Source organism: Capricornis sumatraensis, chromosome 10 (genome assembly GCF_032405125.1).
Source record: "Capricornis sumatraensis isolate serow.1 chromosome 10, serow.2, whole genome shotgun sequence".
Lineage (NCBI taxonomy): Eukaryota > Metazoa > Chordata > Mammalia > Artiodactyla > Bovidae > Capricornis > Capricornis sumatraensis.
This window is the reverse complement of record NC_091078.1, coordinates 88,519,701-88,763,372: the sequence shown is the minus strand read 5'-3', so window position 1 is coordinate 88,763,372 and position 243,672 is coordinate 88,519,701. Positions and strand designations below refer to the sequence as shown.

At 44.8% G+C, this 243,672-nt stretch overlaps 6 protein-coding genes and 1 non-coding gene across 22 annotated transcripts; 4 read left to right on the top strand and 3 right to left on the bottom strand.

Annotated features, from left to right (window-relative positions):
* Positions 1–9,774: 9,774 nt before the first annotated feature.
* On the bottom strand, positions 9,775–32,359 carry DNASE1L3 (deoxyribonuclease 1L3). 3 transcript variants are annotated; one of them, XM_068981938.1, is made up of 9 exons: positions 32,298–32,359; positions 31,038–31,352; positions 26,827–26,915; positions 23,483–23,572; positions 22,813–22,925; positions 20,163–20,275; positions 17,415–17,572; positions 11,647–11,743; positions 9,775–11,336 (listed from the first exon to the last, which is right to left on the bottom strand). In XM_068981938.1, exons 2-9 carry the CDS (start codon positions 31,176–31,178, stop codon positions 11,220–11,222), a joined length of 918 nt encoding a protein of 305 aa, XP_068838039.1. In that variant the 5' UTR covers positions 31,179–31,352; positions 32,298–32,359; the 3' UTR covers positions 9,775–11,219. The 3 variants fall into 3 exon arrangements, with proteins under 3 accessions (XP_068838039.1, XP_068838038.1, XP_068838040.1); XM_068981937.1 differs by lacking the exon at positions 32,298–32,359 and having other exon boundaries at positions 31,038–31,531; XM_068981939.1 differs by lacking the exons at positions 23,483–23,572; positions 32,298–32,359 and having other exon boundaries at positions 31,038–31,533.
* A 19,776-nt stretch (positions 32,360–52,135) lies between these two features.
* On the top strand, positions 52,136–100,861 carry ABHD6 (abhydrolase domain containing 6, acylglycerol lipase). The gene is made up of 9 exons (XM_068982462.1): positions 52,136–52,249; positions 74,519–74,671; positions 85,249–85,405; positions 86,766–86,879; positions 88,221–88,353; positions 91,075–91,232; positions 94,575–94,629; positions 94,871–94,971; positions 99,820–100,861. Exons 2-9 carry the CDS (start codon positions 74,553–74,555, stop codon positions 99,994–99,996), a joined length of 1,014 nt encoding a protein of 337 aa, XP_068838563.1. The 5' UTR covers positions 52,136–52,249; positions 74,519–74,552; the 3' UTR covers positions 99,997–100,861.
* On the bottom strand, positions 88,921–89,025 carry LOC138088064 (U6 spliceosomal RNA). Its single transcript, XR_011145654.1, has one exon. It is a non-coding gene; the product is annotated as a U6 spliceosomal RNA (small nuclear RNA).
* Positions 100,862–108,967: 8,106 nt separating the features above from the next.
* On the top strand, positions 108,968–115,290 carry RPP14 (ribonuclease P/MRP subunit p14). 3 transcript variants are annotated; one of them, XM_068982474.1, is made up of 6 exons: positions 108,968–109,052; positions 111,881–111,998; positions 112,137–112,221; positions 114,128–114,204; positions 114,643–114,721; positions 115,166–115,290. In XM_068982474.1, the coding sequence occupies exons 2-6, from the start codon at positions 111,922–111,924 to the stop codon at positions 115,220–115,222; spliced, it is 375 nt and encodes a 124-aa protein (XP_068838575.1). In that variant the 5' UTR covers positions 108,968–109,052; positions 111,881–111,921; the 3' UTR covers positions 115,223–115,290. The 3 variants fall into 3 exon arrangements, with proteins under 3 accessions (XP_068838575.1, XP_068838574.1, XP_068838576.1); XM_068982473.1 differs by lacking the exon at positions 108,968–109,052 and adding an exon at positions 109,180–109,369; XM_068982475.1 differs by lacking the exon at positions 108,968–109,052 and adding an exon at positions 109,357–109,396.
* On the top strand, positions 115,228–117,497 carry HTD2 (hydroxyacyl-thioester dehydratase type 2). Its single transcript, XM_068982472.1, has one exon. The coding sequence runs from the start codon at positions 115,342–115,344 to the stop codon at positions 115,846–115,848; it is 507 nt and encodes a 168-aa protein (XP_068838573.1). The 5' UTR covers positions 115,228–115,341; the 3' UTR covers positions 115,849–117,497.
* A 4,056-nt stretch (positions 117,498–121,553) lies between these two features.
* PXK (PX domain containing serine/threonine kinase like) lies at positions 121,554–204,365 on the top strand. Of its 11 annotated transcripts, none has more exons than XM_068981951.1 (18): positions 121,554–121,703; positions 149,528–149,578; positions 151,556–151,603; positions 158,377–158,563; positions 169,433–169,510; positions 170,014–170,087; positions 170,652–170,726; positions 173,596–173,700; positions 174,674–174,775; positions 176,130–176,291; positions 176,680–176,797; positions 178,685–178,763; positions 181,168–181,216; positions 185,486–185,563; positions 186,101–186,187; positions 186,625–186,694; positions 189,844–189,903; positions 203,185–204,365. In XM_068981951.1, exons 1-18 carry the CDS (start codon positions 121,602–121,604, stop codon positions 203,394–203,396), a joined length of 1,737 nt encoding a protein of 578 aa, XP_068838052.1. In that variant the 5' UTR covers positions 121,554–121,601; the 3' UTR covers positions 203,397–204,365. The 11 variants fall into 11 exon arrangements, with proteins under 11 accessions (XP_068838052.1, XP_068838051.1, XP_068838058.1 ...); XM_068981950.1 differs by having other exon boundaries at positions 189,841–189,903; XM_068981957.1 differs by lacking the exon at positions 149,528–149,578.
* Positions 204,366–204,856: 491 nt separating this feature from the next.
* PDHB (pyruvate dehydrogenase E1 subunit beta) lies at positions 204,857–210,220 on the bottom strand. 2 transcript variants are annotated; one of them, XM_068981997.1, is made up of 10 exons: positions 210,140–210,220; positions 210,001–210,054; positions 208,307–208,414; positions 208,166–208,228; positions 208,027–208,062; positions 207,582–207,867; positions 207,062–207,172; positions 206,633–206,724; positions 205,639–205,780; positions 204,857–205,352 (listed from the first exon to the last, which is right to left on the bottom strand). In XM_068981997.1, the coding sequence occupies exons 1-10, from the start codon at positions 210,179–210,181 to the stop codon at positions 205,207–205,209; spliced, it is 1,080 nt and encodes a 359-aa protein (XP_068838098.1). In that variant the 5' UTR covers positions 210,182–210,220; the 3' UTR covers positions 204,857–205,206. The 2 variants fall into 2 exon arrangements, with proteins under 2 accessions (XP_068838098.1, XP_068838099.1); XM_068981998.1 differs by lacking the exon at positions 210,001–210,054 and having other exon boundaries at positions 210,140–210,181.
* Between the last annotated feature and the right edge of the window lie 33,452 nt (positions 210,221–243,672).

The window sequence follows — 243,672 nt, the reverse complement described above, 5'->3', positions numbered from 1 at the left end:
ATGAGCCCATCTTTATGCGCTCATAGCTTTCTGAGTTTGCGCAAGCACCATTGCCATTCCTTGAGTATCCCTCTAGCCTGGTGAGGCCTTGAGGTTCCAAGGCTTCTTAGTTAAGGTCATTAATGCCCTCCCAGCTCCCAGGTTGGGGCTGGCACTCAGGGACTGTGGGAGAAATGAATATGAACTAGGGAATGAGGATTTGATTTGGAATCAAGAAGTGTGAGTTCAAATCCTGGCTTCACGACTTTCATGTTGTGTGAGCTCAAGCAAGAACCTTAACTTCTCTGGGCCTCAGTTTCCACATCCAAAAAATGGGGACAAACAAGTACTTCCCTTCCTTTGTCACACAGTTTTGGGGAAAATCTGGTAGGAGAACACCTTGAGCAGGAGTTAGCCCTCAGAAAGCTGCATGAGGTGGAAAGGACACACAGGCCTTCTGCATGTAATCCTGGTAGAATCTTGTTCAGAACAGCCAGTAGAGGGAGATGTGGAGCCATTGAATCCCAGCTCCGCCCCAAAATGAGTCAGTGAACCAACCTGCATAGAGCTATGCAGGTTGATATTATCAGACTGGATTTGAATTCTGGTTCATTCATTCAACAGATGTTTATTGAGCACCTCATATATGCTCCTCTTTTTTGTCCTGGAGTGTCTGGCAGGGAGCAAGACAGACATGGCCCCTCACAGAGGGCTGGTGCCAGACGAATGAAGTAGAGTCAGGCAGTGGTCCATGCTACAGAACTGTGCTTTTCAATCTTTATTGTCACCTGGGGAATCACCTGGGGGTCTTGTTAAAATGTGGGTTGTGATCTTTCAATGAATTTCAGGGATGAGGTGAGATTCTGCATTTCTAACCTGCTCCCTGCTGACACTGATGTTATCGCTTTGGTCCATGGGTCACAATTGCTTTAAGAAGCGGTAAATCAGGAGACAGAGATAGAGGCTAAGGGGCTGCTCTGGTAGTACACTAGGTGGTCAGCAAAGGCCTGCTGGAACGGCATGTTGAGTAGAGTCCCAGGCCGAATTTCCTCCATCAGATTCTTCTGAGAAGGGCCTGACTCCCTCTGTCTACAGAGTGAGATAGGCGTCACACAGGGCTTCCCCATTCCTCCTCTTCTGTTAGGCCCATGGGTCCATGCCCACTGCCTCTGAAGCCATGCCAAGCACAGGGTTGCCAACAGAGCAGATTAAAATACAAACTGCCCAGTTGCATCTGTGTTTCAGATAACCAATAACCTTTTAGTTTAAGTCCCATGCACCCAAGTATGGCATGGGACATATTTATCCTGAAAAAACTATCTGTGAAATTCAGATGTAATTGGACACCCTGCATTTTATCCAGCAACCCAAGTGCTGGGGTCAGAGGAGCTGATTCTGAATGACCCCCTGGGTACAAGGGCAGTACAGGTTCAGGACAAAGTTTAGTTTTCCCTCATAGTGTTCTGTTGAAGCCACAGTTGCTCCCAGAATCTCTGGAACATTCTGTCAGTTGTGTCTGGACTTCATGCCCCTAAGCCAACCAGTTCATAGGCCAGAAGGGGAACAGATGGACAGAACTTCTGCTCCCCAACAGTTACAGACAGGAGCTGCGTCTTCCCAGTGGGTGAAACAGCCATGGAACAGAGGGGTTGAAGGCACTGTCTGGGCCCCAGCTGGGTCAACCCCAAGTGACTTTTACACATAGAAAGCACTCGTCTAGTGCCTGGCACACAGTAAATGCTCAAGAAGTGGTTACTGGTATTATTTTTATTATTAATTCAACAGGCAGGATTTGCAGCCAGTGGGCATTTGGGGAGCTAGTTCAGCCTTGGTCAGGACCCTGGAGGTGTTTGCCGTGGAGCACTGGAGTGGGAGGGGAGTCGCTGGACCAGGGGAGAAATGTGATGAGGGGGAAGTGAGCTTGGGGTAGGGATGCTGTCAAAATAGTTAACAACTAGAGAACCCTAGGTGCCACCTATCAGGGCAAATCCTGGTCATGGGGCCAAAGCAGGGTGTTGAGGTTCCTATGCTTTGCCAGGCATACCGTTTAGTTAGTAGATTCTAAGAAGGAAGGGGAGGGGGACCTCAGATAGGGATCAGGGGCTACTAACTGCACGGGAGCGTTTCACTGTCCAGCACCCAACGCTGCTATGGCTGTATGCTGTGCTGGGCTAGAGCTGGGCTGGCAGGAGGCGTGGTGGCCCCAGCTCCACCAGGCCCTTGTTGTGTTCCAGGGGAAGCCATGAAGGACACCAGGCCTCCAACTTATGCCAGGTTCCAGCCCATCACAAAGAACTTTTACATCAAAAGTAATATCTTCCATGTTGCACGGCGAACAGACCAGCTGATGTGAATGAGCTGGGGGTTCAGAAGCTGCTCCTTCCTTTTCCCGTGGTCCATGTGGACCCTGCAGGGCAGAGACGCTGCCAGCCCCACCCACCCTCTCTCTGTTCTGTCCAGCCCTGCCTCCTCTGCCAAGCAGGGGAGGGGCTCAGGTCTACTCTAAGGTGGGATTCAGGGGGCCCCATCTGCTGCGACCTGTCTGCCCTCAGAGACCTTAGCTATTTGCTGAGTTCCCCACCCCCGCCATCACCACTGCCAGCCAAGTCACTCCTGGGAGGGAAACAATGGAACCTGCAAGTGTTTAACCAGCAGTCCCGGGGCAGGGGAGGGGGCTCTTTCAGTTCTTAAGGTGCTAAGTGGAGCCCGGTATGGGGTTGGTGCACCTCCCTGTCCTTATTCTACATTTTGTTGAAGGGACCCAGAGCAGAACTGCTCAGTCCCAGTGGAGCCCACAGTTTAGGGAGGAAGTCGTTTCCATGTTTACTTTCTGCACACACCGCCTTCCCCTCACCTCCACCCCAAGAACCTGCAAGGGTCAGGGTTGCCTCACTGCTATAACAAACAGCCCTGAATCCCAGTTGCTCACACTTATTGACAAAATAAAGATATATTTATTACAGCACAGTGCAATCTGAGGTTCAGCGGGTCACCTACCACAAGGTGATCTGGGGACCCAGGCTTCCCCCATCTATCTGGTGACTCTGCCATCTCCCAGGGCCTCGGAGTCCTCGCCTGAATCCGCTATACCCAACTGGGGGATGAGGGAAGACAGGCTGAAGGACTGGAGAGTACACGCCCACTCTTGACTACTCTGGCCTGGAGCTGACAAACACTGCCACGTTCTATCAGTGAAAACAAATCACATGACTTGTCGAGAAGGCTGGGAGTGTTGTGTGACCAGGAGAACAGGAGAAAGGGTCCCCAAACATGTAGCCCATCTCTGCCAGAGCCCAGTGGGCCCTGTGGCTGCTCTCGGGGTGTGTTTGCGTTCCGCTACTGCTGAGTATGAAGTCCACGGGTAGACTGGTAGTTGTTTCCCGGGAGTATTTGGACCTGCATCCTCTTCAAGAGAAGTTCCTAGAAAGACCACTAGGTGGTGCTGTTGGACCACAAGGGTAGTTACCACGGTTGGCCCCTGGAAACCTGTTTTCTCTGCTTGCCTTCTGCCATCCATTTGTTGTGTGGCCTTGGACTGCAGTTTTCACACTGGTAAAAACACCAGAGGGTGGGCTTCCTAGGTGGCTCAGTGATAAAGAATCCACCTATCTCTACCATCGAACAAGCAGGAGATGCGGGGTTCAATTCCTGAGTCTGGAAGATCCCCTGGAGAAGGAAATGGCAACCCACTCCAGTGTTCCTGCCTGGGAAATCTGATGGACAAAGGAGCCTGGCAGGCTGCAGTACACGAGGTGGCAAAGAGTCAGACACGACTTGGTGACTAAACAACAGCAACAATGTGGAGTTAGACTAGACTAGTGAAAACACGAACTTTGGGGGCACACTTACTTGATTGTACTTCTGACTTCACCAAGGTCAGGTTATGACCTCTGTGGGTTCGTAGGGTACTTCTGCCTTCACGAATCTCTTCCATAAAAAATTAATTAAAATTATATTTTACAACACTTGTACACATACATTTATATTAATATTAAATGCAAAAAAATGTGTCTTCAGCCTAAATTTTGAATTTCTTTTCCTCCTTATTCTGAAAAAATTAAAACATTCCTGTGGCTTCTAAACATATTGTGGCCATCGGCCCCGAGCCTACTTTGTCTCATGAGGGAGGCACTACCTCCATTACTCACCAGCTGTGTGACAATGGGCAAGTTGTTTAACTTGTCTGGGCCTGAGTTTCCTCCTCTATAAAATGGAGATGACAACAGAACCCATATTTTTAGGGCTGTTATTTCCTAACAGCACTAATGGTATTTCTTAAAAACAGCCTGGCACAGAGTAAGCTTTGGCAAGATGGCAAGTGCTGCTGCCATTGTTGTTATTATCTTTAAAGACACTTTCAGGGACTCGCCTGATGGTCCAGTGGCTAAGACTCTGCGCTCCCAATGCCGGGGGCCTGGCTTCCATCCTTGGTCAGGGAACTAGATCCTGCATGCCGCATCTAAAGAGGCTGACAGCAGCAAGGAAGATCAAAGATCTCAGATGTCACAGTTAAGACCTAGTGCAGCCAAATACATATTTTAAAAATTCTGCCCCCTCCATCCAAATACAGACGTTTTCAGCTCTAACTTTGATGAAATTATTAAAATATCTCAAACAAGCAAGAATCGTAAATAGGACGGAAAAATAACATGAAACTTTCAGGGTATTTGATGGGGAAGTAAAAGAGGTTCCTAGAGAAAAAAGGCTCAGCAGAAGAACTTTTCAGTATGTGAACCATGAACTTCTTGATGTTCAAGCTGGTTTTAGAAAAGGCAGAGGAACCAGAGATCAAATTGCCAACATCCGCTGGATCATGGAAAAAGCAAGCGAGTTCCAGAAAAACATCTATTTCTGCTTTATTGACTATGCCAAAGCCTTTGACTGTGTGGATCACAATAAACTGTGGAAAATTCTGAGAGAGAGGAATACCAGACCACCTGACCTGCCTCTTGAGAAACCTATATGCAGGTCAGGAAGCAACAGTTAGAACTGGACATGGAACAACAGACTGGTTCCAAATAGGAATAGGACTACATCAAGGCTGTATATTGTCACCCTGCTTATTTAACTTATATGCAGAGTACATCATGAGAAACACTGGACTGGAAGAAACACAAGCTGGAATCAAGATTGCTGGGAGAAATATCAGTAACCTCAGATATGCAGATGACACCACCCTTATGGCAGAAAGTGAAGAGGAACTCAAAAGCCTCTTGATGACAGTGAAAGAGGAGAGTGAAAAGTTGGCTTAAAGCTTAACATTCAGAAAACGAAGATCATGGCATCCGGTCCCATCACTTCATGGGAAATTGATGGGGAAACAGTGGAAACAGTGTCAGACTTTATTTTTTGGGGCTCCAAAATCACTGCAGATGGTGATTGCAGCCATGAAATTAAAAGACGCTTACTTCTTGGAAGGAAAGCTATGATCAACCTAGATAGCATATTCAAAAGCAGAGACATTACTTTGCCGACTAAGGTCCAACCAGTCAAGGCTATGGTTTTTCCAGTAGTCATATATGGATGTGAGAGTTGGACTGTGAAGAAGGCTGAGCACCGAAGAATTGATACTTTTGAACTGTGGTGTTGGAGAAGACTCTTGAGAGTCCCTTGGACTGCAAGGAGATCCAATCAGTCCATTCTGAAGGAGATCAGCCCTGGGATTTCTTTGGAAGGAATGATGCTAAAGCTGAAACTCCAGTACTTTGGCCTCCTCATGTGAAGAGTTTACTCATTGGAAAAGGCTTTGATGCTGGGAGGGATTGGGGGCAGGAGGAGAAGGGGATGACAGAGGATGATGGCTGGATGGCATCACTGACTCGATGGACGTGAATCTGAGTGAACTCCGGGAGTTGGTGATGGACAGGGAGGCCTGGCGTGCTGCGATTCATGGGGTCGCAAAGAGTCGGACAGGACTGAGTGACTGAACTGAACTGAACACATATTTTCTCCTGTCATCAGTGAACTCAGATGAGGTAGGAACCTGGGCTTGTAACAAGCAGCAGAAACCGTGGCCGCCTGGAGCATGTGCGCCAGGTGGGCCCACACGAGGTCTGCTAAGCGGCTGCCGGGTGCTGCTTGCAAACGTGCGTGCGTGGGCCGGCGTGGTGCGTGCGTGGGCCGGCGTGGTGCGTGCGGGCCGGCGTCCTTGCGCCTGAGAGCGACTAGAGGAGCGCTCTAGAGCGCTCCTCTCCGCGAAGAGGGGTTGGAATGGAGTTTGGAAGTGTTTGTAAGCCTTAGACTTAAAGAGTGAGGGACTTTGTTCTCACAGGTTAGAGCGGCAAAGAGGGGAGGGCACTTGTGGCAGAGGGAACGGCGGCGTTACAAAGACCTGAGGCAGGAAGGTGGGGGAGCACGTTTGAGGAACCGCAATGAGGTTTACCTTTAGCTTGGTTTTAAGCTTTAATTCTTCTGTCTCTGATGCCGTCCTGTTTTATTTGGCCATGCCGCGAGGTTCCCCGACCAGGGATTGAACCTGCTCCCTGGGGAGTGCAGGTGTTGGGTCCTAACTAGTAGACCTCCAGGGAATTACTGCCATTCTATTTTATATCCCTCACATGTTCTTTGAGAAACTACACTACACTGGAAGGCCCTGCTAGTTTTCTGTTTAATCCTTAGTTAGTACCAGCAAAAATTATTCCCTGCTGGGCTGGAGGAAGCACAAGCTGGAATAAAGATTGCCGGGAGAAATACCAATAACCTTAGATACGCAGGTGACACCACCCTTACGGCAGAAAGTGAAGAACTAAAGAGCCTCTTGATGAAAATGAAAGAGGAGAGTAGAAAGTTGGATTAAGGCTCAACATTCAGAAAACAAAGATCATGGCATCCGGTCCCATCATTTCATGGCAAATAGATGGGGAAACAGTGGAAACAGTGGCTGACTTTATTTTTCTGGGCTCCAAAATCACTGCAGATGGTGATTGCAGCTATGAAATTAAAAGACGCTTACTCCTTGGAAGGAAAGTTATGACCAACCTAGATAGCATATTAAAAAGCAGAGACATTACTTTGTCAACAAAGGTCCGTCTAGTCAAGGCTATGGTTTTTCCAGTAGTCACGTATGGATGAGAGACTTGGACTATAAAGAAGGCTGAGCGCTGAAGAATTGATGCTTTTGAACTGTGGTGTTGGAGAAGACTCTTGAGAGTCCCTTGGACTGCAAGGAGATCAGTGCTAGGTGTTCATTGGAAAGACTGATGTTGAAGCTGAAACTCCAATACTTTGGCCACCTGATGCGAAGAGCTGACTCATTTGAAAAGACCCTGATGCTGGGAAAGATTGAGGGCAGGAGGAGAAGGGGACAACAGAGGATGAAATGGTTTGATGGCATCACCTACTCGATGGACATGGGTTTGGGTGGACTGCGGGAGTTGGTGATGGACAGGGAGGCCTGGCGTGTTGTGGTTCATGGGGTCACAAAGAGTCGGACATGACTGAGCGACTGAACTGAACTTTGTAAATTAGGTATTTCCATCTGGGAGGGTTTCTAAAAGAAAAATTATAACAATTTTCCTACCCAGTGTCTACTGCAGTTTGCTCAGAATATTTTTTTTAAGGAGAACTCTGTAAAGACTATTGCATTTTCCTCCAGGGTGGTAGTGTAGTACCCCCTGAGTTTAACTAACCAACAGCAATGTATTCAGCAGTGACTGAGAAGACATAGCTCTTTCCTTATAGAGGTAGTGGTTGGGGATGGAGAACAGACATTGGCCAGGTGATTACACGTGTGATGAGATATAGGAAGGAAACACACAGGGCACCACGGGAAGATGGAATCGCAGATCCCAAAATAGACTGGGGCGAGTTGGCCAGAGAAGGCCTCCCTGAATGAACAAGGTTTAAGCTGAGTTTCGAGGAATGAGAAGGTTATTAAGTGAAGGGGAAGAAGAGCAATGCGGGAGGAAGTAAACAGCATGTGAAAAGTCCCAGATACTGGCAAGTGTGAACGAGGAGCGAAGCGGTGTGATTACAGAGTGTACACGGTTGAAAGTGGAGTTGGAAAGGTAAGTGAAAGCCAAGAACTATTTTGTGAGAGCTTTGTGGGCCATGGTGAAGACTTGGTAACTGATATGGTTGTGACCTCTCTCACCCACACACCCCTCCTGCCCTTGTACTTTTTCTGGGAGGAAAGAGATGTGACCTCCAGTTTGTTATTCTTTCCCCCCCTGATTTTGCATCTGCTCTTTACACTTGCCTTGTGCAACCCGAGGCAGAGATGGGAGCCAGGGTGGCTGAACTGGAGAAGCTCCCTTCTGCATCCCCCTCCCTGCCCCTCCAACCCACAGGGAGAGGGTGAAGGGCACTGGAGAGCATGTTTGTTTGAGGTAAGAAAGGAGTGTTGATGAGCATGACAAGACAGCAAGGACTGGACGTAGGGACATCTCCATTTCTCAAGACTCAAATATGCCAAAATACTTGCTGTGTTGAATGAAAAAGAATTGGAAACTTGGCCTGATTCCTTGTATGGCAGAAATTCATTCTAAATAACTGAGAGCCTTAAATAACTGGGTGCATATACCCAAAGGTTTGACTGGCTTTCCCTTTAACGAAACAAGTCTTATTAATAAAAATAACCCCTCCATTTGTTGAGGGCTTTTCAGGTGGTCGGTCAGATAGTGTTTTAAGTGCATTATCTTATTTAAACTTCCTCCAGGAGGTTGATTCTTTTTTAACTCCACTTTATACATAAGGAGACTGAAGGCTGGTGAGCTGCTCAAGGTCCCCTAGTTAGTACGTGATGGTGTATACCATGCTACAACTCTTATCATCTAGGAGAGTATAGGAGTGTGGGTGAAAGATTTGGTCCCCAACAAATAATGAAAGAAAAATCTGGTCCTCGTATCACCTAGGCCATTCAGAGAGTGCAAGTCACTCAGTCATGTCCGACTCTTTGTGACCCCATGGACTATACTGTCCATGGAATTCTCCAGGCTAGAATACTAGACTGGGTAGCTGTCCCCTTCTCCAGGGGATCTTCCCAACCAAGGGATCAAACCCAGGTCTCCTGCATTATAGGCAGATTCTTTACCAGCTGAGCCACCAGGGAAGCCCTCATATCACCTAGGAGCTTATTAAAAATGCAGGTTCTAGGGCCACCCCAGAGCTACTGAGACAGGTGCTGGACCCTGGGGAATCGGCATGGTAACTGGTTCCCTAAGATTTCAAACCCTCTGGACAAAGCCAAAGCTGAATACATAGGACCAGGGTACACCCCATACCCTGAAAAGTCACAGGCACTCTGTCCCAGCCAGGCAAAATGAGCCAGAACAATGGGAGGATGTCTGGGGCTTGTTAAGTTGCAGCCAGTGAGAAGAAGCCGCACTTCGTCCCCTCTTGCTTGGCATAGTTTGCCCAGAATGGAAGCTGGCAGATGTCCATGGCCCCAGTAAGTTGCTCCAGTGCAGGGACAGAGAGGTGTCTTATAGCCAAAGAGGCTGCAGGGTGGCAAGACCAGGCCAGAGACATGGACAGACTCAGGTAGTGTCTGGCTCACTTCCCCTGCCTCCCCCTTCTGGCACAGAGTCTTCCCAGCCACGTTGCTGGCCTTTGGGACAAAGGGATGACCCTTTCCTCAGCAGTGAGCTCATTTGTGAATTGCTTGCTTGACCATTTTGCAACTTGGAAACCGGAAGTTTTCCTGGGACTGTTAGCACTGCTCATAAAGGGTCACAGAAGCCTTGTAGCCTTGCTACCACTGGTTCCAGCAAGGCCTCTGAGGTTCAGTGGATGTTTGGAGAAATCAGGGCATGTTTAAAGCAGGACACTTTTGATTTTATTCTCTCAGCCAGATGTAACCAAATCTCAAATATCAGGCTTACAGTCTCTCATTCTTATATCAAAAGTCACATCGCCCTCAATATAATTAGGAAAATCAGTAGAAAGTGGGACTACACATATAGTATGCCAGGCTCTATTTCTCAAGATTACACACTTTGCTTATGTGCAGAGTCTCTCAGGTGGAATGCATCAGCTGGTAAGAAGGGCCCCTTCTGAGACAGGAAACCAGAGATGGAGGGCTGGGCAGTGTCCCTTGTCATGCTTCTTTCTTGGTACTGCTTACAGACTTAGTCCTGCTCAGGTACTACTCAAAGAAACAATATAAGGGAAGACAAAGCAAAACAAACCAAAATGGTCACCGTGGATATGGGTAAAATGGTGCCTTGCTGCTGCACTCCTCTGCAAGTCTCCAGCTGCGGAAAGAGAACAGGGTCCTCCAGTGCCTCCCAGCCTGCTGGGCCTTTGTCCCGCCAGGCCCCCACAGAGCCCACATAGTGGCCCTGGTGAACATATGATGCGGTGTACGTTAGAGGAGGAGTATGGCGTATGGCGGTTGCTGAGCCCAGAAGGAGGGAGAGCTTGGGGCATGCAGGGAAGGGGCAGTCCTGCTGGGCTACAGTCCATGGTGGGCAAAGGTAAGGCAGACATGAGAAACCAGGAAATAGAGACCTTCCTGGGCATCCAGACACCCTGGGCGCTCTCCACGCGGTGTCAGGAGCTCCTGAGGGATTTTAAGATGGGATGGGGATGGGGCTGGGCTGTGGTCAGATTGGAATTTCAAAGGATGACACTGGTGACAGCTGGGCTCGCTGAGTTGGAGGACTGTTTGGAGGCAGGGAGACCAGTGGGAATGGCCTCATCCTGCATCCCTGCAAGATGTGATGGTGGCCTGACCTCATACAGGAGGGCCAGGTCCTAAAGCAGTTCATTGCCCAAATCATAGGGTACTGTTGGGGCCTTGGCATTTTGGCCTTTGGGGTCGTTTCCTGTGGAACAGGATGGTCAAGACAGAAAGCTGATGTTCCTCTTCGTGTGGCTTCTCAGCCGTTTGAGCAATGACACCTGCTGGGGTCAGAATATGAAGCCCCCAGTTTCCTTTCTAGACATTCGGGGAGGTTTGGGCTCAAAAGGGAGAATAAAAGACACTCTTCCAAGTTTGGCTTAAGATGAAGTAGATTACCACCCCATATCATCTCTCTGGATAAATGATATGGGGTGGGAGGTGGGAGGGGGGTTTCATGTTTGGGAACTCATGTACACTCTTGGTGGATTCATGTCAATGTATGGCAAAACCAATACAGTATTGTAAAAGTAAAAATAAAAATTTTAAAAAAAGATGAAGTAGATTCAAGTTGAAAAATGGAAGCATTTGGGCCAGTCTTGCTTCCTGAGCACAGGGAACAGTTGGAGCTGCTTTATTTAGAAGCAAGAAATAGTTAATAAAAATGGCCCCCTTGTATCTAGGCACGACTGGCCTTTTTTTTCTTCTTTGAAGAGACAGATTTTTTGCTGTTGGTGAAGGCCCTCGGAGACTGAAGTTTAAATTCAACTGGAAAGTGGTCACTGACATCCAGGGCCTGTGGAGGAAAGGGAGATAGATTTGGGAATTAGGAGACACCTTGATTTTAGTGACAAATGAATTCAAGCTGAGGGAGGCTGAGAATGAAATGGCCCAAGTCACCCAAAGGAACACACACTGGGAGCATCATCCCTGGGCCAGTTCAATCAGAAATTGAGGCAGGTCTTCAAGTCATGGAATCACAGGCTTTGAGACTCAAGGTCCAGTGGCCCAGGGTCAGGTCTCCATTGGTGACCTAAACCATCACTGGGTGACACCAACCCATCTTCCCAGGACAGTGGCACAGAAAGATGAGATGACAGCTGTACCTTCTCTTCAGACAACCTGTAAGATTTCTGGAAATCAAAGATGTGGTTTGATTGAGGAACAACAGAGTTGACAATCTCTTGTCCTCTAAGCACGATCCTGGAAGAGAGGGAAAAGAATCCCATTAATCCACCCTGTTGTTATCTGAGATCAAACCAGGCTTCTTGCTTGACCTCTGGAATGACTGAACTGCTTGGCCCTTTCACATGGAGTTCAAAAGTTCAGCCCTGGTTTTAGCTTGTGCTGAGCTCAGAATAGGCCACCCCCAAAACAGGCCACAATGGCATATGATTATTTTGAATTAAAATTACTTAAGAAACAGCTAATGCAAGAGGAACACTCCTTTCTGTCTCCTTGAAAACAGGAAATAAATCTCCCCTGTGAAAGGTACACTCCCTGCATCTGGAGGTAGAAGGAAGGACAGGCACCCTTATCTACAGAAACAGGGAATTCAGGCCAACACTTCTGTATAAACAAACTTTGTTACTTCTTTAACTGACTACCCCCAAGCCAACACTGTTTAAATTCTTCACTAATTGAGCACCCAAACCTGAGTTTTTTGTCCTCTTAATTCGTTGCAAATTTGTTCATTGTCTAAAGATTATTTAAAAGCCTTCTGTTTTGCCCACTGTAAAAAAAAAAAATTAGTTTCATTGTAGTGCATTTGATTTCCAGTGTTGTGTTAATTTCAGGTATACAGCAAAGTGATTCAGTTATACAAATATTCATTCCTCTTTAGAGTCTTGTCTCATAGAGGTTATCACAAAGTATTGAGTAGGGCCCCCTGTACTATCCAGTAGTTCCTCCTTGGTTATCTCTCTTATAGTAGTGTGTGTGTGTGCATTCCAAGCACTTGACTTATCCCTGTCTCCCCCATTTCCCCTTTGGTAACAGTAAGTTTGTTTCAGAGATCTGTAAGTCTGTTTCTGTTTTGTGAATAAGTTCATTTGTATCTTTATTTTTTTAATTAGATTCCACATGAGTGATATCATATGGTGTTTGTCTTTGTCTGGTTTGCCTCGCTCCGCCCATGTTGCTGCAAACAGCATTATTTCACTGCGTACGGCTGAGTAATATTCCATTGTGTACACACATACCACATCTTCTTCATGTGTTCCTCTGACGATGGACATTGAGGTTGCTTCCTTGGCTCGGCTTTTGTAAACAATGCTGCAATGAACATTGGAGTGCATGTATCCTTTAGGGTTATGGTTTTCTCTGGATATATGCCCAGGAATGGAATTGCTGGATCAGATGGACGTGTTTGACTGAACTCCGGGAGTTGGTGATGGACAGGGAGGCCTGCCGTGCTGCGATTCATGGGGTCGCAAAGAGTTGGACACGACTGAGCGACCGAACAGAACTGAACTGATGGTAGTTCTATCTATAGTTTTTTTAGGGAGCATCCATACTGTTCTCCATAGTGGTTGTACCAATTTACATTCCCACCAACAGTGGAGGAGAGTTCCCTTTTCTCAATAAGCTCTCCAACATTAATTATTTGTAGACTTTTTGATGATGGCCTTTCTGACCCTTGTGAAGCGATACTTCTTTGTAGTTTTGGCTTGCATTTCTCTGATAATTCGTGATGTTGAGCATCTTTTCATGTGCTTTTTGGCCATCTGTATGTCTTCTTTGGAGAAGTGTCTATTTAGATCTTCTGCCCGTTGTTTGATTTGTTTTTTTGACATAGAGCTACATGAGCTGTTTGTATATTTTGCAGATTAATCCCTTCTCAGTCACTTTGTTTGTAAATATTTTCTCCCATTCTGAAGGTTGTCTCGTTTTGTTTTAGGTTTTGTTTCCTTTGTTTTGTTTATGGTTTCCTTTGCTGTGCAAAAGTTTTTAAGTTTAATTAGATTCCATTTGCTTATTCTTGTTTTTATTTTCATTACTCTAGGAGGTGGGTCAAAAGAGATATTTCTGCAACTTGACCACTACTTAGGTCCCATTTCTATAAGACCTCTGTGTGTACAAATTAAGATTTGTTTCTTTTTCTCCTATTAATCAGTATTGTGCCAACTTTATTGTCAGTCCAGCCACAAGAACTCAAGTGGGGTTGAAGCGGGCATTTCCCCCTCCCTGACAAAGACCCTCACCACAGCACCTGTGGTTGAAAAACAGGGTCATCCGTGCTGTGGCCTGTGGGCACCAGGACGGTGTCCCCTGTCCAAGCAAGAGCCCTGGCAGTGGACGGGATGTAGACGTCTCGGCACAGAGCAATGGCTGGAGTGCTGAAGGATGTTTCCTTTGCAGCTATTTTCACTTTCCCTGATTCAATTACAGAAAAAGGTCCTCAGTTCAGTTCAGTTCAGTCGCTCAGTTGTGTCCGACTCTTTGCGACCCCATGAATCGCAGCACGCCAGGCCTCCAAAAGGTCCTGGCTTATCTTTAATATTTCCCTACACGCCTATTTCATCCGACAGGGTATTCTGCTGAGAACAGAATGAAGGCATAATTTAACATTTTTTGGTTTTCATTGGGCTTACTTTTACAATTATTTTTTGATTGATGACAAGTAATGCTGTTTCCTTGCCTTCAGTTTTGTGAAATTTTCTCTTGAAATTAATTTTATTTCAGTAATAATGGAATAGATTTAAAGACTAACACAGAGAAAAAAAACTATAGTACTGTCACTATGCATGCTGACAGAGAATAGGAAAGGAAAAGGAAAGGAAAGTGAAGTTGCTCAGTCGTGTCCGACTCTTTGCGACCCCATGTACTGTAACCTACAGGCTCCTCTGTCCATGGGATTTTCCAGGCAATAGTACTGCAGTGGATTGCCATTAGTGGTGGTTAAATGGAGTCTGATATACCTCAGATGTGGGGACGTGGTTAGAGTCTTCATGGCCCTGACCAACTGGGTGAAGAGTGACAGTCTGGGTCGGACTGCCCGCCCATGACTGTCCACTAAGCCTTCCCCGATTCCAGCCGGCTGACCTGGTTTCCTTTGTTGGCTACCAACACCGCCTGACAAAGTCCATGGAGTTGCAAACAGTCAAACACAACTAAGCAACTAAGCACAGGACAGCACAGGAATTCCCTGGCAGTCCAGTGGTTAGGACTCAGCACTTTTACTGCCGTGCTGCTGCTGCTACTGCTGCTAAGTCGCTTCAGTCGTGTCCTACTCTGTGCGACCCCATAGACAGAAGCCCACCAGGGTCCCCCGTCCCTGGGATTCTCCAGGCAAGAACACTGGAGTGGGTTGCCATTTCCTTCTCCAATGCATGAAAGTGAAAAGTCAAAGTGAAATCACTCAGTTGTGTCCGACTCTTCGCGATTCCATGGACTGCAGCCTACCAGGCTCCTCCGTCCATGGGATTTTCCAGGCAAGAGGACTGGAGTGGGGTGCCATTGCCTTACTGCCGTGGCCCAGGTTCAATCCCTGGTCAGGGAACTAATTTTGACCTCGTCTCCATAAGTAAATACTCTTGGCATTCAGGCGGAGATTTCTTGAAGCCATCCTTTCAGACCCAGAGTGTGAAGAACAGCATAGTTAGGGCTGCCCCATTTTGGACTTGTGTTAGTTTTGTGTGTGGGCGAGTGAGGGGATCGCACTAAGCTTCCTGAGGCTGCTCTAATGCCCAGCCGGCTCTGAGCATCTTGGCATGTCCACCAGCACGCAGCACACAGAACAAAGACTGCCACTGAGGCCCTTTCGTCTTCTCCCTTTATGCCTCTTTACAAACCATAAGAGATATATACTGTCACGGAAAACACAGAAAATTCAGAGCACTGAAACAAGAAAGTAATGTTTAAAAAATCATGTAATCCTGTCATCCTTTGGTGTACAAGTGTGTAAAACTGGAGGTCCTTTTGGGACTTCCCTTGTGGTGCACTGGCTAAGACTTCGTGATCCCAGTGCAGGGGGCCTGGGTTCGATCCCTGGTCGGAGAACTAGATCCCACGTGCCGCAACTAAGCGTTTGCATGCCACACACACACACACAAAATCCCACATGCTACAGTGAAGATTGAAGATTCTGTGTATTGCAGCTAAGATCCAGGGCAGCCAAATAAATAAATAAATGAAAATAAATGTTTAAAAAGTACAATTTTTAAAAAAACATCTGGGAGTCCTTTAGTAAACATCTTTTTTGACCTGCTCCTCCGCCCCATCTAATCTATCTTTTCCTGAGATGCACTGTTCTTCTGCGGCATTGCTTTCAGTCACCTCCCTTTCCTCTGCCAGGGAAGAGAAATGGGACCACAGAAGGGACTTAACCTGCCAAAGCCACACAGCTGGCATATGCAAGTGGGCGAGGGAGCAAGCGATCCTTTTCAACCAGCTTTGAGGTAGCCTCTCATAATAGGATGGAGGGGGCAGTACCCAGGCCGCTCAGTCTCCTGTAACTCCCCACCTTGGTTCTGCTTTTCCCAGGGCCAGGGCTGTTTCCATTTAGGGAAGCTGAAATGATGAAGTCTGCAGAAGGCACACTAGCCCTCAAAGCTCTTAGAGGTACAAAGGAGGTCATGGGATGAAAATGAAAGTCAGAACTTAAAACTAGAGAAGGGAGAACTGTCCTCTGGGCCATATCATGCTTCCTTGGTGGCTTGCTGAGCTCGGGGAATTAGCAACCGCTCTGAGGACCCGAGCGCCTCGGGACTTCCCCACCCATGGTTTCTGCTGTGGATGGGCCAGTTATGAATGTTCCCACACTTCAGGTCCTTCCTCACTTTCTAACTTAAGGAGCAAAGTTGAAAGCTGATTGAAAATCTCCAAGGACAGTTTATAAACAGAGAATGCTATTATTTAGATGTATATATTTGCATTTAGAACGGTAAAGGATTGCAGATCCAGATTGCAGATCACCTGCAATACGGGAGACCTGGGTTCAATCCCTGGGTCAGGAAGATCCCCTTGGAGGAGGGGGGTGGCAACCCACTCCAGTGTTCTTGCCTGGAGAATCCCATGGACAAAGGAACCTGGCGAGCTACGTCCATGGAGTTGCAAAGAGTCGAACACAACTAAGCAACTAAGCACAGGACAGCACAGGAATTCCCTGGCAGTCCAGTGGTTAGGACTCAGCGCTTTTACTGCCGTGGCCCAGGTTCAGTCCCTGGTCAGGGAGCTTAGATCCTGCGAGCAGCACGGTGCAGCCCATCCACCCCTCCCCCACCCCCAGTTGTATGGTAAAGCATTAGAAGTATACATTGTCTTGCAGTAACTACTCTCATTTTTAGACTTTTATCCTGAGGGAATCATAAATACAAAATGCATATATATATATATATGGGATTCATTACAGCTTTGCTTTTAATAGCAAACCCTTGGTAATGACCTAATATGCCCAGTGACAGAGAATTGAGTGAATACATTGCAGTATGGCTTTGTGATGTAGTACTTAACAGCCAGTGAATATATTGAGCACTTAACCATATTCCAGATACTGTGTTAGAAGATTTATAAGATTTATACATTTTACTTTGTTTAAACCTCATGTTTAATATAATCTGTTTTACCAGTAAGGGAACAAAGACACAAAGAGCTTAGCTCTCTTGGTCCCTGACTTACTAAGTGGTAGAGACAGAATTTGAATCCAGGCCCGTCCAACAGCAAAGCCCGCTCTTGCCACTGCTAAGCTACATGTTTAAGGCCACCATATATGGCCATTCAGTTTGCATGCTTCACAAAGTACCCAGTGGAGGGGCCTAAAGTCAGAGCAGCTCAGCTCTCCAAGCAGGAGCTTCATCTGCCCAGGAGGAGCCGCCTTTCCCAACGCGCACCAAGCACTGTGTGGGCTCATGGTGGTCTGGCAGACGCCTCCTACCTGTCATAGGCACAGTTTGTGCTCTTCTTGACCGTGGTGTCCTCTTGGTCCCCGATCAGCCAAACGAACTTGGGGTCTGTCCTCAGGCGGATGTCCTTCCAGGCCTTCTTGGGGACGTAGCTGCAGCCGGCGTTGAAGTCACCCATGAAAATGAAATTCTGAAAGACAGGATTTGTAACCGTCTCCTATAGGTAGGCATCGTTGTCTAACAGTTTCACGCAGAGCTGGTAGCAGGGACTCCTCCTTGCGCACCCAGTAAATGATGAGTTCAGTTATCAGCTAAATGTGTCCCCTCAGACTCATATGTTCTAACCCCCAGTATCTCAGACTGTATTTGCAAGTGACCTTTAAAGAGTTAATACAGATAAAATGAGGTTACATATAGGGTGGGCCTACTCTGATACGACTTGTGTCCTTATGAAAAAAGATTTAAGACGTAGACACAGAGGGAAGACCAAGGAGAAAGCCAAACCGTGCTGCCACTCTGGTCTTGAACATCCAGCCTCCAGAACTGTGAGGACAGAAATTTTTGCTGTTTAAGCCACTCAGTCTTTGGGACTTTGTTAATGGAAGCCCAAGGAGACTAATATAGGGTCTTAATTTCTTTTTTTTTTTTTTTAAAGAAGAGGCCACAGTTTAAAACGGAGCCACAGTTCTGATGAGTATTGGATGGGTGCGTATACAAGGAAGGATGTTCTTAGTGGGAAGAAGGATATTTGTTGTAGCTGCGCCCTCCTGTTCTAAATCACTGAGTCACTCCAATTTGGAGTACAGATTAAAGATGAAGGAACACAGCTCAGTTATTCCCTCACATCTTTTCTCTCTCTGGGTATAAACATCTGAATGAACCCATGCCTTTTGTTTCCAAGAAAGGAAAAGTGAACTCAGGTGTCTTTGGCACTGCTCTTTCCTCTCTTGTTTTGAAGCTGGGAACTTAACTCTTCGTGGGAATTTTGCCTGTTGAGGAAGTGAGAAGAGGGAGGGGCTGATAGAATGAGCTGTCCCCCTCTGCCCTAATGCCAGTCTTCTGTCTTGGAAGTGATTTCTCCTGTAGGGCTTTTGAAACAGAATTTTAGTATTCTTATGAGCAGAAACAGATTTCCTTGTTAGTGCTATTGTTTGGTGCTGTTGCTGACCTCAGAGTTTTCTTCAAAAACATTTTTCTTTGACCTTGGGGTATCATGGTTTTCCCTGAGACTGGTGGGTGCAGTTGAAGACAGGATGTCATCCTTAACTGGAGTGTCAGGCAGCTTCTATTTATGAAGGCATGATTTCCTGAGCACTTCCTGTGTGCCAGGCCAAATTAAGTGTTTTATAAAGTTTATTTTAAATCTCACAATAAGCACTAAGAGGTAGAAGGGATCTTTGTCGCCTGTGGAAAGAGTAGAGGATATAGTGACCTGCTGTAGGCTACTCGACTTGGAAGTTCAAGTGGTGAAGTTAAGGACTGAATCCAAATCATCCTCCCTGAAAGCCCCTCCCTCGCTCAGCACAAGAATTTCCCCTCTAGGTCACTTTTGTACCACTGAGGCCTCCCCCGTACCTGGCATTTAACAGATGCTCAATAAATTCTTGCCAAATGAGTGAATGGAATGTATAATTTAGAAACATGTGAGTGTTTCTCGTACCCAGCCTTTTACAAATCAGCAGTGAAACACACCCCTGCATGCACCATGACCCAGCTCTGTGTCCACACTTTACTGGACTGATTTTGCACTTTGAGCTGCAGAACTGAGGTGGAGGGATTGTGTCATTGGAGTCACATATTAAAAGGACAAAGAAGAACGAGGAAGAGCCCTCTGGATCGCTTCCGTATGTGCCACACACTTTCATACACCTCACAGCGTCTGGGGGTGGAGGGTGGGGTGCCACCGCTGTTTTCCAGATGAGGAAATAATTGAGGCCAAGAGGGGTGGTGGCCATATTGTTATTCCCCTTCTGTGAAAGCACCCCCAGTTTCTTTGAGAAACCATCTTCCTCCTCTACCTTGGTCCATGAGGTTGGGGTGGAACGGACACAGACTTAACCAATCAGAGCATCTCAACCACCTGATCAGTGATTGGTTCAGGGATGAACATGTGATCCAGACTTAGTCAATGAGACTCCATTCCAGTCTATTTGTTCCACTGTGGGACAGAAAATTTGTCAGTTGCTTTACAAACTGCTGGTGACTATCTTGCCATCGTATGAGTGGAGACAGCCTGAAAATGGAGCCCACCAGGGGAATGGGAGGCTAAGAGATGGAGAGTGGAGAGAGACAAGACAAGCCCCGATTGCCTTGTCCAACTCTGCCTTGAACCAAAGAATTGCTCTTTCTTTTCATGAGCCATTTTGGAATTCTGTCACTTGTAACTGAAAGATTTCTGACATCTCTTTGTCTCACTGTTCTCAGTTGTGAAGTTGGAATGATCAAAGTCGTTAACTCATCTGGCTATTGGAAGGATTAAGTAAACTTATGCATGTCCAGCCTTAGCATAGTGCCTGACACCAGCTATTCATTTGCTCAGTGAATGTTGGCAGCCATTGTGGAGCAGGGTATGAATTTCCCAAGACCCCCAGGGAGCGTACTCAGGCACATTTAGCAGAAAGATATTTTGGGCTGAGAAAAGGCCTAAAATGAAGCTCTCAAGTGGTGGTCGTCTGCACAGACCCTGCCTCCTCACCCTCCCTCAGAATTGCTCATCCCCTCTCAGGAACCAGATTCTGCCCCTGCTAGAGAGGAATTCAGCAGACATAGAGGGTCATCACCTCTGCATTCCAGCGACGTTTCACATCTGTATAGACATCAGCCAGCTCATCAATCTCTCTAACGGATGTCTCAGGGGTGGTGTGCAGGGGGACAATCACGAAGTCCTTGACAGCTGAGGAACAGGAAAGAGGCAGAGGTCACACATATCCTCTGTCAAGATTCCATGAACACTGCTTCAGGGAAACAGGCCATCCCCCCAAAAGGCACGGACTGTGTCATAGGGTCCCCCATTTCCAGAAGTTCCAGTGGTCGAGATTTAAATAACCTTAGGTCATTAGGCTGCCATATTCAGCACACGAAAGCCTCTTTTCTCCCAGTTGCCCTTCCTGACTAAGAGAAAGCTGACTAAGAGAATGCCTCACTGGCATTGTGGATGTTTTCATTTTCTCATTTAAAAACAAATGCCTTGTATTTTCTATTTTTAAAAAAACTTAAGCTTGTTTGACTTTATACTAAGGAAAAAAAAACTTTTTCTAAGTAAAAAAAAAGAGATTTCAGTTTATACTCCTTTAGTAATTAGAAGGAGGGGGTGAAGCCTGAACAATTTTATTTAAAAAGCGGAGTGGCCCTTTGTGGGCCTCCCCAGCAGGAGGGGCTGAGGGAGCCTGAGTGAGAGGAGGTGGGTGTCTTTCTGAGTGCCTCCTCCTCAGGCTCTCCCTTGGTCTGCACCTGAGTGCCCTCTCTTCTCAGGAGCTGGGGTCTATTAGGCGATCACTGCTTAAGCCCCACAGGGGGAGGTCCACCAGACCAGCAGCCTGCCCCCAAGACCTGCCCTGCTTCAGTAGCCTCTCTCCACTCTGCCCCTCCCTCCTCCTTCCCACTCCCCAGCCTTGTTTTGGGCCCATGAACATTCCAACGCCTTTCCTGCTTCTGAGCTTGGGTGATCACTGTGCCCTGCCGCCAGAATGCCTTTCCACCAACAATCTGTGACTGGCTGCTTCTGGTCAGAGCCGTTGTCACCTCTGGAGAGGCATCCCCCAGTTGCCCAGTCTAAGGTGGCCCCTTACCCTGCTATTCAGTAAACCCTGCTTACTGCCTTCATGCTCTGAAATTACCTGTTTGGCCCACTGGAACCTAAGCTCTCTGAGGGCAGGCTTATCTTCTTGTTCACCCTCTTGGCTCCAGAACCTAGCACCATGCCTGGCACGTTGGAGGTGCTCAGGAATGTTTGTTGATTGAACTCATGAATGAATGATTGAGAGAAGAAATGAAGGAAGAAAAGATAGATAAATGGCAAACTCCTTCCTCTTTAATCCCAAACAGAGGGGACATAAAGACATTTCCTTGTTCAGATGGAGAGAAAACTCCAAACATGGCAGAGCTGTGGTGCCATCCCAGCGGGGGTGGGTGTTGCGGGGGGAGGGTAGTAGGGAAGGGTGGAAGCTCCAGACAAACAGGTCTGTTCAGCACTTCATGAAGGTTGAGTACTCTCTCAAAGAAGAAAGAATTGGTTGGTGGGAAGGGCCTCTCCTAACACTGCCAGGTCAGCTGAACGTGAATCATGTGCGTGACAAAAACTATTATTGAATGTCCTCTCTGAAAGGCATTTCTGGTTCCTCACCAGAAGCCCTCACCAATAGCCCCCACCTCCTTCTCAGTTTTTTGTTTGTTTCCTACTGAAAATCTCCTGCTGTTCTTCCATGTTTGTTTTCCTGAAATACTCTGTTCTGAGCTATTAACCCTGTGCAGAAATAGTTAACTTCATAGTTCAAGATGTTAATATTTGTGTGATATAGATATAGGTGTTCATACGTACAGCTCTGACTGTTTAGTTATTATCTGTTTCCCCTGCTGCACAAGGACAGGGACCTTTTCTGTCTTGTCCAGTACCCATGTAGTGGGTATTGAAAAAAAGATCTGATTCTCTGTAGTTCCAGTCTACAAATCAAAGTAATTCTTGACTTTCCGTTGAGTATTGCATGGTGGTTAAAAGTGTGGGCACCTGAGATGGCAGTTTATGTTACAGCCCTGGCTTGTCCACTTCAATAACTGCTGGATGACCTTGGGTGTGTGACTCCATCTATTTGAACCTCAATTTCCTCTATGGTAAAGCAGAGACAATCCCAGTTGCCATCTTGTTGGGTGTTGCAAAGATGATAGGAACCTGGCGTTCATCACGGATAAATAATTGTTAGTGACTAATACAAGTACTATTGTTGTCAGAGATCAGGGTGCAATATTTTAGGTTTCCTCTCCGCCCCCAGTCTGTGGGGGAGATTGCTCTGTGATTACTGGAGAGGCAGTGTGGCTCTAGGTTGGGAGATCATCTTTGTTGGCCAGTGTTCAGATTTTTCAAATGAAGGAACAGCTGTCCTTGATTGGGACTGGGGGATTTTTCCAAATAATTGGCATCAACCTAAACGCTCCAAAGGTTACTCTTACAGGTAAGAGGTTATTATTGATTCCAGAAAGTGGCTTCTAGGACAAGGAGGTCTTGAGCTGTGGCATTCCAAGCAGCCAACCTGGTGTCATCAAACTATACCATGTCCTCCGCATTCAAGTGTTAGGAGCCCCTAATGGTCACCTCAAGCGAAATGCCTCCCTAAAGATGCTGCATAAACCCTGGGATCACAGGTCACAGCTCAGGGCTGCTGCCCATTCATGGGCTCACTGGGGAAGTGAGGGGTGAGAGGGGCCTGTGGGTCTCACCGGTGTATGGTGACTGGAACCAGACCACAAAGGGCTCCCTGGAAAACACATCTGCGTCTCCAGCCTGATAGTCATGGTAGAGGTAGCTTTGTTTTACAGACACTAGCTTTTCTCTGGAAGAAAAAAGAAAAAAAGACAGTCCTTCTAGATGAGTTGGCTTTCTTCTTACTTCTTTGAAGAAGCGGAGACGAATGTTCCCACAGCTTTATGGGCCTCCCCTGCAGAGTTGAGTGCCGGAAGGGATCTTTTACCTGAGGACAAGGCTCAGTCAGTCTCCCCAAGGGCCAGAGCCCTTGGGGAACTGAATATCTGGGGAGCTCAAAACTTAAAGGTCAGACTCAGCAGAAATTATTAGTAGGAAGAAAATGAGAATGTGATGTCCCAGAGCAGCCATGCTGGGCAATTCATGTTTCCATCCCCTGCCAGGACTTGACCATGAGGAATAAAGAACTCTTGACTTTCCTGACCAGGTCACCAAGTCATCTAGCAAATTAGTTTTAAGGAGTTAATATTATCCTTTCCATCAGCCCCACTTTTAACAGCTCAGTAATTCGATCAATATTGAGAGCTGGTTTGACATCTAAATTTGGTTTTGAGGAAAAGATTTTTATTCCATTCATGGTCACATTGATAAGTAAACCATGTTCCGGGAAGCATAATTTATACTTACTTATAGAGAAAGGCATACTGTTCTTTATATGTGTTTCTTCCAAGGCGAGCACTAATCACATAGTTGTATGTTATGTCTCTTCTTGAATTTCTAGAAAACAAAAGATTTTACATTGCATCTTAAAGAACAAACATTTCTCTCTGCCTAGGTTCCCCCCGCTCCAGTCGGCTTCCATATGCCCAATGGCATCATATAGAACGGCTTCTGTTCATTATAACCTTCGAGTCTCATAAGAAGGGCCACCACTGACTGGGAATGTGACATCTGCCATTATTTCTTGTCTTGATAAGAAGAGTACTATTGTTACTCCATTTTTGTAGTTTGCAAGTACAGAGCTGGGATTTGAATTGAGATTCTGCTGCTGCTGCTGCTGCTGCTAAGTCGCTTCAGTCGTGTCCGACTCTGTGCGACCCTATAGACGGCAGCCCACCAGGCTCCGCCATCTCTGGGATTCTCCAGGCAAGAATAATTGAGATCCTACTCACCCCCAAATCCACCTGCTGTGTATCACTGAGACCATAGAAGATTCAGGCCACAGTCAGCCCCGAAGGTTGTTCTGGCCTGTGGCTGGACTGCACCTCATACTTCCTGGTAGAATTAACTTCACCAGGTTACTCCTGAGCATTTATCATATGCAGGATTCCTACTAAGGTTTTTTAAAAATTATATTTATTTTTTTATTGAAGAATAATTGCTTTATAGAATTTTGCTGTTTTCTGTCAAACCTCAACATTAATCAGCCATAGGTAGACATATATCCCCTCCCTTTTGAAGCTCCCTCCTGTCTTCCACTCCTTTAGGTTGATACAGAGCCCCTGTTTGAGTTTCTTGAGCCATACAGCAAATTCCTGTTGGCTATCTATTTTACATATGGTAACGTAAGTTTCCTTTTTTCTCTTTCCATGCATCTCACCCTCTCCTCCCCTCTCCCCATGTCCGTAAATCTATTCTCTATGTCTGTTTCTCCATTGCTGCCCTGTAAGTAAATTTTCTAGATTCCGTATATATGTGTTAGAATACGGTATTTATCTTTCTCTTTCTGACTCACTTCACTCTGTATAATAGGTTCTAGGTTCATCCACCTCATTAGAACTGACTCAAATGTGTTCCTTTTTATGGCTGACATACTAAGATTTTTGTCGGACATTTCTTTTCTGCTCTGAAAACCTCCAGGCATTTTTCTCACAAGTCCTGAAACTGTGATTCCAAATAGCTATTGTTTCTGTTCTGGTGGCTGAAGATACAGTCCTAAAGCCCCACTGATCCTCTGCCTCACCCTTATCAGGAAGACTTGACTCTCACATGTATGTGCCAAACCTGCTGATAACTCCACCCTGGGCAGAGTCTACTTCGTCTTCCCTCTAGAACATCTAGGGGTATGTCTAAGCTGTGGCATATTCTCAGATTCCACTGGGAGAAACCAGAGGGGGCTTTTAGGGGCCAACTTAGAGCCCGCAGAAATTCCTGGAAATTAATATTCTAAGGCAGATCTGGCTATGGGGCCCCCAGGAGCGCAGACAGTGGATTCCTCTGGGCTTCCAATTTGGAAAGACTGGCTCTGTTCTAAATCTAGCCTGCCAAGTCTTGGGTTGGCAAACTGCTTGCAGTGACTCAGCTATGAAGTGACGAAGGCCCTTCCTGGCTTACAGAGAATTAGGAGACAAACAGGCCTGGCTCTGCTTGGAGTCCACAGCACAGTCTAGGGAGGGTGGGGAGAACTGAGACCCCTGAGGGTGGGAGGGGTTAATCCAGACCAGCTGCAAGTGGTGCCTGTAACTGCTGTCCCCTCAGTCCCCCATACTTCTGAAAAGTGGCCTGGGCCACTTCAAAGAAGGCCGAGGGGACTCAGACTAGAGCACTGGCTTGGAGTCAGACACCACCCAGGTACAAAGGTAGGTTTGGCCATTTGCTGGCTGGGTTACCTTGGCAGATCCTTGCTGTCTGTGTCTCGGTCCCTCAGCTATAAGGGAAGCAGTGGTAGAGCCTGCTCTACAGAGTTGTGAGGAGTGAATGAGAGAGCACACGTAAACTGATAAGCAGGATGCCTGGCCTTTATGGCGCGGTTACCGTCTGTCAGTAGCTGTTTCCTTGGCCTTCTGGATCATCACTTGCCATTACATGCATCCCCTTACTTTTACTAGAGATGAACATCCCAGCACTAGTTGCCACTGCTCCATACCAGCCACAGCTTAACCATTTACATGCGTGATTTGATTTAATTATCACCACATCCCAGGAAGATGAGTTCTATTATTAGCTTTATTTAAGATGGGGAAAATGAGGTACAATGAGGTTCAGTAACTTGTGCAAAGTCATAGCCGAGCCAGAATCCAAGCCCATGTGGTCTGAGCTGAGTGGAGGTGCCTAGCGCCTGGGCTTCATTCCCTCTGTCATTGTCAAGAGCAGACCTGTGAGGCTAAAAAGGAGATGCTCTGCTCCAAGTCTGGACTCTCAGATGAGAAACTGAGGCCCAGAGAGGGGTGGTTACCATCAGCCCAAGGGCCTCTCTCTGTGAAGGAGAGCATCGAAGGCTGTTTCTCTCAGCCTTCAGACTTTTTGTAAAATACACAAAAATTCAAATCAAATAGTCAAGTTCAGACTTTGTAAAATACTCAAATCATACAGAGGTTTATGTCCATGGGGTATATGTCCACGCGGTTGCAAAGAGCCAGACACAACTGAGCAACTGAACTGAACTGACAGAAGTATATAAAATAAAAAGCAAATGTTTCCCATTTCTTCACACCCCCCTTCCAAGTGGTCTTCCAGTCATACCCACCACGCCCCGGAAGTAACCACTCTTAACAGTTGAGCACATCCTTCCTGTCTTTCTTTTATGCCCATGCAAACTCAGCCACACCCTTATTCATGTATGACGTAGTGTAATTACTAAAATGGGCTCTTCTACGTATAGTTCTGAACTTGCTTTTTGCCATATATTGTAGCCATCTTTCCATGCTGGAATATTTAGCTCTAAGCTACTGTGTAGTAACCATGACTTTAATTGCAGTGTAATATTCCAGCCCATGGGCATATCATGTTTGTAGATTTTCAGTCAATCTTTTCTTTATAACAGTACTTCAGCTCAGCTTCTAGTCTGTTTCGTTTCTCTCAGTCCTGATTCCTCACCCATTTCCCTCTTTTGTTTTATCATATTAAAACTAGCTGGTTGAAAATTCTCAGGACCACAGTTAATAAAATTGAAAGCCTGGGCAGTGTTGGCCATGTGACCTGGTGGTCTGGGCCAGTGCTGGTCCTCACACTAGTTTCAGTTCCCAGGGGATTTTCAGATGTCCTTGCACCTGGCTTTGAGCCGGCAGAGGGTCCCGGGGCCCCATCTTTACCCATTTAGCTTCTCCATCAGCGTGGGACAGATCCTGTTGTTGCTGTCCTTGATTTCCATCAGGAGTATGATATCACAGCGTTTGATGACCTGCAGAGAGAGAATTCCCCAGGGGTGTGAGGCCATTTACTACAAATAATGAAACCTTTTAATGGGCACTTACTCTTTTTTTTTTTCATTGTAGTTGATTTACAGTGTGGTGTTAATTTCTGCTGTACAGCACAGTGAGTCAGTTATACATACGAAAGTGAAAGTGAAAGTTTTAGTCGCTCAGTCGTGTACCACTCTTTGCTACCCCATGAGCTGCAGCCCAGCAGGTTCCTCTATCCATGAAATTCTCTAGGCAAGAATACTGGGGTGGGTTGCCATTCCCTTCTCCAGGAGATCGAACCCTGGGATCAAACCCGGGTCTCCCACACTGCAGGCAGATTCTTTACCATCTGAGCCACCAACAATGTCAGGGGGTTCCCTTTCCTCCACATCCTTTCTAGCATTTGCTATTTGTTGACCTTTTAATGATGGCCATTCTGACTAGAGTGACTGCAGTTTTGATTTGCATTTCTCTAATAATTAGCAACACTGGGCATATTTTCATGTGTCCATTGGCCATCTGTACGTCTTCTTTAGAGAAATATCTGTTTAGATTGTCTGCCCATTTTTCGATTAGATTGATTGATTGTTTTATTATTTGGGGGGCACTTAATATGTTTTAAGTATCAGATTGAGTGCTTTGTTAAATTAACTATCCTCTTCTCTGAAATAAATGATGGACTCCCTGAGCATGGTAGGCTACAGTCCATGGGGTCGCAAGGAGTCAGACACCACTGAGCGACTTCACTCACTCACTGAGGTAAGTACTATTATGATATACATTGTAAAGACAAAGAGCCTGAGGTTCTTTCTGGGAAAGCTGAGATACTATCCAGAATCACCCAGCTAGAAAGTGCCTGAGCCAGAATGTGAACCTAGGCAACCAGAATCCAGACCAAAAGCACATGACCCCTGTAAGTCCTGCAAGTTGGCTTTGTTTGAAGGATTACAATCATAATAATAAATGTATCTATTAAGGTCTTAGTAAATAAAAAATACCAGGCTGGATACTGCAGAAATAAAGAAGTATAATTATAATAATTGTAAGAGTGGACATTTATTGTGAGCCGACTCAGAGCCTCACCAGCTGTGAGACAGCTGCGATTTTGAACTCATTAAGCATGGGAGGAAACCCAGCTCAGAGTGACTGAGTGACTAAGGTCATGAAGCCAGTATAGGTGATAAGAGTAGGATGTGAAATCAGGTTCACGTGACTGCAAAGCCCACCATGCTGTGCTATTAAAATACAATCCCTTCTCAAAGACTCGTTATCAGTGAAGAAGACAAATGGAAAGGACTAGCTACAGTGAGAGACCAAGGCAGTTGTGCTGAATCAAAGTCAGGCCCATGAGAGTGTTGAGGAATAATTAGTTACATCTGCCCAGAGGATCATGGAAGGCTCCACGGAGGATACTTTTGAACAAGCCCTGAGAGGCAAGAAACAATTCAGTGTGGGGAGTTTCCTGGCGGTCTAGTGGTTAGAACTCTGTGCTTCCTCTGCAGAAGTCACAGGTTCGACCCCTTGTCAGGGAACTAAGATCCCAAATGCCTGCCATAGGGAGTGGTTAAACAAAGGAAAAAAGAACTCAGTGGGTAAAGAATACAGGAGGGTCCCCTTCAGAATGAGCAGTAAGCTGAGGACCAGGGTGTCAACACCCACTGGAGGCCACTGGGACTTTCCTTTGTATGGAATCCTAGTGGGCTGGAATTTGGTGGTCAAGGACAGAGCATCCTCAGTGTTCATTTTGTCTTTTCACATCACTTCCAGAGGAGCAAGGGGATTATGCCACTGGTCCTATTTGCAGAGCACATATATATTCTAGTTTCCTCTCTAAAAAGGGCAGAGCAGAGACGGCCACCGACACTGGCCTGGTGCCATTAAGAAGTGCCAGGGGCTGGAGATATACCAGTGTAGTCACAGAGGAGGAAGGCTGTGTCAGAGTCTGCATGCTTCCGTCGGCAGGCTTGCACGTCACGGCATCAGACTTGTCGGGTCCACCAAGGAGAGCTGGGTGCTGTTCTCCCAGCCAGCCTCCTGATTTAGTCACTTAACCACCGTCAGATCTTTCTGGAAAGCACTTTAGAATATGTATATGAAAAGGGAAAGAAAATGTTAGTCGCTCAGTTGTGTCTGACTCTGCGACCCCATGGACTGTAGCCCTCTAGGCTCTTCTGTCCATGGAATTTTCCAGGCAAGAATACTGGAGTGGGTAGAAGATCCCGTCTTCAGGAGATCTTCCCAACCTAGGGATCTAACCTGCGTCTCCTGCACTGTGGGCAGATTCTTTACCATCTGAGCCACCAGGGAAATGCTTTAATACTTGATCTAGTTTTCTCACTTTGAGGAATATCTTCCACTGTAAAAAAGTTTCTGCTATTACTCTGCATCTCAGTTTCCTTATCTGTAAATGGGCGTAATAACAGTCATTCCCTCACAGGATTGTTGGAGGACAAATGAATCCTTAAAACAGGGCCAGCCATGTAGGAGGCAAACAACAAAATGTTGTTATTATTATTATTACTGTATGGGATTTCCCAGGCAAGAATACTGGAGTGAGTTGCCATTTCCTTCTCTTGGAGATGTTCCTGACCCAGGAATTGAACCCACATCTGCTTCTTCACAGATGGATTCTTTACTACTGAGCCACCTGGGAAGCCCTTATTATTACTTATGCAGACCAAAGAGGAAGATGTATTGCAACAGAAAAATGAAATATCCTAAGCATCCCCAGATAGAGAAGCATTGAATGAAACACATTGGAAACGCAGCATAAGGCATTAAAAGTTGTGTTTTAAAAGAATATTAACAACATATGAAATACTTTTTATATAAAAGCAGAATAGGGTATCTCCATGCTGCAAAATAGATGCATGTTTATGTATTATTTTTGGATAGAAAAACATCCACAGCAAAGTTACCCAAGTGCCAACAACTGTTACCTTCAAGTGATAGGATACTTCTTTATATGTTTCTGTATTTTCAAAATAGTCCATATTGACTATTTTTAGTTTAATAAAATTAATTTGTAAAATATGTTTATAATTTTAAAAATTACTGTCCTAATTAAAAAAAAATTAAGATGTTATTTTACAAAAAAAACTGATGGGGAAGAAATTGTAGGTGAGGAGGTTATAGTGTTTATAAAGACGTGACAGATGTGATCACGGCTTACTTAAGTTAAATAAGTTGTCTTAATATAAAATGCCTAATACAGTGACTGGCACAGAGTGGGCCTAGCAAAGGCCCTGTCAGTGTGAGCTCTTACCGTGGACTCATTATATTTCCACAGTAAGCCTGTGCTGCCGGCCAGGTTGTGTGAGGACCATCTTACTGAAAGGCACTTAGGGGCTCAGAGAGAAGGGACTGGCAGAGCTGGTGCGTCTGGCTGCCTGGTGAAAGGTGAGCACAGGGCCCCTGGTGCTCCCACCAGAACGTGGTGTCTCTGGGGTTTTCTAAGGTAATAAAACCCAGAGTCTTGGGAAGGGTTTCAGCCCCAGCATCAAACATAAATTAACCTATAGGATAAAGTGGAGAAGGCAGTGGCACCCCACTCCAGTACTCTTGCCTGGAAAATCCCATGGACGGAGGAGCCTGGCGGGCTGCAGTCCGTGGGGTCGCTGAGTCAGACACGACTGAGCGACTTCACTTTGACTTTTCGCTTTCATGCATTGGTGAAGGAAATGGCAACCCACTCCAGTGTTCTTGCCTGGAGAATCCCAGGGACAGGGGAGCCTGGTGGGCTGCCGTCTATGGGGTCGCACAGAGTCGGACACGACTCAAGCGACTTAGCAGCAGCAGCAGCCAGCATAGGATAAAGAGAATCAACTGACACCAGAAGAATGTGAACAGAGTCTCAAGACATTGATCAGATTACCCAAGGGAAGTCTTAGCTAAGTGGGGAGAAAGATTAGACTTGGGAGTTGGAAAAAGGTTGATGGCTGGAGGGGGAGAGAAGGAAAAAGAGAGGGAGAGGAGCGGAAGGGGTGGGAGAGAGTGCACAAGCTTCCTTCTCCCTAGGGGCTAACTTCAGTTAAACAACTCTTGAGTCTCTTAGAAGTCCAAAAGCTTTAGAGAAAGCGTGAGGGTATCCAGCAGTCCTTCTAACAGGAAAATGGGCTCACCTTCACAATGACATCCATGGCATTACAGTTTGCCTTCTTGGATTCCCCAAAGGACCTCACATTGAAGGAGCAGATCTTGAGGGCCAGGGCACTGTGGGTGGAGAGGAGGAGAAGCAGCAGGCAGGCCAGCGGCAGAGGCATCGTGGCTCCTCTGACTTCAGGGCTCGGAGAGAGGGTAGCAGTGTCTAGAGAGCAGGCTCTGGGCCACCTGCCCAGACTCCGCTGACTTGTAAAGCTTGCTGCTAGCAAGAAATACTGGATTCCTTGTTGCTGCTTTCACTTCTCTGAGGAACTGAAGATCATCGGTTTTATTCCCTGAGGGAATGAAGGAAATGAGCTAGTTTTTAGGATCCCCTGTTTTTGTCACTCGGATGAGGAAACTGGTCCTCTTAATCTAGGCATCAGTCTCTGCAGTCACTCTTAACCCAGCAGGAAGCCAGCCCTGACATCTGGTCATTTCTGCTGTGATCACATACCATATGCCTTCTCCTGGAAACTGATGAACTCGGAAATGGTCCACCCCAGAGAGCACCTGGGGTGTGGAGCCTTCGGTGTGTGGGTGGGAGGACAAGGAGGCAGGGGACGGTGGGGAATTCTGCCAGGTTTGGGCATTTGGCAGTTAGCTGTCCCTGGACACACCCAGATTCCAGCTCGCCAACAACTCTGATGGGCATAATTAAAGCCAAGTCTGGTTTGAATAACATAATTTTTAAGGCAAGTTTTGCTATATACAATTTAACACACCAAATACTAGCAGCGTATTGCCAGAAAAGCAGTTGCAGATCTCCTGGGATGGGTCAGTCTTTGGACTGAAAGGACAGAATTAAGCCTTTGGGGAGATCCATGATTCAATCTGATTTTATTTAATGTTTGTGAGAGTTGTGTGGCCCCGTGAAAGGAAGGTTTTGCAAGAACTGTAGGATTTCAGTCCAAGTAAAATGGCTCTTGGGGCTTCCCTGTCTTCCCACCGGTAAAGAATCTGCCTGCTGTGCAAGAGATATGGGTTGGATCCCTGGGTCAGGAAGATCCCCTGGAGAAGGAAAAGGCAACCCACTCCAGTAATTTTGCCTGGGAAAATCCATGGACAGAGGAGTCTGGCAGGCTACAGTCCATGGGGTTGCAAAGAGTTGGACCCGACTTAGCGACTAAACAACGACAACAAAATGCCTTTTAGAGATTTGGGCAGGAAGATGAGAAGATCTGAAAAACAAAAAAGTACAAAATCCAGTCAGTTTATAAACCTAAGTAGGATTTGCAGACCTTGTCATGGAAAAGTCTTCTGTGAAGAGAGGAAGTAATAAGCTGAAGGCAGTGTTGGGATCTCCAGACTACTCCCTCTTGAAGTGATGGGCGTGTGGTCATAGTCACAGGGAAGAGTGTGCAAGTATCGCTAACATGCATCCAGTCAGCATCCTGGCCAAATCGCTAGCCAAGCACAACCAGGCATTCTAAGGAGATAATCCCTGAGTGTTGAATACATGGAAGGAAATAATGACTTCCTGAACTGGTGGGGATGTTAATCTCCCCGTTGGCCACAGTCCAGACCTTAAGCCTGGTTGAACCTTTGGTGAAAAGCTGGTGGTGATCGTCCTCCCTGGTGAGTGGGTATCTTCCAACCAGAGGAAGGTTGAGAATTTAGTGGGTACAGTTTTTTGTATCTTTCAAGAAGGAATTTCTACATATGTGGTATTTTATGACCTTGTAACATGTGAGAGATTTTAACCTATTAAACTGGCAGTCTTGTAACTATGACATAAAATGTGCAATTGAGGGAATGTTTTTAGATTTGTAACTCTGATTTGAAACCTTCCTAAGTTTCTGTACAGTTCTGGAACATTTATAAGAATTCTGGGTTAACAGTGTTTTATAAGTTGAATGTATTAGAATTATTTGGTATTAAAAAGGGTGGCTTTTTAAAAATTCAGATAACTGAAGAACTTTACAAGGAAATAGATATATAAAAGAAGCTTGAAATGTTTGTAAATGGGTCTATAACACCTTAGAGGTAATTATTTAAGTTTGTTGGATGTAGAGTTGTCAGACTTAGCAAATAAAAATACAGAACACTAGGTCAATTTGAATTTTAGATAATTCAAATTTAATTAGGCAGCATGTATTTTACCTGGCAATCTTAGCTGGACTTATCAATGAAATAAAAAACCTTTATATGTCGAACTTAAAAGCATGACATTGTTTAAGGCAGTAATCACCCTGCCAGGATCCTGGGAAAGGTGTTCATTCTCAGCATCAAAAATAACCTAACTTATAGGATCAGAGAGTAAATTAATGTTTTTGCATTTTTTAACTTTGATAATTAGAATATTAATTTGAAAAATAAAGAAACCTCTGAATAATGGTTTCTCTATATAGATGCTGCCCTTAAGGACGTCAAAAAAAAATCAGATGAACAGATGAAGAGTTTGACCCCTTTTTGTAATTAGCACTTGAACTATTTTAAAAAAGTGTCTGGAAGTAAAATCTTGAATCAACTTAATCAGGTTAAGTGCGGGGCTTCACTGAGTGCTTTCTGTTTCATCTCATTACACACTCCCCTAGACCCTTACCATGGCCCCTCCATTTTGCAGGTGAGCAAACTGAGGCTTGTGTTCAAAGATACACAGCTAGCATGTGGCAAAGCTGCAATTTGGTCCCACTCATTCTCGCTCCAGACCAGCATTCTCCCCCACCAAACCAGGCACACAAAACTCAATAAGAAAGCTGCAGGTCAGGGGCTACGAAGAGGAAAAAGAATTTCCAGGTTTTATTGTATACCCTTGGGTATTGTTTGAATTTTCTTTTTTAAATAAAAGCATGTACTTGTTTAGTAATTAGACAAAGTGCTAAAAAGCTCTTTATTCTTTTAAGTCAATTAAAAAATGCCCATGCCAACATGTCCTTCTGGCCAGCTTAGCCTCAGATGACTCTCAGCCAACCCCAGGAGTTCCTGATAAACATGAGGGGCTGGAGCGACAAAGCTGCGCTGGTGACCCAGGCACAGCAGAGACCCTCTGCTTTTCCTTCTTGTTGGGCTCCAGTGTTGGGAAGTGGAAGTTTGAGACTGTCTCTTCCAGAAGCCTGGAGCCTGGAAAGAAAGGCAGACACTGGCCTGACCGACACTGAACATTCTGAGGTGTCCTTCCTTCTGCCATTCAGTGGCTAAGGATGACATTTCCTGTGCCTTGTACTTCCAAACAGTAAGGTATAAGATGCTCCTGAAAAAAAGGATATGTATATATCCCTCCTTGGAGATTTATAATACACGTTAGCATATTAAATGTCCTAAAAGTCCTGCAAAGCTGGAACAAAGCTGCTTAACTATGTTGGAACAGTATGTCCTGAATTTACTGTCCATGGAACCCTTTATTCACATAACTCCTTTTAGTATCTTGAGCTCCATCCACGTTGGGAAACACCATCCTAATTGAGCAGGGACAATCGGATTCCCTCACAGACTTAAGCTGTAGTCCTTGTCAATAGACCCTACTGAAGATTTGCACGTGAGTCATGTGAATGGGCAGATGTGGGGATTGGAGCTTGAGACACGTGGCCCCAGACACCACCGGCAGCCACGGCCATTCACCATGGGTGCTGGTGGGGCAGGAGTCAGTGGAGATAAAGGCTGCCTTAGAATTTGAGGAAGGCAACATGGGGATTCCAGGGGGAGTGAAAGTGTCACAAGTCAGGTTATCCAAAAGCAGCAAAAAAGAAATGAGGGGCCGGTGGGAAAGTTTTTACTCTTGGCAGGTGACATCCTCGTGACTCAAAACAGGTGTTTCCAGTGACTGATGCCATTGCGTGTGCAATAAGGAGCGTGTCCTAGCAACGATCTTGTATAGCATGCAGACTGCTGCAGTCATTATGTTTCACAACTAGCCTGGGGGTTGGGGCAGGGAGCGTGCATTTTATGTAAGGTTGCATAATTGTGACGGATCTCACCTTTGCATGATGGTTTCCAACTGGTGAAGCAGGCTCTGGTTTGGACCTCACACAGCGTCTTCCACACAAGGCTGTGTCTGGACCTCAAGCAGATTGCTCTCGGAAGGCAGTCAGTGCTCTGACTAGAACCCCTCAAAGGCTCTTTGTTTGACATAAAGACCAAACTCCTTGTGGTGGCTTCTACCTACTCACCCCTTCAAGGTCACATCCTCTATTCTCTTCTTCCCCCGCTGGCCTCCCGTCACACTGCCTGGCTTTCAGTTCCCGCTGCCAAGCCTTTGCACAGCTGTTCCCTCCACCTGCAGGGCTCTTCCTTTCTTCTGCCTCTCTAAATGCCATTCTGTCCTTGGCCCCCCTCAGCCCATGAGGGGCTTCCCTCTTACTCTCTTTCACGGAACACAGGTCTTTGGTTCGTGGTATCTGTGACCATGTATTATTATCTATGAGCTCGTGTGTTGTCTTGTCTCTCCACCCCACCCCCGGACAGTTCTCACGGGCAGGGACACATTCATGTGTCTGTGCTGCCTGGGACAGGACAGGGCGTGTGGCAGATGCTCAGTAAACCTTTGCTGAATGCATGATATAATGCTCTGACTGACTCTGGAGCCTAGCTTCTCTACCACCCAAGGGAGGGTTCTGAGCCAGGGTAACCACGGGAGACCCCAGGCCACTGAGACAAAAGAAATAACAACAGCAACCACTCCATACCATCTGCCTTTCTCGGAGCACTGGGTGCTAAATTCTCACCTAACTCCCTGACCTTGGGAGCAGAGTGGAGCAGGATTCTCACCCTTGGTACTAATGCTATCTGAGACCAAAAAATTCAGTGTTGTGGGGACTGCCCCATGCATTATAGGATGTTTAATAGCATTCTTAGCCTCTATCCGCTAGATGGCAGTAGTACACCCCCCCATCCCGAGTCATGACAGATATGTCTCCAGACATTGCCAAATGCTCCCACAAAGGTGGAGATCACCCCATGCTGAGAATGCTGGAGGTTAAAGCATGCATAATTTCATTTATAGCTGTTCAACCTCAGGTAAGTGTCTAAACTTCTCTGTGCCCATTTCCTCACTTTTGAAAATGGGGATAATTATAGCTCTTACATGTTAGAGCTGTAAAGATTTTGTGAGTTTATAGCTAAAGAGAAGACTCAGCACAGTGTCTGGCCCTTAGGGGTGTTCTATTAGGATGATACTCTATCTTCAGAACAAACTGTGCAGATAAGGAATTGCCATTCCCACTTAACAGATGGGAATACTGAGACCTAGAGATAAAGAAGTCAGGCCCCAGTTGCTGATAGTGAAGTGACATAAAAGGCAGGAATTCAGGTTCTCAGGATTAATTCCCTTTGCCAGATCATGTGGGTATAAAATGGACCATTAACTCCAGACCTCATGTGACCAGTTGCAAATTCTGAGCTAGTGGTGTTGGAATTAGTGGGTTAGATTAACTAGGGTGGGGCTAGCGTGAGGCAAATGAGGTACTGGCTTGGGTGCAAACTTTAAGGGGGTGCCGAACAACTCAGTAATCAAGATAAATAATATTTTATGCATTGTTTTGAATAATTTAAGAATTATTCAAATTAATGTGGATACATCTATAATGATCAAAGTATCAAAATCTTAAAGACAAGATCCATCCTTGCATTTTCATGATTCTGCCTCATTCAACTCACGCTGATCCTGCTCCTGGGATCTGCAGATCTGTGCACTCAGTGGGCACACTTGGGAAGGATGACATTGGAGAAAATAGCACCCTCTTTTGGCTGGTAGTGAACACTGCTCCTTTTCCAGGGAGCCAGTTCCCCTTCTTTGCTCCTTGAAGCAGCAGCATCTCTGTGCTGGAAGAGTCTCTTCTGGCAACACTGTGGTTTTTGCCATGATGCTTTAATGAGGCATCTAGGTTAAAAGGTAGCAGGCAGATCAAATGATGCTGTTGGAGCCCCAGGCCCACCGCTTCCCACTGCCCTTTGCTCTGAGCTGGGTCCTGTTGCTTTTCTTGTTACCGCCTGTGTGAACATGCCCTATGACCTGTCTCCATTTCTATGGAATACGCTAAAGCTGCCTGCTAATAGAAAGTTGGCTTTTCCAGCCTCACCATGAAAAGGAACAGTGAAGAAACAGGGCCAAGGGGCAGTGGGAAACAGGACCAGGAGGCTTCTCACAGCTGCCGACTGGTGAGCAGCAAGCTGGCTGCTTTCTTAACTGCAGTTTCTTACTCTTCTTTTAAAGGTTTGGTAGCTTCGTTTTATTTATGTTTTACTTTTTACTTTGAAATAATTTCAAACATGCATGAAAGTTGCCCAAAAGCCCCCTCACTTACATATCCTTCATCCAGATTTACCAGCAAAACTTTAGCCACATTCACTTTTTCATCGTTCATTTTCTCTAAACATAGATTATTTTTTTCTGAACCTTTGAGAGTAAGTTTGGGAAATTATGACCTTTTACGGTAAACCTAAATCCTGTAGGGTGAATTCCCAAGAATAAGTACATTCTCCTACATAATCACAGGACAATTATAAAATATTATAGCAATTATAAAACTTGAAAGTTTAACAATTATATGATATTATTACCTAACCTACAGACCTTATTCAAATTTTACCAATTATTCTAATAATGTCCTTTATAGCAGGATTTTCTTTCTGATCTAGAAGCCAATCTAAGATTAAGCATTGTTCTTCGCAGGCTTGTCTCCTTGGTCTCTACTGTGTTTTTCATATCCTTGACATTTTTGAAGTGTACAGGCCAGTTATCTTGTTGAAGCTCCCTCAATTTAAGTTTGTCTGAGGTTTCCCCATGATTGCAATCATCTGATGCATTTTGGGCATGAACACTATGTACGTGTCTCATAGAATTTTGTTTTTATATTCATTTTTATTTATTTATTTTGGCTGCACCGGGTTTTACTTGCAGCAGGTGGGATCTTCAATCTTTGTTGCAGCATGCAGCGTCTTTAGTTGTGGCTTGTGGGATCTAGTTCCCTGACCAGGGATGGAACCCCAGCTCCGTGCATTGGGAGTACGGAGTCTTAGCTCCTGGACCACCAGGGAAGTTCCTCTTGGAATGTCTTAAATGAGCTTTTCCTTGTGTTCACAGGGCAGCTATGTGATTTTGAGACACAGGAAGTAGATTGATTTAAAAGCTCTTACTAACAGCTAACATTTATTGAGCACTTGCTGTTTGACACTCCTCTCAGCATTTGTTGATTTGGCGGTTTTTCTCCCCTTGAAACAATGTTATATGTGATGCTTATGTTGAATCACAACAACATAAAACAATAATAGCAGTTACAGACCCTGTTAGGGTATTGAGGGTATTAAGCTCTATTTTAGGCCCCGTATTATACATACTCTTTACATGTGTGTGTGTTGTTGATAAGGTCATATCCAACTCTTTCACGACCCCATGGACTGTAGCCTGCCAAGGTCCTGTGTCCATGGGATTTCCCAGGCAAGAGTACTAGAATGGATTGCCATTTCTTTTTCTAGGGGATCTTCCCAACCTAGGGATTGAACCCGGGTCTCTGGCATTGTCAGGCAGATTCTTTACCACTGACCCACCAGGGAAGCCCCCTCTTTATGTATTCAGTTCAGTTCGGTTCAGTCACTCAGTTGTATCTGACTCTTTGTGACCCCATGAACCACAGCATGCCAGGCCTCCCTGTCCATCACCAACTCCCGCAGTCCACCCAAACCCATGTCCATTGTGTCGGTGATGCCATCCAATCATCTCATCCTCTGTCGTCCCCTTCTCCTCCTGCCCTCAATCTTTCCCAGCATCAGGGTCTTTTCCAATGAGTCAGCTCTCCGCATCAGGTGACCAAAGTATTGGAGTTTCAGCTTCAGCATCAGTCCTTCCAATGAACGCCCAGGATCGATCTCCTTTAGGATGGACTGGTTGGATCTCCTTGCAGTCCAAGGGACTTTCAAGAGTCTTCTCCAACACCACAGTTCAAAAGTATCAATTCTTCAGTGCTTGGCTTTCTTTGTAGTCTGACTCACATCCATACGTGACTACTGGAAAAACCATAGCCTTGACTAGATGGACCTTTGTTGGCAAAGTAATGTCTCTGCTTTTTAATATGCTCTCTAGGTTGGTCATAACTTTCCTTCCAAGGAGCAAGCGTCTTTTAATTTCATAGCTGGAATCACCATCTGCAGTGACTTTGGAGCCCAGAAAAATAAAGGCAGCCACTGTTTCCATTGTTTCCCCATCTATTTGCCTTGAAGTGATGGGACCAGATACTAGGTTTTTAAAGCCTCCGTACAACCAAATATTACTACTATCCTCAATTTGCTGTAAGGAATTAGAGTCCCAGAGAGGGTGATTCACTTGCCGCAGATCTCACAGCTAGTAAGGGGCACAGCCAGGACTGTTTGACACCAGAGTCCGAGCACCTGGTCAGTCTCCTGTACCATGTCTTCCCTGGTACATAGCAGTGACGTGGCCCCATCAGTATTCCGTCTTAGAACACCAACAGCAATCCATGTCCTCCTCCCTGACTCCCTGTAAATATGGAGCTTTCCCCCATTTTCTGAGGCCTTTGAAAACCACGTCAATCATAGAGACAGGGTGAGGAGGATATCTATGAGCAGAAGGTGTCCATCTTTAACCAGTTAGTGATTCATGAGTGTCACAAAGCAGAAACCCCACTTAAGAATGGAATTGTCCCTGCACAGGCAGAACCTGCTCCAGAGTCATCCCCAAACTGGATTTAGGTGCAGGCCAGTCATTCATAGCACGTGACCTTAAGAAATTAGCCTACTAAGGGTGCAGGGATACAAAGATATATAAGGCAGCTTCTGCCCTTGGGGGACTCAAAAATCGATACTTAATGGGATTTACCTTCGGTTTCAGTGAGTTTTCTGTGCCTCTGAGCTATCATTCTATATACCGTGGCCACAAAACTGTCATGATTTTGAATTACGAATGTAAATCTGGGACCCAAACCTTCTTGAGTCCCATTGGCCACCATTTATCTGGACTATTGTGATTTCTCTGACTGTAGAATCACGGAGGGCGGTCAGCAATTCTGGTTGGCCCAAAACTGAGAGGGGTTGGGTGTTCTTCAGTGTAAAGACGGAAAGTCCCAAGCAGATCAGGGTGAATTGGTCACGCTGATGTTGGGAACAGGCGTGGCAGGAGGGGAATGGGTAGGTGGGAGAGGAAAACACTCTCCCAACACTTATTTTGTTAAGAATTTAGTAACACTGAGAAGAAATATATGAACTAAATACTTTATTACCCCTGTTTCACAGAGATTTAAACTGGGACCCAGAGAGAGTAACTTGTCAGAAATGCACATTTAGTAAATGGTAGTCAGGCCTTCCAGAGAGCAATCTGTATTTTCAGCCATTACTTTGCACTGCCTCAGAGGTCTCACGTGTAAACATGATGCAGTCTCAAAAAAAATATTTTAAAAGTTGTCCATTTCTGTGAAGCTTAAGAAAATACAGTGTTTCTCTGAATGCCTAAATTGCTGCTTAAATCACAAATTCATTTTGGGGAATAAAGAGCATGCAATTTTTTAAAAAGTAAAAAGAAACCATATTGCAAATTAATTGTCAGATTGGAAGCAGACTGCTGGAAACAGAAGTGAGTGGAAGTTGCGTTTCCATAGAGACCCAGTCACATCCAACTCGGCAGTGATCGCGAGACATGTAGCCACAGTGATGTGGCTACATCACTAAAATGAGGCTCAGCAAACGCTTGGTTTAGCTCAGTCGTCTTCGTAGCTCTGTGAGGTTGATGCCATTATCAGTTCTTCATCATCGTTCCCTGTCTCTACGTGAAGAAACTCAGGTTTACAGAGAGAGTTAATAGGTGGTAGAGTAGGCTTCATGAAACCAGAGCCCACCATCTTCACTAGAAGTGTGTTCAAGTGATTCAGACGCCCAGATCTATTGTTTCCTCATCTGCACCACCATCTGTGGGTTCTCGCCAGCCCAGCAGTCATTAGTCACAATTCAGTACCTATATCCCTGGTTTCCCTGGGGTGTTACATCTCCCCTAATCTAGCCACGTGGCTCAGGCCAGATAGGAAAGGGTTTCTTAAACAAGACATAAAAGGCCACTAAATATGAAGGATAATTTAACTAAATTAAAATTAATGTTTTTTAATTCCAAAATACTAAAGAAAGAGATGGACTTCCCTGGTGGCTCCAATGGTAAAAAAAAAATCCACCTGTAATGTGGGAGACCTGGGTTGGGAAAAATTGCTCAAGCCCGTTAATCTTGGACATGAAGATTAAGATTGCAGTGAGATGCCATCTTTTGCCCTCCAGATTGAAAAAGCCTTGTTGTGTCAAGTGCTGGAAAGATCCTAAAGATATTCTCTTATATTGTCTTCTAAAAGTTTACAGTTTTGCCTTAAATATTGAAATCTTAATCTATCTTGAATTACTGTGGGAGAAGTGAGAATCATTAAATTCTGTTTTTTTCAATGTGAATAATTAATTGTTTTAGCACGTTTTACTTGTCTTCCTTTCCCTGGTGATCTGAAATGACAGCTTTGTCATAAACCAAGTTACCCTATGTACATGAGTATGTTTCTCTGTTTTTTGTTTCGTTAGTGTTTTTTCTATCCTTACCTGAATATATGGGCTTTCCAGGTGGCTCAAATGGTAAAGAATCCACCTGCCAATGCAAGAAACTCATGCTCAATTCCTGGGTCAGGAAGATCCCCTGGAGAAGGAAATGGCAACTCACTCCAGTATTCTTGCCTGGGAAATCTCATGGACAGAGGAGCATGGTAGGCTACAGTCTGTGGGGTTGCAAAGAATTGGGCACAACTGCAAGGAGATCCAACCAGTCCATTCTAAAGGAGATCAGCCCTGGGATTTCTTTGGAAGGAATGATGCTAAAGCTGAAACTCCAGTGCTTTGGCCACCTCATGTGAAGAGTTGACTCATTGGAAAAGACTCTGATGCTGGGAGGGATTGGGGGCAGGAGGAGAAGGGGATGACAGAGGATGAGATGGCTGGATGGCATCACTGACTCGATGGACGTGAGTCTGAGTGAAATCCGGGAGTTGGTGATGGACAGGGAGGCCTGGTGTGCTGCGATTCATGGGGTCGCAAAGAGTCGGACACGACTGAGCAACTGAACTGAAGCAATAACAGCCTGAATACATACTGTCTTAATAACTGTACATTTTAAATAAGCTTGATAGCTACCTTTTCTTCTTCATTGGGAGTATTCTGGCTTTTCTTGGACCTTTGCTCTTCCAACAAATCTTGGAATCAGCTCATCTTTCTTGAAAAGCCCTGTTGAGGTTTTAATTAGAATTACTTCTGATTTTGAAGGAAGTATTCCTAATTTTTCATTATTCAGGCTTATATTTGCTGGAAGTTTTTGGTAGATGCCATTTAACTAGTTAAGGAAGTTCTCCACTTAGTTTACTATGAGTTATTGCCATGAGGGACTGTTGGATTTTATGTTAAAATCTTGCAACTATTTAGATGATCTTATAATTTTCCTTTTATGTGTTGATGTGGTTAACTACAAGAATGTTTTCCTAACTTGGTTATGAAATATCATCCTTTTATGTGTTGCTGGACTCAGCTTACTAGTATTTTACTCAGGATTTTTACTTCTGTGTGTTTGAGTTATTTATGAGTCATAATTGGTCTGATTGTTTTGGTATCAAATTTAGATTGGCATCATTAAGTGAGTTGGGAATATGTCTTCTCTTTCTATTTTCCAGAGAAACTGATGAAAGAGTAGAATGATCTATCTATTTATTGAAAGTTTAGATATACTTCCAAACTTTCTTAATATTTTTGGACTTAATGTTTTCCTTTGATTACAGATTTCATCCATTTCCTTAGTAATAGATTATATATTTTCTGTAGTTTAGAACTGACATATTTTGTTGTTGAATTGAACTCTTTATCATTATACAGTGATCCTCTCCATTCTTAATAATTTTTTTGTTAGTCTATGTTCAATTCAGTCACTCAGTTGTGTCCAGCTCTTTGCGACCCTGTGGACTGCAGCACGCCAGGCCTCCCTATCCACTGCCAACTCCCAGAGCTTGCTCAAACTAGTGTCTGTTGAGTTGGTGATACAATCCAACCATCTCATCCTTTGTTGTCCCCTTCTCCTCCTGCTTTCAATCTTTCCCAGCATCAGGGTCTTCACCAATGAGTCAGTTCTTCGCATCAGGTGGCCAAAGTATTGGAGTTTCAGCTTCAGCATCAGTCCTTCCAATGAATATTCAGGATTGATTTCCTTTAGGATGGACTGGTTGGATCTCCTTGCAGTCCAAGGGACTCTCAAGAGTCTTCTCGTAACACCACAGTTTAAAAGCATCAATTCTGTGGCGCTCAGCTTTCTTTATAGTCCAACTCTCACATCCATACATGACTACTGGAAAAACCATAGCTTTGACTAGATGGACCTTTGTTGGCAAAGTAATGTCTCTGCTTTTGAATATGCTATCTAGGTTGGTCATAGCTTTTCTTCCAAGGAGTAAGCGTCTTTTAATTTCATGGCTGCAGTCACCACCTGCAGTGATTTTGGAGTGTTAGTCTATGTTATCTAATACTAATTTAATTACACTACCTTTCTTTTGGATGTTTGTCAGGTGTATAACTTTCCACACTTTTACTTTCAACCTTTCCAAATTCCTATGTTTTAGGAGTACCTCTTGAAACAATGCATCTTAGAGTTTTGTAACATTCAACTTGACAACTTCTGACTTTTAACTGATGTGTTAATTTATGTTTATTGTGATTATTAGTATGTCCGGCCTTATTTTTACTATCTTTTTTTTGGGGGGAGTGTCACTTTTTAATATACTTCTTTTGGGTTGATTGACTTTTTTTTGTTGTTGACTTATGTCATTTTCCTCCTTCTATTAGTTCAAAAGGTGTATATGTATGTACGTACATACATATATAGATATATGTCTTACTTTAGTGAATACCACTGACTTTTTAATGTACATTTATTAATGAAGGTGAAAATTAATGTACTAATTCACTTTCTACACAAATGCAAAGGCATTAGGATACTTTAACTTCAATCACCTTTTTTCTGATTTATTGTTCGCAGCATTTTAGTTTTGACTTTGTATTAAATGTACAAATTATATATGATTTTTTGTCATTATTATTGTTTTCTACAGAGAGTTTTGTTTTGATTTGACAATATTAACCTATGTCTTCTCTCATATTTCTCTTTTCAGCTCAGTTCTTAATTGAGTCCAGCTTCTTCTTTCTGAAATGTATCTTAGAAGTTCAGTTAGTCAAGTTTTCCAGTTGTAAAATCACTTTGCTTTAATCTGTATCTCACTCTTATGCTTAAAATGGTGAGTATCCAATTCTCAGGTCTTTGAAGATATTATTCTACTGTTCTTTAGCTTCCAGTGTTGCCATTGAGAAATCTGCTATCTAATTCCTTTTTTTTGTGTGAGTAATCCTTTTTTTTCTTTCTTTTCTTAAAATCTAGCTGCTTTTAAGATCTTTTGTTTTTCAGTGTTCGGCAGTTTCACTACCAAGTTTCTTGGTTTGGATTTCTTATTATTTATCCTGCGTTACATATAGGCTTCCTACATCTGTGGAGTCACATGTTTTTTATGCTTTGGAACTTCTCAGCTATTACTGCTTCAAATTTTGCCTCTCTTTCCTTCTCCCCTTCTTGGATGATTAAATGGAGTTTTAGATCTTCTCAATCTATCCTGCACATTCCATATCTTTTTTCATATTTTTTATGTCATATCATTCTTAGTTGGTATATCTGAGTAATTTCTCCAGAGATGTCTTCCAGATCAGTATATTTGGTTAATCATGACCTGTGAGAATACTGGGTGCTCTCTTATAGAGAGCATCCTTATTTGTGCTTGAAATGAGAAAATGCTGCTCCCCCAAGGCTGCTCTAAGCATTCGAGGGTCCTGAGAAATGTGGGCTCTCAGGTGCAGCTTCTCCAGTTTCGAGCTCAAGTATTAGTCTCCCAGTATCGTTTATGGATCTGCTGTACATATTTGGTCTAGGGACAACCATGTGTTTCCCTTTTATTTACTGCTCTCTGCCCCCTACTCTTTAGTGTTTTGAGAAAGGTACCTCAGAATATCTGGTCTACCATATGCTGAGATACCATTTGAATTTTAAAAGCCTAAAGATGGCACTGCAAAATTTCACCATGTTTTTGGCATATTCCATATTATTGGAACAATTTTAAACCCTGATTTTCTTTCCTTTGTTTGATTTATAAATTAATGACAAGATTGGATTTCTGTTTATCTAAATTAAAAAAAAAAATATCTAGGAGAATTGGGGAATTTCCATTAGAAAACTGCTTCCAGTCTGAAATTGTCAGATTAAAAAAAGTTGGGCCACTGTTGTTTAACCTTCTACGAATCCACTGAGCTGTGATATTATGCAGCCTTGATTGCTTCATCTTGCCCATAAACAGATAATAAAATATTTTGTCCAAAGCCTAACTAAAATATTTTGTCCAAAGTCTGTAAACAATTCCCATAGCAGTCTTCAGATCTACTCATGCTAGTAACTGTTGAAATATCCTTCCTTTGTGATTATATGAGCTCTTAGTAGTTACCTCTTTTGTTTTAGTTTCATAATCAAGCCCAGAACTTTGCTAGAAATCAACACCAAGCCTCTCGGTCTCTAGATTTCTGTATCACTCGTTCTATTTGAAGTAGGACCCCTTACTCTAATTAGAGTCTTCTGGCATGACTTACTGAAGATCACTGAATATGTTTCTGAGATAATATCTAAATATCCTTTTGGTTCCCTGGGCAATAATTTCATGACTGGGACAAATTTTTCAGGTTGTTGGGTGTTCTTCCCATGTCTTTTTTTCCTGCCCTGGGCTTGGTATCCCTCTTTGTGATGTTCTAACCTGACCAAACGGAAGTCTTCCGCTGTGATGAGGATTAAGTAAACAGGAACTGGTAGCTTTGCCTTCCCTTTGCCATCTGTTAGTATTACATGTGCTCGGTTCTTTTTTTAAATTCATCTTCTTGATCTAAATCTGCTTTTAAATGAGACTTTTCTTTGGCATTCCAGTCTCAACTATATTGAGTATTAATCTCTCTTGCTTTTTGTTAATCCTTTGGAAAATTTCTATCATTTTCTAACTTATACAGAGGTGCTTGGAAAATCTGGGCCAGAGGGCTAGTTGTGTAGTGTTGGGGAGGAAGAAGATTTTCTCTATACTTCTAAGTTCTTCTTGCTGGTCTAATAATTAAATTGGCATGAAATACATTAACAGAGGAAAATCAAACAAAGTTTAATAACATGTATATGTGGGAGAGACTCAGGAGAACTGAGTAACTTGCCAACATGGCCAAAACCCTCACCTTGAATATCATCTTTGGCTAAAGACAACAGAGAATATTTGGAGGTAGTGGTTTGGGACTTCAGAGGGGAGAAGGCAAGTCACATGAAGATGGGAAAGCAAGTGTTCAGTAAATAGGTATTTGTTGGGCCAGGCAGAGACAGTGGACAGAATGGAGTCTTAAGATATGTCTTATGATAACTCTATCCTGGGAACAGGCCTGTTACCTGAATTCTTTAGGGAGCTAAGGGGGAGGTAAAAAGAAACATTTCCTGAGTCTTCTGTCTCTTAAAAGTAATCAACCTAAATTAATCCTCATGCCAAAGAGACATATTTTAGGGTGGCAAATTTTGCTCCCCTACAGCAGTCACACTGTTGTCTCAGAGGCTTCTCTTTCCTTCCCATCCAGGATCCTCTCTGAGTTAGTGCTGTTCTCAACTGGCATTTTCAACAAACGAATCAATACTTTAAGAACTGATAACCTCCTGATTATTGAGTCCTTCTTTCCACGATCATATGTTACATTCTGACATATGTTGACTTGTCTCATGATATAATTTCCTCAACTCTTTCATTGATATATAATAACTCATCCTGTAATTTATACCAGAGTCAAAATATATCCCCTACAACTTTGGTCCTATGCATAAACAGATACTTGACAATTACTTAAGTTACAAATAAATGTCTAAGCAGTATTTTGAATTGTTTGTAAAGAAGATTTTTTTTTTTTTGCCTAAAAATTTCATAGGTTTCTAGTTATAAGCTCTTTTAAGGTGAGACTTTGCCATATCTTTCATAACCAATTCCGTTACTAGTTATGGCAGTAGGCATCTTAGTGGTTAGGATATAAACTGCATTCAGACATACACAACTTGGTTTGGATTCTGGCAGTATCACTTATTAGCAGAGTGATCGTGGGTAGATTCACCTCTTTGAGCCTCAATTTCCTCAAACGAGGCTAATTTTCCTTTAAAATGAGGCCAATAATAGTACTCACCTCATAGGATTTTGGGGATGGTTCATTGAAATAATATATGTAAAGCACTTGAGCACAAAGTGAGACACTCAGGAAGAGCTCAACACATGATCGCTAATTATTATTTGCCTGCTCTGTGCCAGTCATCATGCTGGCCTCTGGGGAGATGGAGATGGAAAAGGAATTCACAATCAGTGGAGTCAGGAGTCACTGAAATGAGTAAATACAGCTTCATTTACGATGTGCTGCAGGCATATGGGTGATGAACTAGTTCTTTTTGCATAGGTAATCTGGGAAAACTGCTTCGAGGTGGTGACAGATGAATAGCATTTTGTGCAGGGGGCTCAGTGGTTGGTTTGCAGATGCCATGTGGTAAATTTTTGGAGACTGGATTGTGCGCATTGGCCATAGGCCCAGAGATGCTGTCTGGCTGGTATCCATATACATGTGGTATCATGTATTTTTCATTTTTCTCCTGTGTGTATTTCCATATGATATAGCATGTAAGTCTCACCCATGTTGCATTTGTACTTGGTCCAAATTTGTACCTGTTGTTCCTCAATTCCACCATAGCTTGTGTTTAATCCTTGATCGAATTGTTACTAATATTTCATCTTATTAAAAGACTCTTAAGTCCTTGGGGGCAGGAGGTGTTCTCCCAGAGAGTACGCAGCATGTAGTAGGTCCTTGGTAATGTTTGATAAATGGATGAACTTCTTTGACTGCTGACCCCACCGCTGGCTATGGTATCTTGAGTGAGTATGTTAACCCCTCAGAGCTCTATCTGTCAAGTGGGTTGGCATATCTCCCAGGGTGATTGTGAGGACTAAGTGAGGTGATGCCCAGTGCCCGATCAGTAATAAGCGTGCATTAAACAGTGGTGACCATCAGTATCACTCCGTTCTGACTGGCATGCCGCTGAGTCCAGGAGCTTTCCATAGACTGCATGGCAGGGTGAAGCCTGGGGCTGTTTGCTGCACCTGCTGGCAGAGGAGAGGTTTCTGAACTCTTTCCTAATGCTGGGATGAGACCTGTCAGGTAATAAGGAGTTTATACTGAACATGACTGAAGGTGCCTTTTGGAACCTGGACGGCCCCTTGGACTGCTCCCTGTTCTCCCACCCACCCTTAATTGCTCCGTGAGTGTTCAGGGGTTTTACTGACTCGGGGAGGGACCACACATGAGTCCCCTCCTCTCCTCCTGCCTTCTGAGCTTCACTGTGAAATGGAAGCCATTTAAGGCTTCTCTCCCGTCAGTCACCAGGTGGAGAGGAGTCACAGAGAAGGTGACTCCCGTCTGGGGCTCAGTGTATCTAAATATAAAACTCTGGGGAAAAAAAGCCTCTCTGAATATAGAAACTGCAGACCCTAGGAGGCCTCTGGGGCCACAAACTATGAATTAGAAGAAAGATAACTTACCATTTTTAAGGTTTTGGAGAGGAAAAAAGATTAAATTTAAGCTATAAGTGTTTCTACATGTTCAGACCCGCCAAGTGAAGCTTATCGGTGGTTTCGTGGGAACTTCCAGGAAGTCATCCATAAATTTTATTCCCTTATTTATTCATTCACCCCGTCAGCAGCTGTTTGGTGAATGCTCTCTGAGCCTGAGATTTGCTGATACATGGTAAGTGAGGATTAAAGGTCAGTTTTAGTCCTTGCTGCCTCTCTGGACCTGTTCTGAGGGTGTTGAAAGACTGCTAGCTTGGAAAGACTTTGGCAGTGAAGAAAATAAGGCCAGAGAAGGTACATGGTCTTTGATGAGTAAATTGTCCCCAGAGCTCTGAGAACAGTTCCATGAAGCAGGTCAGATGCAACTCTTGAAATCTGAGTGATGAGGTGTCCAACATGCTCTGGCCCCAGCCAGGGAGATTGTCCCATACTCTGGATGCATTCCAGCAGCCCTGACAGGCAGATTTTACAATCTTCCAGTGGCCTTGCAGATTCCTCTTTGCTACATTTCTGGTGCTTCTCATCCGTGTCCCATTCTTAGAACTCAAGACCTGCCCAACTCAGCCAGGTTTTGCCAGGTTGGCAGGCCCAAGGCTACCTTTGTGGTAGATTTTAATGGCCGAGAAAGTCCTGCTGGGTACTGATCACACCTAGGTCTGGAGCAAGAAGCAGGCAAGCCAGGGACTCAGTACAATAGGAAGACACCTCTGCTGCTGCAGCCACTGCTGCCACTGCACATGTGCATGCACACACACACACACACACACACACACAAAGAGGCTCAGCACGTAGTAAGTGTTCAGTAAATATTTGTGAAATGAATGAATAAATACTTTGATGGAAGGAGCCCACAGTATAGTGTGGGTTCAAAGGGAATTTAAGGAAGGCTTCCTGGAGGAAGTAGCATTTAAATTGAGGTATGAAAAAGAGGTCCTGATGGGGGGAAAGACTGAGGGCAGAAGAAGAGGGCGTCAGAGGATAGATGGCTGGATGGCGTCACGGATGCAATGGACAGGAACTTGGGCAAACTTTGGAAGTTGGTGAGGGACAGAGAGGCCTGCCATGCTACAGTCCATGGGGTCACAAAGAGTCAGGCACAACTGGGCAGCTGAACAACAATATGGAAGAGAGGAAGGCGTAGCCAGGCCAAGTGGGAAAGGATAAGAGTTCTTGGCAAAGGCTGAGGTGCTAGAGTTCAGCCACAGTGCCCCTGGGGTGCTAGCAAATGCTGCTGAGGGGGTAAACTGAGGCCAGCTGTTCAAAAACCTAGGCTTGGTGGCAGATAAACTAGACAGAAACAGTATTTGAGTTTTAATGGGTGATGACTTTTATACACTCCTTCCTTTTTTTTTTTTTTGCCTAGTGCGGTTTAATTGTCCTTAAAATGAAGAAATGGCCATAGTGGGGATTTAACCCATGGTGCTTGAAAAATTTATAAGATGGTCATTTTTGCACCCAAGAACTTTGGAGCTAGATGATCTAGGGTTGGGATTCCCAGTTCTGTGCTTTACGGGGCAAGTTCCTTGTCTCAGAAAAGCACAGTGCCCACCTCACAGCATCAAATGAGATGACCCCCACAGGGCAGGGTTACTTTGCTTGCCTGTGAACCTGTCTGTCCCTCCAAGCCCTTCCGAGGTAGAGATCTAACCTGAGTTGGGCGGGTACGGTGCCCAACAATGCTAGGCACACAATAGGTGTTCAGTAAAACAGCTTGGCGGTAAAGAATCAGCCTACAAGGCAGGAGACAGGGGAGATGTAGGTTCGATCCCTGGGTTGGGAAGATCCTCTGGAGAAGGAAATGGCAACCCACTCCAATATTCTTGCCTGGGAAGTCCCATGAACAAAGGAGCCTGGGGCGCTACAGTCCAGAGAGTTGCAAAGAGTTGGATAAAACTGAGTGACTTGAGCACGCAAATTAAACAATGCCGCAAAGGATTCTGTCATTGTATTGTGGAAATGCGTGGCCCTTTGGGTTCCAGCCCTCCCCCAGGCCCCAGTCAAAGCTTTGGGGCTGAGGCGGGGTGACTGGGTTCTGCCACCCCTTCCCCTTCCCCGGCACTTGGGGCTGCACAGGGAACACGGAAGGAGCTCTAGGATGTCTAGAGACAGGTTGGTGGGATCAGTTCAGTTCAGTTCAGTTGCTCAGTTGTGTCCGACCCTTTGCAACCCCATGAATTGCAGCACACCAGGCCTCCCTGTCCGTCACCAACTCCCCGAGTTCACTCAAACTCACATCCATCGAGTCGGTGATACCATCCAGCCATCTCATCCTCTGTCGTCCCTTTTTCCTCCTGCCCCCGATCCCTCCCAGCATCAGAGTCTTTTCCAATGAGTCAACTCTTTGCATGAGGTGGCCAAAGTACTGAAGTTTCAGCTTTAGCATCATTCCTTCCAAAGAAATCCCAGGGCTGATCTCCTTCAGAATGGACTGGTTGGATCTCCTTGCAGTCCAAGGGACTCTCAAGAGTCTTCTCCAACACCACAGTTCAAAAGCATCAATTCTTCGGCACTCAGCTTTCTTCACAGTCCAACTCTCACATCCATACATGACCACTGGAAAAACCATAGCCTTGACTAGACGGACCTTTGTTGGCAAAGTAATGTCTCTGCTTTTGAATATGCTATCTAGGTTGGTCATAACTTTCCTTCCAAGTAGTAAGTGTCTTTTAATTTCATGGCTGCAATCACCATCTGCAGTGATTTTGAAGCCCCCCAAAATAAAGTCTGACACTGTTTCCACTGTTTCCCCATCTATTTCCCATGAAGTGATGGGACCAGATGCCATGATCTTCGTTTTCTGAATGTTGAGCTTTAAGCCAACTTTTTCACTCTCCTCTTTCACTTTCATCAAGAGGCCCTTTAGTTCTTCTTCACTTTCTGCCATAATGGTGGTGTCATCTGCATATCTGAGGTTATTGATATTTCTCCTGGTAATCTTGATTCCAGCCCAGCGTTTCTCATGATGGACTCTGCATATAAGTTAAATAAGCAGGGTGACAGTATACAGCCTTGATGTACTCCTTTTCCTGTTTGGAACCAGTCTGTTGTTCCCTATCCAGGTCTAACTGTTGCTTCCTGACCTGCATATAGGTTTCTCAAGAGGCAGGTCAGGTGGTCTGGTATTCCCATCTCTCTCAGAATTTTCCACAGTTTATTGTGATCCACACAGTCAAAGGCTTTGGCATAGTCAATGAAGCAGAAATAGATGTTTTCCTGGAACTCTCTTGTTTGTGTCAAATACCAACTTTATCCTCTGGGCTTTACCTTATGGCCTGGGAATGCCGAGGAGCTAGGAGTTCTCGCCCTTGAGCCTCCAAGACGGAACGCGGCAGCCTGGGAGCAGCGCGGGGGCGGAGCCAGCTTTTCTGTCGGAGCACGTAGGCCCGCGCACCGCGCCTTTAAGGCGCCCAGCAGAGGCGGCCCTGGAGCTGCGAGCGGGTGCGGGCGGGAGCGAGAGCGCAGCTGCCGGACCTGAGCTGGGGGCCGGGACCGGGGACAGGCTTCTGGATAGCGCAGGGGTTCCAGACGGCTGAGGTCAGGTGAGGTGAGCACCGGTCGGGGTGGGAGGCGAGGGGGGTGATGGTGCGCGTTTAGAAGGGAATATCGCCGGGCTCCCCCAGTGGCCCCATGACCTACCCTACACTTCCGAGTCCGGACTGCCTGACCTCTCTCCAGAGGGCACGATGAGAAGAAGGGTTGGAGACCTGTACCTCCCTTTTTTCTCTGTTTCCCCGCCCCAGCACCAGCCCCTGCGCTCTCCTTTCCAGCGCCTGGATGGAAAGGTTTCACATTCCTGAATCCCTGGTCCCTACTTCCCCGGGGCCGGGCTGCCTGCTGCCCTAAGCACCCGGACAAGGTGAGGACTGGTCGGGGACCTGCACGCTTTCTATTCGGCCTCCCCGCTGCTTGCACTAGCCCCTAGGCCCCCTTTCCCCAGCCCCTAGGCGCCCCCCCCTCCCCAAGTACCTCGATGGTTTGGAGGCTCTTGCACCCGCGTTCCTCCCACTTTCTGGGGAAGGGCTACGGCTCAGCTGCCCTGCCAGCTGCTGTCATCTGCCTCCACCCTGCCCCAGACGTGTGCACCCCTCAAGACCTTTCCCAATCATAACTTACCTCCAAAAGCCTCTCAACTCTTTCCCCACCCTCTCAGTTCCTTTGCATCCTCTCCTCCGCTCAACCCGCCAGTCAGGTTGCTGGTCCAACCACCCCGACTGCAACGCCCGGCAATTCCGGCGTCCCCAGGTCTTCTTGGCAGTTGGAAACGCGGATTGTGTAACGCTGGCTGCAGGGCAGCTCGTGCGGGTTGTGCACCCTGCACCCGCAGAGGAGTAGAGGAGGCCAGGCTGAGGGAGGGAGGAAGAGGTTGTAGACTGAAAGGCTGTGCCCGCATGCCACTGTATGAATCCTTTTCTGTGCCCGCGGACTGAGTGGTTAAGAAAAGATCTCACCTCTCACTGGCCCTGAAATCCCTAATGACAGACTCCACCTGGCTGGGGTTAAAAATAGCTTCTTATTAATAATAACTGACATACAGTAAGCAAAAACAGGGTGTCAGTCCCTTGCCTAAGCACCTTTGAAAACCTTACCTGCCCAACTCCTACCAATAGCCCCATATGAGGTAGGTGCCTCCATTGTGGCCCATTTCTTAGAGGAGAAATGAGAGGGATTCAGTGATGGGTCCCTCCCAGAACACACTGAGTCACCTCAAAGCCCCCATTCTGAACCACTGGGCTTACTTTATTGTAACTAATAAATTTTTATCAACATTTTTTAATATAGAAAGTTAGAAATTACAGAAGTTAATAACCTGTGTCCCTAGCATAAATTAATTTTTCTAAAATTAGGTTTTCAGACCAGCAAGGGATCCTAGGTACTCTCTTTAAGAATATTGATGCCCATAGAGGAGAAAGGACTTGCATGAGGCCACAAAGCCTGAAAGTGCCAGGAGTGGGGTGCAAAACAGGTCCTGGGATGGTTAATTGGTACTTGCTGGGTTCTCCGATGGCTGCCTCAGCCCTTCAGTCTGGGATCTTGGAGACCCTGCCCACCTCCCCTTCTGCATCGTGATGTCCATCCTTTTCTGCTTCCTTTGCTCTAACCCAAGCTAGTGAACACACATTCTACCCTTTGCTGCCTTTCTTTAGGTTGTCACCTGCTCTGGGAACGCTCTTCATGGAATCTCTAATGTCTAAATTGTCAAAAGTTCAGAAATAAAACAAGTAAAACCAAGAAATTACCAGAGTAGCAATTAGTTACTATTAAAAATTTATTGTGCACACTCCAAAAAGACAAAACCAGGAGCGTTAAAACCAAAACAGTGGAACAAGGCTCAGGGATAAACTGTTTTAAAGCAGCTTCAGTTCAGTTCAGTTCAGTCTCTCAGTTGTGTCTGACTCTTTGCGACTCCGTGAACTGCAGCACGCCAGGCCTCCCTGTCCATCATCAACTCCTGGAGTTACCCAAACTCATGTCCATTGAGTTGGTGATGCCATCTAACCATCTCATCCCCTGTCGTCCCCTTCTCCTGCCTTCAATCTTTCCCAACATCAGAGTCTTCAAATGAGTCAGCTGTTTGTATCAGGTGGCCAAAGTATTGGAGTTTCAGCTTCAGCATCAGTCCTTCCAATGAACACCTAGGACTGATCTCCTTTAGGATGGACTGGTTGGAACTTCTTGCCATCCAAGGGACTCTCAAGAGTCTTCTCCAGCACCACAGTTCAAAAACATTAATTCTTTGGCGCTCAGCTTTCTTTATAGTCCAACTGTCACATCCATACATGACTACCGGAAAAACCATAGCCTTGACTAGATGGACCTTTGTTGACAAAGTAATGTCTCTGCTTTTTAATATGGTGTCTAGATTGGTCATAACTTTCCTTCCAAGGAGTAAGCATCTTTTAATTTCATGGCTGCAATCACCATCTGCAGTAAAGCAGCTTATATAGTGAGAAAGAAGTGGTGGTTTATTCTTTTCAGTAGTTGGTTATAATATTAGAATTTTCTTAAATAATAGGGAATTAGTCAATAGTTACATCATAGCAACCTTGGGAAACAGTTCAGGTTTTGCTTATGATTTCTAGGGACATGAGCAAGAACTGACATAAGTGAGTCTTCCAAAATAAGTTAAATTAAGCTTTGTGTGGCTACATTAGTATCAATTGCTCAGGGAATCTTCAAGGCTGGTCTCCATTTGTTTTTGATTTAACAAAACATTACCTACCCCTTAGGGTCTAACTTGTCTGTCCCCTTGAAAACACTCCCCTGATTTCTCCCCTGCTCCCAACTAAAATCTCTTTGTAGCTGGGATTCTACCACCTTCTACTCCCATAATGGTGTTTGGAAAGTTCTGCAGCACACATCTGCCTTGTCCTCTTGGGTGTAGTCGTGCTGTTAGGATTACTAGTGTTCCCCAAGACTCCTCTTCCCACCTGCCTCGTGAAGCCCCAGGACAGAGAGAGAGGTCCATGGGGGATGGGCTGGTTTCTGAAGTAAGGATAAGCTCAGAATTTCTGAAGCTTGCAGCCCCAAACTCCCTTCATTGAGCTGCAGCTGATCACAGGGAGAATCACTCAGTGAGGTACTGAATATTATAACTACATATTTGTTCATAACCCTGAGGGGTCCCACCCGAAAAATCAGAGAGACTCAGGTCCAAATCCCACTTCTACCACTGGGTAGCTTTGTGGCTATGGGCCAGTTACGCAGCCTCTTTGAGCCTCAGCTTCTGGTAATAATACCTATTTTGGAGAAGGCAATGGCACCCCACTCCAGTACTCTTGCCTGGAAAATCCCATGGACGGAGGAGCCTGGTAGGCTGCAGTCCATGGGGTCGCTGAGGGTCAGACACGACTGAGCGACTTCCCTTTCACTTTTCACTTTCATGCATTGGAGAAGGAAATGGCAACCCACTCCAGCGTTCTTGCCTGGAGAATCCCAGGGACGGGGGAGCCTGGTGGGCTGCCGTCTCTGGGGTCGCACAGAGCTGGACACGACTGAAGCGGCTTAGCAGCAGCAGCAGCAGCTAGAAGGCAGTGGTGAGATCTAGATGAAGTAAAGCACAGGGCCCAGCACATGATGAGCACTCAGTAAGTACCTGTTAGTATGGAGAGTGGCCACTACTTTGAATTACTGGAGAATTATTAACTCATTACTGTATGGCTCATACTAATTTTACTTAGCGATGGGTCAGGGGAGCTCAGGCCAAGAAGAGGTAAGCATTTTTTGTGCTCGGAAAGGCCTGCCTATGAGAATGTCTTCAACTGCATATCATTCGTTGCCTTTACAATGCAATAAATTTGCCTATTTTTTAAGCTTTAAAAATTTATGACCTTCTAGCTCTATGAGAATCTGTGTTACCTAGAATGAATGTGTGAATGTGATTTGTGCATTTGTAAGTGATTATGAAACTTAATGATAAGAGGAAATAAAAAAAAAACTTAGAGATGACCTTGGTTTGCAGTGTGTGTGGTTGGTTCAGGCCTATCTTGGGGTAAGAGGTTCGATTCAAAGGTTACCTTGGTTTGGAGGAAAAGAAAGCAAACGAATGCTTTATCCTAGTAGGCTAGTGAACTGCTGAGACTATGGAAATCCACTTCCATGTGCCAGATGCTTTTCCACCTCCTAGTTATTCTGACAACTAGATCAGTCATTACAGTGGTGGTGAGTGTTCAAAAGAAGAGGCCAGGAATGTCACCTTCAAAGCTAGTGTTTGGAATTTGATGGGAAGCTAGTTCTGCAAATTAAAAAAAATTTTATTTAAAAATTTCTCCTAAATTGATTCTTTACTGGAATATGTTAGGATTCCATTTGATAATTAAAGGACTGTCAAGTTTAGATGTTGCAAGACATAAAGTCAGCACAATATTGTAGAGCCATTATCCAGCCCCCACCCAAAAAAAGACAAAGTTTTGTAAGTTTCACAGTTGTATGAAATTTAGCAGCTGTACAGCTTTTCTTTATTTCTATGACCCTGCAGGGACATAAGCACTTTTTATACTGTCCTTTACAATTAGTCAGTAAAGTGCCTGCCTGCAGTGCGGGAGACCTGGGTTCGATCCCTGGGTTGGGAAGATCCCCTGGAGAAGGAAATGGCAACCCATTCCAGTACTCTTGCCTGGAAAATTCCATGGACTGAGGAGCCTGGTAGGCTACAGTCCATGGGGTCGCAAAGAGTCGGACACGACTGAGTGAGTTCACTTTCTTTCTAGCCACATATGGCTATTAAAGTTGAATTAATTCAAATTAAATAAAATGTACAATTCTGTTCTTCAGTCACACTAGCCACGTTTCAAGTGCTCATGTGCCATATGGCCAGCAGCTACCATATTAGGCAGAGCAAACAGAGAACGAACGTTTCTTTGTTCACGGAAAGTGCTATGGAAGGGACTTCCCTGGTGGTCCAGTGATTAAGACAGCGCTTCCTACGTAGGGGGCCCTAGTTCGATCCCTGATTGGGAAATTAAGATCCCACATGCTGCATGGTGTAGCCAAAAAAAAAAAAAAATAGTCCTATAGGATAGCACCCTTTAGATCTATAAGGCTATGGGAAAGTCACATGATTATGGAGTTAAATTCCCTTCTTTCTGGCACGTCATCTGCAGGCCAAGTAATTGAGTGTGCAGAGAATGTTTTATTGTTAAGAATGAAGATGTTAACAAATCTCCTTAGCCTCATTTTGGCTAAATGGCTTGCTGGCTTTTAACAATGCCAGATTCAAAGGATGGGGGAGAAGGGAGAATCAAAGGAAATGTCTCTGGGCAGTGCATCTGGCTGCCTGTTAGAACCTTCTCTGACCTCTGCCCCAGTCAAGCTGAATCTGAATCTCTGAAGGTGGGGCCTAGGAATTCCAGGAATCTGTTTTTTTTTTTTTTTTTTAACTCCCTGGGGGTATTGTGCAGCCAGGGTTGAAAACCTGGCAAGGTATGTGTGTGGAATCTGGAAAGATGGTATGGATGACCCTATTTGCAGCGCAGCAGAGAAGACACTGACAGAAAGAATAGACTTGTGGTCAGGGAGAGGGTTAGATGACTTGAGAGAATAGTATTGAAACATACAGGGCTTCCCTGATGGCTCAGACGGTCAAGAATCCACCTGCAATGCAAGAGACCTGGGTTTGATCCCTGGGTTGGGAAGATCCCCGGGTCAGGAAGATCCCCTGGAGAAGGGAACTGCTACCCACTCCAGTGTTCTGGCCTGGAGAATTCCATGGACAGAGGAGCATATATGTTCAGTTCAGTTGCTCAGTCGTGTCCGACCCTTTGCAACCCCATGGATTTCAGCACCCCAGGCCTCCCTGTCCATCACCAACTCCCGGAGTTCACTCAGATTCACGTCCATCGAGTCAGTGATGCCTTCCAGCCATCTCATTCTCTGTCATCCCTTCTCCTCCTGCCCCCAATCCCTCCCAGCATCAGAGTCTTTTCCAATGAGTCAACTCTTCGCATGAGGTGGCCAGAGTACTGGAGTTTCAGCTTTAGCAGTGTTATCATATGCAAAATAGATAACCAGTGGGGATTTGCTGTATGATTCTGGGAACACAAAGCCTATGCTCTGTGACAGCCTGGAGGGGTGGGATGGAGAGGGAGGTGGGAGGAAGGTTTATGAGGGAGGGGACATATGTATATCTGAGGCTGGTTCATGTTGATGTATGGCAGAAACCAACTCAATATTATAAAGTAATTATCCTCCAGTTAAAAATAAAATGCAGAAAAAAAAGAACAGCTTCAAGACTGTGCCCTTAAAAAATTCCTGAGCACTGAAAGAAAATGTTTCAAAGTAGATTTGGTGAGTGACTAAAAATGTTCCTCACTGATTAACTGCGGTGATAAAGATTGGAGTTGAATGGGTTCACTTCCTGTAGAAGTGGGTCTCCACTGAGGGCAGCTTTACCCCTAGGGAGCATTTGGCACCATCTGGAGACATTTTTGCTTATCAAAACTTGGGGGCCTCTCTCCACTGGTTAGAGGCAGGGGATACTGCTCATTACTCTCACAATGCTTAGGAAGTGGATAGGAAAGCCCCTCACAACAAAGAATTAATCTGGCCCCAAATGTCATTTGTGCCATGATTGAGAAACCCTAATTGAGACATAAGGTCCCCTAGGGGCTTCCCAGATGGCGCTAGTGGTGAAGAATTTGCCTGCCAGTGTGGGTGCGTGCAAGAGATGCGGGTTGGAAGATCCCCTGGAGCTTTAAAATGGCTCCTCACTCCAGTATTCTTGCCTGGAAAATCTCATGGGCAGAGGAGCCTGGTGGGCTACAGTCCCTGGGGTCACAAAGAGTTGGATACGACTTAGCAACTGAGCACACACCATCTAGAAGTAATTTTTGCAAACCAAAGTCTTCCTTAACCATGGAGATAGTCTCCGCTTCAAGAAAGATCACAATATTCTCCTAAACTAGACCTTTGGAAATGCTCTTGCTCACATGTTCAGTCCCAGAAGCCTTGTAGCATGTTGTTGCCCGCCTTGGATGCATTTCCAGCTGTTCCAGGGAAACTGCTGATTCAGGAAAACAGTACTGCCTGCAGAAGGTCTGAGCAGAGGTGCTTACAGGGCTGCAGGTTGAGATCCTCTTCTTGTAAAATGTTCACCCAGAGTGACAGCAGCCTTGCTCAGGTGGTTTTCCAGAAGCTGTGGCTCTTGGCTGCTGGTGTTGGGTATCTGCCTCGTGATACACCCAGAAGAGGATTCAAGCCTGATATGTGATGAAGTTTGGGAACTGAGCTATGGGCTAGACTCTGGGAATATAAAGATAGTGACAGAGAGCTGCCTACCAATGAAGCATCTGCGCAGACCTGGGCACAGCAGCCATGCAGGGTGATGGAGGTGTATTTCTGAACACATGTTCATGTGCATGATACACAGTGCAGACAGACACCGAAATGGTGGAGTCTGGAGCAGAGTACATGTATTGCAGGGCCAAGCAAAGGGGGCAGGTTACTCCCCCTGGTAGTTTGCCCTTTTACAAGGCAAATTAGGGCTGAGGGCTGCAGGCTTTGTGGCTTTCTTCTGCTTGGTTGGTGGTGAGGTAAAAGCTGTGCTCCAGGAATCTTACACTCAGCCTGAAGTTACCATCCTCAGTCTGGGTGGGAGCCTTAGTTCCTACAGAAGAGATCCAAGATAGTGTTCTGTGTGTTCCTTGAGGAGGAACCAGGACCCTGCCCCAAGGCTGAACTTTTCTTTCTCTTACTCCTCTGTTTCTGCAGCCTCTCTCTCCCTGATTAGCGACTGTTTGAATCTGCCCTGTGGAACTCAGGGAAAGTCAAGGAGGTTGAATGAAACCTATTTCCTATAAATAAGGAGGGCGCACAGAAAGGCTTTTGTGCCCAGGAGGGCCCCATAGGGTCCTGCTTGGTTTCAGTGGCACGGCTGTCTAGCTCCTCCCAGGAGAGCGGGCCAGTGCTTCCCAGCTGTGCAGCAAGTACTCAACACCCTCCAGTCCCTGCTTTGAGCAGTCTCCATGCATCATTTGATTTTGTCCCCACACTGAGGCTCCAAGAGGTTCTGTGACTTGCCGAGGTCCCAAAGCTGGTAGTGACAGAGCAGAGATGTGAACGTAGGTTATGGAACTGCACAGCTGACCCTCAGAGAAGCGTTTACAGGTGGGGTGGTCCCAGGTGGCTCAGTGGTAAAGAATCCACCTGCCAAGTAGGAAATAGGAGTTCGATCCCTGGGTTGGGAAGATGCCCTGCAGGAGGAAATGGCAGCTCATTCCAGTATTCTTGCCTGAGAAATCCCATGGACAGAGGAGCCCGGTGAGCTGCAGTCCATGGGGTCACAAAAGAGTCAGACACGACTGAGCAACTGAACAACACCACAGTGTTTTCCTAGCCAAGACTTGAAGGATATAACCTCAAGTCCCCCAAGCAGGGGTGTGCTGGGGATAGGGGAGCCACTGTGCGGAAGCCCTGGGGGTGTGAAGGAGCATGCCATGTCAGGATTGTAGATCTTTCAGGAAAATAGGGGGCAGGATACAAGAGGACAACATGTGAAGGATGGGCAGGCTCCAACTTGTCCATGGCCTTCCATGTCATGCTGTGGGCCACTGTGAGCCACCAGTGGAGTGGGGCAGAGGACGAGAAGAGCTGTGTGCCATTGGGCAGCTTGCTTAAGCTCCCTGGGTCTCAGCTGCCCCTCTGAACTGGAGTCTCTAAAGCTACTCTGATGAGGAATGCTTGTTTTGTTAGTGACCATAATGAAGAGAGTGAAGGAATGGCCCGCAGTGGTGCTGGTGGGGCAGCGCTGTGATTCATGGCTTGCCCGTTTATCATTTGGTATTATACTAAGTGCCCACCGAGGGATGGCCTGGTGATGCTAAAGTGCCATGGCACGTGCAGAGATGTAGTAAGACTTGTCTTCAAGGAGCTTGCAGCCTAGTGCAGGGTGCAGCCAGTGTTTTCGTATTACAGTAAAAGACAGATCACAAATACTTGTTGGCATGGAGAAGGAAGTCAAGGTTACCGACGGCTGGGGGACTGAGGGAAGGTTAACTGAAGCAGACCACGCCTAGTTCTGCCAGAATGATTTGTCAGGAGAAATGGGGGTAGGTAGAGTGTATAGTTCAGATCAACAGAAAATGGGGAAGTGGAGAGAAATACAAAGCTAGTTCAGATGCCCCCACCAGAGGGTCAGATTATCAGCCTATCTGGTAACGAATTCCCCGGAGTTTCCAGGTTTTAGGGGGAATGTGGCGGTTATAACAGGAATATATCCACTGATGGACTTGCCACTTACACACTTGGGTCTCACCCCATCATGCCTCCTCTCTTTTTAACCCTGGCGTCCAGCCAGGTTCCTGGAGCATCCATGTCTTGGTTATCTGTCCCTTCCAAAACATAAGGACATTTTACAAATATGAGACCTTAGAAAGTGAAATTATAACTGTTGACAGAGACAGAATTTCATGAAATCACAACAAGGGATATTGGGGGGCTGCTTGACTGACGTGTGGAGATTGTAATGGGTGGGAGTCTGGCAATGTTGAGATCTGTTAACTGATGAAGAGAAGGGAGGGGGACTTGAAGCTCAAAGGATTGGGAAGCCTTTGGGAAAGCTGTCAGTAAAATATTTTTGCAAAAATGTCCCCTGAATGATAGCACTGTGACAACAAGATGTTAAGTGGAAGGACTTAGCGTACTCTTAGGGCAGTCCGCATGAGATTCATTCTTTGTTCTAAGAATTAGCATAGGCGGCAGTTATTTTGTTCCATATTTGCTTTTGATCTTAGAACTGACAGCTTTTGATTTTTACTTATTTGGATAGAGTTCTAAACAAAACTGTGTTTTATTCTTACCTATGAAGTTTTTTTCTGATGCTGATTTTCCCGAGTTACAGAGATCTCTGGGGAAGAGCTTCTGGTTAAGGAAGGTAGGGACCAGCTCACAAAGGGCTCTGAATGCTGGACCTCGTGCTGAAAGCCGGAAATCTTATCCTGATCAAAGTGCTGGCTGTTTATAAGAGAGCTCCTTTTTGTCTCACACCAGCTTTGTCCCTGCAGTTAGAAAATACTGTAGACCAACTTCCCTCCTTTAGAAATGTCAGAACCCTCTGTAATCTCCTTGCTTTTCCTTTCTTTAAGCAATAGCGTTTTCAGCTTGCTTTTTGTTTGGAGGATGGTTGTTTTACAGTGTTGTGTTGCTTTCTGACATACAACAACTCAAATCAGTCATAACAGTATATGCCCTCCCTCTAAAGCCTCCCTCCCATTCCCACCCTGCTTTTCCTTTTGACTTCAGAGCACAGCTTCAAGAAATGGGAGAGTGTTTGGGGGCTCTGAGGTTCTATTTCAGGCCTCTGCCACTGCATACCCATGTAGAGGGCTATTTTAATTTCTTTTAGTCATGTGAAAGATAGTCACTTCTGTGATGCTCTTTCTAGCACTTTACCTCTGAGAACTGACCTCAGCCAATGACAGTGCATACACTGGCACTAATTCGTAGAGAAGTGTTCGAATGAAAGCTTGTTCCAGGCTCCCCCAGAGCCTGAAGACTTGGGTCCTTAGAGGTAAAGGATCAAGCGGCTTTTGGCTTCTCTTTTATCCAGTGGGAGACTGGCTTGTATCCCTGTAGGGTTGCCTGGCATAAAGCGTGGTTTCAGGCAGGCGTTTATTTCAGGCTGTCGCCACAGCTGCATCTTTGACCCCGGAGGCTAATGCTTTGAAGGTGCTGGGCTAGCTCCGGGCACATGGCGCATGCTTCATCGCCTTGCCTCTTTGCCAGTACGATGTTGTAGAAGATATATCGCAGGGTATATAAACTACCTGCCTTCTAGCTGAGCCCCTGATTGATCTGCCAGCCTCTCGTCTGGCTGTATCCCTTCTCCCGAGGATTGAGTAGCAGGATTTTCCAGTTCTCTGATCCTCTGTCCACAGGCCCTGCCTGGCTTGGCCAAGTTTCCTTGGCCATAGTGCTGCCCTAGGTGGTAGAAGCAGGGGAGAGGGCCATGGGCTTGGATGGTTCTTAAAGCAAAAGCCCCCATGGGGAATCAGGTGCTAGTGATTTGGTATAAAGCAAGACAGAGTGAATCCTCTTATCAATACCTTTCCCAGAACTATAAAGGAGATAGAATTTCTATAAGTGTTGAGCATGTGAAATGTGACTAGTGCAGCTGAAGAACTGATTTTTACATTTTACTCAGTTTTGATCAGTTTAAATTTAAACAGCCACCTGGCTACTGTATAGTGAAAAGTGAAGTCGCTCAGTTGTGTCTGACTCTACAACCCCATGGACTGTAGCCTACCAGGCTCCTCCGTCCATGAGATTTTCCAGGCAAGAATACTGGAGTGGGTTGCTGTTTCCTTCTCCAGGGGATCTTCCCAACCCAGGGATTGAACCTGGGTCTCCTGCATTGTAGGCAGACGCTTTACCATCTGAGCAACCAGGGAAGTATGGCTACTGTATAAGATAGACCATTGCATTTAGGAGTTTATATTTTATATTTTATTTTTTTAAGTTGTTTATTCTTGGCTGCGCCAGGTCTTTGTCGCTGTGTGGCTCTTCTCTAGTTGCAGTGAGCACTGCTCTTTAGTTGGGGTGCACAGTCTTACTGTGGTGGTTTCTCTTGTTGCACACAAGCTCTGGGGGTGCAGGCTGCAGTAGTTGCTGCACATGGAGTGAGTAGCTGTGGCTCCCGGGTTCTGGAGCACAGACTCAATAGCTGTGGTGCACGGGCTTAGTTGATCCAGGGGCTGCAGGGATCTTCCCAGACCAGGGATCAAACCTGAGATCCCTGCAGGGATCTCCTGCATTGGCAGCAGGATTCTTTACCACAGAGCCACCATGGAAGCCCTATGTTGTATTTTTTAATTAAAGAGGGAAAACCGTTTACGCACCCATGGTGGCAACTCAAGAGATATGGTTCATGTCAGTGAACAGTCTCCCTCATCTCTGCCCCTAGCCGCTCAGCTTCCCTTCCCAGCCCCACTCGTATGGTTCTCAGCTGCTTCTGCATCCCTTCAGAAACATCTTACACATACATAAGCAATAACACACATATTTTTCTCTCTTTCTCACAAGGCAAGAGATGTTATTCTACCCATTCTCTTCTGTTCCTTGCTTTTTAAAGTTAACAATGTACGTTGGAGGTCATTACCCATAGAGACAAATAGAACTGACAGCTTCCCTGGTGGCTTAGGCAGTAAAGTGTCTGCCTGCAATGCAGGAGACCTGGATTCAATCCCTGGGTTGGGAAGATCCCCTGGAAAAGGAAATGGCAACCCACTCCAGTACTCTCACCTGGAAAATCCCAAGGATGGAGGAGCCCAGTCAAAGAGGTCGAAAAGAGTCAGACGCGACTGAGCGACTTCACTTCACTTCACTTCATTATTTTAATGGTTTATATATATAATTATGTTTTGGAAGTGCTCAGCCTGTTTATTTCACTTTATGCCCAACCTATAATATGTCATGGCTTATATTAATTTTATTTGTACTTAATGGCTATACACTATAACTTGTTTATAAAGTTGTAGCATCATTTACTTAACATGTCCCTTATGAGTGGGCATGCAAGTTCCAGGTTTTTTGACATGATAAGTAATACTATAACAAATAACCCTGCACAAACTTATTCTCACATATGTTCAGGTATGAGTATAAATAAATTCCTGGAAATTAGAGATGATTTGATCAAAGGTGTGTGTATTTTACGTTGCTGCAGGTTTTGCCAAAGTGCCGTCTGTAGATTTTGTTAAGTCACTCAGTCATGTCCGACTCTTTGTGATCCCTTGGACTGTAGCCCGCCAGGCTTCTCTGTCCGTGGACTTCTCCAGGCAAGAATACTGGAGTGGGTTGCCATTTCCTTCTCCAGGGGATCTTCCCAACCCAGGGATTGAATCCAGGTCTCCTGCATTGCAGGCAGATGCTTTATCCTCTGAGCCGCCAGGGAAGACTTTGTTGATGGGAATGTAAATTTATATGTTGCTGAGGGCAGTCCCACAGCCCCAGCTACACTGTTTGTTGTTACATTTTTTGTTGTTCACCAATATGGTAAACAGATATCACCATCACCTTGGAGGTTTAATTTGTGTTTCTCTTGTAAATAAAATTAAGATTGAGCATCTTTTTAGCTAAGAGTCATTTGTATTTCCTTCCTGTTCAATTATCTTTTCAAATCTTTTGCCCATTTTGTTGGATTTTGTTCTTTTCATTGATTTGTAGGAACTCTTTATTAGTCTGTTGCCTAATATGTATCAACAGATTTTAATCTCGTTCATGCTATCCCTTTCCATGTGTCATTTTAAAAGATTTTTATGCAGTCAGCTTATTAATATTTATGTTATGGCCCCTAGGTTTTATATCTTACTGAGGAAGATTTTTCCAGAGTTCTCATGGTTTCTTTTAGAACTTTCATACTTTTTTTTCCCCTTATGTTTAATACTTTGATCCCTTTGGAATAATTCAGGGGTTTTGTGGATTTGCCTTCCATTACCCATCTGCCTGTCTCCTCATTTTTCTGCTGTGGTGTCTTGGCCAGCATCTCTGCGCTGTCCAGCCCTGCTTTTGAGCTTTGAAGTCCCCCCTTGTTAGCCACTCTAGTAGAAATATTGTATTCATTTGCCCATTGGTTGCCAGCTTCTTCTCTTTTCTTTCTGAGTAGAGCTTTTAGGTAACCCTAACCCCAGACAGTTTTCCGACAAAGGTCTGTCTAGTCAAAGCTATGGTTTTTCCAGTAGTCATGTATGGATATGAGAGTTGGACTATAAAGAAAGCTGAGTGCCACAGAATTGATGCTTTTGAACTGTGTATGTTGGCGAAGACTTGAGAGTCCCTTGGACTGCAAGGAGATCCAACCAGTCCATTCTAAAGGAAATCAGTCCTGAATATTCATTGGAAGGACTGATGCTGAAGCTGAAACTTCAATATTCTGGCCACCTGATGTAAAGAACTGACTCAGTTGAAAAGACCCTGATGCTGGGAAAGACTGAAGGCAGGAGGAGAAGGAGATGACAGAGGATGAGATAGTTGAATGGCATCACCAACTCGATGGACAAGAGGTTGAGCAAGCTCCGGGAGTTGGTGATGGACAGGGAATCCTAGCGTGCTGCAGTCCATGGGGTTGCGAAGAGCCGAACATGACTACGCAACTGAACTAAACTGAACCCCAGACAGAGAGGGGAGTTTTAATCTTTATTTGAAGGTCTTAGTTAAGTTTGAAGCCTCCAGAAGCCCTTCTCACCCAAGCATGCCTGTTTCCCTTATTGCCTCTCTCATTTGTGCAGCATAGTATCACCAGTTCAGTCTCATACTTCGTTCCCATCACAAAATACTTCTTCAACTTTCCTGCCATCCTGGTTAGGCTTTTTATCTCACATGCCCTGCCTGCCCTTTGTGCAGGTTGCTTAACTGGGGGAAGTGACCCGAACCAGAGGCAACTTTAAAACCATAGGATATTTGCACTTTGCCTTTGCAAAGGAGGAAAGGCTCCGCCTCAAGTGAGGCTGGCATTATTGCTGACTGTTAGCACTTAATTCATATTCTCTGATATGATTTAATGCTTTGTCATTTTCTTACTTGTGACTCCAGAGTCTCCTTTTCAGCTTCTGCCAGAGCCAGTAGCAGTTGGGAAAGAAGGCTGTGCTCTTTGAAGAGTGAGTATGGATTTTTCACATCATAGATTGCAAAAAAAAAGAAAAGAAACAGCCTTTAATATGATGGGAGCTACTCTGTAAGCTCCCTGGCAAACTTCCGCAGGCCAGCCTGTTAGCAGGTGGGGTGTTCGCTGGTTGAGTAGGTCTGGTGGGAGTGGACTGGAACCAAAAATTTTTTGTTTTGTTTTTCTTTTTCTGGCTGAGCTGGGTCTTCATTGCTGTGCACAGGCTTAGTTGCTCCACAGCATGTGAAATTCTCCCAGACCAGGGATCTAATTTGTGTCCTCCGCATCGGCAGACAGATTCTTACCAACTGTACCCACGAGGAAGTTCCACCCTGAATAGTTTTAAAGCTCAAGATACGTATCCAACCCTCACCCCCCTACTCCTCTCTCAGATACTGTGCTGGGAGCAGGGCTCTGAGTCTGAAGGGAGTCAGAAGACCTGGGCCTCTGGGCAGCAGGATGCTTCCCTGGGGAGTGTAATACTTGAATCAGTCCTGAAGGCAGAGAGGAGTTCATCAGGGGGGCGGGACAGGAGAGCACTTGCCCCACACGAGTGGGCAGCATGAGAAAGACGAGGCCTAAGGCTCTGTAGGTGCAAACAGAGGTGTGAGGCCAGAAAGTTGAGTTGGGATCGAAAGGGTGGTCAGCATTTATACTAGACAAGAGGCCCCAGTCCCTGGTGTGGACTACGAAGATTCTTCTGGCAGCTGGTAACAACTGAATGGGGTATGACAGAACAGCCTTCACAGAAATGGGAGCAAGGAGAGATGAGGACCCAGGCCTGGTGGGGTAGTTGAGGGAACTGGGATCTGACTCATGAACTCTCATATCTGTTGGGAATGTTTCCTCCCTTGAGACATTCCTAGTAAATGTTAAGACAAAGGAATTGGTTGTAAGGGGCTTTCAGGGCTGTAACCCCCATAAAACTGTGCTGTCCAACACATTAGCTGTTATTCATAGGTGACTCTCAGGGATTTAAGGATGTGATAGACGTGACTGAAGGACTGAATTTTGAATTTTATTTACTTAATTTGAATGTAAATAGCCACATATAAACAGTGCATTTTGTCTAGACTCAGATGAGTTGGCTTCAGTGCTGACACCTCCTGGCCATCGCGTGATAGCAGTGATGAGAAAGGAGGAAGAGTGAAAGATACATCAGTCTGGGAGGCCAGACTGGTGGGGACACTGTCGGCAGAAATCAGCAAGTCAGGAGAAGGCGAAGACATGCCCCTGAGACACTGTAGGACTTTTGCATCGTGGAGATAGTCAAGCAGGCTTTTGGAAAAGTCTGGAAGGAGGTTCTGGCAAGAAATGTTGACTTTTTGCATTTCCTGGTAGTCGTGGAGGTGAGATATGGTGAGTTCTTCAAGGAAGACAATGAAGAGTGTATCGTGGGAGTATTCAGCACGGAGAGTAAGGAGAGCATCATGGGAATATCCAGGGGAGAGAGGGAGCAGAGAGTTTCAGGAACCAGGCCAGGCGTGCTCATAGCCACGGCTTGTTTATACATCAGGGCTGTCAGGGCTGCAGAGCGCCGAGGAAGAGTGGGCTTAGCCAGAGTGAAGGGGAGACGAGGCCAGGAGGAGAAAGGTGAGCATCTCACGGCAGTAATCCTAGCGTCACGCCACGCTTTCAGTGATGGACTGGACAAGCTTAACTGCTTCCTTGGAATGTTCCGTGTGGTTTTCCTCCTTAGTGGAGAAGATAGATATGACAAGGAGTATGAACTGCTCGTGACTCTAATTATTTTCTCTCTTCAGTCCTGGGACTTCCACACAAGAGAGTCTTAGTGCCCTGGTGTGTTTTTTTTTTAGCTATTGATCATTACTGATAGTTTTGAGAAACTGGTTTATCTTTACAAGAGTCTAGTTTCAGAAATTAGTGTTGGGTAGATGTAATAATGTTTAATAGCTGGGATTTTATACTCAGATTTCAAGAGTATATTCTTTGGAAAGAATTTTCATATTACAGAATTTTAAAAAATTATAAGCAGCACTGGTTAGTTTTTAAAAGACACCAGCAAGAATAAAGTGATAACTTGTTAACTTGTAAAGTTAGTGTGTTACTTGCTCTCAAAATACTTCTGGAGAAGCACAAACAATGTTAAAGGGGACAGTGAACTCCGTGCCTTTTGTGTAACTGATGTGCAATAAATACCTGCTTAGTAAGTGCTGAGAGAAGGCAGAGAACCGGACACACCTACAGGACTGGACTGAAGTGCAGCCCATGCCGCGCACCAGCCAGGTGACCTTGGGGGCACTTGTTAACTTCTTTAGTCTTTATTCCTCCATGTGAAGGTGGAGAAGGGCTTCCCGCTCCCAGCACTGTGGGGGTAACGTGAGAGGCTGTCTAGGAACCATCTGCACAGAGCCTGGCATGCGATGGCCACTCAGTACTGGAGGCCGTTGCTCCTCTGTCTTTGGCTGCGGTGGGTGTGGCCATGGTCATTTTTTTTGCTATTTTGTGGTTGTTCAATCGCTCAGTCATGTTCCAACTCTTTGCGACCCCATGGGCTGCAGCACACCAGGCTTCCCTGTCCATCACCAACTCCTGGAGCTTGCTCAAACCCACGTCCTTTGAGTTGGTGATGCCATCCAACCATGTCATCCTCTTTCAGGGGACTTCTCTTCGTGCCTTCAAGCTTTCCCAGCGTCAGGGGCTTTTCCAGTGAGTCAGTACTTCGCATCTGGTGGCTAAAGTATTTTTGCTATAGTTTTTACAAAATAATCCTCTTTTTGAAGAGACCAGGACGTTAGTTTGTCAAGTCTGATGGACTATGAGTAAATGTCTAGGAAAAGGCAAGATTCTGTGAAAGTGTTTTATATTCTGTTTGGAATTTTGCTTTATATCTCAAGATTTAACGTGTCAGAACTCAGAAGGACGGGTTTTAAAGGTCAGTGAGTATGTTAAAAGACAACTGTGACGCATTACACCTAACCTCTCACCCCAGACTAAACTTGGGAACTTGAGTCTTATCTGAGTCTGATTAATCTTTGTCCCTGCATTCAGAGATAAAGGCCCCAAATGCACAGCTTTGATGATACCAGGGGAAGGCCATGTGGCAAGCTCAGGTCTCTGGGTGAGAGTGTGTTACCCTCCCTTGTGCCATAAAGGTGGGCTCTCCTTCCTGACGTCCCTCATTTCAGACTGTGCTGCAGAGCTGCTAAAGTCACTGTCTTTAAGTGTTGGGAGCCTCACCTGATGCACCAGATATGTAAAATGGGTGGATTTTTCTTTTTCAGTCTATTCAAGCGTTATTAAACACTCAAACATTACCAAGCACCAAGTATTAATATTTCCCAGATACTGTTTTAGGTTCCAGGGAAAATGTAACAGGGAATAAGATTCTTCTGCTAGGCAAGCCAGATCCTAGTCTTCAGTTATCTGGCATAATTTCAGAAGTGTTTTAAGTCACCAGAGTAGGAAAAGACAGAAAAAGTGTTTTGGGTGAATGTTCCCATTATTAGATGAGGAAACCAAGGTCTCACAGTCAGTGTGTGGAAGGGCCAGCCTGAGCGGCCCGCCCCCAACCTGTCCGTCACTCCCCTGGCAGCCATTCATCTGTCACCACCAAGATGTTCACCAGATCCATGTATCACCTAGTTGGCATTTTTCTTTAAATTAGTTCCTCCTTTTAAATTAATTTGCATCACTACCATAAATTGAAAATATTCATAAAAATCAACACAAAAAAACAGTGTTATTAAATAGCTAGGTACTGTTCCCTGCAGGAGGCTCAGGGGTTAGATAGCTATTTAATAACCACCCTCAGAGTTTCTCTTTGACCTAAGCAAGGTGGGAAAAGAACTGAAAACAAAGATGACTTTCTCAGGTTGAATGGGAGTGTCGCCTGGTGTCAGATAGCCTGAGCGCTCTGCTGCCTGAAGTCATCTTGTGAGCGTCTGCTGCGTGGGCCCTGCGCTTAGCGACGCCCCATGTTCTACCCATTAGTTGATGTTCCGTCATTGGTGATTCCAGGCTCATAAGGCTTCAGTTTTTCTGTGCGCAGCTTCCCCTTTGGGCACATAGAGCTTCCTGTGAACAAACCCCAGCAGGGTAGGCAGCTGCCTTTTTTGTTGATGTTTAATTTTTTTTCTAGGCAGCTGCCTTTTTAAAGACAAGTCCTTTGTCAGATGAAGGATGTCATAGAGGTAGGAATAATAGCCAGACCTGTATAGACACCTCAGAAAACATTAGTGTCTTCACTCAGGGCCTGGCTGTATTTGACCTCATCAGGGAAAGTGCGCAGGATTCTCTGTAATAAGTCTAAGACTTGTTAAATTGATGCTGCTCTGCAAAATCTCCTTAGCAAAGACTTTATTCTACCATTGAATGCAGAATGGAACCAGATCGAACCTTCCCCCAAACTGACTGTGACATCTGTAGCAGGCACTGATGAATGCCGTGAGGTTTTTTTTTTTTTTTTTTTATGCAGTTTCTTTTTGATGATCATGCCTTCAGGTTGGGGCTCCCATCTCCAGTGTCAGAGTTGGTGACATAATATGGCTTTGGGCATAAAATGTTCTAATTCCTAGTCTAAAAGGGCATCATGTAATTAACTTCCTGCGGCTCAGGAATCAGAATTCATGGTGACCCTCAGCACTCTTATGTGATGAAGAAAAGTCCTCTTGAATCTGACAGCCCCCATCTTCATCAACTGTTTTGTGACCCACAGTCTTCAACCAGATCTGTAAAATTCCCTTCACTCTGCCATAAATTTGCTTACCCCTTGACAGTGAGGCCTTTATAACATCATAAATTGTACCCAGCATTAAATAGGTGACTCCTCTTGGGAGTTTTGTAATTATTGAAAGAGAAAATAGTCAACATCATTGGGGATGGCTGTCCCTAAAACAAACAGGATTGAACCCACTTTGTAACTTTGACTGTTATTAATTCATTTGTACCTTATTTGAGTCCTGTGCTATTCTAGGCACTGAGAACACCCATGTAGCATTATTCCTATCCTCAAGGAGCTCTGGTTCTAGGAAGAGAACGAGGCCAGTGAGTGCTATAAGTGGGCTGGAAAAAAGCTGTTTACAGTGACTGAGAAACTGAGGGAAGAGTTGAACCAGAAACACAGACAGTGCTCGTGCCTCTGAGAAGGCAGCAGCTTTCATTGCCGTAGACTCAGGGCTGTCCCCAGATAGAGTGTGTGTGGAACTGAAAGGACCATCTGCAGATGCCTCTGCCTCCCACTCTGGACTAAGGAGCTTGTTTCACCAAGCCTCTCACAAGAGACCAAACATCTAAATGGAGACATCACATCTTCATGAAGAAATCTGGAGCGATGAATGTGGTTATGTAACAGCAAAGATGTTACAAAATCTGAGGAAAGGCCACACACACACACACACAAAATGGTCAGAGAGTGTGGAGTTAGGAGCAAAGAGAGTGGGTCCAAGTCAGTAATCTGTTACTCAGCCTCTCTGTGCCTTTGTTGCCTCAGCCTATTCAGTTCAGTTCAGGTCAGTCGCTCAGTCGTGTCCAACTCTTTGTGACCCCATGAATCGCAGCACGCCAGGCCTCCCTGTCCATCACCAACTCCTGGAGTTTACCCACACTCAGGTCCGTCAAGTCGGTGATGCCATCTAGCCATCTCATCCTCTGTCGTCCCCTTCTCCTGCTGCCCCCAGTCCCTCCCAGCATCAGAGTCTTTTCCAATGAGTCAACTCTTCACATGAGGTGGCCAAAGTTTTGGAGTTTCAGCCTCAACATCAGTCCTTCCAATGAACGCCCAGGACCGATTTCCCTTAGGATGGACTGGTTGGATCTCCTTGCAGTCCAAGGGACTCTCAAGAGTCTTCTCCAACACCACAGTTCAAAAGCATCAATTCTTCGGCGCTCAGCTTTCTTCACAGTCCACCTCTCACATCCATACATGACCACTGGAAAAACCATAGCCTTGACTAGACAGACCTTGGTTGGCAAAGTAATGTCTCTGCTTTTCAATATGCTGTCTAGGTTGGTTATAACTTTCCTTCCAAGGAGTAGATGCTTCCAAGGAGCATTTTTTAATTTCATGGCTGCAATCACCATCTGCAGTGATTTTTAATAGTGGATAAAGCTCTCACCATGCCTGTTTGAAGAGGTTGGTATACTGTGTCAAGGGTTAGCATATTACAACCTGAAGCCTGTTTTTTACAATAAAATCTTACTGGGATATGGTCACACCCATTCATTTCATGTTGTACGGCTGCTGTCTCACTGCAAAGGCAGCTTGAGTAATTATGACAGAGACCTATGACCCACAACGCTGAACTATGTATCATCTGCCTTTTACAGAAGAAGTTGGCTGACCCCCACACTCAGTGGTCTTGAGGTCATACTGTGCCATCATGAAATCATTATACAATTGAAGTATACATCAGTTGATAGAGGTGTATGGGGCAGAGCTCTCTGTTTCACAGGAGATATAAAGGAGCCCATGATTTGCTAGATGTGTGCTTTTTCTTGAAGAAGAGTCCTTTTTATGTTAGTGAGATGCACACTTAACACAAGTGACTGAGTCCTCAGGTGACAAAGGGCCACACCTGACCACAGATCCTAGCAGGCGTTGTCTTCTCTATTGGGGAGGATGACGGAACTTGAAATACTTTTTAAATTCTATGGAAGATAAACCATGTTGTTCATGAGACAGAACTGGGTGGGGATCTCTAATTGACAGGTGACTTCTAGAGCCCATGGAAGTGGGTCAGGCCCCAGTCTGGGTGCTGGGGATACAATCCCTGCCCTCCTGGGGCTCCCATTCTAGCCTGCACACGTGTCCTCCAAGTCTTTGGGAGGACATCAGAAAGTGCACTGGAAACTCGGATGTTGACGTGTTCCCTCCTAAATTTTTATTGTGTATTACTTATTTTTGAATAGCCCATATATGAATAGGGCTTCCCTGGTGGCTCAGACAGTAAAAAGTCTGCATGCAATGCAGGAGACCCAGGTTTGATCCCTGGGTTGGGAAGATCCCCTGGAGAAAGTATTGGCACCCCACTCCAGTAACCTTGCCTGAAGAATCCCATGGACAGAGGAGCTTGGCGGGCACAGTCCATGGGGTCACAAAGAGTAGGACACAACTGAGCAACTAACACTTCACTTCAGGCATGTACATGATAACCAAAAGATTTTAAAAGGTAGACTGTGAAAAGCAAGTTTCCCTCTATCCCTGACTCCCAGCTGCCTGATTCCCCACCTCAGATGCAACTGCTATTACTGGTTTCATGTATACCTTCCAGTGATATTCTATATATAGATAGGCATTCATGTGCATGTGTGTTATTTTTATTTCTTTCTCTCTCTTTCTGTCTTTCAGGTCTTCTATCCATCTCTAACTACACACACACACACACACACACACTTTTTCTTCCTCAACTTTTAAAAGTGAGTAGCAGATATTACTATGTTTTATCCCTTAATATTTTCTTCAGCAAATGCTATGAACAAGGATGTTTTCTTACATATAAACAACCACAACTTCATCACTGCAGTCACTGATCTAATAATATTGTCTAATAACCAGTCCTTACTCCAATTTCCCCAATTGTTCTTAAAATTTCCTTCATAGCTTAAAAAAATATCCAGGATCATCTCAAGGATTCCTCATTACGTACACTTTTTTCCTCCTGATGCTTCTCTTCATTCTGGGTCATTCACTTCTCACTTCCACTTTGGTTCTTTACCGTGTCTCCTGAGACAGAGTTTCAGTACTCTCTCTTTTCAGCCCCTCTAGGTATAAGCCAGGCCTAAAGAGCAGGATGGATCTTGACGTGGTTAACATGTTTGTGATTGCGGGCGGGACGCTGGCCCTTCCGATCCTGGCATTCGTAGCCTCATTTCTCCTGTGGCCTTCAGCCCTGATAAGAATCTATTACTGGTAAGTTCATTTTACAGTTCAAAATTTTCAAGGGTATCATGATCACACCGCTTTCTGTGCTTTGTGGTTGTGGCTGTTCGACATTTATCCTGAAATTTTCCGGACGTGGGGGCTTCCCAGGTGGCGCTAGTGGTAAGGACCCTCCCTGCAATGCAGGAAACATAAGAGACATGGGTATGATCCTGGGTTGGAAAGATCCCCTGGAGGAGAAAATGGCAGCCTACTCCAGTATTCTTGCCTGGAAAATCCCATAGACAGAGGAGCCTGACAGGCTACAATCTGTGGGGTCGCAGAGTCGGACGTGACTGAGTGGCTGAGCACTCGTTTCAGACTTGCAGAAAAGTTGAAAGGTGTCCTTTTTGGAATGTTGGGAATGTTCCTGAAGAATTGGTGCTGGTAGCTTCTCACCAGGTCAATTCTTCCAGGTTTCCAATGGTGTCTTTGCTCAGGAGACCACTCTCTCTCCTGAAGTCACTGATTCTGTGTGCATTTGTAGGAAGGCATTTGGTTTTTCTTGGTCATTGGATTCTGATCCAGTGATGTTTTGACAGATACAGTTATAGTCACTGAAAAATGAGTTAGAAACACCAGAATCACGAACATGGCGTGGGTAGGACAGAATGTTTTTTGATTTGTCTAAAAGTGTTCATTAGTAAAGTGACAGGAAAAAAGTTTCCAAAACTTCTGTCATTCTTAAATCATTTTCACGCTTCTTGCCGTGTTTGCACACCACCTCTAGTTTTCTTTTGTGTTTTCTTTAGAGTAAATGACTTTAAAACAAAATCTTACATTAATTTCTGAGTGACATAAATATCACTACCTTTAGTGGAAAGCTTGCCATCCTTGCCACAAACAATAAATTAATATAAAAAGTAAAAATTAGCACAATGCTTTGCACTCTGTTCATGAATTCTAGCCTAGATACCGTTGCCTGCCAAGGACTGACTCCTTTCTCTTTGTTACAAAAGCTGAGAGATGTGAGAGCTGCAGAGCTTTTCTCCTTTGATAAAAGCAGGTTTATGGTTGAAAAGAGAGAGAATTTCTCATGACGTGCTTCAGGAACTTTTCATGCCACAGTCCATTTACCAGAGAAAATCACCCCTCACACGCCCATGAATTCATCCCATGATGACGGAAGTACTCAAATCGACCTGGTTCCTCTCTGTGCCATAGGGAAGCGCATTGAGATTTAACCAGGACTTCTGGAACATAGGACTACCTTCTGAGCCCCCAAGGAAGAATGCAGGGAAACTGTGCTTGTGCCCTTTATCCGCCCTCCCTTCTGGCTCCCTTTTGTTTCATTAGAGGGTGGAATTTTCCGCCTGCCAGCCAGGCTCTGATCCTTGAAAAGAAGCTAATTGAACAGAAGGGAGCTTTCATCTTTCACTCTCTCTTGTGGGGAGGTGATGACCCCTTTAGTGGGTTACCTAAGACCCACCTCTGTGTTGATGAAGCTAAGACTCTGGCTGCTTAGAGGCCATTGCCTTTGCAGCACTCCAGCACAGCAGGAGTGCTGTGGGGCCAAGACGCCTATGAGACCCCTGACGTGGAGAGACCAGAGTGGTGTGCCCCCCTCAGTCCTGCAGAGGCACCGAGGACCTACACACACAAATTCCATTTTTTTTAAGTCAAAGTGAAGCAGAGAGCGCAGCTCCGTGATGTGTCCCATAACCGTGGATGTGGCTGCAAACAGAGATGTGATTGTTCCACCCAAAGGCTATTTCTACCAACCACACATGGAAACCAGCCTCTGTGCTGCACAGTCCCCCACCCCCAAGTTCCTCAGGCCATCATGGAGAGAGCTTTAGGACTGTTAGAATAATTTAGATGCTTCATCTTTCAAGAGAAAATTAATGTCATTGCAAATAATTGACTTTTTTGAGTTAAAACTCGTGGTTTAGACTTCACCATTTTAAAGCATACATTTAATTGGTTTTTATATATTCACAGTATTGTGAATTGCCACCATCTAATTGAGAACATTCTCATCTCCCCTCACAAGAACCCCCATACCTGTTAACAGATACTCCCTATTTTCTCTCTTCATTCCCTGGCAACTAGTAATCTGTCTCTTTGGATTTTCCTGTTGGTGACATTTTTGTATTTGGCTTCTTGTACTTTTCAAGGCTCACCCGTGCTGCAGCATGTATCTGTACTTCATTCATTGTGATGACTGCATAGTGGTCCATGGTGTGGTTTACACCGCATGTGATTCATCCAAATGGACATTTGTGTTGGTTCCACTTTTTGGCTATTATGAAGAATGCCTCATCGCATGGAATTCACTTTTATTAACAAGTGAAGTTCAGTGAAGTGAAAGTCACTCAGTCGTGATCGACTCTTTGTGACCACATGGACTATACAGTCCATGGAATTCTCCAGGCCAGAATACTTGAGTGGGTAGCCTTTCCCTTCTCCAGGGGATCTTCCCAACCCAGGGATCAAACCCAGGTTTCCTGCATTGCAGGCAGATTCTATTAACAAGTAATACCGCCGAAATTCAGAGGGGCCCCACAGAGAACACTCAGCCCTTTATTTCACCCCACAGGCGCATGTGACTGTAAAGCCTGCCCTGGCTTGTCACTCCACTCAGAGCTGTAGCTGGAGGATGAACACAATGCTCTTTATTTCATGAACTTGGCCACACAGGCCAAGAAGAAACCCCAGTTGGCTGTCGGGTGAAAATCCTGGAAATCCTTGCGGATTATGCCGGGTAGTGTTGTGGCATGGGGGCTGTGATTATAGTATTAGAACCTGTAATGCCGCTGCAGAGAGCTGCCCAAATTCTTGTGAGCGGCTCCCCCAACCCCACCGAGACGCACAGCCTGTCTCCTTCAAGTCACCTCACCGTGAGTGACGCTGACACAGTGGTTGTCATAGGATGAGCAGCTTTGTGTCAGTCCCCATGTCCCTTAACCACAGCTACTCCTCCAAAGGCCTTCAGCCACTCAGCTGCCCGTGACGGCCACCTGTAGGCTCCCCCTGCAGACCTGGCTCAGTTCAGTTAATTTTCAGAGTCGCGGCGTGAACAGGAGCAGCAGGCAGCACGGGTAACTGCTGTTGCTGCTGCTTAGCCGCTCAGTCGTGTCCGAGTCTTTGTGACCCCCTGGACTGTAGCCTGCCAGGCTCCTCTGTGCATGTGATTTTCCAGGCAAGAATACTGGAGTGGGTTGCCATGCCCTCCTCCAGGGGATCTTCCCCACCCATGGATCGAACACGGTCTCCTGTGGCTCCTTCATTGCAGGTGGACTCTTTACTGCTGAGCCACCAGAGGAGCCCGCAGAGGTAGCTGGACATCCCAAAGACTCTGAGCCTCCCTGCTGAGCAAGCATGCGGGTGTGAGGATGGCCTCTCAGGTTCCCTCTGTCCCTGGACTTCCCTGTGGGTCTCCTGAGCTCCTCGGGGCTCAGCAGCAGTGTCCCCAGTGGGCCACAGCCAGTCTTGGCAACAGCTCTCTCTGGGTCTAAGTGTCCCTGGAACGTGGCTGGCACAGTCCCACAGTGATGGGGACTGTGGTTGCTCCTTCAGGAGGCACCACGTGCTTGGCCGAGAGAGTCCACAGAGTGCCATGCTGAGGATGCCGTTGCCACTGTGGGTGACATCAGGGGCCACTCTGGTTTTCATTGTATAAACTGTCAACACTGTTCACGGGATGAAAAAACTAACATTTTAAAAGATTTTTGTTTTCCCAAAGAGACTCAGTTGTGCAATCAAGAAATCATATACTTAAGAAGCGGATAAGAATTAGAAAAAAAGAAATAAACTGATGTTTCAGATGGCTTGATTGTGTACATAGAAAGTCTGAAATAATAATGATATCTGTGGATTATTTATTAGAATTAAAAAGTGAATTTGGCAAGATTGCTAAATACAAGATAAGTTAACAGGACTTCCCTGGCAGTCCAGTGGTTAAGACTCTGTGCTTCCACTGCAGAGGACATGGGTTCGATCCCTGGTCCAGGAACTAAAATTCCACATCCTATACAGTGGAATTAAAAATAAATTTAAAAATGAATAAATAAATAAAGATATTTCAGGACTCTTGGCCTGAGATAAACAAAGTCCAAAACCTTGCATTAGTCAACATGGCGATGTATTAAAAAAAATCAGTTTTATTCTTATTTCATAGCAACAAACAAATAGAACGTTTAAAGTCTTTTACTGATACCGTTTACCATAAGGAAAGAAATAGTGCTATATTTTACAACATGAATGATCCTTACAAACATAATATCAAGTGAAAGTAGTCAAATACAAATAACTTACTGTATGATAAAGTCCTATAGCATGTAAAACCGTCTTGTTTGAAGGAGAGCTAGTGGTCACCTTTAGGAGGTAAAGCATCTGTGATGCTGGTTGTAGTCTAGACCCTGATCTGGGCGGCAGATGGTGGGCTCATCCACTTTGTGCAGATTCATCAGGCTGTACACTTATAATATGTGTGCCTTTCTATATTCTTTATACTTCCATGGAAAGTTACTCTAAAAAACAACAGTGAAGAATGTGGAGAAATTGGGTCCCTCATATTTTGCTAGTGGGAATGGGAAATGATGCAGGCATTTTGGAATACAATCTGGGAATTTCTCAAAAGGTTAGAAAAGGTTTTTTTTTTTTTAAAAAGCTGCTATATGACCCAGAAATTCTACTCTTAGGTGAATTGAAAACAGGAGAACAGAAAGCATATATCCGCAGGAAAACTGATATATGTATGTTCATAATGGCATTATCCCTAAGAGCTGAGAGGTGGAAACAACTGTCCGTCAACAGATAAATGGATAAACAAATGTGACCTATCCATACAATGGAATATTGTTTAGCCTGAAAAAGGAATGAAATACTTTTGATTTCTCCATCAAATATGAATGAGAGTCTTGCTGGGTAGAGTATTCGTGTTGTATATTCTTCCCTTTGATCACTTTAAATATATCACACGATTCCCTTCTGGCTTGTAGAGTTTCTACTGAGAAATCAAAACCTTTCCAGAAAAGCAACAGTGAAGAGAATTCAGCGCCACCAAACCAGCTTTATTAAAAATGCTGAAGGAACTTCTCTAGGCAGGAAACGTAAGAGAAGGAAAAGACCTACACAAAATAAACCCAGAACAATTAAGAAAATGGCAATAGGATCATACACATGGATAGTTACCTTATCAGTTCAGTCCAGTTCAGTCGTTCAGTCCAGTTCAGTCATTCAGTCATGTCTGACTCTTTGCAACCCCATGAACCACAGCACGCCAGGCCTCCCTGTCCATCACCAACTCCTGGAGCCTACCCAAACTCATGTCCATCGAGTCGGTGATGCCATCCAACCATCTCATCCTCTGTTGTCCCCTTCTCCTGCTGCCCTCAATCTTTCCCAGCATCAGGATCTTTTCAAATGAATCAGCTCTTCGCATGAGGTAGCCAAAGTATTGGAGTTTCAGCTTCAGCATCAGTCCTTCCAATGAACACCCAGGACTGATCTCCTTTAGGATGGACTGGATGGATCTCCTTGCAGTCCAAGGGACTCTCAAGAGTCTTCTCCAACACCACAGTTCAAAAGGATCAATTCTTCGGTGCTCAGCTTTCTTTATAGTCCAACCCTCACATCCATACATGACTACTGGGAAAACCATGGCCTTGACTAGATGGACCTTTGTTGGCAAAGTAATGTCTCTGCTTTTTAATATGCTGTCTGCTGCTGCTGCTGCTAAGTCGCTTCAGTCGTGTCTGACTCTGTGCGACCCCATAGATGGCAGCCCACCAGGCTCCTCCGTCCCTGGGATTCTCCAGGCAAGAACACTGGCGTGGATTGCCATTTCCTTCTCCAATGCATGAAAGTGAAAAGTGAAGGTGAAGTCGCTCAGTCGTGTCTGACTCTTCGCGACCCCATGGACTGGAGCCCACCAGGCTCCTCTGTCCATGGGATTTTCCAGGCAAGAGTACTGGAGTGGAATGCCATCGCCTTCTCCGAATATGCTGTCTAGGTTGGTCATAACTTTGCTTCCAAGGAGTAAGCTTATATGTAAACGCATTAAATGCACCAACTAAAAGATGTAGACTGGCTGAGCAGGTGAAAACCTGTGTACATATGCACTTCTACTTAACAGACCACTCTACTTAACCCCCCAAATTGTATGTAAGTATTTTATATAGTTAGGTTAATCATGTTTCCATTATGGCTTGCAACTGTAATTATCTTTTATTTTTTGTCTGGCTATTGATTGTGAAAACTGAGCATCTTTTACTATTGTGGATATACTACTGTTATTTGCTTAATCCTATTGTATCATGATGGGTCAACAGAAAATGATAGAATTCTGTATCAGTTACTACCATTTAATAGAAAATCCTGTAATCATTTTTTAAAATCCAAAAAAAAAAGGAATGAAGTACTGATACGTTCTATAATGGATGAACTTGAAAACATGTTAAGTAAAATATATCAGACACAAAAGGCCACATATTGAATAGACCCATTTATAGAAAATATGTAGAATCCATAGAGACTTGAAGTGAGCTGGTGGATGCCCGGAGGCGCAAGGGGAGGGAAATGGGAAGTGAGTGATAATGGGTATGGATTTCTTTCTCTTTTTTTATTGTGGTAAAATATACACAATAAAAAATTTACCATTTTAACTGCTTTTTAAGTGGGTAGTTGAGTTTCTTTTTGATGGAAATGTTCCAGGATTAATGGTGATGGTTGTATAACTTTATGAACACTATAACTATCAGTTGTACCATTTAAAAGGGTAAATTTTAGGGTATATAAACTGCATCTCTATAAAAAGAAATGAATATTCAACATCCTTGTTATTAGGGAACATGCAAATCAAAACCTCAGTGATACCTTACACACACATTAGGATAGGTGTTAGTTTTTAAAAAAATGAAAAATAGCAAGTTTTGGTGAGTATGTAGAGAAGTTGGAACCCTTGCGCTTTGCTTGTAGAAATGTAAAGTGGTATAACTACCATGCAAAAGTTTAGGGGTTCCTCGGAAAGTTTAATACAGAATTACTTTGTGTTTGTGTGTGCGCGCGCGTGTGTGCGTACGCGCACTCAGTCATGTCCAGTTGCTTGCAACCTCATGGACTGCAGCCCTCCAGGCTCCTCTGTCCTTGGGATTTCCCAGGCAAGAATACTGGAGGGGGTTGCCGTTTCCTCCTCTAGGAGATGTTCCCAACCCAGGGATCGAACCTGGATCTCCTGGCTTGCAGGCAGATTCTCCTACACCACTGAGCCACTGAGGGAGCACCATCAGAATTACTGTATGATCCAACTATTCTACTTCTGGGTATATACATCAAAGTATTGAAAGCAAGGACTCAAACAGATCCTTATTTACCAATGTACATAGCAGTGTTATTCATAATTGCCAACAGAATGGAAATAATCCAAATGTCCATCAACCGATAAATGATAAACAAGATGTGTTATATACATACAGTGGGATATTATTCAACCTTACAAAGCAAAAAAATTCTGATGTAGTGCAGAAAACGGATGAACTTTGAAAGCATTATGCTAAGTGAAATAATCCAGTCACCAAAGAACAGATATTGTATGATTCCACTTATATGGCTGTCATATGTGTTACAAAAGTTTCCATGTTTTTCCCTTGAATTTTGGCAAATGGTATATTTGAAGAATAGAATCTTTTTTATATAATACTGAAAGTGCCATTTATTGGCTACTTCCTGTGTGTTGGGCATTGAACAAAACTGTAACGGCTTATCTCATTAAAAAAAATTTTTTTTTTATTATCTCTTTTAGTCTTAACCATGTCCTCAGTAGAATGCAATAGTTTTCCATATTGTAGATGAGGAAATTGAGTTTCATGATCATATAGCCAAAAAATGAATGAGCTGGGATATAAATGAGTGAACAAATTCATGTTACCATGTCATGACTTAGAACTTTGAAATATGCATATTTTGTCATAAAGAGAGCTGTTAAGCTAGCCAGTTTTATTGTATCTTTAATGTTTTGAGTAGGCAATATATTCATTGAAAAAGTACTAAAAAGAACATGATAAGTCTCCCTCCCACCATTATTCCCTCTCCACCTACCTGTCAAGAGTATTTCATACCTCCGCTCCAGATACTCATCTTAATAGCATCTTGTATATGATCCCATGCCTTTTGTATGCAAGTACAAGTAACTATAAATATTTATCTTCCTCTCCCTCTCCCTTTATTTTATACAAAGGGTTTAAAGCTGATCCACTTAGGCTATTTGCTATTGCATATCTTGGCTACCTCTTTGGTGCGAAGTATACCACAAAGTCAATCTCTGATTGAATTAATTATCTTGCATCTTGGAGGATTCTTCATATAGAGTGTTCAATTTCTTTAGATGGTAATTTCATATTGAAATCATTTCCAGGCCAAACTCCAGCACTGCCAAGTCTTATGTAACCCAGAGAAGCTGAGCTTTCAACCAACTGCCATATGTTGTAAGGAGTAAAACCAGAGAACAGATGAGATAATTCTTAAGAAACAAGTTCTTACTCCCAAAGTCTGTAGGAAAAATATATTTGGAGTGCAAGGCAGAGGAGGGCATATGACTTCTATTGAGCTTATGTACCATAGTGGAAATAATGTCTCTGCAAAATCAAATGTGTGTTACCATAAATTCTGCATCACAGTGAAAATCCACACTTTTTTGTGGTTTAATTTTTTGTCAATTAAAATCCACTTCTTGAGAACAATCAGCTTCTTTGAAATCACAGTATCACTAAATATGAGAAAGATTCTGTTTGGCCAGCCCTGGTCTGTAAGTGATTCCCTGGACCCAGGAAAGGGACCAAGTTTCCAGAGCCCTGAAGACAAGGGATAACACCCCAAAATATGGCCTCATCTTCCACTCCACATTCATTGGCCAGGCAGCCATCAAAAGCAAAGGCCACATCTCCCAATACCTGGGAGACAAATACTGTATCACCTTATAAACTGATTGCTTCTCTGAGGTGCCCTCAGCTGTATTTCTGGAGAAACTTCAAGAGCAAGTTGAGGAGCAGCTGTCCTTCTATGAGACTGAAGAGGTGCCCTGCAGGAATCTGGATGTTGTGATAGAGACAATTGTTCAGGCAGAGGAAGCTGATGCTGAGATTACTAGGGAGCTGGAGAAACAGGAGAAGAAATGCTTGAAGAAGAAAAAGAAGGGCTGGTTGCAGTTCCCCTCACATATTTGGAAAACTGCAGCAGTGCTCAGGAGGAGTGCCAGGAGACGAGCGCAAGACCGAAGAAGAAGAAAGTGGAAGCCTCTGGAGGCCCGTCGGGAGACTAGAATGGAGGAGTCATCTGTGTCTTTCTCCAAACCCAAGAAAAAGAAATCCTCTTCCAAGGAGGAGCTGGTTAGTAGTAATCTTGAAGAGACAGCTGGCGGTGGAAGTCTTCCCAGAGGAAGAGATCTTTCCCAATAGAGGAACCAGTTAGTGACCCTGAAGGGTCAGGAAACAAGAGTATCCCCAAGAAAAAGGGGGAGATTCTCCTCCAGGGAGGAACTGTAACCAGTGGACCTGAAGAGGCTGCTGCCAGCAAGAGCATCAGCTGCAAGGGATGAGAAAGTTCCTAAGAGCTGTCCCAGGAAGACTAGACTGGATGTTTCACCGAAAGGTCAGGCCCATGGAGCTGTTTCACAACCCATCCCCTGTGTCCCAGTGAGAACAAATTTCCAAGAATAGATAAATAAATAAGGCTAAGACTCAAATGCAGGGATTTTGTTGGTTGAAATCAGCTTGCTCAGATAGAATCACAAACAGGCAAATGTGTTTCTCACAGAGAGGCAGTCACTGGAATCACTCAAGGCGACAGCTGTGAGGTGTGTGGAGTCCTGAGACAACAAGGAATTCAGACATCTCCCGGTCAGTCTCCGGTTGTCCTCTCTTCCCATGCAGGGATGTGTGGGTGTGGAGTAACCCCTCCACCAGCAATGGCAGCCTTGATGACAATCTGATTCCTCATCTCCACAAATAAATAGCAAGTTGCAGGTGACAAGAGGGAACACACTTTATCTTTAAGTCTTTTGATGCATTTCCTACCAATTAAAGTACCTCTGTGGTAAGGTCTCCAGGCCAGCTGCACTGCACCCTGCGGCACTCAGGCCCACAGGTCCACGGCTGCTCGGCCCAGATTTCAGGCATCAGTGAACATGGTCCACCAGGAGCTGCCAGCCGGCTCTCCGCAAGGGGAAACCACCTTTGTCTTGGCCTCTCCAGAGTCCTTCCCAGCCCTACCACCAGCCGTTTTGAATTCTCCTGAAACTCAACTGAGCCCTACCACCAGCCTTCTTTGCCCTGCGATTCAAACTACTAAAAATACTTATTAACAGAGGGTTATTGCATGTCATGCTTCTTAAGAAAATGTCCCCTTTTCCCTTTCTGATAGTGTGCTTAGAAACATTTATACCAGAATATTCACATAAGGTACTTTCTGGAATGGCCTGACTTAGTGGTCCTCAAGGGTGACTGTGTAGAGGACGAGGGCTGGGAGAATCGTTGCTCTTACTTCGAAGTAAAGCTGTACAGAGTCCGCCTCCCGAAGCTGGTTCTCTGGCGCTCGCTGACTTTGATTTTGCCTGTGTTTTCCGTCCCCAGGTACTGGCGGAGGACGCTGGGCATGCAGGTCCGCTATGTACGCCACGGAGACTATCAGTTCTGCTACTCCTTCCGCGGCAGGCCTGGCCACAAACCTTCCATCCTCATGCTCCACGGGTTCTCTGCCCACAAGGACATGTGGCTCAGCATGGTCAAGGTGGGGTGCTAGAGCCCTCCCTCTTCAGTGGGTGTCACTCAGTAAAAAAAAAAGAAGAGAGGGGGTTCTACTTGAATATGATGTCATCAGGAGTGATAGAAAGCAGAGGGAACCCGGTATAATGGCTCAAAGCACCCTAAACTAGTATAGTATATTATTCAGATCCTTTTATCAGACAGAACTTACTGAGCTGATGTTATTTATAAAATCAGTGCCTCACCAACGATTTTACCTTATGACTATTTCTTTGGAAAGTTTCTGATACTCTGCTTCATATTCGGACTGTCATGACTATCAAAGGCCAGGTTTTGAAAAGTCATTTCTGTATACTCCAGGATTCCCCTCTTCTTCCCTTCTCTGCTTCTCCTTCTCTCTCCCCATCTCCTCTTCCTCTCTTCCTTCCATTTCTGCTTTCTCTTTTCCTTAGCCCTTTAGAGAAGCAGTCTTGATCTGACAGCTTTCTGGGATGGTTTCTCAAATCACTCACTTTCTGTCCTGGTTTATTTGGTTGTGTCAGCTTGCTTTAGTTGGTAAAAGTGAACAGCTGGTGAAGATAGGGGCTGGGAGAGGTCTGGCAGAGAAGGACCCCAGGCTCCCACCTCAAGCAGGACCTGACTAATCCCAGGCATGCTCTGCATTAAGACGAAAAGGCTCACACATCCCCTAGTTTCTTATTTCCAGAGTTCAGTATGAGGACAGTCATTGTGCTTTAATGAACCTCTGACTTCCTCTTCATCTTTCATATAACTGGTTAGTTGTTTATTGATAGCTGATATATCTCAAATTCCTGGTTAAATGTGGCATATATTTAAATGGAAGAAGGTGTTTAGGATAAAAATACCTAAGGAATTAGATCTTAATGTTAAAAAAAAAAAAAAGAGTTAAGACCATAGCGCAATCAGACATGATTCTTAGGAGAAGTGTTACTCTTGTGGGCTCTGGAGCTGACCGGGGCTCTGGGAGAACAGAATCACCCAGTGTATTAATGGTTGCAAGTTGGTGGCTGTGAGACTGGGATAAGCATAGAAGGGATGAAGGAAAGGAGAAGGAAGCAGGGCCTGCCAACTGGTGTCAGGAAAGAGCGAAGGATGCAAGCTGCTCCCCGACCTCTGCTCTCCCCTTTCCAGTCATCCCGAGGCCTCTCACATTAGACTGTGGGGGCTTCTGCTCTCTGTAAGGCTCCTGGCAGTGTTTATTCATGTCAGATGTTACTAGGGGAAGACACGGGATGGTTTAGGTTCCTTCCTCCCCAGCGGGGAGGCTGTCCAGGTCACTTGGTAAGTTGGGGGAGTCTCCCCAGAAACATGGGCAGACATGTTCTGACACCACATTCTGACTCTCTGGGCCTGTGTGTCTGCAGTTCCTCCCGAAGAACCTGCACCTGGTCTGCGTGGACATGCCAGGGCATGAGGGCACCACCCGCTCCTCACTGGATGACCTGTCCATAGATGGGCAAGTCAAGAGGATACACCAGGTAAGCAGGGAGGCTCCACCAAAAAACTGCCCAGGTGGGTCTTGCCCACCGTTGCATCCTCAAGTCTGAAGAACAGTCAACACGGGTTCTGTTTCGACTCATAATTGCAAACAAAATGGCAGCAGCCCAGTGGTATCCTCGGTCAGCTGTAGAGGGCCAGGGGTTATTGCTGACTTCTTTAAATGTATTATAACTGTTTCTGGAGAAATACAATCTCATTTTCTCAACTCTTCAAAAAGGGAGTTTAGAATTCCTCAAGACCGTTTACTTTTTTAGAGTGTATTTTTTCGGTTACCAGCTGCTTGATGACGGTAACAGCATGTCTGCCTAGTTGTGGGGGATGGGGAGGGTGATCTTTTCATTTTGTTCTGATTTAGTATCTTTCTTCAGCCCTGTCTGACTGCGCTTTCAAAGTCATGGGGCTCATGAACCATTTCAAAATTTAATGGTTCATACTCTTCAAGTTGACATTAAATATTTTCTCCATTCAAGGATGTTTATTTAATGTCTGCCCCTCTCCTCTCTTTAAACTGTGTATTATTTGGGAGCAAGGAACCTTGTTTCTTTGACCTTTTGCTGTATCCTGAGCAGCTGACCATGGTTGCTTGTACATAATAGATACCCAATAAATATTTTTTAGATGAATGGGTAGATGTAGGGGATAGTTGGTTGAATGGTTGGATAGAGGAAAGTTGGATGGATGGTTGGATGGATGGTCGAATGGTTGAATAGATGAATGGATAGATAGTTATATGAATGGATGTTTGGATGGTTGAATAGATGGATGGGTGGATAGCTGTATGAATGGATGGGTGAATGGTCGGGTAGACAGATGGATAGATAGTTACATTAATGGATATTTAGATGGATGGGAAGCGCTGTAAATTATAGCCAGTCAGCAAACTATGGCCTGTGGGCTTCATTTGATCTGCCACTAAGCTGTTTATTGGAAGACAGCCACAGTTACCCGTTTACATGTTGTCTTTAGCTGCTTTTGTGCTACAGCAGGAGAGTTGAATAGTTGCAGCAGAGATAATAGGCACACAGAGCAGAAAATATTTACTCTTGGGATCTTTATTTTAAAAATTTGCTGGCTCATGAATTTGAGGGATCTTTGTTGATTTTATACTTACAAACGACCCCTCAATAACCTATGTGAGGTAAAGAAAAGTACACGCATATAACAGGGCTCATCTGGATAATCTAGATTTCAGATCCCCTTTCGTCAATAGCCCTTTTCTGCTTGTCCCCATAGGAAGTACAAAAGTTTTCAACTCTGGAATCCCCATTGTCATTGTCCGCAGTTGTATAACCAAGCCCCTTTCTCATTTCCCTTTCTAGTTTGTAGAATGCCTCAAGCTGAACAAAAAGCCCTTCCACCTGGTAGGCACCTCCATGGGCGGCCACGTGGCTGGGGTGTATGCTGCTTACTACCCATCAGATGTCTGCAGCCTGTCCCTTGTGTGCCCTGCTGGTGAGTTGTAAGACTCAGATCACCCAGTGAGTGATGTGGACGCAGCGGGACCTGAATCTCTGAAGAAGTCAATGGCGGTTTCTGCTGTGACTGTCTTTTTAGAATCATTTTTTTGACAGTATTGTAGAGATACTAAAAAAAAATTGCCTTAGTGGTACAATCAAGCAGTAGTTGCATAACCATAATTATAACTATATTGAGCTTTAAAATATAGAGCCAGCTTTGTCCCACAAAGAATCGGAGGTGGTTATTTTAAAAGTGTATAAAACTTCACAGCATGTAAATACTTTGAAGTATAATGATAATATTAACGTCTAACATTTATTGAATTTTTATGAGCTAAACTCTTTATATGGATTTAATCCTTGCCATAACCTTGGGAGGTGAAAGTACTGTTATTATGTGTCTTTCTTTTTTGGCTGAAAACTCAGAGATCTTTTTCATTGCAAGATTTTTTTTTTAAATCAACAAACTTTGGTGTCTGATCTTAAATGCGTTCATGTCTACTTGAGCTGTAACATGTCCTCAGAAATTATGATCTGAAGTTGGATTTTTAAAAAACATTTTTAAAATGTGGAGCACTTCATGAATTTGCATGTCATCCTTGCACAAGAGCTATGCTGATCTGAATCTGTATTGTTCCAGTTTTAGCATATATGCTACTGAGACTAAGACTAAAATTGGATTTAAAACTTACATACATATATATGTGTATAAATCTTCATGCTTGAATTTATAGCATGTTAGTAAGAAAGATGTTTCTCTCTTTTTCCTTCTCTTGCTTCTCTCTTCATCCCTGGTAATTTACTGGAGTATGGTTTACACATAGTAAATTGTCCAGATTTTCAGTACCTATCTCAGTGGCTTTTTACATATGTAATTATTATCCAGATAAGGATAGTATGCCCATTTTATAGGTGCACATTATGTTAGTGCTGGAGCCAGGATAGGAACTGGCCCTAAGCTATCTGACTCCAGAACCCAAGCTGTGGCTTTTGGAGAAGTCCTTTCATATTCACTACCTCTTTTGTATGACTCATATCCATTACCTTTACCCACTAGAACCCGACCATGAACTGACTTGTGCACCTTCTACTGAAACATAACTAGATTTATCTTTGAAACCTTTCAACTCATTCAGAAAGTTAAGTTTTCAGGTCTGTTAAGCTCATTGAAATTGAAGGCAAGTTCCCAAAGGCTTTTCCTTTTCCCAAGCACTGTGTCTGAACTCATTTGATCTTATAATGATACAGTCTAAGAATTGGAGGGGACTTACCAAGTGGTCCAGGGGTTAAGACTCTGTGGTCCCAAAGCAGAGGGCGTGGGTTCAATCCCTGGCTGGGAAACTAAGACCCCGTATGTTGCACAACTCAGCCAAGAAAAAACGAAGAATTGGAGGCCCTCTGGAATGTTACTAGATTTTAAATCACTTATGGAAGGTCAGCTCTAACTGACTAACTGATTTTTTTAAGTGTATATTCATTTGCCCAGAGAAGAGTTTTATACCTGAGTTTCAATTAGAAAGTTAGAATTGAATTTGTTTATATGCAAAAATGAAAAGATACACTTTTTTTTACTTTGAAATAATTTTAAATTTATAGAAATGTTGCGAAGATAGTACCCTTTACCCAGTTCTCTCCTTTAACAGCTCACTTAGCTCAGCAAATTTGTCACAACCAGGAAACCAACATGGGTGTATTACTGTTAACTAAAATCAGGCTTTATTTAGATTTCATTAGTTTTTCTACAATTGTCCTTTTCTGTTGCAGGATCCAATTCAGGATATACCACATGCCATTTAGTTTAGGATTATTTTTAAAGCAAAAAGAAATAGATCATGTAATCTGTCCATGGCATCATGAGAGCTGCAGGGTACGCACGTTAGATTTAGAGGAGTTGCTGAATATAGGAGATTTATGAATTTCTGTAGCACAGTGTGGCTTCCACTGCCTCTCTTTCTAAGCTCTAGCTCTTCAGCTAGGTTAAACACCTAGAAACTTGCTCAGTGTTGGAAATGAAATTAGTTTTACACCCCTTCATACACCAGCTTTTGTAAACTCTCGTGTCCTGCGTCAGGTGATAGAAAATAATGGTCAGTCTCAAGGCTCTTACAGCTCAGGATTGCCTAATGGTCCCCTGGAGGAAGAGGGACTGTGTAGAGGGCAGTCCTGCCCTCCTGCCCCAACGTGTGGGACAGCTCCAAAGGGGACTCACTCTCACTGCATCCTATGTGCTGACCCCAAATAAGAGATTATTCAGTGGGTCCAGGCTGAAGGACGGAGCACTCAGTCAGTCCACTCTAGCCATGCGTTTCACCAGGTCTCCTCTCAGCCCGTACAGAAGTGTGAGAGGGCCTCAGGCAGGGTGTCTCCTAGACTCTCAGACTCATTTCAGTCCTACCGCTGAATCCCCTGGCAGCTTAAGTGCAGATTCTGATGTAAGAGACTTAGGGGAGGGGCTGAGGTCCTGCGTTTCTTATCGGCTCCCAGTTTGCGTAGCCAGCCCGTAAAATGTTCTGAAGAAAAAAATTTTTTTCCTATGTTTCTCAAATTGTGTTTTTGCCTTTGAGCAAGGATGCCAGTACCAATTAAAAAGAAATCTACCAGTGGAAAATACTTAAGATACATTAGGTCTGGGCTGATTTTGGAAGTTCTGTATATAAAATGGGGTTTGGTAAGAAGGTAGATATATTGCCAAGCTTTTTTGATTTGAATTCCCCAGGTCTGCAGTACTCAACTGATAATAAATTTGTGCAACGGCTCAAAGAACTGCAGGAGTCGGCCGCCGTAGAGAAGATTCCCTTGATCCCGACCACCCCGGAGGAGATGAGTGAGATGCTGCAGCTCTGCTCCTACGTGCGCTTCAAGGTGCCCCAGCAGGTACCGTGGCCTCCATAGCCGCGTGTCTGCCTCTGCTCTGCTCAGGTGGCCAGGGCCAGCTCCCCGCCACGTTCCCTCCTTGTCCTCAGCTTTCATTCATTCAGCAAGTGCCATGCCTGTGATGTATCCAGCACTGTGCTTGGGCACCCTGGGGAAGGAATGAGACAGAAGGCCAGGGGGAGAAGCAGTCAGTTAAGACAGATAATTTCGCATTGTAGTAAGTTTTCTAGAGGAAATGAAGATAGTGCTGTGCTTGAAAACAGAGAGGCAGGAGAAACTTTGATAAGGCTCTGTAAGAAAACAGCCTGAGCAGGGATGCATAAAACAGTTCAAGTTCAAGATGCTGGAAGGAGAGGCCAGGGTGACTGGAGCCCAGAGTGTGAGGGAAAGAATGGGTTGAGGTGAGGTAGGAATAGGACGCAAGGGCTGAGTCAAAGATTCTCATTTAAAAAGAAAAAAGTTTCAGGGCCCTTTTTTTTTTTAATGAACCCCCCTCCCACCTCCCTCCCCATAACATCTCATTGGGTCAGGGCCCTTTTAACACCCTTAAGAATTATTGAGAACCCCAAAGAGCTTCTTTTTATGAAAGCTGTAACTATTGATGTGTACCATATTAGAAATTAAACCCCAGGAGAACTTAAAATACAAGAATACACAAGTACTCATTTCATTAGCTCTCAGAATGGTGACATTATCCATCATTCTATAGACTCTGAAAATCAGCATGCTTTTGAGAGAATCATAGTGAAAAAGGCAAGCAACATTTAGTGTGATTATGAAAATAGTTTGATGTCTTATAATCCCAAGAACCGCTTTGAGAACCACTAGGCTGGATCATGTAGAACTTTTAAGAGATTATGGGAAGGAGACTGGAGTTCTTCTAAATTCAGTAGGAGAAGCACTCAAGAGTTGTAGGGGAACACAGACAGAAACGGAGAAGCCCGTTAGTGTGCTGTATTACTCCAGGATGAGGGTGTAGACGGGATAGTCGTAGTGGAGAATGAGATCCGAGAAGCTTTGGAAAGAAGGAGGTAGGACTTACTGGCCAATGGGAAGTGGAGGATGAGAGAATGTGAGTCACAGGTGACTTCTGATACTTTAGTTGGATAAACGTAGTGTTTTCTTCCTCTTTTTAAAAATTTTTTTATTTTCCGCCCACGCCGCATGGCACGCAGGATGCTCGTTCCCCAACTCGAGATCGAACTTGTGCTCTGTGCAGTGGAGACATGGAGTCTTAACCACTGGACTGCTAGGGAAGTCCCAAGGTAGTGTTTTCTGAGTAGGGGAAGGGGAGGGAGGGTAGGTTTGGGCATCAGCTAAGAGCTCCATTTTAGATGTGTTAAGTTCAAGTTCCCTGAGATACCATCACATGCAGGTGTCATGTAGACAGTTAGAAATACGAGCGGAGCTGAGGGAAGTCTGGCCTGGGCTGTGTAATTAGAGCCATCAGCCAAGGATGGTATTAAAAGTCATGGGTCTAAATGAGGTTGTGCGGGAGATAGTGTGGGGAACCGAGAGTCCATGAGTGAGACCTCCCAGCAGCACATTCTCTCACTCTGTCTCAGGAGCTGGACGCTGCCTGGGGGTGGGGTAGGTCCTCCTGGGAGTTGAGAGAATGGGTTCTGTGCAGAGGTCCTGAACATGACTCATTAATGGATGTGGCCTCTCTGAGGAAGCATCACAGAATCAGATTTTGTGGCATGTTCTGTCCGTGAAGTTCTCTTTTCAGTCATGACTTCACAATGCTCCTCTCTCAGCACTGATCTCTTTCCAGAATAGAGTAACCAAGTAGGATTCTAGAAAATTCCATGTTTTGAGTTGTCAGAGAAGTGCAGACACTGGGAGAAAAGAAATGCAGATCCCACAGTCTTTCCCTGGTAGGCAGGGAGGAGCCCCTAGGCACTCAGCCCATTGTGTCACATTGTATAATGACTGTGTTGGGTGGCTTGCGTCTTCCGTTCCTGCCTCTGTAAGAGCAAGGACTGTGTCTTTGGTTGTTCTCTTCCCAGCCTATGGCAAAGTGCTTGCATGAGATAGGTCTTAGGTATAGAGTGGATGGATCAGTGGACGGGAGGAAGCCTGAACAACGCAGGGATGGAGGATGGATGTGTGGGTAGATGCAGGGTAGAAGGGTGCATGAATGGATGCATGTGCATACATCACTGATTTAGGGGTGCAGAGAGATGGATGGCCGAACGCATGGATGGGTGGGAGGGTGTCTGGAAGTGGCAGAGACAGAGGGTGATGGATTGGTGGATGCAGGACAGATGGATACATGGGTAGATGTATGCATATGTGATTCAGAGGTGCTGTGTGGGTGGGTGATGGATAGGTAGATGTCTGCATGAAGCAGGGATGGAGGATGGATGGGTAGCTGCAGGCTAAGTGGACACATGAATGGCCATGTGCATGTCTGAGTTAGAGATGCAGGATGGATGGATAGGGAGGGGTGCAGAGCAGAGGTGGAGGGTGGATGGATGAATGTAAGATGGAGAGATCCATGGGCACAGGGTGGATAGTAGAACAAAGGAAATCTCTGATGCTGAGCACAGTGTGTTGGACAGTTTGCCATTGGTCTCACCTCTGGGCTTCCACTTCTGGAAGAGTCAGATGCTCCAGCGGGTGGGTTTCATCCAGAGCAATTATGACTGGGTCTTCCCACTTCAGTCAGTGCGCAGGACTCCTGAGAGGGTATTGAAGGGGTTCAGTCCATTCCTAGGGAAATGAGAGGAGTGACGGCTGCTAATGTGACCCCGGGCCCCTACCTCAAGAACCCTGAGGATGGGGAGAGGCGGGCCCCAGCACATCTCCGGGTCGGTCTCCCAGGTCCAGGAGCCCTGGCCTGTCGGTGTGTGCTGCAGCCCACAGCCCGCGTGTCACACAGTGAGCTCCGGACATCAAAAGCCTTCCCAGAACTTCCCCAGTGGTTGATTTCTTCACTGCTTAAGAGGCCCATCATCCCCAGCAGTTAATTTTTTTAAATAGACCTTGTTTTATATTGGGTATTACTGAGTAATTACTTGATATTATTTTCATTCTGATTATGTCTCAGGATAAGCAGAGAATTCCTCATAGGTGAAGCAACTTACATGCCACCGGGGTCCTTTGGCTTCACAGTTATTCCCAGAGTTCCTTCCTTATGAGAAAAAAAAAAGCCTCTTATGAACCTAAGGCCCCATTACATTTGCATGGCCATCAAAGGAATTTGGAGACCAGGCCTTACAAACCTTGACAACGCCTGAAACTGCTGGTTTTTGATTTCCCCTCTTTGTCCCAGACCCTTCTGAGGCCTGAGGATACGAATCCTCCCTCGCCTTCTGACTTTGGGTTATTTATCCCTAGATCCTGCAGGGCCTTGTTGACGTCCGCATCCCTCACAACACCTTCTACCGAAAGCGTAAGTAGCCCTGTGTTGACCTCTGAGCCTGTGACACATCTTATGGGTGGCTGGCTCATCTTCCTTACATTTCTGAGACTTTGAGAGTTTTCTGGGACCCCTCAAGAAAGGCGCAGTGCCATAGATTCAAAGACTGTATACCCAGTATATATCCTATATATCCATATACACTATGTATTTCCTAAACTTGGTGGTGTCCACAGCACAGCCCACACTCACTTTATTTTCCTTCCCTCCAAAGTGTTTTTGGAAATCGTCAGTGAGAAGTCGAGATACTCTCTCCATCAGAACATGGACAAGATTAAGGTCCCTACGCAGATAATCTGGGGGAAACAAGACCAGGTATGTGGCGTGTCCTGGGGCTGCCTGTGCCAGTTACACCAGCCTCTAAGGACAAACTCGTGGTCCTTTATGAAGGGAGCCTGGCTGCTCTCTGATACCAGGGAGAGGTGGTGCACACCTGGTGCCAAGTGCCGGCATTCACAGGGAGTTGAGGGCAGTGACACTGACCTCTTAAAATGTGTGACAATTTGAAAGCGTGTTTGTAAATTATCTTTCTCAAAGCCATATAGTCACATGGTACAGAAACCTTGAAAGAGTACAGAGGATGGATAAGAGTACTCTCAGTCTCTTTGACATCCTAGATCCCAGTTCCCATTTCTTCAAGGCAGCACTTACCATTCGTGTGTGTTTCTTTGAAATTTTCTAAGGCAACGGTTTTTGCACACGCTTTTTCTAAAAGGGCCAGATAGTAAATATTTGCAACTCTACGGGTGATAAGTTCCTGTTATAAATCTGTTCAGCTCTTCTGTTGTGATGGTGACATACAGAGCAAATGGCAGGCAGAGCTCCAGGGAGCCTGCAGTCACAAAGCAGGCAGGGGCCGTTGTTTGCCGGTTTCTATTCTAAGCATCTGTCAGCGTGCATAAGGAAGTGTTATGTATAAGATTTTCAAACATGCAGTATATACAGTTTCGCACATTAATTGCTTCATACATATGAGAAACAGGTACCTTGGAAATCATTTACTATCAGCTTGAAGAGATCCACACATTCTAGCGCTTTAAATATTTGATTTTAAAATAATCTCACATTTACAGGATAATTGTAAAAGTAGTACAGAGTACTCCTGTATCTACTTTACCTAGTTGCATCAGTTTTAACTGCTTGTTCAAAAATCACGTGCTATGAGGTTTACCTTGTCACACACCCCACTGCTGCCCAGGTGTAGAACGCTTCTGTCATCCTGTAAGTTCTCTCTTGCCCATTTGCAGTTCATCTCTCTTGCCCATTTGCAGAACTGCCCCAGCACTGTTCAACCACTGACTTGCTTTCTGTTTCTGAAGTCTTGTCTACAATTTAGCTATCTAAAATTTTCATAACATGCTATTTTACAGTGGTAGTCTCTTGCATCTGGCTTCTTCCACTCAAGCGTGATGTTTCTGAGGGTCATCTGTATCGTCGCCTATGCCAACGAATTGTTCCTTTCTGTTGCTGAGCGTCATTCCATGATGTGTACGTGCCATGTCTTGCTTATTACCAACTTGTTAACATCTACCTCCTCGTCTAGACAGATGTAGAAATATGTGTTTAGGGGCCCTTTGGAGTAAGCTGCTTACGTCATGTCCCTTTACCCCCAGTGCTTCAAGGGGAACTTACTGCAACCCAGAATATTATCTCACATGATCGCAGGACATTGTCACACTTGGGACATGTAACATTGATGACATAGCTTTTAACTAACGTACAGTCCCTATTTCAGATGGATTCCTTGTTTCAGGGACGTCCTACGTAGACTGCCCTCCTCCTGCCCCTGTAACCAGGATCACATACTGCATATCGTGTCTTTTTAGTTTTCTTTTGTATAAAATGATGCCCTCTTTCGGCCTTTATGTTTCGTAACACTGAGATATTTGAAAACTGTGGGCCAGTTTTTTTTGGGGGGGACAGTTATTTTACAAAATGTTTCTCAGTTTGAGTTGGTTGGCTGTTTCCTCATGATTAAATTTGGGATACATATCCCTGGCCAGCATATCTCATGGGTAGTAAGACTTCACATCCTCAGAAGCAGAATGACTTTCCTTCAGTGGTGGAAATTTTTTAAACTGTTATTTATTTGGGGGGCTGCACCGGATGGCATGTGGAATCTTAGTTCCTCAACCAGGGATTGAAACTACCCTAGGCAGTGGAAGCCTCTTAACCTCTGGCCTGCCTGGAACATCCCAGTGATGGGAATTTTGATTGATTGTGACATCTGATTTCTTATTTCTCCACTTGCAACTAATAAGGAGTCTGCGGGGAGGCACTTTGAGACCATGTGGATATCCTGGTCCTCATCAAACGTTTCCCTCTAGATTTGCCATTCGTGAATGGTTGTTGTCCAAAACAAAATTTCATGGGAGCTGCATAGTACTCCATCATCTGCTGCATTAGTGCCCTATTGAGGTCACTTAGGTCATTTTCAGTTTTTTGTCACTAAACCACACCTTGATGTGCATCGTTGTACATGTGTGTTTGCAGTGTGAGAGCATATCTGAAGGGTCAGTTCTTAGATGTGGAATAGCTTGATCAAAGGCTTCGTGCATTTTAAAATTTTGACAGGCTTTTTGACAGGCTTTGTCAGACGGCTCTGTTAAGTTTGCTAGGCCTGCTGTAACAAAGTACCACAAATTGGGAGGCTTAAACAACAGAATTACGTTAGCTTCCAGTTCTGGCACACAGATACACTGGGGGCTTTCCTGGTGGCTCAGGTGGTATAGAATCTGCCTGCAGTGCAGGAGAGCTGGGTTCAACCCCTGGGTCAGGTAGATCCCCTGGAGAAGGAAACGGCAACCCACTCCAGTATTCTTGCCTGGAGAACTCCAGGGACAGAGGAGCCTGGTGAGCTACAGTCTGTGGGGTCGCAAAGAGTTGGACATGACTGAGCGACTAACACTGTAACACCAGTTCTGGAGACTATGAGTCCAAGACCCAGGCCACAGCAGACTGGTTCCTTGTGGGAGCTGGGAAGCAGAGCCCGTTCCCTGCCTCTCCCTGAGCTCCTGGGAGTTTGCTGGTGCGCTTTGGGGTTCCGTGCCTCACCCTGACCTCTGCCTTCACCTTCACATGATGTCGTCCCGGTGCCTGTGCATCTCTGGGTTTAAACCTCTCATTTTTGTAAGACGCCAGTTATGATAGATTAGGGGTCCACGTACTAGATTAGGAGTTCACCCTGCTCCAATATGACGTCTTCCTAACTAATTATGGCCACGATGACCCTGTTTCCCACTAACGTCACATTTTGTTAGAACTTGAACATATGAATTTGGAGAGGGGGCACAGTCCATCCATAATAAACCTGCCAATGAAATACCGACTTACACTTCAGAAACTCCCTTTCTGTTTGCAGCCATTCTTTAGAAATCATATCTTACTGAATGTTCTTGAAAACTTTAAAACAAGAGGTGGTGGTGGGAAATGGGGCCTTTATAAGGCCTGCAGGCAGACAGAATTACGGTGTCTGTCAAAGGGTATCTGACCATCGTGAGAAGAGAAGTGGGAGCAGAGCTATCCCTGTTGAGAGAGCGCCCCTGTGGACACTGAGGTGAAAGCCACCATTGTGAGCCCTGGGCAGACTGCACATGCCCACCGTGTGTGTGATGTGAACACAGGCAGGAAGTCAGGCTGCACCTCAACTGCCCACGACTGTGGGAGGCCCAGGAGGGGAGACTGGGGAGAGGCCAGGTCTGTGCCCCTGGTGCAGGGGGCAGGAAGGGCGGAGGCGCCGGGCACCATCAGCCAGGCACCCGAGAATGCCCAGCACGGGAACCAGGGCATCAGGAGGAGGGAGGCAGGAAGGGCGGAGGCGCCGGGCACCATCAGCCAGGCACCTGAGAATGCCCAGCACGGGAACCAGGGCATCAGGAGGAGGGAGGACTCATGTGCCCCCTTCACAGCAGCCAAGGCACTGAAAGCAGCTTTGTGGACGCCTGAGCGGAGACGCGGGACCCAGGCAGGGCCAGCAGGTGGTCATTCAGTCAGAAACCAGAGCTGGGACAATGATGGCCTTTCTTCATCTCAAATCCCCAAGGTGACGTGGGCTCTCAGGGACCAGCAGGGAGAGGCGAGATCGCGTCACGCTCCCCGTCAGCTGTTCCTTCTTGTGTTTTCTCAGCCCAGGGTGCCCTGTGCTCTGCTCGCCCTACTTCCTGGTGGGCAGCAAATCTTGGTATTACCAGTCTGGGTTGAGGAGAATAAAGCTCAAAAGCAGATAGTGCTCGAATTTGTTGGGATTTTGCTTTTGGCGTTAAGGCCGGAGTGGAGGGGCCGCCTTGTCTGGTTTGGGGGGGTGAGGTGAAGGCAAAAGCGGTGAAGCGAAGAGGGTGAATATAAATCTGACCCTGAAGGAGGCGAAGTCAGTTGACTGAGTTGGGGTAATAGCAAGGTGTAACCCAGGTGAAAATGAAAGGGAGTTTGAAAACCTGGGAAAGTGGTGGGCTTCACATGGGAAAAACGTTGGCTGTTATTCACACACTTCAGGGTCTGAGGTCACACAGCTCGGGGATCCCCTGAGGGCCTTCAGGACCTAGTCCTCTGGTTTGTGATAATTCGTGTCTGCCTCATGCATCTGTCCTGTGTGGCCTCCCCACAGCTTGGCCTCCCCTGGACCAGCTGCAGGGTGCACTCTCCTGGCCCAGCCCAATCATGTGTCTGTCCTTAACACAGCCCCAAGGCTCCCCACTGCCCTCAGACTGAGACTTGACTCCCAGCACGGCCAGATGTACAGATCCACCCTCCCCGCTCACACGGCTGTCCCTTGCACACGCCATCCTCCCACCCTTGTGCTGTCCCTCTTCCACGATCCCCCTCCCCTGTGGCTCCTCAGCTCCCAGGATCCTCCCTCATCAGAGTCTTCGCCACCTTGCACTGCACTTGTCTGCGTTCCAGTCTGGCTTCCCCACCATTCCAGGGCATCCTCAGGGCAGGGCCTGTGTTTCCAGTGCAGTAACACTGCAGCAGCATACCTCCTGCCACCGAGCTGCAGAGTAAAACGTAAGGCACGTGGTTACTTCCATCAGAGAGCCACAAGCCCCAACACCAAAGTGACTTGGTTCTAAAAATCACCCCTGCAGGCCTGGATGGGAGTTCTGTCCCCGGAGTGCGTTTGGGCGCCTGAACCCTTTCCATCTAGTTTCCTCTCTCATCCCGCAGGTGCTCGATGTGTCAGGGGCGGACATGTTGGCCAAGTCAATCACCAACTCCCAGGTGGAGCTCCTGGAAAACTGTGGGCACTCGGTGGTGATGGAGAGGCCCAGGAAGACAGCCAAGCTCCTTGTCGACTTCTTAGCTTCTGTACACAACACAGACAACAGCAAGAAGCTGGACTGAGGCCCCAGCTGCAGCCTGAGCTCCACACCCAGCCTCCACTCCTGTCTCTAGAACCTGATGCAGCCACCACTTCTCAGGGACCCTGCCCCAAATGCAGAGGGAGCACCCCTGTCCCTGAGGAAGCCAACCCCCGCTCCAGCCCTGGTCTCTATGGATCCACAGAGCCTCAGGGGCCATGAAGAAATCTCCAAGATGTTTTTTTCACAAAATGCAAATTCACATGGAACAACAAAAGAAAACCCATCCATGAAATCTACCCAGAAGTCTTCACATTCCTGTTGCAGAGTGCCCACATTGGACCACTGAGGACATTTCCTTTAAGATGTTCCTCACAGACTGAGATTCCAGGTGTTTCTGTTGCTTCAGACATTCTCCCGTGCATAGTCAGTAGCTGTTTTAGGAGCATTAGCTGCCCTTCACCAAGCCCCTTGTTTATGTCTGATTAAAGTTTTGTGTGCCATATGTGACTGCCGCCCATCAACTGCAGGACCGTGGAGGAACACAGCAGGCTGGAGGAATACACACTCAGAAGACACAGTCCGCCTCAGCCAGCTTGCAGAGCAGCAGAGAACACAGGTGGCTGATTTGACCAGCACCCTGTGTCAGCTGACGTCCCCCGTGATCCTGGGTGGTGCAGTACGAAGAACTCTGGCAGGGTGGGTTCCCTGGGAATAATTTATTATTAAAAAAAGAAAAAGACTAATAAAGCAATAATATCCTAGACATCTATCTAAATAATCAGACTCGGTTCCACTCCAAAGCACCTCTTTTCTATCTTTCTGTGCTACTGAAAAACCTTTGGATGTTTGTTAATGAATTCTGTGAATTCTGTGAACAGTAATGTAATTGAAAATAAATCTAAACTGCTGTAAAAGTGACCACAATGACATGAAATAAATGTAATAAGTCTAGATCAGCAACATGCAAGTGGTTTCTGTTTCTAAGCTCTTAATGAAGGGTAGTGTTGGCAGATTTTTTGTCAACTTTAAGATGTGTTTCTTGTTTGCTTTCTTAAAATTATTTATGTATTTATTTTTGAAGTGTTTTTACTTTTTGTTTAGCTGCTTCAGGTCTTAGTTTCACGCAGAGTCTTTTTGGTTGTGGCATGTGAACTCCTAGTTGCAGCATGTGGGGCTAGTTCCCTGACCACAGGGGATAGAACACGGGCCCCCTGCATTGGAATCCGGGAGGCTTAGCCACTGGACCACCAGGGGAATCCCCAAAATGTGTTTTTTAAAGTAAGGCTGTTCTGCAGGCATTGGAAGACCTTACTTGCATGAGTTACTGGTTTCATTTCCAGAAATCATGTTTGCAGTTTTTTTATTTTAATATTTATGTATTTGGCTATGCCACGTCTTAGTTGTGACATGTTGAATCTTTAGTTGCGGTGTGCAAACTCTTGGTTGCGGCATGCAAACTCTTAGTTGAGGCTTACAGACTCTATGCATCTAGTTCCGTGACCAGGGAGCCAACATAGGCCCCCTATAGTTGGAGCATGGAGTCTTAGCCACTGGACCACCAGGGAAGTCCCATGTTCGCGGTTTTTATTCAGTTGAAATTATACATCCAAAACAAAAGGTAAGGGTCATCAAACTGTTCTTTTGACTCTTCTGTGGCATTTGGAAACCTAAACCCCTCAGAATATTCATTCTTCCAAATCTTTTTACAGAGTCTGAAACCCAGTAGTTCTGGAAATAGAGTGAGAACTTTCTGTGGTGAACATGGTGCTTTAAATTGAAATTCAGGGCTTGATCTGATTATTTTAATACATCAAGGAAGAGCAGAATATAGATCTTAAAAATAAGAGATGCGAAAATGTGACATCAGACTTGCAGGATGCAGCTAAAGCAGCGCTCACAAGGAAATTTATAGGCTGAAATACAAATACTAGGAAAGAAGAAAGGCTAAACATTAAATAATTTAAGCTTCTATCTTAAAAAGCTAGAAAAAAAGTAAATCAAACCTAGGGGGGAGAAAACAGAAGGAAAAGGACAATGAGAGCAGAAATCAACGAAGCAGAAAAAAAGGTATACATTTGTCGTGTTGCTTGCTCCAGTCTCTCATATTCACCAAGAACTCTGAGCTTAGTGAGGTTCCCAGAGGAGTCAGTCATGACCATCACGACAGATGTGACTGGGGACAGAGGAGGAAGCCCCAGACCTGGGCTAAGGATGCCAGATTATTAGCCCTGGGTGAGAACACATGGTTTCCTCCTGAGATAAGGATCCCAGATTATTAGCAGGAATAGTTACCTCCTGGGGTGAACTGAGCTTCATGTCCAGAAGCCCCTGCACAGCACCCTCAGTGGAGCCAGCCAGGAAGGGGCACGTGCGGGGCATCCCCCTGGAAGGAGAGTGGGCAAGGTCTTCAGGACACGGCTCCTGCCTCCTCTGTCACTGGAAAGCACCACTGGGCCCCACGCCCCCTGCAGCAGAAGCGCGGAGTCCTGACTACTGGACTGCCAGGGAGGTCCCTGGAGAGTTCTTCTGTTTGCTTGTTTACTGATGTCTTTTGGCTGTGCTGGGTCTTCGTTGCTGTGAGCGGGCTTTCTCTAGCTGCGTGAGTGGGGGCTACTCTCTAGTTGCGGTGCGTGGGCTTCTTGCGGAAGCTGCTCTTGTTGCACATTTGCACAGGCTCTAAAGCACAGGCTCAGAAGTTGTGGCACATCAGTATTGGTGCCCCACAGCATGAGGAATCTTCCTGGACCAGGGATTGAACCCATGTCCCCTGCAGCAGCAGGCAGATTCTTAACCACTTGCTCACCAGGGAAGTCCCATGAGAGCTGTTTTTGATAGACCTGCAAAATGGATTTTCAAGCTTCTCTCTTGACCCTGTAATTGTGGTCGTATGGTGCTGGGAAAACTCAAAAGCAGAAAAGCATGTCTCCCTCTTGAGCCCCACTTCCTGCCTTTGTAATTAGGAAGAGCCTGCAGGTTCCTGTGGAGTGTCTATTGATGAGTCCTATGGAGCATCTTTAATGACAGTCTTGGAAAGAAGAAAGGGGTCATTTATCACAGCCCTGCCTGAAAGACTTGTGGAAGCTTCTGAAATAACAGTGGAAAGCCCCAGGAATCACAAGTAGGCTCTTGCCTGACTGCCTGGAGCCAGGTTGTTAGGACTGCTGAGGATGGACCCTCCAGGCAGATGTTGAAGCGGCTGCTGCTGCTGCTGCTAAGTTGCTTCAGTCGTGTCTGACTCTGTGCGACCCCATAGACGGCAGCCCACCAGGCTCCCCCATCCCTGGGATTCTCCAGGCAAGAACACTGGAGTGGGTTGCCATTTCCTTCTCTAATGCATGAAAGTGAAAAGTGAAGGTGAAGTCGCTCAGTCGTGCCCAACTCTTAGCGACCCCATGGACTGCAGCCCACCAGGCTCCTCCATCCATGGGATTTTCCAGGCAAGAGTACTGGAATGGGCTGCCATTGCCTTCTCCGTGAAGAGGCTGAGGGTCCAGCAATGTTTAGAGCTCAATCCACCATTAGTCTGGGCTCCTTGTTCTGGGCAGAAGTGACACCAGGAGTGACTGGTGCAAGACACTGGATGGGCTGCCTGCCAGAGTAAGTCTTATCTTCTATTTGAGCCCCTGAGTTCCTCCTCCTTCCCAGGGAAGCTTACTTGTTGCTTTGTCCAAAGGAAGTCCCTGGAAATTACTGGGAGATTGCAATGTGTGTCAGGCTAGGCTGAATCTTGTAAATTACACGACTGAATCAGGTGAGCGAGCCAGCTGCTACTCTGTGTTTTCCATGCATCACTTTGTCAGACTCTCCCGTAGCCCTATAAGAGACGAGGGGACACTGTGCCCATTTTACAGCCAAGGAGACCAAGGCTTGGAAGGGTAAAGTGCCTTGCCCAAGGTCACACAGATAACAAGTAAAGGGAAGCCTCTTGGTTTGTGACTGAAGGTGACTTGCAAAAGCAGTGCTTTCACCAGTTCAGACAGCAGCGCTATTGCTTAATTTCCAGGAGACCCTGGAGCCCTGTTGACTCACCTGAACCAGGCCATTGTGTGGCTGCTTCAGCCGCAGATCACTGAGGCCACACCTTGGGCCCCTGCTGAGGAAGGTGACCTGCCTGTTTATTCAGATAAGTTTGGGATCTGCCATTGCTGAGCCGCCTGTGAGGCTGGAAACAAGCTCACCTGGATTCCAGGATCATGTTGCTAAAGGGCACGTCAAGGTGCCTGTCCTCCTCATTCTAGCCTCTTAATAACTGGAACTTGTGTTCTTCAGTCTCTGAAGGGCTCATTTACCTTGCTGGTACCCTCATCCCTCCTCTACACTCTGGAGATAATCGGGGTTGTTTGTCCAAAGCAGATTTCTGGGATAGGGGAGGGATGTTTCTGGTTGCCGCAGAGGTCAGGCCACTGCTCTTGACTGGTGATCATCTGAGGAGCCCAAGGACTAGACCCCACACTGGTTGTAACTGGAAGGCTGGTCACTGGGGTTCCTGAAACATCACCTGTCCCTTCACCACCACACAATCAGAAAATCACGCACCCTCTAGCCTCTACCCCAAATGTTGCCTTTAAAAACTTCCCTTGGAGCCGTGGGAGACTTTGGGTCTTCTGGGCATGAGCACCCTCCTTCTTGCTTGGCCTTTCTGTAAACCCTTCTCTGTTCCACACTCTGACCTTTCAGTGTGTGTGGCTTTGCTGTGCATCAGGCACACTAACTAGGGTTGATGACAGTACTGAAGCAAGTCTTGTATTAAAAGTAGTAGTTTATTGGGTCTATTTCAGAAATGTTTGCTAAAATCCTCTTTGGCCAGGTTTGGGACCATTTTTAAAGGGTCTCTTGGACTCTGTTTCCCAAGCTTTTCTGTCTCTCTCTCTTCCCCACCCCTTGTCCCATCTCTTTTTCATTGTTTACCTTATATCTGTCTGCTCCATCACTCACACAGACACTCTCTTAACAGCTGGAAACCTGACTCTTCTGATTCTTCATCTTTCCAATCTTCCAAGGTCACTCCTTGAACCATACAGACTAGGACTTTCCCATCAGCCACTTCTCCCTCCCCCACTCTCAGCCCTCCCAAATTGGATGATGTTCCTACAGCCGCTCCATTCCCTGAAAGGAGGTTAAAAAAGAGCAGTGGGGGTGGTCACAGATGGGGCAGTGGGAAGGTCCTCAAATTACCTGCCGTGGTCTGGGCCAGAGGGCAGCCCTGCTGGGGCTGCTGTCCTGGTGTCTCCAGCTTCCCTGGGACCCAGCGTGGCTGCTGTCTGGGCTGGAAATCATCATCAGGCTGTGGGCCTGGGGTTGCCAGTGCCTGTGATAGGATGAGGGTCTCATGGGTGCGGGGAGGGAAGGATGTCCTTTGAGCAACAGGACAGTCCTGTCTGTTGGCTCCTGGAGGAATCTTTCTTTCCCCGGTTTCTGGATCTTTGGTCTCTAAGCCCTCAAGACAATGACCAGGAACCTCAGGGCACACCTAGACGTCTCCCAAACTCCAGTGAGGATGAGAGGAGAAGAGATTCTTAGCGGCAGAAAGTGGCAGGAGGGACTTCTCTGGCAGTCCAGTGGTTAAGACTCCACTGCAGGGGGTGAGAGTTTGATCCCTGGTTGGGGGACTAAGACCCTAACATGCCAAGTGATTCGGCCAAAAAAGAAAAAAAAAAAGTAGCACAAAGATGACAATCTCAGTGACCCAAGTCAAAGCTGACTGGGATTAATTAACTCGCTAGAGGGCAACTATGAGTGTCAGACTGCAGTCCCCCACCACACCTCACAGAACCAGATGTGATACTGAATTCAGAAATTTTCAAATTTTACAGAGGTATTATTGCATGTGCACCATACATTGTGCAACACGCCCGGGGCTGCCTTCTGTGGTCTAATGCAGTCATATTTCTTCTGTATGCTCTGTGCATATCCACAGCAAATGGGACAAAAGCTATAAAAAGCTTCACCTCAGTTCAGATTAAGCATTATGCCAAATGAAGAAAGATTTGGTTTCCAGATTTTTCTTGGATTCCAGGGTTGCAGTTAAGGGACAGTGAACCTGCCTTCCCTGTCTCCTCTCTCCTGCTTTGGGGACTGGGGGTGGGAGGTGACATCTTGAGGAAAATCTGTTCTTCCAAGTTGGAAGGAGGGGCATGCGGATGGCTATGGTCCAAGGCTCCCTCTGGTGACCATAAGGGGCAAGTCCTGAGTTTTATTTAACAGGTTTTAACAGTAAAACACAAGCTGGAATCAAGATTGCTGGGAGAAATATCAATAACCTCAGATATGCAGATGACACCACCCTTATGGCAGAAAGTGAAGAGGAACTAAAAAGCCTCTTGATGAAAGTAAAAGAGGAGAGTGAAAAAGTTGGCTTAAAGCTCAACATTCAGAAAACAAAGATCATGGCATCCGGTCCCATCACTTCATGGGAAATAGATGGAGAAACAGTGGAAACAGTGTGAGACTTTATTTTGGGGGGCTCCAAAATCACTGCAGATGGTGACTGCAGCCATGAAATTAAAAGACGCTTACTCCTTGGTAGAAAAGTTATGACCAACCTAGATAGCATATTCAAAAGCAGAGATTACTTTGCCAACTAAGGTCCATCTAGTCAAGGCTATGGTTTTTCCAGTGGTCAGGTATGGATGTGAGAGTTGGACTGTGAAGAAGGCTGAGCACCAAAGAATTGATGCTTTTGAACTGTGGTGTTGGAGAAGACTCTTGAGAGTCCCTTGGACTGCAAGGAGATCCAACCAGTCCATTCTGAAGGAGATCAACCCTGGGATTTCTTTGGAAGGAATGATGCTAAAGCTGAAACTCCAGTACTTTGGCCACCTCATGTGAAGAGTTGACTGATTGGAAAAGACTCTGATGCTGGGAGGGATTGGGGACAGGAGAAGAAGGGGACGACCGAGGACGAGATGGCTGGTTGGCATCACTGACTCGATGGACGTGAATCTGAGTGAACTCTGGGAGTTGGTGATGGACAGGGAGGCCTGGCGTGCTGCGATTCATGGGGTCACAAAGAGTCGGACACAACTGAGGGACTGAACTGAACTGAAGTGAACAGTATATCAGAGAAGGCAATGGCACCCCACTCCAGTACTCTTGCCTGGAAAATCCCATGGATGGAGGAGCCTGTTGGGCTGCAGTCCATGGGGTCGCGAAGAGTCGGACACGACCGAGTGACTTCACTTTCCCTTTTCACTTTCATGCATTGGAGAAGGAAATGGCAACCCACTCCAGTATTCTTGCCCGGAGAATCCCAGGGACCGGGGAGCCTGTCAGGCTGCCATCTGTGGGGTCGCACAGAGTTGGACACAACTGAAGCGACTTAGCAGCATCAACAGTATTATAAAAATGATGCCTTGTCAGTTTAAAATAAACAAACTGGATGCTAAAACATTGTGAGCATCTCCTACACCTTCTACACAGCCCCACCCTTCTTCCATCAGTCCACTTGGAACCCTTCTAGAGATCATACTTATGTATATATGTATCTATGTGTACACATATATATATATGTAACTGGCCAAGGCCAGTAGGAACCCAAGTTTGGCTGCTTGCTGCTCAAAAAGTCAATACTCAAGAGATGAGTGTTGGTGAAAAAAGTTGCTTTATTCAGGCACTTTTTCATGGTGCCTGGCACAAAGTAAGCCCTTGATTAATATTACCTAGGATGGACTATGTCTGAGACCATCTCCTAGTTGTGGGTTAGAGGAAAAAGGTTTTAAAGGGGAGTTTCAGGAGTGCACAATCAAGGGGCTACATGCAGAACAGCACAGTCAGTTCTAGTAATTATCTCCAGACTGATTGTGCAGCGGTGTGGTCAGCATCATCTTGATGGTTTTATGTGTAATCAATCAGTAACTCGACTCCAAGGTTGGGCTCTTTCCATCTCCTTTAAGGCCAGCCCCTGGAATTCTCAAGTGAGCAAGATGAATTCTCTTCTACTTACACATGGAAGGATTTCTGTACACAAGAAGGGCTCACAGGGTCCTGCTTGGTTTCACTCTTTTGTTTTTTTTTTGCTGCTCTTCAATCCTGAGGGGAACAGGGGCAGGACAAGAAAGGGAATAAAGTTTTGGATCGAGAGACTAATCATAAACTTGTCAAGGGAACTCATTTTAGGGGTACTTGGTAGGAGTTGAGAGCTGGGCACGGGATGGCAGTGGTGGACCCAACACTGACAAGGCCTCAGCCTCACGGGCTTTACATTCAAGTTTTGGCAGCCCGAGGCCCTCTCCTCTAAATACCCCTGACAAATTGGTGGTAATATGGTGCAGTGTGGAGAGAACTGTCTAGAGTCAGATGTACTTATAACTGTGTGCTCTTGATCTTAGCCTGTTGTGCCTCAGTTTCCATCTCTGTAAAATGGATAATAATAATAGTGTCCTTAGGATTGTGTGAGAGTTCAATGAGATAATGTAGTTTTTTGCATAGTGCCTGGCCACAAAGTAAGCACTTAATACTAGCTATTATTATTGAGAATACACATGGTGTTTCATGAATACAGGGGCCATATCATCTTGTTCCCAGTACCTATCACATAATAGGGGCCCAGCAAGTACTTATTCAGTTGATGAATAGATGATACTTGGTTTACATTTGGAAACAGAACCATCTGGGTTTTTTATGTTAACCCAAACAGAATACCTACTATGCGCTGGGAGCCACAAGAGACACCGAGAAAGGGTCTTGCCCTTGGTGAGTGCTTTACATAGGAAATGCTCACCAGAAGAGATGCCAGATACAAATTTTTTTGAACGAATGAAGGCGTGAGTGAGTGAATGACTGCGAAACAAGCTCCTGGGCAGAGTCCCTTACCCCGCGCAGACATCTGCACACAAGGCTTTCTGCAGAATGGGCACTAGAGGGCACTAAGCATGGCGAGTCTCAGATTCAGAGTTACTCCTGGGTCCTTAGGAGAACTCCGCGCGGTGGCGTCACATCCGCTCTCCATGTCACGCATCCGGGGGCGGGGCAGAGGAGCCAAACATAAACTCCCCGGAGTTTCCCCAGGCCGTGGGCTGCGCGGTAGCTCCACGTCTTGGTGGATTCTTGCAGTGAATAAGAGTCCGGGAGGCGTCGGACTAGTCCGACGGAGAGCGGGTAGGCGGAAGCCCACAGCGGGGCGACTGTTTTCCGGGAGTGGGCTCAGTTGGCCGCACTGGTGACGTATGGACGTGCGCGCCAGGGGAGCGTGCGTAAGGCGGAGGGACGGCGGGCAGCGAGGAGCGGCCTGGGGTATCTCCCGCTCCGGCCGCGGACGCCACGGGCTAAAGCGAGGCGGGGCCGCGGACCATCCCGGGCTTCGCTGCAACGCGGTCTCAGACGCACGGGACAGCTGAGAGGACTGAGATCCCGTGTGCAGAGCGCATGCGCCTGGGCTCTGGCGGGAGCGAAATCAGAGGCGGCAGTCAGAAAAAGTAAAAACCGACTTCACCTGCCCAACAGTAGGGAATCGAGAGCTTTTTTTTTCTTTAATCATTGATTTCGTCTCAAAATCATATATTGAATGCGACTTATTGCTTTACGTTTTTGGGAAACAACAGAACACGACAGAAAACCCCGTTTCTTTTGGAGCGTATGTTCTAGTAGGGCTGGGGAGGGAAATTGAAATATAGAACAAATGAACTTGACAGCTAATGTTGGAGGGTGGTGAATGCCTTGAGAAAAAAGTAGAGCAGGGGCACGGGGCGGTGACATAAGAGAAAAATGCCACTGGAACTGATCGGGGGCTGAAATTGAGCAAAGTCATGAAAGAGACAAGGGAGTGAGCCACGTGGCTATCTGGAGGAAGATTATTTCTAGCATGTGGAAAAGCTAGGAAAGACGTCCAGAGACCGGAGGGAAAAAGCTGGAGCTGGGGAGGCCGCGTGGTGGAAGGAACTGAGCAGGGGAGAGTGGTAAGACACGAGGTCAAGGCGTTGGAAGTAGCGGGTATCGATCAGGTTGGACCTTCAGGGCTGTAAAGACTTTGGCCTTACTCTCAAAGGGGAACCTTTGCAAGCTTCGAGCAGAGGAATGATGTGGCCTGATTAGTTTTTAATAGAGTCACCCAGGCTGCTGTAGAGACGAGACTGGGGGAGGGAAGCAGGGACACTTGTTACTGATAAGTCAGGTTATGAGTATCCCTGGAGCTACCAAAAAGGCTGACTTGAGAGATGGTGATGACAGCCACCGTGGAAGTGCTCGCATTTTCCCGGTGAGCCTGGTGAATGAGCCAGGCTGCAGGGAGAGCTTCCCAGCCGTCGTCTCCTTTACTGTCAGGACAACCTGCAGAGGGCAGTGCTGTCAATGACGCTGGTGGCTCAGGCCTGTCAGAGGCCAGTGAGAAGTGACTGCTCAATAAACACCTGCTCCTTAAGTGTTTTGTAGGTTTTTGTGTTGTTTTTTTTTTTCAAATAAACATAACATAAAATTTACCATTTTAAAATGTACAGTTTGTTGGCGTTAAGTACATTTATATGGTTGTACAGCTAGCACCATTATCCATTTCCAGAATACTGTGTGAGTCTTTGTTGTTGGCATCCTAAGCCCCAGCCCCCATCTCACTCATCTGCCTCAGGCAGCCAACTCTTCTAAAGTACTCAGTAACACTTCCAAAATAGCTGTTGTGTGCTGGGCAATAAGTGGAATGATTGAGAGTCCTGTTCTCCTGGCCCTTTTAGTTAGGGGAGACTCTGGTGGTGGGGAAAGAAGTAGTAGGAACAGTCTGAAATCAGAGATACTCTTGAATATATACGGCTCACACTACTACTAATTGATCAGTTGTGTATTTTAGTGTTGGTTGAATATTCTGTGCCAGACTCAGTTAATATTCATGATTGTTGAATGGATGGTTGGGTGTAGCTGCTTGACCCCGACTTCTTTTCTCTTGCGGCCATCTGGAAGTGGTTGGAACTGGGCCCAGAGATGTGTTTGTAAATGCTGGTTTATAGTTATGTGACTTTGAAAAAGTCCCTTTCCGTGGTTGGGGCTCAGTTTCCTGGTCCCTTTAGTGAGGGGAGCAGATATTAAATAAATAGACAATATTAAAAGACTCCATAACAAGAGAACTTAAAACAGGCTGTCAGAGGAGACCTCCTTGAAGAGATGATATTCCTGAAAGAGGTGAACTTTAAGTTAAAATGTGAAGGCTGAGTAGGAGTGGTCCAGAGAGAGTGAGGTGGGAGTGGAGCCACGGACAGGGATTCTATACAGGGGGACCAGTGTGTTCTGAGTTCTTGAAAGTCCCATATCTGTTGGAAATGGCTTGAGTGTCCATTCCAGACATTCCTCTTCAGACCTTTGCTGTTGAAGCTCAGTCTTTCAGGAGGCTGCCAGATAACCCTGTGCAGGCCTGGCCTCTAGACAGAGTGCAGGCCTGGCCTCCAGACAGAGAACAGGCAGGTCCAGCGCTGAGGGAGTCCAGCAGAGGTGCCACCCCTCATTCTCCTCTTCATGTTCTTTGTTGACTGAGAGTAAAGAAGAAGAGGTCCCAGATTGTATTCCTGGATGCTTTTATCTTTATTATTTGCATTAAGAGGCATCATGCCTGGGTGGTCTTGAGGGGACTCAGCAGCAGTTAGAATCTCTTTGTGCCTTTGGGCAGGTAGTAGCCATCTTTGCCAGCGCTCAATGTTCTCATCTCAAAAATGGGGTTACTAATGGCATTTACCTGCTGGGATCATTTTGAAGATGTGACCTAAAGTATGTGAAGTATTTAGCACAGAGCTGGGTACTTAGTAAGGGAAAATGTTTGCTGGGATTTAAATAAAAATACAGTGGTCTGGCATATGTAAAATATAGAAACTTCCTTTGTGTCTATATGGGTAACATCAGCTTGACCAGAATTAGATGAGTTATTGTACTAGGAGTTCTTTTAAAAAATCAGATAGCTCAAATTCTCTTTAGAAAAAAAAGTGAAAAGTAGCTTACATCTTTGTAATTTTTAGCCTTCGTGACTCAAGGTAGATGTGATCAGCACTGGAAAAAGATGCCAGCCCCAGCTACCACATATGAAAGAATTGTTTACAAAAATCCCTCTGAGTACCACTACATGAAAGTCCGCCTGTAAGTTCTGTCTCTTAAGTTTCTTATTTTTTTTAATTAAAGTTTAGTTGATTTACTTAAGTTTTATTTTGATTACTTTTTTATGAATCTGAGTAGTATGAAATTTAACACAGTACATTAAAAATTTTTTTCTTACAGAGAATTTCAAGATGGTGGTGTTGGACTGAATGCTGCACAATTCAAACAGCTGCTTATTTCAGCCCTGAAGGAGCTGTTTGGTGAGGTATGGAGTCACTTGATAGTTTGAACACCACTAAGATTTTGTAGGGGCTTCCCAGGCGACGCTAGTGGTAAAGAACCCGCCTGCCAATGCAGGAGACGTAAGAGATGCAGGTTTGATCCCTGGGTTGGGAAGATCTCCTGGGGCAGGGCATGGCAACTCGCTCCAGTCTTCTTGCCTGGAGAATCCCATGGACAGAGGAGCCTGGCGGGCTGCAGTCCATAGGGTCGCATAGAATCGGACACGGCTGGAACGATTTAGCGTGAAGATTTTGTAAGACATACTGAAAGGACATTTTTCAAAAAATTATTTTAAAACCACATTTGAAACTGCAGAAGCAGAGTTTTAGAAGTGATGAGTTTTGAGTAGGTTTTTTCTAATATGGCTTTTAGTTGACAAGAAACTTGTGAACCAAATGGTTTAGTGTAGTGCTACTCAAACTGTGGTACGGATTGGCAACCTGCAAACTGATTTTTTTTCTTTTTCTTGCCCACTGTGAGGATTAGTGGCTTGTACCAGAATGTCAGTCAGCACACCATTTTCTTTACTGAGAGTCTTCAGTGAGAAAATCTGACCTGAGCTGAACACTGTGTCCATTGATATTGTCAGTTCCCACTCTGGTGCGGCTCCTTCTCATGGACCAGCACTTGTGAGTAGTACTGTTTTAGCATTCACTTGAAAACAAATAGAGTTTTGAAGAGAAAACAAAGACAGATGATTCTCAGGAAATTATTTCCTGGTACGTATGTTTTATTAGATTAAAATCTGTCACACACTCATCAAAATTAAAAACTTTTACTTTGCAACAGACTTGGTTCAGAGGCTGAAAAAACAAATTACAGACTGGGGGGAATATATTTGCAAACCACATAAGGACTGATATCTGGAATATATAAAGATCTCTTAAAACTCAATAGTAAAAAAAAAACAAACAGTCTGATTAGAAAATTGGCAGAAGTGAGCATTTCCTGGAGGCCTAGTGGTTAGGATTGACACTTTCACTGCAGAGGCCAGGATTCACTCTCTGGGGAACCATCCCACATGCCACGTGGCTTGGTGCAGCCAGAATACAAAAGCCAATCCCCAAAAGTGATATGTTGAGTGATTCCATTTATATAATGCTCTCGAAATACTGTAATTATCATACATAACGATATAGTCTGGAGACAGATGAGCGTTTGCATGGCTTGAGGGCCGAGGACGAGTTGAAAGAGAGCCTTGTAATGGCATAGCTCTTTATCTTGATTACGGTACTGGTTACCTTAAGCAATCTATATGACATTGTTGCATAGAACTACACATATGCACGTGTAAACAAATATGAGTGCATGTATCACTGGCAAAGTTAGAATAAGCTCTGATTTATTAATTTTGGTTTTCTGGTGTTGATGTTATACTATAGTTATGCAAGATGCTGACAGTGTGGGAGGCTGACTGAAGGGTGGATGGAACCTTCCTGTACATTTCTTTGCAATGTAATATGACTTTAGTTTTTCAAAGTAAAAGGTGTGAGGGAAAAAAAATCCATGCACCTTCTATATGTCAAGTGTGAAACCTGATTGCTGGGGATGTAGCTTCTGCCTCACGGGCTGTCAGTGTCGGTTATGTTAGAATGGAGAGTATTATGAGAGGAGTGGTGGGTCCTGTGTGTGAAAGAGCCTAGCAAGCTACTGAACTTAATCTTGGGCATCAGGGAAGGGACAGTTTAAACAAAGACTTGAGAAAGTGAAGAGGTCTTAGCAGCATGGAAAGGTATAGCAAGAATGATCCAGGCAGAAGGAGCTGTAAAAAAGTGGGCCTCGTAGTCCAACACCATTAAATAAAATACAGATTTTTTGGAGGAGAAAAGCAATTAGAGTTCAAGAGTAAGGATGATACTCATCTGCTAACGGCATCATTCTCTACTTAGGTCGATGCTGCCTTACCTCTGGACGTTCTAACCTATGAAGAGAAGACCCTGTCAGCCATCCTGAGGATATCCAGCAGGTATGATTGATGGCGGAACCCTTCTAGTGTAACAGAGCAGAGACTGATGGTAAAAAGCAGCAGAAGTGCTCCCTTCCGAGAATGAGGAGAGTTTTGTCCTTGGGAACTCCAAGCAGCTTTTGGAAGTTTAAATGGGGGAAAATGTGAACACTTACCCACCAGGAACTTGCAGTCCAGAGAGCCAGACTTGGGATTTACTTACCGTTGTAGTGTTTCCCAGTTGATAGTCATGGTTGCAGACTCAGAAGTGGGAATTTTACAAACATGCCTGATTGAGGTTCATTCTGTCCTCTGCCTTGACATGGTATGCTTTTGTTTGTAAAGTTTTCTTATTTAAATCAGGTTTCTGGTAGAAACTACTTTCTGGCCCATCACAGAAACAAGTATGAGATGCTGCAGGGATGAATCTTTACTGATGCTTTCTTGATCTTTCTGTAGTGGTCTTGTCAAATTGTGGAGCTCTCTGACCCTGTTAGGATCCTATAAAGGCAAGAACTGTGCTTTCAGAGTGATTCAGGTAAAAACACCTTCACATACTCCAGTTGAAGCTGAGTGGTAGACCAAATTGCTTTATTAATATGTGTCCCATTTTTGCTTGCATAAATCTAGTGTGGTTAATGCCATCGAGCTGGGAGGGGGAAACCCAGGGCGTCGGTAGTTATGAAGACATGAGACAGAATGCTTAGATTTTAGGTGTATGGGAGAGGTTTGGGGATAAAACTTGGAACACCTGTGGAAAAGTCTTTTACTGCTTAATGCCTCATGCCTAATGTATTGAAATGTTCTCTCTGAGCTTGTCATGCCCATTTATTTATCTCAGGCTAGCTCTCAAGATGCTCTTTAAAATGCTACTGCCTCGATTTGGCTTATCCTATAAAACAGGACATATTTCTACACTGTCCTGAATTTCCAGGCAATTTTTTCCCGATACTGCCTTAAAATTTTTTTCCCTCTCTTACAGGTTTCTCCATTTCTCCTTGCATTATCTGGCAATAGTAGAGAACTAGTATTGAATTGAGTAGTCTTCAATTTGAGAAAATATTCCTCACTCTCAAAAGTACTTTTTGTTGCCAGCACAATGTTTGGAGACCGAAGCAGCCCAAAAGCTCCTGTCGATGGGATTTGAGAGTGCTGAAGATGTTCCCAGTAATGTCCAGCCATCGCCTTTGGTGGGGTAGGCTTCACAGGAGAATCTGCCTGAGCCAAGCAGTGCTGAACAGGCAACCCTTAGAGCACATGCACCTCAGAGTTGGAGACCGAGCTGAACTCAGGAGGGCCTTCACACAGAGGGACGTGGCTACCTTCTCAGAATTAACAGGGGACATCAATCCTTTGCACTTAGATGAAGATTTTGCAAAACACACCAGATTTGGAAAGACAATTGTCCATGGAGTTTTGATCAACGGACTTATATCAGCTCTCCTCGGTACTAAAATGCCAGGGCCAGGCTGTGTGTTTCTTTCCCAGGAAATTAACTTTCCAGCCCCTTTATATGTTGGGGAAGTTGTTTTAGCTTCTGCAGAAGTGAAAAAGCTGAAGCGGTTCATTGCCATTATTGCAGTATCATGTTCCGTACTAGAAAGTAAAAAGACTGTTATGAAAGGGTGGGTTAAAGTTATGGTCCCAGAATCTCCCAAATCCTGAAATATGTCTTCAGAGGTACAAGTTCAGGCATCAGTGTTGTTATTGAAAGCCTCTGGGGAAAACAGGGATGGCTCTTCTTCAGCAAGGACAGGCTCATAAACCTGTACTAGGGGAAGGGAGCAGATAGAGAGATGTTCCAGTGTCCACTTAGGCTTCACTCCAGCTTAAGTATATTTATTATCTATCTAGGTTTTCAACACTGAAAAACATAGGCAATTCCCTGGTGGTCCAGTGGTAGGACTCTAGGCTTTCACTGCCAGGGGCATGGATCCAATCCCTTGTCAGGAAAGTAGGATCCCACAAGCCGTGTGGCACAGCTTGCACATGCGTGCACAAACACACACAAGTGAACAGGGGAGATCAGAGGTGATTCTAAGGTTGCACATTGTTAACCAGGCTCCCATAAGGTGCCATTAAAAAAGAAAAAAAAAACTGAAAAAAGTGTTAGGAAAGTTATCATTTAGCTTAATGTTCTACTTTTAGGATTCCAAACCTAATTAGATTTGCATTCAGATAACACAAACCTACCTATATCTGTGCAGATAAGAATTTACTAAAGTCACTGAGTTTATAAGTAGCAAGCATTTAATTATTAAAGGCAACAATGGAAGATAGGTCATCTTTGAACACCTATCTTTTAACAGTAAATATTTTTAGATCCTGTTCTTCAGCAGTTTCTGAATCAGAGTTTATTATAATTTGTTACTGTTTACACCAACATGGTGATTTATTGATCCTTCCTTCAGTGTCACTTGCCCTTCAGATGGTTTTTCTGTCACTGGGGGAGGGCTTATGTGCATCTTTGGACTCAGTTCTGTAAGCTCTCTTGGTTTCATCTATAAAGCAGTGATAACGACTCCATACAGGAGTGCTGGAGATGACAGATACAAATAGGTAAGCACAAGGCCCAGCCTCTAAACAAGTAAGTAGCAGCTGCTGTTGCCATTCTCATCTGGGAGCAAGGTTACAGGTTTCCTGAGCTTGGAGCTATCTGGCCAAAAATTAAAGAACAGATGAATCTTTCAGGATGTCAGCCAGTCTCCATTGGTTTTCTAAACCTGGAATAGATCTTGAGTGCAGAGTTTCTATTTTAGCAATCCAGGTGATTTTCTGTCTCCCTTGAAAATATTTTGGGGAGTCCCCACCCATTATATAAATAATACATGCTTTTATTAAAATAATTACAAGATAAAAAGATTGAGGGGACACTGGTGGCCAAGTTCTTGAGCATTGAGGGGTGTTAGAGAGGAAACGTGCCTAATTTGTTGTTATTGGTCATCCTGTACACAGCCAGCACTATTAAGACAAGAATCTATGGTAGAACATACAGGTAGTCCATCTGTGCTCTGTGGCTTTAGATGGTGGCTCAGACCACAGCTGGTTGCTTTGATCAGAAAGATAAGATCAAACTAATTGGCTGCATCCACCCACATTTCCTGGAAAAAATTTTCCTGCTGCTGGGTCAGTAACTAGATTTTTGTTGTTGTTGTTTACGTCGACTACTACTACTATTAAGTCGCTTCAGTCGTGTCTGACTCTGTGCAAAGTTACCATTCTTTCAATGATAAGCCAGGTTTCTACAGTAATTCTAATCCTTTAAACAGCTTTATGAAGTTACTGTTCCGTTTTATGGGCTCTATGACTTGCCCAGGGTTGTCAGCTAGTATGCAGTGGAGCTGGGATCCACATGGGCCTGCCTGGCTCCAGAACATTTCTTTTTTCCATTACCCTGTGGGTCTTAAAATGTTCCCGTATTGGAACGCTATCAGTTTCTATAATAGTATCTTATGTTGCATTTGTATTTGGAACTACCATCGTACATAATTTTTTTTCTACTTAGAATATTCTAGATCCTATTCCCTGTTACAGTTTTAATATTTTCCTCGCTGTTACTTGATGGCTTCTACCAAAACCTATTGCCTGTACTTTTTCTAAGTTGATATTCAGTGAGTGTCTTCAGAGCAGAATTACTGAAAGAGTTATTCTAAAGATGAAACTGTGTGCAAGTCAGGCGTAGTGGGGCCTTGCGTATATGAGATCTGATGGATAGCTGATTAATAGTGTGTAACTTAAAGTAGCTTCTCAGTAGGAATGTTTCCTTTTTTTTTTTTAATTATCTATAGATGTCATGGTCTTTGATCTTTATAAACTGAAAAAAGATGGAACAGAGAAGTAGGCAAGGATTTAGGGAAACTCTGTAAATGATGACTTAATATTTTTACGCTGAGCCAAGATTCTCAGACCACTTATGCTTTGTTAAAGCTGACTGTAACACAAACTAGCTGGCTGGCTTTTTCATTTTGAGCTCTCTACAAGTTGCCAGAAAGAGTGACTCTTCTGATGAAAGCACGAGTGACTCTTATATAGGAAATCCTCTTCCAAGTAATTGAGAAGTGGCCTTGACTGTCCAGGGTCACAAAGAGAAGTGAGTACGAAAGTACTGACTGAAAGAGCAGGGCAGATTGTCCTAGTACTTTCCATGTAGGGGCATTATAAGACTGCAGTTTATAGGATGTTTGATCGCCACAGAAATATATACCCATTGTAAGCAATTTCAGCCTAATGTACTGGAAAATTGCTTAACAGATTTTTGTATTTGATTAGAAATATTTCCATACTGGTGAAATGCCACTCATTTCTTTTTCTGAGCAGTGAATCTTAAGTAGCAACAGGGAGAAAGCCTCCCCACAGCCACCATTCATCTTGCATATTCAGCTAGAAAAAGAAAGAACAGCTAAAGGCCCATTGGTACCTCTTAGGTAACCACAGGTTTTCATTTTGTGCTGAATTATTAGACATTTTTCTTTTTATGTTCTTAGAGCATGATTAAGAGACCAATTTACTCCCAAAGAAAATTGCTACTAAATTACATCTATTAAGTTTTTATATTAAAACATACTCTACCAAAGGTTGACAGTCACTGAGCAGCTGTGCCACTCTGAATGCGTCATGTGCTGGCATAATTTATTAACTGACTCTATGCAAGTGCCGTGAAATTACTCTGGGGCTGCATTTGAGTATCTCCAGGGTCCCGGATGTTTCACTCCCTTTGTCCTTGGCTTTTCTTCCTATGGATTACACACAGAGACCAGAATTCTCAACATCTTCAGAGAAATTTTGGTTTGCAGAAAAATCATAAAAAAAAACCCAAGACGAATGTGGACACTACATAAATAGAACAGATTTAATAGAAGGCTCCACAAACAGTCGATTTCTAGGCCACAGTCAATTTCTTGGGTGGCCCTTAGTGAGGCCACAGTTCACATGACCTTATAAACCATGAGCAAAATTCCTCTGTGATGTGATGAAAAATTCCAGTATGTAAGGGAAGTAAGAATGATCTCAAGTGACTTGAATTTTTTTTTTTTTTAATCCAGATCATGAATATTTAAAAAAAAAATAATTCTGAGTGGGGAGGCGATGCTGCTTGGGAAGCACTAAGTTTTTCACTAGGTTCTATGAGTTGATTTGTAGAACAGTTGCCAGGTCTGGAAGCGTCCTCACTAAAACTCATTATTTTCAGTCAGTCTGGCCAAATGTCAAGCTGTTAAACAACCTGTGGACTATCTAAACATTTGGCAGCATACAAGAATATAAATCTTTCTTATCCCTTGCAGCCCTGAGTAGTTACGTATATGGCAACAGAAGAACTGCATATCTCATTTGCTTTACCCAGTATGAGACTGGAAGCAAAGTAGATTGGATTCAGATCAGCTCTGGACGAGGGAGTTTCTCCACATTCACTGTGAGCCACTTCAAAAGCCAAATGGCTTTTCAGACTATCATAGCCTAGTCTCCAAAGGATCCAGGGATCCAGTTAAGTCTAGGGTGTTTAGGGCACTGATTTGGGTAGATGAGATTATAAGGCTGTCTATAGTATTTTATTCTCAGAGGCTTCAGGCAAGAATTCCTCGAGAACAGGAAAGCCTAGATTGAGAGTGAGTCCATGGCTTCATTCCACCAAATACCTGATTTCTCACTTTCAGTTTCACTTCCTTAGTAAGGAAGAGGACAGGCTGTCATTTGGTGACCTTTGCAACTCAGTTGTATAATATTGTTATGTTTTTTCCTAAACATACAAGTAAAATATTTTTAAAGACATTCTGAAAAGTGCAGAAAAACAAAATAGCATCATGATTCTGTTTGCTAAAGACCCTCAGCTAATATTTTGGTGGGCTTCCTTCTGATGTTTTTCCTATGAACATTTTAAAATCTTGAAATCATAAAATGCGTATATTGGGGGTTTTTTTCCTACTTTTTTTGGTAAAATATTTATGATTGTATCACGATTTGTCTGGTCTTCTATTAGATATATACCTTTGAGTGCTATGTATTTGCATTGATCTCTGAGTATTTCCTTAGGATAATCTTCTACAGGTGGGATTACTGGGTAAGGACATTTCGATGTGTGTTGTCAAATCCCAGCTGCTAGTGCCAGACCTCTTACATGGTTAAGTACTCAGTAAATAATTGTTGAGTGCATAAATGCCCCAATTTATAATGCCCTAGCAGTATGCAAGAAGAGCCTTGTCTCCGGTCAGCCCACATAATATGAGTAATGATTAAAGCCGAATTTTGGTTTCTGTGAATCTGGTAATGAAATAACATATTTGCCTTAAGAAACAGAAGTAAAAAGTGAACCCTCCCTAAGTGATACATAGGTTTAATAGACTGCTGCTTTATTATCTCCGCGTTACAGATGGGGAGCCGGGGCTCAGAGGGGTTGGGTAACTAATTCAAGGTCACACAACTGGTAATTCCAGCTCGCTCTCTTGTCCTGGGATGCTGCCTTGGGAGACAGCACTGTGGGTGGGTCAGAATTATGGCCTTGGGTTCAGGCGCATTGGGGTGGATTTGGGTCTGAGTTGATTGAAGTTCTCTGGCTCTGGGTTTTGAGGTTCTTGGAGCCAGTACAGTGGGATGGAGCACCCCAAGTCTGAGGTTGAAAGTTTGAAGGCCTTGTGTGTTGAACTTAGAACTGGGCCAGAGGGTAGAGACCGGGAGTTCTGGACCAATGCCCAGGTTTTAGGGGCTCCAGTTCAAAGAGCTTTGGGTCTGAGTGTGCTGGAGTCTTAGGGCTTCAATTCTGAGGGCCCAGTTCAGGTTTTTGAGTCTGAAGAGCCAAGTTCAAGAGTTCCCCACAAAATCTGAATCTGAGGGGCTTGTAGAAAGTTTGTTGGTCTGCAAGGCACAGCATGAGAGTCCCATCCTGAAGGCCCTTTTTTCTGGGTCTTAGGGTTCTTTGGCCTGGGAGGCCTGATGGGAAAGGGTCAGTTGTAAGTCAGGGTATACAGTTTTGAGGGCCTAACATGAGAAACCCATCAAGGAAATGTTTGGGCCTGAGCGTTCCGGGAGCCTAGAGCCCAAGACGCCCTGTCTTCGGCTCTGAGGACCTCTGGGGGTGATTGCTTAGGGTGAACTGTCCTGAGGTCTGAGGCCAGTGCTGAGAGTACCGAGCTCGCCGTGCGGCTACGTGGAGCTTGGAGGCGCAGATCCAGGACAGCTGTGACTGCGACGGTTTGGCCCTAGGACCCCGCGGGAGGTGGCAGCGCGAAAGGGTTGCCTGTGCGGACAGCCAAGGCGGCGGGGGCAGGTCGGCGCTAGGACCCCGCGGGCTCGGCGGGCGGCGGCGGCGGCGCGTGGGGCGGCGCGTGTTGACAGCGGCGGCGGCGGCAGAGCCCGGCGGGCGGCAGGAGTCGGCGCCCCAGGTTCCTGCCCCTGGTCCGGAGGCGGTGGCGGACCGGCGTCCCGGGATGGCCTTCATGGAGAAGCCGCCGGCCGGCAAGGTGCTGCTGGACGACACGGTGCCGCTGACAGCGGCCATCGAGGCGAGCCAGAGCCTGCAGTCTCACACGGTGCGCGGCCCGCCGGTCGGGGCGGGCGGCGCGGGGCGGCCCCGGGCCTTGAGAGGGCTGCGGGCGGCCGGGCAGGGTCGCCCGGGAGGGGCCCGGGGCAGGGGCCGGCGGTCCGGGCCGAGAGGGCTCGGGCGTGGCGTCGCTTCTGGGCCAGGGTCCCCGGGGCCCAGGCGGCAGCCGAAGTCCTCAGGGGACGAGGGTGGTAACCGCAGCCCCTTGGGCCAAGGGAGTGGGAGGGGCTCGGCGGTGCCCTGGGAAGGGACTCCGAGTCGGGGGAGGTGAGGGACCCCCGGGCCGGCTGAGGAAAGGGACCACTCAGGACCCTCTCCATTTCTCCTCTTTGGGGCGGCTGAGTTTCCCTCCTTTCAGCTGGGCATCAGAGTGGTGGGGATGAGGGTGTGCCGGGCCAAATGGAAGGATGACTTCATGGAGCCTACTTGTTGGGATGGCAGAGTGGCCGGTGTCTGAAGCCCTCTTTCCAGGTCAGCTGCTTGCCTGGGGCACGGGGAGATGGTGAGGGAGGCAGTTTGGGCTTCCGCCGAGGCAGGTGTTTGAAATTGCTCCTTCCCTCCTCTAACTTGCTCTTTAGCAGGCAGTGGTAGCATTTCAATTGAGTTTAAAACCCACTGGAGTAGCATAAAGGAGTAATAGGTCCTCATAGTAAACACAGACAGAGTTCATTTCTGTTACATAGTGTCTTTTATGGGTCTTTAAAACCGTGGTGGTTTTCATGTGCCTGTACCTTTTTTTTTTTTTTTCCTTGAAAAGCATACTGTGCATCATAATTTACCAGCAATAAACCAGTAAAAAAAAACCCAAAAAAACCAGGAGCTGCTAGCCAGTGGGACTTTGTTTGGGAAATAATGAATGGGGAGAGAGAGATTCCTTAGATTGTAATGTTTTGTTGGGTCACCAAATCAGATTCCGGCTCAGAGGCTTGTTTGTTTACCATTGCAGGGTGTTTGGGGTTCATCATCTGGAGCCTAAAGCCCCACAATAGCCTTCTGTTTCTCTTCTTGCTCAAGCTGTTCTGGCGACTTCAAAGACATCTTTTATTCTGTTGTATTAAAGTGGGACTTTTTTTGAACCTCAGTTTCCTCTTCCGACAGTCATGCTTTGTAGGGCTTGGATCGTTCAAAGTGTTCACTTCCAGTTTAGGAAAATGATCATGTATTTTTTTAAAGTGCATTTTATTTCACTGTGCATGTCTTTAATTCTGATCTACAGACTTGTGAGAAGGCACTGTATGGGACAGAATTTGTTAACCCCTCTGTAATTTGTGCTAAGGGAATAGGGGTTAGGAGTTGAAATTTAGGGCTGGGTATCAAGAATAAATTCTGCTATTTTAATTAGATTATTATTTTAACTTGACTGTTGACCAGTATATCTTATAACCTTTCAGGGAGTGGGGTTGGGTCTTAGGCTTATTTTGTACTGAGAGTCCAGAGAGAGTTGATTATAAATGCTCACAGACGACTACTTCCAGAAAGCATTTCATGATGGATGGCCACTGCCCCACGCCCTGTGTTCACCTCCACCTTAACCTTCATCCGTTTATTCTGTATTTACTCCTTTAGTTTTCCACTCTACCAGGCTGTGAGAGGAGGGACGATTATTATTCATTTTGGGCCCCCCAATTCCAGGCATCGGATAGGATTTCATGTGTCTGTTGAATGACTAAATGAATGAATTGTAACAGTCCTTCGTCTTCTTTTCCGTTTGTGTTAAACAGTAGTGATAAAAAATTGGAACAGCATGACATCTGAGGCTCTACATTAAGGGGTCAGTGCTTCAGCAAAGTGGTGTAAGATGTTGTAGGATTCTGTTTTTATTGCAGAGGTTTTCTTTAAGAAATAAAATAATTTAGAATAGAGAACAGGAGTTCCTATAATGATGACTGAACACCAAAGACAGTGACTCACGGGAGACACATAGAGGCAGATGTGGCAGATTAAAAAAAAAAACAGTGCAGCATTGTCTTGCGTAATTTTTGACTGTTCAGTGTTCTTGTCATTTTAGCTGTAAAATATGAGACTGAAAAATATTGCATCAGCCCTGAACTTGACTGAGAAAATCCTATGTTGATGCAAACTTTTGAGACTAGTAGACTCTTAAGGGTAAGTCCCTTTAAAACAGGAACTGTTGGAAATTGTTTTGGAAAGCAGTAGTTGTTAAAAGTGGTATACAGAAGAAAAAGCCATTGTTTTCTGTTGGGAAGTTGGAAGATGGTTTTCTGGCTTGTTAGCTGAAGGGAGATGGTATCTACAAAGTCAGAGGATCATCCTCCCTTTCACATGCCAAATCTCCGTGAAGTTGCTCCTTGACTGTATATAGGACAGAAAGCTCTGGAGAGGGTGCATGGTAGACATCCTTTGGGTTGGACGAGGCAGGGCCCTAATATGGGTTTGGGGTGACATGTCATGTGACGACATTGGTTGGGCAAGTCACTTAAGCTTTTTTTTTTTTCCACCTAAGTTTTTTGATGTTTAGTTTTGTCACCTGTAAATAGGGTAATAAAATACCTGCCCTGCCTGCTTCCCAAGGTTGTTAAGAAAATCATGAAAAAGTCTTTACGAAGTATTTGTAAAGTACATTCCTTCCTCCTTCCATCTATTCATTGTATGTCCATGTATATGCAAAGGGTTAAATACATTAACATGTTTTGATTGCAAGTAAGCTAATTTCTGTCCATGGTTGCTTTTTTTTAATCAAGGTTGTTGAGCCTTGGGAAACAGGATTTATAGCAGAAAATGTTTTGTTCCATATGATTTAGAATTTATGGACTTGGGAGGGGGAAATTGTGTGGATTGGAAAATAGAGATGCCAGAAGGATGAAGGGAACACAAGGTCACCACCAGAAAGGCGTGTTGGGATGAAAAACCCACAGAAGGTGCAGGTTGGTAGGTGGTTCTGTGCCTGAATGTGGTTTGAATGATTTTATTTTCACATTTATGGAGCATGATGAATTTAGCTTCAGGAAATAGAGCAGGCTTCTGCTGCAAGGAAATGAAACTTCCATAAAATCAGAAAGGACAGTATTTAGAGATGCTTTCAGCAAGGGGAATAGGGGAGTGGAAAGAGAAGAATTTTCCAGACAAAAGAGATTCTGGTAAAAGAAGCCCCCCAAGTAGATTGTGGGAAACTTCGGGAGCATTATGAATGAGTATGTAAGTTCTTGACTACATGAAAGGGAAAGCTTTGGAAGTCAATAGACTGAAGAAAAATGCGTACCTAGCTGAAGTAGAAACCAGAGAACCTCCATTTTTGGAGAAGGTTGTTTTCAAATGTCTGTATCCAATTTTTGCTGGTCACTATGCTGCAGTTTGGAGAAGGCAATGGCACCCCACTCCAGTGCTCTTGCTTGGAAAATCCCATGGACGGAAGAGCCTGGTGGGCTGCAGTCCATGGGGTCGCTGAGGGTCAGACACGACTGAGCGACTTCACTTTGACTTTTCACTTTCATGCACTGGAGAAGGAAATAGCAACCCACTCCAGTGTTCTTGCCTGGAGAATCCCAGGGACGGGGGAGCCTGGTGGGCTGCCATCTATGGGGTCCCACAGAGTCAGACACGACTGAAGTGACTTAGTAGCATGCTGTAGTTTGATAGGTCTTAATCTCCATTTCCTCCCTTTTTAACTGTTCTTCCTTGAGGTTCATCAGATTTAGGGTCCATTGACTCTGCATTTGGTGCATTTTGTTCTTGAGAAACAAAAGACAGTTTAGTGGTATTTGAGGCATAACAGAGTATTTTACAAGTTGGTGGAAAAGATAATATTTCATGTTAAAATCTTTACTGAAAATGGATCTTACCTTGAACTTTGATTTTGGAAAGTGCATTCCTGCACAGCTTGTTTATTCAACAATACACGTTCCCTTAACAGAGATGTGCTGAGCGCCTAGCATGTGCCAGACACCTGCTGGAGGTGAACGTCACAGCTCCTGCTCACATAGAACTTTGTTCTGTCAGATTCTGAGGTCTTCTGTTTTCCAGGGTATATGCAAATCGACCTGAATCTTTACTGTCATAACAAAGAGTTTTGAAGTTGCTTTTGTGGCTTGGTTTATTGAGCTTCAACCTCTTCTCACCTTTTGTTTTTTAAATAGTCTTTTAAACTCTATTCCCATATCACCAGATTACCTGTTCAAATGTGATGCCAAAACAGGAGATGTGGTTGCTTGAAGGCCCTGGCAGTTTAAGTAGTCCAGTGCTCAATATCAGAATCCATCTGGGCTTCCTTTGGAGATGTTATTTGGAAACTTATTTTGATTACCAAGTTATATTGAATGTTAAAAAAAAAATTTTTTTAGGGTGTTTGCATAGACAAGTGGAAACAGAATGATCGTTACCTTGCAGCACTTGCACACATTATAAGATAATAATAGTGATTTTCCGGGAACTTAATCACTCATCTTCTACTTGGTTATATATTTTTCTGTGCTTGTCCTTGAAACCCCTGATGGATGCAGTCAGAAAACTGAGCTGGATGCTTAGAGACTTGTAATTAGTTAATTTATAGATTCAGTCTCTTTTACTAAAGAATCAGTTGTTTTGTACCTTGATGTAGAGGCTGAGGACTCATAATTCTCATACATCACCTCTTTTGAGGATTATCCCACTAGAAAGCTTTCTTGTTGTAGGAAAACAGATAACCTGGCTGGAGGTGCTGGGAGGAAACAAGGATTCTGGGGTTAAGGTTTATTTTAAGTGAAAAGATACTTACTTACTTTGCTCCCCTGGGGGAATAATGAAAACAGCCACCCACGTACGTGTACATAGCTTCCATGTGTATTGTGATCTTGAGATTGTTCAAAATACAGGTTGTTGATTGAGCGCCTCAGTGGGTGCATCTGGGGCAAGTAAAACAAACCCTCTGTTCTCCATGGCAAGCAGGTGGTGTGAGGGGTTTCCAGGCAGCTTCATATGAAATGAAGCTCCTTTGTGTTCCATCCTGAAAATGGGCAAGCTAGACACAGGCATTATTTCAGAACTCGTAAGTGATTAAGTGTAGGGGGGATGTTGTGGCAGGGAGAGCACTAGGCTTTTCCTATTGTTTTTCCCCTAAACTGGCATTTGTCCTTGTCAGTGACTTCTTTCATGGATAACGTGCCCATGGTTTGGGGAAATTAAGACATAGCTCCTCTTCAGAGGTGATGAGGGGGGACCTGTGTTTTCAGCTTGAAATTTTGACGAAGGGCTAAGAAACAGTTACTTGACCTTGAATAAGTACTTGGACCTCAGCGGAGGGAAGAATCCCTGCAGGTTGGCCACTTAATCTCCGGCTGACTTTCTGACCACCGAATTTGAGGTAAATCTGGCCATTTCTAGCTCAGGATCACAACATCATGCATTTCCCCCAAAAGAGGACAGTTGAAAGCAAAAAGGAATTGCATTGTCATATTGTCTTCAAATAATCCAGTAGTTAATTTTTAGTGGCTGACAGGGTATTCATTAACATAATGTTAGCTTGGGAAACTCAGTGCCGAGTAACAGGAGTCTTCCCTGGAAGTTGTTTGCTTGTGTCACAGCTTTATGTAATTCACATACCGTACAATTTACCCGTTTATGGTATATAGCTCGGCGGCTTTTGGGTATATTCACAGAATCATATGTCTGTTGCCATACTTAATTTTATTTTATTTTTTTTTTTTATTAAATTTTAAAATCTTTAATTCTTACATGTGTTCCCAAACATGAAACCCCCTCCCACCTCCCTCCCCATAACATCTCTGTGGGTGATCCCCATGCACCAGCCCCAAGCATGCTGTATCCTGCGTCAGACGTAGACTGGCGATTCAATTCTTACATGATAGTATACATTATAGAATGCCATTCTCCCAAATCATCCCGCCCTCTCCCTCTCTCTCTGAGTCCAAAAGTCCGTTATACACAGCTGTGTCTTTTTTCCTGTCTTGCATACGGGGTCGTCATTGCCATCTTTCTAAATTCCATATATATGTGTTAGTATACTGTATTGGTGTTTTTCTTTCTGGCTTACTTCACTCTGTATAATCGGCTCCAGTTTCATCCATCTCATCAGAACTGATTCAAATGAATTCTTTTTAACGGCTGAGTAATACTCCATTGTGTACATGTACCACAGCTTTCTTATCCATTCATCTGCTGATGGACATCTAGGTTGTTTCCATGTCCTGGCTATTATAAACAGTGCTGCGATGAACATTGGGGTATATGTGTCTCTTTCAATTAATTTTAGAACACTTTTTATTATCTTGAAAATAAGCCCCTGACCCCTTAGCCCTCACCTCGGAAAGTTTTATGACATTGCCGGATGCTAACCCCAGGATATATTCTGAGTCTTTTATCTCTTTGCGTCCAGCTCCTTCCAGGTATCCGATCCATCGAAGGGACAGATTCTCTGTAAACACGTGTAAATGTGTAAACGTGTTTATATGACCTCTCAGAACCTCACTCACCTGAAACCTGCTCATGGGCTCTGGATCTTCAGGCTGGAATCACTGGAAGAATTTTGAAAACTGTAAACTTGAAGAGTTACCTATTTAAATTGGTGAGGGATATGCATTTTAAAAAATGTGCTGCACTGTCACATATATTACCACTTAAAGAAAATCCTCTAAAAATGACTTGAACAACACAGGGGTTTGGGCACTGGCCCTCCTTACACTGGGAAATCTGCATATGACCTTATAACCTGCCCTTTGTACTGGTGGACTCAACCAATCACACGTGGTGTAGTACCGCAGTACATATTTATTGGGGAAAAAAAAAATCCTCGTGTAAGTGGACCCACACAGTTCAAACCCATGCTGTTCAACAGACGGCTGTGTTGAAAACAGTAGATGAATTATGTCCTGTGAGTGGGAAGAATTGCTCTGGGTCGAAGCCTGCCTGGTGCATGTAGGTGTGAGTGCCAGGTGACTTAGTGATGAGTGCACAGGGGAAGGGCAAAGGGCTCTGGGCCAAAAAGCCCTGGTCTCAGACCTGCCTCTTACCACAGCACCTCTGTTTATGATATTCAAATAAGGCTGCCCACATTTCTTTGACATGGCTTATCAGAAACAGGCCATTTCTCCTCATTTTTCAGCTGAGGCTTTTTCAGGGGGCCGGGGAGAAGTGGGGCTGTGCTTAGACAGCTCACCTCTTCCCCTTCCCACTCCCTAAATGGAGAGGGCCACGTGGGCCACTGTTCAGCCACTGTGGGTGCTTTTCTTTCTTTTTTTTTTTTTAACTTGAAATTCAGCCTTTCATGTCTATCTATGTATTGCTGTTTTGATTCAAGCTAGCACAGTCTCTTCCACAGACAGGAAGCATTCAGTTAAGTATTGCTGAACCCGTGAGTTTGTTGAATGAATGCATTTATTCAGGGCGCAGCTCAGGAAGCCCTGCCTGTAGACTGCTACCTACTGTCTTACCTACCAAACTACATGTGATTTCCTTCCTCTCATTCCTCCTCAGTTTTATTTGTGCGAAAGTCGCAAGCATTTTACACACAGATTATTTCTTATTCCCTGTTCTCTGTTTATGGCCTCTCTCTCCAACACAGGTGAAACTATAAATAGCTGGAGGAGTGGGGCAGTGCCTTAGTGAACTTACTTAATCTCTCCAGCCTCAGTTTCTTCTTTTAAATTTATTTGGCTGCACTGGGTCTTAGTTGCAGCATGGTACAGGGATTCTCTAGTCATGCTTGTGGGCTCAGTAATAGGGCCGCAAGGTTAGTTACCCTTTGGCATGTAGGATCTTAGTTCCCCAACCAGGGATTGAATCCATGTCCCCAGCATACAGGGTGGATTCTTAACCACTGGATCACCAGGAAAGTCCCAGCTTCAGTTTCTTCATCTGTAAAGTGGGGTTAGTACGAAGATGCTCGGGCTCTGATGAGTAACTGAACTCAGACACATGGGTCATTCTAAACAGAACTCAGCACATAGATGTCACTGTTTCGGTTGTAGTTTACCCTCTGTATTTGCTGGGCTTCCCTAGTGGCTTAGACGGTAAAGCGTCTGTCCGGGTTCGATCCCTGGGTTCGCCTAGTAACTTTTTAGGCATTTGTACTTTTTTAGGCACTGAATGGAAAAAGGAAAATTATTTCTTTAAAAGTTCATCTCACTGTCACCTGTGACTGCTAGAAAATAGCAAAAAAGACCAGTGACATTTCAAAGACTCCCAACCCCCTTCCTGACTCCTTGTTTTTCCCTTTTACCCTGGAGGGACACACTCTGGCAGCCAGGCTCAGAGAAAGAATAGAGCACAGGGTCTCCTTAACCAGGCCTGCCTGGCAGCAGAGCTGGCTGTTGGTGTTCAGCGACGGCAGGGGAGGTGGAAGAGGCAAGTGGGCAGACCACGGGCTCAGCCACCAGACCAGCAGAGGAGTTCCCGGAGGCCAGGCCCGAAGGGAGGAGGTCCCTGGCCAATGCCCACTTCAGCTCCTCACATCCCAGCTTTTGTTCATCATCAAAGGAATCCCAACATCAGTTCACACACACTTGACCTCTGGTAGCAGGGTGAAAAAATAAAATAGAAAGCCCTCTGGTTTGTTCTTTTCCCTGCCACTTCCTCTGACAAGTGACCATGCTCATCGCCATTCGCAGAGGTGGAGGGGGAACAGGGAGCTGACATCTTCTGAACACTGCCTCCTGAGAAACGCACGCATATTCTGTGGCCCGACTGCCTTCTTTTTCCCTAAGACGGGCACAGTCAGGCTGTGGGCTTGTGTCCCAGGCTTGGACGCAGCCTGCTCTGTGAAGCACAGGGTTTCTGCCATGCCAGAAAGCCTCGAAGATGTTGGGAACATTATCAAGCACTTAGTTTCCTATGTGCCAACCACTGTGTTGTGTATTCAGCTAAAAAGATGAATGACATAGTGAGCTTACAACCCTGGTAGAGGTGGTAGACCCATAAACCAAAGGAGAAGTAGGTATTGAAAGTACCAGTCTACCTGGGAGCAGAGAGGGCAGTTCTCCTGGGGGAACTAGGAAAGGCTTAACAGAGCCTTCCAGAGAGCTTGTTGTAAATCCACATTCCACAATCCATTTTTCCCCTTGCATACTCTTTTCATAATAATACTGAACTGTAAAAACCACCTCTGGAAGTGATTTTTAAATTAAAAAAATTTTTATTCAGATTAGCATGTTTTTAAAAATTATAATATTTTATCTTTGGGATCTGAATTACACTGGCTTCTGAAATCTTACCGTAAGAACTGTGATAAGGTAAATACACCTGCTGCTTCAGGCAGTTTTCAGAATAACCATTTTTACAATGATTCCCATTTCTTGTCTTTCTTACTAACTCATATTTTGCCATTGGCTTTTCCTGAAATCTGCCTTTAGTCACAGTCCATTATGGGTGTAAATGAAACCCTATATGACTAAAAAGAAAATAATTTTAAAAGTTACATAATGGTCAAAACCATCTTAAACCAACTGAAACTATGAGCACTTGGAGACCCTTTGTTTTGAGTTAAAGGGAAAAAATACTTCAATATTTATTGACAGATTTGTTTTAAAAGTAGAAATAGAAGTCTTAAAAGCTTCAACACATAAATTTTGAAACACTTTCCAGAACCCCTAGTTGTTTATCTTGTTCCAAACTATTACTAACCCACCAAAAGGATCTCAGTTAAAAAAAGAGAATGAGAGAATGAGCAGCTATGTTCTCTGAGGTCAGGGTGCACTTTCAGGATGCAGAAGGTCTTTAGTTCATTCATCAGATGCTGCTGAGTATACCCCTGTGTTCCTGGCACCATCCTAGGCACTTGGGATGCAGGTCTAAGCAAGGCAGACTCAATCCCTGCCTTCATTGGTTCATTCATCACACAGAGATTTATTGTAGAGGATTCTGGTGTAGATGAAAAGATGGAAAAAGAGACTAGAGCCAATTGTGGGGTCCTTGGATGCCACACTAAAGGATCTGAATAGCAGGGAGGGGCTCAAAGCACACACGTAGCAGAAGGTGGTATTTTAGGAACTTCATTTGTTGGCAGTGTGCGAGGTTCAGTAAGAAAGGTGGAAGGAAGAGGAGAAGAGTCCAGAGTGATCATGAAGCGGTGAAGTTAGAAAAGCCACATCCCAAGTCAGTGGCAGGAGGGAAACAGGGACACTAGAAATGATTACAAAAAGAGTATGAGGTAAGCAGTGGGTAGCTGGTCTTCCCAGGAAGATGGTGAATCTGAGTCTGGTTTTAGACAGTACTTGTCATGAGAACAGTTAGCATTGTTACAGCACTTTTTATATGCCCTGTGCTGATTTGGTAAGTTTTAACCCAGGCAATTCATGGGGTCGCAAAGAGTCAGACATGACTGAGCGACTGAACTGAACTGAACTGAACCGAACCCATGTAAATGTAACCACCGTGTAACATTTTCATTACTTGAAATATTTTCTTAGTCCTCTTTGCAGTCAGTACCTGGCAACTACTGATCTGCTTTCCGTTACTGTTGTTTCACCTTTTCTGGAATGTCGTCTATAAATGGAATTTTGTAGGATGTAATTGGTGTCTGGCTCCTTTCTCTTAGTTTAGAGCTTTCAGCTTCCTCCATACTGTTGCATGTTTGTCGTTGTGTTTAAGGGAAGGCAGGTTTATTAGGAAAGATAGTCCACAGATAGAGTGTGGTTCTTCTGTTGCGTGTTTTGTTGTTGTTGTTGCATGTTTTTTATTACTGAGTAATGTTCCACTGTTTGAAGGTTCCACAACTTGTTAGCGGTTGACCAGTTAGTAGACTTCTGGGTTGTTTCCAGGTTGGGGCTAATCATGAATAGAGATGCTGTGAACATACAAGTCTTTGTGTAGATGTGTTTTCATTTCTCCTGGGTAAGTACCTAGGGGTGGAATTGCTTAGTCACCTGCGAAGTGAATATTTAACTTTATAAAAAATTGCCAGACTTTTCTAGATTCTCATCTGATCCTCATAACCCCTCTGAATTGTGTCTGTTATCATCACCATTTTTTCAGTTGGAAAAAAGTCAAGTGCAGGAAAGTTGGAGGAAAGTAAAGTACGTATCTTGCTCCAGGGCATAAGGGTAGGGGGCGGCAGAATGAAGGTTTTTCTGATGCCTTTGGGCGATGTTGGGAGCCATTTCCAGCCTGATCTGTTGTTAGGGCCACACCTGTTTGGTGGCTCCCCCACGCCTAGGCCTAGCCAAGGACAAACCAGCGGGCCTTCTGCAATCTACAGAACCAGACACTAACTTGAGTGACCACTTTCTCAGTTCCTCTATTCGAGCTGCTAGGAGTGGAAGGATAAAGAAACAGGTGAAATTAAATAGCATATTCTGCTTAACCCACTCTCTCTGAAATATTGTCATCGGTTATATGCAATCACTGTAAAGATTCTCAATGTATTTTACATTTGTCATAGGAAGCTTTTGAAATCTGGTGTGTATTTCCCAGTTACAACGTATCTCAGTTAGGACTAGCCTCATTCCAGGTGCTCAACAGCCACACATTTTTTTGTGGCTACTGTACGGGACAGCACAAATATAGGTATTAAAAATAATATCCAGAGGTACAGTTACTGAAATGGAAAAAAATTCATGTTATATTAAGTGAAAAAAAGCAAGTCGTAACACTATATTTGGTATGCTTATATTTTTATAATTACATGTTGTATCTGCAGATATGTCATCTATAACCATATTGGCCAGTACTGTAGCCACTGGACTACTTAATTGTTAAAAAGATAATTTTTCTTTGTATTTGGCTGTGCTCTGTCTTCATTGTTGCTCGGGGTCCTCTCTAGTTGTGGCGCGCGGAAGCTGCTCTCTAGGTGTGATGCACGGGCCTCTCAGTGCGGTGGCTTCTCTTGCTGTGGGGCAGAGGCTCCAGGCGCAGGAGCCACAGTCGCTGTGGCCCCCGGGCTCCAGAGCACAGGCTCAGTAGTTGTGGTGCGCGGGCATAGTTGCACGTGGGATCTTCTCGGATCAGGGCTCAAACACATGCCTCCTGCATCAGCAGGTGGATTCTTTACCACTGAGCCACCAGGGAAGCCCTGGACTACTTAAATTTAATAAAGTTAAATAAAAGTTAAAATTCTGTCCTTAAGTCAAACACGGGCCACTTGTGCCTCGTGGCCGCCACATTCAACCTCGCATCCTTGGGTCACTACTCTCTGCAGTCTGCCAACCTGACTGAGAAGGACTGAGTGAGACAGTAGTATCTGCCAGCCCTGCATCCAGCAGGGCTTGGTGACCTTTGAGATCCAGAGCCTCCACGGGCTTCAACAGTGAAACACAAGAAAGAGGTTCACCTATCCTGCAACAGCTGTTAGTGTTTAATGGGGGCAGCGTGTGGAGACACGGCAGTCTAATCAAAGACCCTGTTCTGTTTTGGTACAACTGCCATTCAGATTGCCGAGTATTCAAAGCATCCACTTCAGACACGTTCATGTAAAAATGCTCCTTTCTGCTTCAGAACATGCCTAGTATTCATGGTGGGGCTTGTTTAAGATCGTTTTCTTATTTATACACCCTTTCTATGCAGTGCCCAGATAACATCCATCCTGGAAGCGCATAGACAACAGTTTGTGTACCTGTAGCAGGAAGTGGGTTGCAAAGTGCAGGGTATTAACGTCTGGGGGTGCTGTGAGAGCTCAGATCCCCCAGGCCCCAGTTACCCTCCTCTCTTGGCCCTCACTCTGTCCCAGCCTCTCCTCTTCTCAACTTGATGGACTGGTTCTGCTCGTTCAGCCAACCTCAGAATGAGGGGAAGATGGTAGGAAAGCATTCTGCCCAGGGCCATAGAACCGGGGAACTCCTGTGCCCATGGGTCAGACAGGCCTGGGGAAGAGGCCGTTCTCAGCACTTACTAGCTGAGCGCCCTTGTTTAGGGCATCTACCCTCTTTGAGCCCCGGGATTGCTGTAAAAGTGTGACGTCTGCCTCCACGCGTTGCTGGGAGATGGACTAAGCTGAGGCACAGAAGGCTTAGAGTAAGTGCTCCATAAACGGCAGTTATTACCTTCAGCTCTGAAGACAGAGGTGGCAGCATGGTGTGCATAGTCACATATGTGGTTGGTTATGAATTGGGAGTAGTGTCTCAGGAGAACACAGTGACATTTTTAGGCCAGGCAGCATGAGTTTCTGTGTAGTCAACTCTCTGTCATCCTTAGTGATGGTGAGCAGTTCTACTATAAATTATTGAAAGCAGTAGGGACTCCCCTAGCTTGACTTTTACTTTCAAGCTTTTTTTTTTTCCCCTCCCACCAAATGTTTTACCGCCCCTGATAGAAGGAGAAGAGTTCATTTGTTTGACTTTCATCTTCTGTTTTTCCAGTCTTCCCAGCATAGTAAAAGTGCTGATGATTTGTCAATTGACCAAAAGTTCCCTTGCCAAAGGAAAAAAAGATGCTAGTTTGCATTTATGATTGATAACATACTATACTCTTATCCAAGCTTGGATAATTTTGATCCTTATCTTACTACTAGAGATTCTTTAAAGTACCATGTTTTAAATGATATGTATGACAAACCAAGAAGCTTAAAAAAAAAAGTTTTTCCTGATATGAAATGTAATATGAGCTCATTGAGGATAAAGTGAAAAATACAAAAGAGAAAATAGCTATGAGAATTTAAATCACAGATAATTTCACCTCTGGAGACAACAGATATTAACATTTGGTGTAGTTCCTTCTTTTGATCTATGTCATCCCAGAATTTTTTATCCTTTTTTAAGAATTAACATCACAGCACATACCTTTTCCCAGGTAATGAAAATCATTTCAGTACATCCTTTTAAAGGCTTGCATATTCTTCCACTATGTACATAAACCATAAATAACTTGCCTATCTTCTTATTGCTGATATCCAGGTCATCTTGGGCTGCCCTTGTGGCTCAGCTGGTAAAGAATCCGCCTGCAATGCCGGAGACCTGGGTTCAATCCCTGGGTTGGGAAGATCCCCTGGAGAAGGGAAAGGCTCCCCACTCCAGTATTCTGGCCTGGAGAACTCCATGGACTGTATGGTCCACGAAGTTGCAAAGAGTCGGACAGGACTGAGCGACTTTCACTTTCAGGTTATCTTAGGGAGGAGGCTTTTTAATTAGCCTGCTTTAAAACTGGGTGTAGAAGCTGGGACGAGGCTGGAGGAATGGTATTCCTTGTTAGCAGTCGGAGACTGATAAAAATTGTTTTCCATGTTCCTAGGGAATGGCTGTTCCTTCTTGCCTCTGTGCTCTTGGTGCTGCTGCTGACTCCTGTACTTACAGGTTAAAGCCATGACAGATTTCCCCTTGAACACCTTGGCTTTGCTATTTTTTCTTTTAATATTTATTTTGGGTAGCTTCCCAGGTGGCTCAGTGCTAAACAATCTGCCTACCAAGCAGGAGACTCAGGTTCGATCCCTGGGTCAGGAAGATCCCCTGGAGTAGGAAATGGCAACCCATTCCAGTGTTCTTGCCTGGAGAATCCCATGGGCAGAGGATCCTGGCCAGCTACAGTCCATGGGGTCACCAGGAGTTGGACACGACTGAGGGACTGAGCCTGCATGCACACTGGGTCTTGGTTGTGTCATGTGGGATCTAGCTGCCTCACTAGGAATTGAACTGGTGCCCCCTGCATCAGGAGCCTCAGCCACTGAGCCACCCAGGGAAGTCCTTCGCTATGTTTTTAGCAGGAAAGAAAACAGTTAGAAAGCCAGCCTTTGTGCTGGCTGCTCTAAGTACACGATGTCACTGAATATTCGCCACAGCCCTGTTGGAAAGATATGATCTTGCAGATGAGGAAACCGAGGCTCAGAGGAGTTGGTTCACAAAACTGGTAAGTGGCAGAGAGCCGCTGTGCCTTCCCCCGAGGCCCCTGGTCGTGGCTGATCACCACACAGTGACCGGCTAGAAGGATTTGGGGTGGCCTGGCTTCCAGGCAGTGGCAAGTGAGGATAGAGCAAGAAGCAGCCCGAGGAAGATGAGTGCTTCTGCCCTGGTCCCTAGGTTGGTAGCAGCTGAGAGTGTGAGGGGTGAGAAGTTGGCCGTCTGAGACACCAGAACCCACATAAAAGTCACGATCGCCAGCCAGATCAGAATGTGTGTGTTTGTGTTTTCTAGCTAGTTAAATATGTTGTGTGTGATTCTGACTTCATGTTCTCTGCATCTGTTTCTACCCTTTTAGGGCATTGGCCTAAGACATGTGAGGGCTATTGAACAAGCAAAGGTCATATTTCATTTTTAATTACTGTTTAATTGAGTCTCCAGATTTTCTAGGGTTTATTTTCTTTGCTTTGATGTAAGATGGAATTCATGAGTTTCCATCCTAGCAAATTATGTAATGGTTTTGGTGTCATTTAGGGGTCTCTGTACTAGAGAGCAGCTACAGGAACTGCTGATTAAAACACCGTATCCATCCTGTAGTCGTGTCTGAGGTCAAAAGCATTTTTGAACGCTGCTTTGCAGTATCTCTCCTGGCTGGAACGTGGACTGTCTTTGAAGTCAGCGTAGAGACCAGCTCCCCCGGCAGACCATCCGACCATCCGGAAGGGGAGAGCATGGGTTTCGGAAGTCCTAAGAGAAGGACGCATGCGCAGTCGTTCTTTTAAGGTCTGTGACTCTCATTTCCGGGATCAAAGCATGTTTGTGACGTGGTCCTTGTCCCTTCTGTGAACGCAGAGTGGAAACTGGAGACTTTGTTTTGCATAAAGTTAAAGCACAAGGTTCTGTGATTCAGTCAGTTAGGTTTTGTTTTTTTTCCAGTTAGGTTTTAAATGAAATTTATTTCACGTGGTTGAAAAGGAGATACACTTGACTTCACTCAGTTGCCAAAACTTAGGTGAACATAGCAGTGATTCTTCAGATGCCCTTTTTTTTTTTGCCTTTATTTATTTTACTATATTTGTTTCTTTAATTGGAGAATAATTGCTTTACAATATTGGGTTCGTTTCTGCCATATCAGCGTGAATCAGCCACGGGTATACATGTGTCCCCTCCGTTTTGAGCCTCCCTCCCACCTCCCACCCCACCTCACCCCTCTAGGTTGTCTGGAGCGCTGGGTTGAGCTCCCTGCCTTATACAGCATATTCCTACTGGCTATCTGCTTTACATATGGTAATCTGTATGTTTCCATGCTGCTCTCTCAGTTCGTCCCAGCCTCTCCTTCCCACACTGTGTGCACGAGTCTGTTCTCTGTGTCTGCATCTCCGCTGCTGCCCTGCAGATAGGTTCATCAGTACTGTCTTTCTAGGTTCCATATATATGCACTGTTGACAACAGCTAGGACATGGAAGTGTCCTACATGCCTGTTGACAGATGAACGGACAAAGAAACTGTACACAAATACCGTGGAATATAGTCATAAAGAAGAACACACACTCAGTCCTAATGAGGTGGATGAACCTAGAGCCTGTTATACAGAGTGAAGTAAGTCAGGAAGAGAAAAACAAATATCATATATTAACGCGTGTATATGGAACGTAGGGAGATGGTACTGATGAACCGATCTGCAGGGCAGCCGTCGGGATGCAGTCATAGACAACAGATGCCTTATTAAAACCGTAATGCTTTAATTTGTTTGGGGGCAGGTTTTGTACATTATTGGCTTGCACAGCAGTTAAAGCACAGGCACATGCTAGCTCTGAAAATCTGCAGATGAAACAATGGTAATGACTGTCTAGAGAGCAAGGAGTAATCATTCGTTCTCAGTGAAATATTAAGGATTGTAAGCAGCCCGGCAGGTGCCCTGCGCACCGAGCAGAAGTCCTGCAATCGTGAGAGTTTCTTCAGGAAGCTTGCTGTCCTGCGGGGCCCTGCCGCCCACTGCCCTGCTATCACTGTGATAGCACAGGTCTGTGTGTTGATTTTCATGAAGTCTGAGGGCCTGGGAGATTGTGGGGATTCTCTGGAGAGCGCTTTTAGACTTTAGCTGGATGCGGGTGCACATGAGGGTGGCAGTATGCCACCTGTTCCCCGAAGGGGCACGCGATCAGTTAACAGACACCCGCCACCGAGCATTCGCTGGGCTTCTGCCCCTCGGCCTGACCTTGTGCCGCGTGCTGTTTGGAATGCAGAGAAATGTGTGATTTTAGCCTTTGAAGAACTCAGTCCGGTCGGAGAGACACTCCCTCCCCAAACGTAGACAGACATGGGACAAAGATAACCCTGATATGGTTAAAATGCTGAACGTCCCAAGTTTTGACTAGGCAGAAGAGCAAAGGGAGAGAAGTAAATAATGGGTGTTCAGGCTCTGCGGGGTCTGATTAGGTAGAGGAGGAATCAATACAAAGAAAGGATTAGGACAGTTCGGGCAGGTGAGAGAAGAGCATGGACGCCAGGCTGCGGAGTTTGGGTTTTATCCTGTGGCCAAGTGGGAGCCCCTGCAGGCTCCTGCCCAGGGAAGTAGCACAGTGTTGGGTGTCCAGCAGGGTCACTTGTGCTCAGCATTCCCTGGGGGGTCTGGCAGTGAACTGGGAGTGCTGTGGTGCCTGGTTACTGGAGACCCAGATCTGGCCTCCTACCCCAATCTGTTTTCTAGTCAAGGTATTGATCGTTTCAGAGACTCTGCCCCTGGCTGTAAATGAACCTTCCTGTTTCTTCCTTGCTTTCCTGAAGGGACATTGGTGAATCCCGTGAGTGGGGCCACCACCACAGGACTGTGTGGGGAGTGCTGGAGGGCTCAGGTTAGGCACCTCCCATACCCAAGAAGAAAGGAGAGTCCCTGCGAAGAGGTGGGGAGGGCTGGGAGTGGGAGCAGAGGGCACTGTGAATTGTGGCGGGTGCTTGGTTCACTGGTTCCCTTCCTCTCAGGAGAGGGTTTTGTTTTTTTTTTTTGGTAGCGTGAAGCTGCTTCCTATCTACAAGGTTTTAGAACAGTGATTCTTGCCTCTGGCAGCACATTGGAATCACTGGGAAACTTTTAAGACCTACTAATGCCTGTGCCTCTATAATGAAAAGACATCTTTTTTGGGTGTTAGTTGTAGAAGGTCTCGTAGGTCTTCATAGAACTGTTCAACTTCAGCTTCTTCAGCGTTAACTGGTCGGGGCATAGACTTGGATTACCGTGATATTGAATGGTTTGCTTTGGAAATGAACAGAGATCATTCTGTCGTTTTTGAGACTGCATCCAAGTACTGCATTTCGGACTCTTTTGCTGACCATGATGGCTACTCCGTTTCTTCTGAGGGATTCCTGCCCGAAGTAGTAGATATAATGGTCATCTGAGTTAACTTCACCCATTCCAGTCCATTTTAGTTCACTGATTCCTAGAATGTCGATGTTCACTCTTGTCACCTCCTGTTTGACCACTTCCAATTTGCCTTGATTCTTGGACCCGACATTCCAGGTTCCTATGCAATATTGGTCTTTACAGCATCGAACCCTGCTTCCATCACCAGTCCCATCCACAATTGGGTGTTGTTTTTGCTTTGGCTCCATCCCTTCATTCTTTCTGGAGTTATTTCTCCACTGATCTCCAGTAGCATATTGGGCATCTACCGACCTGGGGAGTTCCTCTTTCAGTATCCTATCATTTTGCCTTTTCATACTGTTCATGGGGTTGTCAAGGCAAGAATACTGAAGTGGTTTGCCATTCCCTTCTCCAGTGGACCACATTCTGTCAGAACTCTCCACCATGACCCATCCATCTTGGGTGGCCCCACATGGCATGGCTTAGTTTCATTGAGTTAGACAAGGCTGTGGTCCATGTGATCAGATTGGCTAGTTGTCTGTGATTGTAGTTTCAGTCTGTCTGCCCTCTGATCCCCTGTCTCAGTGCCTACCATCTTACTTGGGTTTCTCTTACCTTGAATGTAGGGGTCTCTTTTCACAGCTGCTCCAGCAAAGTGCAGCCACGGCTCCTTACCTCGGGATGCAGGGTAGCTCCTCTAGGCCACTGCCCCTGACCTCCTGCACAGGGTAGCTCCTCTCAGCCGCAGCCGCTGCGCTCCTGCGCCGTCGCGGCTGCCCAGCAAGGAAGTCAGGGAACACCTGGAGTAACAGGCAAATTTGGCCATGGAGTATAGAATGAAGCAGAGCAAAGGCTAATAGAGTTCTGCCAAGAGAACACACTGGTCATAGCAAACGCCCTCTTCCAACAACACAAGAGAAGACTCTGCACACGAACATCCCCAGATTGTCAACACCGAAATCAGATTGATTATATTCTTTGCAGCCAAAGATGGAGAAGCTTTATACAGTCAGCAAAAACAAGACCGGGAGCTGACTGTGGCTCAGATCATGAACTCCTTATTGCCAAATACAGACTGAAATTGAAGAAAGTGGAGAAAACCACTAGACCATTCAGGTATGACCTAAATCAAATCCCTTATGATTATACAGTGGAAGTGAGAAATAGATTTAAGGGACTAGATCTGATAGAATGCCTGATGAACTATGGACGGAGGTTTGTGACATTGTACAGGAGACAGGAATCAAGACCATCCCCAAGAAAAAGAAATGCCAGAAAGCAAAATGGCTGTCTGGGGAGGCCTTACAAATAGCTGTGAAAAGAAGGAAAGTGAAAAGCAAAGGAGAAAAGGAAAGATACACCCATTTGAATGCCGAGTTCCAAAGAATAGCAAGGAGAGATAAAAAAGCCTTCCTCAGCAATCAATGCAAAGAAATAGAGGAAAACAAGAGAATGGGAAAGACTAGAGATCTTTTCAAGAAAATTAGAGATACAAAGGGAACATTTCATGCAAAGATGTTCTCAATAAAGGACAGAAATGGTAGGGACCTAACAGAAGCAGAAGATATTAAGAAGAGGTGGCAAGAATACACAGAAGAACTGTATGAAAAAGATCTTCACGACCCAGATAATCATGATGGTGAGATCACTCACCTAGAGCCAGACATCCTGGAATGTGAAGTCAAGTGGGTCTTAGAAAGCGTCACTACGAACAAAGCTAGTGAAGGTGATGGAATTCCAGTGGAGCTATTTCAAATCCTGAAAGATGATGCTGTGAAAGTGCTGCACTCAATACGCCAGCAAATTTGGAAAACAGCAGTGGCCACAGGACTGGAAAAGGTCAGTTTTCATTCCAATCCCAAAGAAAGGCAATGCCAAAGAATGCTCAAACTACTGCACAATTGCACTCATCTCACACGCTAGTAAAGTGATGCTTAAAATTCTCCAAGCCAGACTTCAGCAGTACGTGAACCGTGAACTTCCAGATGTTCAAGCTTGTTTTAGAAAAGGCAGAGGAACCAGAGATCACATTGCCAACATCCGCTGGATCATGGAAAAAGCAAGAGAGTTCCAGAAAAATATCTATTTCTGCTTTATTGACTATGCCAAAGCCTTTGACTGTGTGGATCACAGTAAACTGTGGAAAATTTGAGAGAGATGGGAATACCAGACCACCTGACCTGCCTCTTGAGAAACCTGTATGCAGGTCAGGAAGCAACAGTTAGAACTGGACATGGAACAACAGACTGGTTCCAAATAGGAAAAGGAGTACGTCAAGGCTGTATATTGTCATCCTGCTTATTTAACTTCTATGCAGAGTACATCATGAGAAACACTGGGCTGGAGGAAGCACAAGCTGGAATCAAGATTGCCGGGAGAAATATCAATAACCTCAGATATGCAGATGACACCACCCTTATGGCAGAAAGTGAAGAGGAACTAAAGAGCCGCTTGATGAAAGTGAAAGAGGAGAGTGAAAAAGTTGGCTTAAAGCTCAACATCCAGAAAACTAAGATCATGGCATCTGGTCCCATCACTTCATGGGAAATAGATGGGGAAACAGTGGAAACAGTGGCTGACTTTATTTTTCTGGGCTCCAAATCACTGCAGATGATGATTGCAGCCATGAAATTAAAAGATGCTTACTCCTTGAAAAGCAAGTTATGACCAACCTAAACAGCATATTAAAAAGCAGAGACATTACTTTGCCAACAAAGGTCCGTCTAGTCAAGGCTGTGGTTTTTCCGGTGGTCATGTATGGATGTGAGAGTTGGACTATAAAGGAAGCTGAGTGCCAAAGAACTGATGCTTTTGAGCTGTAATGTTGGAGTAGACTCTTGAGAGTCCCTTGGACTGCAAGGAGATCCGACCAGTCCATCCTAAAGGAGATCAGTCCTGAGTGTTCATTGGAAGGACTGATGCTGAAGCTGAAACTCCAATACTTTGGCCACCTGATGCAAAGCGCTGACTCATTTGAAAAGACCCTGAGGCTGTAAAGATTGAGGGCAGGAGGAGAAGGGGACAACAGAGGATGAGATGGTTGGATATCATCACTGACTCGACGGACATGGGTTTGGGTGGATTCCAAGAGTTGGTGATGAACAGAGAGGTTTGGCGTGCTGCCGTTCATGGGGTCGCAAAGAGTCGGACATGACTGAGCGGCTGAACTGAATGCCTGTGCCTCAGCCCAAACAAGTTAAATCAGAATCTCTGGGAGGTAGTGTCAAAGCATGGGTATCTTTTTTTTTTTAAGTTCTCTGGGTGATTCTAGAATGTAGCAGGGTTGGGACCCTCTGCATAGAGGTAGAGAAGTAGAAACACTGACAAGTGAAATACCTCCAAACAGCTTCCTGTTCTCTCTGTGCTCTGAGTCTCAGTGAATCTGATTGTTGTGCCTAACAGGAAGAGAAAAATGCTGTTGATTGAGTGGATTTGACGTTTGGCTTTAAGTTTTGACTTTAGCTTCTTTTCCACACTTCTTTCAAAGTGGTCGGTGTTTGTAGCCTCACTAAAGTAATTTGGGGCCAAAGTAAGTTTTCCTCCCTAGTTTTTCCTGAAATCTCATCACACCGATGCAACTTTGAATAGCAGCTACAGTGCAGTAAAATCTTGAGTATCTTTTCAGAAACTCAGGAAATACAAAATGTCAGTGAGGATGCTTATTGGGGAAATGCTTACATTGGGGGCATTGATCAACTCTTGTGGAAATGACAGCTCCTGCCCCTGCCCCCTCAGAATGAGTCCATCTGAGTTCCCCAGACTGGTGAGGACCCCCATCATTCAGGACTGCAGAAAGAGCCTGAGGAATCAATGATGTGGGTTCCAGCTCCCAATCAGCAGCTTCCCAGCTGTGCAACCTTGGACAGCTGACTTAATTTTGCTGATCCCGTTTTAGCAGAGCTCCTGCCACAAGATCAGTGCTTATCTATGGCAATTCTATCTTCTGCCCCCGAGCTTAAGTCAGAAGTCATGTGGTCCCAGTGCCTTTCCAGATTGAAAAACTTCAGCCCCCCCACTGACTTGCTGCGATGCTCACATGCTTGGGCTCTCTGCAGGGCAGCCACCACCACCCCCGCCACCCCCGGCCAAGATAAAGGGATGTGGTGTCCTGAAGAGGAGCAGGAAGGAGGCCCTTTGGGGAAGTGGCTGCAGATGGCAGCCTGGGCAGCCGGCATGGGTCTGTGTGATGCAGAGCCACCCTGCAGGGCTCTGAGCTCTCCCTTCTGTGCCAGTGTCTGTCATCGCTTCCAGAGCCTGCAGGTTCTGTTCCACATCAGAGAGGGTGGCAGAGAGGGAGGTGATGCACTGAGAGATTCTGGGCTGCTGACTGCAGCTCTGGAGGTGGAAGTCTGCCTTCAAATGTTGGGTTTCTGCTGGTCTCCAGGGCTCTCTTCTCTCGGGTTTCATCAGAGCTTCAGCCTGGTAGCAGCAGTAGAACAGCTGTGCTATGTTTGCTTTACGAATCAGGGATTTGAGGTGAAGGTATTTCCTTTTAGTAGGGCTTGGTGGTGACATTCAGGCACTCTGAAAAAAAAAATTTTTTTTTTTTAATATTTAGGGATGAACTTGCTCCTTTCAAGTGGAATGAACATACTTCTGAGCAAAATCACGCTTACCAATATCCCGCTGTCTTTCTCTGTCTGTAACCACACGGCAGATGGGGCCTGAGGGCAACACTGGAGCCTTTAGGTGTCTTTATGTGTGTTTACAGGGGAAGCACAGCGAGGTTTCTGAGGCTACCGGTGATTAAGCAAGCCCTCTGGCGGGTGTGCGCGTGTCACCCATGGTGTTGCTGTGCAGCCGGCTGCAGGAGAGGACAGGCGATGACAGAACTAACTCTTCCACCCGCTGCATCCCCAGCCTCCGTGGACTGGAGTGACCTGTTTCACTCGATGAATCTGGACCTGGGGTTCTCAGTCAGCACTGTCGACATGTAGGGCCAGGGTGTCTCTTGTTGTGAGGCTGTCCCGTGTGCCTCGTGCATGTTTAGCAGCATCTCTGGCCTCTAGCTTTCAGCTTCCCATAGCATTTCTTCATCCTGTGACACCCAGAGATGTCTCTAGGCATTGCCAGATCTCTGGGACAGATCTACCTTCTTTGGGAAAAAACACTGGTGTCAACATAAAGAGTGTCTTGGCAGAAACATTAATTAGGATGTCATTTGAGGACATCCCAGTCTGAATATTTCTGACCCCATGGACTCTACAGTCCATGGATTTCACCAGGCCAGAATACTGGAGTGAGTAGCCATTCCCCTCTCTAGGGGGTCTTCCCAACCCAGGGATCGAACCCAGGTCTCTTGCATTGCAGGCAGATTCTTTTCCAGCTGAGCCACCAGGGAAGCCCAAGAATACTGGAGTGGGTAGCCTATCTCTTCTCCAGGGGATTTTCCTGATCCAGAAATCGAACTGGGGTCTCCTGCATTACAGGTGGATTTTTTTTTACCAACTGAGCTACCAGGGAGACCCCTCTGACCTCAGGATCCCAGCCCCATCTTGGAGTTATTGCTTTCCTTTTGCCAAATGTTTTCCCTCAACATTATTGCATGCCATTTTATAGCCAAATTACAAAACAAAACCCCTAAACTGTGTATCTACAAAGGGAAGATTGGAGTCAAACTGTGGGAGTTATACCCCTAGCATGAACAAAAGCACAGGGATTGGGACATGATAACTGCTTAATTGATGTTTATCATCTGCAGCAACATCTTTGTAAAACACAGGTCTAAAGTTTAAACTCAAAGTGTATCAAGCAGGACAGCAGTGTTTATTTCACATCTACCAAGGGCTCAGCATTGAACTGCACTTTGTTTATTTATTTTTGACTGTGCTGGGCCTTCCCTGCTGCACGGGCTTTGCTCTAGTTGTGGAGAGTGGGCTGCTCTGCGGGCATGATGCACGGGCTTCTCATTGCAGTGGCTTCTCTTGTGGCAGAGCATGGGCTCTAGGCTTGCGGGAGCCAGTAGTCATTGCACGTGGGCTCAGCAGTTGCGGCTCTAGGGCTCCAGCACGCAGGCTGAGTACTTGTGGTGCACGGGCTTAGTTGCTCTGTAGCATGTGGAATCATCCCCGATCAGGGATAGAACCTGTGTCTCCTGCATTGGCAGGCGAACTTTTTACCACTGAGCCACCAGGGAAGCCCTTGAAAGTTAGTGTTATTCCTCTGACAGATCATAGTGAAGCAATGGATGCTTGAAGTGATTTTCGAGAAATAACAGTTCCCCCCAATTTGAACATCAAAACTTGTTTGCGTGTGGTTGTTTGGAAGTACTCAATTATATGTGCTGATTTTAGCTTTACTATAAGAATGTAAAAGCCCAGACAATCTCCAGTAAGAGAACCCAGAGAAAAGAAGAAAATGTCAGAGCTAACAGACTGATCTCCAAATACAAGAAAGCCAGGTATTTTTAGCATTTTATCTCTGTGTATTCAGAAATAATTGCATTGACATTTTGCTTAAGAGATTTGCCATACTACACAAGCCAGTTTTGAAATATTTATATGATTACCTGACATGAAACCAGCTCAGCAGGATGCCAGCCATGTAGTTGATTCACTCGTAATTGAGTGGATATTGTTGAATGTACCATTCTTAACATAGTCCAGAGTAGGCGGAAATTTCTGCTTATGTGAACTTTATCAACCTTTGCAAACTAAACAGAGTGGAAATGAATGATAGTGTAATAAGATCTATTTTTAAATTCAGCTGCCAAGTTAACAAGGCTTATTTGGCTTTATTTTCTACATAACCTTTTTAATTCAGAATTAATTTAGTAGAAAGGATTTGTTGAGTCCCGTGTTAAGCATTTGTTGAGTAGTTACTGTGAGTAATACCTGAATCATAGCATCCCAAAATGTTAAAACAATTCTGAGTATTTGAGGAAAAAAATCTCTGTTTCTTTCTGTGCTTCATCATAAGTCCCTGTGTGTGTAAGCAGAAGGCTGAGCGAGGTCTCTTGTTTCCTGCTTATTTGACTACCTGGGGAAGCTATGAAAACTTCTGATTTCTAATTTCTATCTTGTAGATTCTGATTTAGCAAGTCTTGGGAATGGTATTTTTAACTCTCTCGCTTCTCCTTGCTCCCCAGAATCAGGCAGCTTCCAATGATCAGGCAGCTTGGGAGGAGGGGGAGGTGTCACTGAATTTGGTTTCTTTGGAAAATGCTATCACTGCATACCTATACTACCTTTTTACCTGTTTTATTAACCATAGCCTTTTCTAACGGAAAAGCTTATATGCAAACTTTGAGCAGGAAAAATCATTGATCTTAGTCCTCTGATTCTACTAAACTAATTTTGAATGCCTAAGGTTAATTTTTTAAATTTGAGATAATTGCTCATTCACGTACCATTGTAAGAAACATTGCAGAGATCCCATATATCTGTTATCGAGTTTGTCATTGGTAATGTCTGGCTAAACTTGATATGATATCACAACCAAAATATTAACATTGACCAGTGAAGATACAGCACCTTTCCATCGGCCCAGACATGCCCATGTCTTAGTCCATTCGGACTGCTCTAACAAAATGCCATAAACTGAGTGGCCTGTCCACAACGGATTCGTTTCTCATGGTTCAGGAGGCTGAGAGTCCAAGACTAAGGTGCGAGCATGGCTGCCTTCTGATGGTCCTCTTCCTGGTTCAGAGCTAGCACCTTCTCAAACGATCCCATGTGCCGGAAGGGGTGAGGGACCCCTCTGGAGCCTCTCTTGTAAGGGTGCTAATCCCATTCTTAAGGGGTTTGCTCTCATGACCTAAGTAACTCCCAAAGGTCCTCCCACTTTTTAATACCATCATTTTGGGGAGTTAGTATTTCAATATGTGAACCTTGTGGGGACCGAGACATTCAAACCATAGCACATCACCTTGCCCTTCTGTAGTCACACCTGATTCCCTTCCACACACAGCCTCCTACCCCAGCCATAACTGTTGACAACCAATAGGCTGTTCTCCATATCTGTGATTCTGTCACTTCATAAATATTGTCTAAGTGAAGACATGTAGTTTATAATCTTTGGGGATTGTCTTTTCACTCCATGTAATCCTCCAGACGGGCTTCCCTGGTGGCTCAGCTGGTAAAGAATCTGCCTGCAGTGGGGGAGACCTGAGTTTGATCCCTGGGTTGGGAAGATCCCCTGGAGGAGGGCATGGTGACCTACTCCAGTATGCTTGTCTGTATAATACCCATGGACAGAGGAGTCTGGTGGGCTACAGTCCACGGGGTCGAAGAGTCTGATGTGACTGAGTGACTAAGCACTCACACACAGGATCCTCCAGAGATTCATCTAGTTTGTTGCACGTATCAATGGTTCGTTCATTTTTGTTGCCAAGTAGTATTCCCTGGTATGGAAGTGGCGAAGTTTAAACATACACCTGTTTAAAGACATCTGGCTTTTCTGCTTTGGGGCTATTACCAATAAAATAGCTGTGAACATTCATGTATAAGTTACTGTATAGATATAAGTTTTTGTTTCTCTGGAATGAATGTCCAGGAGTGCAGTTGGGTCATAATGATAGCTGCATGTTTTAATTAAAAAAAAAAAAAAAAGAAAAGAAAGTTGTCAAACCATATTATAGAGTTTCAGTGCCATTTAAAATTCCCACCGTTGATTTATGTGATCCAGTTTCCCTATTTGGCTATTTCCCTAGCCAGCATTTGGTGTTATCATTATTTTTTTGTTTGAGCTATTCTGATAGAAATACAGTGATATCTCACCGTCGTCTTACTTTGCATTTGATTGATGACTGGTAATGTTGAATATCTTTTTCTGTGCTTATTTGCCATCTGTATATCCTCTTGAAAGGAATGTGTATTCTGCTATTGTCGAATGGATTGTTCTATAAATGCTGATTACATTTGTTGGTTGATGATGATGAAATGAAGTTCATATTTTATGGCAGCACAAGAAAAAAATGAGATATAAAATTTTTTTCAGCCCATTTGGGCCTCCCAGAGCCCTCCCCTATAGTATGTATTCTGCTTCTGCATTAACTAGACCTGTTTAAGAAACAACATTCTTTCTTATTCTAGTAAGAAGTCACCGTGATCACAACTTGCTTTGTATGACTTGTTTCTTACCTGCAGATCTGGGTTGTATAAACGGTTGATATGTCATTTGATAAATAACTGTTTGTCTGCAAAACTTGTGGAACTGTGCCTTGACCTCTAACAGGCCCAACAGTCCTCAAGAGCTTTTTGAAAGAATGTCTCCTGGGTAATAGTCCCCAGGTCTTCAATAAAAATTTTCATTGTTTGCTGAGATCAACTGTTGATTAATTTTTCATCAGTAGTGGTTTTGTTGAATTCTTCTCTGTCCTTATGGGTTTCTGTTGTTCTATCAGTTGCTGCAGGAGAGGTGTTGAAATCTCCGACTCTGATGATGTATTCGTCTATTTCTTCTTCCAGTCCTTGTCAGTTTTTGTTTCACATGTTTTACAGCTCTGGTGTTTGAATGTGATACACATTCAAGATTGCTGTGTCTTGGGGACTTCCCTGGTGGTCCAGTGGTTAAGACTCCATGCTTTTAATGCAGGGGGCGCGGGTTCATCCCTGGCTGGGAAACTGGGATCCTACACGCCACAAGCCTGCTGTGTCCTGCTATGAGATTACCCTTTTATCTTTATGCCCCTCTCTGTCTCTAGTAATCTTTTCTGAAGTTTACTCTATCTGATGCTTTCACATCATATTTTTGATCCTCTGATTTGGGTTTTATAATAGAGACTTTTTTGTCCTTCTTTTTTAGGAATATATCATTCGGGTACAAAGAGGAATTTCCGCAGAAAATAGCTGGCAGGTAAGCTTTTTTTTTTTTTGTCACAGGAAAAATATTTAAACAAAATTCTGGCCGGGAATCATCTAAAAATCTGCAAAAACTAAAACACATAAATATACATTGTATTTCTTTTATAAAACTTTAGATCTAGGGCATCTCTTACAAAAGGCTTTTCTGTTCTCAGTTGTTTGGTTTAATTCATGTATGATGTTACCGCAGAGATTAGGAATGTGTTCCCCAGTTGGACACAGAGTAAGCAGAGTAGGCAACTGACTTGTTTTGTTCCTCCTGTTGAATAATTCAAGCCTCCTCCCGTGAAGCCATGGTGTGGGTAGGGCAGGTTAGTCGTCAGTCCACCAGTTTGAAAGATGAGATCGTGCCCTAGACATCATGCAGTTCGGATGCTGCATTTCATGGACTCTTAAATCTAGTCATGGGCAGTTTCTAGGGCTAGGTCCCGCACTGACCATGGTGATGTCTGTTTACAGCTCCAAGGCCTGCTTTCCTGATGGTTGGCCTCAGAGAAAGAGAACTTACTATATAGATCTAGAGGTCCTTTCCATCCCAGTTGACTTGCAGAGAGTGGCTGAATTCTATACAGGAGCCATTTCTTTCCTGTTGTAGTAATTATAATGACTTCTGTGTTCCATCTTCCAAAAATCTTACCTTGTCCTTCACAGCCCGGCTTGAACCTTACCTCTCACCTTAAGCAGTCTTTGACCTCAAAGGCCTGTACTTAGTCTTGTATTTGCCTGAAAATTCTAACTACTTTTAGTTGGAATAATTATAACATCACAGACTTGATGGACATGAGTTTGAACAAGCTCCTGGAGTTGGTGATGGACAGGGAAACCTGGTGTGCTGCAGTCCATGGGGTCGCAAAGAGTCAGACACAACTGAGCGACTGAACTGAACTGAACGTTTATTGTTAGGCAGTGGCTCAAGCACGTTAATTCACTTAGCCCATTAAAGCCAGTTCTGTGCCATCACATTAGCCCTATTTTACATTCAAAAGTCAAGTAGCTAGTCCAAGATCACACTGAAGTCCATGACGGAACGAGGTTAGAATTCAAGTATTCTCTATGCCACCTTTTGCTCCCTTGCAATTATTAGGTATGGCCCCATGTTTAACTTTTTGATATATATGCATGCCAAGCAGGCCCAAGGACAGTGTCCTACCAGAAAAATCAACCTTATATGTAGTCTTGTAAATGCAGTGCTTTAGAGGCCTGGGGAATACTTAATAAAAATGTAGATACTTAACCTCCTGAATTTGTTTCCCTTTGGGTGGGTAGGGTCCTCGATGATCTCCAAGTAGTTCTGCACACTAATATTTGAGAATCATCAATAAACATTAGAAAAACTATTTGAAAGCCAGAGAGCTTCCTTCCCCTCTGACTGAAGAGCTAGTGTAATTTGCTGTGGCATAATCAGTGGCACCAGCATAACTAAGAGAAAAGGCGTGGACAGTGGGTGTGGACTGTTGCCAGGAGGGGAGTTGGTGAAGGGTGGTGCTGGCAGGTGCATCCAGCCTCTAAACTGCTGTGATCTCAGAGAGGGGCAGCGTTATTCAGGGCAAAGATGGAAGAGCTTCAAAACTGTCTACATCCATTTACTTTGTTTTCATGTTCAGTTAAACTTTTTTTTTTTTTTTGGTAAATTATTAACTCATCTTTCTAGTTAACTAGGTGCCTAGGTAATTGAAAAAAAAAAAAATTAAAGGGCTATTCACCCTCAAAACATCATCCTTCTCTCTTACCTCTTGGCATCTTGCGAATTTGGCTGGCATTAACCAGTTTCCCACGGCCTAGCCAACTCTGGGACACTGCTTGGTCTGTTTTCTGGGGCTGCCAAGTGAAACAAGTTAGGCTCCAGGTATAAGCCCTGCTACCCTTGATGCAAGTGCCTTGACTCTAGAATGCCAATAAGTATTAAATAAGGAAATGAAAATCGATGGTTTGTGCTGAATCAAAACAACCACTGTTTTCTTTCTTACAGATTGTTAGGAGATACAGTGACTTTGATTTGCTGAACAACAGCTTGCAGGTAATTATTCTAAAACACCAATGACACATTTATTGCTTCGGGTATCTTAGAAATGGGTTGGAAATGGCAACATCAGGAACAAGAAGTTATCAGATTTCCCTAGCAAAGGAGATAAGCTCATACTTCAAACAGATGATGTGTGACTCTAAAAATAGACTTGGGGAATAAATGCCATTTATAATAGTCACCGTACAGCCGGCTACCTTTGTGCCAGACAGTGTCCTTAACCGCAGTCATGGGATGCTGTGTGTTATCTCCTTTTCACAGGTTAGAAATACCTAGATGGATTAATAGAATTGTTCACTGAGAGCGGGGACTCTCAGACTCTCTTAAACTAGGCCACATAGTCAGCAGTACAGATCAGCACTCAGCAGTAACTAGAGACGCAGCCTTTTTCAGCATTACCTTTTTTCTCTTAAATATGTATTTCCAAATCCCTTTGGTTAAATGTTTGTAACTTGGTGGCCATAATGGAAAGAGGGGTGAGCTGGAAACACATCTGGCTCTGCTAGTGCCGCAGGGTCCTAGGGAAGCATGGCCCCCTAGGGGTTGGCAGCACTGCCACGCCCCACCTGGCAGACCGGCCTTCAAGTGCCAGGATTATTGAAGCCCACTGGGGCTTCCCTGGTGGCTAAGGCCATGATTCAGGAAAGAATCTGCCTGTAATGCAGGAGACCTGGGTTCCATGCCTGGGTTGGGAAGTTCCCCTGGGAAGGAAGTGGCGACTCACTCCAGTATTCTTGCCTGGAGAATTCCATCAACAGAGGAGCCTGGTGGGCTACAGTCCATGGGGTCGCAAAGAGTCAGACACAACTGAGGGACTAACAGTTCTCTGCCACTTTCATTGGGCCTTTATTGTATCTCAACTTTGAATGGTGGCATAAATCCTTGAACCAGCGTGCTTAGCTCACGACCAGCTCACCTGGGGAGGTGCACTGTCTCATCACTGATTCTGAGTGATCTCCGATCCTATCCACAGACGGCAGGAGGATGGAGGGCTGGGAGGGAATGTCATGCTGCCCGTCCATCAAAAGGCCATTTTTTACTGAGCAGCCTTTGGAAAAAGAGCATTTGTAGAGTCCAGACTTTAACATTATTTGCAACACTGCTGAATGCCATGTTCTCCATCCAGCAGAACTGGCCTGAGTATCTGCAGACCTTTATGTCATTGATATATGGTCTTGCTTCACACATGGTGTCTGTCTCCATTTTAATTGTAGTGTGACCAGTTTAAATATCCAGATAGAATATCAACAGAGATCAGATTCTCAGAGATGGCTTTAATTGGTTTCACTTGTGGATTTTAAGAGCATAGTCTTTCCACTCAGACTAAAACTGGGTGTCTGATGACTATTGTAGGTGAGCCACTGACTGACATGCTGTTTATTCCAGCAGTGGATCTTCCCCACAAGGCTCTCCAGACACTTCCATGTGCTCAAAGTGGCATGAACATCTGGGAGCTAATGTTGGGCCTACTATGTGCTTTCACCTTTATGCACAAGTGAACCCTTGCCTGATTTTAAAGGAAAGGGTCGTGATTTTGTACAGTGCTATTCAGCCAGGGCTGAGTAAGAATCATGAGAGAGATACTTCTGAAATGGAAGCTGCCTGGGCCTAGACCCCAAGAATACAGGGTGGGAAGGAAAGTCTTATCTCCTGTTTGTTCTTGCTTTGGGGATATAAAGTTGAATCTCCATGACTATTCAGTTATGGCCTTGTTTAATATAATAGAAATTTATTTTTACATCAGTGTAATTTTCCCTTTTAAAATGGGCACTTTCAATGTGCATCTTATTTCAAATGCAAATATCCACGTGTATTGATGTTGGCTTGTGTTGGGCAGGATATGGCCAGACAGCACTTCAGTGGGAGGTTTTCCTGGATCCAAGTAAACAAACAGAAGAAAGTACATACAACTTTTTGGCAGTAAAATAATTTCAAAACAACCTCCATAAAACAGACCCAAAAGACTCCAAAACCACAAAATAAAACTGTGACTATGAATTTCAGTTTCTGATTACCCTTCTGACAGATAAATGAGTTCCTGCTGAAGAAAGAGAAATATAATACACATATGCAGGGTTGTTTGAATCCAATAGAAAAAACATCTAAGTGAAATAAGCAGTGTGTAAAAGTATCCATGCAATATAATAATTACATGAAATGTTTAGGAAAAATGATTGGGAGGAAGTTTGCCAGAATGTTAACAATGGGGACCTCCAGGTGGCAGGATTATGGGTTCTGTTGTTTTTTTTTCCCCCTGGTTCTTTGTACCATTCTGTACTTTCCAAGTTCAGTACAAATAAGCACGTGCAAGTTATATAAGTGGAAAAACAGAAGAAGAGCTGTATTTTCCCAATTTTTTATAGCAAATATATCTTGTGATAACAGTGAAGAGAAACCACTACCTTATTTTAAAGGCACCATCAAATCAATGACCATACAGGGAGATAGAATGAGACATGGGAAAAGACAGCAGCAGGAGCTACAGTGATGAGAACTGTAGGGGACCCTCAGGCTTGAGATGGGGACCCAGCCTCTGCCTGGGCTCTGGTACTTCCTCTCTGTCCTCACTGTCTCCATATGAAGCTAAGAGGCTGAACCAGATGACTTTGCAGATCTCTTATAGCACAAATGTTTTGTGATTTGGTTTCACTGCCCATTTTTCACATGGGAGAGACTCTACTGAACACTGAGGGGAAATGGGGACAAATTAGGGTCTGATGAGCACTTAGTGCTCCTTGGAATACTTGCTGGAATGGAGTTCAAGGCAATTTGCAGATTATTAATGGAAGTGGGACATCAGCTGATTCAGAGGTAGAAGATTTTTTCCTCCAGACAAAAAAACCTAGTTTTCTGGAAACTGATAGAGTTTGCCATGGAGTTTAGAAGTTTTTGCTAGGCTAGCATGGGTCAGGTTACGGGCTCGAGACCCCACTTTGGCTGTCAATCCCACTTTGCTTTGTCACTCTGCAGGTGTTACAAGTAGAGGAACTCTGGGGACTTCTCTGCTGGCTTTACTGTTCTCTTTCCTTTATACAGGGAACTCAAGAATGGAATCTAAAGGGCACTTTAAAAAGGGAACAATTTTTTTAAAAAATGTCATGATGAGGTGCCTTTGCTTGAAGTCGTCCCTGTGGAGGTGTCTAGGAAGTCAGGGGCTGAGGGCCTTCATCATATGTGTGCTAGTATTCTCTTGCCCTCCTTTCTAACAAGTCACAGGAGTTCTAAACTTTATATTCTGTGATGGGGAAGCATTTGAGAAGTTCTGGGAGAAGCTGAAAGAGAAAGTTAACTTCTCTTGAATGCTAGCCTCCTGTCAAAGGCAAGATTTTAAAATCACACACACACTGCAAAGTTTCAACACCTGAAGAAAAATTTCTCATGAGAACCCAAACCGGGGCAGAAAAACACCTGCCATGTGCCTAGCAGACTGACATGGCAGAGACACTCTACTCTCAGCTGTTGGCAAAGAATTCTTTGTGTCACCTGATGATTTGGAAGAGCTGATGAGGTATCTGGGCAGAGCAGTCCATTTCAGTTAAATTCAGTTCAGTTCAGTCACTCAGTTGTGTCTGACTCTTTGTGACCCCATGGACTGCAGCACACCAGGCTTCCCTGTCCATCACCAGCTCCTAGAACTTGCTCAAACTCATGTCCATCGAGTCGGTGATGCCATCCAACTATCTCATCCTCTGTCGTCCCCTTCTTCTCCTGCTTTCAATCTTTCCCAGCATCAGGGTCTTTTCCTGTGAGTCAGTTCTTCACATCAGGTGGCCAGAGTATTGGAGCTTTAGCTTCAGCATCAGTCCTTCCAGTGAATATTGAGGACTGATTTCCTTTGGGATGGACTGGTTGGATCTTCTTGCAGTCGAAGGGACTCTCAAGACTCCAACACCTCAGTTCAAAAGCATCAATTATTTGGTGCTCAGCTTTCTTTATAGTCCGGCTCATACATAGCTACTGGAAAAACCATAGCTTTGACTAGACGGACCTTTGTTGGCAGAGTAATGTCTCTGCTTTTTAATATGCTGTCTAGTTTACCTAAAGAGAAATGATGCTTGACTTAAAAAATAATAATAATTTTTTTTTTAAAGCTTGGAGGTCACCAAGTTTGAAACAGATAGCTTATCTAATTCATTCTGACATCCCCACTGTGAGTGAAAAATAGCCCTACTGGGGTTTAAATCTGATCTTGTCAGATGTGACTTTCCATTCTGAGTGACCTGGGCTTCAGCTGAGTCTGCTCTTGAGTGAGTAGTGCTGGCAGATGTGCTGATATTGGCTGATGGTATGTATATATATTTTAATCCTTATTGTATATATGATAACTCTGATGAGCAAAAGTGTTTTTCTTTTTTTAATTGAAAAATAATAAATAAGATATTTTAACATTTCATAGTATAGAATTAAAAATTAATTGACCAACCCACTCCCAGAAGTAGCTACTCTAAAGCAGGTAGAGTAAGTCCTTTTAGACATTTTTCGTGTATATGTAACTATATGCCTGGGCTTACATGTAGGTGCACACAGACACGCAAATGAGATTATATCCTGCAACTTATTAAAAGAGTTTTTAAAAGAAATAAATCAATTATATTTTCAGTAACACATTACCATTGATTCCAGTGCTCCTGAACAAAAATAGTAATAAAACAATTGACTTGGATGTGTACCAGATGAGTGATGTGCTTTCTTCATAACTTTGCTTTTCTATTTAGTTAATAAAGAAACTGCTATTCCATAAAGCGTAATTGTATGAGAGAGGAAAACAGCCTGAAGTTCAGTGTCTTATCTGGCAGTGAATTTGGCCATGGTTGAAAATTCACTTTGTGTTCTAACATATTTTCATAAGTATGTTGTAGAAACAGGCAGTTCAGAATTATCAGCCTACCTTTTCATCTTGCCTAATTCAAGTTCAAGGCCTAATTCAAGTTCAAGGTTCAAACTTGCCTAATTGCCAAGTTCAAGATCTTCATTGTTTGAAAAAATGGGGGGAAGCAGGCTCAGTTAGGTTTGCTCACATGGATGATTTAGATGACATGCTTCTCTGAATTCAAGATGCCTTTCTGTTTTAGACCTTTCCCTAGATGAGTACACATGCCACTTGGACCACTCTAAGCACAAGGGTAGACTAGTACTGCTCATTGAAAGCAGTGTTTTGCTCATTAAATTATGATACCAATCTGATACTTTGTTTTTCAAGTTTAAAAAATAGAATCAAAGTTTTAAATGATCTGGAAAATGATGTAGATTGCACACCTGCATTTACTTTTCCTTTCTCCCCAAGCCACTCTAAAACAGCAGTAAATTTGATCTTGTATATGTATACACACACACACACACACACACACACACACACACACACACACACACACACACACCCCTTCAAGGACAAATAGGAGAGGAGAAAATTATAACAAAAACATTAAAAACTAAAAACCCAGTGGATGAGAGCTAACTAATTAAGCAGATATGGGAAGGCGGAATTACGAGACGGCAGTAAGGGTGGATAAACCCATTGGGTCCCAGTTTTCACCACAGAACCTCCAAAAGATTGACAGCACCAAGTGCTACCTCCAACGTGGGGTGAGGTCAAGCTAAAATCAGGAGTTGAAAGTATGTTTAAGTAGTTGGATCCCCACAGCTCCCCATCTGAGCAACTTATGCCTGCTCTTCTCCAGTGGAGAAACTGGGTTTTTTGCCTCTGGAGAGAGTTGAACATTCTTTGGACTGGAGAATGCAGGCACAGTTGGAGATATTTACATAATAAAGAGGAGACCTGTCCAAATAAAGACATTTTTTATTAACGTGCAAGGTTTCAAACAATTCTCCTTTTCTAGGAAGCTGACGGAGGGTATCTCCACCAAAAGTGAGGGGATTATCTAAGATAAAGGCAGGCATGGATATAGAAATGGGGTTTAGCAGGAGAAAGGGCAGAGGCTTCTCTAACATGGTGGTGAAGGGAGGTCCTGGGACGCAAGTCTTGTGGCAGGTCTAGGGACCACCTGTCCTGCTTGGAACAGGTTGCTGGGTTCTGGAAAGTGCTCTTCAAGATGACATTGTTTCATCTTTGTATCTCAGTGTGTTGAAGAAAGGCTTAGATGGAGAGTTTGTAGTTGAAGAGAAAACTAGAAAAAAAAATGTTAGTTGACAGAAAGTAGTAGTAAGCATGCTGTTTGACTCAGTTGTGAGTATAATTTACCTAATGTAAGCATGCATGCTGCACTTATTTAAGTGATAGTATCATGATGTTGGAAGAATTAGGTTTAGAATGTGTGTGGATGAGATCAGGTCGTGAAAGAGAACTTAACCCTCATCTCCAGTAACGGAGAAACTTGCAGATAATGCCTAAAAGTGAAAAATCGAGGCATAACAATGTAAACCATCACTTCTTCCAAAAGATCAGCTGAAAGAGTTGAATGTGGCCCCCTTTGGGGAGTGGGGAATGGATATGTCACCTTTCGGCTGGGGTGGTGGGGAGCGAGCATCATGGGACTGCCAGCGGTAATAAACAAAAGTATTTGACTCTCAGAAAATATGTTTATGTGTAAATTTCATTTAAAAAATTAAGTCTTAAAGTGCTACACTTAGTAAAGTATTTTATCAGTTCTAAGATGTACAGGTTTTCACAGTTTTACAATACGACTGATTAGGATGTATCCTGAAATGTTTTAGACCTAACGAAACCTGTTGGCTCAGGGATTCTGCTATTCTGTCTTATTTGGGGATGACATGAGTATAATACTTTTCTTTTTTCTTTTTAATTAAAGATTGCAGGCCTAAGTCTACCTCTTCCTCCCAAAAAATTGATTGGTAACATGGATCGTGAATTTATAGCTGAGAGGCAGAAAGGTCTTCAGAACTATCTCAACGTTATCACCACAAATCATATCTTGTCTAACTGTGAGCTGGTTAAGAAGTTTCTAGATCCAAACAACTATTCTGCAAACTACACTGGTAAGTAGAGGGATCTATCAGCTACATTCCTGGGACAAAAGAGGCACTTTTCTTTGCCAGAGATAATATATGTGGGACAAACTCTCCTTCCAGATGGGGAGATGTGTTCTAGGGCATTCAGTTCAGTTCAGTTCAGTCGCTCAGTCGTGTCTGACTCTTTGTGACCGCATGAACTGCAGCACGCCAGGCCTCCCTGTCCATCACCAACTCCCGGAGTTCACTCAAACTCATGTCCATCAAGTCGGTGATGCCATCCCGCCATCCCTCTGTCATCCCCTTCTCCTCCTACCCCTAATCCCTGCCAGCATTTCTTTTCCAATGAGTCAACTCTTCTCATGAGGTGGCCAAAGTACTGGAGTTTCAGCTTCAGCATCAGTCCTTCCAAAGAACATCCAGGACCCATCTCCTTTAGAATGGACTGGTTGGATCTCCTTGCAGTCCAAGGGACTCTCAAGAGTCTTCTCCAACACCACAGTTCAAAAGCATTAATTCTTTGGCGCTCAGCTTTCTTCACAGTCCAACTCTAGGGCATTATTCATCTGCTAATACTTACCTGATTGTAATTTACTGTAGATATCTAAGAAGAACATATTTTTAAACTGGAAGATAATTGCTTTATAATGTTGTGTTAATTTCTGCTGTACCATAAAGTGAATCAGCTGTATGTACACGTATATCCCCTCCCTCCTCAGCTGCTGACCGCCACCCCCAGCCCACCCTCTAAGCCGCCATGGAGCACTGAGCTGAGCCTGCTGTATTTTACTGCGGTTTCCCACTACCTATCTGTGTCACGTGTGGTAGTGCATATGTGTCAGTCCCAACCTCCCGATTCTTCCCACCCTCTCCTTTCCCCACTGTCCACAGATGCCTTCTCTATGTCTGCATCTCTGTTCCTGCCTTGGAAACAGGTTCATCTGTACCATTTTTCTAGACACACTTATATGTGTTAACAGATATTTATTTTTCTCTTTCTGACTTACTTCCCTTGGTGTGACACACTCTAGGTCCATCCATGTCTCTATAAGACAAAAATTAGTTCTAAAATATTTTTAATGCTTGTTTAGAAAAATACGGAAGAGAACTTGTCTGTGTACAAAGTCTTATCACTATTATCTTCCCTGACAAAACTGAGAGTAAATAGTCCACAGTGATCTGTACAGTAATGTCAGTTTTATTTATATTTGCCTGTTTTTGTGTTTACAATATATATTATGCCTGGCTCTTTTGGGAATTACTTTAAACACAATAGTGATTCAGAAGGGGCCTTTCTGTGTCTTCCCAGTTGCTTGCTGAAACCTGCTGTGTGCAAAGCCTGGGGAGCAGGTGGTCCCTTTCCAAACCTTCCCTGGACAGAGCAGCAGCCAGGGGCCTGAGTGGGAAAGGGTGCCAGTCACACACACGGCCAGCAGCAGTTCTGTAAGCCCATTGTCAGCAGAATGAGTGATTAAATGTTTAATACACTCTGGCATGGTCTTGAACAGGCCAATAGAAGCTGTTGTAAAACCAAACCAGTGACTAGAATTCAGCCAATATGTTAAAGCTAAACCATGCTGAGAGTCTAAGTGGAACACTGGGTATCATTAGTAAGCTGATTTCCTTGCTAAGAGAATAGACTGTTTAGAGGCTACATTTTGCGTCCTTAGAACACTCCTTTTGAAGTAATTAGAAGGAGATGCTTTTATTCTTGTGTCAGATAGAGGGAAACAGAGGACTGCTTATCAGGCACGAAACTTTTCTTGATCTTATTTTTAATTAATTAACTGATTAAGTTTTGGCCATGCTGGGTCTTCGTTGTTCTAGCTGTGATGTGCGGGCTTCTGATTGTGGTAACATCTCTTGTTTCTGGGCACGGGCTCTAGGGCATGAGGGCTTCAGTGGCTGCAGCACATGGACTCAGTAATTGCAGCTCCCAGGCTCCAGAGCACAGGCTCAGTAGTTACGGCACATGGACTTTGTTGCTCCGAGGCATGTGGAATCTTCCTGGATCAGGGATCAAACTGATGTCTACTGCAGTCTACCAGGGTAGCCTGAAACTTTTCTGCATAATGGAATCACCTGGGGAGCTTTAAAACAAATTCCAATGCCCAGACTGCATTCATGCCAGTCAAATCAGAATCTCTGTGGATGGGGTTCATAGTTTGTAACCTTGCCCTCCCCAGAGATTCTGATATGCAGCTGAGTTTGAAAACCACAGTTGGAAATTGCTACTCACATCACGGGTCCTCTGACCAGCAGCACTGGCATCATCGGGAGCTTGTTAGGGATGTAACATTCAGGCCCCAGCCCAAACCTAGAATCAGGATGTGGTTTTTAACAAGGTCCCCAGGTCATTTGCATGCATATTAAAGTTTGAGAAGCCTTGCCCGAGAACATGCCTGTCATCTTCTAGTGAAAGTGCCTGCAGGGGTAAGAAGAATGCCTTTGTAGAAAGCAACCCACTGAAGGGAAGTTTATTTCAAACTCATATTTGCTGTAAGTTATGAAACAGAACTTTGAGTTGTTACAAGGCTTGCATTTTTACCCCACTTGTTTCTTGGAGCTCATTGGAGAAAAGGCATCACCGGCCTGGGGCTCCCAGGACAACTCGTGTTCTCTCAGAGCAGGTCTCCCTTGGCTTTCATTTCACCTACTTCACCTCACTTGTTCCAGGATTGTCACACCATGGACTCTGGGCTGACTTTTATCGAGTCCCTTGCAGCTCAGCCCTGTTCACTGGTTTGTTCGTCCGCGTCGTTTCCCGACAGTGTCTGCTAGTGTCCTCCTGAGGTCAAATGTCACGGTGTAGTGTACACGTGATGATGCTATCCATTCCGGACGCTTGACTCTCTGCTCTGCCATGCCATGTCCTGGGTGCGGGGCTGGGTGTTGGGGTACAGGTGCGAGGAAAATGTGCTCCTTGTTCTCAGGGAGCTTGTACTAGAAATACCTTGAGTTGCCAGGGGATCAGAGCTAGCAGGGACCTTGCAGCAGATGCATCTAGACTAACCCTCTTGTTTTATTTATTTTTTAATGTAAGTTTGTTGTTGTTTTTCTTCCAGTTTTATTGAGATATGATTGACATACAGCACTGAATATGTTTAGGTGTATAGCATAGTGATTTGACTTACATACATTGTGACATGAGGATCACAGTAAGTTTAGTGACCATCTGTCATCTCATAGAGATGCAGGATTAAAGTAGGAGAGGAAAATTGCTTCTGTGTGATAAGAACTCTTAGAGTTTACTCTCTTAGTAACTTTCATGCATAATGTACAACAAAGTTAGTTATATTTATCGTGCTGGGTATTGCATTCCTAGTACTTATTTATCTTATAGCTGAAGTTTGTACCTTTTGGCCACCTTCATTCAATTCCCCATCCTCCTACCTCCAGCCCCCACCTCTGGTAACCACAAATCTGATCTCTTTTTCTGTGCGTTTTTGACGAATAATTGACCTGCACTACTGTGTTAGTTCCTGTTGCACAACATTATGATTTGATGTTTCTATACCTGTCAAAATAATCATCATGATAAGTCTACTTACATATGTCACCATAAAAAGATATTATGTAGTTATCAACTGTATCCCTCCATGTTGTTGCAAATGGCAAGATGTCATTCTTTTTTGTGGCTGATTAATATGCCCCGTGATGCCTAGGTTGCGTCCACATCTCAGCCACTGTGAATAATGCCACAGTGAACATGGTGGGTGTGTATATTTTTTTCTAGTTAGTGTTTTCATTTTCTTCTGGTAAATACCAAGGAGTGAAATTGAACAACCATATGGTAGTTCTGCGTCTAAAGTTTTTGAGGGCTCTCCGTATTCTTTGCTGTAGTGGCTATTTCAAGTTACCTTCTCATCAGTAATCCACAAGGGTTCTTTTTCTCTGCATCTTCACCAAAACTTATTTATTCGTGGTCTTTTTGATGATAGCCATCCTGATGGGTGTGAGGTGATACTTCACTGTGGTTTTGATTTGCATTTCCCTGATGAGTACTGATGTTGAGCATCTTTTCATGTACCTGTTGGCAATCTGTCTGTCTTCTTGGGAAAAATGTCTATTCAAGTATTCTGCCCATTTTTTAATAGTGTTTTTTGTGTTTTGATATTTAGTTGTATGAGTTCTTTGTATATTTTGAACATTAACCATTTGTCAGATACATTGTTTGCAAATCTGTTCTCCGATTCAGCAGCTGGTCTTTTTGTTTTGTTAATGGTTTTCTTTGCTGTGCAAAAGCTTTTAAGTTTGATTAGGTTCCATTGGTTGGTTTTTGCTTCTTGTGTTTCCCAAGGGGGCATATCCAAAAAAAACATTGCTAAGACCAATGTCAAAGAGTTTGTCACCTGTGTTTTCTCCTAGGAATTTTATGTTTTTAGGTCTTCCATTTATGTCTTTAATCCATTTTTAGTTTATTTTTGTATATGATGTGAGAGAGTAGTCCAGTTTGGTTCTGTTGCATTCAGCTGTCTAATTTTCCCGAATTTATTGAAGAGGTTGTCTTTTCTCCATTGTATATTCTTGCCTCCTTTGTTGTATTAATAGATTAATTGCTGATAGAAGTACGGGTTCATTTCTGGGCGCTCTGTTCTGTTTCTTCATGCTCTGTGTGTGTGCTTGTGCACATCCCAGTACCATACTGTTTTGACTATTGTACCTTTGTAGTGTGCTTTGAAATCACAAGCATGATGCTTCCAGCTTTTCTTTTTCAAGATTGTTTTGACTATTCAAGATCTCTTCTGTTTCCATAAAAATTTAGAATTATTTGCTCTAGCTCTGTGAAAAAAGCTAGTGATATTTTATAGGGATTGCACTGAATCTGTAGATTGCCTTAGCCTGTACAGTCATTTCAGCTATATTCATTCTTCCAGTCCATGAACACAGTATATCTTTCCATCTGTTTGTGTCCTCTTCACTTTCTTTCGTTAGTATCTTAGAGTTTTTAGAGTACAGATCTTTTACCTGTTTAGTTGGATTTATTCTTCTTGATATGATTGTAAATGGAATTGTTTTCTTACTTTCATTTCTTTGTGATAGTTTCTTGTTAGTATACAGAAATGCAACCAGTTTCTGCATATTAATTTTGTATCCTGCAACTGTGCCAAACTCATTGAGTTCCAGGAGAACCCTCTCATTTTATACATGAGCAGTCTCCCAAGAAGGGCCTTACCTAGGGTTGCATATTTGTATGATTGCACAAGTGTCTAGTGTCTGAATGTTTCTCAATTAAAATGCTGCTCAGCCCCTGGAACATTGTCTGATCCCTATATCTCCTCCTCATGTCCCTCTCTACATGCTGCTCTTGTCCTGATTTTTCCCCTCTCTCCCAGGATGCCAGACAATCAGGAATCCAAAGGAGATGAGCACAGGAGTGTGAGAAAACTGTCAGAGACTCCTGCCAGAACCCAAACACTTAAGTAGCTGCCGCTATTTAGAGGGCACAGTCCTGATGAAACAATAAGGGTTGGGTGCTGTTTTCAGAGAAGTGCTGATTAATTTCCCCCTTTGCATGAAATGTCAGAACTTTGTCTTTCCTCTGCGCTGACTCACCAAGTGCCTCAGGAAAGGGAAACCCAGGCCACCTCCTCCACATCAGCTTAACTGAGCTGTTCCCCAAAGAGCAGGGCAGTCTTGTCCAGGTTTCCCAAAACTTACAGTGTGGCCCATGGCCCCCAAGGGCACCCCGTGCACCTCCAGCTTCTGGCATTTCCCCTGTAATATGGATACTGTCTGTACCTCTCCTTAGTTTCTGTGGCCACTGTCCAGCTTCCCTTCAGCAGGATCTGAGTTTTGTGTTCAGGTGTGGCTGAAACCACCAAGGCCACGTTTCCTGCCTATTGCTCTGACTGAGCCTGCAGGTGTTTTGTCAGAGGAGACACGTTGATGCCACCCATTCCCCAGGGGATGGGTGGCCAGCAGCTCTCAGGACATCAGCAGCTCCCTGCTTTCCTCTCTGGGACCCCAGCCGGGGATTGCTGGTCCTTTTCTTCCTTTCCTTCTGCTTTTTTGTTGTTCAGTTGCTCAGTTGGGTCCCACTCTTTGTGATCCCATGAACTGCAGTACGCCAGGCTTCCCTGTCCTTCACTATCTCCTGGAGTTTGCTCAGACTCATGTCTGTTGAATCCATGATGCCATCCAACCATCTCATCTTCTGTCATCCCCTTCTCCTCCTGCCCTCAGTCTTTCCCAGCATCAGGGTCTTTTCCAGTGAGTCAACTCTTCGCATCAGGTGGCCAAAGTATTGGAGCTCAAGGTTCAGCATCAGTCCTTCTAATGAATATTCAGGACTGATTTAATTTAGGATTGACTGGATTGATCTCCTCGCTGTCCAAGGCACTCTCAAGAGTCTTCTCCAGCACTACATTTTGAAAGCATCAGTTCTTTGGCTCTCAGCCTTCTTTATGGTCCAGCTCTCACATCTGTATGTGACTACTGGAAAAACCATAGCTTTGACTGTATGAACCTTTGTGGGCAAAGTGATATCTGTGCTTTTTAATATGCTGTTTGGGTTTTTCATAGCTTTCCTTCCAAGGCACAATCATCTTTTAACTTCATGGCTGCAGTCACCATCTGCAGTGATTTTGGAGCCCAAGAAAATAAAATCTGTCACTGTTTCCAAGTTTTCCCCATGTATTTGTCATGAAGTGATGGGTCTGGATGTCAAGATCTTCATTTTTTGAAAGTTGAGTTTTCAGCCAGCTTTTTCATTCTCGTCTTTCACCATACTTTCTGCCGTTAGGGTGGTACCATCTGCATATCAGAGGTTGATATTTCTCCCAGCAGTCTTGATTCCAGCTTGTGATTCATCCAGCCTGGCATTTCACATGATGTACTCTGCACAGAAGTTCAATCAACAGGGTGACAATCTATAGCCTTGATGTACCCCTTTCCCAATTTTGAACCAGTCTGTTATTCCATGTCTGGTTCTTACTGTTGCTTCTTGACCTGCATACAGGTTTCTGAGGAGGCAGATAAGATGGCCTGGTATTCCAATCTCTTTTTACTACCAAATTCACTGAAAGGAAATATGGGTCCTTGGTGCTTTGTTGAGGGTTGGTTTGGGGTTGTTCATTTGAATTAAAAAGTCTAATTGAGGGCCAGCTGTTGTACAGGGAAATCAGTTGTCTCCTGGCCAGTCATGTGGGGTTTATGTTGAGAAACATGTACACATACACACACATCGCCTTATTCATCTTGTTAGCAAGGTATAGCCATCACTGCACTGTAACCATCTTCCCACCTTAAACCAGTCCGTAAATAAGCTTTTTAATGTCCATGCAGATGTCACTGGGACCAGAAATCAAGAGGCCTGCATCCTGGCCCCAGCTTTCTTATTAGCAGCACCTTCTCCACTTTGTAGGCCTCGGGGTCCTGACTGATGACATAAGAGATGGAGGTGGGGAGAGTGGACCAGATAGTATCCAAAGCTCTCTTCTAGCTCTAAAATCCCAAGAGTCCTGTGAACAGGTCAGATAGTAGTGGGCTCCAGGGTGGAGTGGAAGAGAGAGGGAGGGTTTGGGCAGGAGATGAGGGTGGGAGTGAAGGTGAGATTATATTCAGAACAAGAGCAGGGTGCTTCAGAAAGGCTGCAGTTTGCTGTAACATACCAGCTGGTCTGTATTCCCTGCAGTCACTTCATGGGGCTAAGATCTAGGTGGTCAAAGGCTGCACACAGTGAGGGCAGCTGGTACTTTCTGAGCTGAGAAGTCTGAGCTCTGTGGGGAGCGTAAGGTGGACTTGAAGGTGTCGCTCTGCGTTTCCTGTCTGGGGCTTGTTTGTCAGCGTCTAGAGAGCATGAGAGTCAGACACGACTGAGCGTCTTCACTTTCACTTTTCACTTTCATGCATTGGAGAAGAAAATGGCAACCAACTCCAGTGTTCTTGCCTGGAGAATCCCAGGGACGAGGGAGCCTGGTGGGCTGCCGTCCATGGGGTCGCATAGAGTCGGACACAACTGCAGCGACTTAGCAGCAGCAGAAGAAAGCGTGCAGTTTCCCCCATGGGTCAGTCAGTGCTAATGAAAGGGAGGGCAGATGCCTTCCTTTTCATGGATTTCATGTGCTCATGAATGAGTGTGCACACCCATTGCGCATGGATTCAACCCTTGCTACTGTGGGGTAGTCGCTTAGTCATGTCCGATTCTTTGCGACCCCATGGACTGTAGCCTGCCGGGCTCCTCTGTGTATGAGATTTCCCAGGCAAGAATACTGGAGTGGGTTGCCATTTCCTTTTCCAGGGGAATCTTCTCAACCCAGGATCGAACCCACGTCTCCTGGTTGGCAGGCAGATTGTTTACTACTGAGCTATTTAGGAAGCCCATTGAACCCTTGGTTAGTTCTTACTTCATCAGATATTTACTGAGCACCTGCTATGTGACAGGTACTGTGACTGCAGCACCAAGCAGGAAATAGTCTCCTAACCCAACTCCTGCCCCAGGGAGGAGTACTGGGGTAGGAGTACTTCTGTAGGGAGATTGACTGGTAAAGACTGTGCCAGGTTAAAGACGTGATAGCACCTCGAGGGTGGGGGTCCAGGTAGAGATGACCCAGCTCTGAAGGTGGAGGAAGGCTTCCCAGAAGAGGTGACACCTGCATGGAGACCTGAGGTGAGTAGAAGTTAGCTAGGCCAAGAGGCAAGGGCCCGTACTCCAGGAGAGAAAGAAGTAAATATTTCTATGTGGCTGTGGGCTCTGCCATGTTTAAGATATTTCTTTCTAAAGCCAATGATCACAGTCTCGTGGAAGACTAGTAGGACAGAATGCCATAGGAGAGGGCCGTGTGGAGCACTGGAGAGTACAGAGGAGGGAAGAAGGGAGCAAGCCCTGGCTAGGGGAGCAGCAAGTTTGGGTTGAGCCTCAAAGGTTGGATGGGCAGGAATAGAGAATACTGAGGATTAGGGTAGGCCAGTCTTCAGGGGCCATGGCAGGTACACTCTCAGTGACAAGAGTGTGAGGCTCACACATTATTGGGCGGTGGGGGTAGGGGGTCTAAAGACCGAAGGTGTGAGGTTTAGAAGCTTGGTCCTAATTGGTAAGGACATGGGGCGCCAACAAAGACTTCTAAGCAGAAGACGTTTAGGATTGAAATGTGTTGCCTGAATCTGAGGAGGGAAGGGATTAATATTGGGAGCATGGTGGTCGTGTGGCTTACTTGAGAATAAATCATAGCTCAGAGGAAAGACAATGTCCTGTCTATAATTTCCTGATCCCAAAGATAAAAAAGAAGGGGAAAAAAAAGCTATTTTCTAATCCTTAATTTGTCAGTAACAAATCTAAACATGTTACATTTACTCACAGCTACTTCCCCCACTTCAAAAACAATGTACAATGCACAGTAAACATGGTGAAATAATGAGATTGTCGGGGATTATGAGTCACTGTTAGTTCTGAACCAACTGTCCTTTAAAGTCTCTGAGAATGACAGTGTATCGCATTTAGAAGATTATTTTTCATAATCCTTCTCAGTGTTGTGATTTTCACGTAAAAGAATATCTTTTGAAGTAGCTTACATTCAAGTTATTTTGGAAATGCTGAAAGCCTTTTATATCAGCATTACTTACAGAAAAAGTTCAGAGCTTCCAGTGTTGGTTATGAAAATTCGTCTGCTGCCGCCACACCCAACCTCTCCAAATGGTTGTCACATTGGAGTAGTTAAAGCGAATGTAAATGGAGTCTGTTCTGTATCTGTCATCTCATATTCTTTTAGGTGCAGACAGCACTGACGCTTTACATATTGAGTCAGTAAGATTGTTTTCTTCCCCAAATCTCTTAATTGATAATGTACTCTAAAATATATCAAAATAATATTGTCTGCCAAGCTCTAGGCATAGTAGTTCCAGACTAGGTCATTTCAACACATGGAAAGAGTTTCTGCTGAATCCCTGGTGCCTGGGATGTAACTGATGCTTGGCAGAAGTGCAGTTTCACAATGGATTTGCAGGATTGCTGTTTGCTTTCAGGGATCCAACGTGGCTTTCATTCACTCACTACATTGAGGGGGGAAACAGCAAATTACAGATGTTGCTTTTCGCAGGAAATGTAAAAAGCACAGTTATTCTGATGATTTTTTTTATACTGTGAACTTTAAAGAACTTCCTCTTTTCATTGTCTTCATAGAAGGGGGAAACATTCTCATGATAAACACAAAGAGAAGGATGGATTTTTTTTTTCCAGTAAGCAGATGTACAGTGGTTTCCCACAACAGAGCCATGTTGTTGCTGTGCATGGATGTTTTTCTAAAACACTGGCTTTTATTTCCAATATATATATTTAAGGCTAATCGCTTCTTTGTTGGTGAAAGCTATAATTTCATGAGGAATGAAGATGGGATAAATACCACTTGAAGCAATGTTTAATGCTATTCCAGGGTGACCTTAGGACACATTTTGAGTTTTGTGCTCCAGTTGTTGTCTGGTACATATATTGAATTCTTGGCTTAAGACAACTAGTTTGCATATTTTAGATCTTCCAGTTTAATTATTCTGTTACTAATTACGTTCTTTAATAAACTTTTGATTTTAGAATAATTTTAGATTTACAGAAAAAATAATGGCAGCGATAGTATAGAATTTCCGTATATGCCCTCATCCAATTTCCCCTAATGTTAACATTTTATATAAGCATGATACATTTATATCAAAACTAAGAAATGAGCATTCACACATTACTATTAATTATAGTTTTATTCAGATTTCATTGGATGTTTCATTACTGTTGTTATTCTGTTCCAGGATCCAATCTAGAGTCCCATGTTTTATTTACTCTGTGTTCATTTTTTTATAATTAAATTTTTAAAGACCATCAGAATTTCACTTGCAAGAATAACATCTTAAGTGTATGGCACTTTCCTGATATGTTTGTCTAATAAATACATTTCCAAAATATCTTTGCAGAGATTGCCTTACAACATGTTTCCATGTTCTTCCGGTCAGAGCCAAAGTGGGAGGTGGTAGAACCATTGAAAGACATAGGTGAGAAACTGGTGTGCCCATTGTGTTAAAAAAGGATCACAGAACTGGGTTCTTTGTCATGCTTTCTTATAAGTATCCCAGAAAAGCTTTTATGCAGGTGAAATGCATAAGGAATGCAGGTGATGTCTTTTTTCGTCTGTTTCCATACTATTTGAGGATTCAGTCCTTAACTTTTATTAGTGAGTGAATCTTGGTTACAGACGCATCTGGGGATTTGGATGGTGGTAACTAAGTTTCAGAACTATCATTCATTCCTCTCTTATCTTTTCCATTAAATCTAAACTGAAGTGCTGTTTTCCTTTTTCCATGAGTAATTTCTTTTATTTTTCAGTTTATTTTAGTGGAGCTTTTACCATTTCAGTATTACCAAATGGTTGTGTGCAGGTTCCTATATACCTATGAATAATGTTTCTGAACTTAATTTTTATAAATTATTTGGTCAGTAAAACAGAATCAGTTGGTGTTAGATCATATAGCTATAAACACATCTCCTTTTATGACAGGTTGGAGGATAAGGAAGAAATATTTCTTGATGAAGATTAAAAATCAGCCAAAGGAACGGCTAGTGTTAAGCTGGGTAAGCTAATTTTGTTTTGTTTTGCTTTAGACTAATTTCAGGGACTTCAGGTGGGTTTATGAAAAAGCAAGAGAACTAACAAGACAAAATTGTACTGTGCTGCCAAGAGATGTAAAGGGCCCCTTAGTCATACGTCAAAGAGTCATTTTCAGTCACTTTGTTTATGCATGTGGTAATATCAGTGTGACTACATTTCATCAGCTAGTAAATGTTTGGAAAGAAATACGAACAGCTTAAAATAGTTTTCTTGGACCTCTTTAGGACTGACACTTTGGCAGTTTTTTAAAAAAAAATGCTTGAGCATTATTTTTATTTTATCTATCACTTTGAGAGCTCTAGTGATACACTTGGTTAATAAAATTAGGTAACATTACAGTTAGGTGCTAGTATTTGTATGTTTATATACTCCAGAAAGGCCATGAGGCAACACAAATTGCTGTGGTTTTCATCTTTGGTTTAGTAGTCATGTATTTGGACAGATTTTTTTTAAAAAGGAAAGGCTCGTAAGGAATTTTTCTTTTGATGACCAAAACAGCACCCTGATATTTCCTCCCATGTTTGCAGGCTGACCTTGGTCCTGACAAGTATCTGTCAGATAAAGATTTTCAGTGTCTAATCAAACTTCTGCCTTCCTGTTTGGTGAGTACAAGTCCTTCTGTTATTCTTGATGCCGATGGCAGATTCACAATGTTTTCTTGTGGGTGGGTGGCGCTGAAAACACTCTCCAGGGTTGAGAATGGAGAGGTAGAGCAGATTTCTCTTCAGACTGGAAGTGCTCAGGGCTACTCCCACTGGCCATTTAAATGACATTCACGACTTCCAGACCACCCACAAAATGTGGTAATTTATTCAATTTTTTCTATTCATTTGGCCACGCTGCGTGGTATGCAGGATCCCTACCAGGGATCTCATCCGCACTGCTTGCAGTGGAAACACAGAGTCGTGACCACTGGATTATCAGGGAACCCTGAAATATTGTTTTTGTGTTTCAAGCAAATATCAGAGTAGGAAAGCACCCACTTCTCTGAGCCTCTTGTTCCTGGTGAGGATGTTTATTATCAATGAGTTGAGAGATCTGTTTCTAGCCTGAGAAAGCAGAACTGATGCAAATTTAGATTAACCGGAAAAGGAATTCTAATCCAAGGCTTTCAGTGGTAAAAACCTCATGAATGTCTTTCAAAAGATATGCAGATATTCTTAAGGAAAAGACTAACCTGGCCAGAGAAAATTGAGTTAGTGTTGATATTCGTTTTTTGAAGAGAATGTCTTGTCAAGCTAGCAAGACCAAGTGTTTAATGTGGTGTGATACCTGGCGGAGAAAAATACTGTGGTCTTTGAGTCTGATAGGTTGTGTCACACAGGCTGTGAGCGTGCAATCCTAAATTTTTTTTCTTGGATACTCTCTTTTAAAAAAGAAGATAATGCAAGCTAGTGGTGCATATTAATTGCAGAAAGTCGGAAAGCACAGATAGGCAAAAATAAAATAAAATTTGCCCATAATTGCAAGTAACCTGAAGTATGGGCCAAAGTGTCATGTTCAATTGTTACTTCTCTGGAATTTTATTTTATTTTTGGCTGCGCCTTGTGTCTTGCGGGCTCTTAGTTCCCCAAACAGGAATTGAATCAAGGCCACAGTAGTGAAAGCCCAGAATCCTAACCACTAGGCCCACCAGGGAACTCTCTTACATGATTATTTTTGAAAAAAATCGTATAGATACTGTTCTAAAGCTTGATTTTTGTTGTTGTTAGTGGTATATCCATGAACATCTTTTGTTGTTAATAAATGTAGTATAATGCATCATTATTACTGACTGCATAAAATTATCATCGGCCATACCTCAGTTCACTCAGCTAATCCACTAGACATGTGGATCACTTCTAGTTTTTTGCTCTTATTTTTTTAAAAAATGCCATGGTGAACAATTTTAGCTGAACATTTGTACCCATTCTTAGTTATTTTTATAAGATAACTAAAACTAATTAATAAGCAGTTATAGGGAAGTTTTTTCTTTGAGACTATATAAGTAGCATCAGAGAAGGCAATGGTGCCCCACTCCAGTACTCTTGCCTGGAAAATCCCATGGACCGGAGGAGCCTGATAGGCTGCAGTCCATGGGGTCGCTAAGAGTCGGACACAGCTGAGCAACTTCACTTTCACTTTTCACTTCCATGCATTGGAGAAGGAAATGGCAACCCACTCCAGTATTCTTGCCTGGAGAATCCCAGGGACGGGAGAGCCTGGTGGGCTGCTGTCTATGGGGTCGCACAGAGTCGGAAACGCCTAAAGCGACTTAGCAGCAGCAAGTAGCATAGTCTTTATCAAACCCACTAGAGATTTTCTAACTCCATCATTTCTCTTTTATTTACTGGTTGGCATTCTACTATAAGGAAGAGCTTCATGTTCTCTCTTTTTTATCTATTTATATCAGTATGAATTCCAAGGATTTTTATTTTATTCATTGGGTTTCTTTTTGAGGTGATGAAAATATTCTAAAATTAGGCTGTGTGATAGTCACACAGCTCTGAATATATGGAAAACCACTGAGTTGTATACTTTCAACAGGTGAGGTATATTGGGATGTGAATTGCATTTCAGTAAAGCCGTGAAAATATCCCCAACAGTTGCTTTGTTGTGATGATCAGGAGGAACTTCATGATCAGTTTTCTGTATTTCCCTGGGCACCCCCTTCCATCCCCCTGCCCATCCAGTCCTCACACAGTCCAGCTCCCAAGGGTTTAAATCTTCCTGACACTCCTTTGAGCTCAAGGCCGTTGTAATACTTGAAGTCATTTAGTCCATGTATCCACAATTCCAGGTCACATGAGGACTTTTCTTTCAGTCATTAAATAATTTGTCTTACTCCCCACCCTGCTTTGTTGACATCCATGTCCGCCTCTCAGGAGGGCAGTGTCACTCATTATATTGCACACTCCAGCAGAGGGACAGGAAGACGCATGCTCACTGCTCTGGAAAAGGGCCAGATGCTGAAAGATGCTGCCATTGCTTGTTTTCTGGCTGTCATGCTCCCTGGCTTATCACTAGACAGCAGTGTGGAGTGTTAGGCAGCCCTGTGAGGGGAGACACATTTGTCCTGGTTCCCACTTGGCTGCTCTAGAATTTGGCTTTTTTTTTTTTTTTTTTTTTACCAATTTACAGAGGCAGAATATTAAAACCACCTTTCCCAAAACTCAGACTTTCCCTCTCTTGCACCACACTTTCGCCTGAACTGTGAGACCACGTTAAAGCAGATACCTTCCCTTGGAGAGCTTAACTTGTAGCCACTTCGCTTAATCACTGTAGTTTACCTTGGTTCTCTCATCTAAAAAATGAGTTAGTAATTGATTATCTGATAACTTGAAAATACCATGTGTTCAGGGAATGTTCTGCATTTATGTGCAATTAAACTATCAAGCTGGCACTTGATTCTGTATAACCAGATCCTGGATCTAAAAGGAACCTAGATGCTGATGCAGATCAAATGTGAATTTCTTTTTTTTGTTTTGGCAGCACCCTTACATCTATCGTGTTACCTTTGCCACAGCTAACGAATCCTCAGCATTGCTAATTAGAATGTTTAATGAAAAAGGAACCTTGAAGGACCTGATCTACAAGGTACTGGTGGTGCAAGTTCCTGGTCATCAAGAAGTTCTCAAGTCCCTTACGAACCTGTTATTGACACTTGATCCCTAAGCTTCTAGAAGCTAGGCCCCGAGGATTTAATTTTAATTTTATTTGGAATTTATATTTATTTTAGCAATAGAAACTACCCAATTTGGCTAAAGAGCATTCCTTTACCCACATGAGGAAATGTTGAGCATTTCATGATTATGTCCATTAGATTGTAGGCTGCTCTTAGGTCAGTTAAACTTTTTTTGTAAAGGGATACTGAGAAGCTTTACAAACACTCATAGAAAAAGAGATCCGATTTGTGGTTAACAGAGGTAGGAGAGGATATTTAAGGGAAATTAGATGAAGACAGTTAAAAGGGTAAGATGGATAAATACTAGAGGTGTAAAACACACCATAGTAAATACCATTAACACTGCACGCTTGCTAAGTCACTTCAGCTGGGTCTGTTTCTGTGCTGCCTTGTGGACTGTGGCCCACCAGGCTCTTTTGTTCATGGGATTCTCTAGGCAGGAATACTGGAGTGGGTTGCCATGCCTTCCTCCAGGGGATCTTCCCAAGCCAGGGATCGAACCCATGTTTCTTATGTCTCCTGCAATGGCAAGCGGGTTCTTTACCACTAGTTCCACCTGGGAAACCCATAATTAACACTGCTATGTGTTGTTGGTTTTTTTTTTTTTAAAAGCAATACTGACGAATTCTAACAGTATACAAGACTTTGGGTCTGCTAAAGTGAAGACCAGGAACATCTTCACTGGACTAGAAAAAGGCTGGAACCCTGGTCAGCCTCTTTCTATTAACTGTGCAGGCTGCTGTGTTTAACAGCCCATGTCCTGCCAGCTGGACTCATCTGATGCCCCCAGCCTCTCAGTGTGTCCTGTCTGTTCAAGGAGGCCATGTGTGTGTAGAGTCCAACCCCTCTACTGCCTTCTTTTGTGCTCTTTGTTCCTTTCCAAAGGCAAAACCAAAAGACCCATTCCTGAAGAAGTACTGCAACCCTAAGAAGGTTCAAGGCCTTGAACTCCAGCAGATAAAAACGTATGGGCGGCAAGTATTAGAGGTAAGAGGTATCTGACTTTTGTTTAAGTTGCATTGGAATTTCACCCAGCATCACAGTATTCTTTTGGGAAAGTTTTCAGGCAATATCTAAAATAGTTGAAATTATCTGGTCACATACAAACTGGTGGCATTGTCATATTTTACCCCCAAAAGCAAATATTTGAGACTAAAGCAGTAATCTAGACCAACACAGTTCCAAAAGCTTAGCTATTGGAAATTCCTAAATTAGTGTGTGATTTTTAAGAACTTTATTGTGTGAATACCAAGTTTTGTGTTATTTCTGGTTGATTTATCTTTGTGCCAAGATTCTTGCTTTTGTTATATCCTATACATAACCATATCACCCCTTTATAGAAGTAAAACTAACGTGAAAAAGCCTTTCCCACATCACTCTCTAGAGCAGCATTTACCAAACTTCTTGGATTATGCAATCGTATCAGTGAAAACAATTTAAGCATAAACACTCCCATGTTATATATGTTTAATTAATATATATATACTATTAGTAATGTATTTTGTCCAGTATAAGTTAAGAAAGAATGAGATTAAAATCAAAACAGACAGGAGACTTCTGTGGTGGTTCAGTGGTTAAGACTGGACTTCCACCTCAAGGGGTGGCGGATTCGATCCCTGGTCTGGGAACTAAGATCCCACATACCACATGGCATGGCCAAAAAGTTAAAAAATAAATAAATGAAGAACAAAAACCAGAAAAGCTGTAATACTTTCTTCTGGTTCTCAACGGATCGTCCTGGGCACCTGCTTCAGCAGGGCACTGCTGTGGTTCACCAGGTCTTTTGCAGGGCTGTATCCAGGTGGCTCTGTCACTGGCTGAACCACTGTTTATGAAATGGCAACTGAAAAGTTTGCTTCTTTTTGTGGGAGGCTGTCATGTGTTTCTCTTAATAAACAGCCAAATATATTCTGAGGTGAGATAGGACTAGAGATGTTTTCAGCTCAACCCCTCTTCCTGAATAATTGGCAGAAGCCCTGGCAATTTATTCATCTGTGCGGGAGGATCTTTGCCCTGAAGAGAGTTGGGATATGGTGCTTAGGGAGAGAAAGTGCTTACAGTAGAGGCTTCTGGCATCAGAGCTGTTAACCCAAGCAGATACAGGCCGCTTCTCTGTTCTTTGGAAATGAGGGAGCTTGGCTTGGCGTGTCCACAGCTGGAAAGCACTCAGCGTCCGTCTCTTTTCCAAAGAAATGCACAGACATGTACTCGTTCTTTAGGAATCTCCCCAGTGACCAGTTTGGTCTTGTTTCAAAATATATTGACTGAAAAAGCAAAGTTTAAGCTTGTCTTGTATCGAATGAGTTGGAGGGGAGTGTAACCACTACATACTTTTCCATAGGTCCTAAAGTTTCTACATGACAAGGGATTCCCTTATGGGCATCTTCACGCTTCCAACGTGATGCTGGATGGGGATACCTGCCGGCTGCTGGACCTGGAGAATTCCTTGTTGGGCCTTCCTTCCTTCTACCGATCCTATTTCTCACAGTTCAGGAAGATCAATGTAAGTTGATGAAAGTGATGAAACAGCAGGCTTATTTTTAGGTGTAAGTTATCCCCGTGGCAGGATGCATGATCTGTCCCTGTTAGAAATGTGTGCTAAGCAGGGATGGGTATGGTTGGGGCAGGCACGCCTGTTGGCCCTGTCTCTCCCACGGCACTGCTGTATCTGAGAGGCTGGTTGGGCAGGTCCAAGGAAGGGTAGAACCTCTGACTGCACCATCGTGAAGGGTAGGACCAAGACTTTTGGTCAAAACGATTCTTGTGAGCTTTTACAAAAGGCCTCGAGTGGTCACTACCAGTTGTGGGTGGGGTTGCCCCTGGGCCATGTTTCTTAGTGGAAGCCCAGGGCTAGGGATTCACAAAGCCCTCTGCTGTCTTTTCTTCTGCAGACATTGGAGAGTGTGGATGTCCACTGCTTTGGCCACTTACTATATGAAATGACTTACGGACGACCGCCCGACTCAGTGCCTGTAGACTCCTTCCCTCCTGCGCCGTCCATGGCTGTGGGTCAGTATGGGGTTTGTAAGGGTCTCTGGGCCCTGGTCATGCTCGGAGCTTCTCACCCCCTTTTCCAGAGTCCAGGGAAGGTCCAGAGGAAGTTACTGTGCTCCATAGCCAGGAAGTCTTACAGGAAGTAGAAGTTGCGGGAGTAACTTTCTTAAAAGTATTTCACTGAAAACTCAGATTGCTCATCTGTTTGTCAGGCTGTCTGAAATGTCAGGAGTCCTTCTGTAACATGCGTCAGAATTTGGGAAGCAAGAGGATATGAAGAAAAGTATGGCTAGTGATAGGTCTAAGCAGAAGCTAGGAGCAGACAACGTGCACCTAGTCTTGTGGACTCAGGCAGAGTCGGGAGGTATCCCAAGGCTGGAGGGGGACCTGCAAGGACAACCACAGGCTGGACACCTGGCAGAGGACAGCCCGCCAGGCCCAGATTAGGAAAGGCGGGCGGGAAACCCTGGATCCAGGAGTTCTCCCAGCATCACTGAGGGGCTTCTGTAGGAAGGAGGGATGTCAGGGCTGATGCAGAGTCACCCAGGGACCCTTTCCTCCCCTCGACAGCCAGCTCACAACCCCTTGGGGTTGGGGAGGGGGCAGGGCAGCTTTTGGAACATCACGCCTTCCATGCATTCAGGTCAACCTCCACCAGCGTCTGTTTTTTGTCATGGGATGGTTCCAGAGAACAGGCCCCGAGACTACTTTGGGTTGAATTTGAACAGCTGAAATGGAACAGTGACCTGCAAGTAAAAAAAAAAAAAGAAAGGAAGAAAATCTGGCTGTTTTTGCAAATAAAGTATATGGGAGGATGTACATAGTCTGTGTGCAAATATTATATACCAATTTGTATAAGAGACTTGAGCGTCTGCAGATTTTGGGTATCTTTACGGCTTCCCTGGTGGATCAGAGGCTAAAGCGTCTGCCTCCAATGCAGGAGACCTGGGTTCAGTCCTTGGGTTGGGAAGATCCCCTGGAGAAGGAAATGGCACCCCACTCCAGTATTCTTGCCTGGAGAATCCCGTGGATGGAGGAGCCTGGAGAACTACAGTCCATGGGGTGGCAAAGAGTCGGACACGACTGAGCGACTTCACTTTCACTTTCACTCACTTAGGGATGGAGAGTGTCCCTGAACCAGTGTCCCAGGGAGACTGAGGGAAGACTGAATGTAATAAACGATAATTTTGCAAACTTGCTCCATATGAAATGTCTTTTTCATTTGTGATAATTATTTTTTCCTGGTATAACCAAGTACTATATTAAGTTTAGAAGTTTGCCTCAGTTTCCTTGGATGTATCTCTTTACATAAAGTAAGAATTCATTTGGATATGTGAAGAGTTAAATGTGTATATTTGTGTGGGTAAAAAGCATAATGTTAATAATAGTTATTTCTCAGTGGTCAAATTATGAATGGAAAAAAAAAATCTGGCTGCTTTTGTTTACACCTTCCAAGGTGTTGGATGGTGAGATACCAACAGTTGGCACTTCGTATGTTGGTTTTGACTAAAAAGCAGGCAAGCAGAGACGTGTCTTTCAAGTTCAGAATTTTACTCATGTGTGGTGTTTACTTCTCTTTTAAGAGAGCAAACACATTTATGAATGATATCTTGAGTCCTTCCTCCAATTATCTGTGCAGTATACTTAGCTTTCTGTCAGCATGTGGTTCCTGAACCATTTTTATTTCTTTTGAGTCATCGGGAGTTGTCAGCATTGCCAGCAGCCCCCCTTCACCCTCCACCCCCTGCCACCACGTATGCCATCTGTCTGTGCGTGAAGAGTTTTGACATTGTCCTGATGAGCCCGCAGACAGTTGTTGAGACGTGGTGTCAAACTTTTCATCACCAAGAGGGTTTGCCAGCATGTTCTGTGGAACTAAAACGTGTATCTGTTCATTTCAAGTGGCCGTGTTGGAGTCCACGCTGTCTTGTGAAGCCTGTAAAAATGGCATGCCCACCGTCTCCCGGCTCTTGCAGATGCCGTAAGTCAATCCCACGCCTTGGCTGTAACTTCCTAACCGTGTCGAGCCCCGGACCACTGGCCCAAGCGTCCAGTCCCAGTAGAGACTCATCTGCGGTCCCCGCAGAGTCTGTGTGGCCTGCTTGCCAGTGGCCACTTGCCACGTGACACCCTGACCTTTCCTCGTGGCCTCTGTGCACTGTAGTCTGACTGCTCTGTCTTCACACCCATGCCGTCTTCACGTGTGTCTTCATGTGTCTCTCTCCCTGTCCACGCAAGCATTGTGTGCGTGGACACACGGCAGCCCCCCGTTTGGGAAGTACTGAAGGGGGCAACCCTATTTCCGTTCATCGCACGGCCCACAGCAGTGGCTGCTTCACTAGGCGCTAGTCAGGCAGGGTCTGGCCTCCAGGCACAGGGCTGCCTGGCTTTGGCCTCCCCTGCACCTATTTATTCATTTGCTCCCTGGGTATTATATGTCTGATGTCTGACATGTCCCAGGCCCTATGCTGGGGCTTAGAGATGAATGATCGGTTGAGGCGGGTCGCATAGTGCTCTGGGGTCTTTTTTAAGGTGCATGTTCTGCTCCTTCACGGAAAGACAGCAGGATGGTTCAGAAGCATGTGTCTGAGTTTAGACAGACCTGGGTGTGGGCACAGCTTTAGCGCTTTCCCCAGGTGACCTTGGGCAGGTTTCCTAACCTCTGGAAGCTGAGTTTCCTCATCTATAAATGGGGATGATAATAGTCTCCACCTCAGAGTGCTGGTGGGAGGATCTATTGAGATGATTCCTCATACAGGCCCAGTTACTTAAGAAGTGCTTATTAAATGATAGTTACGCGGCTTCTATTTTGTGCTCTGAGATGTACCCAGTGCCCTGTGAGCAGATGTATTCGGGAAACAATTACATAGGAAATGAGGCAGGACAACTTGAAGTACATAAAACCTGAGGTCGGGGGAGGCGGTGATAACTTCAGATTCCTTGTGTTCCAGTGGGTCTGTTCCAGTCCGAGGCCCTGGGGAGGATGCGCTGTACAGAGCAGCCCAAGCCCCTGCCCCATGGATGTGACTTTTCAATGTTTCACTGACACTGGGGCATCCCTCTGTGAACCAGGCACAATCAGCAGCAGTGCCAGCGTGGGAAAATTATTGAAGTCGTTTTCACCATTCACTTGTAGAACACATGCCCTTGTCCATGTCAGTTTACTTGGGTTTGCATTTGCACCCCCTGCTTCGAAGCACTTACATTTTCTTCCCAGCCTTCCAGTTCTAAAGCGAATCCAATTTTTTTTTTTTTTTTTTTCTCTTCACTGAAGTCCTTCTATCCTGCGGGCTTCAGCCTGGGATAGCATTTAGTGAGGTGTGAATTCTGCTCAGTTAAAAATGTGTTGTCTAGGAAGTAAGTGGACCCCTTGGCCTTGAAGGGGAGAGTTTTGTCTCCACCTCTAGGCCGCCCTGGGAGCGCTGTGGGGAAAAGTTAACCCTGTCTCTTCTACTTGAGATGTAGTTACCCTTTTTCAAAAAGGGGAGCAGTTCAAGGAAAGACTTACGCCAAACCATTTGAGCAGTGCCCAAACAACCATTTAGTCAGAACAGTTCAGAATTCCTCACACTATTCTTTTTAATGGCATACTTTGAAGGAGAGAATTGATATTCTCCAAAAGCTGCTATTTCTTCTTAAGAGAGCATGAGAAACACTACTTTTCCTTAAAAGAAGATTATTTTCTCTCGTTGGATTCCAATCAAAACAATTTCTTTTTACTTAATCACACATTTTTATTATATTGAGCTTTAGAATAAATTTTATCCTCCTCTGGGACCAAAAAAAAAAAAGGAAAATCAATCATTCTGTTTAGAAATATCTGCTGCATATTATTAATTGCAGTATAATATAAATAATGGGCTTCCGTGGTGGCTCAGGTGTAAAGAATCTGCCTGCAGTCCTGGGGCCCCGGGTATGGAAGGAAATGGCAACCAGTATTTTTGCCTGGGCAATCCCATGGACAGAGGAGCCTGGTGGGCTATAGTCCATCAGGCCACAGAGTTGGGACAAGTCTGAGTGACTAACACTTTGACTTTTCATAACCATAATAAGTAACTTGCAAATTTCTTTTCAAAATGCAAATTAATTTACATGAGAAGACTGCTGGCCCTCAGTGGGGAAGTCACGGTCACTACAAAGCTGACCCAGCCCTCCTGCTGAGCTCGGAAATAATGGGGAGTTGGGGTTTCTGGAGGTCACTGTGGGTGGCCTGGAAACTCCTTTGAGTTTATTGATAAACCTGAGGTGGTAGGTTAGACCGGGGCTGGGGGGTGACGTGGGGGTTGGGGGCGACTTGATGGGCTAAAAATGTCTCATTCTGCTCTGGTTCTGTTCTGAAAGTACACCTTGTTTAAGAAAGATATTTCTGTTTCTTTTTTTTACAGATTATTCAGTGATGTTCTGCTCACGACTTCTGAAAAGCCACAGTTTAAGGTAAAACAAATTAGTTTTTTGTTCAATAAAGAGAAGATACAATATTTATAATAATGTGGAGTGGGAAAACACATACTTAAGAGTGTTTTTATCAATTTTGGGGGGACCTAAGTGAGGACAGTAGCTGGGGGACAGCCTCTCTCACAGCTCTAAGGAACGACTGTGAAGAGGCAGGGGAGCAGCCAGGATATATATGAACTTTTTGCTGGAAAAACCCCTTGTAGTCAAGCATAAAAAGATTGCTGCTAATCACAAAAGACAGACATCTCCAGTTAATGATTTTAATCGCTTTTTTTGGTATGAAAGATGCGGAAATCTGGAGCCATTGGAATTCTCCTTGGTGTGAGACAGACACCTCCAGTTAATGATTTTAATTGCTTTTTTGTGTGAAAGATGCAGGACTCTGGGGCTGTTGAAATTCTCCTTCGGTGTGGTGCGCACCTGAACTCTCTAGGATCTGCTTTCCTGTTTTTCTCCACCCTGAGTTCTTACACCCCCAATCCCCAGGGGTGGGCAGTTGCAGTGGGTTGCAGCTTAATCCTCGAGGAAGAGGAATGGCCAGCAACATCCTTCGTTTCACATAAAGAAAAATTGAAAATAATCTAAATGTTTTACAATCTTGAAGTAGTTTAATAATTTACAGTACGTGGATTGAGTGTGTTTTATCTAATGAAAGTGAAATTTACAAAGACATTCTAGTAGCATGGAAGGTGATTATTATTTGGGCTAAGGGAGGAAAGCAGAATATAAAATACAGTGTGTAGGAACATCCCTGGCGGTCCATCGGTTACAGGTCTGCGCTTCCAGTGCACGGGCACAGGTTCGATCCCTGGCTGGGAAATTAAGATCCCACATCCTGCGTGGTATGGCCAAAAAAAAAAAAAAAAAAAATAGTGTGAAAAAATACTTCTGTCTAGAATAAGGACTGGAAGCAAGTATCCTGGGAAGTAGCCAGGCTATGCAGTGTTACGGAAACAGTAGGAGATTTAGAGCTCCCCAAAACCAAGTTCTTGCCTTACTTTGCTTTGGTGATAGCCTCTAATCACCTCCCAAAGGTTCCATGACATTTGACTCTTTGGACCAGGTCGGTTTTTACTGCTGGGGCTGCACTGTGCATTAAGCAGCACCCTGGCCTGTGACCCCACTAGAGGGGAGTGGTACTCCCTGTCCACCTCCACATTGTGTGGCAATCAAAACTGCCTCCAGACGTTGCCAGCTGTCCCCTAGAGAGGGGAGGAGGGCAAGATCACCCCCATTTGAAAGCCGCTGATGTATGGGCAAAGACCTGTTCTGTGGGTCTGTGTTTACTCATGTAGAGTTGGTGAGTAAAACCTGACTGCTGTCAGTGGACAACTGAGATGATCCAGAACACGTAGTACAGGGCTGGGCCCCGCTCAGCGCTCACTTTTAGCATTGTTTTGGGTGGTAGTGTGTTGTGAGTATGCTCAGTCATGTCTGACTCTTTGCAACCATTTGGACTGGAGCTTTCTAGACCCCTCTGTCCATGGGATTTCCAAGGCTAGAATACTGGAGTGGGTTGCCACTTCCTTCTCCAGGGGATCTTCCTGACCCAGGGATTGAGGCTGTGTCTCCTGCATTGCAGGCAGATTCTTTACCACTGAGCCAAAGGAAGACCTTTGGGTGGTAGAATGAAGGGTAATTCTCTTTCTCCTTTCTACAGTCCTCCCAAACCCATAATGTTACAATGAAATTAAATTTACTGGGGAAAAAGAAAACACCAAACAAGGTGGTGTCTGAAGATTTTATAGGCAAGGGAGAGGATTTCTGCTGTCCTGTTTTGCCAGTTAGAGGGGGCTTCCCCGGTGGCTCAGATGGCAAAGAATCCACCTACAGTGCAGGAGACCTGGATTTGATCCCTGAGTTGGGAAGATCCCCTGGAGGAGGGCATGGCTCTAGTATTCTTGCCCGAAGAATCCCCATGGACAGAGGAGCCTGGTGGGCTACAGTCTATGGGATCGCAAATAGTCAGATAGGACTGAGCGACTAAGAACAGCACACAGCAGAAAGACTAGCTTCTTTGGATCTGAAGTTGGAGCAAAAGAAAACCTTTGGAATTCATGTATTTTTTACTGAAGCTCTTCAGGAAATGCATTCAGCCTTGTAAATATACTCTCCTCAAGTCTGGTAGTCCAGCCCAGGGGTGATCATTAGCCCTTGTTCTTCCCCCAAGCCAAAGAGTCTGTGGCAAAGATACTGCGATCTTAAAATCCGTGTTAACCTCTTGTGTGTCTGTTTTCTTTCTGGAAATATACACGAGACTGGTGATGTTGGTTGTCTCCATGGAGGGGAACTAAGTGGGATGCTTTTTTTCTGCGGATATACTCTTTTTATGCCTAATGAGTTTTGAACCATATCACTGCATATTACCTACTCAAAGCGTCTTTAAAGTTAGATTTTTAGAAGAATTTGTTGTTCTGGTTCAGTAGCTAAGTCATGTCTGACTCTTTTGCAACCCCATGGACTGCAGCATGCCAGGTTCCTCTGTCCTTCACTTTCTCCTGGAGTTTGCTCAAATTCATGTCCATTGAGTTGGTGGTGCCAACCAACCATCTTATCCTCTGTTGCCTGCTTTTCCTCCTGACCTCAATCTTTCCCAGTGTCAGGGTCTTTTCCAGTAAGTCACCTCTTTTCATCAGGTGGCCAAAGTATTGGGAGCTTCAGCTTCACCATCAGTCCTTCCAATGAAGGTTGATTTCTTTTAGGATTGACTGGTTTGATCTTGCAGTCCAAACGACTCTCAAGGTCTTCAGCACTGCAATTTGAAAGCATCAGTTCTCCGGCACTCAGCCATCTTTATGGTCCACCTCTCATATCTGTACATGACTACTGGAAAAACCATGGCTTTGACTATATAGACCTTTTCTGGCAAAGTGATGTCTCTGCTTTTTAATATACTGTCTAGGTTTGTCATAGCTTTCCTTCCAAAGAGCAGGTGTCTTTTAATTTCCTGGCTGCAGTCACCATCCACAGTGATTCTGGAGCCCAGGAAAAAAAATCTGTCACTGCTTTAACTTTTTCCTCTTGTATTTACCATAAAGTGATGGGGCAGGAGGCCATGATCTTAGTTTTTTGAATGTTGAATTTTAAGCCAGCTTTTTCTTTCTCCTTTTTCACTCTCATCAAGAGGCTTTTTAGTTTCTCTTCATTTTTGCCATTAGAGTGGTATCATCTACATATCTGAGATTGTTGATATTTCTTTCGGCAATCTTGATTCCAGCTTGTGTTTCATCCAGCCTGGCATTTCACATGATGTACTCTGCATGTAAGTTAAAATAAGCAGGGTAACACTGTACAGCTTTGTCGTACTCCTTTCCCAATTTTGAACCAGTCCATTGTTTTGTGTCTGGTTCTAACTCTTGCTTGTTGACCCCCATATAGGTTTCTCAGGATTCAGATAAGATGGGCTGGTATTCTCATCTCTTTAAGAATTTTCCACATTTTGTTGTGATCCACATAGTCAAAGGCTTTAGTGTAGTCAATGAAGCAGAAGCAGATGTTTTTCTGGCATTCCCTTGCTTTTTCTATAATCCAACAAATGTTGGCAATTTGATCTCTGGTTCTCTTGCCTTTTCTAAACCCAGCTTATACATCTGGAAGTTCTCAGTTCATGTACTGCTAACACCTAGCTTGAAGGATTTTGAGAATAACCTTACTGGCATGTGAAATGAGCACAATTGTGCAGTACTTTGAACATTCTTGGGCATTGCCCTCCTTTGGAATTGGAATGAAAACTGACCTTTTCCAGTCCTGTAGCCAATGCTGAGTTTTCCAAATTTGCTTGCATATTGAGTGCAGCACTTTAACAGCATCATCTTCTAGGCTGTCTCTTTGTTCCATAGATCTATGTGTCTTTATGCCAGTATCACACTCTTTTCTGTAGCTTTGCAATAGATTTTTGATGCAAATTTTTTTATTTGCAATAGATTTTTGAAATCAGGGACTGTGAGGCCTTAGGTTCCAACTTTCAAGATCGTTTGGGTAATTTGGGATCCCTTGAGAATTGACATACTTGAAATATCCATCATGTTTATGTGTTCATTTAGTAATATACTTCTTGCTGAAAAATGCTAATGAGGTGAGTGGGTTGGGGATAGCAAAAGTGGGCAGGATAGGAGTGAAGTGGACGGCTTGTAAGTGGTTTCCTTCCAGGAATCCTCCTTGATGAGCAGCCATTTCTTCGTTCAAACTGTGACTCGAGAGAACCTCCAGCCAGTTTCCTCTGTAGATTATGTACTTCTCTTTTTTCAGATCCCCACAAAGTTAAAAGAGGCATTGAGAATTGCCAAAGAATGTATAGAAAAGAGACTGATTGAAGAACAGAAACAGGTAAACCGCTAATAGTTCCTCTGTGCCTTTTGTTGTTTTAGCATCCCCACCCTCTGCTGTGGTGATCACAGTGATTTACTTTTAACTGATCGTTCATTCCTCAAACGTGTCTTGCATACTTGCTCTGGACCAGGCTCCATGTTCATTGCTGTGAGACAACTGAATACTTCACAGTCCTACCCCCAGAGAGCTCAGCCTGTGGCAGAAACAAATGTGCTCACAAAGGATGGTCACTGTTTAAGATCAGGGCAGACTGGGTGGTTGGGGGGTCATACATGTTTCATACTCTGATGGTTCTGGGGGCCACACTCATTTTCTCTAAGAGAGGAAAAGGCATGTAAGGACCTGAGGGTGAAGAGGGAACGGTCTTCTTCTGCTGGCATACTCTTCTCCCCGACATCCAGACCCAGTGTGGAGGCAGACAGGCTGAGCACGGAAAGCGTTTTCATCCAGATAATTTGATTTGGCGAAACATGGTAGAAATTTTCATTAGCGTAGGATATGCTTACATTTGTGGTGAACTGTGGTCTCTTAAAGATCCACCAGCATCGAAGACTGACGAGAGCTCAGTCTCACCATGGATCTGAAGAAGAAAGGAAAAAGAGGAAGATTTTAGCTCGAAAGGTAAGCCCAGTGTCTCTGTGAATTCTTTCTTGTGAATGCTTGACTCCACGTGAGGAAAGTTCTAGGTCAATGATGTGCGTTTAGTTCATGAAGGATCTCTGTGCTGTATCTTTCTGAAGGCTAAAACTTTACAGATGGCTGGTTAGCTGTTTCTCAACAAAAACCAAATAATAGTGTCAGCAGAGAAATGGACCATAGAATTTCCTGGCTTGCTGGGCGGATGATGGCCTTACTGTACTTGTGGGGAAGGGTTGGCCTGAGATTGTAAACTCAGCATTCTTGGTTTTTATTTCTCCCTTTAGTTTTGGCTTGTGGCTTCTTCACTGTTATGAGGCCCAGTATGACCTTGTGTGTAGCTAGTTTATAACTGCCTAGAAATGTTTATATTCCGGTATGTTCATTCTTTGCTTCCTCCCCCCTTTCTTTTTTTTTTAAAGAAGTCAAAACGATCTGCTGTTGAAAATAATGAAGAGCATTCAGCAAAATACAGCAACTCCAATAATTCAGGTAACTGATTATAGGTTATAGTGGGGCCTGGGTCCCAAAGATTAGGGCCAGGAGTCTAGGTTCTTGGGTTCCTCTTACTGTATATAGCACAGGGGACTGTGCTGAGTGCTTTGTGGCAGGCTGGATGGGAGGGGAGATTGGGGGAGAATGGTGTATGTATGGCTGAGTCCCTTTGCTGTCCACCTGAAACTGTTATAACACTGTTAATTTGGCTATACCCCAATATAAAATAAAAAGCAAAAAAAAAGAGTCCCTGGGTTCTACTAGGCAGTGTGGTGACAAATGCAGAAAACAAAAGAACTCTGTCCTCAGGGAAGAGTTTCCATAGCATTGCAAGTCTCACAGAACTCATGTACTAGAAGGGACCTCAGAGCTTAACGGGCAGTGAGCCTCTTCACTGATCGCGGGACTCGATCTGTCAAAGATGGGCATCAGCCCTGGAATAAAACCCCACCCAGTAATGCAGTGCAAGGCCTTCTGCTTATCAGGAGTGGCTGCACTAACTGAAATGGCCCCAAATCCTGCCCTCTGCTCTGTCCCCACGTGGCAGAAGGGCGCACCCTCCTCCATTAAGGAAAGGTCTCCCCAGTGTGTGGGGATCGCAAAAGGAACATTCCAGAAGGGTGAGCAAGGGACAGAGAGCACTGTCCCTGCCCACCCCCCACCCCCCCCCGGCTGGCTTTGGGCCTTCATGTCCCCATCTCTGGAGATCAGATCAAGGGACCCCCTGGGACCTTGCAGTTCTTCTGCCTTTTGAGTCTGTGAAGTGAAGCTCCACATGGAGAAGGGAAGGTTTCATCCTCATAGGTGCAGCTTTGGCTCAGCCCTGGTTTTTTGTTTTTTTTAGGTTGAGGGATAGTTGCACATACTTCCAGTCAGGATAAGGACCCAGTAGAGACAGAGAACCTGAAGATGCAAAAGAGAGAGTGATTGTTGAGGGAGGCAAGGTGAGAGAGTGCTGGAAGGCCACGGAGTTAGGATCAAGAGCCCAGCTGTCAGTCTCAGCTTTGGAGCAAACCCATCCGTCCTTTCCTGGCGTCAGGAGCAAAAGGAGTAGGTGAAGAGGCAGAGGCATTTAAAATGGAAGGGAGGGAAGAAATTGAGGGTGTTCAGATCTTTTCAGGGAAGTCAGTGAGGAAGACATCTGCCAGGGGCAAGAGAAGAAGTGAGGGGTGTGCAAGACCTAAAGGCTGGGCTGGCCGCCGCCAGAGGATGTGGGCTGTGTAGGTAGAGCTGGAGCTGGAAGAGTTGGGGTGGGAGAAGATTCTAGACTCCGGGAGGGTGGAAACTGTGCCAGCACCACTGCTTGGAGAGTCAAGCCAGAGAAGGGCTCAGGGGGAGCTAGCGGGGAAGAGAAGGAGGCCCTGGAGGTCCGTGTGAGGACCAGGGCTGGCTGCCTGGGGATGGAGGCTGGGAGAGGAGGAAGGGACTGGAGGCTGTTGTGGCTCATGCATAATTTCAGAGTTGGAGGTCTGTTTTCTCATGGTTGATGGAATTGACATGGGCCAGTCATTTTCATCATTAGCCTGAGACTCAAGTCTTCAGTCAGCCTGTCACACTGGCAGACACTCTGTCCGATGTCTGCTTCTTAAAAAGTAGAGAAAGCCTGGCTCAGTGTCTCCATCTGCCTGCTTGCAGGGCTCAATGCCAGATGCATAGGGGCAGCTCAGCTGGTAAAGAATCCACCTGCAATGCGGGAGACCCCGGTTCAATTCCTGGGTTGGGAAGATCCGCTGGAGAAGGGCTAGGCTACCCACTCCAGTATTCTTGAGCTTCCCTTGCGGCTCAGCTGGTAAAGAATCTGCCTGCAATGTGGGAGACCTGGGTTCGATCCCTGGGTTGGGAAGATCCCCTAGAGAAGGGAAAGGCTATCCAGTCCAGTATTCTGGCCTGGAGAATTCCATGGGCTGTATAGTCCTTGGAGTCGCAGAGTCGGACACGACTGAGTGACTTTCACTTCACTTCACTTATGCCAGATGCAGCCAGGTGGGAGGCTAAGGACTCCAAGACACCACCTCAAGGAGTTTAGGAAAGCCAGGAAGCTGTTGATAGAAATGTATAGATCATCTCCAGACCCCACTGAGTCACAAATGCAAACCTTCTCCCCTTTAAAACCCACGTTAGCACTACAAGCAGTGTCATATCACAGTGGGCTGGATTTTGCCATCTTTTTCAGTAAAACGCCTCCCATGTTTTATAGGAAGTGAGAGAATATGGCAAATAGTGGAAAGGGATTCAACCGGCGGGAGGGATGGTTTAATTAGGACATTTCTCCTTGTGCTCAGTGTCTGTGTGATGTGGATGACGGGAGAGATCATGGTAGGAGGCACCCGCAGAACAGGTTGTGGCCTCTCAGTTACCTGCTGGGAGCTCTGGTGGTCCTTCGCTAGGACCTCCATGTGAGGGAAGGGGCTTGTGTGGGCTATTCTATCTGTTCACTGGGCTACTTCCAGGTTAAGTCAGGAGGGTGTATTCTGGGGATTTCTGAGCAGTGGAAGTGATGCTGGGGAATTTGGGAATATTTGAAATATAACAGTGTTACTAGGTTCAGGAAAAGCATACAACCTATGGGAATATGCACCTTATTTTAATGTAAATAAGGGTATTTGCTGAACTTCAGGTAAGAAAAAGCCTGGGAAATCCACACACTGAAGAGGCTGATCCTATCCAGTTCAGTGTGCCTGCTGGTAAAATGGCACTTCCACAGGGAGCATTGCTGGGTGGATGCGCTGGAGAACTCTCGCTTCCTTTGGAGAGGCCTCCACCAGACTGCCCTGCGCCCCTCCGTCACCTGTTCTTGTTTCTGTCATTTGTCGTTCATTACCCAGGGATAGGGGCTGGGTCCACAAGAGAGACTGTAGCCAACTGCATAAGCTGTTGGATGGCACAAGGTTGATTTCAAACCAGGCAGGCTGTGGGGAGCAGTGGGAGGCAGCGAGGCCTGGGGAAGGAGACGCGCCCTGCAGTGGGGTGGACGCCTGCAGTCATGGGTCCAGTCCCTGAACTCTGTCCCGCCTGCCTTTTCCCGCCAGGTCCACACGTGCAGCCAAGTGCAGAGGCTCAGACAGTGGTGGGTCCCAGCTCAGGCCACATTCCAGATGTCTTTCTTTGGTCCCCATGAGGGTTTTCTCTGTTTTCTCTCTTAGCAGGATCTGGGGCCAGCTCACCTCTCACATCCCCGTCCTCGCCGACTCCGCCCTCCACAGCAGGTCAGTGACAAGGCGGAGTGACCTGCCTGCCTCCCCTTCTGCACCAGTGGGGAGAAGTGTGAGGCTCTTGCTTTTCTTGCCTTGGCTCAGACATTAGAAGGGACCATCCTTCTCCAGAGAAACCAGTGGGGGTGCAGATCAGCAGTGTCACTTGGGAGAAACGAGGGTCTCGATTTCCAAACTCAGATTTCAAAGGGAATGGAATAGTTGGTTTTAGGGCCGCTCACCCACCCCCTACCTCCAGCTCGCTCTCTTCGCTGTAAAGCCTCATGCAGGCTCCTTAGATCAGACCCTGTGTTGGTATAGGCTCAGGCTGAACAAAGCAACTGCGCTGCTGCCCAGAGGCCCTGTCCTGCCAGGACTCACTCAGGGAGCCCAGCCACACTGCTGGCTTTGTCACGGCGCAACTGGTGAAATGCACGCCTAGGAGTGAGACCCATGGAGCTTCTGATTTCCTGATAGTCGTCTGTGCTCTGTTCTGCTCTGCATTTCATCATCTGACTACTTTTCTGTGGCTAGCCAACGATTGTTTCACTTTTCTGACTTAAATCAGGTTTCTTGGAGTCTTTTGAAAAAATGTAAAGAGTTTCTTTTTTTTTTCCCAGGGACTAACCTCTAAATGTGTGCGGTGGCCTCATAACGCTATCTTTTTTCTTTCTTTTTGGAACTAATCTCTCTCTCCTAACCACTTTGCAAGCCCCATAAAAATGCTTTGGGATACCAGGATCTCCTTTCACTCCTTAACTGAACCAGATGTTCTAGATGTCAGAGGAACTGGTTCTACCACTCAGATCTTGCCGGCTGTGTTTGGAGCAGTCTCTGCAACCATTTGAAGGGAGAGTGGGCTGAGGTTGATTTATGAGTTGACAATAATACCATACTCATTAAGGCTTAAAGTGGCACCCAGCAGCTACCAAGAGCATTACCCAACCCCTCTCAAATGCTTCTAACAGACCTTCCAAAAAGAAAAAAAAAAAAGATGACCATCAAATGTAAGGAGACTGGTTTGAAGGGCTTAAATCTGGCTGTCGGGTGTCTTGACCAGGGAGGCTAGTTACTGGTGGTTTGCTGTCGAGTGTTCTGGGGCCAGGGTTTATTTTAATAAAAGTGACTGTCTCATGGAGACGTAATATCCTATATCCTGTCCGACTTTGTCAGCAGATTTTACAAGAAGGCCCCCACATACTGATCCATACAGAAAGCAGACTTCTTCTCTGTCTTTTGTAGAGGTGAGCGCTATAGGCTGATCAGAAATTTTTGGAGAGCCACTGTCCACGATCATGTTGAGCCATTTTCTAGATGAGAGGATGGATATTAATTTCACACTGCTTAGACATTAAGGAAATAGGAGAGAACTAATAGTAAGAATCCATGAAGCCTCTTTTAAGAAGTGAGGTGTCTGCTTAGAAGTGCAGACCACCTTGCTGTGTGCATTCGAGGTGAGCAGTTACCTGCCAGTTCTCATTTTTAAATACCTTGGAGAATTCAGTCTGTTTGGATTATTTTCGATGAATCCTCAAATCTGAGTTCTCAGTTGAGTTCTCAGTTCTGATGCAGTACCTGGTTTGCATGAAATGAGGCAACTTTTAGAATGAGAAGAAAAAGAGAAATCTTTTGTAATTAGAATCAGTGTTGGAAAAAACTTCATCTGAGGTGAGAGGGAACAGTTGGGAATATAGTTCCATGTCCTGAAGGGTAGTCACAAGTATTCAGAGGGAAACACATGTGAGGCCCCAAGCACAATGCCTGGCAGAGATGAGAGGTGCCCAGCAGGTCTTGGCTTTCTCTTTTCCTCTATGTCCTTTAATGTTTTATTGATGAAATGATTGACTCAGCCCCAGAGACTGTACTCTGACCTCTGCTGGGCATTTATCGTTAATGCAACTCATAAAAATAATAACTGGCATTTGCCTATCAACCTAGCACAAGCAAGCCACCCACAGGGAGTTTATTCATTCAGCTACTTTAGATGCATTTATCCAGAGCCTGCAGTATGCCTGGCACTGTGCTAATAAGTCCTGGGTCACAAAGATGAGCACGCAGACAAGGCCCAACTGAGTGGCCTGGCATTGCCATCACCTCTCAGGAGCTCCAGAATGATAGATACTGATCAAGCAAATGCTTTCTTCAGGTCCCGCCCATGGTCACTTGCTCCCCCAATAGTTCTTCTTAAATAGAGAATCTCCTCCTGAAAAAAACTACCAACAGAGCAGCATCTCGAACTTCTGTACTGTACAAGGCCGCACAGGTGGTACCGTCATGCTACCGTTCCCATGGGAAGTGCTCCACAAATCCTGGGGAAGATGGAGAAACTCTATATGCAAAAACAAGACTGGGAGCTGACTGTGGCTCAGATCATGAACTCCTTATTGCAAAATTCAGACAAATTGAGAAAGTAGGGAAAAACCACTAGACCATTCAGGTATGAAGTAAATCAAGTCCTTTACAATTTTACAGTGGAAGTGAGAAATAGATTCAAGGGATTAGATCTGATAGACAGGGTGCCTGAAAAACTATGGACGGAGGTTCATTACATTATACAGGTGGCAGTGATCAAGACCATCCCCAACAAAAAGAAATGCAAAAAGGCAAAGTGGTTGTCTGAGGAGGCCTTACAAATAGCTGAGAAAAGAAGAGAAGCTAAAGGCAAAGGAGAAAAAGGAAAGATATATCCATCTGAATGCAGACTTCCAAAGAATAGCAGGAAGAGATAAGAAAGCCTTCCTAAGTGATCAATGCAAAGAAATAGAGGAAAACAATAGAATGGGAAAGACTAGAGATCTCTTCAAGAAAATTAGAGATACCAAGGGAACATTTCATGCAAAGATGGGCTGTATATTGTCACCCTTATTTAACTTATATGCAGAGTTCATCATGCGAAATGCTGGGCTGGATGAAGTACACTGGGATCAAGATTGCTGGGGGAAATATCAATAACCTGAGACACACAGATACCACCCTTATGGCAGAAAGTGAAGAGGAACTAAAGAGCCTCTTGATGAAAGTGAAAGAGGAGAGTGAAAAGCTGGGTTAAAACTCAACATTTTTTATTTATTTTAAGCTCAACATTTAAAAAACTAAAATCATAGTCTCTGGTCCCATCACTTCATGACGAATAGATGGGGAAACAGTGGAAACAGTGAACAGACTTTATTTTCTTGGGCTCCAAAATCACTGCAGATGGTGACTGCAGCCATGAAGTTAAAAGACGCTTGCTCCCTGGAAGAAAAGCTATGACCAACCTAGACAGCATATTAAAAAGCAGGCACTTTGTTACTTTGCTGACAAAGTTCTGTCTAGTCAAAGCTACGGTTTTTCCAGTGGTCATGTATGGATGTGAGAGTTGGACCATAAAAAAGCTGATTGTCGAAGAATTGATGCTTTTGAACTGTGGTGTTGGAGAAGACTCTTGAGAGTCCATTGGACTGCAAGGAGATCTAACCTGTCCATCCTAAAGGAAATCAGTCCTGAATATTCATTGGAAGGGCTGATGCTACAGCTGAAACTCCAATACTTTGGCCACCTGATACGAAGAGCTGACTCATTGGAAAAGACCCTGATGCTGGGCAAGATTGAAGGTGGGAGGAGAAGGGGACAACAGACAATGAGATGGTTGGATGGCATCACCAACCCAATGGACATGCATTTGAGCAAGCTCTGGGAGTTGGTGAAGGACAGGGAAGCCTGGCGTGCTGCAGTCCATGGGGTCACAGAGAGTTGGACATGACTGAGCAAATGAACTGAACTGAACTGGGTGAGGGCAAGGCTTTCAGCCTACTCACTGCCTGGGCAGCCCTTATTTAGACTGGTCCTTTCCCTTTCAGGACAGGCGGCCAGGCTTCTCACTGGGCTCATCTCTCTTGCTGCCTCTCTGCACGCTACCTGTCTTATTGCTGGAATCACAGTTTACTCCAATTTATGTTGACTCATTGGAAAAGACTCTGATGCTGGGAGGGATTGGGGGCAGGAGGAAAAGGGGACGACAGACGATGAGATGGCAGGATGGCATCACCGACTCGATGGACGTGAGTTTGAGTGAACTCGGGGAGATGGTGATGGACAGGGAGGCCTGGCGTGCTGCGATTCATGGGGTCGCAAAGAGTCGGACACGACTGAGCGACTGAACTGAACTGATGTCTTTACTTCTAGGCCACATTTATGCTGTATCTGGAAACTAAATCAAGCATAGTGTTAATATCTTCTGGCTTTATAATATGCGATTGTCTCAAGAAATGAAGGAAAAGTCTTCATTTTCAAGGGCTAGCATTGAAAAGGAATTCCTGCTGAAGGTAGCATCTCAAACACAGCTCTATCTGGGAGTCCTTGAGATCTACATCTTGGCCTGCAGAACCTAAACTTGAGGGTCACCACTCTGTAGTTCTAGATAGAACCTTGGAGAAGATACTTGACCTCCCTGGGCTTCAGACTTCAAAATCAAGTGAGGCCCCATAGGGCTCCTGGGCATGGAAGCCCTTTTGTCCCTTGTTTCTTGTAGATCAGACACCAGCCTCCATGACCTTCCCTGAGTTTCAAACGGTAGAGTTGCTAATCAAGGGAGGAGCATCCAGAAACCTGCTGAGACAAAATTAAGCCCTGCACACACCTTAATCTTGTCAGGGACCCCACCCTTAGACTCTTGTTACAAAACCCCCTCACCAAATCCCCTGGGGGTAGAGATATACCTCTGCCTGGCAAACTAATAAAGCTGTCCTTTTCTGTTTTCACCCAGAGAGGTTTGATTTAGTTTGATTTAGCCCAGGTGTACAGAGAGGCAGAGCTTTCACATCAGCTTTCCATTTTTAAACAAAGATAGCAACAGTGCCTGTCTAGTGGATTTACTATGAGGATCCAGAGAGTCCCGAGCCTAAGAGGTTAGAACAGCACCTGATACACAGTCAGTCCTCAGGGCACTGTGAGTTACTGGGAGACCTTGAATAAGTAGATTTCTGGGTTTGGGTTGTTGTTTATTTGCTAAGGCACGTCTGACTCCTTCTTGACCGCATAGACTGCAGCCCGCCAGGCTTTTTTGTGCCGGGGATGTCTCAGGCAAAAATAATGGAGTGGGTAGCCATTTCCTTCTCCAGGGGATCTTCCTGACCCAGGGATCGAACCCTAGTCTCCTTCTTGACAGGAGTATTCTTTTGGGTTAAAAAGGCAAAAGGGAGAGGGTTAGAGGAATCCATCTCAGTTCTTTCTAATCAAGCATCCTCTAAACCCACTGTTTGCTGGAAAATAATATCATTTATACCAGTGGCTCAGCAGGTAACCAATCCTCCTGTAATGCAGGAGATACAGGAGACATGGGTTGGATCCCTGGGTCAGGAAGATCCCCTGAAGACGGAAATGGCAACCCACTCCAGTATTCTTGCCTGGGGAATTCCACGCACAGAGGAGCCTGGCAGGCTAGTCCGTGGGGTCATAAAGACACAGCTGAGCACACACACACCTACATACATAAACCCACTGTGGACCCACCCCTGGCAGTTTGCTCAGCAATGGATCAATTGAGGCAAGATCAGTTTGACAGCATTGACTTTCTTTCTGAAATCATCAGTTTTAAAAGCATTTGTGGTAACTAAGGGTGGTTTTAAGCTCAGTTACTTTCAGGACAGGGCAGAAGAGACAGCTGTTTCTAAGCAAAGGAGTCTTACTCTCCTGAGTCCTTTCCAGCATTTGTGTAAGGACTGGGGCCTCTCCTGTTTCTCTCTGAACCTCCCTGCCCAGGGCCTTTTCTTGAAATCCTTACTAGATTGATGGGAGAAAGACTAGAAAGATTTCCTTAAGTTTGTAGGCAGTTCTGTTGGGTAGGGTGGCATTCTCGAAAGCCTTTTGTTTTTTTCCCAGTGAGAACATTGCTAGCACTTTCTTTTTTCTAAAGTGTATGTTTCCTGCCTCTAGCAGGTCATTCTTTCAGGAACTTTGAGATACTTTATTCTGACTGATTTCTGGGTCAGTGTCACCAGCCAGTGTTTACACTCTGTATTCATGGAGCTGAGTGGTTTAGAAGGTCCTGATTTACATGCAGATATTTGCTCCTACTCTCCCTTTGGGAGGAGACAGGCCTGCTGCCTTGGTATTGCGCGCCCGCGTACGTGCATGTGTGTGTGTGTTTAAAAAGATTGTGTGTGTTTAAAAAGATTGTGTGTGTGTGTGTTTAAAAAGATTGTGTGTGTGTGTGTGTTTAAAAAGATTGTGTGTGTGTTTTTAAAAAGATTGTGTGTGTGTTTAAAAAGATTGTGTGTGTGTGTTTAAAAAGATTGTGTGTGTGTGTTTAAAAAGATTGTGTGTGTGTTTAAAGAGATTGTGTGTGTGTGTGTTTAAAAAGATTGTATGTGTGTGTTTTTAAAAAGACTGTGTGTGTTTCTTTAAAAAGATTGTGTGTGTGTTTAAAAAGGTTGTGTATGTGTGTGTGTTTAAAAAGATTTGCAAAAAAACCCAAAGATTTGTAATAGAGCATAAAGAGTATTTGGGGAAATCTTAAGTAAGCAGGAAACCCAAATTATTATTGTTGTTAATAATCATATTTCACATGTTTTGAGTGCTTATTTTGTCCTAGGCACTGTTCTAGGAGATTTATAGTTATTGTTTTATTTAATCCTCATGAATACCTTCCTATCCAAGGAGCAGGGATTATGCTTATAGCTCCATTTCACAGACGAAGACACTGAGGCTCTAGTGGACCTTGACTGCGGTCGCGCAAGTGGGAGGTCCTGGAGCCAGGATCCAGTCTTGGTCTCTGTCCTGCTCAGCTCCCTGATTTCTCCTGAGCACCTGCTCTCTCGGTGCACTGTGCTGCTAACAGCTGTGCTTGGCTGGCGTGATACGAGCCCTGAAGGAAGCGCTAGGAGCCCCGGGCTTGGGACGCAGCTCCCCCACTCGCTGGGTGACCTTGCACAAGTAATATCCATTCTTTGAAGCTGTCTTTTAAGAGAATTCCTGGTCTTTATGAGGTAGATAATGTACACAGGGCCTGATAAGCAAGAAAGTACTGTGAAGGTAAGATGTGAATACCTTGCAAGAGAATTCTAGCCCTTCTTGCTTGCAGTTTATCATTTTTAAGCAATAATTTTGAAGAGAGAGAGCTGGCAGTTCGTAGAAGGCCAGTCTGTGAGAGTGACTGAAAAGAGGGAAGTTTGTGCAGGACTGGAGGAGGAGGCAAAGCAGGGCCTTGTGGGCACAGAATGACCGAGAACTTGAGTAACAGGAAGGAAGCTTTAGGATAAATAAGACACAAACTATGATGTGTAAAATAAGCCACCAGGATATACTGTACAACACAGGGCATATAGCCAAAATTTTATAGTAACTGTCAGGGGAGTATAGCCTTTAAAAACTCTGAATCACTATATTGTACACCTGTAACTTATATAATATTGTACATAACTGTACTTCTGTAAAACAAATAAATCAGATACAAGAAAAGGGAGAAATTCTTTTAGAATGTTGGAGCTCCCAGGATTTATCTAGCCACATCAAAGTCTGAAACCCACTGTAGGCTCAGAATAGACATCTATGGCCCTAGAAATTGCCTCTTTTTCGCAAAACCACGTAAAGCAGTTTCCACCTTTGGGATGAGCAGGTCTGTCCTGTGGTGCTTCTCTAAACAGTGTGTTAGTTCTGCTCTGCTGCCGGCCTGCAGCCCTCCTCCCTGCCCGCAAGCCCAGCATATGAGCTCCTTCCCTGGGTCCTCAGTTGCTGGAGTGGAGTGGGCAGGCAGTGGCCCCAGCATCCTCCCTGAGCTACCCCAGGTCAGTGGTCAGCCTGCTGCACCCCACATGGGCCTCTGACCGGCCCGTTCTCAGAGGAAGGGATTCTCCTTTAGGCAGGGGAGCAGGTTGGTTCATTCAGAACTCTGGGATTCACTGTCAGGGAAAAGGTTATCTTTACATTTAACCTGGAATCTAGTCAGTTAAAAGGAGACAGGGAAAAAAATGTGTCCTGTTTTTTTTTTTTCGTTGTGTCCTGAGGCTTGCTTGATCTTTGGTCCCCTGGCAGTGAAAGTGTCAAGTCTTAATCCCCGGACTGTCAGGGAATTCTACCCCCCGCCCTTTTTAAAAATAGTTCTCTAGTCTTAAGAGCACCCCATTCCAGTGCTCTTGCCTGGAAAATCCTATGGGTGGAGGAGCCTGGTTGGCTGCGGTCCATGGGGTTGCGAAGAGTCGGACACGACTGAGCGACTTGACTTTGACTTTTCACTTTCATGCACTGGAGAAGGAAATGGCAACCCACTCCAGTGTTCTTGCCTGGAGAATCCCAGGGACGCCAGAGCCTGGTGGGCTGCTGTCTCTGGGGTTGCACAGTTGGACACGACTGAAGCGACTTAGCAGCAGCAGTCTTAAGTAGATGCTGATGCCAAAGCCAAAACTCCAAAACTTTGGCCACCTGATGCAAAGAACTGACTTATTGGAAAAGACCCTGATGCTGGGGAAGATTGAGGGCAAGAGGAGAAGGGGGGTGGCCGAGGATAAGATGGTTAGATAATGTCACTGACTCAGTGGACATGAATTTGAGCAAACCCAAGAGGATGGTGAAGGACAGGAAAGCCTGGTGTGCTGCAGTCCATGGGGTCACAAAGAGTTGGACATAACTTAGTAACTGAACCACGAACAAGTGTTAAGTAAGCTACTTCTGCTCACTGCCCTGTTTAGCCTCTGGATCTAAGCGCCTTCAGGGAAGGGGCCCCATGTTCCTGCCCAGGTTAGACTTCCCAGTGCTTCTGCTCTTTCCAGCTTTAAAAAGACACATCTCTATTTCAGACTATAGAAGACTTGTGTGGAAAAGTGATCAGTTCTCATTGTTCTTCCCTCTTCATAAACTGGCCTTATTTAGTACTAGAACTAGGTACATTCCCAGGACCCATTCCACTTTCCAGGGGAGATAAAACCACGATGGGTCTTCTGAATAGCACCTAACTGGTTCAGAAGAAAGAAGTAAAAAGAATGAAGAGGAAAGTGACTCATCGGTTACTCTGTTAGTATTAATATGTTCGTCATGTTCTTAAGAGGGTCACTGTCGTATTTACAAACCGTGCTTCTTGTGATTCACTTAAATATACCCTAGTTTGCAATGAGAATAATCAGCATGTGATTCAGACTAATCTTTTATTGTCTCTATTTGATTAAATGACACTAAATAATGTCACTAAATAATGACACTGAATAATGACTTGTGTCCCCCCTCTCTCTCTCTTTGCTATTTTCAGTAGAGCATGCACCATTTTGAACGTGAATTTTCGGTAAAGTAAGCTATACTGATTTTTCTAACTTTAAAGATGCTCTGTTTCTTTCTGTGAAATGGGACATTGTGTCTAGATCACTGAACAAACGGGAAAGCTGATTGGAGACGATTTCCTTGTCTGGATATTTAAATGAAATACAGCATCTTTAAAAGGCGCCCCAGTGACTTCATTTACATTCATTTCATTTTCATCATGAGCTTCAAAATTTTCATTTTCCACTCTGATCTTAGTTTTAAAATACAGCCCTAAAACCTACACATCAACTGCATGGCATTTCGGAATTTTAATTTTGGAAGCCAGCCTCTCACAGTCCTGTTGTTGCAAATGCTCTGGTTCCTTGTTACTCTGATGAAAGGGAAAGGACGCTGGGCAATTGCATTCCTGGTCACAGGGAAGCCACTTACTGACTTTATAACTGATATTAGGGAAAACTCCTTTTTTTAAGCATCCTTAATAATAATTAGGACATGAATACAGCCTCCCCATCTTTCTGAGGTAAAAGGCAAAGGCAGTTTCAAACAGCTGGGGGCTGCCTGCTTCGGAGGTCGCTGGCTTCCAATTCCCTCTGAGGGTAGCTGGTAGGTCTGGTGTTGGTCTGAAGGCCAGGTGGTCTCCCCTCCCGAGTGTGGGGACCACGAAGGAACCCAGACCCACAGGCAGTAGTTGACTTCCCACTGTCAAAGTTGGCCCAGGGAAAGGGACTCTGAACGGTCCTGTTGACACGGCTGGGGAAGATGTTTCTGGCAAGGTGTTTCTACCTGGATCTAACCTATGATCTTGCTGCAGCAGTCTATGGCCTGTTTCAGGGCCACTGCTGGGCTGCCAGGCTCCCATTTGGGGTACTGGGGAGGGTGGAACAGTTAACTCTCTGGGTTTTTGTCTAAGAGAAGGTGAGATTGGACAGATCATGACTGACCTGGTTATCACTGTAGATAAGCTGTCTTTGAGCATTCCTCCACCTAGGGTGTTGGAGGCCAACATTTTTGAAAGCTAGATCCAGTTGGCAGTCAGTCTACTTTGGAATCTGGTGGTGTCCGAGACCTGGGGATGGAGCTTTAGGAGGCCTCTGGAGGGGCACTCACTCACATCTGGGAAGTAGGGGAGCTCAGGCATCAGGCAGTTGTCCCAGATTCGTCACAGGCCCAAGAGTCAACTCTGAATTTGGATGCTGGTAACATTCCCCCCGCTCCCACATTATTAGCCACGTGTTATAGCTTAAGTCCCAGTGAACCTTTAAAGGAATTTTGTGGACCACAGAAGAGGCAAAAAAAGAAAAACTAAAAAAGGACAAAAAAAATCGGTGGGACCTGTAATTGGACTGTGAGTCCCTGGGGGTATTTTTGCCTCCTCCAAGGTCAAGTGTTGACCTTGACCTTCAGACCTGGACCTCCCTTCCATCCACCTTCCTGAGGTTTCTGAGCTGGTCCTGGGCCTGATCCTATGTATGGAGATTTGCCCTGGTTGTTGCAGGCCCAGCGAGGAGAGGCGGACCTCATGGGACATGGGGCCCTTTATGATTGGTCTGGCCCTCTGTGAGGGCCCCTCTGGTGACCCTATTTTTTTCCCTTTGGATGAGCAGACTCTCCTTGCACAGCCCCCAGCTGCACAGGTTACCCTGTGGCACTTTGGACAGTTGATTTATTTATGCTACCTACATATTAAAAGCAATTCATTTAGACAGTCTTAGCCTTTACTTTGGAGAAGGCAATGGTAACCCACTCCAGTACTCTTGCCTGGAAAATCCCATGGGTGGAGGAACCTGGTGGGCTGCAGTCCATGGGGTCTCGAAGAGTCGGACACGACTGAGCGACTTCACTTTGACTTTTCACTTTCATGCACTGGAGAAGGAAATGGCAACCCACTCCAGTGTTCTTGCTTAGAGAATCCCAGGGATGCTGGAGCCTGGTGGGCTGCCATCTCTGGGGTCGCACAGAGTCGGACACGACTGAAGTGACTTAGCAGCAGCAGCAGCCTTTACTTGGACAATGAGGGTCTGTTTCCTGAGCACCACCCCCAGTCTCCAAACTGTGGAAGTGAATGTGCGCTTCTCATTTTCAGTGCCAGGTAGTAATGAGGGTACAGACCAGGATTGGTTCCGCATGAGGGCCGAGCAGGTTGGTTCTGTGCCAAGATGGCAGCCTGTACCAAGTCTAGTTCCTGAGGCACATCTCTAGCCTCCCAGAGTCCTGGGCTAGAAGGGTGGCTGGTCTCTGCATAGTCAGTTCCATGCCTCTAGTAGAACAAAGTGCTGTTGCAGCCCTGTCTTCTGACTCTTCTGCCGGGGTCAAAGCCCAGAGCTGGGAGGCAGAAATGCTGGCGCTCATTCCAGTCCATGTCGGGCCCTCCAGGTCAAGTCCAGTTCTGCTGCCCTTTTCTGGCCATTGGCTGAGAGTGCTGGGGAGGGGCACTGGGAGGGTATTGGCATCCACTCAGTCCTCTGGGTTCTGCAGTTGCTTTCCAACAGGCTTCAGAGGCCATCTCCCCTCCTGGTATTTCAATGGTCACTTTCCAAGAACACCCTTCAGAGGAATGCTTATATGACACACCGGTTTTCCCTGTTCTCATCTCCACAGTCATGTCAGGTTGCAAGTCCTTTTTTATCTCTGTAACCCTATAACCCCAGGCCAGGAGCATCGTCCCATAATCCACCCTGGCATACAACATACTGGAACTTCATTTGTTGTCATTGTATAGAACCAGTGAAAATGATGCTTCGTTCATCTGTCTGTGTTCACTATTTGTATTGCCATATTATTTGAGAATTTCAAGCACTCCAGAGCATTAGTGTGTGTATCTGTGTGATTCTTTAATTTCAGCTGCCTTTAGGTTTGGGTAAAAGATGTAAAGGAAGGTAAGTGGTTTTCTATGAATACTTTAACCATGGCCTATTACAGGTGGTAGAAAAAGGTTGCTCTTGCTGAAGTATGTTATTGATGGTCCTGAACACCCATCCATGTAAAGTCAAGCTGAGGTGGGCATGTTCTCCTGTTGTCACCGCAGCTCAGGGAGGTGGTGGGGGAGCCATCCAACAGACTGTCTTGCTGGGGTAGCCCTAGGATAGGGTAGAGGGTGAGGCTAGGAACAGAGAGGTGGGGTCACAGGGAGCTGCCTGGTTCACAGGAAATGGGGCAACTCACTGTAGCACAGGCAAGTTCTTTGAAGCAAGGCCTTTTCTGAACCGAGTGTTTATTTTGTTCGAAGAGGATGAAATTCATTTGATTCAAAAGTATACAATTCAAGTGCACAATGTCTGTGTGCCTGGAAGGAAGCTAAGAGAAGTTTCGGATACCTGCTCAGTTTCCTTCTCCTTGCCCACCAGGGTAGAGCCTGCCATTCCAGTCTCCCCCAACACTTCAGCAAAGATGTAGGGTTAGTGCATTTCCATCTTGTAGGGTTGGCTCTCAGTGGATACAAGGGTGTTTGAGGAAGATGCCTCCTTGAGAGTGCCATTGTGGGAGAAAGTCCTCTGTCCCTTGCTGAGCATTGCTGGCAATTATTAGCATTTTATATTTCTTTCAGGCAACCTAGTATATTCAAGACAGATGAAAAGAAAAAAAAAAAAAAAAAAGACCCTGAGGAGCCCATAACCCAGCAGACAGTGGTTCCTTGCTGAGAATCCTAAGTGGTTTGTCATTTCATGTTAAATCACATCTCTCAAATACTAAAGAACTGTTCATCCCTTTCTAGTAATAGATATTTAGGTAGCCCAGCTGTGCATACAGATGTCTTTCATTGCTAGCTCAGGAGTAGGTGGAGCTGCCTGGAACCTGGAAAAAGTAGGAAAGGGAACCTTTCTTTTGGGATCATTTTTAAAATCTGGAAATTCATCTATGCAGAGAATGTCACTCTGTGTAGTTTTATGTAATCTGTGGTATTTGTTAACTTGGAAGAAATGGCAACTTAAAAAAAAACACACAGTACAAAGTATCTCGGCCCCTCTGAGGGAAAATGTGTGCAGTCTTCCCCAGGTCCTTTCTGCCCAGGACTGGATGTGTGCAGGGAGGGTGCGTGCAGAATCACTGACTGTCCCTTCTCCTCCACAGGAATATCCGCGTTACCTCCACCTCCTCCACCTCCGCCTCCACCAGCAGCAGCTCCCTCACCTCCTGCGAGCACAGAGGCGCCCTCACAGCTTCCACCCCAGGCCGTGAATGGCGTGAGCCGAGGGGCCTTACTCAGCTCCATCCAGAATTTCCAAAAAGGAACTTTGAGGAAAGCCGAAACCTGTGATCACAGCGCTCCTAAGATTGGCTAAAGCTTCGTGTTTATACTCGGAGGGAAAAGTTCTTTTTTTTTCCTTTCACCCCCACCCCCTGAAGTACCCTCCTTCTGGATGAATAATTGCTGAGCCAGTACAGCCACATATGACTTTGCAGATGCTCACAAAAGGGGCTTTTCAAGAGGGAAACACAGTCTTCAAGTAGAATGAAGTCAGGCTGGCATTGCTGCCTTAAGAAATATTTTGTTCCTTGGTTGCTATCGGAATCTGGTTCACCCTCTTTTGGTGGGCAGCAGCGTATCAGAATCAATTATTTCCACCAACTGAAGGAAATGGACAAAAAACAAAAACGATGACAATATTCAGTCACCGAGGTGAATAGCCTTGGTGTTACAATCCCTCCCATCCCGCCAAACAGCTCCTAGAACTGTTCCTCCCATTTCTCTATTCTAAGGCATCTTCTGGTTATTTGTTAGATAAAACTGTTTTTTGCTACTTTTAATTTCATCTTAGACATTAACACTGTAGCCCAAAGCATAGTGATGTCGCTGAGAGTCAGAGAAGCAACCGAGTTCTTCATTTCCCCCTCAAGTAGAAGGTGAAAGTTCACAACATTCTCTCAAGTTCAATCAGGAACTCCATTGTGGTTACAGAACTCAGGGCTGCTACAGGAACTACTCTAGGCTCTTCGTTCCTTTTAGTTAGTACGTGTTGAACAGACAAAAAAATGTTAACATCAGGAAAAGCTCTTGCCAATTCAAGGATCTTCTTAATCCTTAGCATTTAAGTCAAGTTTGGGGCTTGGGCGGGGGGGTCATTATTACAAGTAAATTTGGCATCTATAGAAATCAGTTCTGATTTTTGAAAGATTTATCCAAATATATCATGTTTTTAACATTACTCATTTATTAGAAAGATCCTTTATGATTTGCTTAAACCCTTAAATAAATTGCACTTTAAAGGATTATAAGTAATCCATCTAAAAAAATCAAGTTATACACATCAGTGTTGGTTACTATGCAGAGAGAATGTCATTGTGTATAGTTTCATGTAATCTGTGATAAATGTTCAGCTGTATTTTTTATTAAAATAAACTGTGTCAAGAAAATGTGTTTTTAGCTTGGCTAGATATTTTAATGGGAACTTTCTGTACCACTTATGTGCTTCCGTAACTAACTTACATCTATCTTTTCCATCTCAACTTTTGAGGAGAGCAGTGTATGGCAGAATATTATGTTTTTTGGCAGTGGGAAAAATACCTGACGTGGATCTTGGTTTAGCTTTGAAGAGAACCTATTGGAATTAGGCATCTGAAGAGTCGGTGGGCAAGTTCCTGTTGTAAGTAAGTGATGCAGTTTAGGAGATTAGTGTTTAGTTCCTGATGGCTCTAATTTCTTAACAGAATTCTAGGACTTCTGTGGCACATTTATTATCTCAAGAATATAAAAATACCATTAGTCATAGTTAGGAATTCCTTTATTGCTTATCAAAACAATCTTAACAGTGAATGTAGACTAAATGCTTTTATTTTTTACATATACGTTATCCTTTTTGGATGTATCTTTCATCAGGACTCTGCCACATTTACACCATGTTCTTCCAGTGAGAGGGTAAAACTGCACATGAATCTTATTCAAAGAACATGGCACCGTAACAGACCAAAAAAATACGGAACTTAGGAGAGGGGCAAGTTTTACCACAAACACATTTAAACCTCTTCCCAGTAAAAAAATCTGTTGCTGCTTCAGAGATAACTTTATGAATTAAAAGGTCTTATGGAACAATCCAGATGAAGAGTCAGCAAGTATTTTAAGTAAATTCCAATGACCTGAACTTCAAGTCCAAACTAGATATTTAGTGTTTTCTTTATTGCAAATATGATGTCTTTAACCTGAGGTACAGAGTTGTCTTCTAGAATCTTTGCATAAGGCATAGGCACATCGGCACCAGTGACACGAACTGCAGGAGCATCCAGGAAATTGAACGCAGGGCCTAAGAAGGAAGGAGGTGCAAATCAGAGAGGCAAGGAAAACCAGCTGAACACCACCACTTCAGCACAGCAGGTATGGCTGCCCAGAGAAGGGAAGTCTGAAATCTATGCTAATTACAAAGAATTGTTGATGGTTTTGCTTTGTTTAATTACCCAAAGGAAAAATACCAAGCTGGAAAGTTGAAAATTTCAAGTCATTTGATCATCCCTAGCTTTTGCTTATTTTGTCCTATAATAAACAGTGTTTATTACAGCTTAACTCTTCTGGAATCAGTGTCTCTGAAATACCTTCCATGATCCTGGCACAGATTTCAGCTCCTACTCCGAACTGTGGCCAGCCTCCTTCCACGGTTACAAGGTGATTGGTCTTCATGACACTGGCTTCTATTGTCTCAATGTCCATTGGCCTGATGGTTCGCAAATTTATCACCTAGACAAATAATACAGTAAATAGCTTTATAGAGCCACTGCCTCACAAATACAGTTTTATCCCCATAAAGCCACTTCCCTTATATGTGTATTCTCAGTCGCACAGTTGTGTCTGAGTCTTGACAACCCCATGGACTGCAGCCTGCCAGGCTCCTCTGTCTGTGGGATTTCCCAGGCAAGAATACTGGAGTGGGTTGCCATTTGCTACTCCAGGGGATCTTCCTGATCCAGGGATGAAACCTGCATTTCCTGTCAATCTTTGAGTCTAGGGAAATCTGACTATGTCAAAAGGGAAACTAATTAAAATTCTTTATCTCTACTACAAGCAGCTCTGTTCACTTACAAAACTCACTTGTCCTCCCTTGGCTTTAACTTCCTCCTCATCAAAATAGTAACTAACACATGACTGCTTACCAAGTACCCGACACTACAGTAAGTATAATTCCACAACCACCCTGATGGGACAGTAAATGTATTATCCTCATTTTATGGCTGATGACACTGAGATTTATTAAAGTACATATATAACTTGCCCAAGCATAACCAGCAAGTGTTATCTCCTGGATATCAAAGGGTTAGACTCAATGACTTCTAAGTTTTCCATTCTCCCAACCTCCAGCTCTAAGTCTGGATCTTAACTTGATAAAACAGATACTAAAAAGATCCAGACACTAGGTGTTAAAAAGCTAGGTGTTTAAAAACCAAGTAGGTTCCCACCGTTAAGCTGAGACAGAACTAAGTGACAAAGCAAGATTTCATATCTAATAACCTGTTATAGAACTCAAACTCATCTTTCTGGGTCTTTTTAAAGGGATTTTTCTGATTCTTTAAGAACATGTGCATGTCCACTTACCTCACATTCAATTCCCTCTTTGGACAGCACTGTTGCAGCTTCTAAGCAGTGGCCCACAGGTCTTGAATGAGCAACTATAGTTACATGTGTTCCTGAAACAAAGTTGTCACAGATCAGAGGTCAGGTTGAAACCAAACACACTGTCCTTCTCTGTAGCCAGCTGTGGTTCTTGTTCATTAGTAAAATCTTAAACTCAAGTTCATTCAAGTGAGATGAGAACATGATAGCCTTCCTGGAAATGAAGTACAAATCCACTAGGCTCAGATTTACAAAAGCACAAATACATGGAGCAGTCAGGGCATAACACACTTTAAACTTGAACTTATCCTATAATTTCCTAGTCAAAGTAACTTCTAGATCGAGCCTGATCAACATAAACAGAAGGAGCAGAGTGCTAATAATGTTGAAGTGTATACTGATTTAGCTTACCTTGCCTTTCTATTTTGGCTTTTCCAATAGGGATCAGAAAATCTTTTGACTGAGCTTCTGAAGGAAGTTCAAAAGGTACTCCGTACATCAATTCATTCTCCAACACCACCACTACAATATATAAATATTTAAACCAATGTAACCACATGACTAAGAATATCTAGAAACACAATCATTCATTCTGTGAAACGTTTCACTGTGCTGATTAGGAAGCGTCACAGTGTCCAGGAGCCTTATGGATGGTTTAGATACAGACATCTATAGTCTGGTCAATCCTGATTTTACCTCTGGGGTTAAATCAGTGTTATAGGTGTGTAGTAAATTTCTCTTGTACCTAATTGGCCCCCATATAGTCATAGATAAGAAAAACACTAGTTTTTTCCTATGTTTACTATATCTGTAGATCTCTAACATATGTCGACACCTAACTTTAAAGGTCTTTAATGGTTCCTTCCATGCAGATATTTCATTTTAGTACTTTAATGTTCAAAAGAGATGCACAACACACCCCTCTACTGACCTGGGTTGTTATCCCGAATGGCTGATTTAATAAGCCCTTTTGCATCCTCTGAACTCCAGGGGCTGACCACCTTTAAGCCTGGGCAATGCCCATACCAGGCAGCAAAACACTGTGAGTGCTGGGCAGCTACACCTGCTGAGGCGCCATTGGGCCCCCTGAAGACTATGGGCACAGACTGAAGGCCCCCTGACATGTAGTACGTCTTGGCAGCTGAGTTTATGACCTGGTCGATGGCTTGCATAGAGAAATTGAAGGTCATGAATTCACAAATGGGCCGTAACCCAGCCTGTCAAATCAAAAATGTTGAAAAGATGTTGAAAAGACTGGAAAACATCAGTTTAGAGTGGCAAATAACTACTTTGCCCCCCCAACACTCAAGCAATGATTTTAAAAGGTGTTGTTAAAAGAAACTCTTTGGGTGAGATTCACAAAGAAGACTACCTACCATAGCTGCACCTACAGCAATTCCAGCAAAACCCATCTAGAAAGTAAAATGCAAATGTAAGTAAAAATCCACAAAAATTATAGTAGTATCCTTTAACAGACATGCCCCTCCAAGGTCTGCTTCCTGACGGAAGGCTTACCTCAGATATGGGAGTATCTATGATCCTCTTATCTCCGTATTTCTTCCACAGGCCTCGACTAACCTATAAGCAATGACCCCATTACTTCTAAGTGGGGGCAAATGACCATCTCAATTCCGTACAGTGTTTTTCTTTACTTACCTTATATGCCCCATCGTACTGGGCAACTTCTTCCCCAAGGAGAAATACCTTCTCATCTCTTTCCAGCTCCTCATCCATGCCTTGATTTATAGCCTCACGAACTGTCACCTGTCACAGGCATGGGAAAGCAGTCAATAAACTACAAGATTACTTAGGATACTACTGAGAGTCTCTCTTGACCTAGGCTGCCCACAGCACACTAGACAAAAACCATCAGTAGAACAGGCTTCTCTTTAAAAGTTCAAAGAATTTAAAAAGTAACATTTCTATTGCTCATTGCCAGTCTATGACTAGATGTATGAATGAAAAGTACACTACACACTTCCCTTTTTAATATTTATTGGCTGCACTGGGTTTTAGTCGCACATATGGGATCTTCCCGTTGTGTCACGCGGGATCTTTCATTGTGGCTCACTGGCTCAGCAGCTGCCATCCAAGAGCTCAGTAGTAGTGGCGCACAGGCTCAGTTTCCCATGTGGGATCTTAGTTCCCTGAACAGGGATCGAACCCACGTCCCCTGCATTGCACGGTGGATTCTTAACCACTGGAAAAGCAGGGAAGTCCCTTTTTTCTTAATGACTACCTAATCTTGAGAAATCTGCTTGCTGGCCAGGCCAGTTCACAGGTGCTTTCCTAAGTAGAGAGTACACTGGATAATTTTATTTCCACATTTGGTATACTGTGGGGCAGAGAACAGTCAAGGAAGCCTAAGGAACACTACATAATGAGCACTAACTAAGCGCCAGACACTGCCACACACTTTGCCTTCAGGATCTAGGAATTACTCAACTATAAAGGTTGGTAGAATCCTCCAGTAACAGAAATGAGAAAGAGAAATTCCTCAAAAACTCGAACACAGAATTACCATATAATCCAACAATTCCAACTTCTAGATTTTATACCCCAAAGAACTGAAAGCAGGGACTCAGATAATTGCATATCAATGTTCACAGCACCATTATTCAAAATCCAACAGGTGGAAACAACTCAGGTGTCCATCCATGGTGAGTGGGTAAGAAAAGGTGGTATATGCCTACAACGGAATACTATTCAGCCTTAAAAACGAATGAAATTCTGACACATGCTACAACATGGATGAACCTTGAAAACTTGGTAAGTGAAATAAGTCAGACCTATAAGGAAAAATATTAAATGATTCCATTTATAGGCCATCCCTGCTGCTGCTGCTGCTGCTGCTAAGTCGCTTCAATCGTTTCTGACCCTGTGCTACCCCACCGACAGCAGCCCATCAGGCTCCTCTGTCCCTGGGATTCTCCAGGCAAGAATCCTGGAGTGGGTGGCCATTTCCTTCTCCAATAGGCCATCCCTAGAATACATGAATTCATCACCACAGAAAAGTACTGAGGGGTTAGAGGTCACCAGGGGCTAAGGAAGAGTTACTGTTCAATAGGTACAGTTTCTGTTTGGGACGATGATAAAGTTCTGGTGGTGAATGGAAGACGTGCTAAATGCACTTAGCGCCACTGAATATCCAGTTTAAAACAGTAAATTTTGTTATGTATATTTTACCACAATAAAAAATTTTAAGGGGAGGTGAGGGAAGAAGTGTCACGTCTAGTTCTCTCAGATCGGCCATTTGATTCCATTAAGCCTCGTGTGGGTGACATGCGACCCCAGCCTCTGCCCTGGGGCAAGGGGACCCTCCCGGCCCGACTAGCGTCCGGGCCAGTTACCTGCAGTGCAGCCGGCGCGGTCCGGTGGAACCGCCTCCTCAGCAGCCCGGAGACCTGGCAGGGAGAGAGAGAGGACGCTCAGAGGCGAACAGAGTGGGCAGGGGTCGCGCAGGGTCATAGCAAGGGAGCCGTTGCCTACCTGCTCAAGGGGTCTCCGCACCAACACAGCAACCACCGCCATCTTGACCGTGTCCTCTAGCCGCTGTCAAATGACAGCACAGCACGGCCGCGGACGAGTCGGACCCCGCTCCCCCGCCGGCGCGGGCCAATGGCAGGGCACGACGCCTGCGTGCCCCGCCTCCCGCAGTGCGTCATGGGCCGAGGGGGCGGGCCGAGGGGCGTGTGGGTGGTCCCAGTCTGCGGCGGCCGGGAAACAACTAGGGAGCGCAGGCGGTTCCCGGCGCTCGGGGTGCACGCCCGGAACGCGTCTCTCCGTGTTGGTGTTTTGGACGCGGGGACCGAAAGTCAGACGCTGATGAGCGTAACTCGAGGCCGTGAAAACTGCAGGCACAGAAACGCTTTGGTACGAAGGAGCACTTTATACATAATCTGGTGACTGGGTATTTACAGTCTGACAAGTTACCCTGGAAACACTGTCTTGTGGTTCCTTAGAATGTGAACCGGAGCTAGCTTTCATGTGTGCCAGGCATTATGTTACGTGCTTTAGGGCTCACTTAATTCTCATAGGAACCCTCTCAGGTAATTAGTGTTAATATTATTAGCTCTATTTCTCAGATGGGTAGACTGAATGAAGTAGGGATTGGTTAAAGGAGCCAGAATTTGACTTTACGACTCCTGACTGTAAAAGGAGTCTTTCCCCACTGCTTCGTAAAGCGGAATTTGGGGTCCCAACCTGGGAGGGAGTTACAACAACCTGCATTTAGAGAGGGCCTATCACCTGAGAAGAGGGCGTCACAGAGTAAGATGGCTGGATGGCATCACCCATACAATGGACATGAACTTAGGCAAAGTTTTGGGAGATAGTAAGGGACAGGGAGGCTTGCTGTGCCGCAGTCCATGGGGTCACAAAGAGTTGGACACGCCTAGTGACTGAACATAACCTGACTAGGGAAGCCTCTGGAAGCTTTATCTCATTGGTCTCATTTCGACTTGGGGGTGAGGGGAATGGGTCACGTAGAACCTTTGGGGACTCCCCCAGTCCTCACTCTTATCCAGGACATTTCAGAAATTTCTATGAGGGTTGCGAGCTGCTGGTCTGCAACCTGAGAATCTGGGTTTACTGTAAGGGCCCCGAGAAGCCAGTGCAGCAGGGAGAGACTAGGTCACAGGAATCTGGTTGCTGAGTGAGAGGAGAGGGGTGAGGGCAGAAGCAGGGAGACCCCAGGGAGACTTTGGCAGAGAGAACTGGAATAGAGGACAGCTTCAGCACGACGAGCAGGTGGCAGGTTTGAGATCTGTTTGGGACTGGAATCAATAGGGTTGCCATGAGGGAAGGGGAAGAATTGAGGAAGATTTGGGTTTTCTTTGTTTTTGTTGGATGGGTAGGAGAAGAGAGGCGACTAGGTGTAGGAGATAAGGATGTATTCTGAATAAGCTATATTTAGACAGCTGGCTCATACTCAGGTTGAATGTTTGGAGCCTGGAGCTAGAGGCTGGGTAGTGCTAGAGAGAGAAATTTGGATACAGCTGCTTGGGCATGGCTTTTAGTCTCTGGGCTTTTGCTTCATCATCTTTAAAATGGAAAATTTGTCTCTAAGATGTGAAGTCAAGACATTCTGTCTTCCTGACATCATTGCCTAGTCCCTTCAATCTGTGGACTGAGATAAAACATACAACGTGAGAGCTGTGAGATTCGTTTTATTTATACCCCAGGAGACTGCTCTCAGTGCATAGTGATTTGGAGAAGGGTATGCAGTCTGGCACACATCTGGGTAGAAGGTTACTGCTAGTCGTGAGTAGGTATTTTAGTTAATGATTTGTAGTGCTTTTCCAAGTATGGTGAGATGCAAGAAATTGGGTTCATAAGCTTTTCTCCTGAAATTATCTGAAGGCCTGTTTTACCAGGTTTTCTCAGAGCTTGAAAGTGAACGTTAAGTGAAAGTGAATGTTAAGTCGCTCAGTTCTGTCCAACTCTTTGCAACCCCGTGGACTGTAGCCCACCAGGCTTCTCTCTTCATGGGGTTCTCCAGGCAAGAATACTGGAGTGGGTTGCCATTTCCTTCTCCAGGGGATCTTCCCGACCCAGGGATCGAACCCAGGTCTCCCGCATTGCAGGCAGATGCTTTAACCTCTGAGCCACCAGTTGAGCTCGGAGTGCCTCATTTTCTCAGAGCTTGGAGTGCCTCATTTTCAGTCTTTGTCCTCAATTCCTTTCAGGGTATATTGATGGTCAGCAGTGACAGTGGCTAATAACTCAACTGTTGTAGAGCACAATGGCAAGCAACGGTTTTTACTTGTCAGGTCCTTGACAGGAAACCAGTACTTCTCTGGCAGCCACACAGCATCCTCGGGAATAGCCTCGAATTTGAGATATCACCCCTCACTGGTTCCTGGGTTCTGCTTAGAACAAAAATGTAAGTCAGTTCTCTTGCCTCTCTCACCTCTCCCACCATCCAGCACTAAAAGGTTTCAGAATTAAAATTACAAAGCAAAAGGAGGTATTAATGTAAGGGAAGAAAGGCCTAAAGAGAAACCAAAAGTACGGACTGTGATGTAGACAGGCATTATTGACACAGAAATCCCAAAAAAGCCAGGAATCCTGAGACTGTGTAGCTAGCCTGGCCACTTGTGTCAGAATGGCAATAGCAACTCCAGAGGACTCAGCTGGCCTCAGGTGAGGATTCCCTTGAAAATAATGACTGCAAACATTTCAGACACATTGAATGTCTTCATCTGTATATATGCATTCCTTTCAAACTCTGTAAATGGCCAGTTTGGGAAAGCCAGGCATAATTTTATGTTTTGGAGTAAAAAGCACAAAAGTTGGAAGTGCTAAAGTGTAAACCCATAATCTTTTTAAAGCCAATCTACATTCATAGGCTCACTGAATTTTACAGAAAAGGATTGGAAAGTGTAAGCCACTTCAGTCTTGCAATTAAATCTTTCCAAAGTTCCAGGAACATTTGTCCTCCAGTATCTTTGGGTTGTCACTCATCAGAAAGTCCTTCATCCAAAGTTTCAATCTCCACAGGGTTCCACAATTATTATTATTTTGGTCATTGCAATCAGGGTTTATTAAAGATTTTTCACTCCATCTTTTTAGCTATAACTTAAACACATTAAAATGCACATTTCTACCACCTCAGAAATTTCTCTCATGTCTCCTTCTAAGTAATTCTCTATTCAATTCAGTAGGCAACCACTGATCTGATTTCATCATCATATTTCCATTGGCCTGTTTTAGAACTTGAAACAAATGGAGTTATATTCGTTTATATTTATATATATAATTATATTTCTTATATACCTTGTGCTCTTGTGTTTGACTTCTTTAGCTTAGCAAATGTTACTGAAATTGATTCATTCATGTTAAATCTTAATACTTTACTCCTCTTTTTATTCTCATAACTTTTTCTTTTGAGAGATCTTGAGACCCACAAGAAGTATAAAAATACGAAGAGTGTGCAAGAGTTTCCCTGTGCCTTCCTTCCAGCTTTGCTCAGTGGCAATATTTTCTATTGCTTGTCGCCATTGTTCTGTCACTAACTCATGTCTGACTTTTTTGTGACCCCATGGACTGTAGTCCCGCCAGGCTCATGGGTCCATGGGATTTTCCAGGCAAGAATAATGGAGTGGGTTGCATTTCCTTCTTCAGGGGATCTTCCTGACCCAGGGATTGAACCTGAATCTCCTGCTTTGCAGGCAGTTTCTTCACTGCTGAGCCACCGGGCAACCGACTCCAGTCTTGCCTGGGAAATCCCATGGACAAAGGAGCCTGACTGGCTACACTCCATGGGGGTCACAAAAAAGCTGGACATGACTTAGCAACTGAACAACAACAAAAATATTTTATGTACTATAGCTTGTTGTTGAAACCCAGAATTAACATTGGTACAATACTAGTTAGCTAGACACTAACTAACATTGGTACAATACTAGCTAGGTAGACACTCTATCTGCTTTCACCAGGTTTTATATGCATTCTTACGTGTCTGCATGTGTGTGAATAGTACTACAAAATTTTATCATCTGTACAAATTTATGTAGCCACCAGCACAATCAAAGTATAGAATCGTTTCATCACTATAGAGAAACTCCCTCTGTAGACACACGCAGACACCTTCTCCCACCCCTAACTCCGCTGTTCTTTTCTTAACCACTTTAATTTATTATTTCAGGAATGTTTTTTACACGGAATCATGCAATATGTAATTCTTTGAGACTGACTGTACTTACTCACCCCAGTGCCCTGGGGACCCATTCAAGTAATTCTGTGTATCAACATTTCATTCCTTTTTATTGCTAAGTAGTTGTATGGCTTTGTCAGTTTATCCATTCATCCATTGAAGGACTTCTGAGTTGTGTTCATTTTTAATTATTTCCAGTATAGCTGCTGTGAACATTGGTTTACAGGTTTTTATGCGAACTTAAATTTTCATTTCTTTGGGTATCGAGCAGTATGACTGCCTATTGAGTGTATGTTTAACTTTTAAGAAATTGCCAAACTTTTTCCAGAGTGGCTGTACCATTTTAGGTTTCCTCCAGCAATGTATGAGAAATACAGTTGCTCTGGGATCCTGCCCAGCACCTGATATTATCAATAATTTTTATTTAGGCATTCTAATCAATGTGTAGAGGTGTCCCTTGTGATTTTAATTTGCATTTCCCTTGTATTTAACAATACTGAACACCTTTTAAAAATCCAGCATCTCACATGATGTATCCTGCATATAAATTAAATAAGCAGGGTGACAATGTACAGCCTTGATGTACTCCTTTCATAATTTTGAACCAGTCCATTGTTCCATGTTCAGTTCAAACTGTTGCTTCTTGACCCACATACAAGTTTCTCAGGAGGCAGGAAAGGTGGTCTGGTACTAACATCTCTAAGAATTTTTCAGTTTGTTTTTATTCCCACAGTCAAAGACTTTAGTGTAGTCAGTGAAGCAGAAGTAGATGTTTTTTTGGAACTCCCTCGCTTTTTCCATGATCCAGTAAATGTTGGCAATTTGATCTCTGTTTCCTTTGCCTCTTTGAAACCCAGCTTGTATATCTGGAAGTTCTTCGTTGATGTTCTACTGAAGCCTAGCTTGGAGGATTTTGAGTGTTACCTTGCTACCATGTGAAATGAGTGCAATTGTGCGCTAGTTTGAACATTTTTTGGCATTGTTTTTCTTTGGGATTGAAATGAAAACTGACCTTTTCTGGTCCTGTGGCCACTGATAAGTTTTCCAAATTTGCTGACATATGGAGTGCAGCACTTTAACTCCATCATCTTTTAGGATTTTAAATGGCTCAGTTGGAATTCCATCATCTCCACTAGCTTTGTTCATAGTAATGCTTCCTAAGGTCCACTTGACCTCACATTCCAGGATGTCTGGGTCTAGGTGAGTGACAACACCATCGTGGTTCAATCAGTTCAGTTTAGTTCAGTCACTCAGTCATGTCCGAACTCTTTGCGACCCCACGGACTGCGGCACGCCAGGCTTCCCTGTCCATCACCAACTCCTGGAGCTTACTCTAACTCATGTCCATTGAGTCAGTGATGCCATCCAGCCTTCTCATCCTCTGTCATCCCCTTCTCCTCCCGCCTTCAATCTTTCCTAGTATCAGGGTCTTTTCTGGTGAGTCAGTTCTTCGCATCAGGTGGCCAAAGTATTGGAGTTTCAGTTTCAGCATCAGTCCTTCCAATGAATATTCAGGACTGATTTCCTTTAGGATAGACTGGTTGGATCTCCTTGCAGTCCAAGGGACTCTCCGGAGTCTTCTCCAACACCACAGTTCAAAAGCATCAATTCTTTGGTGCTCAGCTTTCTTTATAGTCCAACTCTCACATCCATACATGACTACTGGAAAAACCACAGCTTTGATTAGATGGACCTTTGTTGGCAAAGTAATGTCTCTGCTTTTTAATATGCTGTCTAGGTTGGTCATAGCTTTTCTTCCAAGGAGCCAGCATCTTTTAACTTTATGGCTGCAGTTACCATCTGCAGTGATTTTGGAACCCCCCAAAATAAAGTCTCTCACTATTTCCATTGTTTCCCCATCTTCGTTTTCTAGGTTATTAAGACTTTTTTGTATAGTTCTTCTGTGTATTCTTGCCACCTCTTCTTAATCTCTTTTTCTGCTTCTGTTAAATCCTGTTTTTGTCATTTACCTTACACATCCTTGCATGGAATGTTCCCTCGATATCTCCAGTTTTCTTGAAGAGATATCTAGTCTTACCCTATCTATTATCTTCTTGTACTTCTTTGTATTGTTCACTTAAGAAGGCTTTCTTATTTCTCCTTGCTCATCTCTGGAACTCTGCATTCAGTTGGATATATTTTTACCTTTCTCCTTTACCTTTTGTTTCTCTTCTTTCTTCAGCTATTTGTAAAGTCTCCTCAGACAACCACTTTGTCTTCTTGCATTTCTTTTTATTTGGGATGGTTTTGGCCACTGCCTCCTGTACAATGTTACAAACCTCTGTCCATGGTTCTCTTCAGGCACTCTGTCTCCCAGATCTAATCTCTTGAATCTATTTGTCACCTCCCCACTATATAATGTTAAAGGATTTGATTTAGGTCAAACCTGAATACCCTAGTGGTTTTCCCTACTTTCTTCAATTTAAGCCTAAATTTTGCAATAAGGAACTCATGATCTGAGCTACAGTCAGCTCTAGGTCTTATTTTTACTGACCTTATAGAGCTTCTTCATCTTTGGCCAAAGAATATAATCAGTCTGATTTTAGTATTGACCATCTGGTGATGTCCACGTGTAGAGTCATCTCTTATTTTGCTGGAAGAGGGTGTTTGCTATGACCAGTGTGTTCTCTTGACAAAACTCTCTGTTAGCCTTTGCCATGCTTCATTTTATACTCCAAGGCCGAACTTACCTGTTACTCCAGGTATCTCTTGAATTTTTACTTTGCATTCCAATCCCCTATAATGAAAAGGACATCTTTCTTTTGGTGTTAGTTCTAGTTAGTTCTAGGCCTTGTAGATCTTCATAGAACCATTTGACTTCAGCTTCTTTGACATCAGTGTTTGGGGCATAGAGTTTGTTTACTGTGACATTGAATGGTTTGCCTTGTAAATGAACTGAGATCATTCTGTCATTTTTGAAACTGCACCCAAATACTGCCTTTCAGACTCTCTTGTTGACTGTGAGGGCTACTCCATTTCTGCTAAGGGATCCTTACCCACAGTAGTAGATATAATGGTCATCTGAATTAAATTTAAACATTCTTGTCCATATTAGTTCACTGATTCCCAAGATGTCACTGTTCACTCTTGCCACCTCCTGTTTGGCCACGTCCAATTTACCTTGATTCATGGACCTAACATTCCAGGTTCCTATGCAATATTGTTCTTTACAGCATCAGACTTTACTTTCACCACCAGAAAGTAGAAGTGTTAGTCATTCAGTCGGGTCCTTCTCTTTGTGATTCTATGGACTGTAGCCTGCCAGACTCCTCTGTCCCTGGTATTCTCCAGGCAAGAATACTGGAGTGGATTGCCTTCTCCAGAGGCTCTTCCTGACCCAGGGATTGAACCCGGGTCTCCTGCATTGCAGGCAGATTCTTTACTGTCTTAGCCACCAGGAAAGCCAGACACATCTACAACTGAGCATCATTTCCACTTTGGCCGAGCCGTTGTATTCTTTCTAGAGCTGTTAGTATTTGCATATTGGACACCTTCTGATCTGGGAGGGCTCATCTTCCAATGTCATATCTTTTCCCTTTCATGGGTCACAGCCTTGTCGTAGTGAATGGGACTGTGTAACTCAGTGAAGCTATGAGTTATCTGTGCAGGGCCACCTAAGATGGATGGGGCATAGTGGAAAGTTGAGGAAAGGTGCTCCACTGGAGGAGGAAATGGCAACCCACTCAAGTATTCCTGCCTAGAGACCCATGGACAATATGAAAAAAAATTATAACCAACTAAAAATAACTGCATGCGTGTGCAACTGAGGCAAAATATGAACAGTAAAATACAAAAAGACCCAAACACAACCCGTTTCTGTATTCTTGACTGGAAAATCCGATGGCCAGAGCGGCCTGGCGGGCTATCGTGCATGGGCTTGCTAAAGAGTCAGATACAACTTGGCAACTAAAGACAGCTGCCACTTCTGTGGTGCCGGGAATGAAAGCAGGGTACCATGCATGATCCCTGCACACAGTACCTCCAAGGGTGTGGGCAGAATCCCTTAACCACCCCCCTCTATCTTTACGCCATTTAAGGAGCCACCTCACAATTCTCCCTTGAGGAGGGGGGATAAGCAACAGCACCAGTTACTTGTTCTCAGTCCCTTGAGTTGTGGCCCGAGTCCCCAAAAAGCTTTACCCAAATTCCTTGTCTGGCCTCTTATCTATTTCTGTTGATTAAAGAGTCCGAGGACCCTGACTGGTAACAGTAGGACCTCTGACATAATGTTCTGTTGACTGAATCTGCAGGTATGGAATCTGGATACTGAAGACCAACAGTATATCCTCCTAGTCTGTGGCATATCTCATCATTTTTCAACAGTCTTTCAGAAAAAAAAGGGTTTACATTTTGTTGAAATTCAGTTTACCAGAGTTTTCTCATATGGATCGTGTTTTGATGTCATCTCTAAGAACTTTGCCCAATACCAGGTTGCAAAACTTCTTTGATGCTTTCTTTTAAAGTTTTACAGTTTTCCATTTAGATCTGTGGTTCATTTTGAGGTAATTTTTGACAGTGAAGAACAGGGAAGCCTGGTGTGCTGCAGTCCATGGGCTCACAAAGAGGTGGACACGACTGAGAGGCTGAACAAGAACAACAGTGAAGTTTAGGTCCAGAGTTTTTAAAGATTTTTTTAAAATTATTTAATATTTGATTGCACTGGGTCTTCATTGCTGTGTGGGCTTTTTCTAGTTGGGAAGAGTGGGGACTGCTCTCAAGTTGCGGTGCGTGCGCTTTTCTTGTGGTAGAATTTTCTAGTTGGTAAGCGCAGGCTCTTGGTACACGGGTTTCAGTAGCTGTGGCTCTCTGGCTTAGTGGCTGCATGGCATGTGGAATCTTCCTAGACCAGGGATTGAACCTGTGTGCCCCTCACTGGCAGGCAGATTCTTATCCACTGTTCCACCAGGAAAGTCTCCAGAGTTTCTTACGTACGAATATCCACTTGTTTAACATTATTTGCTAAGAAGACCATCTCTCCTCCACTGAATTGCTTTTGCACCTTTGTGCAGAAATCAGTTCGTTGTTTTGAGTGGTGAAGTTGGACTCTCCTGTCCCATTGGTCTCTGTGTTTATCCCTCTTTCAGTCTTACACTTAGTTACTCCTGCTGTGAGATAATTTTTAAAATCAAGTAATGTGAGTGTTCCAACATTTCTTTTTCAAAGTTGTTTTTTTTAACAATCAGCTTATCTGAAGCTACCAAAAAAAAAATCTTCTTAGAATTTTTATTGGAATAGTGTTGAATCTGTAGAACGTTTTTAAAAGAGCTAGTATCCTATTTATTTCAGTCTTTGATTTTTTTTAAAATCAGCCTTTTGTAGTTTACAGCATGCACATCTTACACATATTTTATTTCTGTCCTTTTTAGGCTACTGTAAATGTTATTCTTAATAATTTTCGTTCCTAGGGACTTACCTGGTGGCTCAGTGGTTGAGAATCTGCCTGCCAATGCAGGGGATGCGGGTTCAGTCCCCTATCTGGAAAAATCCCACATGTTTCTGGGTAACTGAGGCCGTGTGCCACCGCTGTTGAGCTCGTGCTCTGCAACCAGAGAAGCCACCAGGCTGCAGTTCGAGAGTAGAGTAGCCCCTGCTTGCCACAACTCGAGAAATCCTGCACGCAGCAACGAAGGCCCAGCACAGCTAAAAATGAACAGATTTTAAAACACTTCACTTTCTTAGGTTTTTGGTAGTTCACTCCTACTATGTAGAAATGCGGTTGATTTTCAGGTGTGGACATAATGTTCTGCAACTTTGCTAAACTCTTTTGTTGTTTCCAGAAGAAGCTTGTTTTGTATGTTCCATGGGATTGTCTGCTTAGACAATTATGTTTGTGAAAGAGACAGTTTTTTTTCTCTCTTTCTAATATTTTCCCTTTGCTTTCTTTTTCTTCCCTTTTTTGCTGCCATTCTAGTACCCATGTTGAATAGGAGTGGTGAGAATGGACAGCTTCACCTTGTTCCCCGTATTCGAAGAAAAGCAGTCACTCTTTGACCAGTAAGTGTGATGTTTGTTTAAAGTTTTTGTATGGATGCTTATTCAGGCTAAGGAAGTTCCCTCTGTTTCTCAGTTGCTGAGTCCTTTAATCATGAATAGCCATTGCATTTTTGTCAAATATTTTCTCTGCATCAGTTTACTAATATATAATCATTTGATTTTTCTTCATTAGTTTGTTAACATTGTGGATTATGTTGATTGCAGCAATGTTGCAATACTGGTATACACCGTACTGGGTCATGGTCAGATATATGTAAAGACACACATGCACACACATATATATTGCTGTGTTTTGATTTGCTGGCTTTTTGTGGAATTTTATGTGTATGTTTACGGAAAATTTCTTGTACTGTCTGATTTTGGTATCAGTGTAATGGTGGCCTGCCTCAAACGGACTTGGGAAGTGTTCCCTCCTCTTCTGTTTTCTGAAGGGGGTTGTATAGAATTGGTTTTATTTCTTCCTTAAATGTTTGGTAGAATTTATATTTGAAACCGTCCAGAGACTTTTTTCTCATGGAGCTTTTGACTACAAAATCTGTTTCTCTAATGAATATAGAGTTATTCAGGCTATCAACTTATTCTTGGGTAAATGTCAGATGCTGTTCTTTTTCAAGGACTAAGTCCAGTTCATGAAGGTTGCCAAATTTATATGTGTTGATTTGTTCACAGAATTTACTTTTATATTCTGTAGGGTTTGTAGTGATATCCCCCTTTTCATTCCTGAAATTGGGAACCTGTGTCTTTCTTCCTTATTTGTTTGTCAGTCTGGCTAGAGAATATTCATCTTCTACATTTTTGCTGGTAATCCAGATGATTTGGATTTCCACCTGCCTGCTGTGGGCTATGGTTCCAAAGTCAGCTCAGTTTGTAAAGTTCCAAATTTGTAAAAAACTGTTTATCATTTCCTTTTCTTTGGCCACACGGGGTCTTGGTTGCTGCGCGCGGGCTTCTCGTCGCGTTGGCTTGTCTTGCTGCAGAGCGTGAGTGCAGGCTCAGTGGTTGTGGCCCAAGGGCTTAGTTACCCTGCGGCAAATGGGATCTTCCCAGACCAGGGATCGAACCCATGTCCTCTGCACTGGCGGGTGGATTCTTGATCACTGCACCACCGGGAAAGTCCCCAGCTGAGTTTTTAAAGTATTTGCAGTGCTATTTGGATCAGTCGCACGAGTGTGCCACCCAGGGGTCACTTGGGGACCTTTGGTTGTATGTTACCTCATAGCTCAGTTGGCAAGGCTTGGGATATACTGTGTAGGGTCAAACCTGTACACGTAAGCTCCAGGGAGAGTCCAGGAGCTCATGCATAACTTTCTAGGATGTCTCTCTTGATCTCCCTCATCTCTATAATGTGCTCAAGGCCTTCTGATGCCCTTGACCCTCCCTTCCTAGTCCCCCAGCCAGAAAGATAACTATACTAGTTTCCCCAGGCTTCCATAACAAACTACCACAAGCTGGGTGACTTAAGATGTGGGAAATGGATGTTTTCACAGTTCCGAAGGCTGAAATTCCACGATGAAGTTTCCTGCGAGGATGGTTTCCTTTGAAGCCTTTCTCCTTGCCTTCTTGTTCTGTCCTCCCATAGCCTTTCCTCTCTGCATGCCCACATCTGTGTCCCAATCCGCTCTTCTTATAACGACACCAGTCATGTTGGATTCAGTTCAGTTCAGTCGCTCAGTTGTGTCCGACTCTTTGCAACCCCATGAATCGCAGCACGCCAGGCCTCCCTGTCCATCACCAACTCCTGGAGTTTACCCAAACCATGTGCATCGAGTCGGTGATGTCATCCAGCCATCTCATCCTCTGTCGTCCCCTTCTCCTCCTGCCCCCAATCCCTCACAGCATCAGGGTCTTTTCCAGTGAGTCAACTCTTCACATGAGGTGGCCAAAGTACTGGAGTTTCAGCTTCAGCATCAGTCTTCCAATGAACACCCAGGAATGATCTCCTTTAGGATGGACTGGTTGGATCTCCTTGCAGTCTAAGGGACTCTCAAGAGTCTTCTCCAACACCACAGTTCAAAAGCATCCATTCTTCAGCGCTCAGCTTTGTTCACAGTCCAACTCTCACATCCATACATGACCACTGGAAAAACCATAGCCTTGACTAGACGGACCTTTGTTGGCAAAGTAATGTCTCTGCTTTTCAATATGCTGTCTAGGTAGGACTTCCCTGGTGGCTCAGACGATAAAGCATCTTTCTACAATGCGGGAGACCCGGGTTCGATCCCTGGGTTGGGAAGATCCCCTGGAGAGGGAAATGGCAATCCACTCCAGTACTATTGCCTGGAAAATCCCATGGACAGGGGCTGCAGTCCACAGGGTCGCAGAGTCGGACACGACTGAGCCACTTCACTTTCACTTTCAGGTTGGTCATAACTTTCCTTCCAAGGAATAAGAGTCTTTTAATTTCATGGCTGCAGTCAGCATCTGCAGTGATTTTGGAGACCAAAAAATAAAGTCTGACACTGTTTCCACTCTTTCCCCATCTACTTGCCATGAAGTGATGGGACTGGATGCCATGATCTTTGTTTTCTGAATGTTGAGCTTTAAGCCAACTTTTTCACTCTCCACTTTCACTTTCATCAAGAGGCTCTTTAGCTCCTCTTCACTTTCTGCCATAAGGGTGGTGTCATCTGCATATCTGAGGTTATTGATATTTCTCCCGGCAATCTTGATTCCAGCTTGTGCTTCTTCCACCCCAGCATTTCTCATGATGTACTCTGCATAGAAGTTAAATAAGCAGGGTGACAATATACAGCCTTGACGTACTCCTTTTCCTATTTGGAACCAGTCTGTTGTTCCATGTCCAGTTCTAACTATTGCTTCCTGACCTGCATACAGGTTTCTCAAGAGGCAGGTCAAGTGGTCTGGTATTTCACCTCTTTCAGAATTTTCCACAGTTTATTGTGATCCACACAGTCAAAGGTTTTGGCATAGTCAATAAAGCAGAAATAGATGTTTTTCTGGAACTCTCTTGCTTTTTCCATGATCCACTGGATGTTGGCAATTTGATCTCTGGTTCCTCTGCCTTTTCTAAAACAAGCTTGAACATCTGGAAGTTCACAGTTCACGTATTGCTGAAGCCTGGCTTGGAGAATTTTGAGCATTACTTTACTAGCGTGTGAGATGAGTGCAATTGTGTGGTAGTTTGAGCATTCTTTGGCATTGCCTTTCTTTGGAATTGGAATGAAAACTGACCTTTTCCAGTCCTGTGGCCACTGCTGAGTTTTCCAGATTTGCTGGCATATTGAGTGCAGCACTTTCACAGCATCATCTTTCAGGATTTGAAATAGCTCCACTGGAATTCCATCACCTTCACTAGCTTTGTTCGTAGTGACGTTTTCTAAGGCCCACTTGACTTCACATTCCAGGATGTCTGGCTCTAGGTGAGTAATCACTCCATCATGATTATCTGGGTCATGAAGATCTCTTTTGTACAGTTCTTCTGTGTATTCTTGCCACCTCTTCTTAATATCTTCTGCTTCTGTTAGGCCCCTACCATTTCTGTCCTTTATCGAGCCCATCTTTGCATGAAATGTTCCCTTGGTATCTCTAATTTTCTTGAAGGGGTCCCTAGTCTTTCCCATTCTCTTGTTTTCCTCTATTTCTTTGCACTGATTGCTGAGGAAGGCTTTCTTATCTCTTCTTGCTATTCTTTGGAACTCTGCATTCAGATGCTTATATCTTTCCTTTTCTCCTTTGCTTTTCGCTTCTCTTCTTTTCACAGCTATTTGTAAGGCCTCCCCAGACAGCCATTTTGCTTTTTTGCATTTCTTTTCCATGGGGATGGTGTTGATCCCTGTCTCCTGTACAATGTCATGAACCTCCATCCATAGTTCATGTTGGATTAGGCCATGAACCATGTTGGATTAGGCCCTCCCCTAATGACCTCATCGTACCTTCATTACCTCTTTAAAGGCCATCTCCAACTGCTGTGACATTCTGTGATGCTGAGGGTTATGACTTCAGTATAGGAGCTTGATGGGGATACAAGTCCGCCAGTAACAGTGAGGCTTTAGTTCATCTGCTCTGCTGTGCGCTGCTTACTGCTGTTTCTGCATCTGGACCAAGGAGGACAGGGAGAGAAACAGCAGTGGTATTCTCTCCCTGCTCTTGGAATCCCAGCTCCTCTGCTTAGAGACCGATTTCCCCTCCCTTAGAGTGTTAAGCATCTGACCACCCACTGCTGCCACCAGCACTAAGGTATTGCATGCAGGCTAGGGCAGGACACAGGAAAAAGAAAACCAAAATTGACATGGAATATTCTCCTGATGCCCCCACCACCACCCCCCACCCCCCCAGATCAGAAAGAGGCTTCTCTTAGAACTCTTTCTGCACCCGATGAAAACTTCTGAGTTTTGAGCAGGTGCCTTTGAATTTAGGCCAGGCAATGCTGAAGGGAGAAAACCCGAACTCCTCACCAGTTTTATGGACTTCTGAATTCTGGACTTTTTTCTGATTCACCTTCTACCATTTGCTTTCCACCATCCTTGGGTCATTGCTCTCTATGTTGAAAGGCTCTGTAGTTGCAGTTAGCATGATAGCTAGGGCAGAATGTGTTTTATCTTTTCTTGAATCCTTACTTTGGCATATATGTTAACTGTTTTTTAAAAAAAGAAGATATATTTATTTATTTTATTTACTTACTTGGCTGCACCAGATCTTAGTTGCGGAACATGGGATCCAGTTCCCTGACCAGGAGTTGAACCCAGGCTCCCTGCATTGTGAGCGAGGAGCCTTAGCTACTGGATCTGTGCATTTTAAATTGTGTTCAATATTGTCATGTTGATTTCCAGATGTAAATTCCAATAAAGAGTATCTGAAAATGGCTTTTCCCCTTCAGTTTTGCTGATACTCATTTGTACACGTTTCTACACTGACATCTGAATTAAAGGTCCGCAGGCAGGAGCAGGCTTCCCAGTGCTGCCATTCACCTTGAGCTCATTGCTTGTGGCATCTGTACATCATCTCTCATCTGTCAAATGAGTGTCTTGAGTCTGCTTGGGCCACTATAACAAAATACGTAGACATGGTAACTTATGAACAACAGAAATTATTTTTCAAATTTCTGAAGACTGGCAAGTCCTAGATCAGGGTGTCAGCAGATGTGGTGTCTGGTGAGAGCCTGCGTCCGGCTTCATAGCTGTCCATTTTATCAGTGTCTTCAGAAAGCAGAAGAAGGCATGAGGCAGCTCTCCAGGGTCTTCTTTTTTTTTTAAATAAGGGCTGCTGCTGCTGCTGCTAAGTCACTTCAGTCGTGTCTGACTCTGTGCGACTCCATAGACGGCAGCCCACCAGGCTCCCCCATCCCTGGGATTCTCCAGGCAAGAACACAGGAGTGGGTTGCCATGTCCTTCTCCAGTGCATGAAAGTGAAAAGGGAAAGTGAAGTCACTCAGTTGTGTCCGACCCTCAGCGACCCCATGGACTGCAGCCTACCAGGCTCCTCCGTCCATGGGATTTTCCAGGCAGGAGTACTGGAGTGGGATGCCGTTGCACTGATCCCATTTATGAGGGCTTTGCTTTGGGACCTAATCACCTCCCAAAGATTTCATCTCTAAATATGTCACATTGGGGATGAGATTTCAATGTATGCATTTTGTTGGGGGGAGTGCAATACATTCAGTTTATTGCAGTGGACATAGTAGTGCCTACCGTTTAGGACTGAGGGGCAGGCGAGTTCCCCAGTTCTCTCTCTGCAAGGACTGGAGGAAGTCTCTGGGTTCGTGGGCAGCTGGCAGGCCCATGAATATCTGTAGGCCTGAGACCTCAGAGAGATATTGGTCAGGGTCAGCAGAGCAAGTACTGTCTCAGCTGCTTTATCTACAGCTTATTTCCCCTAGTGGGGAAAAGGGTTAGTCTGACCAAATATAGTTCAGTATGTGGTAAAAACCCACATAGTCAGAGATGCTCAATAGGTCTATAAATTGATCAATCAGTTTATAATATAAATAAAGGAACATAATGTGTCATATATTGCATATAAGTGTGTAGAGAAAAAGAGGGGCCTAGCTAGCATTGAATCTCTACTTCATTTTTACCACAGACTGAGTTGTATTTTCCCTGGAGAATTTCATGCATGGGGAGGCTAGCGGGTTACAGTTCATGGGGTCGTAAAGAGTCAGACACAACTGAGTGACTTGGTCTATGGGAACAGGTGAATATCTGCAGTCGTGGAGGGATTTTCCCAGAGCAGCCCAGAGGGTCTGGTGTCATGGCTGCCCTCTGCCTCCTCCCTGCTCTCCGGCCTGCCTGTAACAGGGTGGTCTCTAGGCTTTGTCACTTTCCTACAACGTACGATGACCCTCTGCTCTGGACCTTCCAGGAGCCTTTCAGGAGCTGAGAGTTTGGAAAAGTGGGAAAAAGGCTACATTGGGAAAAGGCCCAGACGCCAGGCCCTTCTGGGGGCCCTTGGTGCCTGGACAGGTTGGAGTCACTGAGCTTTTTAGAGCCCTGTCACGTGCTCCATGACAGCCGTGTCCTGTCTGTGCTGCTCGCCTTGGGCTGAGCAAAGGCGATGAGTTGACTATGGAATCTAAGAGTAACAGAAGGGAAATACAAGAATGATTATGCTGTTGCTGCTGTTTACTCACTAAGTCGTGTCTGACTCTGCAACCCCACGAACAGTAGCCTGCCAGGCTCCTCTGGGATTTTCCAGGCGAAAATACTGGAGTGGGTTGCCATTCCCTTCTCCAGGGGATCTTCCCGACCCAGAGATTGAACCCATGTCTCCTGCTTGGCAGGCAGATTCTTCACCACTGAGCAACCAGGGAAGCCCAAGAATGGCTATAGTTAGCATTTATTTATTGAGCGGGTGCTCTGTGCTCGGCACCGTGGCAGTTATTTACATACTGTATATATCTTATTTAATGTAGTGTTCCCTTACAACTTCTCTCAGAGGTGGTTGTTATTAATAATATATTTATTTCTATCGATGATATACTCTATACAGAATTCAGAGGGCATAAAGATTTTTGCTAGGAGTCTCTAATTGAATAATTCTGGCAAATTAATAGTGGAGATAAAACAAATACGGTAAATGGTAACAGTTGTGGAATCTAAGTGGTCAGGATGGTCGTTGTACTATTATACTATTCTTTCAACTTTTCTGTATGTTTGAAACTTTTTCATCCCAAATCTGGGGGTAGGGAAAGTGAATTTCTCCCATCCCCATCTCTCTTATGACATTTCCCTCGCAGGAGACAAGCACTGCGACTAGTTTCCTGCTTTTCCTTGCAGAGATAATGCGAATTTTATGAGTGTGTTCACACACGCTTAGATTATGTCTGGTATTGCACTGATAGACATTAGGTTTTGGAAGCTTATAAGGGTGCTGCCTAGAAAAGGCCATGCAGGTGAATTCCCACAGACCCTTTCCCGGGGATCGGAGGCTGTTTTGTTCCCCAGTTTCACCTGTAGAGGGCACCCTCTCCTCTTGACTGGCAGCAGCAAGCTGCCGCAGGTTCCGAAAGGACTTCTCAGGGCTGCTGCCACGTGACTCATGAAGAAGGGGTCCTCTAAAAGTGTAAATACTTATGTTCTCTGGCCTTAGCCACGTTTTTTGTGGGAAGCAAAGCTCAGACTCTGAGCCCACATTTTGGTTTTGCAGCAGCGAAGGGAAAGGTTGCTCAGAAAGCTTCACCCACATGCTGTACCATGAACTTTCACAGGATGAATAAAACTCTCCATTTCCAGGCACAAGAAACACTTCATAGCATCCCGGACATTTTGATGTCGATTACTTGACTAGAGTTAAAAAATTCTCTTTTGACCAAAGGAAAGCCATTGTGTTTAATACATTGAAATGAAGTGAAAGTTGCTCAGTCGTGTCCCACTGTTTGTGACCACATGGACTGTATAGTCCGTGGAATTCTCCAGGCCAGTATACTGGAGTGGGTAGCCTTTCCCTTCTCCAGGGGATCTTCATTAGACCTCCTTTATAAAACACGAAAGTGAAAGTGGTGAATGAAAAACTTGGCTTAAAGCTCAACATTCAGAAAACGAAGATCATGGCATCCGGTCCCATCACTTCATGGGAAACAGATGGGGAAACAGTGGAAACAGTGTCAGACTTTATTTTTGGGGGGCTCCAAAATCACTGCAGATGCTGATTGCAGCCATGAAATTAAAAGACGCTTACTCTTTGGAAGAAAAGTTATGACCAACCTAGACAGCATATTCAAAAGCAGAGACATTACTTTGCTGACTAAGGTCCGTCTAGTCAAAGCTATGGTTTTTCCAGTAGTCATGTATGGATGTGAGAGTTGGACTGTGAAGAAGGCTGAGCGCCGAAGAATTGATGCTTTTGAACTGTGGTGTTGGAGAAGACTCTTGAGAGTCCCTTGGACTGCAAGGAGATCCAACCAGTCCATTCTGAAGGAGATCAGCCCTGGGATTTCTTTGGAAGGAATGATGCTAAAGCTGAAACTCCAGTACTTTGGCCACCTCATGCAAAGAGTTGACTCATTGGAGAAGACTGATGCTGGGAGGGATCAGGGGCAGGAGGAGAAGGGGACGACAGAGGATGAGATGGCTGAATGGCATCACCGACTTGATGGACGTGAGTCTGAGTGAACTGCGGGAGTTGGTGATGGACAGGGAGGCCTGGCGTGCTGCGATTCATGGGGTCGCAAAGAGTCAGACATGACTGAGCGACTAAACTGAAAGAACTATAAAACACTGGGGTTGGAAGGTGTCTGTGAATTAATAATACTAGCCTTATTCTGTGTCTGGTTGTTATGTAACTTATGGAGACAAGATTTCATCACATTATCTCTGAATCTGTATAAAAATGAACAGTAGTATAATAGTGAGTACATAACTTAAAATCTTTATTTATTTATAAAAATGTTCATTTATTTGGCTGTGCTGGATCTTAGTTGTGGCATGTGGGAACGTCTTACCTGTGGCGTGTGGGGTCGAGTTCCCTAACCAGGGACCGAACCTGGGCCCCCGGCACTAGGAGCGCAGAGTCTTGCCTCTGGACCACCAGGGAAGTCCCAAGAGTTTTGTCAGTTTGAGAATGTTATATAAATGGAATCCCGCAGCATGAAATTTTGTGTTGTTTCCCCACTTAGCATAAAGCCCTTGAAATCCATCCAAGTTATTGCCTGTATCACTAGCTTGTTCATTTTTATTGTTGAATATAATTCCATGGTAAGGCTGTACCACCGTTTGTTTAATCATTCACCTATTGTAGGACATGTTTTGGTTGTTTCCAGTTTGGGACTATTACAGAGCAAGCGACTCTGAACAGCCTTGCACAGGTTTTTGTGTGAACATAAGTTTTCGTTTTGTTGGGATAAATGCCCAGGATTGCAGTCGCTGGATTGTAGGATAAGTGTATGCCTAGCTTTTTAGAAGCTGCCAAATTATTTTCCAGAGTGCTGTACCATTTCACATTCCCATCCACAGTTTTCTTTTCATACAAAATGCTATTGACTAGTGTTAGCACAACGGCACGAGGCCAAAGCCACGTGAGACTCTGAGATATTTTTAATTTCTAGAGAAAATTAATATACATTAGATGGAGAAGAAAAGAGAGCTCAGGACTAATCTCTTTGTTAGTCCACAAGGCCCCATGTTTATCATCCTGGGTTTTCAGAATGATTCTTCCCTCACCATCAAGCTAACCTTTGGTTGGAAAGCCGCAACACATTGCACCGGCCACTGGGGTGTACCCCGGACCTCTGACCCCTGCTTGTATTCTGTCCCAAGGCTCCCTAGGAAGCTTGGTCTCATTGTGGAATCTTCTACCTCTGAGAATAGTCCTTTCGACACCTTTTAGAGTCATTTCAGAACCACCTCCTCCCAGGGGCTTCTGTGCTTACCCTGCTCACCAGGTCCCCAGTACTAAACAGCATGAATGTGTCTGTCCACCCTGACCCCTGCCCTCCAGGCTTCAGTTGTTAGGGTCCAGATGTCAGGTCACACACTTCCTCGTGTCAAGAATGCAGGCTCCAGGTCATGCTGCCCTTCCTGATGTCCTTGGACAAGTAGTAACAACTGAACCTGAATTTGCTCTCCTGTACAGCTGAGGTGATAGATTATAACAGTACTAACAGGGCCATTTGGTTGTCCTGCAGGTAGTAAGAGGGCATCTCCCCTGGGCTGGCTGAGGACACAGTGGTGAACAAAGATGAGGCCTTGTCCTCAGGGAGCAGAACTAAAAGAGAACAAAACTGCCGTGTTCAGCCCAGCCTTTGACATGTAGGTGAGAAATGTTAGTTGTTTCATTATTGTAGTTAAACTCAATACTTGCATTTGGATCTGAATGGAGTATGAACGCAGTATTTACACATCAGGCCTACTATAGACTCGTTCATTGTAGTCAGCCATTAATTTCCATTAATTGTTAGGAGGTATCCTGGTTTCATCCCATTGCTAAAGTCAGATCAATTGCTGACCAAGGTCACTCCATTTTGTGCTTAACACTTAGAATTATTCTGAATTTAATATCTTATGTCAAATTAAGCAAAAGTCTCTTACTGTAAACATGCAGCTTAGAAAAAAGTGTTGTTATTCACACTTGCAAAAAAGTCCCTAACAGTGTGTTCAAAGGTTCATATATTATCAAAAGCCTCCCATAACAATAAAGAACAATTTCATTGTTCATAAAAAGCAACACATTCATAAATAGTTAATCAGAAATACAAAATTTAGCAGGGGAAAAAAAACCCTTAGAGGAAATTAATTTTTCAAATTTGTAAAGATGTCCAAAAGTTGGCAAGAAAAAAAAAAAAGAAGCAGCAGATGACAGCTGAATGAATACTGACAAGAGTATTTGACATTTAGGCAAACTGTTCATTATGCAGCTGGTTACTGAGCAAGCTGGTCACTAGGACATGTAGCTCTGGCCAGCGTACTCTGTTCCTAGGTCAGAACCAACACGATGGCCGTGGGCAGGTTGGCTGCTGTCGGTAGGGCTGAATGGAAGTGTCCTCTTGGATGAGTCTTAAGCTATACCCTTGCTTCCAGGAAGTGGGGAGAGAGAGGGGTATGGGGCCTCTCTGACTTCCACATGGTAAATTGGGGCCTTGTTCCCATCTGTGACCCACACAACCACAGAGGCCCCCAAATAGTAACCAAAAGACGTTCATTATGGTAAATAAATATCATGAGAAACGCTGGACTGGAAGAAACACAAGCTGGAATCAAGATTGCCGGGAGACGTATCAATAACCTCAGATATGCAGATGACACCACCCTTATGGCAGAAAGTGAAGAGGAACTAAAAAACCTCTTGATGAAAGTAAAAGAGGAGAGTGAAAAAGTTGGCTTAAAGCTCAACATTCAGAAAACGAAGATCATGGCATCCGGTCCCATCACTTCATGGGAAATAGATGGGGAAACAGTGGAAACAGTGTCAGACTTCATTTTTTGGGCTCCAAAATCACTGCAGATGCTGATTGCAGCCATGAAATTAAAAGACGCTTACTCCTTGGAAGAAAAGTTATGACCAACCTAGATAGTATATTCAAAAGCAGAGACATCACTTTGCTGACTAAGGTCCGTCTAGTCAAGGCTATGGTTTTCCTGTGGTCATGTATGGATGTGAAAGTTGGACTGTGAAGAAGGCAGAGCGCCGAAGAATGGATGCTTTTGAACTGTGGTGTTGGAGAAGACTCTTGAGAGTCCCTTGGACTGCAAGGAGATCCAACCAGTCCATTCTGAAGGAGATCAGCCCTGGGATTTCTTTGGAAGGAATGATGCTAAAGCTGAAACTTCAGTACTTTGGCCACCTCATGTGAAGAGTTGACTCATTGGAAAAGACTCTGATGCTGGGAGGGATCAGGGGCAGGAGGAGAAGGGGACGACAGAGGATGAGATGGCTGAATGGCATCACTGATTGGATGGACGTGAGTCTGAGTGAACTCCAGGAGTTGGTGATGGACAGGGAGGCCTGGCATACTGCAATTCATGGGGTCGCAAAGAGTTGGACACGACTGAGTGACTGAAATGAAATGAAATGGTAAATAAGTAGACAGAGTAAGGTAACATTGACTCCAGTCACTGTTCGTCAGCCATCCAGCAGTGTGACTTTGCAAAAGTACTCTAAGCTCTCCTCAGCCTGAGTTTACTCATGCATAAAATGTCAGTGGACTTAGATGGTCGCTGCCATCCCTGTAAGCCCAAGGTTTCCTGAGATTTCACTGCTGTCAGGACTCCTCCCATGCTCTGACCTTTCCAGAAGGCTGGAGGCTAGAATGGAGATAAGGAGTACCTTTTTTTTCTTTCTTTTTTTTTTTTTGAGGTGTTTGAAGACAGGCATGACTTTGCTATAGCAAAGGTTAATGTTCCGTGTCTCTAAGATCCATTTCCCTAGGCTCTCAGAATGTAAATGTTAAAATGAGGAAAACAGCGAAATCTAGCTCTGGTTCATTTGAATTAGGGCTCCTCACCCCTCATGGTGCAGTCCTGGAACAGAGGGCCTCCTCTGTGGCCTGCAGCTTCATAAACTTGGGTTTAGGTTGTCAGCACTGATTTAAACAGATTTGGTAGTTCAGTTTGCTTCTGGGAAAGAACTGACATTCACAGTGGGGTTTGGGGGCTAACAGTGAAACCTGAGCTGGCTTCTTCCCTCCCTGGAGGGGCAGAGTGAGTCAGATGTTTGCACAGAAGGCTGTGGTGTCAAATCCTCAAATTCACAGGCCTTATGCTTTCTCCACTTGAAACTAGAAAGGTGTTGCAACACGGTTTTAATTGCTAAACCCTAGCTGCAAACCCAAATCTCTGGATTTATTAAGAGCTGGGTGTGAAAGGCTATGAGTACTGGCTGTTTTCTGCCAGGTGTGTTTCTTTGTTCCTGCTTCACTCATTTGCTTCTGTGTTTGTGCCTAAAATCCCAGACCAAAGGGCTGCTGTTCTCCAGGCGCTAGGCCTGTAGTGGTGGCTACGTTTGCCTTTATTTCGCTTCCTTGCTGGAGTCTGTAGACCTTGTATTCACCTCAGTCTGTTGAGAACAAGCAACTCTTGAATTCTTGCTGTAGCTGGTATGAATCTCAGCCCGCAACTCAGGTGGGCAAGAAATAAGGCTTGCTTTCCTAGAACTCCAGTCTGAGTGCAGGTCTCTGTCCTGCTAAGCTGGTGTAAAGCTTCTAACGGCAGTCTGTCCTGGGCACATCTGCCCTCTCCTCGGCAGTACATACATACTGAGTGTCTCTTGGTCCTGGGGGTTTAACCGAGACCAAGGCTGGGGAGAGGGAGAACTCTGGCTCTGGGTCATTAGTCACATGGTTGGTCACAGGACCTGTTGGCCTCACCCATGTTGACTTAAAAATATGAGTAGTCACGATCTGAAAGTTGAGAGTTATGTTTTATTCAGTAGGAATTTTTAGGACTTCAAGCCTGGGAGACAGCATGTTAAGTAACCCATGGGAGGGGCTGGGAGGGGTGGGGATGTCGGATTATATAGAAATTTGCAACAAAGGGCAGGGAGTCTGAATATCAAAAATATTTTTGTGAATTAAAGAAAACCAGGTGTCTCAAATTAAGGAATTTGGTGCTTCTCTGTGTGTGGGAAGGTGCAAGTGTCTGGGCTCACTGAAATCATCCCTTTCAGCTGCATGTCAGCTATCTGGGGCCAGTATTGTGTGGTTTTCCTCAGTGTTCACCATAGGGAGTGGCTGCAGCCTGGTGGCTGCTGGATCTCAGGTATCCTTCTCCTTCCTGGTTGCTCTTAGGGCTCGGAAATTCACATTTGGAGGGCCTAAATCGCAGATGACTGTGACATCCTTGTTTATGGATATGACAAGAAATATTCCATTTCTCACCTGTGTGGCCCCTTTGGCTCCAGGGTTCTCTGCTGCTTTCCTGACATTGTGGGGCCCCAGGAATATTTGAGGTTGTCCCTCGGGCTGGTTGCACCACCTTTGATAGGCTTGCAGACTCCAGGCAGCATTTCCAGAATCAGTTCCCTTTTCAAGTAAGAGGAAGGGAGAAAGGAAAACACAGGAAGAACTTTCTGTATGGATTAACAGTCTCTGGCATAATCCAGGCTGGTAGTCAGTTCACCCTTTACTCCAGCTCTGTGTTTCTACATGGGAGACTATAGGCATCTACTTTTTAAAAAGGGGTAATTATGTTAAAAAGTAATCTCCTTTTAACATCCATTGAATACATTCTGAACCCTGGCATTATCCAATTTAATCAGCACACCTGCCTTTTGAACTAAGAACTGTGGTTATACCCATTTTTTACAGATCTGCACACTGAGGTTCAGGAAGATAAGAAACTTGCCAAAGGTCACAGAGACAGTAGTGAGAGAGTTGGGATTTGAATTTCAGTCATCCTGACTCTAAAATCCAAATCCTTATTTGTAGGCAGTGCGCAGCTGCATCTTAAAATGCTCAGCAGTAATGCTAGACCTGTAAGCCTAGGATAGAGTTTAAAAACTTCTATGAAATTTGTAATATAGTTTAGCCTTTCTCTCAGTGGGCTGTAAAACAGCACCCAGCAGTTACTCCAGCTGCCAGGCCCATGTTATGAGCTCCATAAATGCCTGTTACCCGATTGATTGTGCATCTCACAAGCAATTTTGCACTTCAAATACTTTTGTGACTGGTTCAGAAGTGGCCAAAAAAAATGAGAAGTTGCTGGCAGCATTGTCTTCCCTAAAAAAGTAAGAAATACCCTTCTAGATCTGTTAATTTTTTTTTTTTTTTTTTTTGCCTGTTGAGGTTCCTTCAATTCTTCCTTCATTTGGATTTCCTAGTCCCAGCCAGACTCACTCAGAATGGGATGCCCTGCAGGGTTTTGGCAAGACAGTAAGAACTGGCCTTTATATCCTCGCTCGGACACTTGCTGTTTGTGTGATCTGGGCTCATCATACACCTGTCTGAGTCTCCACAAAATTTCTATAAAACAGGAGCAATAATAAAAACTATGTCAAGGATATTATGAGTGTGTATAATAGTTACTGAATTCCTAGTTCTTATCTTTATTAATTAAACCTGTCAATTTAGACATTAAACTTAAGGTCCTTTTGAAAACTCTTTACAAATGCCATGAGTGAGAAAAAAGAAGAATGTCATGGATGGATAGATTAAGGAATTCACATTAACCAATATAGCTTAAAGGTGATGTGCCAAAAGGATGTTTTCAGCCGCAAGGAAGAGAAAATGCCGACCCAGACCGGCATAAATAGTAAGAAAAAACATCATTCAAAGGTGTGGCTGTTGAATCAGTGGCTTACTGGTGTTGGTAAGGACCCAGGTTTCCCTGCTCTCTCTCATTCTACTCTCGAGTAGGCTGTATCTACTGGTGGTCACAGGTTAACTGGAGCAGCAAGTAAAGGCATCCTACCTGGATACAGCAATATCCAGAGGCAGAGCAGGGGGCTTTTATTCCAATTTCTTCTTCTTAGGAGGGCTTTCCTGATGGCTCATTTGGTGAAGAATCTGCCTGCAATGCAGGAGGAGACCCCAGTTGGATCCCTGGGTTGGGAAGATCTGCTGGAGAAGGGATAGGCTACCCACTCCTGTATTCTTGGCCTTCCCTTGTAGCTCAGCTGGTAAAGAATCCGTCTGCAATGCGAGAGACCTGCATTTGATCCCTGGGTTGGGAAGATCCTCTGGAGAAGGGAAAGGCTCCCCACTCCCATATTCTGGCCTGGAGAATTCCATGGACTGTATGGTCCATGGGTTGCAAACAGTGGACATGACTTTCACTCACTCACTCACTTTTAGAAACCAGGAAACCTTTCCCACAATCATCCCATCAGATGTACCTTACATTGCAGCGGGCAGAACTGAATTACATGCTAGGGTCTAATGAGACCCCTAAGGTGGAATTAAACCAGTTAGGATTTATCTCTGAGCTAGGGATAAGTCATGTTAGGGAGGATGGCTCCTTGAATGAAACGCAAGTTCCATTAGCAAAGGAAAACGGGGGAGGATTGTTTTGATCACCTCCCATTCTCCCCGTTAGTGAGGAGGGATTCCTAGTCTGTGGTTGTGGGGATGACCAAACACACGCCACTTGCCGCTGGGCAGATGAGACTGGCAGCGGCGGTTAGTCACTGGTACTCTCAGCCTTGGGGAGGAGGACGCCACACACTCATGCAGGACCACGTGAGAATACACTTGGGAACCGAGAATGCATCATCACAAGAGGTAAGGTGCCACTTAGTTGCTGCAGGAGGATCTGATTGGCTTTTTGGAATAATTCCATGGGCTGGCAGGAACTGAAGCCCACTTCTCAGGGTTAAGCAGGAACTGTGCCCTATGCCCTCGACAGGAAAGGTTATTTGGCTAGGGGACCTTACGGGTGCAGAAAAATGGATAAGGAGACTTGTGGTTAGACCATTTAAGGGCCTCCCAGTTTTATCAGATGTCAAGGCAGCACATAATACAGAGCTTTAATTTTAGGACTTAACAACACAGGTATGGACGTGGAATATATTACATGTGGCAGCTGACCATCCATCTGAGCAACCATCCTTTCCTGCCTTTTGTCATCCATCCAGCCATCCATTATCCATCTGTCCATCCAGCCATCCTCAGTTCAGTTCAGTTCAGTCGCTCAGTTGTGTCCGACTCTTTGCGACCCCATGAATCGTGGCACGCACGCCAGGCCTCCCTGTCCATCACCAGCTCCCGGAGTTCATCCTGCCGGCCTCTGTATCTTCCACAACGGACTGACATTATGACTGCGTCTCTGGTTAGTTTCCATGGCGTCCAGTGCATAGCTGTTTGAGAGTAATCAACATTCGGATCAGCCCTTCTGGTCCTGTTGCCAACTCTTCACCTTTCTCAACTCTGCATTTGCCAGTAGAGTCAACTCTTTTGAGCCTGGAGTATGTTTGTTTTCTGCTCTACTTCTGCTTTTGCTATAACCATCTTCCTTTCTTTTAAACTACTTGTCCAAATTTCCCCTCCTTTGAGCCAACTGCCTCATCACTCAAACACACTTTCTCTCCCTTTCCTGAATTCTGGTTCTTTCTCGTGTCAGCCCAGAACTGGCTGGGCAGCTGCTTTGTGAGAGTGCATAACCACACACTCCTGTTGTCACTGCGTTTACCATCAGAGTGAAAGTGAAAGTGTTAGTCACTCAGCCGTGTCCGATTATTTGTGACCCCGTGGACTGTAGCCTCCCAGGCTCCTCTGTCCATGGAATTCTCCAGGCATGAATGCTGGAGTGGGTTGCCCATTCCCTTCTCCAGGGGATTTTCCAAACCCAGGAATCGAACCCACGTCTCCTGAATTGCAGACAGATTCTATACTGCCTGAGCCACCAGGAAAGCCCATTTACCATCAAAGTCCTGTAAAAAATATTTATGATGTAGGTACAAAAGTGGTGTGACTAGAATCTCTAAGTGAGCATTTATCTAGCATCTGGCATGCAGAAGGCACTCAATAAAAAAGTAGAGAAATGGTCAATAAAACACCTGAATAGCCCTAAAATTCTAAACATTATTTTTAAAAGCCTGCATATTGATTGATCTGTAGAGAATTTCAGAGCTCAGACAAATGATTTCTCTCAATCTAGCTCACTATTTGACTGGCTTCAACGTTTGCTGCACACATCCTTAGAATTTTCACGTTATCTATGCACTATGTATGTTATTACCAACATGTTTTTTTAAATTGATACATTTTAAAACCTATTCTAGCTCAAAGCAACAGTATCTGTGATACAGAGGGCTTTATGTCCTAGTTATTTTCCGGTATCTTAGAAAAAAACACAATTCAGGTATCAACTAATGTCTAGGTGACACCTGAACTTCTTTCGTGTGCCACAGTTGGGAAACTGTAATCTTGCTATATTCATATTTATATCTTTTATGATAAAAAGCCAGTCAGACACAAACACACCATTGAATGTTGGCTTCTGTATGCTTCTATATGAACATTTTATTAGAGGCAAGAGACCGAGCGTCAGTGGTTGCCTGGGGCTAGAGATGTAAGTGAGGTTGACCTTGAACAGGCACCAGAGGACTTTCTGGGGGTGATGGAAGTATTCTAACGCTGGATGGTGGTGATGTTGTACACTCTACGCTCAGTCGTGTCTAACTCTCTGTGACGCCATGGACTGTAGCCCACGAGGCTCCTCTGTCCATGGAATTCTCCAGGCAAGAACACTGGAGTGGGGTGCTGTTTCCTCCTCCAGAAGGTCTTCCCGACCCAGGGATCGAATCCATATGTCTTGTGTCTCCTGCGTTGGTAGGCAGATTCTTTACCTAAACTAGCGCCACCTGCGAAGCCCCCCCCCCCCCGCCCCCCGCACACTGTTTGTATTCAGAAGAATTCATCAAACTGTATATTTTAAATGGATACATGGAATGGTTTGTAAATTGTATCTCAGAGAAGAGGAAGGAGGAAAAGTAAGAAAAATGATCAACCAGCAAGGTGTATGACGGAGTTTCTGGCGTCCTGGTGGTAGTCTGTTTCTTGATCTGGGTGTTGGTTACAAGGTGTGTTCACTTTGTGAAAAATTCATCAAACCATTCATTTATGTTTTATGCACGTTTGATATATGAATGTTATATCTCAGTTACAAAATTTACAAAAAAAAAAAAAAAAACCAAGGTGGGGGAGGGGGACACAATGCCTCTCCAAATGATAAAAATTTATACTTTCCTATTTATTATTTTGTATAATCACATTACCCTGCCAATTTAGTCTCATGACATTACAGGATCAGATTTGGTCTATCTTAATACATAAAGGGCTATAAAAAGATAATATTTAGCTTGTTACACAAATGCTATAAGGATGTTAGCAGAAGCCATTGTTTCTTAATTATCCACTGCTGTTATCAACATGGACAATATTCAACTTGCAACCAAAATAAATAGATGTCTTAAGAGACCAAGTCTCAGAAAGTAACCCCCTCTCTTAGCCCAGTTCTCCCGCTGCCTGCCAGAGTTTCGATTCTATATTTATCTTTCCAGATCAGCAGTAGAGCAATTAGTTATTATAATAAGAGCTACCAATTTATTGTGTGCCGACTTTATGCCAGGCTCTGCATTGGCAGAGTTTTTCAGACTTTAATTGCCTCACTTCACTGTCATAACAACCCTGCCCCAGAGTTGCTTTATGCGACTTTATGATGGAAGAAACTGTGGCTGAGGGCCCAGACCCATACTGCTGGTGGCAGGGCCAAGGGAGTCAGCTGAAGTCCCACCCCGCGTGCTCTGCTCTCTCGGAGCCTGACGTCAGGCACAGGAAATAAGTGACACATGTAGAATTCTGAATCCTGAAACATGGCTCTTTACACGGTTACTATAGTTACTTCTCCTCATGATGTGCTCTTTTTTTTTTTTTTTGCCAGAATAACAATGAATCCACTATTAGCCAGTGAGGTTTTGAACCCCCACCATCATCATGAAACCCAAGGACATCTCAGTAGGTTTAAAATAATGTTCCTGCCTTTTAAATAGACCTTATGTTTCAGAAGCCCCTGGGGCATGAACAGATCCTTTTCTGTGGCAGCTTTACAAATATTGTTATTTGCCCCTTGTGTAAAACACAGGGGCTTTCTAAAGGTAATACAGCTGTAGTTCAGGCAGAGTCCCACAGGACTCCTTGATAAAAGCGATGCATTTGGGTGTTGGGGGCGGGGTACACGGGTGTTCCCGTAGTACACAGGGGTAGGGGGAGAGCATCCAGGCAGGAGGGCCTGTGGAAAGAGAGGCCTTGGATGCGTTAAGAAGAGACTCAGCCTGAGAGGGACTGGACAGAGGGGGCAAGAGCGGTGTGCTCTGCTAAGTGAATAAGGCTCTTGCTAAACTAGCACACCCATGCCGAGGAAATGGTTTGGATTAGCAACAGGCAGGAGGGCAGCAGAGGCCTGAAATGTGTTACTGACAAGCATTTAGAGCACTGAGCTGTCAGGGAGGGTGAGAACTCAGAATTGGGAGTTGTCTTGCCTCCTGCGTGCCAGCTGGCTGTGCCGTGGTCCAGACAGTTTTCTTCCCTTTTGGCACAGAAGGACTCTCAAGGCCCGTGAGCTTCTCACATGTGGCCCACTAAAACACTCCAGGGACTAAAGACAGAAGCTGACCTCCTGATCCCTTTAATTACAGAGTCAGAATGGTGAAGAGGCTGGTGACATCCAAGGACAACCACAGGGCCTGTCTCTCAACACTGGTGAGAACCAGATTCCTTCCCCTGGTTCTGTAGCTCCAAGCTGAGTTTTGGAAGCCGATTAAAGAGAAGATTAGATATAATAGGTAATTAGAAACCTTATAAAAAGGAGAAACGCTCTTGTCAAATTTACCAAAGCGTCTCCATGGCTGGAAGTGGGGGAGGTGCTGGAAACCTTGCCGGCTACAAGAGGGTGGCCCAGAGGCTGGGGCAAGTGTGCGGAGCGACTGGAGCCGGGCCCCAGGGTGGAGCCGGGAGACTGTTTAGAAATGGATTTCCCAGTCAGGGCAGCCAGTGGGCAAAAGGCTAAGGAAGCCTTTACCAGCCCCAGGAGAAGCTGAGACAGTGAAACTAGTGGCCCAAGGACTGAGGGGGAGAAAGGGAGAGAGGCATACACACTCTGCCGAGAAAGGCAGAGTGGAGCGGGTTTCTCCACAGGCCATCCGCTCGGCTCTTCAGCGAACCTCAGGAGGGGTGGTTGGGAGGAGTTCAGCCAAGTCTTGAAAAGTGAAGCATAAATGTGTTAATCGCTCAGTCGTGTGACTCCTTGAGACCCCATGGACTGCAGCCCACCAGGCTCCTCCCATCCACGGAATTCTCTAGGCAAGAATACTGGAGTGGGTTGCCATTCCCTTCTTCAGGGGATCTTCCCAACCCAGGGATCAAACCCGGGGCTCCCGCATTGCAGGCAGGTTCTTTACCATCTGAGCCACCAGGGAAGCCCTCAGCCAAGTCTTGGGTCCCGATAATTCACACAGCTGCTTTAGGATCCCTTACCTCCTGGGGTCCTGAAAGACTGTCTCCATCCTGGGAGGGGTTGTGGGGGGGTAATTGAATCACCCCAAGTGGCCGAATGTAGGTTTAGCCCCCAGATGACCTGCTTGGACTCTCCAAGCAGTTGGTCAGCATCCCCTAACTTTTGGGGGGGCACCTTCCAACCCAGGGGATTTTCTCAGCCTCTCTCGGATCTTTGAGACATACACTCCTTCTCTGGTTCCCACAGGACCTCCCATTTGAACGCTCCGCAGTCTGTTCGGGGGACTTTTCTTTCTGCATATGCCTGGCCCACCCATCCTAGGGCCCCAGGAGGCTGGGGGGACTCTGGTGACACAGTTGGGGTAAGGTGGCAGGGACTCCCCGCTGTGGTTATCATCCAAGAGATTCATGCTGCTCTGGGGGCCACGTTTCATTTGCTGGTTCCATTTCCCATCTTGTTTGCGCTTTTCTCTTTGGTGCTTTTTCATTTCTCTGCTCAGTAAACCTCACCACCCGGGCTTGTGGCTGGGGCTGTCCCAGGTGAAGCCAGACTCCCTGAATGAAGGCTGAGACATGGCCTGCTCTGTCAGCAAAGTCACATTCCACTGGGTAACCGACAGTCATAAACAGACTGAGTGTTTATGCTCAGTGGGGGCGGCAGCAGAGGGGATGATCTCGGAGCCCAGGAACGGGTGGCGGGGGTCGGGGGGTGAGACCAGGGAGGTCTCCCAGAGGAAGGGGGAGCCGGTGCTCATTCCTGCTAGAGTTCCCAGATAAAATACAGGACGGCTTGTTATTTAGTGCAGTATTTGTGACATACTTAAACAATTATTCGTTGTTTATCTGAAATTCAGATTTAACTGAGCATCCTGTGTTTTCCTTTGATGAACCTGGCAGCCCTAGTTCCTGATGAATATACAGGAGTTAGCTGAGTAAACAGAGCGACTGGAGGGAGGGGCACCCCTGTGGCGGGCACAGCATGTGCAAAGAGGAGGTGGTGACTGTGCTTCACTTAAGGAGCTGAACACCGTCCAGGGGCAGAGAGGCATCGGGTTTGGGTTGAGGGGAAGGAAGGGCATGGAGGGAATGCGCTGAACTGTCACATGGCTGTCGAGGAGGTGCTCAGCCAGGCACACGGCGACGACCTCGGGTGCTGTTGTGAACCAAATGGACAAAACGGCCCCTGCTCTCAGGGAGCTCACGGTTCAGCTGAGAAGCAGTGAGGTGGACAGGAACGGACTGACGCTGTGGGAGTTACTGCTGGGGGACGCCAGCCGGGCTGGGAGGTCAGGGAAGATGACCTTCGGGGAGGTGACACCGTGCTGAAGGAGGAGGAGAAGGGCTTGCCCTGGGGGCTGAGGAAGAGTGTTTTAGGTAAGGGAACAGCGTGATGGCAGCCCTGAAGTGAAAACGTTTGCTGTGGATTCCCGATACCAGAGGGGCCGGGAAGGTGAAGAGCGGAAAGAGGTGCCGAGGGGAGAGGCTTGGACCAGTGGGCAGGGGCTGGATCACACGGGAGGGAGGGGATGGGGACCCGATCCCCAAGGCACTGGGAGCCAGGGACAGTGAAGCTGAAAGGAGGCAGGGTGACACGGCCAGCTCTGTGTTCTTGAAGGTGACTCACGCTGGGGAGAGGAGGACGGATGGATAGCGTGGGGGCAGAGAGCGCACGGGAGGCCTGGGTGGGGCTACGGCAGATGCCCAGGACGGACAGTTGGGTGGCTGGGCCCCGCGCGATGGTAGTGGAGACGGAGAGAAAGGGAAGGCGAGATGGATCCCAGCTGCACTGAGGAGGAAGACTTGGCAGGGTTGGGTGATCTGGTGCTGGGAAGTGAGGGGGTGGGAGAAGCAGGCGTGACTCAAAGCTGCTGGTTTGGACAGATGGGAGGACGGTGGCGCCACTTGCCCAGCTGAGCTGGGGACTTGGGAGGCTTGGGGGTGGTGAGGTGAGAGCATTCAGGTTTGTACATGTCAAAGGTGAGAGAGCCGGTGGTGGACTGCGGAAGAGGAGCCAGGCAAAGCGGTGCTCAAACCTCTTTTCTCGGACTTGGCCGTGTGGCCTTGATCTCCGACTTCACTTCTCCTGGCCTTCGTTTTCTCATCTGCATTCATGGGATGAGGTGGGTTGTCCTTCTGGTTATGACGGTGCAGCGGCCTCCAGGATTGCCCCTCATGATGCCGTCTCCCGGTATTCGGGTCCTTGTGTGGTGCCCTCCCACGCTTCAATAGGCTTGGTCTGTGAGACCAAGAGACTTGGGTGTGTCACTTTCAAGGCTAGGCTATAAAAGACGCAGGACTTTCCTGGTGCTCTGGTGGCTAAGACTCTGCGCTCCCAATGCAGGGAGCTGGGGTTCCAACCCTGGTCGGGAAACTAGATCCCACATGAAAATTACATGAGTTAGCTAGAAGCACATGTCTGTGCCCCAGCCAACAGCAGTCCTCCTGACATCCAGACTGCAAGATCTTCTACCTACCTAATCCGCTTTCAAATTCTTGACCTTCAGAAACTGTGAGATAAAAATGCATTTGTTGGGA

Bases quoted from the DNA above. Each gene is read 5' to 3' on its own strand.
- ABHD6 (XM_068982462.1), top strand. From the start codon at position 74,553: ATGGATCTTGACGTGGTTAACATGTTTGTGATTGCGGGCGGGACGCTG. The intron at 85,406-86,765 runs GTGGGGTGCTAG...GTGTGTCTGCAG, and splicing joins TGTGGCTCAGCATGGTCAAG to TTCCTCCCGAAGAACCTGCA. The intron at 94,972-99,819 runs GTATGTGGCGTG...CTCATCCCGCAG, and splicing joins TCTGGGGGAAACAAGACCAG to GTGCTCGATGTGTCAGGGGC.
- DNASE1L3 (XM_068981938.1), bottom strand. From the start codon at position 31,178: ATGCCTCTGCCGCTGGCCTGCCTGCTGCTTCTCCTCCTCTCCACCCAC. The intron at 22,926-23,482 runs GTAAGTATAAAT...TTTTTCTTCCAG, and splicing joins CAGTATGCCTTTCTCTATAA to AGAAAAGCTAGTGTCTGTAA. The intron at 17,573-20,162 runs GTGATGACCCTC...CCTGTCTTTCAG, and splicing joins AACGTCGCTGGAATGCAGAG to AATTTCATTTTCATGGGTGA.
- RPP14 (XM_068982474.1), top strand. From the start codon at position 111,922: ATGCCAGCCCCAGCTACCACATATGAAAGAATTGTTTACAAAAATCCC. The intron at 111,999-112,136 runs GTAAGTTCTGTC...TTTTTCTTACAG, and splicing joins CACTACATGAAAGTCCGCCT to AGAATTTCAAGATGGTGGTG. The intron at 114,205-114,642 runs GTATGATTGATG...ATCTTTCTGTAG, and splicing joins ATCCTGAGGATATCCAGCAG to TGGTCTTGTCAAATTGTGGA.
- HTD2 (XM_068982472.1), top strand. From the start codon at position 115,342: ATGTTCCCAGTAATGTCCAGCCATCGCCTTTGGTGGGGTAGGCTTCAC.
- PXK (XM_068981950.1), top strand. From the start codon at position 121,602: ATGGCCTTCATGGAGAAGCCGCCGGCCGGCAAGGTGCTGCTGGACGAC. The intron at 158,564-169,432 runs GTAAGTAGAGGG...ATATCTTTGCAG, and splicing joins CTATTCTGCAAACTACACTG to AGATTGCCTTACAACATGTT. The intron at 173,701-174,673 runs GTACTGGTGGTG...TCCTTTCCAAAG, and splicing joins TGAAGGACCTGATCTACAAG to GCAAAACCAAAAGACCCATT.
- PDHB (XM_068981997.1), bottom strand. From the start codon at position 210,181: ATGGCGGTGGTTGCTGTGTTGGTGCGGAGACCCCTTGAGCAG. The intron at 207,868-208,026 runs GTAGGTAGTCTT...TTGATTTGACAG, and splicing joins TTGCTGTAGGTGCAGCTATG to GCTGGGTTACGGCCCATTTG. The intron at 205,353-205,638 runs GTATTTCAGAGA...CTTCCTTCTTAG, and splicing joins CTGTGCCAGGATCATGGAAG to GCCCTGCGTTCAATTTCCTG.